This window comes from Nasonia vitripennis, chromosome 2 (genome assembly GCF_009193385.2).
Source record: "Nasonia vitripennis strain AsymCx chromosome 2, Nvit_psr_1.1, whole genome shotgun sequence".
In the NCBI taxonomy this organism is placed as follows: Eukaryota; Metazoa; Arthropoda; class Insecta; order Hymenoptera; family Pteromalidae; genus Nasonia; species Nasonia vitripennis.
Genome location: NC_045758.1, coordinates 31,353,306 through 31,597,098, shown reverse-complemented (window position 1 = coordinate 31,597,098; position 243,793 = coordinate 31,353,306). Strand labels below are relative to the sequence as shown.

The window sequence follows — 243,793 nt, the reverse complement described above, 5'->3', positions numbered from 1 at the left end:
CCAGGTGCATTTTTTCCCTACATAGCAGCCGGCCTTTGGTACCATGAATGGCTCTTATATTAGATTCGTCGCCGCCGCCGCCGCCGTCGTTTGATCGACGTGTAGTACGAGTGGAAAAAGTGTCCCGGCGATTACGCTCGCGAGCAAACTGAAAACTGCGGCGCTGATCGACTGACTGCCCTTTGACCCCCTATAGAACCTTCATTTGATTTGCCTTTGAAAGACGAATGGAGAGAGGGAGAAAAAGAGACTGTTGGTTTGAATGCCGAGGGGATTTTTCGTCTGATTGTTGAGCGCTTTTTCGCTTTGAGTCCGCGCGCCAGCGACGTAATTAGCCGAATGAATGAGCGCATTCTGAATCGAAGAGATTTGCGTTTCTCTTTCTTTTTTTATAAAAACAGGAATTTTATTCGATCGGCTGCTTTTCACAGAGTATTTACAATAACGACGGCTTTTTACAGTGGCATAATTTGTCTGCATAGTATAAATTAGTAAACGCGATCACAATTTGTTGAGTAGTGTCTAGTCTTTTTTTTTGAAAAAGTCGTGTATCTTCATCTGGCTGTCCTTCTTGTCACTGGGCAAGCTCTTCTTCGTCCTCGCCAGCTTGGGCGTGCTTTTGGGTGTTTTGTCTTCCTTCTTATCCATTTTAATGTCTATTTCCATAGACACGCTTTTCTGCAGTGGGTTTTCGACAGGTCCTGGTTCTGCCGTCAATAACTTATCCAAAAAGTCCAGATTTGTAATCTTCTTTTTCGGTGCATTTTCCACTGCCTCGACCTCTCCGAAAAGTTCACCGAAAGTCTGCTTCTTCTTTTTGTTAGCTGTAGAAGCGGGTTTGTTACTTTCCGTCGCGGTATCAGTCTTATTAGTATCATTCGTTTCGCTGGACTCATCCTCGACTTCCATTTTTACGGCTTCCTGTGACTCTTCTTCCAGAAGTTCGCGGTCTTCCTCGACGTTTTCGAGCCACTTTTCGATTTTTTCCTCTAATTCATCCTCCTTGAGTTTGGCGATGCAGGCATGCTTCTTGAAGTCGAAATTGAATTTCAACTTCTCCTCGGGAGTCTTACTTTCCTGATTTGGCCTCTTCGCCGGGCTCTTCTTGTCCGCATTAAAATAGTGCGTCAGAGGTTTTATTTTACTTCGGTTATATAAAAAACGGTAAAAATCCGAACGATTTTCAGGTTGTGTTTCTTGGTATTGAGATAGCAAGGCAAATAAACGGCCTAAAAGCGAATTTGAAATGCGTAAATATCAACAGATCAAAAAGTTTGCTGAATAATTTATACACACCTATGTCCACGTCGTGACGTATAAGGTGCCAGTACATGTCCGCCACGCTGTCCCTTAGATTCGTATCGCCAAAAGTAAAGTACACCATCGATCGGCCCGCTACTGCGGCAGCCATCAATTGAACTAAAACCTTTAATTGAGGATTCCCACGAAACGCTCCGCAGCCCCAATTACCAGTTGCAACGGCTGGCATGTTATTCGAAACTATCTCCGAACTAAATCCTACGTAGGCCTGAAACGAGGAAACGTTTGCATTGAAGTCGCTCTTGCATTTTCAAACCAAAATAGCAAATGAAAAAAAAATAACCTTGTTCAGTTCGCGTATCACATTACCCATGTTAAACTGTACATTTGGCTGCTTAAAATACAACGCATCGATCGCTACAATGCACGTTTTCAGTCTTCCACTGCTATCTCTTGGGGTTTCATCTGTGAAATCTCCAGCCCATTTAAAACTGCTGCTATAGCCTTCATATCGACTATATCTTTCAACGCCGTTAATAATGAGTGCTTCAGTGTCATCTAAAGCTTCAGTTACCAACATTGTGACCATTAATTCTGGGCAAATAACGAATCTAATTTCTTCTTGAACACAACCATAGTTTAAAACCCCACCACCAACGTATCTGTGTAGCAATAATTCGAATTAATCATCCAGTTTGATACAGTGTGTTATAGAAATTTTAAGTCTAAAAATCTACTGACTTATTTGCAAAGTCGACTTGTAAAAGACCAGCTCCTTGGGATTCAATAGTTCCTTTGCTAGTGATATGTAGCGCTGGTAACTTAACATGCTGCTTATCCCATCTAGGGCAACTCTTTTTAGGTACAAACCTTCTCTGTATCGTTATTGTACCTTCAGGTGCTGTATTGCGTAAAATTATAATTTATTACAATTAAAAATTCAACAAGTTTGAAATAGAAGCTTAGTTGTCAGAAATTTATATACCTTTTGATGTAACTCTTCTAAAATAATGAAAAATGCACTTTAATTTTTCCATCACAGCGTGACTCCTTGAATGCCTTTCTTCTCTGAAGGATGAAAATAGCCTGAAATCCGAGATTCATTAATTAAATGTATTAGGAATTACGTAAAACGACTTGGATGTTTAAAATTATGCCAAATTTACTTGTTAAAGTTAATAAAAGGAAAAGATCCATATTCAGACTGTGGATTTGTAGAATTACGCCTTGGAAATGTACATAGAAATGCATTGGCGAGCAAAGAAGCAACTTGTAGCTGGCTTAAGCTGATTGTTGTATTTCTCTGACGTTTCAATAATGGAATTGGTCCAGTAATCAAGTCAGGAAGTTGAAGTGCAAGTTGAACTATTTTTGGTATTAAGGAACCCAGACACATTTTGGCCTCCTCTTCATCAATGTACTAAAAATGATGTTTATGGTTGATATTCATATTTTTTATCAAGAAAAAAAATCATGCCATGTGTACCTCATTGAAAAAATAGTGCAGCGCAGCAAAATCCCATCTCTCAGCATACTTATGATTATATGATAGAATGGAAGCTTCTAACTGATGACTGGACATAAAATTTTGTAACAATGACTCTTGTATAACTTCCCACCTACGTCTAAAACCACCGGTGGCTTCATTTTCCTGCAACAAGAGTTTGACATTGATTATTGGATACTATATTTTGATTTAAGCATGTATTAGAATGTACGTACTGGATCAATGGGATAAAGACTATGAACCGAATGAGGCATGCGAACACAATCCTGGTTCCATTTATCAACTGCTTGCACTGGATGAGGTCTAGGTGGACCCCGATTTGGAAGAGGTAACTGTAATCATTAAATTATAGCTATTTTATAAACAAAATGTCGAATTAATATCTCTTATCACGTCATGAACATTTTTTCTTTAGTTGTATGAAGCCACTGCCTAGGGAAGAAAGTAATTACTCACTTCAAATAAAATTGTATGAGAAGGAGAAGGGTGTATAGGTGGAAGATGATGCCAGTCAAATGGTCCATGGTGTTTGTAAATTTCCTCCATACTTATTCCTTTCCACTCAGGATCGTCGCTAGTTAAATCTGGTTCAACATATCCTGCAGATGTCGAACTCGCTAAACACAAGTATATTCTGAGTTAAAAGATAGTTAAGAAAATAACTGTAATTTGCAAAATACAAGCTTACTTTCATCCGAAGTTCCTGCAACAGAGATATTTGTTCCAATTTCAGGATCTGAGAACAAGTCCGGCGATGGTAGCTCTTCTTCCAGTGATAGTTTCAAGTCCGACATCCTTATTTTGTATAAATTAAATGCCTGCAATTTATTGTGATGAAATATTTATATTTGATAATTGAGCATAACCACAAAATAAGATACTATTACTGTACTCACTTGTGCCGTGAAGAGTGATTAATAATCAGTGGTGTCGTAGCAGTTGTAAAATTGTAGTATTCCTTCGAATGTCATATTAAATAAATAGTAAACACTGCTGCTACTGTATAAGGTGTATAGTATTTTGGCTGAAATATAGGGCTACGGATGTGTATAATGTAATCAGAGCTACATCGCTTGAACTTAGCTACCGGCCTACCGCCAAAACGTCGAACAGTTCTCACAGTGACTCACAGATGGCGATAGCCGATTTATTAAAAAACTGTTTTACCATTGATCTGTTTGGATTTGCTGAGAAAATTAATTTTTTACTGAAACGTTATTTCAGTGCAAGTTTATCTGATGTCCGTTATTAATATTGTAAACGGCAAAACTTCCGCCAATCAGTCAATCAATTAAAAGAAAAATAGCGGAGTTATATCCAACTACCTTTCGAATTAGGCATCACTCATCCGTGAAATCATCGATCCGCCCACTCCAATCACACCGCACCTCCATCGCACCCGCTGCAGCTGCACACTTTAACCCTCAAAATTTCAAACTTCCCTCCAACCTGAAGTCAGCCGCATTCGGTCTCCCGCACACGCACGCGTCAGCGCCGCCGCTACCGAGTGGGAGTAACCCCACCTGCATCTCTCTCTAACCTCAACCGAGCTGAAGCGGAGCAAGTGAGAGAAGACATCAGTCCGCGTATATCTACCCGAAGTGAAGGTGCGCAGTGAGTAGTGGGGATCGACGCATGTACACACAGAGAGCCAGTGGCTCGGCAAGCCAACATATATTCAAATGACAGGTGGTGCGGTCCGACTGTTTTGCCGTGCGTGCGCTGGCGCAAAGTCGATCCGCTGCTCCGGGAAAGCCACTGCTACTTACTCCTCATCGCGAATCGCGCGTGTGTTGTGATCGTGACTTTTTATACGTATTTATATTGCACGTACAATCGTGACATTGAGTGACAGTGCATAGTGCGCGTGGATTGATTTTGTACTATACATAAGTACTATACGTAACCGAGAGAGGAGCCGCCCTAAAAGAGGGCCACACCGTGTCTGATAAGAATACTCGCTTTTTTCGTCGGTGCGTCGCGCGTGTGATATTAGTACTTAGGTGATTCGACACACAGCGAGTACAGAAAAGTGCGTGACATGCTGAGGGGTTGCCGCACACCGCGACGACCTTCCTAGTGCATTTCGTCGCAGATATTCTATGATGAGTCCCCGGGATTCCACGCGCGCACCGCCCGAGAGTCTTGGCTGCATAAGAAAAGGTATGTGTGCTGCTGCTCTTCTCTTCTTTATTTGCCTCGCGTCTCGTTCTTCTCTTCTCTTCCCTTCTTCTTCTCGAGGGAGAGAGAGAGAGAGAGAGAGAGAATTATCGGAGGAAGTGTTCGGGGGCTATATAGTAGGTGTACGAGAGGAATGCGTGGCAGGGGCAGAGATGAGTTTTTGGTATACGACGTGTAGGCCCTTCGCGGAACGGCTTGGCAACGGCCGACGTTTTTTTAGCCGAAATTCGGGCTATCGGTATTGATCTCGCGCGTGTCTCGGTGAAAATGAGAAATTAGCCATGCGAAGTGTCTTCTTAGTATTCGAGGCTCCGTTGTTTATTTGGTCGAGTCACGAATATTCAAATGGCGAGTTTTATTTTCTCGAAAGTGAAATCGTTTCATTGATCGAATTTCGAGCCGTATATATTATGAATGATCGAAACGTAAACGACGAGAACACATCGTAAGTAGCTCGCACAGGAAACCGAACCTATAAATAAAGCCGTCTGCTGCCCCTGCAGCGTGTTCCTCGCCTACGATGTACACATACGCGCTATCTTGTTCTGTTTGCGTACACTTCCTCCGAGCAAGATAAGAAGAGAAGCCAACAGCTGATTTTCGAAAATGAACGTAGGTATAGTATCTCACAGGGTAGACCTGTGATCTCTGAACGTGTGTGTATTGATTTCGGGCTCGATACGGGCGGAAAATTGGCCGCTTCTATACGAACCTGTGAGGTTGCCTTGACAAGTGTTTGCGCATCAGTGCTTGATTGTCTCGTTATACCGTATACGTCAAAAGCTGTGTAATGTTTGCATCGATGTCGTAGTAGTGTCGTTGCTGGAAAAAAGCATATGTTCGCTGCAAAAATGGGGAGTGTGCGCAGGCTTTTGTCTCGTTTTCGTTCCGCTTGAGGTGTCGCAATATAGAGTAATCAGTGGACATGTCATTTTATACATTTTCGTCTCGAGAAAAATTGTCGTATCGTATAAGCGATTGCAATGAATTCGCGCATTGCTGACTACACGTTCCAGCAATGTTCTCGCATTCGCAAAGACAATGGGTCGTGTCGCTGTACTTTTGTGCCTTATCAGCTTTTCTTATCAGCCTCGCGATTTATTCAATTATAGACATGTAAATTGCAAGCGCGTTCGAACAGTGTAATATACCGTTAATTGACTTTCGAACGTTTACTTCGACGTGTGCAACTTTGCTCTAAATTTGTTGAAACGAAATCGATAGCAGCTGTTTCGTGCCAATTGCCTTTCTAAACTTGCAAAGCTTTCTCAGCCGATTAAACAAGTAGTCCCTCGATATATCAGCAGTTGTATTAAACATATAGCTGGGAAACTGTGTAACAGCATCATCCGTAAAACAAGCCACGTAATCCCCGCGAACGTGGGCAGATGTGAGCCAGTAGAGTCTCGCGCCGGATTCGAGTGGGAATATTGATCGCGCGCGGCAGCATCGTGGACCAGTCCAGGGACGTCGTCGTCGGCGGGGCACTGCTGGAAGCTGCGCAGAATACTTATACAAAATGTGCCGTGACTCGTCGATTTTCCGGCATTCCGCGCCAACTGTAATCTCATGTAACGGTCATCGTGCGGCTGTCTCGAAGTACTTGAAGGGAGTCTTTGTAATGAGCGTTGCGAGAAAAGGGGTTTAAGTTATCGAACGTTTGCTCCTGAATGACAGCCTGATTAATCGATGCTAGCCGCGTTGCGCGTATTTTTTTCTTCAGTCGTGGGACAAATTTTTGTCCGCGTTATCGCCAACAAACAACTGCATCGGAACCTCTTTTTCTCTCTTCTCGCGTCATCTCATTCATTACACGGCAGCATCATCGTCCAGAGGAGAATCTATACCTCCGCAGAGCAAAAAAAGAGGTGCAGCAGCGAGACGTAATCGAGCATTTCATTTTCGGCCGGATAAGGATGACGCGGAGGGAATCATCTCTCAGGGCACCGGACCAGAAATATTGTCCCTTTTTTCTCTTCTTTTACAGCTTGCGCAGGAGCCAAACAGCAGACCTGCAGCGATAGGAGAAGGAGTGGGAGGGGGAGGAGGTGTAGGCGGCTGGAGGAGGCGCAGCAGCGCGGATTTTCGTTTTTGTGAGTAAAAAGAAATGACGACTACGCTCCTCTGCTCTCTACTACGGCTTATGGGAATTGGGCCGAAAGACGACGAGGAGTCGTACGTGTGTGTTGAGAGAGGAGATGCTTTCGATTCCACGACTGGATATGGCTTTCTGTCTTTCAATGGCGCTATTGTCGAAGGTTTGGGATCTTTCGGTGATGGTGCTTACGTTTCTTGTTCTCGATGCTTTGCGTCTATTTACGACTGATCCGATAAGCGTTTACGCGGAGATATAGGACGGGAGTCTTTCACAAAATTGTTGTTGCACCGTGTGTGAAGCTTGTAGTTGCTATAATATACTGGTACACGTGCGGCCATGTGATTGTGTTTTCAGGTCTATGCGGAGGCAGCGAGTAATTGTTTGTTGGGAGAAAATAATCAGTACCATTATTTTTAAAATGCAATTACAGGTAATGACTTCGAGAGATCGACGACGATTATAACGTATACAAGGCAAATCCCCCCACCCCCCTGACCATCAATTATACCTCTCAATGAAACGTTTCGAATTGATTAGTTATCATTATTTACGACGAACTTTCTTCTGCCTTTATTATTCGATTCCGCGAAGAGATTTTTTATCTAATAAGCATGTATAGCTCACAAACACATTCCACATATCAATTCCAATACAACCCACCCACGCAATTTCCATTCGAAAAATCCCCGCGCGCGCGCGCATACCTTCCACTCGACTCATTATGCCACTTGTTACAAGGCAATATCGCAGAAAAGCACCTCCCGTTAATTCTTTCGCAAGGCCTTGGAGCTGCATTTGCACATAGCCGGCGCGCACAAACGGAATATATCGCTCACGCGTCGCCCACGCCTTCATACTCCGCGCGCCTATGCATATAGTCCACAGATCGACACACAGTCGCTCGACCGAATATATCGATCGCTGCGCGCAATTTCCCTGCGATTTATACCCCGAGAGAGACAGAGCCGTTATAATACACTTGGCGAGTCCGTGAACGCTAATTTTAGAGGCCGTGGTTATTCTAATAATGCCGCTGCTGGATTATATCCCGGATCAAAGAAGCTATCGGGGACGACGGCGGGAGGCTTGTTACAGGCCTGAGATAGCCGTTTCGACGTTGTTGTTGGCGTATAGATTGCCTTTTTTGTCTCGGCGCGGCGAATTCGCCGGGCGATAGGATTGATTTGTCGAGATGGAATCGCAACGGGATGTCGGTGAAAAAAAAGTTATTAACTCGTCGAGCGATGCATTTTTAATGGGATGTAACGACTGTAGCGTGAATAATTCATCGCTGATGGTTAATATCGACGACTACGATCTAGATCCATTCGCTAATGCGCGGAAACAAAGAGTCTACGTTCCAACGATTCTATATTTGGAAAGTGCGAATCAACATTTGATCACACGCAGTTTTTCAAAAAATTCCGCGCAAACGCTACCAACCATTAGTATTTTTCCAGTAGCGACAAGTGCAATCGAGCCCCGCAGCAAAACGCGCTCTCATCGCTCCGTTTCCTTCTCTTACGACGCTCACACAGTAGCCGTCGAGTTTCCCGCGTAAGACTATATCCAGCGCCGTACGCATGCATACCATCAGCGTCGCGTTTTCCTTCGCCGCTATATCAGCTTACGCGCTAAATAATTACCGAGTCGTAAAAGTCGAATGCGTTAACGCGCCGGCGCGCGGGATATACACACTCGCGTGAGTTTTTCTCTGTTAGCAGTGGCGCTTTCTTGGAGTGGTGTATAAGTATAGCGTGCGCGAGAGAGGGTTTATTGTTATTTTGCTACTGCTATATGCTGTGTTGTTGTGGGGAGAGTCCTTGGGGGGAAAATCGGTGGCGTCGTTTTTCGCAATGCTTTCGGCGGTTGTTATCTTTTACGACTGTAATCTAGTGACGTTGCGCTGGATTTTTTTTCGAAAGCGAAACGAAATTTGATTATCGCTCAGAGCTTGAAGGAAGTAGCGTGCTAATCGGTGATCGTCTAACTGCAGAAAAAAAGCAATGTTTAATGATATACCAACTCAATAATCATCCCTCGAAAGCTCTCTAAATATTCCTACCACGTAATGCCCCCGTTTCCAAGAATGCGACGAGCGTCTACTCCTGATGCTCGAGTTACCGCCCTTCACCTTCTCCCCGCGGGGGTCATCGATTCTTTCTTTCTCTCTCTCTCTCCCTCGTACACATACGCCTTCAATCAATACTGGCAGACGCGTGCGCGTAACGCCGCACGCGAGCTGTTGTTTTATCTGGAAGATTCACCCACGTGTTAAATAAAGTCGTTACTCTATATAAACAATACACAAGCTCAACGCACTTCCGCCGGTTTCTAAAACTCGATTTCCACTGTCCACGCGATATTCCCAACGAACACCCTCCGCTTTACAGCTTCGGAAATGCATTAGCGGCAATAGGCTCCCATGCGTGCAAAAAGCCAACAACAAAATATCCGCCGGTGAAAAAAAAACAAATGCCTTCCTTCCCCTTCATAGAAACGGCAGCTGAGTTTTGTGTTACCGCTCGCTGTTAACGACTTCCGTTCGGCGCACGCGCATGTGTGTAATTTTTGCGCGCCGCGAGTTTCGATCGTACATAGTTAGGTGCAGGGAGAGTGTACAATGCGCTCTCGGGCAATTAATTCCTCGATAGTGGACGACTTTTGCCGTTATGATGCGAGCATCTACTGTTCTTTTTCTCTCGTTATACGTGCTGGAAGCATACCGCGGTGGCTTTCGATAATTGGATTAGCGCTCGAGAACACTTTTGCCTTTTATACGAGTGGATTGCGAAATTTTTTTAATTTTGCATACACCGATATGGGTTGGCTATTACAATAATTCACGTGAAATCGTATGCATAGCGAGGAAAGTAACGTGTAATAAAATATAGAGGCGTAGAACGCGGTTCGGCCAGTACTTCATTAATTTTGAAAAATTTCTGCGCTACTTGTCAAAGAGAAATTGAGAGTAATCGCCTCAGTATGTTCATGCGCCACCAACCGCATTTAAATACTCGCCCGCGCGCCTAACAATGGATGCGGGAAAAATTAAAAGCATTAACGGCTCTTTTTTTTTCTTCAATTATCTCGTTATACCGCTACCGGCTATAATCAATTATTATGGTTTTTATACGCTCGTATATATTCCTCGGCTCGATGAAATCCCCCTCCACTTTCAACGTTTCCTTCTTATACATATTTCGACTTAGATCCAAAATTAAAAACAAAATTTTTACACAACCTCTCGATTCCTCTAATTTCAACCGTCTCGCCATATACCAGGTAAATCAACCGTCAGACTCTCGTGTACACAACCTGCGGTTCCTTTTTACTCCTCCCGAGCGTATTCACCTCTCGTACATACGTACAGTATACAGACACGGTAGTTGGAAAAAATTTACGAAATCAAAGCGTATCCCCTTTCTCGCCGCGGCGTTTTACGAGTGTCGGCGTTTTTCAGTCTCGTGCTCGGGCGAACGGCGCAATAAAGAGAGCCTGTATATACATACATAAGACATCGCTGCGCGGCTCTCTGAAAGCGCGATCGCGGAATTTATCGTTTGATTTATACAGCTCTTTTTGGGCTTACGTAAAAATTATTCGTGTAAAAGTTACGTTTTACGGGCCGTCATAATCGTGCAGACGTTTTATTGTTTGGCTATCTTCGGGCGGTGCATGAATGATCTTTGCGGTTTATTATATCGATCCGTTAAAAGCAATATTCATCGTTTTTTAAGAGGAAATACGATCGGAGAATTTATAAAATGTTATCTGATGATATTTCTATAAATGTATAGACACGTGACGTCGTATCGTATTATTGAAAGGGGTTAACTATCGCGGGGTTTCCATCTCGATCGGACTATTCTTCTCGTGCGCGGCCCGAGATCGAATCTGAGCTTTAACGCCGAGGGAGCGAGGAAAAAAGAGGAAAATTTCATTCCGCTTGTAATTGAAATAATTAATTCAAACGTGGCGTGCTATCGGATAAGAGCCGGAAAGCGGCGCGAAATCGCGTTTTGCTAGAGCACTCGATATCTCCATCTGACTCTCTGTCGCAACTGCGAGTGTAAGATCCTTTGAAAAATCCCCTCTATAAGCATGTACAAGTCGGATTTCCTTCTCTCGAACGAGCAGCCCCTCGTAAAAATTCCACACGCCTCCTTGAAAATTCCTCCGCCATCCAGCAAAAAAACTAGACGTACATATAACGTGCACTGGAAACCTGCTCTCGAAGCGGCGTCACTCCTGAAGATACCTCGCGGGGCAGCATCATCAGCATCAGCTATATACGTATAATACACGTTGCGCTGTAGTAGTGTAAAGTAAAATCGCGATCGCAGAACGAGATTCGAGTTCATCCTCTCCCGCAGCTATGCGCGAAGAGCCGCTCGCTTTATTATTCCCCGCGAGAGATTAATCGTGGGAGTCATTAGGAGCGACTCTCCGAGAGGCTTGTGGGAGGATGGGACTTAATTGGAAAACATACGAGACGGTTTCGCTATGTATGATGGGGTGCGTTTTAAGAGGGGGGATTGCGTTTTTTTTTCTCGGTGTTGATGAGATTCGCCATGAATATCTGCTTCGTTTTTAAATTATACTCTACACTTACATAATAATCGACGTACACACCATTAATTCTTCGATTCTCGCCTTCACGGCTCGATAATCACTCTCTTCTTTTCCCTCCCCGCTTTTTTACATAACCCTCTCGCGCGGTTTTCGCGGAAAGATATGAAAGCCCAGATTACAAGCCTATACACGAGATTCTTTTCAGCTAATCGGCAGCCAGCCAACGCTTTCTATACCAGTCCCTGTAACGAAGAAATTCACAGCAACGGCGATGAGCAACAACAGCGTATAGAGCACGACTGCATAATCATAATAAGCAATTGCACTCTCTCTCTCTCTTTCTATATATATATCTGTGTGTACTAATTTAATTTCCATGTTTATTGCTCACGACTACTGTTACACTCTGTCTGCGGCTCGTATATGTGCGGCGTGTTCTCACCTTTGTGTCGCTAACCGTAATTTAAGAATAGGCACTTTCACCTCTGCTGCGGGTTTCTGGTTTTGGTTGCGGAGATGGGAAAACGCGAATTATATCTAAGTGCAGCGCGCACTGGTTCGCCTATTTCTCTGTGCTGTGGAGAAGGTGCTTGCAAAATGGATATAATGCGATTTTTAACGTAATATAAGAATGGTATATTGGATCTGGTGCGTTTTTCTTGTGCAAAGAGGTAGACGCGGTTTTACGAGGCGATGATGATAAATATTTATTGATTTTATATACACTGCGAAATACTCGCATCAAAATCGCGATTAACGAGGCCTTTTCGCCTGTATAACCATTTCATCGAAAAAAATATTCTCTTTGCGCAAAAAAGACCTTCGAGAGCACTTAACCCTATATAAATACACGCACTTGGAGCTAATCGATCAAATCATCTCTCTCTCTCTCGCACACGTCTCACTAATCTCTTGATAAACGTATCTGTCGGCAGGTTGTGCTCGGGTGAGAACGTCAGGCCTATATGGGGCAATGCGTATCCCGTAAGGCGGGCGCCGTCATCGCAGCATCCGGCTACTCGCCATCTTACCGCATCATGGAAAAGAAGCCCTCCAAGAATCAGGTGAGTGATCTCTCATACGTACACCCCTTTTTTACCTTCCACAAACACACAATGGCTTTCTTTTCGGGTTAAAATAATAGCGTCATAGCATAGCGTAACGTCAGACAACGAGAGTGACGTACGCGCGACACGCGAGACTTCCTCTTTCTTTATGGACAGCGAGTCCAGCGTGTGTGCGCGAGTTGAATTATGTCCTTTCGGTTTCAGCTCTCCGCGCGCAGTGCAGTTATGCACTAGGCGTCGCTTATAGAGAAAGGGATATGCCATTATACCGGCTTCCGTAGGATTGAATTTTTCTTTTTGATGCGCGACTACCGGATTCCTGGCGTCTCGGGATTGTCGTGCGCGTAAGCCGATTACAGGAATGTACGAATCGTGGGAGTAGCTGGAATTCAGCAGTTTTGCAAGGCGGGAATACCCGCGCGGTCGTTATATGATTTAATATTTATGGAACTTTCGCAATAATATTATACACACACGCGCGCGCGCGCGCGTCTGTTTTATTACCGATTGTATACGTCGCCTGCGCTGATGTATAAATAATCATCTCCAACTAAAATTCCTAACGAAAGAAGTAAAAGTTCAGCTAAATCCCATATCCGCAATTTCACCGACTAACTCGCGCTTCCTTTTTTCGGGGCCCCCGTGGCACGCGACGGAAGAAAGTTCGCTCGAAAGTGCTGTACCATAGACACACGTTAGCGTCAAACTAGATCCGAGAGCATCGAGGCCATCGCGACGTCAGTGCAACTTCGCTCGGGGATCGGTAGTATCGAATAGAGACGCGAAAAATCGGGGACGTGGGCGCGTTGGGTGTAGCTTGGAATGCGGTGTGCTTTTCGGTTGTAGACTATACAGCTGTAAATCTTTCGTTGAGAAAGGGTATACGCTATAAAGTCGCCCTTTTTGCGCGAGATTTATATTAGCGTCTATTTTCGTTTTAATTAAGCACAGGTCGTTCGCATCCATTGTTCAATTCTTTTATTTTTCATGGAAACCTGCTGAACGAGGGTATAATATAGATATATACATACACGTGCACGAGACAGGGAATTTATTCCACGCAATTATGCAACACACGACTGTGCGAACCTGTTTCTGCATTGTCGTTTTGCTCGCAGGAGGACATCGTGCTGAATTATGCAATGTGTCCGCTTTATTTTTTATCGTTCCTAAGTGGCATCTTCTTCTTTCAGCGATAGAAATCTGACGTGTGTATTACACACTTTTAGATCTGAAAAAAATTACATCCTGCCAAAGCGACTTATAATTATTGAAAAAAGAACACGATCTCCCCAGATCGTTAACCTTCCGCGTCCTCGGCGCCATTCACACCACTGTCTATCAATCCTCTCGATTCTCTTTCTCCTATACGTGTGTTCTACACCTGGCTACATATACATCCATAGCTCGCGGGGATCAATTTCATATCGACGCGGTACACGAAAGTGTAATTCCTTCGTGTACACATAGGCTGACGCAACGCCGACGACCGCATCATTCGGAGCTCTCACTTTTAACGGGCGCGTGTGTGGGTCCGTCTGTGGAGCGCAATTAGAGTCTCTATTGTGGCCTCATGATTTATCGATCAAGAAGATTTGTGTGCGATCCATATGCGCGGGAGGCGATCATATTCTATTGAGTTGTATAAGCTTTACGAAATTATTTGGCTTTGACGCGTGAGAAGGGCTTTGTGCTGCAGCGCTTGAAGGGCATGTGAAAATCGCCGAGGTATTTGGTCGGTGAAACTCGTCCGTTGCGAGTTGTGTTATTTTTTCAAGAGCGAACCTATTTGGAACTATAGGTTCTAGTATTCATTCAAGAATGGCTTCTATCGATCCTTGAGAGATTGTTGGACGAGTTTTTTTTTCAGTAGAAAAGCGCTTTCTTCAGCTTTTAGAATTGTTAATGCCGGGAACTTTCGAACCTCCTGTGGTGACTTCGGCATTATAATGCTAGTAGAGATAACGTGAGGTAAACGGCAATTATCCAGAAAAAAAGAAGACACAGATCCACATTCACACATATATAGTCGCGCACCGGTTTCATTATACAGGTTTTCAAAAGCCATTCAAGTCTCGCTTCGAGCTGTTGTAGAAATGCCTTTCTATGTCCGTGCCGACTTCCTTTTTTTCTCCACAAGAATGAACGCCACTGTCTGGTGTAAGCGTCGCTCACCTTTTCTATTCTTCCAAAGTAAATTGACGCGCGGTGCGAAGTTCTTCGTTTGCAGAGTCTCTAGAATTGCCAAAGAGCCTTGCGAACTGGACAATATTTTCAACACACTTCGTGGAATAGATGAATCGCAAGCCACCTATCTCATTTCCAAAGCCACAGTCGAGTTAATCGATGCAGAATAAATACAATTTTCTTCATCATTAACGGTCTCAAATGCCCATATCACTCCGTGCAGTCACTGATTACATCCCACACGTCGAGGCTTGAACAGAAAGTCTCAGCACAAAGACTCGTAACACTTGCAGTACACATTGTCAAAGCGAAAACAGAAGTAGAAAGGAAAGGGAGAGAGACGAAAAAGTAAGCTAACTGCGCGTATGTGTGAAGGATGAGAAAAGAGTTCTTTCATGCAGGTACGCCTACTCGGCGTATAATTACAAGAAGCACTTTCTACATACTCTTTCTTTGGTATTATATCGCGTCTCGGATTCCTCATCAAGAACGATGAATTACCGTCCGTTCGAGATATGCGTATAAGAGCTATACCATATATGGGTCAACACACTTCCTCCAAATTCAACAACAAGGCCATTACATTTTTCACATCGAATACTTCTCTCAACCATCAAAATCGCAGCAATTTCAGAAATCCAACAACCTCTCCCTTTTCGAGTGGGCGTTTTCTCTCTCTACTGGTAAAAATTTACATAATACCCTGTGTACTGGAGAAAAACGCGGCCGATCGTGCTCGCGCGCGCGGTCTTTTTGAGAGGCTTTATGTACATGCCGGGCTGCGTCGTTAAACTTTCGCTCTTTCACCGCTCACGAATTCGACGTGGGTCGGCGCCGTTCCTCCTTTTTTTTCACCAACCGGCATTGTGTTTAATCGATTTTTTTTTGCGGTAGCTCTCGCGCGTCCAATCAATTGCCGATACTCGTTTGATTGTGACGACGAGTGCTCGGATATTGGCCGGGATTTTCGCAGTGTAATATACCGCGATATTGTTGCTTTGTGTGTCGGCTCAAAAATTATTCTGAATCGTCCATTATACGACGATGAGAAGTAGCGCTGTGTACGTGTGTGCCCCTGAGGGTTATAGTAGTACGAGAGAGCAATCTATATCGGGTGATTTTTTCCTCGATCGGGCTTTAAGTGCAGACATAAAGCCTTCATTAAATCAATACCGGCTCTGGATATCGCGGAGAAAAATCTGATTTACAACGCTAAGGTCAAGAGAGCGAGTTGATAGAGCGCAACTCGCGGGTAATTCGAGTCGGGGTCTGGGCTGTATAAGATCGGAATGCAGAGATGCACTCGGGCCTGATGCACTTTCTTATATACATTCGACGAGCTTATCTCGCGCACAGCCTGTGTACCTGCGACGGTGTAATCACTTTGGGCGCAGGCAGCTCGAGCTTGAAAAATAAACACACTTTTACAGTCTTTTGTTTAAAGATAGTTAAAAATCGAGACCTTTCGCGGTATACACTTCACACTCGAAAATTTCTTGGCTCCGCGCGATCGCTGATGGCGCAGATGATGAGAATAGAAACTGCGCTATCAGCATATTTTCTCCTTATTAGCCGAACATCGCTAATTACAAGGGCAGCTCGCAGAACCGGTATACGTATACGCGTTGAGAGTTATTATGCAGAGTGGTTACACGGGCGCAGCAGCATCCCTAAAATCACTGAGCTGTTTCAGAAGTTTCTCATGAATATTAATGCCTCCGGGCGAAATACCGTGACCCGATCCAACTTTTCCTCCATTGTTTGCCTCGCTGCTTTATCATTACATCTGCCAGCTTATCTGATCCCATTAATTAGCGATATTAAGCCCATTTGAAAAACGCCGAGTAAGGTGTTTACTTCCTTTCCAAAAAGCGAATCGATCCAATTTTAAAAATAGCCTCTATACACACGCTTTCTGCAACCCTGCGCTTAACATTGCGTTCCAGCAGCGTCGCCCTTGGAGCGACACCGGTCATCCTCTACAGTATACGCGCACTTACCGATATCTCTGCCGATCGAGCGTTTCCCGTGAAAATCGGCGAAAAAGTAGGCCGCTTAACGCGAATTTCCCGGCCGACTCTTGTCAATCACCGTCGTCGCGTTCACATACGCGCGGGAAAACCGGACTATAGAGTGTGGAATGCCGCCGGCGGCAATCGGCATCGCGCGCGCGCGCGCGGTAAAAGGTAAAAGGAGATCCTTCGTGTGCCGTATGACCCGTTTTCCTTCTCCGCGCACTGCAGCAGCTCTCCGCGATAAACGGCTGTGGCCGTCGAGAGAATGCGCCGCCGGTATACGCTCTTTGTGTTTTTTTAAAGAGCCGGTGTGTCTCCGATTTTTTCGGACCGGTTCGTTGATCCCACTTCTCTGTGTGGAGCTGCGATATCGAACGAAAGGTTATTGGGACGTAGTGTGTACATATTGCCCGCAGGAGATGAAGCGGTTATTATCGAGAAGGCTTTCAGTGATGAATGGGTGCATGTGTACTGTGGAGGAAAACAAACACCGGGCACTTGGGTAATGGTCCTATTAATGATATTTTATTTGAAGAAAGCGACTCCTTTTTTCGACTCGGATGAGTTCGTCCAATTATAGTCGAAACTTCAACGGTGGAGGAATGCGCGCGCCGGCGACGGTTGAGGCCTTTCTAATACCTGTACACAGTTCGATAGGCATATCGTGACGTATGAAAAATTAATGATTTGCCTAATGCATTTCTTCGCTTGTAAATTAAAATGTAATGAAGCCTCGAGTGTTCGTTTCTTTTTTTTTTCACCCGGAGCTTTTTATGGCCGATAAAACGTTTTGTCATGATCACCGGTTTGATATAGGTGTTCTGTGTGTATAGAGAAATGTTTATGCCAATCATAAAAAGATAAACATAATTGCGAGGGTTATAAAGACTGTTTACTTTCTCGGATTGAAAAAAAAAGTATATAACCATAACCTGGATGTTCGTTGCACGAGTATAATCATCTCGCGAAAAAACTTAACGCCCCGCATATAATTAAAACTTTTTGCAGCGATGTACATCACCTCCTGCACGACAAATCTCTTCTACTCGCAACATATCCTATATCGAATGCTCGACCTAATCAAGCACCGACAGATTTATCTTCGCCATCATCGCAATGACCGTCGTCTCGTAACCGTACATACCAACGGATCACATCATCTCGCGCCGTAACCTCGCGAGTTCACACACATAGCCCCAGAGTTCAACGATCAGCAACGAAATTGAGAAAAAATTGCGCATAACCGTTATGATTAATAGCGCTCGTTATTATCTGCATGTTACGCGCGGCGCAACACGAAAACCCGTATGTGTGTGCTCTCGCAGCGTGTCTTCCACTCGCACGCACACACACGCGTAAACACATGTATGTAGTACTAGCTCTATTATCTATATTCGCAGTTGCAGATGTTGCTCACAATGGTACACAGCAATTTCAGGATTTTATTTTCTGCCAGCAGCTCTTCTCTCTCCCTTTCGCTCTTTTTCGCGCGGCGGTATGCTAATTGCGCGCGAGGTCGGCTCTCGCGTGTGAAAATTTAAAATTGTCCCGAGATGCACGTTTACATGTTAATGTACGAGCGGGCAGGTTACTTCGTTATACGCGAGAGCTTGGCTTTTGCGCATAAGCGGGTTTGCGGTAAATTTGCTTATTTATTAAGCGTCGACGCGAAATTTCCGTTGATAGTTTTTCACAGTTTATCGAGATTTCGCAAAAATTTGCATATCGAGGCTGGACGTGTTTTTTTTCTTGAGAGATGTACGTACGTGTAAAGTACATGTGAAATTGAGACGTTAACGCCGAGATTTATCGAAGGCTTTTATCGATAACGTATAAACTGCAAACGTTTCTTAAGTAACTGTTAATATTCGACACTCGGACTTACGAGCTAATGCACGTGTATAGGCACAGAGTTTATTGCACTTATACACTACACCTCCGGCACGTATAATAAAGTCTTCACTTCGAGAAAGTTTCATCTCGAAACGCTGTAATCAGGTAATTGATAAATCCGATCAGATCGGCAAAGTGCGCGTCGAATCGAATGAACTTAACACGTGAAGCGGATAATTACACGAGGCGTAAAACGCATTGGCCTGAGTGAAAATGCACGTTTGAAATAATCTCGGTGTTTGTCGAAGCTGATGCGTGATCCAGCACAGGCTATTCGTATCTGCATTATCTCAGCGAAGTATCTATAAATTAGCTATAATTATTTCAAGTATCTTATTAATCAGAGAACAGCTCGCTGTTCATATTAGTCACGATAAATTTATATCGCAATAATTATATAAACACCGCGCACTAAAAGTTAAATTTTTGACTTTCGAAACTCCCGTGTCCCCGTGGCATAAACCAACGTAAGGCAAGCTTCCTCGTTGGTAAGCTTAACCCATTTCCATCTTATACGCCGCAAATTTATGCCTCCGCGTATCAGGTATACTGCGCATAAATCAATTGCAAAAAAATATCCCTCGCCGCAAATACGCAAACACCTCTCGCACAAAGCGCCTCTCATCCAAAGGTCAAAGGTCAACACTCACACAGCGATCAAACAATAAAAAAAGCTTCACGACATCATCCTCTCTCGTGCATGCAAGCCGAAATAAAACACAGCACTATACGTGTACAAAAGGCTTCCACCAGCAACAATAAAAATCTTCCCATGCAAATCGAGCGCGCACGCGATCTATACAGGGTTCGCGTGCGCGCGTAGGCGCGCCCGTGAAATTTCACGCGAACTTTACGGTCAATTTCGAAATCCACGGTCTAGGCTCCGATGTCCTCTCACGATCGTACACACGCACACACACACAACAATGGCCCTTTTAATGACGACGTGGCGCTTTTTTTTTCACCTCCACGTGACTTTCTCGCTGCCGCTGCGCTGCAGCAGTTCGATGTAACGGATTTCGCGCGCGTGCCTGGAAAAACGAGAAATCTCCGTCGAAGAGACGGTATGTAGTGTGCCGGTGAGTTTGAGTTATTACCGAGATGCAGGTTGTGTGGGATGGATCATAACGGGATGTGGGCTTGATGTTTGCTTTTTTCTGAGGGAGAGAGAGAGGAATGTCCTTTCGGTGCGAATCGAGCTCGGATGATTTATACGGAGGAGCTTGTCGAGTGCAGCGATATGTTCGAGATTTTCACGGGCATGGATTCTGGTTTGCACGGGGAATTTTCAAGGAAAGCCGAGAGATTTACACGGGAGATACTTACGCGGAATCGGTTTCTGATGCCGATTTGCTTGTTCTTGATGAGAGAGGACTTATAATGGATAGTTTAAGCTGATTCGAATTCTACTTTCCAAGTTTCTACGCATAAATCTACGATAAAAAATTTGAATCGCTCGTTAAAAATAAACAGGCGGTTATTACAATTAGCGCTAGAGGAGGAGAAAAAAACACACGTCGTGTGTCAAAAGTACTGTAACCTCGTAACGAGGCCACTTAAATTCGTAACTCTGATCCACATGACTAATCTCGTCGCTTATGTCAGCGCTCGAATCATTGACCGAGAACTACAACTTATAGAAGCACTCGAGCAACCTCGATTATCACCTCTAATTACCCAAAGAAACTTTTTAAAAAATATATACCCCTGATCTCTCAGCCGCATTAAAACTATACACCCATAACTCTCGCGAACTCAACTTTCTACATGTAAATTTCCACCCGCGTGGGGCACTTAACGGGGCAAAAAGCCAAACAACCATCATCTCAAAAAAGTCAAATCTCCGATCGGGCGCTGCACATGTACGCGATTTCCACGAAGCCCATATACCTCTTCGGCTCTCGTAAATCACCTCTCACTCACACTACCGTCAGTTTCTCATTAGCCTTTTTCCACGGCTGCGCGCGCGTGTCATCTTCATCTTGTGCGGCTGACTTCGTGACGGACCGACTTTCGCCGCGCGGCTTTTGAACCTGTATGTGTACATCAGAGGAACGATGACAGGCGAATTTCATGCGCTCACGCGAATATTATCACACTCGACGCGGAACGAATGCTCTGTGTGGGCTTCGAGAGATGAGAGCCCCCGCGTGACTGATTGACGGGAATGTAGGTGCCGGAGTTGCTTTCCCGAGAGAGTCGGTTATTTGTTTGCGCTGCAGCGATTATTATTTCTGCCGAAAAAAACACCAAGGAGTCATTACGTACTCTTTACGTATGCTGCGTGAGTTGTATTCACGGGTTTCCCAGAATACGGGCTCACTGCACGTGCTGGAGTTCCCTAATTTTGTTTCGCGGCTCTCCGTGCTGCGTTTTGCAATAAATTTAAATCCGAGAGAGGCATTCTTTGGTACAGCCTTCGCCGGAGACAAAAAGGCGAATTCTTCACGGGTGCAGCCGTTCAAGCGTGCGGCTCTAATGAAATATCACGAGCAGCGACGTTGAGTTGCTATAAAAAGGCTTTAATCGTTCTTCGCGGGTAGTACACAGAGGTAATTCTAGAGTCGCGCTGTGTACGCAGATGAGCAACTGCTAACAGACGTGTGATTCAAAGCTTCAATTAGAAGAAGAATGGAGCTGACTAGGACGAGTTTTTTTCTCTCCGTCGCTTATATAAGACGCCGTTGCAGTGTAAAACTCGCGCCGGGATTTCTTCATCGAGATCTCCGTGTATACCTGACACACTCACAATGGAGCATATCTGCGAGCTTTTTTGCAACGGACTCTCGCGGGCAAAAACCGTAGCATTGCGTAATAATGTTTACCTTCCCTGCAAGAGCCGTTAGATTTAAAAATTTTGTTTTGCTCTTTTTAACGACAACGAAGACGCGCTTTAACGGGTATATAAAAATCGAAATCTCATCACTCTAATTAGACCCAGCGGAGGTTCTTTTTTCCCGCATTCCGATAAATTACAAACCTCGAAGAAAAAAAGATGCTCGATTAAGGCCGCGCTTTACACTCGACCGCCCAGCTAGCCCAAAAATTTCACTGAAAGTGAAGCAACTAGACCTGGTACAAAAACTTCCTACCCATGGTACACAACGATGAAAAAAGAGTGGTTAGAACTGGGCGCCTTGATCGCGAAGAGAGTTATGAAGGATTTTTCGAATATCGCGATTTTGACCAATTTTGTTTACTCCTGTTTATCCGATTAACTCGAATCTTGCCGTAAAAATTGTATACCAATGCGGCCTGAGTAATTGAATAATTAGCGATACACATCTGTTGAATGATGTTATATTTTACTGTAAAACAGGTATACACGTACACATTCCTCGCACTTTCAGTTGCGTGTCTCGGCTCAGTAATTAACCGTAACAGAGAGAGAGAGACTCCGAGTGAACGTATATACAGTATATTAAGCGAAAACAAGCTTCGCAACGCTGTATATACGCCGAAGAACAAGATTACAAAGTAGATTCTTAAAATTCAGAACCATCGGAATGTCCCTCGCCGAAAATTTCCCTTCACTCGCTCGTATACAAGTCTCGCGAAAAAAAACCTCATAACAGAGTTTATAATCGTGTATATCGAGAGAGAGAGAGAGAGAGAGAGAGAGAGAGAGAGAGAGAGAGACGCGCGCTTTCACCCTTTCGACTCCCGCGCCAGTCTCCTTACCGTGTATAAGCGTACACCTATACTCGAAAATGAAAAATCCGACGGTCGTAAGTAACCCGATAAGCTCTCGACAACGGCAGCGCTTACTGGCTCAATTAAAAGCCTTTAAATGCGGGAAAACCGACAGGCGTGAATTTCTCATACGCCTCTCTCTCTCCGACCTTTTTTAACATATACGATATTAGATGATATTGTTTTATCTCAACGGTAATTCCAGGCTTAATTGAATTTTAAAAGCCGCGCGCTATCTCTTATCCGCGATCTGAGAAATTTGTATCTCCAGATACGGAAGTTTTCGAAAGGCTCTCTTTTCGAATTAGAAAGCTCTCTCTCTCTCTCTCTCTCTCTCTCTCTCTCTCTCTCTCTCTCTTCGACTTTCCTCTGCGTATTAAAATTAAACCGTCCCGATTTTTCGCCATCTCCTCACACACGCGGGCGTCCCTTAGTACCGCTTCTCGCGCGTGTATGTTCATAAACTCACGGTGTGCACAGTTATGCTCGCCGACGCCGCGGGTCCAGATAATGGACGTACGCTCGCGGCCAGCTGATTACGCGCCGCCGGCCGGCGCCTCTCAAGTTCAAAGGGGTTCAACGGCCTCTGCTTCTTCGGCTTGACACTGACAGCCGCTATTTTTTCTTCTCTCGATCGAAGCCGTGCGGGTGAAAAGTTTTCCGCGAATTCGGGGAAATTTGTTGAGTATACAATCCATCGCTGGCGCATGTGGGTTTACGATGACGTTTTACGCTCCTAAGTATGATTCATGATTATAGGTGGACCGCACGAGAAAAGGGTCGTTAAAACGAAAGTCACGAGCTCGTTCGGCTTGTCACTCCGTGGGATCTCTGTTTTTCTCCCGCTTATTACAGCGAATCCGCGAGCGCAATCTACTCGCTTTTAATATATATGAAACGATTAATTTCCAGCGAGTCTAATTACAAAGCCCGAGTCGAGAGATTGTGTGGTGTATAGCCCGGTATTATTAGAAGCGCGTTTCTTCCTCCAGAAGCAATTTAAATCACAGCGCGGTGGCGGCGGCGATCGCTCGATCTCCATTTTTCGCGAAACCCAAAGCTACTTTCTCCCCGTATCCGATAGGCTTCCCGATAAGAGAGACGCCGGTTTCGGCAAATTTCCAGATCGGTATCCCTCGTCGGTATAAAAACGCAGCGGCGCTTTAATTCTCTCGCCTTCGCGAGAGAGTTTCCTCAAAGAGCGCGATATCGATTCGAGCTTATAGTGTTGTATATGTACTGCAGCGCGTATAAGTCACCGAGCGTTATATACGCAGGCTATTATGTTCATTCACGGTTGAAGACCTGCGCTCTAAGGCAGCACAATGCCATTGTGTGTGCTTCCTCTTTTTGCGCGAGTCGAGTAGAGCTGAGAAGAGAGCGTGGCATGTGTGTGTGTGTGTGTGTGTGTGTGTGTGTGTGGAAATGGAAAAATGAAGATGACTGCTCGTTTGTTTTGCGCAGGAGAGACAATTGGCTACCGGCGCATAGCCGAGAGGATTTATCTATACCTCTGCCGCTGATCGACGGCACAAAGGAGTTTACGCTCTTCTCTAGCTCGGCTAGGAAGGTATATTATCGTTAGGATTATTCTTCGCAGCTTATTTAGAAGCATCATACAGTGCATAACTTTCTTCGCGTAATTCCCCGATCCAAATGCCGATCGTTGCACAATATGACGTCGTCGCATAACGATCGGTAAATTAGCATATCCTCGCTATATTCTTGCGCAAGCATCAGAACCGCGCCGGCTAATTAAGCCATCATCAGGCCGCGCAGCGCAATAGCAATAAAGAAGAGAACACATGCGATTCCTCGTCACGCCTTCGTACGCCTCGGGAATTTCGAGCTTCCGCTGAGCTGCATACTTTCATTCCTCGCCGACTCCCGATATCGCATTATATATATATATATACATATATAACAAGGCGCACGACCTGCGATTTTTGAATTCCCCGCGCGGTTCCTTCACTGCCGCTGGACTTTAACGCCGGCGGCGGCGACTTTCTCCGGATGTGCGCAAATTGGACTGCACTCCGCGTTTAAATTGGGTGTCCGGTAAAAAGAGTGACAAGTTTACTGCCGAAGGAGGAGGAACTTTTTTCCTGCGAGTTATCGAGCGCTTTGATAAGACCGGCTTTTTACGTATGATGGAGGATATAACGCGTGCGGCGTGTTATTGTTCCCGGATTTTTTGGTGGATCGAATCGATCGTGCGTGTGTAATGTATTTTTCCAAATGTCGACGAAGAATGCGCGTTTTTATCGATTCGCTCTCACATTCGAAAGTTAAGAACTGTCGAGGCAATAAAAAAATTAACGCTCGTAAATTTCAACTTATGATAGTGTACCTAATTTGTCGTGTATACGCGTCGTTGCAAAATTGCTTTTCTCTGGCCGCAGAGATGAAAGTTCGGCACTCGAAGAGCGGATTTGTCCGTAACGTACAGGCGCGAGTTGGAACAATTAAAAATTTAAATTAGATTTACAACCGGCGTCGTAAACCTTTCAACGCGATAAGTCGGTTGAAAAAAAAAATGAAATTTAACCCATTTGTAGCGATCGCGCGAAGCTTGTTTACTATATAGCACACGCACAATGAGCAATTACGATCGATAAATTCGACTCGGATACTCCCCTCAAGAATGCGATCGAAAGGGAAAGTGACGAAAATTAGCAATCACGCGTTGTAGTTGTGCGCCTGGGGTGTGCTCGGCGCTTGATTTCCGGTTTTAAATCGGATCCGTTAATTATATTGCGTCTCTTTAAATCGGAAGCGTCGTTGAGTTAAAGACACCTTATGTGCGGCGGAAATTGAAACGGGTTTATTATTGCTTTTACGGCTACTCATGGCAGTTGAAAAAAAAAAATATATATATATATATATATATATATATAAAACATAACTCACAGAAGAAGTAGAACGTACACGTGCAATTCAGCCTCGAAATACACTCCCCAACGTCGTTTATTGATTAACCGCTGCTCTGAGGGATGTGTGACTCATCGCGCTGCTCCTCTTCGGTCATCCGACCTCAGCCCCAACCCCGGCTCACTCCTCCGCTCAGTGAATTTCTTCCAGCTCGATTCGTCCCTTTCACGCGCGCATGACTCTTGCAGATCGCCATTTTATCGTGCGCCCTGTTGTAACCTCGACCCTGATTCTCCTACTGGCTAGATTCTATTCATCGGATATTTTTGTTCGACGGTGAAGATTTTATTCAGATCGAAATACTAATTTCGAATTGAATAATTCGACTTTTTTCAAAAATACCTCGTACAGGTATGTACATGCGAACGAGGGGGATTATAAAATGATGTGTAACTGATACTTCTTCGAGTACAGCATATGGAAGCCATATACCCCCGATTTCGCATTACCTTACAAGATTATTACACCCGGAAGCGAGCTCGCGCGTTGCAAATTGACCTCCTATAAGTAGTAGTTTAGCGTCTTGGCGCATACTTTCGTAATCGGGTTTCTTCTTATAAGGCGCATCGACTGCAGCGTTTGAAATTCTAAGTGTAAAAGTGCGAGTGTGAGGTTTGTGGAGGATGCTTGAGACTTTTTTCTTTGAATTTCTCAGTTTCTCGCGGAGCAGAGGAGAGATGTCGAGAGCTAGTTCTGTTCTTGCGAGAAACTCGTTTTCGAAATAATGTAAAAGTTAATTGATCCTGTAGTGCATGGCCGCTAATTAAAATCGAGAAAACTCGAGTTTAGAGTAACACGATATTTCAATTATCCTCTAGTTGAAACGATAGCTGCTAATAATTCTGGTATTAATTGGTTATTATTTCACGTCAAATTACAGGTCTTACATGTAGCACAGATTCACAAACAAGAAAAAGTGGCTTGATCCAGCTATTTCACTTATCAAAAAACAGAGCCATCCAAGCATTCGAATTACAGGCTCAGCCCTGCCAAGTTTCTTCTCGAATCCGCATCTCATCTCTCCACCAAATATCGAAGCCGCTTCTCCGCGTATACCGGCCAAAAATTCTTCATCTGCCGCTCGAAAAAAAAAACAAAATTTCCTCCAATTCTATACTCTCGCGCACCGATCCATTTAGCGGCAATGATAACAAGCTCCGACCCGCTCCGCTAAAACACACACGGGTCAGAGTATACCTCGTGCTTTTTTTCATCCGGTTATATTTCGAGATCCGCGAGTGCGAGCACACGTATTCACACACACGTACGTGCGCTCGATGCGCGCAGTTCTATATTCGTCTCCCGGGGCCTCTGGAGTCGAGCGCAAAACGTGTATTGCAGAGAGAGTAGTCTTCGAAGACACCACTGCGGCGACGACCGACCCCGTCTCGAGAGCTGCGCACAGATAAACGGTCGCTTTGTGTTACGGCGCGAGAGACGAGTTTCTTTACTCGACGTCCTCAAGTGCTGCGGATACAGTGAGAGAGAAGGAAGAAGAATTGTTTTTGCGCTAGTGCGGAGGGAATTGGATCGTGCATTGTTGATTAAGAGTGTGTTGTGACGCTGGTACCATTGAGACGAGTCAGCCGGGGAACGATGAGCTGCAGGTGGTGTATTTTGTTTTTGAAATCTGTAGATTTAAGAGTATCCATCTTCGGTTCAGATTTATTGGCTTAAAATATAGTAAGGAGAGTATAGCTGTAGGTTTAATTGCGAAAATCAATAAATTCATACGGCTCCGCAGAGCGCAGCGCTCGTATGTATATAATAACGCATTCATAACCATCTTTACATAATACCCCCCGCATACCGGTGAATATCGAATCTTCCACACAACAAAACCCACTGCCGTCTCTTGCATAACGAGAATCATCGTCGATAACAAAAAAAAAAAAAAATCGCTCGCCAAATTTGTTTTTCTTCTAAACACATAAACAAGCTCTACTAATCTCTCTCGATTCGCGCTAATGATATCTCGATCCATACCGAAAGATTACGCACACCGCCGTCGTCATACACGAAACACACATCGATCCCCTTATCACCACAGCTCGATAGAGCTCTTCGCGCACAGAGTCTCTTCGCCGTCAGTATAGTCTAAGATCGGTGCAACGACACCATCAGGGGAGAGAGAAAAAAGAACCACCCCCCACATTAATACGTCCCTGGCGCAACCCTCGCTGCACCGGCTCGGCTATATAGAGGGCAGTTTGCGCCTGCGCAGTACATCGGATCAATCCATACCGTCCGCCTCCGTCTCTCTCTTTCTCTCTCTCTCTCTTGCTCGGAGGAACTTGCGCAGCGACGTCGTTCGCTCCTGGCGCTGCAAGCTCCTACGTCGCAGACGTGCGCCACCGGCAGCAGGACGTTCTTCCTCGTCGTCCGCTAAAGCGATATCGTTGAATCCCTCCTCGTCATCATGTGAGTGTCTCCGAGTCAGAAGTACCTACACGAGAGAAGCAGTGGTTCCAGCTTGTGTTTGCTGGATTTTCTGGAGGGAAGAGAGAGAGAGAGCGATGGAGAGGAAGTGAGGAAGGCAAGAAGAGCCAAGTGATTCTCGAGGAGCTAAAATGGCGAGGCACAGGTATTACGAGGACGACGAGGAGTTCCGCTACGGGCTGAGGTATCAGGAGGATCTGCAGGAGAACGAGAAGGGAGAGCCCTCGGCGAGAGCCTCTTCTGCGGTAAGACTTTGGCGTCGGACGGGGGATAGGGTTTTGTTTGCTGTAGATTTGTATGCGTGGGCGATTCTCTCGTATTTTTTTTTTCTCTCGAGCGATTCGGGAATTTTCGGTGAGTCTTGCGGAACCGTCTGGAGTAGGATGTGTGCGCGCGTGTGAGTCTGATCATTAATCATGCGGCTAATTGCTGGTGGATACAAGGTTTCATCCATAGCGTTTACATGAGTAACGAATGATTTGGGCTACCTGCACCGTACATTTTCCACGAGCTTAATTTTATTCAATCCTGTGCATCTTTTTCTCCTAAGAGAGCGTAGTTTGCAAAAATAATTCCACAGCCGTACACACACTCTCTGACTTATCAGTAGTAGCTCGAATTATCTCCACCAACACTCATCCATCCTCATGGAACACTTCAAGGCAAACAAAAAAGTGTATAATCGTATCGGTTTCAAAGTCTGATGCAGTGGCACAAAGCCGCCGCGTGACTAACATCTTTATCGTCGATTCATTATTCTTTCCAGGCACTATGCTTATCTCACCTCCGCGCAATACTTTTCGATAAGACGCATCATCGCAATATATTTTTCTCTCAGTTTGGGACGTCTGCCAATATAGGTCGACGATCCGCGTGCAGATGCATATGTGTATGTATACAGGTATACAGCACGCGTATATCGAGGGGAGGGGGGGGGGCGACACACAACGTCAAAGTCGACGATCGATCGTAGGCGCAGCGGTTGCGCGGCGAGTTTTTTGCCGGGATGAACTTTCTCGCTGCGAGCTGCTGCAGGTGCCTGCATGGAAATTCGCGTCGCCGGCAACCTTGGCCGTTTCAGGGACTTGCGTGCCCGATGATCGTAAAAGTCGTGTGTGTAGCGAATATATTCGGCGATGTGTATTTTGTCGTTGATCTAATTGGGGCTGTACACGGGTAACTCTGACGCGTTTTGTCCCCGGCGGCTTATTTTAGAAGCGAAGTTTTCCGAGCTATTTCCGAAGTTTGCACTGCGGAAAGCTCGGCTCCGGTTTACTGATTTGAAGAAATTAAAAAAAAAAAAAGCTATAAGCTCAGGTTTGTATTCGAAACGATCCCGAAAAGAAAGCCAACCCCTGCAAAAAATATACCACACGCAGTGAGCCACTCCAATCCCCATCAATCAATCAAGTGAAATACCTATAGAACGAGAGACTAACTCTCCCTTTTCTCTTTCCTCCAACAGGGCGATAGCAAGAGCGCGTCGAAGAGGGGCGCGCCACACACACGGGGCACCGCCATATCCTTCGGCTTCCGCCGGCGCCCGGCGGCCACCGGCATTCCCGTCCCCGTAGCCAAGTACCAGGAGACCAGCAGCTCGGCGGCTCACCAGCGCTCCAAGTCCGTCGGTCCCGAGCACGAGTCGGCCCGGCGTCGCCAGGCCGACGAGGACTTCTGCCAGCCGTCCTCCCGCTACCAGAACTACTCGTCCTCCGGCAGGTCGACTCCGCGACTGGCTCCGCCCAAGAAGGCCCAGGAGTCCAGCGGACTGCCCGTCAGGACCAACAGATTCGGCTTCCGAACCCAGCAGCAGAGGTTCACCGATAAAGTCACCGACCTCTCCTTCAACAATCACAGCGTCAGGGATTTCGGGCACCAGGAGAAGCTCGACCAGTTCCAGAGCGTTCACCAGGAGGAGGCGAGCTTCAGGGCCAGGCAGAACAGGTCGCCGGCCCAGCCGAAGCCCAGACCGTCGCCCATCAATCAGCCGAGCTACAACAACAACCTGAACAACAATGTCGACGCCAACAGGAGGGGCTCGGACATACCGACGCCGGTGGGAAAGTACACGCTGCACTCGTCCCACCTGCCGCTGCCGCAGTACGCCGTGAGGATGAGCGACGCCAGCTCCAAGATCGCCAAGACCGTCGCCAACCAGAGTCGCAAGGTTGGAGTCTCCTCGGCCAGGGCCACAACAGCAGGCACCTGCAGCTCGAAGGAGGGCTCCGGAACCGAGGACTCCGGAGTCGGCAGCCAACACGGCGGCTGCTCCGACGAGAATGGCGCCGGCGGAAGGTCCAGGTACGAGTACTACGAGAGCACGAGGCGACAGCCCAGGAAGCTGGGTCTCACGATCACCGGCAAGAGCTTCGACGTGCGAGACGTCGACGACGAGGATCACACCGTCACCGAGATATCCGTCATCCCGCTGCCCAAGAACTTTGCTCAGCAGCAGCTCCAGCAAGCCGCCAGCGCGCACCATCGCAGCCTCAGTCACCAGCTGAACACCGGCCTGGTGCGGGAGAGGACTAACCAGTACCAGCGAGCCATCCTCAGCAAGGACAATAGGTTCAACGACTCGACGACCTCCATGTCCACCACCTCGTCCGAGGGCTACGACGAAGGCTTGGGAGAGGAGAAGGCTTACAAAGACAGATCACGCTCGGAGAAGCTCGCCGCGACCTCCTCGTGCTCCTCGTCCGTGATGATGCGTTCGACCGACCTGAGTCCCCCCAGTTCCGACGAACAGGAGTTCGGCCACGGAGGCGAGGCCATGGCCGACGAGTACTCCTTCAGCTCCAACGAGGACTACAACCAGAGGATGGAGAGCCTGGCCATCAACACCGTCACCCAGACGACCAGCCAGCACATCAAGGCCATCTCGAACGCGGCCAAGAGCGGAGCTCTGCCCAAGAGCACACTGCGCTCGGTGATGCTGACCATCGAGGACCCGGCGTTCGCGGCCGTGGCGGCGACCACCACGACCCTCATCGATGACGAGACTTCGCCGGTCGACAGTCTCTTCGACAGCCCCACCGCCAGCGTCTCCCAGTCCGACGTAAAGCTGCCCAAGAAGGAGAACATCAACGTCATGGAGAGGTCGGGGAACACCATCGAGGACGACAGTCCCGGCACGCCGACCAACGCTTCGAACTCGCTGAGCTTGTCCGAGGGCAGGGAGTACTTCGACGACGAGATCGCCGACCAGCCGGGACTGGTGTTCGACGAGACGCTCAGGGATGCATCGACCGCCAATACGGACCACAGTCAGACTGTCCTGGAGACTCAACCCAAAATTAGTGAGTGTTTTGTTCATTTTCTTTGCGAAAAATATCGCAGTGAGTTAGCGCGCTGAAACTAATTCGCTTTTCTTCCATTACAGACGCACTGCAAGGCCGGAGCGTGGAGAACAGTCCGATGCACGGGCGCAAGATGAATCGAGCTGGCAGCGTCAGCACATTGTCTTCCTGCGAGTCTCTCGCCTCGGACGATCTGATGATGGACTACGAGCGCAGCGACGCCAGCTCCTTCGGAGACGTCAATACTCGGTACGTAGAGACTTCGCAACTATGTATAGTTTTGATGCAAGTAACACGGAGAGAGACTATTGGAAACTGACGGGGAATGTTTCTATTTCAGGGGAAATTCAACATTCGTCATGCAAGACTTGGATGACGCAACGAGTCTTCTGGAGCTAGAAATACAGGGACAAGAAGTGATGAAGGAGTGGAACACGCTGTTGGGCCAGTCCCATCAGGCGCTTTCCAATTCAACGAATAACAATATCAACGTCGGCCTCAACAATAATCAAAACACGGATTCTGGGTGTGTATACTCGCTTTTATCGACAAAGTACGTACGTTCTGCGAGAAAGCTGGATGGATTGTTGGGTGAAGTAAACGACTTTCTCGCAGAACAGATCTGTTTCAATGTCGAGGAGCCGAAACAGTGATTAATCGCGTTGTGGTGTCGAGGAAAAGCAAAAATTAATCACCGTTGAGGTATCCGATGACAGAAGCTTTATCTATAATGAAAAATCAGAGAGACGTAGTGGTACTGATTCTGCAAACAAATGCCTTTCTTCAAATTCTCTTCCAACTGAGCTTTTTCTGTCACTTTTTTCACGTTTGTTTCGTTTGCGCTGCATGCTTTACTTTTTGTGCGATATTCAAGTTACCATACAGCCAACTTATCGTTTACTCTTCCAAAACTACGTGCTTTACCAATAAATGTTTGTTTTTTAGTCTGGTTATTTTTTTGTAAATTTCGTGATCCGCCTGTATTCTGTTATCGGATGATAATCCCAGCCCGCGTATCATTTTCAAAGTCCGCAATCAATAAAACGATCAATCGTTTAATTAAAGAGAAATAAAAAGATACGAGCAGGAACACTCGTAGTCTGCAATGATCACGATGATTCGCACCGTTAAAGCGCACAATGTAGGCTGACGCGACGACTAATGATTTTTCGGGCCGAGAGCGAGAGTCGGCGCACATTACGTATATATCAGCGGCTGTCTCGACTCCCACCTTTTGGCGAATCTCTAGCGCCCACTCGAGCAAAATGCGCCGAGTTTATGTGTCTGCGCTTGAGTCACCACCCTCGTCCGTAAGCTCCGCCGAGACCGGACCATGCAAATTTTTCTTATACACCTTGTATTCGCTATCTTTCCAGTTTTATGAGTCCACTGCGACAATTCGCGTGCAAACGCGCTGTAGGTAGATCTTTCGCGGTCTCGCGCCAACTTTGTGAGTTATCGCCGGCGCGCATTGCAGTCGGGTTGTCGCGCCGGAGCCATTGTATATTATGTAATTAGGTGGTAGCTTTATCGGTTTTTATTTTCATTGGTTTTATTGCTTCTTATTCTTGTTTCACGAGACTGTATTCTTTTTGAGTGTTTTGTAGAGTTCTAATAATCTACACTTACATAATAGAGTAATTTTAACAAATTATATACTGTTAATATAGTTTTACAATATGTCGCATATAAACTATTCAAAGCTTGTTGTGTTTTGATGAAATATTCATGATAAAGCATAGCTCAAAAGCTTCACATGCTTTTTATCTACCTTGTAATATATGAGTAGACATTTTTACCAATAGATCTAGAAACTGATTTGCGTATAGGTACATAAATCGAGTAATTGTTAGAAACATTTTTATTGAAAATTCTACCCTACTCGGAATAAATCCGAATTATCGACGCACGGCACTATAGAGAGCACAGAGAGGCTCATAACTGGCGTCGGTATAGCGAATGCGCCTTTCACTGGGATGGCAGCACGGTCTGCGCGCGGCGCAAGCTGAATGTGAATCGTAGTACCTATGACTCATCCGGCATTACGATGTTTTTATCGCAACATACGCAGAGCCGTAATAGTTATACACTGAATATATATATACGACAGTTTTCTATTGTTCTTAAAAATTGAATGTTTCTACTTTAGTTTCATCACCTAAAATCATCTCATTACACCCTCCCAACATACTCTTTACTTCATTGTATTCACCGACAAATTCATTTTTAATTATCGCTCCGAATGAATTTAATACCAGACCCCAACCTGCGCATTAACGAGCCTCCAGATCCGGTATCGAGTATCACGAAGCTGTTTTATTAAAACATTTAGCTTCCGTTTCTCGGCCCTTGCACTTTTGAGGCATCGGCGCAACTCCTCCTCGCAACTCGAGCTCATTATTCGCGCCACGAAGAACTAGGCGACTGAAACACTACCGGCTGCATTATGCACGCGAAGGTATATATAGATACAGTGTAGGTGGACAAGAAAGTCGATTAGGAGTCTTCGCGTGACGCTGTTATAAACGGGCGCATGTAGTATACACGACCTAATGCTGACAATAGGGCCGCTCGATATATCGACTATTTTTGTCAACGAGTTGCGCCGCACACATGTGTGTTCAACTACTATAGCAAGTTGAAATTTTCCATTCGCTAGAAGAGCAGATCTTGTACTTTGGAACAAATGATATATATATATATATATATATATATATATATATATTCCGCAATATGAAAGTCGGTAGTAGACGGGGTTCGTGCAATAAAGCAATCCTGGAACTTCTGTTCTTCGTCGTCCCTTCGCCTTCCGAGACATCCCTCTGAGCGAGCTTTGTCAGCTTTTACGCGTGTAGGCGCGCTTGACAACGCTGTCATCCTTCTGTCTTATACTCTCCGATGCCAATTCTTATACAACTAAGTGGAGTCTCAGAGACACTCCGGGATGATTAGCCTTTGGCTCCTTTCTCGACGTGTTTGCGGACTCTTTTGTTTCGAGAGGGACTAATGAGGGTCGGTCTAATAATCCAGTTTCGGAGTCGAATATATTAATAGTGGGCGGTTCGGTTTTAGGCGGCTGTTATAATGTCCTTGTTGATCAGGATGATCGGGGATAATTTATCTTATCTGCATCCATAGCCACGCATCGGTTATTTTTAAATATACTTCAAGCTCAATTGCTGGACGTTTTAAAATTTCTTAATCCGAGCAATCGTCGTCCCCCATAAAACTCCTCGCAACACCTATATAGTAGTAAAGGGCCGTAGGTACAGTAATATATAGTATATACACGCAGCAGCGGCTGCAGACCGAGTACGCCGCTGCGGTTCAGTGCAGCCGGTGGTTGCGCGAACGCGTATACGCTTCTGTGTGTGTGTGTGTGTATATATAGCTATACACAAGCCTCGCTTATGCGCGCCTCAGTCCGGCGGCCGAGCGAACTGCCAGTCGGCATCGCACCGTCGCGTCGCGCGGATCAACCGCCACTTCGTGCAGTGTTTAACACACACACACACACACCGAACACGAAATTCCTTTTTAACCGTCGCGTTGTTTTTTCGAAAGCAGTTTTCGCGCTCTCGCATCGGGTGCGCGACGACGTCGCGTGTGACACTCGTGTGACATGGAGTGAGAGTCTGAATCGGAGAGGAGAGAAGCGTCTCGATCGCCTCACCTTGGCGTGGGGGGGTGGACGTACTTTGCGATTGATATAAGACAGGCTGATGGTGCGCTGTGCGCGAAGTGCCGAGTCCTGCTGATCAGCTGATATTTCTTTGAATTTCGGGACTGAAGGTTCGTGCGAGTGAGTCATTCGACGCGGAGAATTGTGCGGAGTTTTCGTTGGTTGAGGTTAATTTTTTTTTTTTTTACTAAATTATACGAGCAACCTTAGGAAATTCCACTGGATTCTCGTCGACGAGTGTCTCACGTGCGATCTGGTGAAACGAGAGAGGAATTTTTGCGTCTTGTTTATAAAGCGGAGAGTCGCGTGTAGAGGCAGGAGTGCGTATGAATTATAAAAACGACGTCTGGCTTGTGGGGGGCACTGGAAAATCAATGACCGTCATGTCGCGTTACGCGTCTAATCGAAAATGTCGCTTTTATCATCATCTGCATTTTTTTCTACTGTCCATCGTGTTCCTGCAGTCATGCTTTTTTGTTGATAATACATACCTGTTCGTTCATTTACATGCCGCATGATATAGTTCTGTTGATTTTTGTTGCGAAACGTGTTCCACGGAGAACTTGTGTCATTATACTTTCTCTATATTTTAGTAGGTAATTGTAATTGCCCCCTCCCCCCCTCCCCTGCAGAATTCCACTAGTTATCTTCCTTATTTTCGTTCAGTTTCCCTACATCACCAATCCGTGACTGATACGGTTAGATAATTATGCAAATAAACTATGTAAATCACGCTTCCGATTATTAAAGCTATTTTCCTCGTAATTTGTTTAATGAGCGCGTTAGTTTTCATCGTTCGTATATGAAAATTTCATTAAATTATTTCTTATAGCCGAGAACATTGCTTGGAAAGTGTAAAAAATTTAGGCGCTCGTAAAGTTTTTATTGGAAAGATGAAAATTCAATTGCATTACTTTCTAAATGCTTCCGAGCAAAATTCCTAGCTGTAAGTGCTCAGCGTAGTTTAGCAAGAAACTCGTGCGCAAAAATGATTCGTAATGCTTTATGATTCATTGTTTCTTCTCGATTCCGTCGATGCCGTGCGCCGGTGTGTTTTTAATCTTATCGAGAGCTTGTGGAACGTGACGATTATTCAATTATTAGCGCTGTATAGAAGCGTGATTTACATTTAGTTGGACATTCCTCAGTCTAGAATAATACAGTGTAAAGGTGAGCCTATAACCGAGTCTGTACATTTTTATACATATGTTAAAATTTTTTCCCAAATTTTTGCATCTTAGCTTGCGTTAGACTTTGTTTGAAAATCCTGAAAAGACGTTACGAGTTCTTTTTGAATTATTGTATTTTTGTTTGCATTTTTTTTTCTGATACGTTTAGCTCTTAAAATTTTACATCCTCGCTTCTGTTCAATTTGAAGAAAAGAATGAAAGATTGATTTTACATAGGTTTAGTGCTAACTCATACCACGGCTGTTGAACTCCTATGAATAGAGCAGATTCCTCGTGTTGATAAAAGAACAAAAAGGAAAAAAAAATTGAACTGCGTCAGTGGCACTGAACCTATTGAATTTCAAATTACCTCGTCGTATATAAGAATCAAAATTAATCATAAATTTTTAATCGAATATGCTGACGAAATGACTTTATCGATTACAGGCTCCCTTTAAACCCTAGCAGACCGAGCGAGCTTTTACATGTTGTACCGTTGCGTTTGCAGAAAAAAGTCGAAAAGACGCTAGGATCAGAAATGAAAAAATAAGCCTTGCGATATAATAGCCAAAATCTGTATGTGATCCACCGAGCTCTGAATAAGCAAAGAATACTGTGGAAATCTGACGGTGCCGGTAATTTTGATGTGTTCTAGCGCGCTAGTAAAGCTAGGCAAGGACGAACAGGGTGGGGACTACTACCAGCTGACCTTTCCTAACTAGATAGCCTACCCCCGTAGCCGCATTATAATCGCAAAAAAAGTGCGTTACGGCGATACGGCGTGTACGAGAGAGAAAGAAAGAGAGAGAGAAAGACACAGACGAAAAGGGAGAGTAAGAGCAGACGCTCCGAAATTACTGTGTACCAGCCGTCCTATTTCGGATCACTTACCGAAAATAGGATTCAGAAGGGAGAGAAAGAGAGGAGCTCAGCGCTGGAACTCTGTGTGACAGAGTCGTTTTTCTCTCGTTTCCGGACTTTGACTTTGAGCTCAGTGAACCGGGAGAGAGAGAGATAGAGAGTCGTGAACTCTGCGACGCGGGATGAACTTGGCATTTTTGGATTTTTATTTTCTCATCGGAGAGACACGCGCGCGAAGACGAATCAGTTGGGTCGTTGACGATCGAGTTTGGAGTTTGCTTTGAATCCGGTCTTAATGACACGATCTTTCCGCTCTAGCGAAAATTCAGCTTACTTTGAACTGCGTAAAAAGAAGTTAATATACTGTAGCAATATTTTGAGATGCAATATCTTTTTGTACTTTAGAGAGAGAGCGATTTTGATAACTTTACAGTAAATATAAAGGGACTAGTTGAGACGCTGGAGATATAAAGATATAACTTTTGAAATAATAAACGATTAGAGATCGTAGTTAAGACCGGATCGGCCATGACGCGTAAAATTTTTGTCGGATCGGTGATAATTGTACACTTTTGAAAACTAATGACTTTCTCTCGATGTAACCGATGGTAGTTGTACGTGTAATTTAATTGTTATATCAACGTGCAATCTATAATACGTAAGCAGATAGGAAAAAAAGAAAATTATTAAAAAAAACTTGTATACATGTCTCTCGTCCAATGTCAATCTTATGATTAACTGATTATAAAAGAATTATTCGAGAATATCAAATTTAACAACGGAGTCGATCGTTCCCGCCCATATTTACACTTGCAGCAAGATTCACATAATACGCGTAAACTCTATGATTACACCTAATCTTCGAAAGAAAGCATATAGCCGATCTTCCCGTTCTCTTTTTTATAACTGAAAGAAGGAAGCATGATATTAAAGCCGAGATCGCCAATTATTCGTCCTCGATAAAGTTTTAGCGCAGGCAATTTTGCACTCGTTTCTCTCGTCGCGATAAGAAAAGTATAAGCGACTTCCGTACCGATTTTACAATACACACACATACGTAGCGAGACCAAATATCAACTAGACGAAAATTTATATACTCTAAGATTACGTATACGTAACAAAAACTATATACTCTCTTGCATTATAAACAAAGCGATGAAAATACTCAAGTATAATACTGATGAAAAAAAAATATTGTAATTTTCTTAGAAAACGGACCTAAAGACAGTAAAGTGCAAACAATAATAAGCGAGAAAAGTGCGCGGTGTATTTTCTTCCACTGTGAGTAACATAAGGCTTCCCTCGCGAGAAGCGCGAAGCAAAAGGGGAAAAAAGAGTGTGTCGACGCGTCGAGCAAGAAAGAAACGAAGACAAGACGGCAAATAATAATAGGAGCGAACTGGAGGAGAGGAGTCGGCGAGAGAGAAGCATCAGCCGAGGACCGATGGTGAGGCCGATGAGGAAAGGCGACGAGCTCGCCGAGGCGAGGAAGTCGTCCAGCGGCAAAAGCATCGTCACCTCGCCGACCGGCACGCAGTCGTCTCCCTCCGCCAACGGGTAATTTAATGAGATTTTTTTCCGCATCATTCCACGTATCTGTTATTATCGTTATTACTCTTGTATAAGAGCGACTTTCAGTTTGTCGTCGATGAGAAAATTTTGGTAATACATTGTATACATATGGTAGAGAGTATACTCTTAGATATTTTTAGAGGCGAGGTATTATATCGGCGCAGAGCAAGCCGTGAAAAATTTACATGACACTTTTTGATAAAAGCGGAGAGACATTTCGTACCATTGAAACAATCAGCAGCTATAGTAATTCATTTTGAGGTGTATACGAGTACTTGTATAGGATATAACAGATGTGTCAAACCAGTTTCCGTTATGCAACATGTGATTCGATTTTCTTTCGTTGGACCATAGGACTATTTTTATATAGCGACTATTGCGTTACATACCTCATTACTTTAAGTATGAATTATTTGCGTAAGAGAGTTTATACTCATTTTTGCGTTATAGTTCTTCTGTTGATTCTGTATAATTATTATAAATAAGTGGACAGATACGAAGCGCGTATACTGTGTGCGTTAGGAGTGATACAGGTACGTTCATGGTTGAAAAATGAAATTATATTGCTCAAATATATTTATAATAGTGCGATTTATTTATTTTCACCGAATCATATTGTATTTTAAGGTTATATTATGAATAAATCTTGTTTAAAACGTTTAGCGCAATAATTGTCACTGCGTTTCACTTATTTATCGACGAATCCGTACACATTAAGATTATATACCGTTACTTTCATTGGAAACATAAATTTTTACTTTGATCGTATATACGCAAGATAAAGTTACACTCGTATCAGTTATATATCTGAAAGTACAGCTTTTGTAGATAACAGTTTCCCAATACTTTTATTATTTTTGCTTTCCATATCAATCCTTTTTTTGCACGCTTCTATATACACTTTATCGCCGCAGTATATGATTTGTCGAACAATATTTTTATTTGCCTCATCATCGCTTTCTTAAAAGGCTTAAGCGCCAATGCGATCGCCTTAGGCGAAACCTCATACAGTCCAGAGGTTTATATTCAAGAGCGCGTGTGCGAGAGAGATCGATGAAAGGTAATACGCGCGCATCGAAACAAAAAGCGTACAACGACGCAAACTCGTTCCTGAAATATCCAAAGAAATGAAGTTGTGAATTCTGCGGTCAAGGGTTTTTCTCGTGTATACCTATATAACGTATCCCTCGGGTTGCACCAGCGCTACTTTTTTGGTAGTCGCGACCATTGTTGACATAATTTCGGTTGCGAGGCACGTCCTTCTGACTCGCCTGCATACGAATCTTTCTCCCGACTTTCAAATGATCTTTATACCTTTGCTGTATAAAGAGAAAAACACACTCGACGTCGCGAGAATCAATCAACGTATATGCATCGCGTTACCCAACAAAAGTTCATCCAATTAGCCAACTCTCATGCCGTCGTATGCACATGCAGACTACGAGCCTCGTCGTCGACCGCGTGTGTAATCGCGGATATGGTAGCGCGCGGCAACCGGTTTAGTATTTCAACCTTGACTCGTTAACGATTACGCAGACTGCATAATTCCCAGATATAGCACGTGTGCGTGAGTATTCACGACTCCGGCTTTGTATACCTGAGCCTCAGCTGCTACTGCAAGAGGGAGATTATCCGCTCGATTCGTTCCGATTCCGAGCTAGAGAACAACGACCTTGCGCCGAGTCTTTGATCTGAGAATCGGCTACTTTTCTATTCCATCTCGAGCGAAAGTATAGCTGGAGTCTAGTTTTATTAAATTTCGTTCTTCTCGTCGGAGAGAAAATTATGAATGTTGTCGGCTCAGCGTGAAATAGGGAAATTCTGAAACGCCGCCATACCGCGGAGAATGTTTTTTCTCCACTCCTCTCGAGTCCATTATTGCTAACAAGTAACGCTCTGATTATGCCACGGCGGCGGCGGTTGCTCTTCGAGGAATCAATGGATTCGATCACTTTCGAGAGCTCGATGCTAATTCTCGCTACTTTTTTTTCATTCTCTTTAATATAACGCCACCTGGAAATCTCTATTTTGTAAAAAGTATCGCAATATTCTTTCATTTTTGCACAACGTACCGTCACAGCAGATAATATCGCGTGCGCGACCCAAAAAACTTTCTACGCGATAGCAACAACAAAGTTCCGAACTTTCACAAAACAATCAAAGCTCCGTCCACTGTTCCCAAACAGCCCACACACAATACCTCAAGAGACTTAATTTTCCAGAACAATGCAAAGAAAGAATCGTCATCGAAAAAGTCCCGTCTAATTAGCGCCACGGCGATTTTCCCTCTCCGGACATTTCGACACTCGTTCCCAGCTCTGTGTGTACGTGTGTGCTATACTGCAACATCGAAAGATACCGCGAATATTCACGCTCTCTGACCCGCGGCGCGCAGGCAGCTATGACGCCGAGCAAAGACACGACGACGACGACCGGACGCTCGTCGCCATTTTTCCCGGCGGCAGCTGATAGGATTCCTCGCGGTTTTCCCCTCTTTTTCTCTTCATCTCGCGGCGAGAGATGAAAGATCGATCGCGAGACTCTCTTTTTACGAGATTTCGGAGTATCCTCTCTTTGCCGGGAGGGAGGTTTACGAGGTTTATTCTTCAAACAAAGCTCTTTATACGGCCTCCAGGAATGCAAATTAAAGAGAGTAACGATGCATTATTTATACACCCCGTAACGTTTCAATTCTAGTTTTACTCGAGTATAATCGATCTTTTGCTCGCGTGGACGAAGAAAAAAGTGTCTCCGAAGAGTTTTCTTCGGGCTCGAGGGTATTCAGAGCGCGACGTTCGTTTTTTTTTGCCGTGAAGTAGGAGAAAAAAATAGCGATTGTTTCGCGCGAGGCTTGTAAAATTTTACGAAGCTACCGATCATCGACGTTTTCGCGCCAATGGCTCTGCGATGGAAACTCCAAAGTCGTTGCTCCTTTTCTAGCCGAGGATAATCGATGCTTTACTGTACGCGACCTTAACAATCGCGCGCAGAGACATATTATACACTTCTCTAAAGCGACTTGGCTACTCTATTTATGTACAATATAGTATCCAACGCTGTAGACTTGCCCGCGCGCGGTAATTACGAAAATGACGTTCTTCCGCGAGCGAAATAGAAAGTTAATTCACGTAAACTCGAGAGAGAGAGAGAGAGAGAGAGAGGGAGAAACAAAGTCCCACATTTTACTGCTCTGCGAATCCCGTATTTACACGAGAGAACTCGAAAACTAAGAGTGTACACCTTCGATTTCGTAAATTTCGATCGCGGAAACGTCGGCTCCAGCGATATGGAACGATTGTTCAACAAAGCTCTTACCCCACTTACATATGGACTCGCGGATCAATTCCTCAGCACAGAGAGCGCTAATCTCCATCGCCGCTCACGCACGGTAGACTTTCTCGCGCACGCGACTGAATTAAATCAGGGGCGTGCTCCAGATTAACGCTCGCTTCCTATGTACTCTTCATCGTTATGTTATACTCGTGGCTATATACTGCCGTGTGTTATTGCGCTGCAGGTGTCTTGGATTCGCGCTCCAGCGATTCTTACTTTTCTTTTGCGTACATACGCATTTGTAATTGCGAAAGAGCCTCTGCGTTGTATATTCTTAATTGATCGAATGGTTATGCGGAGATGAATTTGCGATGCGGTTTTATTAATTGAATTATACACCCGAGCATCGCGTGCTCGCGGCCTGGATATAGCGCACATGCTTCTGATCTGTGAATTTGCGATGAAAGCCGTCGTCACGAAGGCAATTAATCATCGTCTAATCTGATGTTTTTTTTTTCAAGCACAAAAATTCACGATTATTATTAGATCCAAAGCGACGTCATCAGCTTGATTATATCAATCCAAGCTGAAAACTCTCTATACTATTGACAGACGCATCAAACATTTACCCTCCCGCCTTTCATCGTCGTCCGCGAAATATCGACTCGAATATACACACAGTCGGTCGCGCGTAAATTTGCATAAAACATTCGCCGCTGCCGCTGTCGCGTGTGTATATAAAATCGGAAGCTTTGAGCCACGCGTTTCCTCGTTGTTTTCTTTTATTCTATATACCCTCCGCAACTTTTGGCAGCGACGCGATAGCCGCACTGCAGCTAAAAACTCGTGGAGCGGAGAGTGAGAGGCTAGACTGAAGGAGGAAGCAGACGGAGAGAGATATAATGGGAAGGAGATCGTAAAACAAAGGGAATAGTCGAGGGTCCGGACTGTAGTGGCGCTGGGAATAAGGGTAAAAAGTGAGGGAGTCGAGAGTGCTTGCCTGGCTGAATAAGATTAATTTAAAACGCTGCGTGTGGAGAATATTTGGCAGTGGAGTGGTTTGGATAGTACATACAATAATTTCGTTTTTTTTTATCCTCAAACTCCACGTAAGCACACATCGAACTACAAGAAAGCTCGATCGGAATCCTCCAATAAACCGGAATCCCGTTGAACTTTATATCGGTGTAGGAGATCCTCTTCGAGTGCCAAAAGCTCGTCCGGAGCTTTAGCTCGAGATAACGGAGAAGTGCGTGACACTGAAGAACGGACGAAAATTTCCAGAATGTCGAGGATGGCACTTGGGCCAAAACTGCAGCCGGTGTCTAGACGCTGAACGTATATGTATGCAGCGAAAGCTCTCGAGCTTTATACCGTGTGTACTTAACTCGCGAACGTATAGCGCAATAACGAGGCTTGATGGCTCTCGACGGTTCGCGTTTGTTTCTCAGCGGAAAATCGAGTTCTAATAATAAGTATATTTAACGCCTAATTTAATCGGTGATGTGTAAACTTTGCAAAGCGAAATTACGTTCAAAGCACGCGTCGCTCGGTTCTATTATTATCCCTTCGCGGCTATTTTCAAACTCTCTCTCTCTCTCTCTCTCTCTCTCTCCACGCGTATTATAACAACACAGACACCCGCGGGTAAACCTGACTAATTAGCAAACTCCACACACGGCAAATCGAGTTAAAACGGAATCCTCGATAAAGCCTGCGCGGCTGACCATTGCACACGCGTATAGACGCCGTAGGGGTGGGCGTCGTCATTCCCCGCAAAGCCTCGCTTTGTACCTACGCGCGTGGCTATAGAGCTTGGCTTCCGTCCAGCACAGGTTCTCTTTTACCGAATATAAAGTCCCGCGATCGATCCCCGCGTCTGCGAAGTTTTATTAGGGTTGGCTACAGGCCTGATGCTATCAGGTGTAATATTTTACGGCGCTGAGATTTGTAGACGAGATTGCGGGACGTCGCTCCTTTCTTGGATTCTATTATGCATCGGGAGCAGGATCTTTTATCTATATTTTATTTATATATAAGAGAGGAAAATTATTCGATTATTCGAGAGTGATTTTAACGAAATTTGTGATGAGCCTTTCCGAAAGTCCGATATCCGTAATAGTCAAAAGACTGACTTTGACGTCTTCGTAGAAGCTCTAAAATGCTCAATCTCCATCAAGTTCGCGCGGCGTTAGTGCTTTTAATCTCGACGCGAGATCTCGAGTCGTAAACCCTTCAGCGAAGTGCTCGCATGCGTTGCCCTCTCGCATCCGCGCGATGATTCATCCTCCAACTATCTCTTTCTCCTTATACATGCGTGAGAGAGCCGGCTTGGACTTTTCGATTAGAGAAGCTCTCTGCACTCGTCGCCGTCTAATTTCCTCGGGAGCTTTTATCGGTACAGACGTCGGAATCGATTCTCCCTCTTCTGCTACACAGAAGTACGAGCACAGGGCAGTCCTCTTCTCAAACTTAGTTTAACAAACGAAGTTTACTCATCACCAAGCAAGGCAGAAGCACACATCAAAGGGTTCGCAACAAAGAGAGAGCCTGCGCGTCCAAATTCGTCGTCGTCGACACCTCCCGCGCGATAGCATCATCCCACGCACAAGCATATGCGTGTGCGTGTGTATGTCCCTTCCCTTTCACCCATCTTCTTCACGCCCGCGCTATAAACTCACTTCTCTTCTGTCTGTCTGTCTGTCTCTCTCTCTCTCTCTCTTTCTCTCTCTCTCTCTCTCTCTCTCTCTCTCTCTCTCTCTCTCTCTCGGCCGCCTCTCGCAGCCGCGCGCGCATATCGAGCTCAGCAGTAGCTGGCGCCTGCGCGCTGCGGAGCTTTTTCTACAGCACGTCCCCGTCGTCGACGGGAAAACGTAGCGTCGCCACGACACACGCAGTCGTTTTTCCGTGTGTTCGCGGGCCCCTTCGGGCCCTCGTTTCTCGCTGTAAACTCAATCCAGTGTCGTTTCAAAGTTGCGGCCGAGAGTCCATGGCTTCGCCAGCTGTGTAGTATCGATCCGAGCTCGCGTCCTGTTTGTCTGCGTTTGTTTTTTATTTTCATCTTCGTGCGCGAGAATCACAGTGCGATATGATGTGCGGGGAAGTGCTGAAGTACGAGTTTCGAAGCTCCAGTGGATTGTAGGTTATTCCAGGGGCTCGACCTTGGTGCACCATCGATTTTTCGGAAAAGTGTGCGCGCGCGAGATGACGAAGTACAGGACGATCGAGTAGTGCCACGGCTGGCTGTTGTAGGGACTCGTCGACTGGTTCGATGTACCTGTGTGGTGAGTCGAAGGCAGCAGGCTATTGATTGAAAGGGCTCGTCTCTCACGTCTCCACAAAGTTTGCTCGATTCGATATTACAGCGAGTGTCGTCGTGTCTTGCTTATCTGCCCTGATTTCGCTCTAACCTACTACTACTCGTGTAATGATATATGACGAATTCAATCGAAAAGTGCAAGACCGGATTTCTCGCAAAGCTGACCTTGGGCGCGCGTTCACCATTGATTTCCGTCGTCGCGGGCCATAAAGCGCGCGCGGAGAGCTTTCGCGCACAATGGGTAATTGAATTTTGAAAGCCCGGCGCGCAGTATAGTAGCGCAGCAGTGCGTATTATACTCGTAGGAAGAAATAATTATCGCCAGCAAAGTTATTACTCGTTTATTCTTTTGTCGACTTGTGCATATTGCGATATATAATGACTGACGTTTTGCGTCAGCTCGTGTCGAGCGCGGTGCGGTGTATTAATGGCTCGTCGAGGCGAAATTGATATTTTTGACTGCAGCGCGGGAGCCTTCTAAAATTACTCGATTTGCGCAATCGAGATGCAGACGATTTATCCTTGCGTTGTGTTTTAGCTGCATCTAACGAAGCTTATTATTTGAATATTGTACGCGATCGATGCGCTGATTTCAGCGGAGAATATTCAACTTTCCTTCTAGCGAAATAAAGAAAAAAAAATGAATTAGCACAGTCTAATCACACAAGCACACGCATCAACCGAATGAAATACGCGCTGCGGTCACGCTGGGAATAAAAATAATTCCCGCTCGCATACGCGGCCCTCTCTCTCTCGTACATGCGCGCGACCAAGATAAACCCGCATATATAAGGTCTATATATACAAGCGGGGAACCACGTGGTCGCGTCCATCCGGAACCGGAACGGATAAGACGCCGCTGTTTCCCACGAGACTTTTCCATTCCAGAAGGAATACACTTTTTACGCGTCAGCTGAGCTGTTGCTATTTTCGTATAGTATACACTACAGGCGCAGCTATGTCAACACGCACACGAGAGCGTAATTAAAAGTGACTCAGGCAGCGCGTTGATTGCCTTAGCGCGCGGGCCGGTATAATTTCGCGCGATGATGCATAAATGCAGTGGATCACGAGCGGCGCGCGTTTTAACGGGATAAGTGGGCTCCTCGTTTCCGATCGAGCAGACTTCACGACGACGAGATTATAGCCTTGTATCCTCGAGAGATCGAAGCTTCAGCGATTTTCTCGCCGTTCCAGAAACCCCGAGCATCATGAGCCAACAATAAGGCCGAAACCCATATATCTCTTCAACTATCGACAAGGTACAAAGCAAAAAAATGGCATCATCGACGCCACTAGCGACTAACGACGGACCAAAAGGCGCGAAGCGCCGCAGCGGTATCCCCATGCGAGCGGGTCCCGCAGCGACGACATCGGGGACCGCGACACCCCCACGAGTACCTGAGCAGCATCGGGCTGCGGTCGAGGATGTGGGCAGAGACTCGGGACTGTCGTCCGAGTGCACGACGCCGACCAATGGCTCGCCTCCGCCGAGACAGCCCAAGCCCGAGGCTCAAGCTTCCTCGCAGCTGCCCACGGGGATACCCAGGAGGCAGAAGATGGTCGACATAATCGCCGCCTCGAAGGCCAGGCTGCAGGAGTCCGAAAGGTGTTGTTTGATATGGACGATTATGTAATTCACGGGGGGGGGGGGAGGTATTTGCATAATCCTGCGTACGGCTATCGCTGGATCTGTTAATTAATTCTACGATTTTGTAACGCACTCGATCTTGCGTAATAGCTCGAATGCGTTTGTAGCACCGATTAGATTTAATCTCACTATACACTGCAGTCTCTCTGATTTTCACGAAAATGTAAACCCGAGTTGGAAGAAATTAACCCTTTCCAATCGATTATTCCAGGCTCAACAACAGAACGACGCGGCTGCTGCACAGCAGGTCGAGCACCGAGTCGCCGCGTTCGCTCGATGGAACCCGGGGCCGGCAGGTGTTCAGTCCCCTCAGACCACCGAGAAATGTAAGTGTCCATATCTCATTTTCTCTCGGTCTTCTTGCGGGTAATTTGTAAATTGCTCGTAACGGGATGAGTAAATCGCGAGTTAACTTTTTTTCTTCTCTTCTTAATTAGGTACAGTCGCCGAGTATGGACGGTTCCGGGGACGAGGGTAGCCTGAGGCTCGAACGCGGAACGTACAGCTACATGTTTCAGGATATCGTTTCCATAAAAACGATGCTTCTGAAATTGAAACGGGTCCTTCAGGAGGTAATTTTTGTTCGTTTTATGTACTGCATACAGTAATTTTTGTACTTAGTGCGTTATTGCTGTACTTTTATTATTGTTTCTTTTTCATTTCAAAGAGATGAGATTGTTTTGAGTTATTATACGCACAAATTTATTATTGTTTACCTTGATTTATTAATGGTCGACACCGGCTGTCATTAACACGCTTATTTTTCTGTTTTTTCCTCGTTTCTTTTGTTACGTCCACCTCGATGTGTTGCACTCGCAGTCAGGAGAGAACGGTTTGACGAGGGTAGGTTCTGCTTTTATTATTTTTATTTGAACAGCACGCATTTTTTTTCATCGTTGAATGCATAGTGTGAAAATCTCGAGGCAGTCGTCTAATCAGCTGTTTGTTTTGCCTACTTGCAGACGGAAACTCTCAACCCATTCGATAATACATTAAAGGTGAGCATCGTAGTCATAGTCGTAATCGAAGTAAATAAAAAAAGTGAAGCTATAATAATAAACGTTTTTCTTTTCGATGAGCAGAATGGTCTCTTCTACAACCTGAACGACGGCAGCGCGACGACGGACGCGACCATGTCTCCCAACGACGGGAGAGAGAGCGTCGCCGACGAGTTGTCCGACCTACGCCGGCAGGTCGTCTTCCTACAGGGTCAAGTCGACGATAAGGATCGCACGATACAGTCCTTACAGGTACCTACACATACCGCACACTCCCTCTCGGCTCTTCGTATTATTCGCGATTTTTAACGATATCGTATCCAGCCCCGTGTAATGATAGCCCCGCGGAAGAGAGATGCAATTATCCTCGTTTATGGTCTTCTTATACGATGCTTTGTTGTTGTTACAGGCGCAGCTGACCAAGTATCAGAACGCGAGCGGCGCGGAGCTTGCCAGCGATTTATCGCCGACGCTCAACGGCAGGGGCGAGCCCCGCGAGACGTCAAACGCGGCCACGCAAACGGAAAAGGTAATGCGAATTTTTTCGAGCTTGTGGATTTTTCGTCGAACGAGCTGGTTGCGTTCACCTGTGCGCAGTTAAACGCGTGCATTGTGCTATTGTTAAAGTCTAATACAGCAGGTGAACGTAGTCCGTTTACTATTTTACTGTCGACAATAATTATATTCCGTCTATTGACTATTACACGAATTGAAACGAAGCTTAAAAGTTATGAGCATGAATTTAGATATAGTTTTTTTATGAGAATGAGACCACACACTTGACTGTTTACTTGTTCCTACATTCATGTTCTTCAAGTAGCTGTAACACGGATTTTAGTCGACAACGCATATTCTAAATTTATGCTTCCATTGGCTAAAGTCTCGCATACCACATGCTAACGAAAACTGTACATACACGCGTTGACTACGAGAGACAAGTAGAAAACGATGATTTTTTTTCACTTTTTTTTTAAGTTGCGACCAGTTTCGGCAGGACCGTCGATATTACAGGGATTTTCTCAGGATAACGGCATGGGTCCCCTCGTTAGGTAAGGATGCAAACAATTTTCTTTCTCATACTAATCATAATCGATCACTGTCATTTCATAATACTTATAACCGCACTAAATCTATCACGTATAGAGTGTGTAACGTGCATTGCGAAGTGGGTTTATTAACCGTTTTGCTTGAATTGGTCGGCCATTATACCGACGCACTAATTGGGACTTACTTCGCATTTGCAAGTCGATTGGCATCTGTGTCTTACTCACAAAATGGTTGATTGACGTATTTATTATTATGCTATAAATAACGAGCATCACTAAATTATCTTTGTCTTTGCAAGATCGTAATCTCTTCGGTCTAACGTTTTAACCGCGTAACATGAAAAATGGCTGTGGTTGTGTGTGTGTGTGTGTGTGTGTGATTGCCATCACTTGGCCATTTTTCTAGTCATTCATATAACATCCTGATAATCGTCTGCACAAAAACATTTTCCTCATCCCTCATAATCGATAATATATAATACGCACAAATACAATTGTATCATGACCTGATTGTTGTTGCTGACCTGGCCCTTATCATCTGGCGTGGCGAAACAGCTTCAGGATCGGGAAGGTAGAGTGCGTCAGTCTGTGTGATATACTGTTGGGATACGTACTACTTTGCGCGTTAAATGCCCTTATTTACATGCACCTGGAACACTTGCAAGCCATTTGTTCCGCTTTTTATTCGTTTACGTAGTACCTAGAGTATAAAATACTTTGGCTTAATATTTTTTTTTCTCATTTCTCCGAAATCTGCATGGACTCGTCGTTATTGTCTTATATATCCCTATACATATAGATTATATTATACTGTAAATACGTACTTGATGTTGTTGATGATTCAAACATTTATCTTCAGATACGTGAATATTTTTTCCCGAAACCATCAAGTACCATCAAATTGTTCAATCAAAATATATTATACACGTATATATACTTATGATCAAATAATAAAGTAGTTTTGTAATGCTCCCTTTGTTCGTATTATTCGATGGTGATCAATTTCAATTTACATATGTATTACTCAGTAACAAACTCTAGCATGAGGTCCGAAAGTAGCTTTTGAATTAGCAAAGTAGCCCTCCCGTTTTATTTGAATTTTTCGTTGAGAATGAAATGTATTCTTAAAATATAATGGATTGACATTGAATAATGTTTCATGCTGCGATGGTTAGCCATGCGGGGTGAGTTGATTTTCTGATTCTACTGCAATTAAGCCTCCAAAGTAAAGGTGCACTTGAAAGAAAACAAACTAAAGTACAGCTTCAAAAGATTACTAGTCTATTGATTTGCATACGATTAAAAAAAATGATCAAGGGCTTTCTTTAAGTTGAACCAATAGTAATCCACCGCTCAAACTGTACATGTTGTAAAAAAGGAAATTATCCTGCACGTCAGTGTCACCCTCACAATCCAACCCCCCGACCCCGACTCATCTAACCCTCTCTCTCTCACTTGTCACCCCCAGCTGGAATGATTCATGGAGCGGTCAGCAACAGAGTCCGAGCCCTAGTCAACGGCCGGAGCTAAGCTCCTCGAGCAGCAGCAGCAGTACCACCAGCAGCAGCAAGCTCTCCTCGAGTAGACGATCTTCATCGGACTCCCACCACAGTCATCAGCAGCAACGGCCGTCCAGTCTCCGGGGGCTGCGACTACCCAACGGTCAGTCATCGCCGCCGGACTCGCCCAAGATCCGCGCGGCCCGCACCAAGTCCGTCGAGAACGACTCGCCGCCGACGACGACGACGACACCCATCAGGTCGGCCATACCGACGCCCAGGAGACTCGCCACGCCTACCCTCATACCGAGGGCCGCGAGAGCCGTCTCCGCCACGGGCCGAGCGCACAACTCCTAGCAGCCACAGATCTTTTTCGTTTTCGAGATTTAGTTTTTTGTTTGCGCCGCCGGTTTTTAAAGGCGCGACGACGAGAGCTTTTCGCTGGAACGAGTTTTATTGTGTTTGTAAAGGTTGTCGCAAGAGGGAGGGAGTGCTCGAATTCGGAGTTGTCCACTGCAAACGGTTACTTGACGGTAGTGCCTTTGATATAGTGTAAATGTTGAATCGCATTTATGAAAGAGGGGGAAGGATTAAGCAACCTGACAAACGCCCGAGTAACTTTCGAAATTGGGATTTATAGCGTTCAGTGGAACACACGCTTGGGAGCACTCTCTGATAGCTTTCTGCAACGAACTCGATCGGGTCATTTTGTGATTTTTTTTTTATTTTTAAGCTACCCGGATTATTTTGGTTTTGATTTCATAGATTTTTATTATACTGTTTTTAATGCGACAGTAAATCCATTACAGATGCGCAAACAGTTCTAACGAGAACTGTTGTTCAATTTTCTAATTGCTAATGTATTGTACAGTAGTGATACTGTTGAATTTACTATTTGATTTTTGACTCAAATTATAATCACCGATGTGTGTCTATTGTTTCCAGCCAAAAGTTTTCGTCATCGAAAATTTGAAGAAAAATGTAAAGAGTGAGAGTAAATGCTCAGGAGCGTTTCATGCGAAAAAATGATTTTCGTCTGCCAGCAGAAAATTCGTTGTGTATACTTTACGTTTTCATTCAGTTTTCAGTGTATATTTTCATTTTGCGCGAATCTTATGTATATAGTTGCAAGTCAGGATCGCGAGCGTTACTTTAATCATTATTTTCCTTTGTGTAGCATTCGAACTGTATGATCTTCTAGTTTGTCTTCTATCTTGTAGTCGTGAAAAATTGTAAATATTTCGTTTTAGATGGATTTTTATTTGATTTTAGCTGGATGATGCAGATTCCTATTCAGTAATTTTAAGTGCAATGTCTTTTCATATTGTTTAAGCATTATCAAATTTGTTTTGATGTTATTTATTATTTATTGTAAAAATATCTGTTGTCCTGTCTTAATCAATTTTCAATCAATTGACCTTAATTTTTATATGATAAATAAATCGAGATCGAATGTTGTAATAAAATCAACGAATTCAATCAATTGCTTAAACAATATAAAGAGAAACCATTCAACAGTATTTCTGAGATGAGAGAGATGCGATAATACAACGTTTAGTAAACTACTAGCAGGGTTTGTACAGTCTAATTTGAGCTTCGCTACTTTAATAATAGTTTGTAAATGTTTAATTTATTTCTTCGCATTATTTTTGGTGCTATAATTTTCCGATTACATGCCCAATGCATAAACACGTTTCGGCGCCAATGTACTTAACAACCACAAAAATTGCGTAGTGACAATAAAATCGAGACAGTTGATTCGAGGCATTAGCCAACTACGTACTTTTTTCAAAAAATTGTAATTGTCTTATAATTTATTGATACTGAATCAAAAGGTAATCGTGTTTTTGTGTAATAAAAGAAGAAATAACTGAATTCCGCTTGATTGTAACCATCGCCCGAGGTCGAAGGAAAGTGGTTAGGTGACGATGAATTTTGTACGAAGATATTATAAAGACGTTAGAGACAGTTTTAGTGGGACTAGTTGAATGCAAAATATCATATAAATTAGGCTCTCGCGCTACAAAAACAATCAATTAGGGATTCATTGAAATTAGTTATAATGTTGCTTTTTGACGGATCATTTAAATATCAGTTCGGTATTTTAAGCGCGAGTATTGCTTCAAAGAATTTGTAAGAGATGCAGTCAAAAGTGCCGAAGTTCCCAAAAAGTATGAAGACTTTTTTAATATTACTATTTACCAATTTACTGTTTAATCACTTATTATGGCTTGGACTGTGTACGACAAAACATGTACTCAGAATATAAAGGAAAGAGATGAGTAAAGCGAATTGCGTTTCAAAAAACTAATCTGAAATACTACTATAAAATAATGCTGCAATTTAAATTTATAAAACGAAAATAATGCTAAACGAGACATATGCAAAATTATCGATAATTGATTTTTAAGTCCAGCCTATTAGTGATATTTAAACAAATTATTCAGTTTTCAAATGTGCCCCAACTAATAATGAATGGTAAAATGTCCTATTTAATCTTGGATTGCAAGATGTAGCACTTATGATAGTAATGCCATTTGGCATCGTCTTGAGGCTCAACTGCGAAAAACAGTGAATAAAGTATATTTGCTGGTAAGAAATGATTTTCTTTATCCCTATTTTTCTTCCCCGTACTTAATAAGTTACTTAAATAATTTTCTTTTTAATTTGTTAATTGTTTTTATTGAAGATTTGTTCATTTTCATAAATAATAAAACAATCAATAGAATTAAAAAAAAACAATGAAGACTTAAAATTTCAATAATTATATAAGTACATACAAAATTTTTAAATGAGCACAAATTTTAGTAATGATACATTATTTTCCAAACAATGGTCAAAACTTTAAAGTTTTTTAAACTATTGTGATGTATATAATAATTGCGAATGAATTTCATTTTTAATATATTTTATAGACAATAATACAACTTTTGAAAGTAATACAGTAATTCGTCTATACACTCGTGTTTTAACTTTCATTTGTTTAGTTTCTTTTCTTGAAACAATATAATATTCCTTAAATATTCAACAGAGCCACAAAGAAATTTCATTAAATAAAAAATATTGAAATGGAAATGGAAATACTAATTTATTGACTTGGAAATTAAACTGTTCTCAGTACTTTCATTGCGAAGCGCACGTGTAAATTTGGCTAAAAACAGCGCAAGAAGGACGTTGTTAGATTTTGGTGCATTTTCTGTAAAGTATAAACGAACAAATACAAACTATGGCGGACGATTATTTATTTTCTTTCTTTCTCGTCCTCTGCAATCTCCTTCTTTATAATAACTTTATTGTCACACTTTTTGTCTTTCTCGCACTCATTTAACTCTTTTTTCACTGTGACTTTGCTATCGCTCCATCGAGTGTCGCTTTTGGACTTTGCCTCGAGCTGCGCACCATTGACTTCAGTGGTGCCCTTTTCGTCCTGGATTTCGACTATTTCAACTCGCTTCGTGTCGCTTTGAATACTCTTAGATGCTATGTGATATATACTTTTGATAGAAGTAAAATATGAATGTGATTCAGTCTGTAAACAAAAATGTACGCTTAATAATGATTGAAATGAAATAAATACATCGTAAGATAAGGTTTAATAAATTTGCTCAACTCACCGTTACTTTTTTAAGCTTGTCATCTGCATTCCTCAGTCTATCTTTGTACATTTTTAAATCGTCGGAAAGATCTTTAATAGTATTGCTTTGCTTAGTCGATTTTTCGCTGACAACGGATAATTCTCGTTGTATCTCCATCATTCGCGTTTCAGTATCAACGCGAGCATTTTCGGATCTTTTTAATTGACTAACTAATTTTTCTATATCTAACAACGAGCCTTTAAACATTATGAAGCCCTCCGGCACAGATTCGCCTTCATCTTGATCCGCAGAAGAATTTTCTCGACGTGCCCTCTTGGAAGCAGGTCCACTTCCAACGAATACTGGTAGTAACTTTTTATTACCTAGAACATTTTTGAAGTGTCATTAGAAAAGTTCGCGTTGCATCCAAGATACCGTTTACCCAGTCTGAACGAGTGAACTCACCTAAGGCAAGTGACTTTAAAATTTCTTCTTCATTTTCAGACTTAGCGGAAGCTCCATCTGCTTTTTCATCATCTTTCTTAGAATCTTCGTCCTTAGTTTTATCGGTCAACTTACGGTAGTGCAAGGAATCTCTGGTAACAACTTTTTGCACTAACTTTCGAACTTGAGCTCGAGACAAGTTCAATCCTAGCGTGTAAATCAATTCTTCGATGTCTTTATCAAAAATATATCCACAGTGAGTTTGATCAAAGTATACAAAGGATAACAGAAGGTATGGATCGAAGGTGTACAGTTTAACCCTCTTCTTCTTTCCATCCTTGTCGCGATCTTTTTTGCCGTCCTTTAGGGAATCGTCGTCCTTTAAAAGCGTCGCGTTAGTATTCTCGTAAAATTTGTTTAAAACAATATCTAATTTTGAAAAACTTACTTCAGAATCATCGTCGTCCTCGTCATCTTCGTCATCATTTTTGTCCTTATCCTTTTCATCTTTACTCTTGGCATCTTTATCATCTTTCTTGTCCTTACTATCGCTCTTCTTGTCGTCTCTTTTATCATCCTTCTTGGACTTCCGATCGTCATCCTTTTTCTTGTCATCTTTTTTGTCCTTCTTTTTGTCTTCTTCCTTTTCCTTTGGTTTTTCGGGTAGATTGCATAGGGCGCGATATATTCGGAAACCAAAATCGCGCATCAGCATTTCATTGAAGAGTTCGGCAAATAATGATACTTCGAACGAATGCTCCTGCAATGTAAGATATGGTGAATACAGCTGTTTTCAAAGAAGACGAGCTGCTCATTAATACAATCCCGTTACCTTTGTGTCTTCCGGTCTATAATCTAGCAAAACGCTAAGAGACATGACTGTACAATCGAATTTACCGCTTTTAGCGGTTCTCGAGGGGTGGACTATGATATGTGAGGCCTCTGGAAGGTTATACCTTTTCTCCAACATAGCCCTTTCTCTGTCATACAGTTTTTTCTTATCATCGTCGTTCTGAAATAAATTTGCACGTGAATTCGCGCCATTCATTGAAAGTATTGTACGAGTCAAAATAACTCACCTCCTTGCTGTCCTTAGACCGTTTATCGTCTTTCGGGTCATCTTTGGGTGACGGCATGCTTTCTTTGTCATTCTCCTCTGGCTCATCCTGTCTGCCCTCTTCTTTGGCCTGTTCTGACTTTATAGCCTTGGAAAGTCTCGCTTGAAGCTGAGACTTTAAGCCTTTGGAGTTGAGATTACGAGCGACCAATTCCAGCCGCAAGTCATTGACCTGTAAGAATAATCAACTTGTAGAACACCCGACAAGAAGCAGCAAATGCAACTCAAGGAAAATCAAAACTCACGTTCATATTCTTTGGATCCAGTTCAGAATAATGGGTCGGGTCCTTCTTCTCCGGCACTGCATCGTCCTGAAATTAGAAACAACCATTTAGTACGGATGCAAACACAACAATTTACAAGATACTACAAAACTGAAGCAGCCCCTATAACCAAACGAACTACTTTCTCATCATCAGCGTACACTCATCCTACCACTCGGCATCAGATTCACTCGCATTCTCACTATCTATTTGTATGTTATAAAGTAACGAAAAATATCTTCGTTTACGATGGCCTTTAAACACGATACAAGAAACTGCTATACTCTCTTAGTGTCCTGGCTCTGGTGTCGGTGTGGTTCATGGGTTTAATGCATAATAAATTCATAAATACTAATGTAAGTAGCAAATCGTAATAATAGTATATAGAAATGAAGATTAAATGAAAGTTTTTGAGCTATCTTAACTTGAGGTTGAAGATTTTTTCGGAAAGAAAAATGACTCAGCTGCACACTTCCCCGAGCTAGACTTGCTCGCTTTGCTTATTAAATGTAATAAGGTGGCCAGCAGTGGCCCATAGCTGCCGTGCATGCTTATTGATGAGCTGTTTCATTGAAAGTACTGCCAAATTGAACGTTTTCGTTCGTTAAATTACGAGAAGGTTGAACGAGATGGCCAGATCAATGAGCATGCAAGGCAGGGCGAAAAGAAACAGTTTAGTAAGTAGTGGGAAACAGCTGTACGATTAAGTGTAAACAACAAGAACAAGTAGAAATAATCCAATCAAGAGGTAAAAAAAAGGTAATATGCATAAATATATATATAGTATGCGACAACATATATATATATATATATTAGTCGTAAATATGTAATTATGGGATGATGATAAGGGCAGTGCCTTTTGATCAGCGACGCCGGCAGCCGCAGCGGTATTCTCGTCAGCAATCGCCTCACTGGCACCAGCAGCAGCAGTAGCAGCAGTAGCAGAAGGAGTAGCGGCAGTAGCGGCAGCAGCAGCGGCGGCTGGAGGAGCGGCCTCCGGCTCGGCCGACTCGCTGGCGCGCAGCAGCTTACGCTCCAGTTGCTTTTTGTAGCTGAGGTGTAGACCGTCCCATTCCAATCTGGTCGGAACGCAGCGCCAAACATCTGGGAGAAATAGTATGACGGTTTCAACGCGAGAGGGTACCACACGGCCGGACTTGTGGGTCGTCTCCGCCCGCCTGTAGTAGAGCTCCAGGAAGCGGTACCTGCGCCGCAAGGAAAAAAAAACAATACCCAAACGTCAACTCTTGGAGATTAATGCGCCTGCCTGTGCCTCGCTTTTTTCTCTTTTTTCTATACTGTCTTTCTCCTAAGCTTATGCTTTTCGCTTTGTTTTTCGGTTCACTGAGCAATAATAAAGAAGCCTCGAATCGCCCCCAGTATGTGCCTTTAGCACGCTTATCGGCGCTTCGGTCGAGATATCAAGAGGAGAGAACGAAAGTATTCGTCTAAGGTACTTTGCGTGTCTCTAAGCAACAACAGTAAAAAAAATCAGATGTACGACAGTGACACGGTCCATATCTGCCCTGCGCAGCATACAATCACACACAGAGAGGTGACAACCGACGGAGCAAACAAAAATAAAAACTGTAGTATAAGTAAGTAGCAAGTAAAGTAATAAACAGAGAGATAAAGAGAGTGAGAGAGAGAGAGAGAGAAAGACAAATAAATGAAAGCCCGGCTAAGCACTGGTTCTTTATGATCACACGTGGCGGCCTTGCTGCTCTCGTCGCTGGTTGTTTATTTCAGAACCAAGGTACGCATACGTACCTCAGAGCGGTCTCTCGACAGCCTCTACAATTTTTAGCCTACTGCGAGTCAGAACTCGAACTGAACTTTGAATTTTGTTGGACGCGCATAATTGTACACTTTGATGAGAGTATTTCGTTGAATGAAATTTATGGCGGCATAGATTTACGAATTTGTTGCTCTTTAAAATTTCAATTACTTTCAATGTAATCCTCTTATTAAGTTCACCAAGGATCCAGGATAAAGCGTCTAAATTTATCGCGTCAAATTAAAGGTATACAAATTTTACATCGTTACTTCTCTAAGCCTTCCAGTAAATTTAGTTATTTACAGTGAGTAGTGCATTAACCTCGTAGATTCCACTGATTAGCGAAAGAGAAATTATTATTAGTGCGACAATTCTGGAATTCATACCATTGAGTACAGTTGGACAAATCGATTCCAGTCAAGGCTTTGCACGTTCTAATCGCAGTCTTGATGAGAACGGATGGGTCCTTATCAGGATTTGGTCCATCTAACGATGGACTCCACGGACCACCGATTGCCATCGTTTCATTCTTGCCACGCAAGCCGACTAGGAAGTTGATCAAACGTGTCGGGTGGATATAGTCCCGATCGTTGTCGCGATCTTCGGTCACGCCGCAGCAGCGCTTGTAGATCTCTTCCATTTGTGGCATCGATATGAGCATGACCTAAAGTTTTATATTGTTATCACAGAATTCTAGACACTCAAGATTTATTTTGGTAAACGATATCGCTCTAGCTCTTACCTTTGCTGAGAATAAATAGTCTGCATCTGGAGGTTCCAGTACAGCTGTATTTTCAATACAAGAATCAACATCTTTGTGCATGACGTGGAAGGAACAAGGTTTATTGAGAGTAAACGGCATGTGGGGCGGAAATGCATCAACCCATCTGAAGTTTGTTGAAAAGAAGTCACTGGGAATGTACATATTTTGGTAACGTCTTTTGATTTCCAGAACGTCAGCTTCTGGTCTGCAAAACAGAAGTAAACATCTTAGCTAATGTATGTACAAAAATCAAATGGTATTTGAATGAAAGCACTTACAAATCAAGAGCTATCTTTGGTATTTGAACCATGTAACGAGGAACTACTCTTGCTCGCCTACGGGGTCTTGGTGATTTACTTCTTCTTGTCCTAGAAGGACTGCGCTCTTCTTTCTTCTCGCGTTCCCTGATTCTCTCCTCTCTACGTCGCTTCCGTTCAACTTCCTCATCATCGTTTCGTCGATCCCGCGGGGATCTCTCTCTGACTCTGGCAGCCTTATTGCGATTCGCTACTGCAGTTGTGCTAGTATTGTTTGCACTAAATCTGTTATTTGCATTTTCATTAGGAGGTGGAACTGCGTTATAATTCCCTGAAGTTCTAGTAGGTTGGTTTGGTCGATTGGTTGGAGCAGGCGGTTGTGCATTAGCACTGTTATTGTTGTTTCCCATGGCAAGCACTTGAATTCTTGTTGCATTCCATTTAAAGGGCATCGAAGGATTGTAAGATGCTTCTACTAGAACACGATCACCCACTGCTGGGTTTGAGCCTTTGGCACAAGCACTGAAACGTTTAATTTATGTTATTAACGATTCAGTCTTTCTAAAGCTTACGTTAATACATTATAAAGAATATAAACTTACTTAGTTTGAAAAAATACATCTTCGTCGACAAACCCAAAATTATCATGGACTTTGGTAACTGTACCCGTAAAAACTCTTTGCTTAGTTGAAGACGGAGGCACATTTTGCTGGACCTGCTGAGTGACTCCAGCTACTGATTGTGTGAAAGCATTAGCATTAAGTGTTCGTGGAGTTGGATATGAAACTGTGGCTACTTGAGGATACAACTGTCCAGCTATACCAGAGGGTAAATTAGAACCTAACGTTGCCATGGATGCCATGGTTATATTTGGCTGCAATAATACAAACACGTTAAAGATTAAATAGATTGCCAATTATTCATTCGAGATTCATTTGCTCACATGTTTACTAACTTGCTGTAATCCCAGACTTTGCTGGTAAACTTGTTGATTGGGTTGCTGGTATTGAACCATGGGTTGTCCACCCATGCCACCCATTGCCTGTCCCAGCATTTGCTGCTGGATGTTTTGAATCCCTTGACCTTTGAAAAACGCAACAACGAATGAGTAATCTGATTTAAAATTAGCACTATCTTTTTGTAACTCGATTTTCAGCCGATGAAGTCGGACGCTTTCCTCGCCTAACAGAATTTAAATGTCTCGCAATACATTGCAACCAACCGCAGCTGCTGATGTAACTCTCATGTATATTTGAGCAAGCGAACGAGTATACCCAATTCTAAAATAGTATTCCAATCAAGATAAATCCAATACTCACTAAAATACATGTTTGTGTCGAACCGCTTGTCAATGCTAATTAACAGTACCAGTCCTCGTACATAATTAAATCTCCCAGACCACACACTCAATAATAACAAAACCATTAGGCAAACAAAAGCAACATTCCCAACCCACACACGAGTACAACATCCCTAACAAACTAAAAAATCCCTCTCTCGCGTGTGTTTTGTTTCTCATTCGCCTCTGTTAGCCTACAGCAGTAGCATCAGTAGAGGCAAACTGGCAAACTCGATGTCGGCCAGAGCGTAGCCAGCGCATCCGAAATATACCCTTTACCGTCCTAAATAGCATCGCGCTTCGGAAGGCGCTAATCGTTGCGACATTTGGCACTGATGCACACACGGATTGCTCACCTGCATTGCGGACCCAGGGCGGATTTTTGCCGCCGCCAAAGGGCGATATGTTGCTCATGGCTGTCGCTCGTAGCCGGTCGGCCTCTCCAGTTTAGAGGATGTCGGTTAACTCGGCTCCCTCGGAATCCTCGGAGGTTATTTCTCTCTTCGAAGGGGCGAAGCAAAAGTCTCGCTCTCTAGAAGGTGCTGTTATCGGCTCTCTACCCGATGCGCCAGCGTCCTTCGTTGTACACTGCGTTCTCACTCCGGCGCCATGTTTTGCACTTCTTCCGAGTTGCCCGGACTGCGCGCGACGGTGACGTATCCTGTATAGTTGATATGTATATATGTGTGGGGGGGGAGGCATATATATAGCCGCGAGTCGCGCGAGAGTTTACATACTCGTGTTAGTTGTTCTGTATCCGTAGAACTTGGAATGTCAGAAGATACTGAGGTTCTTAAAAAACGCCTTGTTAAGGCCACAAGTAGCGCCACGGAATACACACAATATCCCATTAGGCGGTCAAAATTGGAACTATCTCATTGGTGGCGGATCTCGCTAGTTACTAGTTGTTGGTCTATTCATGGGGGCTTTGTCGTTTACTCGTTTTGAATGAGAAATAGAGTCGTGACACTTGTGCGATTCATAATTGTATATAACCCTTCACGCACAGGTTCATTACATTACACAGGTCGATTAACATATCCAATATCACCCCCTAAACGTTCAACAAAAATCCTCACTTCAAACTTTCGCGGCTCTAATCGATCCTCCGTCCCGATAGGCCGTGTATCTCCCGACTCTCGACCAATCCCGATCTCCCTCCGAACGGAACTCTCGTATTTACGTAACACCCCGATCTCTCCCCCTACTATACTCCATCAGCAGCGGCGAAACACGTGCTAATCGTCGTCGGCACTCGGTGTACCTCTGTTCTACCAAAAATACACCCCCTGCTACCCTCATCGCTCAAAGAAAAACAAGAACACGAGTTTTCCCGTACACGCACGCGTCAGTCAGAACAGGAGGAAGAACGAGACGAGAGAGAGTGAGAGAGAGAGAGAAACAAGTGTATCTAGAGTGTGCGAGTGCGCGCAGTGTCTATACACGCGACTATACAGCTCGTTGGTGAAAAATGGCGTTGGCATCGATCTGCCGGCGGCTGACAATTGATTCGACCTTCAGCCGAGCGAATCTACAGGCTGCACACTCGGCAGCCGCTGCCCGGACGAGTAACAGCGGTAGCTTGTTCGCGAGTTCGATCAGGACCTTTGCCCAAGCAGCCGAGAAGATGGGCCTACCTCGTGTCTTCTTCGACATGACGGCTGACAACAAGCCCGTCGGTCGCATTGTCATGGAGGTTGGTTTTCTTCTCACATATAATTTTTTATTTTCGTTTTCGATTTATACCGCGTACACGGTAGTTTACCGCGTATTTTCGAGATGTAGGTTATGATCTCTCTTCGGTTGCGCTTATCTCCGGCTTTCGCCGAGGGGCGACTTCCGGTGCCGTTTGCGCGCAGATTTTTTGAATTTCGGTTTCGCGCACTTTTTCCTCTCCTCGCAAGCAGAAGCTTTTCGCTCTCGAGGGAAGCGCTTTGTTCGCGAAGTGGAGTAGGCAATCTGGAGCGAAAGTTTCGAGTTTGTACCTACTCCTTTTGTTGAAATATCGCGTTAAAGATGCGCGAGGTTATTTATAATTCATTAGAGCTTCGCAGCGCGCATTTTCTAAAACGCTCCGATTTGTTAATTTAAATAAATAATCACGTATTTCTCGATTGTGAATAATCCTCCCTTCGACTTACCAACGAAAGTTTTGATTATTACGCTAATCACTGGATTCGATCAGCCCAAGGTGGTGTTGAGCTTTGAAACGTTCTTTACATAATTACTTTCTAATCAGAGCGCGAGCTTGCAAACTTGCGCTTGTTAAAAACTTTGCCCACACATGTGATTGCAGGTTTTAGAAACGGAATATAAAATTCTGTCATCAGATCTCGCAACATCTCAGGAATATTTTATAGGCTGTGTACCGTATACACGGAAAAACGTATCCAATCAGGACATTGCATGTCCATATATTTTCTCACAGACTCGGCAATTATTTTAAGTGGGTGTTGTGGCGTATCATCAAAGTCCGCGACTCGTATATTATATTTCACGAATATACTGTACAGTCTTTACATACTCTTTATGCCTCCGAGACACACGTGTGCCAGTTTCTCTCTCTCTCTCTCTCTATTATTGAAGAGGAACTAGACAGTTTTATGAAACTCGATTGGGTCTTGAATGCAGGTGTGAGAATAACAGTAGTGTGGGCCTTTGTGCAGCAGTAGCAGCAGCAGCAGCAGCAGCAGCAGCAGCTGACCCTGTCCTCAAAATGCTATTTCCTTCTTTAAACTGCACTGAAGGAGGTCAAGTACCATTACTCCGGCTAATCTTGACTCGTTAAAATTCTTTGCCATTGTTACACGTATACGTGTAACGTGTCGTCGATGTGTCCGACGATTTAATTATCTTATGTGCGCGCTTCGGCCTCACACACGTGTCTCAGCCAAGGAAAATAGAGGATGTCCCTTATCTCATCATCGCTTATTCCCAATATATCGATTCCCGCCTGCATCGAGCGTAATGTAATTGCTTCCCGAGCTATAGCATACGTCCTCGCGATATATAGCCCACGAATCTCAAGGTTGATTCCTGAACCGATTTTCAGCTCCGCACCGACGTGGCTCCGAAGACGGCGGAGAACTTCCGGGCCTTGTGCACCGGCGACAAGGGCTTCGGCTACAAGGGCAGCAGCTTCCACCGGGTCATCCCGAACTTCATGTGCCAGGGAGGCGACTTCACGAACCACAACGGCACCGGAGGCAAGTCCATCTACGGCACCAAGTTCGAGGACGAGAACTTCCAGCTGAAGCATACCGAGCCCGGTATTCTGTCGATGGCCAACGCTGGGCCCAACACCAACGGCTCGCAGTTCTTCATCACCTGCGTCAAGACCAATTGGCTGGACGGCAAGCACGTGGTCTTTGGAAAGGTCGTCGAGGGCATGGAGGTCGTTAGGAAGGTGAGAAACTCAAAAACTGTACGACAGTTGTGCAGCAAGTCGGAATTGACGCGTTTAAAACGATATCGTCCCCTGCGAGAATTTTTTGCAGCTGCAGTCGCCGCAGCCGCTACGAAAATAGACGCGACGCCGCGCACGCGTTACATACTCTCTGTACGTGTAATTCGATAGCCGGCCGGTCTGCGCTATTGCGATCATTATTTCGGATAGTATAGACTGCTTCCGGGCGTTAATTACATCGCTCGCAGTACACAGTCGTGATTTTTAAAAATCGTTGTAAGAAACTGCCGTACTCATTACATCGATTTTTTTCTCGAAGTCGTGCAATAAAAATCGTTCCTATACGAGCAGCCAAAGTTTCGACATTACCCTCAACCGCGACCGCATACGCAGCGCGCACACGGCGGCGGCAGTCGAGCGAATCTAAAATAGTCTCGAATTGCAGCAATTTGATACAGCGTCCGATCTAATCAGCATTTTCATTCTAATTCAAGCTGGAGGCAATGGGCTCGCAGAGTGGCAAGACATCCAAGAAGATCGTGGTGCAGGACTGCGGCGAGATCAAGTCGTAAAAAGGACGCGCACAGAGTCATATCAAGCCGGAAAGCTCGAGTGTGAGAACGCAGCCAGTGGATTCATCCTCGTCATCATATCCGCCTCGCCTCTCGCTTGGGATCTCATGACATTGCGTCGACTTATTCGTTGACCTTCTTTCCTGATTTAGCCCCGAGCTCAAACGTTATGAGCACTGTATCCACGAGTATATCTATATGCATATACGATACGCGACTCTCCTTCTGGAGCTTTGAGCGGAGGAGACGCGAAAAAGCACATAATGCACATGTACGGCGTGAACGAGCACAGAATCTATATCCGAAGCAGCATTTATGAGAGACAGAGAAGCTTATATACTATCCATTTCCGGTGTATCGATTTTCTTTACTCTGTATGTCCTAAATAGTGCATTTTTTTCATAACTTGTTTTCGATACGTTGCGTCGCACTCTTCTCGGTTTCTGCGGATATGCGTATAGGCGAAGAGTGTGGCGGTAACGATCAATGTTAGTATCAATTTCTACGAAATAAAGTTGTTTTCAAAAACCACCGTCTGACTTACTAGGACTTACGCGGGGGATGATAAATAAAAGACGCTTGCTTCCAACATTCAAGATTTATTTTGGGCAACATTTGGTAATTCTTCTGTACTTTTTTTAATGTTACTTAATACAGATGAGTCGGATCTAGCGATAACATCGATATCTCTACGATTCGTGATAGGTGTACGTCGTCGTAATGCCGTCCTGTGCACCTTCGCGCGATACAACTATTCGATTTTAGAATATGCAGCTAAACCGCACCGTCCGGCGACGCGTGCCACTTATATAATGAGTTAAAATCACGCAAGTAGCGCGCAAAGATGTGAAAATTTGGTGACTTTTCAATGTTATATAAGCATAGTTTGATTGACGCTTTTTATATATTATCGTACGTAATACTCGAGGAATAAACGAAACAACTCCATCGTCGTAATCATAGACTATTTTGATTTTCAAAATCGTCGAAATTTCACTTTAACATTCTGTTATACAAACGAAACCGTATTAGAAGCTTTATATACACGACAGCGTTATAGCGGAAAAATTTAAAAACTCGGCATAACACGATTTTTATCTGAAATACCAGCACTGCATACACCGGAAAATATTTTCTCTCCTCTCTAAGTATAATCGATCACCAAATATTAGCATCGATGCCGCAGCTCTCGGTATATATTATCCTTGTAAAATTGTTCAAGGCGACAAAGCAAATATATTATGTATGTCAAGCCGGCGCGCAGTAAAAGCGCCGAGCGCAATTTTCAAAATCAATAATCGAGATGTGAAGGGTTTCGCGTAAAAAAACCTTCGCTCTCTCTCTCTCTCTCTCTCTCTCTCTCTCTCTCTCTCCCACCTTATCTGGTATAATTATATTGCTGATTGCGTTTTTCTCTCACTTTCTCTCCAATGCTCTTAACTTCCTCCAATCGTCGCAGCGCTGCACTGGAGCAAATTACTTTTTCTCAAAAAGATTCAATTTCGACGGACGCGTGTATAAGCGCCGTTTTCAATTTCCGTTTTTCTTTCGATCTCTCGTTCTCGTGCGTTCGATTCGAGGAATTCCAATCGCCCGAGTAGGCGAAACGTGAAACGACGTGCTCTCTCGCGTATGTATGCGTGTATAGCAGCTCTGATGCGCTGCAACGATGCGGAAATCTGCGATTATTACGCAATCGGGCGATTATCCGTTTGTCAATCGGTGGCCATAGCGCCGAGAGGAACATTCAAAGCGATTCAGTGTCAAATTTATTTACAGTTTTGCATCGCGACGAGCTCATTGCGCGCTCGCTTCTTTTTCTCTTCTTTTCATCGCGAGCCTCCGATGCGTCAAGTTTATGTAATTTCAAGAGAAAATATCGTGGGCTATTGTTTTCCGATTAATTATATGCGTGCGATGATTAACGAGCGAAGTTTCAGCTGATCGTTATTAAAAGTTTCGAACGGCTCGACGAGGCGTAAACCGGAGTTATATCCGCAAGGCAAAAACTAAAGAGTTATTATTAACTTTTTGTGCATCCGAGGCTGCGCGAGGAAGTTTTCTTAATATATACATACACACACGCAATCTTCGCTTCTGATGCTGTATATACGCCGATAACTACACTCGCTTAAACGATATATAGTGTGTAACGATTACTGCACTTTTCTGCATTTTTTCTTCTCTTACTAACGATTGTCTATACATTCATAAAGGTGGTCCGTAATTTTTATTTTTGTTTTTCCAACTTCCATCGAGAAGAATTACATTTTACATCGTTCTATGTCGCTGAACTAAGTCGAACATGTAGATGCCTATTCGTCGGTATATGATACCGAGATTTGAACGAAGAGACTATAGAACGCACATAAATTTGATACCTCGAAAAGCGGGAAATAAATAAATAAACGTAATATATCATGTATGTATACTTAAAATTAATTAACAAAGGAACTTGTATACAGCTAAAATTTATATCGAGGACACGCTAGACTAGACACATTTCTCTTGAAAAAAGCGCGCTTTCTACAATTTCTTATACACAATACACACGCAACGACGACTTTGATCCTTGCGATCAGCACAACTGTTTTAAAAATGAAATTTGGAACCGCCGCACCGTTATATGCACCGTCGGATCATACAAGTATATGATGATAATAATTACACACTATATGGAGCTCGATAAGCGCCTCTTGATAAACGCTCACGCGAATTACAGAATTATTTCTTAATAAAATTGTCAACATATAATTATTATAAGTCAATATTACATATACAAACGTCGCGGGTCATGGTATAATGGGGCTGGTATATTGTATAATTTTTGGTATGTATTGAGGTACCGGGAAACAGGGGGTAAAATTTTCTCCGAACCATCGAATCATTATTCGCAACATTTATAAATTTGATTATGATATAGTTATATTACACAAGTTACCTGCTGCTTTATTATTGTTAGATATTTATTGGAATTATGCGCGGATATCCCCCTTCGACCAGCGAAGGCAGATTATATAATCGTTTTTTTTTTTCGTTCCTGTTTTCTCTGAGTTTATTCCGTTATATCCTGGCTTATTACGCTGCACCTCATAGAATTCCTTTACACTTATATTTTTCTCTGCAAACATGCTTCTTGTTATATCTCTCGTCGTTATTATTATTTTTTTATCTTGTTTTTTCTCGTTAAGTCATCTGAGTTTTCTTTACGCTACAAAAAATAATTTATCACTATTGGAGCGGGTCTCACCGTCTCGAGGTTCTAGGCGATTTACAGTTTTTTTTTGTTTGCTCACATATACACGCTTTGCAATAGAGATTTGATTTATACACGATTACAACCTTACTATCTCACCTTGACTCTTTTTTTTCCGCGCGACACTGTTGCGTATTTTCTCGCTCGAGTATACATAGTGGGATTAGCAAGTCGAGATTCGACGAAACGATTTCATGTGCGTATTTGTTTGAATCACAGAAATATACGGTACGGCCTACCATAACGAAAAACACGTTGTCATATTTTTGTCGGTCAAAAAGAACTAAAAATATACATATGGAAGCAAAGCATAATTCATCCGCAGTTCCATCGAATCTCCATTGCAGTGCCCTGAGCAATCGGCTCGTGTCTCTTCGATCGGCGAGTGTTTAAATAGTGTATAGTCGAGTGCTTGACTTTTTGGCTCAGTATCTCTGTATAAAACTTAATTATATATTAACGTTCGCTCGCCCCTGCGATATCAGCAAGCATTTTATATAGCGAAGGCAAACACCCATGTATATTCTATATATTGCCCTCCGACGAGAAAACCAAAGAATAGAGTATACAAAGACGATCTCTCTCTCTCTCTCTCTCTCTCCCTCTCTCGCAAATCTCCGTCACGTATTATATAATATATAACGCAAGATTCAATTAAAGCGAATAACCGTTTACGCCCTGACGACATCCCACGGCTTTCACTTGACGAACAGATCTTTGAGTGACGAGCAGATCGAAGGCTCGCAGGAATCGGTCTGCTCGTCCTCTTTGCCGGCGTTACCGGTTCCCGAGGTGGCGCTGCCGGCGCTTGAGGCGTTGCCACCGGTAAACCAGGCCGCCACTTTACCGGCGGGCCCAGCTGAGATGCTGCCGCGCAGAGGCTTTCCCGATGGAGATATCGCCGATTTGTTGCTCGAGCTTTCCGAGGCCTCGCTGGACTCGCCGGTGACGCCGCTGCGCAGGAACTCCTCGATGGCGTTGCCCAGGACCTGCAAACGTGTGATTTATAATAAACGCGTGTGAATACGGGGACCCGATCGACAATATGCGTTTCTTTGGCTGAATCTATTCCGCTATCCGGCAAAATGCCTTATGGGAAATCACTTTTTTTCCTGCGGAAGCGAAAACTCCTTGTGATTTGAAGCACAATCCCGTTTCACCACTGGGTTTCCCCCCCCCCCCCCCCTTCGACGATGTTGTCATTTCTTCTCGCAACTCTCTCGGCAGTACCGTTTCTAGAGGAACCAGCGATAAGAAGCGCGGAATATGGATTTTTCAAGCCGTATGCGCTCCGCGAACTTTAGCGGGAAGAAGGGAAAACTTACGGCGCAGCGTTTGCTTAACGAGAAAACTTTTGCAATTACGTGCGTGAGCGTTTTTCGATCTCATTGTCGTTGCAGCAGTGCAGGGTATACGTGTTAGCTCTAGTTGTCGCGTCTTGGACACCTGAGCACGAATGATGAATTAGCGGCAATCGTGCGTGGATTTCTCGGAGACGTACCTGCGCGTCGACTTTGGTACCGCTGGTGTCGTCCCAGACGACCTTGTGCCTAACCCCCGCGAGCTCGTCCTTGGTCGGCGAGGTCTTGGCGAGGCTGTCCTTGACCGCCTTGACCATCCTCGACTTTTCGAACTTGAAGCTGAGCGTGACCGAGGGCGACTCGACGCTCCTCTGCTTCTTGGCCATCGGCTGGTGCCGCTTGACGAACCACGAGGAGGGCGACATCACCGACGCGTTGTTCGCCTGGCTCAGGCCCCTGAGCAGCGCTGCGGTGCTCGCCTGCTTGCCGTCCCCGCAGCCGTGGAGTATCGACACGTCGAAGCTGTTCGACCGGCTGCTCTTCAGCCTGCGGTTTTACAATGAAAGCGGGATCGTCTAACTTGCGATGCTAATGCTTATATATCTGCTATTATCCTTAATATCTAAGACAAGGTGGCTTCTCTCTAGTGCTGCGTGTACGGGCTCTATATCGAGTCATGTTACTCCTCTGTGGCTCTGTCAGTTGGGGCAGTGGTCCGGCAACTGTTATCGACAAAATCATCGTTAACAGACTGCAGCAATTGGCAGCATGAGCCGAAAGAGAAGCTACCGCGGCGAGAATTCGAGAATATGAATAATTCGTTTAACGCAACTCACCTGTTCCTCTTCTGCTCGATCGTCTTGGCCTGCTTGAGGTCCTTCTCGTCCTCGGCGCCGCACCTGTTAATCTCCGTGGCGGACGAGGTGAGCGAGCTGAGTATCGAGATGAGGTCCGTGTTCGTGCAGACGATCCCCGACTGCTGTGGCGCTCCGGACAGTCCGGACAGTCCGGACCTCGGGGGTACGGGTGGCGGTGGGCCGGTGATCAGGGGTGGACGCGGCGGCATCTCCGAGGCTCGACGACGCGTCGAGGCGGCTCCACCGGGAGTCGGCAGGGACGGGATCGTCGTGAGCGCGAAGTCGGAGTAGCGACGCTGCTGGTACTGGGTGTAGCGCTGGGTCCCCGAGCCGTTGCCCTCCAGGGGCTGGACCTCGCAGACGCGCTCGTGCGACGGGGTCTTCCACATTTTTAGTCGGACCTGCGCCAAGCGATATAGTCGTACACTCATCGACCGCGGCCGCGTTATCAGGCTCGTCGCAGTGTACAATGTAGCCCTCGCGCAGTATACGCAAAAGAGATCGATATATAAAATTACCTTCCTGGCAGCCTTGATCTCGGCGATGTCGTCCATGATGTCGAGCTGGAGGTTGTGGGTGCTGCCGCTGTTGCTCGGCGGTCCCGAGGCGAGTCCCGAGGCCGATTCCCTCCTCGAGCCGAGTATCCTGGTGGCGCCGCCCATGGGAAAGGCGGCGATGGACTCGCGCCTGTTCCTGCCGAAGAGGGTCGGCGGTACCCGGGAGATCGTCACGACCGAGTGCCTCCTGCCGCCAGGCTGCGGTGGCGTCGACTGCGACAGCGTCGCGAGGAAGGCGGCCTCGCGCGGCGACGGTCCCGAGCCCTCGCCGCCCCGCTCGCTCAGCCGGCGCACCTGCGGACGGAGAGAGCGTGTGTTAGTCTGTGTATACCGCGAGTCACGCTACTTTCGATCGCATCGATTGCACGAGCTGCGAGTGTGCCGCGGGGTTAGCGACCGGTGGGAGAGTTTTTTTTTTTACTTTAATTCACAGCCTGAAAGCTCCGCGGTGGCGGGAAAAGTCGAAGGGAACCAGTTTGCCAAATTCTTGATCTCTCTTCTCTCGAGTTTGAAATTAAAAGCGACCTTTAAAGCAGCACTTAAAGCGCCGCGCCATCGGGGACGAATTGCGTCGGACTACTAGATACTTGTCGTTCGAGAATTACGCGTCCCCTTAATCAAACGGCCTTTGAGCTCGAACTTGGCCGCGACTTTTCAATTTCTTTTTTTCAAACGCTTTAAGGAACTTGCACGATGCATTTATGCTCGAAAGCGTTTCCCGGAATCCGCGGATAAATTAATATCTCAAGGGGGAAAGAGCTCGAAAAGTTTAACCGCGAGCGCGGGACACGTTCTATATAAGTTGTTCGCGCTTTTATGTCGGCTCTATAACTTTACTCGAGCGATAAACCCGCGTGCTGTTGAGCGAAATTCGTTAGACGGTCCTGAAATGAAGTATATAACGTTGCTGCGGGGATGAACATTTTAGCGAGCACTTTTGCTTTATTACGAATCGCTATCCCGATTTCGCCTACTTGCCCAGAACTCAATACACCTGACACGTCAGTCATTCACAGATTGGTAAATGTTCCCCGTAAGCCACGTAAATGCCTGCTTTCGGCAAAATCCGGGAAATGAATGGAATACCCACCTGAGAAGCGGTGATGCCGGAGGTGCACTGGGGCGTGGGCAGGGAGTGCTTGCGCGCCTCGCGCCACGGCGAGAGGAGGTACGGATTGAGCGAGGGCGAGTCCGGGTCGAGGCAGCGCGGCGGTGACTCGTTGCGTCGGCGTTCGGCTTCCTCCTCGCCGAGGGTGCTCTCCTCGACGACGATCAGCGGCTCGCCCGCTCCGCCGCTGCCGGACGACAGACTCGACGAGAACGACTGGCGCCTCATCCTGCTGCTGCTGCTGCTGCTGCTGCTACTGGCTGCTCTTTGGGGTAACACTTTTACGGAGGTGGAGCTGACGGTTCGCTGCGAAAACTGGAGGCTGCTGCTCCCTTTCTCTGCAAGAACGAAATGGAAAGCTCAATTTTTACGACAAAGGGTGTGCGTTTATCGCTCGGGACACACAGGGCGGATGTAAAAGTAAAGGGAATGGCTAACGAAATCGTCGCTCGCGTAGACGGACGGCGTAGATTAAGAAAAGAAGCAGCGGCAGATCTGCTGCCGGCATTTGTAGCTCGAGCCGGTACAACTGACCGTTGTGTAGTCCCAGCCTCGCCTATGTAACCCGCGCATGTAATATTCAGGGAGTCGAAAAAAAGCGCTTATCTTTTCAGTTACCGCGACGTGTGTATACGGAGGAATAAAAGGTGCGCTGCTGTCGTTCTTTTTTTTTTTCTTCATAAATTCAAAATTAAGCGCGGGAAATTGCGAAATTGAATAATACAGCGTGTACACCTTTCTCTCGCGGGCGACGTTTCTTTGTTAAATAATCCTCAGCGAGATCACGTATAATAAGCGGTATTTTTTCGTTAAAACATTTTCGCGCTACGCTCTTATATCTATGCTCGCTTTATTTCGCCGTCGGCTAACTGCTCTCTTCGGTGAAAAGCTACGACCAATAAGATCATTCCTTCTTGTCGCTGCCTCGCGGGGAAATTCGCTTTTATTATTCAGAGTCACAGTCCCACGCGTCGTCGTCGCCGGAAACATCTCGCTGGCAATAACGCAGGCGTGTCTTTTATATTGGCTTCGCTTATTTTTTCTCTGCAGTTTCGACAAATATTTCGAATTCACTCCGAGAAATGGGAATTAGCTAGTCAGCGTTTCTTTGATTGTTCACGCGAAATTCGCTTTTCGAACGGGGATAGTCACGCGCGTGGTCAGAGGTCGGAGAGCTGCGCTTTCCGTTAACTCCGAACCGAAGCGATGATTCGATTCCGCCAGTTGAACCTCTGTCGATAATATAATTCGCTGCGCGAGTTGTACATACTATTCGGTGCGGCATATGCAAATAGTAAACTTCGTATTTTATCGGAGAACAAGCGAGCGTAAATACTTTGCATCAACTGCAGACGAAGTCCCTCTTCGCGCGCAGGGTATATATATACGTTGTAACGAATCGAGCGCAGTGGCGCACGTCGAATTAATAACAATTAGCATAAACGCAAACTAATTGCGGCTCCTGCCGTCGAGTCGCGCTTAATCATCTCGTCGGGGCATTAATCACCGAATCACTCTTCATCACCTGGTGTAAGTCTTCCCGTAATACCTGTGCGTTTTACGAGAGGAAAAATGAGCGGTCACTCGACGTTTCTTTATTATTTGTTCAGATGAGCAGCCGAGACGAGGTGACTCGGAGAAAGAAGCTTCTCCATCTTTTAATGGATGACTGGTGGTTTTTCCTGCTCCGCAAGTGGATACACTCGTAAATATTAAGTAGTGGAGGTGAGAGAGTTTGATCGTTTGTATACGAGTGTAGAGAGAGAGAGAGAGAGAGGAAGCTCGAGTTTATTTGTGGAAAATTGTCTCTTTTTTTGTTATTAGTGAAAATTCGATTAATCATAGGTGGCACATGTGCGCTTTTACGTTTCCTCCAACGCTATCTAAGAAAATTGTAAATACATAGAAGTGCGGCACCAATTCCGAAACTGCCTTTTGTTGCTCTTGCTCTTTTGTACCCACAGTAAATGAGAACACTATAGACGAAGAAAAACGGTTATTCCTCTCTAGGGCTGACCAAACAGACAACGAGAGAGTAGCTGCGTCCCTCCCTCCTTCTTCAGAAAAACCTCTCGGCCTATATTCAGGCCAACTGCATCTTTTAAGCTCCTCTGAAATATTCAAGCCGTTAATTTGCGGTCGTCTCTCGAGAGTTTGACGAAAGGATACGCGCAGGGACTGTCGATGAATCTAGAGAAAAAGAGAGCTTCGCTCGCTACGTACTACTACTGCATCGATCGAATGCGGATGTTTGTCGGAAACGAAGTGGGTGTTTTATCAGGCACTGTTTATTCCCAAGCCGGGACGTACGTGTGTACAGCGGAAATGAAGAAAGAGATCTCGGGGTAAATTTAATCGTTGATCTACGCGGCTATTCGACCGCGAGCTTGCAGGGGGAATATAACGCGCGGACAAAGTTTCGCGCGCCGGTATAAAATAAAACTGCTGTTTTATGTGTTTTTGTGTGTGTGTGTGTGTGTGAAACTTTTTGTCGGAGTTTGACTTTGAAATCGAAGAAAAAAGGAGGGAGGAGGGGGATGCCAACTACGTACTGTTTGCGCGCTCTATTTTCTCGAGCTTAAGGCAAGTGTTCTTGATGCAGTTTACGGCGGGCCAACTTACGATCGCAAGCTCGCACGTGTAGAAGTAAGTGTATAGGAGTAGTGGGAATGCATAGTAGAGCGTGATGGAGTTCGGCGATGAAATCACTGGGTGAAATTCGAGTTGACCTGATATAAACGTAGCCGGTCAACCCATGATATTCGAGTAATCTCTTTTTATAACGATTTTAGCAATGGATAATAGAGGTGTATCGTTAAAAGTTATTACTTGGAATCGTACGAAACATTTAGGATTTTAGCGACAAATTTATGGCCCACTAAAATTTGTCCACCAAATTACTTACTGAGGCCGTAAACCGGGTCGTCGTAAACGTCGAGAGTCGCTACGTAAGTACTGGCGAGTAGGGTGCAGATAGCGAAAACAATCAGAACCTTCATTTTCCACCGAAGCTGTGAGTTCTGTTCTTTTTTAGTTCGAAAGTAGCTCGTCCCACAAGTGCACGTCGCGCTTTTTACACCGAATGTCAGACGAAAAGGGTTACGAATAATCTACAATATATTGCACAAGAAAATCTTTAAGAGTAGAACAAAACGCAGAATAGAGAATATCGCATTTACGACGGGTATACGAGAAATTCGCACGGCAGAATTTGTATATAAAGCGACTCCGCAGTGCATGTTCGATCACGGAACGCATTTCTTTATACCCGACCTTGTGCGGCACTTCTCCGCTCTTTACATTCGGTATTTTTAATATATTCGTGTCCGATGAAAAGCATCAATAATTGCTAAGCTTATTAAAAATGGAAATAATATAACCTGTATATATGGAAAAGAGAAATACGTCTCTGAATAGCGAAGGGAAACGTTGCTTTCGGTATTATCTGTATTGTCAGATATAAAGCGAAATGCCATTTTAAGACTCGAAGTATTTTCAACGAGGTTTGAATTCGAATTCAAAGGCACTCCACCTTAGGGGAGCTTTTGTTCAATATTAGTTTCTGCTTCAAGATATTTCGGTCTATTGTGTCCTTAACTTTTTCCGCCTTCGATTTCTCGAAATTCGTGAAAAGAACTACGTTATTTTGCCTCTCAAAGATCTATCAGAAGATTAAATCGAAAGCAATTTTTCAGCGGTCGCATTATTCTTCTTCTCGTACTCTAGGGTTACTTTGTATGAATTTTAAGAAGCTGTATATTTATGGGTGAAAAATGGAAATAGCATCTGCAGTAACGTGATGTGCTATTTTTCTCGGTATTTATTTCATACTTTTGTGTCATTGTTAAAGTAAACGTAAATAAACATTGTGCTCGTTACAAAAAAGCACCTATACATGCAACTAATTCATTCTAATTCTAATGCCAAAGAGTAATTGCTCTGGTGTTAATCGTGACATTCACAGTTTCCGTTCTTGCAAGTTCCACCTTTGCGATTCTGGGCTAAGCACCTGACCGCGCTGGCCGAGTCGTTCGGCGAGATCCACGCACTCTTGAAGGACAGGACGTCGCAGGTGAAACGACGAGCTCTGGTAGAGGGCTGCTCGAGATCGAGGTTTCCGTCGTAGGATAGTTCTATAGGGAAGATTTATTGTTTAAACAAAGTTTCTTGCGAAGAGACTTTAAAATTATTGCTGTTCGGAGGACTTACCACGGACATCCTGGCCGAGCCGGCTCTCGCCATCTGATAAATAGGAGAAGTTTAAAAAGTTAGAGCATTGAAAATAATTATCCTCGGGACTGCGCGAAACGTTTACGATTTTAACGACTAATTTGCAGGACAATAAAAAGCGCCCACTAAATTACTTACCGAAGTTAACCGGACCGTCGTAAACGTCGAGACTAGCTCCGTAAGCACTGGCGACTAGCGCGGAGACTGCGAAAACCGTCAGGAACTTCATGTTTCAAGAGAGTTGAGTTTGGCTTATGGCGTAGTTATCGCGAGAAACTTAAAATTCCGACTGATGCCTCTCCCAGATTCGCTGCTCTTTTTTATACCAAAATTGTTGTTAAGGAAGTAAGACACATTTTCCTCCTTCACTAAGCAGTCGTGGTTTGAGATGTGGAATTTGCATCTCTGGGGAATCCAGCGTTGTATGACAATATCTGGAGAAGTGGAGCTCATAATTATCACACTGTCTCGCGAAAATCAATGTGTAATGAAGTATAATGACGCGTAGCCGAGCGCACTGCCAATGTTGCGGAAAATCAAACGATAATCACTACAGCAGCTATAATCAAGACGTCGAATTTGAAATTCAATGAAGCCACGCCGCAGCGCGTAAAAGCTGATCTAGCGACTATTCTCAGCTAAAAATAGTCTTCGATAATAGGTGTTGATTTCGTTTGCTTTGTATCAAAGTCGTTTATTAAATAAAACTATACATTACAGTAAATAGTATCTTACATATAACGCATCTCAACAAAATCATGCTTTAACATAGCGGCAGTGATAAAACTAATTCATTCATGTAGTTTATTTTAATTCTATCATCGGCAGACGCAGTCTCCGTTCTTGCACTTTCCTCCCTTGCGACGCTGGGCTAGACACCTGACGGCACAGGCCGAGTGATTCGGCGAGACCCACATGCTCTTGAAGGACAAGACGTCGCAGGTGAAGCGACGAGCTCTGAAAGAGGGCTGCTCTACGAGGGTCAGGTCTACGAAAGATTTGTTTTTTGCGTTGAATTTTTCTGTAAAGGTACTTTGAGATTTTTTCGTTTAGCAAGCTTACCACTTAAGTCCCGATGATCGAGTTGAAATTGGGCCTCCACGCTCGTGAGGGTTTCGTCATCTATAATAAACGAGAGATCGAAAATCTACAAATTCCAACTGCTTCAGTATAGCTATATCCTCTAAATTATACTTACCAAAATAAACCGGACCATCGAAAACGCCGAGACTCGCTCCGTAAGCACTGGCGACTAGCGCGCAGACAGCGAGAGCCACGAGGACCTTCATTTCTTCAGAGAGTCGAATCTAGCTCTTCTCGTAAAAAGCTTCGAAAGGTGACTGATACCACTTACGGAAGTGCTATTCTTTTTTATACAAAAATCCTCGTAGAGGAAGCGCGACTTACTTTCCTCCTTCGGCCATGATTCGAATAAGAAATTGGCTTCGCTGGGAAATCCTCATACATAGAGAAGCGCAGCTTATGCACTGTCTCTCGAGCATCGCAACACATTGATGATCGGAGTGATAGTTAATGTATCGAATTGATAACGTACCGTTGTGTATAGACGGCTAATACTGCGGTAAATCAAATCGCTATACTAGAGAATCCCTCTTTGTGTGCGTGTTATATGCCGCTAATGATGTTGGCTTGCATTTACTGCTGACTTGACGTCAAGTCTTGAGCACTAGCTGACATGCGATAATGAATTATTGGAAAAGTATCACCGATCTTATCGGTATTGTAGGGAAATGATGAACGAATTCGTAAACTTGCGGAGTAAGATTTTTACTAGAATAACTCGTTCATGCGATTAGGCTTTTTTTTCGATTTTATTCTATTGAAGCATTTTTAAAAATTTATTCACGAATTACGATTCGATAAAGTATAATTTTATCTTATAGATTCGTGTCAAAAAGAGTGAAATACAGCAATTTATTTTTACGATAGACACGCTGCTCTATATCCTAGATTTGACTTATGCATGAGAGGCTTGATACGAAGTGTCACGCCTTTCGATTTATACAAGGCGAAAAATCCATGTGTCAGAGTTTTTAGCATTACAGGCGATCATTCTCTTGAATGTTCACTTGGCCGTGTTCGATCGTCTGGTTCTCGCATGGCCAAATGCATCGACAACGTCTCTACCAATAAAGTCGACATCGCAAAAGGATGATGGAACAAACGAATCTGCTGCTTTACGATGTATGGACTTTTTCATTCGTATATCGCAGCGTTTCATTTATTTATTTTTATATATTTCAACGATTACAAAAACACGTGCGAGGAAATTCATCGAGCACAACAGACTTAACGGGATAATGATCGCAAACCGAGAATAGCTTCTGCTGGAGAGTGTAGAAGCCTACGATTTTTTCCTTGTATGCAATGCTGCATGTCCGATTTGCGTCAACGGATTTCCCGGCGCAGCGCAATTCCATCCGATTCTCGCAGTCTTCATGGCATTCGGATAGCCAGAAGGAAAGTACGCGAGCTTTGTGTATAAAAGTCGAGGGTACCACTACAGAGTCCATCAGTCGACTCCTCACAGTCTCAAGGAAAGCAAGGACGAAAATCTCATCCATCAAACATGAAGGTCCTCGTTGTTTTGGCTGCTTGCGCTGTTTTCGCCGGAGCTTTTGGCGCTACTAGAATTCGCGATGGCTACGAGGATCCCGTCTTTGAAATTCGTAAATGCATATCTGTTTAGATGAAAAATAATTTATTCATCATTCAAAACTTTCGATTCGTACGCAGTAGGAGACGACATCAAGCAAGACGGCGATAACGCCGAGACGGTCGACGCCACGGACGATCTCTGTAAGTTCCTAATCGCATCGGCTGTCTGTCTATCATCCTCGCACTTTCGAACGTGAATAATCGATTCTCTTTTGCACTTGCAGCCCCAATCAAGGAGTCTTCAGACGATCCGACAGAGCTCGTACAGCTTTCTTACAGAGTTCGTCGCTTCTCCTGCGACGTCCTGTCCTTCCAGAGCAAGTGGGTCTCGCCGAATCACTCGGCCTGTGCCGTCAGGTGTCTAGCCCAGCGTCGCAAGGGAGGAAAGTGCAAGAACGGAGACTGCGTCTGCCGATAAGGATCTCGAGTTGTTTTATGAAGGAGGCTGGATTCTTGAAGTGCATTTATTTATTTTTTGGCTGATCTTTTGTCTATACAATACTCGCCTGGACTCATGTAATTTAGGATTGTTATATAAACACGTTATGAATAAAATTTTATACACGTTTACAATGTAATTTTATGCGGTCTCATTTCTGCGATGTTTACCCAACTCGAAAAAGAGACGAATTGTTTGAGCAATTATAAGATTCATATGAAAATATTATTATTGATATTCTGGTGCACCAAGTTTTTCGAGGCATACTTGTCATGACGTATGCCGTGATAAGCGTCGTATTTTTTAGGCCTATGATAAAATAAACCTAGTATTTATAATTATTTCGGCACTGTTTGAACATTTTCATTTCGGTAACTCGCTGTGCTATTTTCGCCCATTATACCGCCCGAGAAGTTCTTGATAACACCCGGATTACCAACTTTTCGCGCACGATACAAGATTACCCTACAGCATTAGGTATAAACAAAGAACAAGCTGCCTCAAATTCCCTCTCATAATCTGGGTATTTTCATCGCCTCGAAAATAGTATACCACCGGGAATACAAAGCACGAAACTCGCGACGAAAAGAGTATGCATAACCTACGTCAGACGCAGACGTTTCTAAAATGTTGTGAAACGTACATAACGGCTTAATCCGACTATACAAGCGCGTATGCATACCTACCACTTACTCAGGAGTTCCAGCGACGCGACGAGGAAAGTGCAAACGCAAACAGATCGCTCGAGGTGGTGGGAGGGTGCAAGGGATCCTATACTTTCCTAGTGTAAAGTGACTCACAATCGCGAGAGATTCAGAGCCGCCGCTGTCTGTTTAGAATTTCAGTCAGGCACTACACGAGGCTGTTCGTTTTGTTTTGTTTTTTTTTTATTTCGTCGCTTGGGATTTGATTGTTTGTTGTTCATCCGACGGATGTTGACAGAGAGAAGCTTGAGAATCCGTTGAAGCTTGCGCGTAAATGAAAGGATTTACAACTCATAGAAAAATTTTTAAATCAGACTAATTCGCGTTATCAATAATACCACAAAAGTATGATTCATAATTGTTTTGTGTTACATAACTGTAGATACATAACCGAGAACTCGGTATCAACGTTGCATAAGTTATGTAAGCACGTAATTGTTCCTAAACGGAAATTAATTAGCATAAGCACGTTCCTGCAGAAATGTCAGTGCAACGACACTTCGTTGCTACTCTGAGCGATGTCTGAGTAAGGAAATCGAACGATCGAATTCAGAATAGATTCGTAAGAGGTATTCCATTGAAATCTACGAACAATTGACGTACTGGGTAATGCCTGCTCTTGTGGTCAACGTTTAACGCAGTAGGAAAGTGCGAACAACTTTCCTCGTCTTTGATCCAATATAAGACAAGCTCCTGTGACCAGAAGCATCAGTCTCTCTGCAGAAATCGTATAGAACAATGAAGATCGTCGTAGTACTTGCCATCGCTTGCGTGCTGGTCGTCAGTGCTTACGGCATGGACGCACCCGATGAACGTAACGCTGAATCCACTTTCGATGTTGGTAAGTCGAAATTATCATTGTCACAGTTTCATTCGGTATAATTAATTTTCATTCTGATTTTTAGACGAACTAGAGTCGGTTGATCCTGACTCTGGACACCTGCTCATCAGGACACGTCGTGGTGCACCTTGCGGTGGACTTTTCCAGGCTTCCATATGCAACCTGAGATGCGTTTCTGAGAGGAAGAAGTCCAAGTGTGGCGGAGGCAAATGTTGGTGCCAATAAGACAAATATTCCATACGATGCGTTATTTACTTGCATAGCTTGTTTCACTAGCCCGTATTTTGTAACTCCTTCGCTTTGATCGAATAAACGATCTATGATATAGCTGTTAATAAAAAGCATTTAGGAAAATTATTTTCGACATTTCTCTCTGTATCTTTTAATTCTATCGCCCTTCAAGAACTTTGGTACTACCTCTTCCAATTCGCGTGTATAAAACACGGAAATCGTGTACGCTTTTGATAAATGAAATAAATTAAATTGCCCTCGCTATCGGATTTCCCACATTGGAAAATAGCGCGCGGGGAAAAGCACGAAATTGCGGAAATTAGATGTTTCGCCCGAATTCGCCGCTTCGCATTGGAATCACGCTAAAATAGGATGAGTCAACGATTTTAAATGCTGATGCTTTCCTCCCACAAATACCGCACTGCTGGAGGCTCCGGAAAGACCAGCAAGTTCCTTGACGCACTTCGGAAAGACAATCGACACGTGTGGCGACGATTTTACAAAGAATGAAGAAACAATATTTCAAGTTATTTGCAACGAGTGTTCTGTTTTATCACGACATTTTGAAAATTTTATCGCGCCAAGGCTTACAAAGATCGAGGAGACACTGAGAAGTTACTTCGCGAAAACCGTCAAGTTCTGAGTAACTGAACCATATAATATTAACAGGCGCCTTGAGCACAGTTGTTGTAAACTCCTTGTAAGTTCTTGACATTATGATTTGATTGCTCTTACTTGACTCGCTATGAATAAGTATAGGCAAGTTTCTGCATGAAATTTACGGTATATTCTCGCTGATTCGGCAGACCTTACACTATATAACAAATAATGAATTGCACCTCGGAATATTCGAATATGCAGTTGTTAAACATTCAGCGGCGAGTAAATATTGATTATCGCGTAACGAATTAGTTATGGAAGACAAAGCTGTCGGCCTTGTAGTCACGGGTCAGGTGTTGGCTTTTGGTTTCTCTGCATCTTTCTTCGCCAAGTAGTCTCGGAGTGATTGAGCTTTGAGGGAACATTTGTGTATCTGAAGTAATAAGCTGACAACATTGACGTTTACTTTTAAGGATAGTCATGGTTTCAATTAACACCACCCGCCGTCTTTCCTTCACATAATTAGAAAACGCATTATCTCGTAGAGACACAAGGAAAACAATCAGCGCTTATCTAAATCGGAATAACCCGCACCCTTTTCAATCCGATTCTCTTCCACGTGCACTCAACGCTTGCAAAAACGCGGGATCTAATATCTAAAAATATTTCGCGCGATGCTCCAAAAAACGCAGCATTCCGGCACTTTCTCTACCTCTGACTCCGTCTCTGTCTGCAGTCGCAACGCTGATTTATATGGCGAAGCTCGCGACGGGACTTTTGATTACAATGCGACGCTCGTCACGTTCGTCGAGGCTATTTTTCTAATTTTTTTTTCTCGCACCGGCGCTTCTTTATCTCTGATGGCTTCGCTCGGTTTCGTTCGTTGCGTGTATTTTTTGGTTCGGCCAAGTTTTTTCCCCCTCACATATGTGTACACAACAATGGTTTGGGGGGGGGGGGTTGACCGAGTCATTTTTCTAAATATTTCACTCGGGATTACCGCGATCTCTCATCTTCAGCCGCGCTTGCCGCACATTAATAAGATTTGATCTATCGTCTCGATTTTTCTCCGCTCTAGAGGTCCATCCGATCCGCGTTCGACTTTAATCGAATTCTATAAATTTTTCCCTCAGGGCTTTCATATTTCACCCGGTATACGCGTATACCCTCGGTACATTACGTTTCATTATTGATTCGCCATGTTCCGTCCGGGGAAAATAATACAGCTATATAGGAGCGATCGAATACTCGCGCGCTGATCGAATAGATGGTCGCCGATAACGATTCATCCCCCGAAAGCTTCTTCCTTAATCCACAGCCGAGTCGGGAAAGCTCGCGAGATCCAATTCACGAAAGAGTCAAAAACAAAGCGCCAGGATCGCGCGGTCTCCGAAGAAATTTCCGCAGCGCATCAGAAATTGGATGACTGGCCAAGAAAATTGGCTTTCGCGAAAGAAGCTCCGCGCGGCATGAAATTCTACTTTGCATTCCGGTCGGTGGCGCCTCACCTCGCCGCAGTGTGTCTCGTTAACGGTGGCTTCAAACGCCCCGCGGAAAGCGCGGAGCCTCAGCGCGCGAACTTTGCATCTGTTGCTCGAGACTTCGGAGGAGTTGCCGCGTTTCCATCCATCGCGTTAATCCGAGTAATTTGACTCGAGGCGCTTGCATAGACCAGGCGGTGAATACTTGGAGCTATGGATTATTGTATGGGACGATTTGACTGTGGGATTTTTTAATTTTTCGACGAAATCAGATACTTTTTATGAACTTTTTAACGTATTCACCAGATTGATAAAATTCAACGTTATGCACATGAAGAGCGAGTAATTATACTTCGATGAATCAATTAAGAGCGTCACACGCAGTATTATCGAGTGAGTGGGTCGCTGTTGGGCATTAATAATTCATTAGGGAATCCCTCAATTATACGCACTTTAATACGACGCTTTTAATATCAATTTTCGATGCAGCCTATACGTGATTACAAATACACGAGCCTTTATTAATTTCAATGTGAATGACTTTCATTTATTTCCAGTACAATAATACTCGCAAATCCAGTGTTTGAATTTCATCCCTGAATCATAATCCCTACACTAAATACGCGTTAAATTGAAATACTCTCGATTCGCTCAGCAGCTACAGTGCATAATAACCATCGAAAATCGTAAAATCAAAGCCATTCCTCAAAGCGGTATAGAGATCCTTTCACCGGCTCGTCCACGTCACACACGAGCCATCCCCTGCGCAAATCAATAGACACACAACCCCGAGCTCCACACTCACTTTCCAAACTCCCGCAACCCCGCAAGGGTCTTCCCTCCGGTCAGAATCTAAAATTTATGGAGTCGCACGTCGCTGATAAGGAGTTAAGGCGTCGTCCCTCCGTAAGGCAAATAATAAAGTGTCGGGTGAATAGAAAAAATTTTCCCGATTGATTTTTTATCAACACATCAGCAGAGAAAAAGAGAGATTTTCCCGAACGCCATGATGTGAGATTAGCGCGAGAAGTGCGAGACACGCGTGTCAGGGAAGATATCGGCCTCAGCGATGTGAGATCAATATTACATGTCACACACAATGTAGAGCTGCGGCTGCTCCAGGATTATTGAATGCGTGAGAGGAATTTTCGGGAAACTCGATGACGGGAGAATCAGCTACTGCGACCGTTGATTGTTTGCCTCGTCGTGGTCGTCTTTGATTAAGGGTATTTCCTGGAATGAATTTTTTACGTCTATTGGCCTCTTCTCGAGATTACCTTTATTACCTTTCCAAAGGGCGAATCCTCTAATCCCACAGCTCTTTGAAGCGTCCATCCATTGTAAACTCGAGCGACTTGCCTATTATACAAAGGAACAACCTTAGCAATTCTAACGAGCTCTCGCGATACCCAACGCGTAAATTAATTCCCCGAGTCCGTTGTAACGCGAGCTCGCGCTCACACAACAGCTGCGCGTTACATTAAACTTTCATTGCCGCAAAAAAGGCCGACACTGTTAATTTCACTGCGCGCCATTAATTTACGAGGTGATTCCGCTTTACTCCCCCCGCGTTATTATTGCCGCGTTGGTTTGCGACACGCGGCCTTTTCTATCTCGACGAAACAGTAGTATACCAGCGATCGGTTCTTATGGACGATTCGCGATAAATAAAAATTTCCGCGTTCCTTCATAGTCCATCGGAAAAATCGCTCGTAAACTCGAGCAGAGCAGAGCCGCAGTTCCCTCGAGCGCGATTTATGCGGGTCTTTTCTGAAATTCAAGTCCAATTTCCGGAGCGAGTCGCCGTCGCGCATTGAATCACCTCTCTAGGGGAGGGAGAAGGGGCCTGGATTTTCCCGGCGATTTTTCTTCGCGAGATTTACGCTATCGCCGCAGAGACGAGCTCTTTCAGGAATCGGCCCCCGAGCGGCGCTTATTTCTAATTTAGCATCGACTCGAGCTATGGATGATTTAGCGGGACTGGACTTTACTGTGTGTTAGCGGTGCGGCTGTTCCATTTTTGATGGTCTTTGTTCACTGCGGAGGAACGCGTGTATTTTTTAGTAGATTCAGACTGGAATTTGTCGGGAATTTCCTTTCGGGGGATACCGAGGTAATTGTAGAATTTATGGTCGAGTTTGTTCGATCGGTTAGCATCTGTGATTTGGAATAATGTTTGGATTGCAGATTTAATATTTGTCTTTCGTTCGTAAAAGAAATTCTTATATAGCAGTGAAAAAAACGTTTAAATAAACGATTCGAATATAATAATATAAGTTCTTCATTAGCATGCTTACATAATCGCGAGCAAATTTAGTGTCTCTCCAACTCTCCAACACCAGTACAATCGGTTAATTTACGACGCGGCGCAGCAGCAGCAGTAGTAGCTTTAATTACTTTCGACTATTAAAACAAATGAAAGTAAGGAGAAAACAATTAAGCTCGACCCTCGACCTCCGAGAAATAGAAACTTCCTCGCAGCAACCCCGCAGGACAAAGACACACACATACACACGTGAGAGCAGTGTCTTCTCGTTTTCGGCCGAACAACGTATGCGTATAAACACACAAAGGCAAGAAAAAAGAGAAGATGGAAGGCACATCAGGCGCGTAATTAACGGTCGCCCTTCCATTTTACAATTAAACGCGGAATAGGTGAAGCTGTCGTGTGGGTTACGTTACTGCTCTGACGTATATTTTCCGGAGGTTCACCTTTTTTTTTCAGTTTTATCCTCCGGTGTACCCTCGGGCAAGGGTAATATGATTTTCCCCAGGTATATTTGACTACGCGGTGAGAGTTCGCCGTTTTTTCTTTCTTTCTTTTTGGCTTCCTCCTAAAGAAAGCTTTGTAATAATAAAATTTTCAGTTTCGTCAATTTCTAGAAAATAAATTTTCTTAAGGTTTTCGGTGACAATTCCCACGCGATTTTCGAGGTCAGATCCGCGGCGATGCTTCATCCCTTAGCAAGAGTTGGCGGTTTTACTGGCCTAACTATTTCTTATTATTTCTTTGTTGGCTCTAAGTTCATGTAACCCTAGAAGTATTATATTTAAAACAATGAGAAAAAGCGAAATTGGAGGAAGCTAAGTGCCAAGGACACGGCAACCGTTTTTTGGTTGAGGACAGCTGCGACGAGTGTAATTTGAAGTTTTAATTAAAAGTCGCAACGCAAAGTTATATAATAAATACGCGGGGTGAGACAATTTTTTTTAATGAAAATGATGTTTGGCGCTGCCTGAAATTTAATCTTCCCGCGTCAGTGGTTCGTTCTATACATCCACAGCTAAAATTCCCGCAAAATTTCAAAGCGATACTTATAAAATGCTGTAATGGAAAGCTGTTCTCGGAATATGAGAACAATTTTATTTATCCTTTCGAACGAGGTAAATTAAAAATCTCGGGGAGAATCGGCGCGTAAAAATCGGATATCATCGTCAGAGCGCATTTTCGATAAATTATTATCGTAACCGACACCGGGGCGCATTAAATTTTAGCGCTGTTCGACCTTAAATCTCTTAATATCTCGTTATAAAAGCTATACGGACCACTTGTTGCGATCGTAAATAAATCGACTCCACCTCGACGTAGAGACTGAAAACTGAATCGAAAAATAATCTCATTTAGCTCGAGCTTCGCAGAAAGAATCGAATAACCGAAAAATAATTTTTTTTTTCAGACATACGTTGATCAAATTTAATCTCCGAGATTTCGTCTGTCAAATTAGCTGACAAATATATCCATCGCGAAAGCCTCCTCGATAACGAGTTAAGCAGATAAATGGATTTTTCGGGTCGGAGCCGCGATAACTCGCTTGACGCTTTTATTACCACCCACTATCCGCCCGCTCCAAACTCCGCGAGAAGCTATATAACTACGCGAAATTTGGAGTTGGTTCCTGGGAGAGGAGAGAGAGAGAGAGAGAGAGAGAGAGAGAGAGAGAGAGAGAGAGAGAGAGAGAGAGGAAAAAAGGAGGAGAGGAGGAGGCGTCGATCGTGAGCTTCTTACGCTCCTCGGGCCGCGTAATCTAATTAGCAGCCGAGGACCGGGACTCGAGACTTGAAATGTTTAATCCGAACGGAGGAAGCTGTATCTTCGGCTTATTCCCCCGGATCTCTTTATTATATACATAAATTCGCCGAGTGAGCCGGGGCTAGCGGTAATTTTTCTTCTCTCTCTGCGGTATTGTGCGAGAGGGGAGAGAGCGCCTGACGTTTCTTAGCTAAAAATAGGGCTTAAATCACGAGGGAACAGCTTTACGCATTTCTTCTTCGTTATCGGAAAGGTATTACTCGCGCACGCAACGACGAGACGCTTCTACGAAATTTATCCCCCATCCACGCCTTCGCCTCGTGAAGAGCCTATACGTCTCGCCAAAGTACATTTCTCGCAAATCTCCGTTTGCGAGTGACGCACGAGGCTGTATACTCTCTTTTTTCCTCTTTCCCGCGAAAAAAATAACGCACGCGATGAACGGCTGTAGCAACTCCGAATGCTCACCCTCACCCTTTAGGGTCGGCAACGTCAGGCGCATCTTGACGTCATTTCTGGTACACACGTGCGGATGTAATCGACGCGTGTGAGTTAATAAGCTTTGCCTTCGGATATTATACTTACAGGGAAAGAGAATGATAATGTAGGGGAATGACGCGCGCGCTAGAATTTCCCGGGTTTTATAATTCTATCGACGGGGAATCGATCGAGAGGCGCTTAGGCTTGCCCTTTTTGCGGCGAGGTAAAGCGTTCTTTTTATAGAGTCAACGCTGGGGTGGAGGTTGGTTGGATGTATGATGAAAGCGCTAGGCGATCCGAGTTTTGTGCTGTAAAGTCTGAGAGAAGAGCGGAACGAGCTTTTGAATTGTTAACGTGCATATTCCTGCAGTAGAAAAAGCCGGATTCGGTCAGACGAGAAGGTTCTGGTAAGGTTTGCTTATGTACAATGGAGCTGAATACCGGGAGGATAAATGAGAATTTTTCAAAAAATTATAAAGCTTTCTCTGCGTTTCCATAAAAAAAAATGATCCAATTACGTTTGGTAAAAACTTCCTCTTCAAAAAGCAACTCTCTCTCTCTCTCTCTCTCCCTCTCCCGTCATAAAATTCGCCCTTATTCCCTCCTTGCGCGCATCGTGCACAGACGACAAAATTCAGACTCGGCTATTTTTGAGCCTCCGGCGCCAACAATAGGCTCTGCAGTGGCATGTATACATACAGTCTCCCTCTTTCCCAACGACACATAACAAGCGAGTCGGAAGACACGCGTGATGGAGTAATGGCGAGAGAGAATGAACTGGAACGACAGGCGGCTGCAGAGGAGAGAGAAGCGCGCGCGCGCCTGCGACAGTAATGGAGAGGAAGAGGGATGGATATGAAGCTGGTGGAAACGATTAGACGTTGGGCTTAGGGAGAGAGGGAAAAGGACACTGAGACAGACGGGGATCGATAAGTAATCCGCAGGGGTGTCTCGCTTGCTTGCTCCCTATGTCTACGTGCCTCATGTATGTATACTACTGGACTTTGCTTTGCCTTTTTTCGCTGATTTTTGACGCGGTTTTCTAATTACAATAAAGCACCGCTTATCTCTTTGCGATCGAGATTAGATCGAATCCTCAACGCACTCGACCAACCGTCGCTTTTCAATTACAGCGCGAAAACAGCATCGACGTTACGTAAAACCCCCCTGGATGTAAGCATATATATATACATACACACAGCTGCAATCGGCAATCTCTCTAAAACCGATCGCGGCTGATGGTCCTGTCAAGTTCAAACCTCACCGCGGATGTGTGTATCTCTACACGTAAATCTCTCCTGTACACGTTGGCAGCCGTCATTCTCTCTTTCTCTCAGCAGAAGCTCGACGTATATGTCCCTGCGCGCATATATACGAAAAGCCGGAGAGTGACAGTTTTCCGGACGAGCTCATTTTTCTCTTTGCCGATGTCGCCGAAAGCTCTCCGTCGCTTTGTGCGCAGCTACGGTTTTTAATTTTCCCGTGTGTAGGCATACATAAAAAATATAACGCGCGCGAAGCGTCTTCCCACAGCCTCGTGTATACTCAAGAGAGTGATAGAGTTCGTTGACTGCAAGCCGGAAGAAATCATCTCTTTTCGCACGCGCTCTTCTCTCTTTTTTTTTATCTCGGGCGAAGAAAAATTTATTTTTTCTTTCTCGCCCGGTGCACGGCATTTCACGGTTCTTGAGGGAACTAATTTTGAAACGGATAGTGTTTCGCGCTGCGGGAAGCGGCTTTGCGCTTTTTTTCGAGCGGATATGAGTTTTAATTTAGATACGAGAGTTTTCGGGCTTTTTATGATCGTTGAATTTTTATCGCGCTCGAGCGAGATGGCTCGAGGATGGAATTAGTTTGACGATCGTACGCCGTTAAAATTTCAATTCATAAATTGAATAATTAAATCATCGTCGTTTTATAAAAAGTAAGTGCATAGCAATTTCGATATTCGATAATTGCGGGTTAATCAGCTAAATTTATTCATATTTACCTCCTGATAAAATCAAGACCACAAGCGTTGATTAAATCGCCGTTAAAACAGAGCCACACGAAGGTCGTCTCCTCCGCCAACGCGTCTAGGAAGCGCGACAGATCGACATGGCCGTTAAATTCCTCGCTATTATCCGCCGTTGCGTCTCTCATTGCTATAGCAGCTTCTGTCTCGCGGCATACAGGGGGGGGGGGGATCATTATACGGGAAGACGTTCCCGGCAATTACCCGCTATACACACACCCACGCGCTCATCTCGCCTCATTCCTTGGTTTGCCGGCGCGTCGGCTTTTTCATTTCCCTCGTCCTCGAATTCATTTCGACTCGCGCGATATAGTTTTGTCCCTCGCCTTCGCTCGAGAGGAATTCCATATTTAAGGCATAGTCGAGGGGGATGACGAAGGGGGGCGTTGGAGGAATTAATGAATCAGAGGAATTTAATCCGGCGAATCTGCGTATTTGTGGGATGAAAATTCGATGAGGAGTTTTGCATTTTGTTCTCTCGAGGAAGAAGCTTGCGGTTGCGGATGTGATGCAATGATCTTTTAAACAAAGAGCCGAGCGTTGGCTCGTGAGAGAAAAGAAAAGAGTCTATAAATCCAATAATTTATTTGCCATCAGATTATTTTGAATACTATCCAGACACCTCTATGTATGCACTGAGCTTGCAAATAGCGATGAGGGTTACAGAAAAACGCCTCTGCGCCACCTAGCGTCGATAGTCAGAGCCACGAAAATCGAGATGAAGTATCAGCGTCTTTTTCAGATATATAGCAGAGATATATAAAACCCGAGAACTATTCCCATCTCGAATATTCGTTGGCACTTTCATTTAAAATTCGCAGCCGTGGTGCAGCAGCCCGGGCGAGCGACGCACAGCGGTTCGCGCGTGCGGTCCGTTCTCTCATTTTCCCGCGGTCTCGACCCCTGCGGCGGGTCCGGTTCGTCATATCCGGCACTTGGTATGTATGTCTACATCTCCCCAGTCTCTCTAATTGAAAAGCGCGCGAAACGAGGACTGCGGACGATGATCGCGATGATGGGAAACTCGCTTAATTTCACTCGATCAACGACGTCCGAGTTAAGTCAATCTCTCGAGGTTTTCTTTTTCTCCTGGCTTGACTGACCTTGCGCGCGCGTGGCGACAGTTTCTCTCTCTCTCTCTCTCTCTCTCTCTCTCTCTCTCTCTCTCTCTCTCTCTCTGACTCTGTCTCTTTATGGAATGATGACATTTTTATCGGGTTAGACGGCAGATGGACGTTAATCGAGTTGAGGAGCTGCGCGAAGCTTCGCTGAGGATCGGGGATTAAAGGATTTTAATTAACGCAGAAAAGACGGTTTGACGGGCTGCTGCGCGTATAGGGGGCTGGAGTGCTAGGCTTTGATAGGGAAGTATATTGGTTGGGGGTTTTACTTTCATTTGACTACGCTGGAGTTTAGTTGTTTGGGAAGATTTTCAGGCGCCTTTTCGAGGACGCTTGGAACGGCCTAGTTTTTTACACTTCGCATTCATTCTATTTCTAAGGTATGATATCAAATCCAGCGTCCTTTTATTTCGTATTTTTAGCGGAATCCCGGCTTTTTATTTCGTTATAATGAACTGCCTTGAGAATTTCCCAGCGTCGACGAGGTATGCGAAAATAAAATAAATAGAAATGCGAATTTGAAAAGTAAAAATATCGTGCGTATTAACGAAAAGTTCGCGGATTTATTCATCGCTCTCTGTAAAAAGGGTATTATAACTATTTTCATCCACGAGAAACGCATTTTTACGTTCGTATTCAAAGATTACGAGCTCACATCCTCTTACGCTAATCTGATAAATATCTCTAATTCTACTTCCTAATATGCTGCGCGAAAATGCCCTTCGAGCGAGATTATCACTGCAAAGTGGAGGCAGCTGAATAAGATGGCGTTTTGAATGGAGGAATACATTTTTTTTCAAAAGATTCAATGCTGCTTGTATGAAAATGCACGTGGAGTGAGACCCTTGAGAAAAAAGTGTGTACAAACGTCACTTTTTCGAAAACTCGTTTACGCGCGTGTGCGCGACCCAATTTCGTGTTATACTTGAAAAAAAGCATCGAATCAGGAGAGCATTCGACGAAGTTTGGTATAAACCTTTTGAATTTCGACCTTATTTTAAATCTCGTAAAAGTAGCACGTAAACTGCATCAGTTTTTAAAATTTGTCTCTATCTTTTCGCTCTAAAACGCCTCACTAGAATAATATCGGAGAAAAGAAAATTCAGCCTCCACACGTCGTTTAATCTTCTCTCCGGGCCTTTCTCAGCTGCACCCTCTCGAAAATTTCGCGCGAGCGCAGAATCCCTCGCAGACAATACCTCTCTCTCTACTCCGCACACCGGGCCGTATTCGATTCCTCACGACCATATCGAGTACTTCCCTCGCCTTGCTATCAGCCGACGAGATAGAAAGGGAGAGGATTCGCTGCTACGAGGGGGCTGGATTCGCGTAACAAGTGCCGCACACACACGCTCGATTGGAGGGCCATTTTCCTCGATCATGTTTCCTTTCTTTCCCTTTTCCGCGCTAGAGCTCTTTCTCTTTCTCCGCGGGAGAGTCCGCCGAGCCTTTTCCCTCTTTCTCTCGCGGAAAGCTTTTACTTTCTACTTTGGGATGTGCTAATAGCGCGAATTACTCGCGCCAGATGCGTTAGTCCGTGCCTGCTGCTGTGCACCACTCGGACCATTTTAATTGTTGGTCGTGAAAATTTTATGTTACTCTGACTTCTACACTGCGCTGCGCAGTGGGTGAGCGTGTTTTTTCTCGTCTCGAAACTGCGAGCGTTAAAAAATACCCCTAGTTAAATAATAAAGGTGAAAAAACAACCTCGCAATAAAAAAGTCGCTCGTCCTTGTGGAACGAGTGTCATTTAGCCGACGTCGCTGCCTTGATGAAATATTCAAATTTTTTTACGACCAGCCCCCCCCCCCACGCTCGCGCCCATTACAACGTCTTGAAAAATGATTGCTCCTCCATAGCTTCCCATTCCTCCGCGAATACAGCGAAATTACCTCGTCCCGTACCTTCGAACTACGGGGCTATAAACAGCGTTTAATCAGTCGACTCCCCGCCAATAACTCGCTTAAAAACTTTCGCCTATAAATACGCGCACGAAAGAGTGTTCCTATACACGATTCATCCCCATTAGGGCTCGATAGGTATTTATCGTCGGCCGGCGCCGATGTATCCCCGTCATAAGCACCTCGTGTTATATCCCTCTCGCGGATGCATCCCCGCGGACTCGTTTCCAGATCGACTGATGAAATAATAGCCTCTGCCTTCCCCGATGTAACACACGGGAGAGAAGGAAAGGTGGGATGGATATAGGATAAGGATTGGTCGATTATGAGGGTCGAAATTGTGGCCGTAATCGAGAACGAATTGAATCCGATTTGCGACTGTTACACAGTTTGGTACAGCGGGTTGTTTGTTAGTTTAGACTATGTGGTGAGCAGACCACTGTATCGATTATCGTAGTGTGTATAGTATAGTTTGTGCGTCACTCGGAAATATTTTCTAGTCGCATCGATTTATCGAAATTCGCTATAACCCAGTTATTATTATTAGTCGTCCCCGTTATTTTCAGTAAAATTGCGCGCACACACGCGCTTCGTTATTATCAACGAACTCTCGTTTCAGAAGCAAAACGCGTCTTTTTCCCCTATTTTTTCGCGCGAACCCAACCTGATATTTTTCAAGAGTACACACTCGCTTCGATTTCCTTTCGATTATTGGAGTATACGTATACACACACACACACACACACACACGGAGTATATAACTGAGAAGGAGAAAAAGTACGCAGTATATCGCGCTCGGACGTTATTGAGCGCGAGAACGTGTTCCCGATAAGGGAAAAGTATAGGCACCGCGATATAAAGAGATAACGCCTCGGAAGTATATTTTTGAAAAATAGCTCCCCGTTACACACGAACGGCCGAACTTCCGCGTGGCTGTAATCTCATATTGTGTAATTACTCACGCGGGCTACTGCGGTGGTGCTAATGCACTTTAGCGATCGAAAATCCATACACAGTACTTCGTTCCGCTCCACTTGAATCCGGGCTTTCTCGGCGCCCTCGAATTCCCCGATAAATATAAAATACTCCGCGCACGCGCGCGTGCCTAAAAAGCTCGAGCGAGAGCCGAGAGAATGAAAATTCCATCTCGCGAAATTCCATCGAATGCGAAAATGCGACGGAGATTATTTTCGATTGTCTCGCTGTAATTTCGCCGCTTGGAAGAGACGCGAGATGTTTAACGGCGGTGTTTTGTGCGTACGAGTACTTAATCGGCGTGGATGGATGAGCAGACGGATGATGTGTACAGCGTGTGTGACCCAGTTTTGTCGAGGAATTGTTCATGGGCGATTTGGCGAGAACGACGAGTGAAAAAGATTTTACGCGCTATTTGTTTATATTTTGAGCTGTTACGTGAACTGCATGTATGCAATCCGCGTGGGTGTGTATTTGATTTTTTGACAATCTCTGGGTTCTCGATTGAGCTGTAATTGGATTACGATTAAAATTCAATATTCTACTTTTTTTCAATCTCTCCCTTATCGCGTACAACAATTCCATAATGCGCAAAACGTATAACAAGATTCGAAGCTTCTCCGGCTAAGAAAGCAGCTCGGGAAACATCCTTCGGGTGCACAATTTATTTACTCTCCGGGAAAACATAATAATGATAGCGCAATCGAATTTCCCGCCAAAGGCATCAGAGCGAAACGAATATTAAGCTTTCGCGTCTATTAAATCTTCCCGAAGCTCGCCCGATAGATACACGAAACGTGTGTATTTTCAGCCCGGGCAAAGAAGAAACTCAATTTTCTACCCTTGACCCAGATACATCTCGATATGAATTATTTGTGGGCCGAATATTCCACACCATAGATTAAAGCTCTCGACTCGACTCGGCCCTTCGAAATCCGAGCTTTTTGATGAAAAAAGCCGACGACTTTTCCTGCTGTTTCCTCTTTTTCTTCTTTTTTTCGGACTGTCCGTTATATTTTCAGCGGCAGTTTCGGACCCCTTTCGGCGAGTTATTTTTCGCGAGATACATACTTTTTATTCAATTCCCGCGTGAATGGATTTTCAGAAAAAGCGGCGAGAATTTTATTTCAGTCTTCGCAGGAAGAGCCTGCGTTGAAATTGAAACTTTTAATAAATTGTTTTACTCGCACACTCGCACGGCTTTTGCTCTGATTGTTTATAATTGTCTCGACGGATCGGATTTCATCATACAAACAAATACGTACGTTACCTATAATTTAGGTCAATTGCAATATAGGACAAATCAATCACATTCGATCTTAAAATCAAACGAATTCTGCAACCCCATCGAAAATAGCGCCGACTCGACGATTAAAAGCGACGACGTCTCCACTTTAACCCTGAACCGAAAGTTCAGGTGGCGACGTCGTCGTTGTCTACGCTTGCGACCCGATTATTATAGCTGACGTGTGCCCTATTACATCGATAATTAAATTCGGGCCGCTGCTGACGCCACACACACACACACACACATACACACACACAAACACATACGCGGCGCTAACGATTTTAGGGCTTTTTAGAGTCGCGCCGGCTTTGAGCGACGGCGCGTTATGTAGTCCGTTATATCATTCTCGTGCAGCCGCAGCGTTGTACGCGGAGTAAGTGCAATATTATTGTAATTATAATTAATCGATGAATATTTATCGGGAAAGAACCTCGCGCGCGCTGCGTGTGTATGTGTGTGCGTCAGCGAGCTCCGCAGCTATATACATCGTTCGTGACGTCACACGCGTACTTTGTGCCACTCGGATTTAATTTTATTTATCAATATAGCGTTATCGATCGGAGCAGACGAGTCGGCTATTTTCGACACGATGCGTGTGTGTATCGTCGAGTTTCAGCTTTTAAAGTGTGTATAATGGATGTACAGCGAAATGAACACTCGTACACGCATTGTTAGTCCTCTATGAACCAGTATGCACGGTTTCATCTCTTAACGACGCCGCCGCCGCCGCCGCAAAGTCAAAGTACATAAGATCCATCTATGTGCCTCGTCAAACCGCGACCTACTCCTCGCGAATATGTATGTCTATCAGCGTGAATACACACACTCTGCGCGCATTTCCCGACGAAATTTGAATGCAACACAGACGACGCGGATAGCGCTGAGGCAGCTTATTTGACGCGAGCTTTTCGCGTGTAACGGTTATATGCAGTGGGTATAATAACGAGGATGTGACCCCGGTCGTTATAGAGCTCTGGCGTTAATTTCGCAAGCGTAGGGCTATCTTCAGTTCCGATTGACGCGACAGATTGGTTGCGAGCTTGAGCTTTCGGAGTGTACGTGTGTGTGTGTGTGTGTGTGTGTGTCTAGTTAGTGCAACGAAAATTTAGCGGCAAATCGGTTCTTGGAAATCCTCTTATTTCCTAATAAATAATCAAAGCGAGTACATCTCATTTCTGAGCGAATAAAACGAGAGCGCTTCGGCGAATTCGAATTTCGCTCCAGGAAAATAGAAAGCCTCTTTGTGTCGAGGCATTGTTTTTTCTATAAAAAAACCTATCCCGTACTTGGTACACCTATATATGCAAAAAGCTCCGAGAGTAACCCCGGCCGTCCGTAGAATCCGCCGAAAAACACTCGGACGATCGTCGAAAAGCGAAGCTTCAACCAGCATTTGCATATAACGTACTATATATATATATATATATATATATATATATATATATATATATATATACCCACTCTCGTCGTCCTCGGCAGCATTTCACTCAAGTCTCGCGAGGAAAAAGGCCGCGCGCACATCTGTGTCAATGCCTTTTTGCGCGTTTTGCCCCGCTCGCCACCCCCCCCCCCCTATATATTTCCCGTTTACAAGCGCGATTGTTTCCGTCGTTTTTACGCGCGGCTGTCAGGCGCATCTGACGGATCTGGAATGGAAAAAATGAGAGGAGATAAACAAATAAAGCCAGGCTGGCGTCTTTTTGCGCCTGTCGTCGGGGAGTGTTATTGCATTATGCATTAACTGCGTTAAAATGCAGGGCTTGTCGTATATATATTGGCTGATGTGGGCAGGGTATTTTGGTGAGTTTTTTGTTTGAACTTTCCTTGAGAGGAGCTGCGGGAATACGCGGTGATTTATTGGAATTCTTCGGCGAGCTTTTGTTCGTTTTGGTTTGCCGGGGAAACGGATATAGTGCGCGTTTCTTCTGATTTCGAGGACGAGTCTCGTTACACTCGTATTTTTAAAGTATGTAGACGACGTTATCCAAGTTTCTTGGCGGGGATTCCAATTTCGGGTTATTTTCGGGAAAGCGCAATTTCGACGCGATTATAAAGAGGAAAATTTTAATTCCCTGGAAAATATACGAACCATGTAACGAAGTGAAGCCGGCCAAGCAGAAAGTGCATCGCAGCTCTTTACTCACCTGAAAAACAAAGCAGAGGAAAAATGTTCGTTAGTCCAACGATATGACAAGAGCGGCGCAGGAAAGGGCGTTTTATAATTACTCTTCGTGCACTAATTAATTATAAAAATTGTAAAGACAATAAATTAGCAGCAAATTAACAGGCCTCGTTCCCTCAACGCGATGCGACTTTGTTTACGCTCTGCAGAAACAATTTATTCCTCGACGTTTTTCACAATCAAATTTCCCTCGAAGCGAACGAGCTCCTCAAGCTTCGTATAGCGAAGTCGTGAGTTTTTCATCCTCTCGATCTTCTTACAGCTCTGAATTAGCGCAGAGCGACCGTTATCCTTATATGAATTTTTCACAATAAACTCCGCACAACGCGACGCATCATATATTGATTTATCGAGCTGTTTATTCGGAAAAAGAAGCCAACGTGTGTCATAAAGCACATCGCAATTTCAGCGAAACAAAGTATACAGCCGCTCGCCCGGCTAAACAGTGTGTGTGCAGTCCACTTCGAATTTGGCGACCGGAAACTAACTCGGCGCGACAGTTGGGGACAGAAAGGGGCGCCTCGATCGTCCGAGGCTCAAAATTCGGGCGATTATTGTCCTTCCTCGCACACAGCATATTTATTATCTCGCCGAGTCAGGCCCGGTTTTGTTTACCCCCTTCTCTCACCCTTTTCAGTTTTCGATTAACAAGCACTAAGTAAATCCGGGTAAACTCTCTCCATCGAGGGTAGAACAAAAAAACGATTCTTCGACAAATCTTTCGATTCTATTCGCGTCCTTGACGCACGCGAATGCGCTCGCGCACGCGTCACACTAGATATAGAGGTGCACATACACACACTCGAGAATTCCCTCCCCTTTAATCGGATTACACTTTCTCTCCTCGAGCGAACGCAGACGCATCAGTTTCAGGCTTGATTTCGCCAACGCGCGCACGGGGACGTGTATAATTTGTTGCTCCGTATAGCCGCGACGATAATTAGAGACGTCGCTGCGACGCTGGGAAAAGTTTAGTCCGGCTTTTCTATTTCAGTTACGCATACACAAGAGGCTTCATTGATTCGTTCGCGTGTACTGCTAAACTTTACCGGAACACACTCACGAGAGTAAAAATAATCGAGACAACGATGTTTTGGCGTAATAAAAAAGTTATACGATTCATAACTTCTGATCAGCAGTTTCAGCCGTGAAAATCATCCCCTATACTAATCAATAACTCTATTCTCTCTCTCTCTCTCTCTCTCTCTCGCGCGCGCTGGCACCCTCTCGACCGAAGGAGTCCCCTGCGCGCTCAGCTTTTATTTTACGAAGCACCCGCGACAAGACGCGCCGATTTATTTTACTTACCTCTCTCGCGAGCACGGCCGTAAGGAGCGAACGACTCCATAAAATTACGTATTATTACCACTGCTATTATACGCCGGGTATAGTAGTCTGGCGCGAAAAAGGGGTTCACCGGGGAAAAAGTTTTGGTTTAATGGATGAACGACGACGACGACGCGAGAGAGAGAGAGAGAGAGAGAGAGAGAGAGAGAGAGAGAGAGAGAGTCTCTCTCGAGGGAGCAGAGGTCGGCGACGGCGGCGGACGTGAGCCGGTCGGGATTAAACGAACTTTTCTCTCGGGCGCGGGATAAAAAACGTTTTTGTTTTCGGAGTGTGTTTGCTTACCGGGATGAGCCTTAGGGTAGGGGTTAAGGTGCGTTTTTTAAAAAAATTTTTTTCTCTGGTCCATTAATACGGTAAATACTGTATTTATGGGGGTAGTTACCGGGTATGGGGAGGGATATTCTGTATCGGATTCCGATCGTCCGATTTAAATTTTCGCGCTCGCGTCGTGCGGTTGGAAAACCTATGAAGAGGCTCGCGTTACTCGCCTGCAATCAGTCGCGGGAAAATTAAAAGCTCGCGAGATAAACAGCGACGATATCGCAGAGTCAATTAATTCAATATCCTAAAAACATACCTATACGACGTGATCAATTATAAAAACTCCCGCGCGCGCCTTCTCGGCCTATATAAACGATATCGCTTTTCAAGAAGCGGAGCTGCTACTGACGGAATTGAATATCGCGCGCGCGAAGGCTTCTCTCTTTCTCTCTCTTTCTCAATATTTGCGGTGGTGTTGCGCGTTTTATTCGCGCGGCAATTACGCCGTAATGGAGGTTGCTGCGCGCACGTATTCGCGCAACGAATCGACAGCGCGTAATTGGGATTCAAAGCCGTCGATGAAATTTTCCGTTCGCAGTTATAGCCGCGCGGTTGTAGGACTTTTCACTGCTGCCGTTTGTCGATAGATGCGATGATTCGATCGTTCTACTGGGGATTTATGAGTTTTTCGACGCTGCGATGTCGGAGGGAATTGCTGTGGGTTGAGAATCATCGTTTTTGGGAATTGTGAAACAGCATGTTTATGTCTTTAGAGACTATTTCATTGAGCAAAATAGGCGTGTGTTTATTGCGCCGTTAAGCAGAATTCGTCGCTCCAATCGAGCTAGCGTTGCCGCTATCGCCTAGTTCGGACACCTGAATCCGCAATCAACTGCAATGTTGCGATGCTCAATGATTGTTGGGCTTTTGAGGCTTGCAAAACAACTGCGCGTTGTCTCTCTGTTCTATCAGTGTATATCTTCCGCGATTGACACCGCAATTATTTCACTTTTCAGTAGTCACATCCATGTTCGGTCAGACGTAACTACTCTATTTTTTTCGATCAAAGCTCGTTATACCAATCGATCTAGTCGAGCATTCACAAAGGTTACTCGCGCTCCATCCCCATAAAAAAGCCTTGTTCAGCACAAGCTCGACAGCAGAAATTATCCACAACGAAGCTGGAATTTCTAATTGTCTATTGGTAAACGTCGCATCGGAGCAGCCATTGGTTTTCAATAATGAAGAAACGCGAAATTAATGTTCGACAGCGTGAGTCCTTGCCGCGATTTTATTAAAAACTACCAGCTCACCGAATATACTCGCGCGCGGCTATTTACGCCTAAAATTAGAAGACGCAAAACTTCGTTCGAATAGATCCCCGTCAGCTACAAACAGCGTCATTACTCCCCCACCCCCTCGCAATTAGCGCTCACCCCTTTCATAGGATGCGCCTCTTCCCCACTGCGTGAATGCGCAATAATTTATAAGCAGCAGCAGCAGCAGCTGCTTCTCAAGGCGACTAGAGCTTTCGCCTTGGCGGCTTCCAACTGCTCCGCGAAGGGTAAATATCTTTGGGTTTGAAAGGAAGATAAAGCGCAGGGTCGACTTTCTTACTGACGGCTTTGTTTCGGCGACTGTCCTCGTCGGCGCATATAGATCTCTCTGCATTCCTATTGTGTATAATTTTACAATCGAAACTTTCGATACACACCTCTGGATCTAACCGATTATCGCGACTACTTCGCAGCCGAAAGTGCGTACAACAATAAGTGCGCGTCGAGTTTGAAAGAAGGATGATTGAAATCAGACGTGAAGCATCGCAATCAGGCTCGCGATATCGTTCGCGCGATGTAAACGCATCGGTTTTGAAATAGCTTACAAACATTCATAACGCCGGACAAAGCGATAGCGCGGTATTATGCAACTGGACTCTGTGTGAAAAATAGCTCGAATCTTCCAATTAAAACGAAGCTCCAGTTAAAGTTACGCAAGCGCCGGTCGACCTTGAACCAATGGCACACATATCCTCCGATCCACGCTCCGTCAGAAAATTCCGAAAACGCTGTGCATCGAACGTCCAATACAGGTTGTGTAAGCGAGGGACAACTGAAAGATGCATTTAATTATCGCCACAGCCGCAGGTATTCAATCGGCTATTAATACATGTCATCGATCGGATTTTCGGACGCTGCGAAAGAATGGCACAGTATACGTTCGCGGACAGCACGTGTTTGTTTAGAGGCACGTGTGTACACGCATGTGATATGGAGAGCGGACTGATTACATTGACGTTGCTAACAAGGCGCGACGGGAGAGAACCGTCGATCGTTATGTGGGATTGGTTACGCATTTGCGTTCGGGATTGCTCGTGATAGAAATTCAATCGTCCAGCGGGGGTACGTCCGCTGTTTTTTTTTAAGGCGTCCGATGCGATTGTTCGGTTCAATTCGGGCAAAGCGGAGAGGAAGCTGTAGAGGCTGACACGATGCAAATTCAAGCGCTAATTTTTATTCACCATCACGGCTCCCATCCATTTCCTTTCTCGCGAATACGCGCTATGTGAATTCAAAGAAGACACAGCGAGTCTCGCAGATTCAGCCTGGGGCGATATAACTCTTCAAAGCACGGGTAGACATGTATAGTACACACATAACCGCAGCATCAAGATGGAGTAGTGCAAGGTTGCGCGGTATACATCTCTCACGCGCAGCTGCACTGTGACACTGAGCGATATCTTCTCGAGGCAGAGCAATCGTCCCGTGGAGGAAGCGCACGATAGAATTGATACCAGCCGGAATTATTGTCGAGGTCAATCGTCCGCAGGGTGTGTCTTTGGTATTTTAACAACGACCAGCTTCTAATTCTGGCGTCTACGTAGATCGGGGTCGTATTTGGTCGGACGCGAAGAATTACAATCGCCGGCGCTTCCTCGATAAAAGTGTCTCGAACAACAACGGCGAAAGTTCGCGTCGTAAAAACGTCGCGGGGAAAAAGTTCCAGCACTCGCGCGAGCGACAGTTTTCATTACCGTCGCGAGAGAGCACTATTCTTTATTCCCTCGGCAGTGTGCGTGTATACTTGCAGAAATGCCAGGGATAAGTGATACGCGGCGAAATAAACGCGGACGATCAGCCATCAGAGTATCGTAAGAGGGAAAAAAAAGAGGGTAAAAATACAAGTCAAGGCGCCGAGAACTAGCGCAAGAGTACACTGTGCCAGCAGCAGCAGCCGTTAGAGATCGATAATTAGCATCGCTGGTCCAGGCAGCAGCTGTGTACAGTCGTATCCAGAAATAATGGGCTGTATAACGGGATCGAGCAGCCAGTCGTATAAGCTCTGCGGCATACAACTATAAACTCCCTCGGCAATTTGCAGTAAAGTGCCGTACTCTCTCCATCTTGGAATTGACTCCTTTTTCCATCGCGTTTATACGTCTACGCATACACCCCTCTCGTTCCGCGAGTGCAATCCTTTTGTTTCGATTTTTCGCAGCTGAAAAAGAAGCGGCCGGGAAAATAGATGGAGAAGAGAGAACGTGTTTTCCGACAATTTTCGCCGGCATTGTTCGCGCGATATTTGCCGCGCCTGTGTACGCACGCGAGTTTTGCGTCGAAAGTGAGGAGCGAGTGATGTACTTTTTATGTCGCGATGACGTCAGCGCCGACTTTTTTGCGCTGCGAAATTGCGTTTTCGCGCGAAAAATTGATACGTTTGTTTGCGAGAAAGACGGAGAGAGAGAGAGAGAGAGAGAGAGAGAGAGGACGCTTCGATTAATGGCTGCTGGGATAATTGAGAGAGTGATGTATTTGTTGATGTCTCGGAAAAAGCTTTCGTGAGACTCGCGCGGAACATGATTTGTTACACAGAGATGGTAAACACATGCGTAAAAGTCTGAAAAAAAATAAGAAGCCGAACAATACACGCACTCGACGTCCTCCGTTTCACACATCCACATCAGCCTATGGGTCGTAAACTAGATTTATGCATCTCCTCTCGCGTACACAAGCTCTCGCAGAAATCCAGTTCTCGAATCAATACCATCGAACGCACACGCAGCCACTCGTCTCTGTATAAAAAGAAGCTGCACAGCTCTCGCGCGTATCACTTCGCACGCAGCTAGCTCGGCGGGAAATAGCGAGTTATTTTCCTCCTCTGCCCCATAAAAGCTCCACGGCAGCTTCGTATCGCCACTATAAAAATAAAAAGATAAAGCTTGCGCCAATGGCTTCACTCTCTTTCTGCTTTTCTTTCCCGGGGCGCGTGCAGCGCGATTTAATCGATATGCAGAAGGAGAGAGCGAGGGAAGCGCAAGTTTAATGATAAAGTGAAATAATGTGTGCATCGGTAAAGCTGTCAAGCTGACCTTCGCCGAGGCATATTTCAAAAGGTGAAGAGATAGCTGAAAGCTGGTGTGGGATGAAAATGCAATTGGTGAGAATGTATGTGTAGCGTGGCCGTTTGTTTGCTTGTTTGTCTGACGGATTACGGAATATTTGACGCTGCTACTGACGGCGATTGGCTTCGAGCTGTCGTCGTGATGCATTTTTCTTTTTTTTTTTTAATGAGAGCTTTAATTGCGATGCGGGAGCTTTTCTCGGTGATATGAGATGTACCGTGATCGTTTGATGTTTTATTCACGGCTGTCTCTCTCTCTCTCTCTCTCTCTCTCTCTCTCTCTCTCTCTCTCGTTCGGATTGTATTTTGTCGCTAATGTGTGCGTGAGTAACTTGCCGATGGCCGTATGACCTGATTTAAAATCATATTAACGAATAAATCGCGATGCGCATGTTATGTTCCAAACGACCGAAAAAGTGTTTTTTATTCGTCGTGATAAAAATATTTCGAATGATTCCCGCGAGAATAATCAACAACGAAAATGCGCGAAAAATGTCAGAATGTCAATAAAACCTCGCAAATCCCCTAGAGCGCAATGCTCGAATAATTGCGCGTTATATAATGGAAAAGCACATGCGAAAGCGCCGAGGCGCCGAGATCGGCAGCGGCGCAACGAAATGCCATTTAAATATTTAATTTCTCCGGGCTGTTAGGCGCGGGATGCGAATCGAATAAATTTCGACGACGACACGCACGGATGGGAAATCAATCGTGGCGTATTTATTTAAGGCTATCAAACCCGAGAATTTAAAACATTGAAAACTGCGCACTGAGAGAATTTATCAAAGTTCACGTTTTATTTCCCGAAAACGTAATCATTGAAATAGCGTAGATTGGTACAAATGGTTAAATTAACTCTTCACGACCCTCGAGAACCTCAAGATAGAAAGCCGCTTTGTTCGATTAAAATTACAGTACGTCCCACGTACACAATCCGTTTAGATTCAATAAATAAAACGACTGTATACAGCGGCCCTCGTCGTTGTTAGTTTGCTCCACCGGCTTCCGCTCGATTCTTAAAGGGGCGACTTATGTTTCGGTCGACCGACTACACCGCTGTGTTATTCTTTTTCTCGTGCATTTGTCATTTTCGCCGAACTGTTATATTCCTCCCAATGGAATCCTTAGTTGGCCGGAAGGCAATATTTTATTTCGACTATATTTTTCAGCGTCGAGAACAGCGTATTTGTAACATCCGCCTTGTACACCGCTGATCGTAGCATCGATTCTATTGACATACAACGTGCGCTTATTTTCCAGTACGTTTCACAAACATAACTCTTCTCATTATCCTCCCCTTTCACGGAGGCCTTATCATCGGCAATGAGAAGAAATCGATACGCGGCCGAGACGATAGCGGAAGAATCCGAATATTTCAGCAGCTAGAATGCAACTTATCAGGATGAAATTTCCCTGAAAGGATTGCCTTGCACAAAAGGCTTTTTGACATCGGACTCCCAGCTGGAATCTTCGCGCGCACAAACAAATGGAAGTGCTCTTTCATCCTGTAATCCCCGACGACGATCCTTCGCTTCAACTTTTCCACGATTATGCAATAACAAACGAATCGCCCACGCGTCTATTTTAATTCCTTCCCTGATGGCACGAACAAAGTAAAAAAAGTTCTACCCACATTCATTGTTTCTCGCGACACACGCACGTTGTACTCTCTATTTCCACGAGGTTCGTCCAGCCAATAGCGGCCACTTTTACCTCCGGCAAATCGAATCATCCCCTGCACTGTGCTCTCGAAGCGCATCTATATTGGAAGTTATCGGCCGTTCCGACTATATTTACGGCGCTTGTCTACAGTCTCGAGAAGCAGAGTCAATGAGAAATCTAATAAGAGAGTGCAGCATTGGCCTGAAGCTATATGCGCTTTTACCGTCTGTCAATCGCGCTGATAAAACACACGTGGCTGGAGCTCGACACAGTCGTGAGGAGTGGAGTGAAAGAGCGAAAACAAATGAAAGACAGACCGGAAGCGTGAGCGAGAGGGAGATTTATCGAGGAGCTTTGAAAGCGAGACGTCGAAGGAGTGAAAAATACATCGGCGGTTAGGGATCGAAACGACGCAGTTCGTTTGCACCTGATGCAGTAGGCGAGGGCAAACACGCGCCGAAACGTCGCGCGTCCTAAAAGGGAATGGGACAGCTGCGGTTATCGCTTCCGTTGTCTCCCGCGATTTACGGCCGCGTTGCTGAATTGAAATCGTTGATTGTCGCCGATAACGGAATGACGCTTTTTAATTAATTTCAAGCTCGCGTAAATGGAAAATTTAAAGAAAAAAATGTTCTCGATATAGTCGTTCAGATTTTCTTCAGCCATATCCAAGCGATCATTCGACTCGACCGAGCTTGAAAATTGAAAAGCTCTATATACCAATAGCCGTCCACGCCATCGTTGCGAACACAGCAAGTGAGAGTAAAAAACGAACAAGAAAAGAAGAAACCAGCACCTTGGCAGGAGTTTCAGCTGGAAGAAAACGCCGCCGGACAAAAAGCCAGCGCGCAAGCTCGACTTTAATTATTCGCATTCTTAATTGGAACAGGTGGCCGAGCACCGCGGAGGAAAAAATCTCGCCACGGTCGCTCGTAAACGTAATTGGCGCAATAACGAGGGCGCGCGCGAGTTGTAAAAGCTCGCGGCGCGTTTTTTTTCATCCCGTGGTTTAACGCTTAAATCAGGCCGAGCGAGAGAGAGAGAGAGAGATGCGCCGTCATAGTGGCTGGCACTCGTCGTCCGCGTTGTTTCTCCAGTCGACGCGAAATGAGATGTGTGGGTGTGGACTTTAGTGTCGTAATTCTCGTCGACGATTTTAGCAAACAGCCAGCTGATCGAGGCTGATCTGCAAATGAGATGGATTTTTTATTCGAATTTATTCACCAAAAATTTCAACGTCCCGTTCGAGAGGGTCTATAGCCAAAATTGGCCACGTCCCTGATGACACCGCGGTATTTCCATCCACGTGCGATGAGTCTGCAGTCTTCTTTCCTGATGGTGGAAGCTTATAACCGTGCGTACGTTGATTGGACATTATAAGCGAAGGAGAAAAATGCCGAGCATACGTGCTCGCGCATTGATGCGAAAAACGCGTCGGATTACCCCAGCAAGCGATGCAGTTTTGCAATCGCTTCGCATTAATTTCGGGGATTACGCGAGCTGTTCGTGCGCTTTTTCCTATACTCGCTTATCGTGCGAAGACGCGACAATAACACGCATCGGCGAACATTAGTAGCGTAAAAACCGCGGCAGAAATCAATAGCGCAGTGTAGCGCATATTTCGCCGACTCGTAAACTTTTTATTTCTACTGTTATCAGCGACGGAGACGCCATACCTATAGCCAGCAGTAAAAAAAAGCTTGCCCACCCCGTAGTTCGTAAATTCAGCGTCGGGCTTTTTTACGGGGCGATTTTAAAATCGTATATGTACAGCGTTATACGCCTCGCGAATCGCTCGTCATTCACCCCTATAAAAACCTGCTTTTATCGTCGTACAGCACACAGAGCGAGCCACTGTTTGAGGGGAAAAAAAAAGGGAGAGACGGTCATTACACGAGGAAAAATATAGCGTTTCATCTACAACCGTAACCCACTTTCCGGCCGACGTCAAACAAAAAGCGCGAGTCTCTCCTATGCGCGTTACAGGGTTTGCCCGGAGCAAATCCGCGCGCGACGCCGTCATTTGCATGCGAAACTCTAGCAAAGTTGCCTCCCGTTCGTCGTCGTATAATTTTAATTACGCTAGAGCTTTTCCATCGGTATCATCGCGTTGTTCCCGCGCATGTGTGTGTGTGTTTTTTTTTCGTCGAAAGCTCGAGGATTATACGCGAGGAGCATCGCTGAATAAATTTTAATTTTCCGGACGAGCGCGCACGCGTGGCTGCTCTTCTGGATAACGCGTTTAAATTATGCGCGCGGTTTTGCACCTGCTGAAGTTGGCGTGCGACGCTATAATACCGCCGCTAGGTAAAAAAGCGCGAGGAAGAAGCAAAGAGAGAGAGAGTTGATGTTTGCAAAGCGGAGGGCAGCGTTTTCTTTTCTATTACTGCAACGAGGTAATGCGATAAGCGCCGCTTAGGCGAGTTATTTGCGGGCTGAATTGAGTGACGTATAAATTGCCTTTGGTTGGAGTTTCGAGAGCTTTTTACGCTGCAGGGCGCACCTGCTCGCGGATGCGAGTTAAAAGGTTTGCTGGATTTTTGCCGCGGCTGACTGGAAACTCTGAATACTACTTGAGCGTGAGATTGTTTTATTATATAACTTTACCTGAGATTCTTTCTCGTATAAATTAGAAGCCTTAGCATTTTCATCGCCCGAATCAGCCGTCGAAATCACGAAAGCTCCGATAAACTTCTCTCTTCCAGCATCTCGGCGCGGCCTCTCGGGCGCACGAAATTAATAATGAAGAAACTTTCGTCCCGAGACGACTTGTTTGTCGCCCCATAAATCTGTCGACCGCAGCGAAAGAGTCCGCCGAAGAAAAACAAAGGCGCCATTTATCCCGCGATTAATCACCAGAAAACATTTTGCATGCGCCGACCGTCTTCTCCATTTACTTCTCTCTCCGTAATACGAAAGGTCGTTTTCCTTCCAGAAGAATTTATCGTGCGTAGGAGGGCATGTTGGTTTTTTTTTGGGTGGGATTGAAACGCTTCTGGATCTTTTTCAGAAAAGCTCGATTCTTAGATGCTCGTAGGCGCTGCGTGTCCGCCGGCACACGAAAACTTTCTCTTCTAGTCTCCCCGCGTGTACTTAGCTACAGAGTATAGGTACGCGAAATTGAATTCGGAAGATTCTTCCTCGACTTTGCATCCGCCTACGATGAATTTCTCAGAAAATACCGTGAAACTAGCCGCAAGCTACAATCGATCGGGCATACCGACGAGCTTTGTATCAACGAAAATTCCAGGAACCTCGCGCATAGCCCGTGTATTATTTATCGTTATATAAATCCACGAGGCTCCGAACTCCAAGTTTTTTGTTCGTCACCGTGAGCTTTTTTACCAGTATACGTGTAGTGCAACTACTTCGCGCGGATTCATCATCCGCCGGATTTATTCGAGCTCCGAAATGTACGAGCGTCTGCGCAGCTTTTTTCCCAAGCTTATTTATGAATAATCTATCAAATTGCAGTCCGAGAAGTTTTATCGTACTGAATTTCGATCAGTGCGGAATCGCTGTGCCGAATAGCGATATCGTAAAAGCAAAGAGCGCTTCGAGCTTTACACCGGCACGCGCGCGCATCGTTTGAATATTTTCAATCGAGGCAATTTAACTAAAACATTCGCGCGCTGAAAATAAAAGCGAACATCGATCAATTATTCAACGAAAAACATAGAAGCTCGTGGCTTAGATAATTAGGCAGAAAACCGAGAGGCTGCTGCTATGGGAAAAGACTGTAATTACAAGCTTTTGTAGTTTCGTCACATAACGACTGCCTAATTAGCGGCGTCAACTTCCAGGACCTCTGATCCTCCATCTAATTGCTCTTGGGATCTTTATTGTTTTATGCATATCCAACTTCTTCCGGAGGTATCATTAGCGAATTACCTCTCGCTCCGGCGCAAGTTTAATTGAAAACAGTCGTCTCCCCGCCGCTGCGAGAGAGAGAGAGAGGGAAAAGTTCGAGAGGTGATAGACGAAGAGAGCTATAGACACGTTCGCCGAAAGTTTACCAGATGACGAGCTTCTGATTTCTATCACGTTCGAGGTTTATGAATGCTGGATAAAAATCATCGTTATAAATAGACTCGCATCAATCTGTATAGAAAGCTCTTCGCGACGGAGAAGGCGATTGTTAATTCAACTAAGAACTTGCTGAGTGCGTTCGAGAGCGGCTCTCGAGAGAGAGAAGTTGCGCGACGTGACAGATGCAACAGCCTGTCCTCAGCTCGAACTGACGCAAAACAACGAGCTTTCTCTCTCCACGCGCTGCTCGGTTTTATATATATATATACACGCGCAAGCACGCGCGAGCTTCAAGACGGATGGCTCGGGTTGAAGAAAAGAAATAATGAAGGTTTCTTTGCAGCGAGTATATAGAGCTTTCTTATATTTTCCTGTCCGGATAATAAGTAAAAAGCTCAAAATTAGGACTCTCTCTCGAATAAAGATGGCATTATAATCGCTCGAGATCAAAAACAGCCGCGGAGCAAGTGGATACCGCCGCGACGGACTAATTAAGGAGGCGAGTTCTCATTAGGAGAGGTTTAAGGATGAAAAATTGCTCTTGGATTCACAAGAGAGACGGAGAGCTTGCAAGATGTCAGTCACGCCACTCTCATAGACTGCGTCGAAATTAGTCTTATCGAATTAATGAGCGCCGGCTTAATTAAAACGAGAGAGGTTCTACTACACTGCGTAAACAGAAAGCTCTCGGTTCGTTAGGTCCGGTAAAAATTGATGTATGACTTTCTCTCGCACGCCAGAGAAGCCGACTCTCCTGAATCAAGCTCCGGAATCGATTCAGCGACTGCGAATTAGCGACTCGAAAAAGAAGAGCCGCATACCTGCAGCGGATTCCGACGTGCTCGCGCGCAATCGAGCAATTCCGATGGAGCTAATCTGGGCTAGAGCGAGCGAGAGAGAGAGAGAGAGAGAGAGAGAGAGAGAGAGAGAGAGAGAGAAGTGGAATCATCGGACTGGCTCTGAGAAGCTCTACGATAATTCGATATCCGGGCTCGAGTGCTGCAGTTGGAGCTTGAGCGTCTTTCAATGCCGCACGATTTTTTCGCCGTGAATTGCTAGTTAATTGAGCGCAGGGTGATGCTTCGACGTTCTAGATTCTGAATTTTTCCGAAAGTAAAGCTTCCAACACCTCAAATATGATGAGTCACCTTGTTACGCTGAAATAGCGCCCAACTTGCGACGTTCTAGCAGCTCGGAACTACGCGATAAATTAACGCGAGTGAGGCGCAATTTTCCCGCAGGATCTACAACTGCCGCCGTCGCGTCGTCGTCGCGGAGGTGAATTGCAGTCACGAGGTGGCTAAACTGCGACTTTATTACGGTGTCGCCTTTTCGCATTTCTAGAGAGAAGTCCTTGGAATCCTTGAGTAATGCAGCGGATGCGTACAGTCGAATTTCGCATTTTTCATCCGACAGAATTTCACACCGAGAGAAGAAGCGCGCGACGTCCTGTTCGCAGCCGTGAATGCGTAATGACGTTATATTTCTTATCGGATATCGCGACTGAATCGAATTCGTTGAAAAATTACCGGGAGGATTTCGCCTGAATGTAAAGTCCCGATCATTTATAATCGCTGTGCTTTGTTATAATTGCAATTTTCATATATAATAGTCAGGGGAATTAGGTTTAATTGGGGGAAAATTCTCGCGTGATTATTTTGCGTAATGTATGATTAATTATAAATGTTACGCATACTCACGATGAATTATTGATTATCTCATTCACGCAATTTACGTATTAATCAAAGCATTTGTCTGGAATACAATTTTCACATGCATTATTATGAATCGCCTAAAAGCCGACTTTCCAAAACGCCGTAAAACGCTCATTTCCTCGGGCGAAGCACTTTAAAAAAGAATATCATAAAAAACTTCCATCCCAACTTTTCCATTTCTCCGCTAAACCAGTATACCTTAACTCCTGATATACCCGTCAGAGTCCAAAGACAAAGCTCACCACCGAAAATCCCGGCGATAAAGCAGTCGACCATCTTCTTTATCCTATGATGTCAATCTCGACGGGTCAAGCTCCAATTAAATCCCGGTCGGCTAACCATACACGCGGCGGACACACGCACACACGAGAAAGCTACGCATTCGAATTTAATTGGCGATTAAAGGGTTCGCGCGAGGTAACAGGCAGCTACTCTGCTTCGTGCGGTAGCAAACACGAGATGCGAGGCCTCGGGTTTGCTTGTGGCGAGGTTGAGATTCCTCACGGTTCCCTATATGCTGGATGTCGAGCTTGATTGCGGAGCCGAGACGAGCCGGGATTCTCAATTTATTTTGGAGCTTTTGCTCGATCGTTATAAATTAAAATCGATACACGCACACGCTGTTCTTTGAGTCACAAGGATGTGTGTGCTCCTGGCAACGATTTTAGCACGAGGAACTTTTGCCCTTCGGCAAATACACACACATACACGCTGTGTTCCAGTCTACAAAGGCCAACTATTTATTACGCTCTCGGCAGCAGTAGCAGCAGCGAACTTTTCGACAAACTCGGCGCTTTATCTCACCAGCCCTGACGACGTCGGCGTTTTGTCTTTTTCCCCGATCGTCTCTCGATCGGGCCACCCAGCGGCTCTGAAAAACGAGATAAAGGAAGAGAAATGCGGGTCGGGAAAGAGAGATGTTACGCAATTCGTGATTATTTTTATCAGCGGTAGTGGGAGATTTTTCTCGGCTTGTTTATAAGCTTCTTATTTTCCTCCTACAACTCGGGCTTTGTGTGTGTCTGTGTGCGTGCGCGGCGAACATTGTTATATACTATTTCCGATATACGCCCAGGAGAAACTCGTTTATTTATCGGCGAATTCTTCTTCTCCCGACTCGATTTTCCTCGGCGCACCGCGAGAATATTCATTATTACGCGGCGCTTCGATAATGCACATTCGAGAGTTTCTCTCTCTCTTTTCTTTTTCATTCCCGCCTTCGCGGGCATATTATACTCCTAATGCAGCAGCACAAAGGGCTGCCGCTATGCGTTGCGTTAGTATTCATAACGAGGGGCGATACATTTTTTACAGGCGGCGCGAGCCGAGCTAAATGAAAGAAAGTTAATATTAACTATAGCTGCGGATGCGCCGTGAGCGTGTGCTCGTCTAGAAACAGCGCGATGTGTATAACAATTTCGGTTATTCGCCCGGGGCGGATTTTACGGATTCCAGAGCGTATATAACGTGTATATTTTCGAAGAGTACGCGCAATTAGAGATTCCGAAAAAAGCGGAAATAACCGGGCCGTTATCAATTTATAAAACGTCGCGACTTTGTCAATGGGAAAATAAAAAAAAAAAAAAAAAAATTGTCGAGTACTTTAAAGAGGCGCACGTGCCGCATTAAAAAATTCGCGTCCCTCGCACGGACTCTCGCGGCCTCTTCGTCCGATCGACCGAAATAATGCGTCCCTTTCGTTCTCGCGCGCATATGGGGTGAGAGAGAGAGAGAGAGCCGTTCCACTCTCTCTGCTCGGCAATCGATACTCCCGATATATTATGGGATACACACGCTGTATATAGACGGGTAAGTCGAGCCACTATGGCGTTTTTGACCCTGATTTTGACGTCGACCGCGTGTTTATAAATTGTACTCGATGTTTATCTCTCTCCAAGAGTTCCAGGTCATCGGAGTGTAATGTATAGTTAACGCGTGTATATGCGTTGCTTAATTACGAGCTCACGACAATTGCTTCGGGCGCTTACCGCACACGGCTTGGGAGAATATATATCTGATACGCAATTATTCGGTTGTTTGCTTATCGGGAATAATAAATCGAGCGAGTATCTCGAGATCGCCGGAGTCTTATACAGTATAGGTTTGTTTTGTCAAGTCAGGGGCTGGTTATTGGCGAGTGGATTGCCATTGTTCTTTTATCTTAATAGAATCGTATGTATCTCCTGCTTTAAGTACTACAGAAACACACACTGGAAAAATTTTACATTTTAATCGTAAGGGCTCCTCCTCGCTTCTTCCGCAAAATATCCATCACACACGATTCACTTACACGGGACTTACACAACAATAGCCGGACGTGCACCGCTACGTATACAGCGGAAACTCGTTATACACGTGCGGCGGCGACGTTATAATACGACGGCGCTGTCCCGTCGAATTTCACGGGTCTCATTAAAATTGAAACAGAATATCGCCGGGACATCCGAGGCTGCGGTTCGCGTACACGTCGCCTACAACTCCCCGATCCCTCGGGCGCAAAATCGAGCGCGCCCTGCGCGCACACGCGAAAGAGAGATCAATCGGATATTAAATGGGAGACGCTCTCTCTCTCTCTCTCTCTCTCTCTCTCTCTCTCTCTCTCTCGCTCTGTATACCTATATACATATATGTGTGTGCGTGTACTTCCAGCGACGCAGTGACATGGCGCTTTTCGGAGAGCTCCAATTTTATTATTATATCGGAGTGGCTTCCTGGGAAATTGAATTTTTTTTTCGCCTCCTGTATACCCGTTTTGTTTGCTGACCTCTGCGCGAAAATTCGCAAGGCTATACATGCGTGCTTGGAGTTTATATTTTTTCCCCGTGAAATATCGGAAAAAAATTCGTTTTATACCTCTATATAACCGGATGAACAAATTCCGAAGCTGATCTGCAGTTTCGAACTTCCGCGAGAAAATCATTCCAATCGTATCAAAGGAGCATTTATCCGTACCCGTCGCTCTAATCATACGACGTATCCCACCCTTCGTCCATATCTCGTGCGTATAACGCGTTCATAACACGACGATTCGTTTCGGCAATCTATATACCGTAATATCTCTCGATCGCGAGGATCAGCGAGAACGAATGGGCTTATTATTTTTTTTTATCCTCTCGCCGTCACTTTTTTCTCCCCTTCGCCGGCTTTATCTCTCGCCCGCGCGCGAGTTTTTGACTGTGTTTAAAGGAGACGAAGAGGAGCTTTTTTGCAACTTGGCTTACACGCGGCTGACGTTTTCATTTCTGAGTGCTGCTTTGTGATTGTGTGAAGAGGATGATGCTATTCGGGAGTAGTATGTGCGCGTGTATTCCGGATAGATATAATAGTCGCGAGTGTATTCAACAGCTTTTGGAAATTTAAATAGTCCCGCGGCAGAGTCGTAAATGTCGAAAACGAGCCATTTGCAGATTAATAGTAGCAGTGAATAAACGTATGGTTATGCATATTTCACATGATCAAACGGAGTTCAGACATAAACCTCCGGCTTGTACAGCGGCTCGAGCGCTCAATTTTGGCTAAGACAAGCCCTACCACAGCATAAAATCATTTGCTATATTGCATCAGTGACCTCGCAAGTAACATTGAAGCAGTTGTTACTTGAGCGGCCTATGCCTCGGGCAAAGCCCACACACCGATATATGCACTGGGCTCGTCGACAGCGATGAGGGGAAGAGAAAAGCACCTGTGGGCCACCTATATTCGCTTCAGCTATACTACGTTTTGAAATTTTTCCTCTCCGCGTTTAGCGCAGACGCGAAATTCATATAGTGTCCACTTTCAACACAGAGCTCAACCGAGCGTCTGACCGTACCGAGACGTAACCACTGGTAAAACGTTCTGCCAATAGATCCTCGGCACACACAAACTCGCCCAAAGGCAACAGGCGCCTGTTTGTTGAATCGATAAACTAATACTACCGCTACTACTACTCGACGACGGAGAAAGAGAGAAGAAGAGGATGAAAAAAGAAGAAAAGCCACGCTTATTTTCATGCAAAGTCACGCTCCTGTTCGCGACAATCGATTTAGCTCCGGCCGCGTGTACACTGCCGCATAGGCATTCAGCGACGCGCGCACTTCAAACAAATGGTCAATTTGCGACTGGTTCTGATGCTGAGCCTACTATACACACCGCGAGTGAGTTTGTTGGATGCGACGTTTGCGCGATGACCCGTTTTTAGATATAGAGGGAGCATATACCGAGGGCCTATTTATCATGCTAATTTAATCGCGCGCGCTCATTACACGCCGAGTTTTTATCGCCGGCGCTTCTGTCTCCGATACACAGCTGCGTCATACGTGTATAAGTTTAACGGGACGGTCGCGATGACGTCGTTCTGTAACGTTTGTATATTTCGATGTTCGAGTGGGCGCGTTTTTTTTTTCTCGATTGTTATAATTGGCACGTACACGAAAACGCTGACAATAGAGATTATTGAGTTGGTGTATGGATGTTATTCCGAGCACAAAAGGGAACGATCGCGTCGGTGAAAGGATTCACGAATGGCTGTAATAATTCAAGCGCGGGAATGTCGAACGATTCACCACGCACGGCGTATCGACTCAATTTTTAAAGCGCGTAATTCGATTTCAGCCCCGCAGCTTATTTCATCTCGACGTCAAAGCAACTCTCCATTATTATTATATATCGATGAAATTACAACGTCGTGGCCAAAGTACCGGGTACAGTGCGAAACGAACTCGTCCCCTCCATCTATCCCCACATGCAAATCGAGCCCTCGATTCCCGTATCAAAAACCGCTCAGAGCCCTGCAGCCACGATCGATCCTTCACGACAATTCAATTTCTTCCGAAAATGACACCATCGCCGTTACAGTCGTGGGCTGAATAGCCCTTATTACAGTGATTGATTCGGAAAGTTACATCATCGACGCGATCGTTACGCGCGAGCCTTCGCACGTGGGTTGCTGTATATAAATATATCCCAGCAGGCATATTGTGCAGCGGTGGATTAACCGCGAATTAAACGCACGGTTACAGAGAACGAGAGACGAAACCCTCGGCGCGCTTGGGTCATTGAAAACTGATCGGATTGCAGCTGCGCCGACGATGAGAGCAGCGGCAGCGGCGGCAGCAGCAGCAGCTAGTCCGTCGATATGAAATTCTGAAATTGAATCCATCTGAATTCCCATTGATTTGCGGTGTGCGCGCGCGCGAGTGAGCGCACTCGAGAGTTGAGAGGCCGCCAGAGAGATATCGCGTTGGCGATGAGACTTTATGCAGCGCTCGAATTATCGTCGGCGGGCTTTTCGAATGGGTTTTTGATTCCGCGCGGAGTTGAACGAATCATCGTGAAATTAACCGGTTCGAATATTCGGCTGTATTAATTTATTCGAAAAGATATTTTCGCAGTATCGAATTTCTGCTTCAGCCTTTTGTTAGAGGTGCTTGTAACTAGACTTGGAAAGATTTTATCTGGCAGTACGTGATTTCGTTGCTGAGCGACGAGAGAACGGTATATTGCAATGTAGTCTGTGCATAACTGCACGTCACGATCGTGTATCTATAAACTCGGTGTAATATCGTTACGATATAAATTTCGACGCAGTCGCTGCGGAGATAAAATTTCGCTCGCGCGGCGTTACGAAAATTTTCATTCTCGCGTATCGCGTGTACGTTAATAAGATTATTGTCGGAGTGGTGTATATTGTTGAGACGCGATATAGCATCACTTCGTACAGTGAATTTGCGTTGAATTACGCTCGGGAGAAAGAGAGAGCTTTTTAAACGCGATGATGCACTTCGGCTCGGTTTACACTCGCATTTTTCGTAAAAAAGCTTCGTTTTTAATTCCTAGCTCGTTGAGCGAGTATTGAAGCCGACTATTTTTCATTTTCAAAAGCAGGCCCTCTCAGCAATGTTAATTCACCGGGAGAAAAAAAGGCCTCAAGGTCTCCCTCGGCTTCGAGAATAGCCTCCTCCAAACAAACATTCGAAAAGCGCGCCGGCGGGATATTCAAAAACCGACCGAAATCGCCGCCGGCGATATACCTACGCACACAACAGTCGAATGTTTGCAAGCTCCATCTCTCTCTCTCTTTCTCGACAATCTAATCTTCGATCTCTCTTTCTCGTCCGCAAAAGACAAACACACATCTACATCACAGGGCTCTTTGATACTTCCTCTCTCGGGAAAATAAACCAGCTCGAAAAATCTCGATTCTGCCCGCGCTTAATTCATGCTCGAGGCGGACGCGTTGGCGACTCGGCTTATTTTTCTCTATCTCACTCCCTCTCAAAGGAACATCGAGGCTTTCAAAGGCCGATGAATATTCCGCGACCGGCGTAAGTGTAGCAGCTCCTCGAATATATTTGCGCTTTTCTTTCTCTTTTCCGCCGTGTTTTATTTACGTTGCTGCAGGAAAATGTGGCGCATGTGCAAGAGAGAGAGAGAGAGAGAGAGAGAGAGAGAGAGAGAGAGAGAGAGAGAGAGAGAGAGAGATGCATACACAAAGGGCCGCGAGTATTTTCTTGCATTGAGCGCGCGTGAGACGGGATGTAAATGAGCTATACGCGTCGCTTTGACGCCGTCTATCGATATACGTGTGGTATATGCATGTATGTTATATTGTTTATGACATGGTGATTTCAATGGAAATTATTTGGGCTGGGGATTTTAAAATACACGCGGGGAGAGTTTGTTTGCTTATAACCCGGCGCCGGGATCTCTCGAAAAGCTTGAAAGTATCGAGCTTACGAGGCTAAAGATAAAAATAGAGGGCTATGTACCGCGGTGGAGTAAATAAAAAGGACTATAACGTGGCGCACGCGAAAGTATAACAAAAGTTTCGAAATATATACAGAGCATCGATGCAAACACACAATGCGCTGTGGGTGGTTTTCACCGATTTGCATTTATTCGGCGTAATGTGCGTTATTTCGAGGAAAATTCATTTTTACGTTGTAAATGGAATTGCGGCCGTTTGTTTTGTATGAATAAAACATGTTTGAGAATTCATACGTGCAAAACTTGATGATTCAGAGTCAAAAGCTGGGTATCAAGAAATTTCATTATTCTGAAATCGAGGCCGTTTGCGTAATGAGAATGTTGAATACATGTTACACGATGTAAATTAAATATCAAAATTACAAACCTAATTTTTGGAAATATTCGCGCAAGTTGAAAATTTTAATCAACAATTAATTCGATACCCGTGCGCTCAAAGCATCGTAATTGAGGATCTCCTTCAACCAAACGCTTAATGAAAAAAAAACTCGGTAAATCAGGCAAAGGATTTTCCAGCGGACGGCGATAGCTGATAAAACTTTGATTCCTAATAGCCGCCAACCAGCTCCCGCATAGATTATTCATTCATGCAAATGCCCGGCGCTTAAATGAAAAACGCGAAACAAGAAAAAAAACCAACGATAACAAAAAAAGACGGTAAACCTGCACTTCCAGCAAAAAGCTCGCTCGACGTTTACCCGATTACCCGTACCTAGTCGCTCTCTCTATTTTTCTCTCCCGACTATATCTATTTTTAACACAGCCCAGTCGATGGAAATAATAAAGACGCCGGTAGGTCATTTTACTTTCGCGCACACACGGTATATCGGACGCGCGTCTGTACGGGGAAAGATTCAAGCATGTATAATACACGTGCAAGGTTTCAAGGCTTGAATTCACTCGGCTGCACTCGGGCTCAAATTGCATAACGTCTCGAAGCGCGTGTGCGTCCACGCGCCGAGCGCTTATCAACGAGAACGAGCCGATTATTCCGGCGGCGCGTCATTGTGCCCACTTCGGCTTATAAATGAACTGTGGTTAGATGTATTTGAGCGAAAACTGTCGCCGGACCCTCTGCGTGGGAAATGTTTTATCTGTGTCGAGCTATAGCTTTTCTATCGCGAGCTTTTCGCCTGCGCCGAGAGTGAAAAATGAGCTGTACGCGCGTTGGCTTGGATTTTAGATTAAAAATTACATTTAGCTGGGCGTGGGTGCGGGTCTGTTTGGTTGATTTATTGTGGTTAAATTATCAGCTGCGCTGTCCGAATGATTAAGCCGAATTGCTGTTTTGTGTGGTATGATCGGGGTTATTGTCGGATATTGATATAATAAATAACTGACACAGCGAGATGGATGTTTTTTTTTCGCGATTTTCACGGTTTAATGGGTCGCCATGATATTGTTTTTGTTATTTTTATACGCGCGCATCGATTTTTAAACGCACTTCTAGCGTAAAGCTCACTTCACGCCGCGTATGCGGGGTAGATGTAATCGTCGGTCAAGGGATGCGAGAGTAATAGCATTATAATATTATATTGTTAGATACAGTATCAGAGCCAAAGGTGGATGTTCAACTTACAGCCACCTTAAGAGTAATTGGATTATTAACACCTACGAGCCGTTCATATCATTGATCTTTACACAGGCTACTTTGAGATTCTAAAAATATTCACTTGACATTTTGTCACTTGGAATTCGATGGGAAATCGAATAAAGGTTCTTCCGGGAACAATTGAAATACCGAACATTTTTCGAATAAATCGCTCGGCCGCGTTTTAAGAACTTTAGCGAGCTGCAGCCGCGGAAAAGCCAGGATAGAGCGCAAGCCACTAGGTATGACGTCAACTTTTCCGAGGCGATTGCAGCTGTAACATTTTATAAAAACTTGAGAACTCCGAGTTTTCCTTCCACCTCAGAAGATTTTAATTCCGCCAATTAGGTTCATTAATTCCTCCGTCAAGTTGAAACAGAACAGCTCGCTCTTTTTCAAATCCATCCAAATCAGATGCCAAGTTCCCTCAACCGCGGCCTAAAACCTCCCAATAAAAGCTGAGCTTTCGTTCTCAAAATTACTTATTCAAGCATCAACTCCATTAAGCCTCGTTTCCGCGCGCGCAAAACTTCAACTCGCAGCGTAAAAACAAGTAGAAACAAAAAGGTATTAACTTGGTATCGAACTTACTCACCTATAAAAGAATGCTCTCTCACACTCTCGCCTACGACGACTTGGAGGGGGTTTGATTTTTCTCCTCCTGAGTTTTACATCTTCCGGCCAACGGTAATGAGAGTCACAAACTTTTTCTGTTTCCAACTTTGAACTTTCGAATCATACCACTGTGCGCCGCTCCTTCGAGTACAATCTCGCACAATAACTTTCACCTTCTCTCCGCACCGATATCGTGATGCTCGATTTTGTCTCTTCTTCTGCTTCTTCGACGTGAAACTGATCAGACGATACAGAGGAGGTAAATTAGTAGCTATACATGCGACAATACGCGCGACTGGTTGAAGCTGAATAAATTCTCCCCTTTTTTAGCGGACCGTGAAAAAATAGTTGGAAAAATTATACTCGTCGTTCTTTATTCCGCTGAATTAAAAAACAACAAAGAGCGAGTAGCGCGGAGAAAATTCATTCGTCGGAAATGTTTATTCAGCGGAGGCTTTTGTTCTGCGTCGCGATGATCGCTTCGCCCGGAATCAAAACTGACATGCGTTGAAACACGGGACGGGAAAATATTGAAAGCAGCAAACGATGAAATTTCAAATTTTTTTTCACCCTCCCTGAACTTTCCAGATCCTTCGAAGTAATTAAAAAAGCTTCGGCCGTCGGATCGATACTCGACAGGATGTATTGAGTTGCGATTCCCGGAATTTCGTATATTATATACTCGAACAAACATCGCGTTATTTACTTATAATAACGATAAAACGAGGGGCACGCACGAATCCGACAATTTCGAGCATCGCCGAAATAAAATCAAGCTTCCATCGTCCGCGGATAAACCCGGCTCAAGAGCTTTTTACAAAAAAAGCTCTACAAACGAGCCTCTCTCCCTCTCTAATTCCAAGCGAGGCAAAAATAGCCCCTCGAAAACCCATATCACTTCCCGAGCACAATACAAACCACCAGCACACAACAACCGTTATTATCGCCTCCCAACAGCCGCGACGCTTTCTAAAGGCCTGCAAGCACTCAATCACGGCGCAGCCCTCGGTTCGAGTCGCACGCGCCGAACGCACACAGCTCTCTCTATCTTAATTAAATTGTTCGAATTCCGTACGCACACGAGCTTCCGCTAATCGTCCCAACCCTTTCTTCCATCGAGCGCTGGGTCGTCGCTGATTCTTTTGTTTTCTCATTCAAGCTCCCTGTGATGTCAGAGAGAGAATTTGTTTTTAATAACGGCTACGCGATGTTTTTCGCACAATGAGAGAGGGAAAAAGGGGGCGTGGACAATCGCGTAAACAAAAGCGTCGGCGCGCGTGATGTTTCCCTCGTCTTAGGGGAATTAATTCGAGTGTGTCCTTTGTCTGCAGAATCGCCCAAGACGCGTCGCTGGGCTTTACAATGCATCTCGTGCTTTTTTTTTGTCGAAATGCACAAAAGCTGCTGCAGCGTCCGGAACAATGTGAGCAACGACGCGCCGGGAAAGCTCACGCGCGACTCGGCTCAAGGTTTCGGCTCTGCATTTAACTCTCGAGGAGAAATTTTTGTTACTGTTTCTTTGCGAGCGTCGTCGTAATGCTATTTTTCCTTTGTCCAGAGCTAACCGAATTTCCACGTGTGCTTCGCGAGGTCGAAGTTTCTTTTTTTTTTCTCAAGCAACTTTTAATAGATTTGGATTTAATAATTAAGGGTATCCACGTAAACGGAATCGTATATTCCACAATTCAATCAACTGAAAGCTCGGGTTGCATCGCTCGCTCAACAAGTGCATAATCCAGGCTGTCGCTCGGCCCAGTGAAGCTCGACACTTGGATACTGCGTTTAATTAGCGAAATCTCCGGTATCTATCATCTTCGTTCCAGGCCACACTTCTCGACAAAAGAAACCGTATACCACAAGGAGAAACACACGATCCACTATTTACATCGCACTAAAGCGGGAATTCACCACTTGCGACCGAGTAGGCTTTTCGAACCCTAAACTAAAAAATTCAGCCGCACGGCCTTGACTTTCCGCGAAAAAAAAACAGACAGCAGCTCCCATCCATCACGAGCAAAGTAAAGCTAAGCCGAACAAAAGCCCGAGCTTCAACAAGTCGCGCAGTATGCAATCGTCGTCGTCCTCCTCCTCGTCGGCGCACACGTGCATACACACTCTATTCACCTCTTGCTTAAGCTCCGTTTTTATCACCCCCGTCGCGTCACGTAGTATACGTATATGCGCTATGTGTAATATCCGTGTAGAGTATAGAGCAACAGTGCAGCGACTGTATATAGATATGTATAGAGCCGGTCTCGCGGTGTGTACTGGCTCTCGAGCGCGCGCCGCCGGTGGTCGGATCGTAACTGAGAGAGCGAGCGCGCTGGGATCCGAGAGCTGCGCCGCGTGCCGTATCCCTTGCGCCGCTCGGCGGCGGCGGCGTTGCACTGTTGCTCTGTGCTCTGCCGATTGACCGAGCGAGAGTTGCTTGCGACTATCGGGCCGCCTGGACGTGAGCTTTTTTCATGGGCTGAGGTGTGGGATTTTTCTCCCGTGCGGTTATGGGGTTGCGAGACTTTTGAGTTCGAGGGAGACTTGTGAGGATGCTGGTGTAGGTGGAAGTAACGCTAAATCGTTAAACGCCGATTCGAGCGAGAGATTCTTAGTTAGGAAAATTATCAAACTACTTGACATGACGTTTTGACTGCATTATGCATTTCAGTGTTTATCAGCGTTAACCAAATTGCCGCATTCGATCCCCATAGATTTACCCATAGATTACAATAGGAAATCCCGCCAAACGAAATTATACGTTTCGAAAATAAAGCTGACCCCCCGCGTTGGACAATCTGTTTCCTCGGCATCTTCGAGCGAGTATTTTCCGAGAGCGTCCTGTGTACACCGGATACACACTACTCTGCGAGCGTGTGTGTGTGTCGGTAAGAGGAGCTTTTGTACGCGATCATGCGTAAAAGCTGGAGCACATACACGCGTCGAGGGGGAGAACCGAAGGTTTTGAAGATGACGAAGGGCCGGTGTGAGTGGACTAGGTGAATGTCACACCGCCGGTGTGTTTTGGGGATATTTTATGGGGTTAGCGAATTTTCCTGGAAATTCGCTTACTGCGTTTTAGATTTATCGCCGACAGGGAATGTCGTGTGCGTTTTTTGCGGCTTGCGGTTTCACCGCTGTATACATCGTAATGACCTGGATTTACACGTTAAATAAGCATTTTTTTATTGGATGAGGAGCTGTAATCGAATGCGAGAAAGCTTTAATCGGCATTTTTCAAATTCTAGAGCTGAGAGAACTATAGAAGATATTTTAGAGCGTTGATCGAGAGATGGCGATATGCACAGTCGCCTGAATTTATGTTTTCCTCGTACGCGAGCGAGGGACACCTGTTTGAATTCGAGCATGCTCTAACGATTTTTCACAGACTCGGCGCGAGTCTCTCCACCAATCCCATCGACGTCGTAAAAAAACCGTCTTCAGCTCCAGGATGAGCTGGCCGTTCGTGGCTCTTACAAGAGGATCTACCGGAATTCCGTTCACGCAGCCGTAGTTATCGTCGGGCACGAGGACTGCAAGGCGTTACAATCGGGTGCGGCGTGTACTATAGAACAAGTTTGTTATCAGCGGTCTCAGGCTTGGATCTTATCGGTTCTGTACTTTTTAACACTTTTTGAAATCTGTTGCAAAAAATAATAATAGTTTCTTGCTTTCAGGCAGAGACGCGAAATGTCCTGGCGTTTAATACAATGGCGTATTCGACTCGTTGCACAAGATTTTCAAATGGAATATTTCCTTGTTTCACGATAAATGTACCGCAAGATGAATTTCGCATAGTCGTCTCGCGTTACACGGTTCGCGGTATTTTCTTGCACACATCTTCCGAGAAATTCGTCCTTCCACCTATAAAAGTACTTCTTAATAAAAGAAGAAAAATAATCAACTCAAGTCCACGAAAGAAACTTTATACACTTGCTGCAGCCACGGCTCGCTATCACGCACGTTCTGAGAATAATAAAAAAAAAACTCGAACAAAAGCGACCCTCGTGCACTTTTTCCGGAATTAGATAAGGCAGAGCGTTAGTCAGACGCGTCATTCGGATCGTAACACGCCAAATCACCCCGGCATATTTCCACGGCCCTTTTTTTCTTGAAATTGCTGTTTTCGAGCTCGTCCAAATTGCTCGAATAAAAAGCATTGTGTCTAATACACTGTGTACGTCTTTCCGACTGTTTTTGTACAGATTTTAAACTGTATATTAGAAGAAACTAGGTTAAAGTCAGTGACTTTCTCTCTCTGTAGTCGCAGCGTTACGCCGAGCTTGCGACGCAAAAATTTAATTAAAATCCGTTACTCATGTTCCGCTCGTATAAAGGGGGGCTTCGCCGAAATTGTTGGAATTCGAGACGAGCTTCATTTTTAAAACTGCCGTGACTTCTCTCGAAATTAAAACATTCCAAACTATCCCTCTCGATAATAACCGATTGCAAATCTTTGTTCTCACACCTCGAACCAATATAAGCCTTCCACCTCTTTCTCGTATATTTTTCCACGCGTACACGAGGCGTCTGAAGAGCAAAGTATGACGATGATAAAACTCCACACGTCCACCCCCTATTTACGAAAAAGGGAAAATATCCAGGTCAGGAATCGCAGGATATGGAATTGCAGGGAATACGCAAAACTTCACTCCGTCTTATATGGCTCGTCGGTTATCATCCCTCGGACCTTAAGGGGGACTTTGGCATCAGAAGCGATTCGTGCGTAACGTGGGCAAATAAAAGGTGGAGGTGGAGGACGAAGGCGAGAATGCGAGCGAAGGGGAGAAAGGATCAAAACGTAAACAAAGAGCGATATACGAGGCTCTTTCGGGCTCATTTCGCTTTTATTTGTTTATTACTTCGAAAGGTTTTTTTGATGTATTTCCGTCGACTGGGCTTTATTGCGGTGGGCAGCTCGGGTGTGTGTTTATTTTTTTGGATAGAGAGGATATATTTGGCATCGCTGTTAGCGTTTGGTATTTTTTTTTATGTTATCGGAAGCTTCGTGTATGCGGATGTAACGTTTTCAAAGTTTTAAGCGGATTATTGTCATAGCGGTGTATCATAAAATTATTTCGTTCGGATCTGGAGGAACGAAAATTGAAACTGAGTTGAAGAAATAGCTTTTCTCCGGGAGGAAAAGCCACCGCGGGGAAAAATGGCTTGCGCACTTTTGCGAGGAGTAAAATTAATTTTCCAACTTTATTAAATTTCTTTTGAGGTCCGCTCGCGGTAATATAAGTTTCAGTGATAAATAGAGACCGAGGATTACTATACATCGCGCGAAATGAAAAGTAATCCTCGCGACGCGATAAAATGTCGAACGAACGTAATAACAATAATTCAAAATCAATTTTTACCTCGCTCTCTCCTATTTTCCGTAGAAAAATGTTTGCGCATTCTGCCTTCCTCTCTCAACGTTTTATTACAGAAACATGCGTGGCTGTGCGGAGCCGCTGTTTGTATTATAAATTGTACGCGATGCAGAATCGTAATCCCTCGAGCGAAAATCGGATTCCGCGTGGATTCTCGCCGTTTCTTCAAACAAGAATTCTTTTCCTCTATTTCGTCCGAGCGATATGTTTGTTTAACCTTTTGCTCGCGTATAGCGTATTGATTTTCATGTCCGCGGCGTTGTTGTTTGTGGTCACTCATATGTTTGTGAATCGATTCAGGTTATCCATAGAACGAAACAAAAAAAATCGTCTAACGCGCAGAAAGAAGATCCGCTGCACGTTGTTGGCGAGTAGTCGTAAAGTAAGACCGTTTTGGACTGACACCTTTCGGCTTTCACCGCTTGAGCTGCTATTCTCTAGTCTCTGGCTAGCGGCGATAGGTGGCGCATGGACACTTTTTCGTTTCCCTCATCACGATCGGTACGCGGCATAGATATATCGAGGTGTGCCACTTATTGTGCAAAGACTAAAGCTTGAACTGATCGTGCTATAACTGCCTTGCTAAAATAACGGGATTTAAGATGCTTTTCATCTTTGAGCGTCTACGACGTCGAGCTAATCTCTCCCGGTAAATTATACGAATTTGCATAAGCTTATAAGAAGGGAAGCACTGGCTTTTCGCAAGGCCTCTTACTGCGATGCTCTCGTGACGAATCGTGGATTTCAACGCTGGCTATGACGATGGAGATTCCTAAAAATCACAAAGCTTCAAACAGTCGACCGAATCAATGCATAGAGATTACACGTGTGTTTACACGGAGCTTTACAGCATCCACCTATATGAATCTCTATTTTTAGATCTGCATACATTGTTGAACGCGCAACGACCGTCGGAGAAACTACTGTTTGCTCCGAAATTTACCGAAAATTCCCGAGCATATTTGCCCTCGCGTACTCTAGAGCAGAACGTTTTGCATAATATTTAGGAACTCCACCCAAAATTCCTCCAACTTCTCTGAGCTCCGTTTGCGAAAAAAAGCGAACCACTGCTGGAAAATTAATCACTCACCTCGCAAAGCGTCTCCCGAATTTTCGAGAGTCACCCGCGGCTCGTTTGTGGTTTTGGCCTCACATCATCAATTTCCACCAAGCATTATTCAACACCGGTTTAAAAAAAGAATATATCCAGCTAATTCTTCAAAAGTACAGTGCACTCGTTTCACCCGTAGTCTCCGTTCCTCTTCATCTCTCTTTTTTTCGCGCCTCAGCGCATCGATTTTCCCGAGACACAGCCCTCGGGGCTGTTCACCCTCGCGCTACCTGTGCACACACAGGTCGAGGGCAGCGATCGCGCGTTGATGTAGTCGGCGCGGGAGAATTTCGTTTGCACAGCCGCCACATATTTTACCAAGCTGCGCGCGAGATTGGCCTCGACGAGTTATGCTAATGGGGAAGAGCGAGCACTTCGTTTTGCCCGGGAATTATTAGGTTTTGTAAATGTGTCTGGAAAGTTTACGCGCGAGGGCTCGGGTTCGCGATGAGAAACGACGTGGTACGTATTAATTTTTTTCTTAAAAAGCTCGCGAGTCGAATCAACTCTGGGGAATATTCGATCTCCTCGCCGTATCCACGGAAATCCGTACAAGTCAGCAAAACTTGCTTACCAAGAGAACACAAGCAGATTTATATGCTGCCTTTACGGTGCATTAACCATGAGTGCCTTGAGAAGCGCGCGTTATGCATAATTCCTGCAAAAGCCGATACGGCGATTAGCGCAACGCGTCGTATGTGTATCTCTTGGTCAATACGAGCGTACGTGGGTGTATCAGGGCGCGATCAAATATTTCGCGTTATGGCGAAAATTTAATGTTCAAAGAGTATCCGCATGACGAGTCCTCCGGGGAAAATCGATCGAGTTCTATGCGAGAGAGAGCTTTCGATTTAGCGGGACGTGGTGTTTTTGGATTAAACAAATTCCGGGAGCTTGTATACATATATATTCGAGGCGAACTACTATACTGGCTTGAACAACGGATGAGTTTCTCAAGTGTATGGAAGGTCTGAAGGTGGTGCTCCGTCGAAGTTTCACGTTTACTCGCAGCGCTTGCATATACATTCGGATCATTAGCATCAGCTTACATCACAATCTGCCCTCACGTGAATTCGGCGTACACGTGTACAGGTACAATTAGTGTACCTGTGTGGAATACTAATATAAAAAACTACTATATATTGCATAAATTCCTCAACGAAGAACCAAGAGGACAATCATCAATCCAAAACGCAATTCCACATCCTTCGGCACAGTTGAAGTGAATAGAGCTTATGTACTCGCGACTGCGTTATGACAAAGCGTACCCCACCCTAATTACGAATTTAGACGGTACGCCGCGAACCTACAGAGAGAGATATCTTTCGCGCTCGCGTGCACACGTGCCATCCGCTATTTCGGACGTCGAGTCATTATACGCTCGGACTACTACCGCTTCTCTCTATGCGGCTATATATGACCTTGCACTGGGGGATGAAATTTCGTTTTATATATATATATATATATATATATAAGCCTGAGTAGATAAACAACGCGGATACGGGCGCCCCCCACCACGCCACCCTCAGCACACCTGTGCAGGTGAGAATAGGTCCCGCCCTCATGGATTGTTCTAGAAGCTTTTGACGTCATCACTAGGCCTGCCGCCCGCCTGTGCAGGTGAGAATCGATAAAAAAGGTCACTGCAGGGTACCCGGGAGGCTCATTGGGGCTCAGGGCGGTAAACTCCGGTGCTCCAGGAGTCGAGTCAGCGCTCAAGGTCGAGTCAATGCGTGGAATATTCTAGTCAGGCTGACGTCACCGGCCGACGTGCAACTCGTCGTATCTTTTCGTCGACTCGCGGATCACATTACACCTGTTATTCTTTCATTATGCGCGCTTATTTGGTATATATACTCTCCTCGGATAGCATATACGCATCTTCTCACTGCATCAATAATTGCGGCGTATTATCGGCATCTCTTGAAATTTTTATTATTAAGCTTTACCCACTTATCCACTTTTTTAGGGACGTTTCTAGAACTTTGAGCTATAAGCCCATGTGCTTCTAGCATAATATTCACAAGCTCCTTGCAATCGTACGCAGACATGATGATCACTTTCTGAATGGCATGAATATAATGAAAAACAATGAAGTCGCTTTCCTTTTATAAGGGCAGCAAAACAAGCGAAAATCCCGTTTGATGCCTCGAAGCACGTACGATATTCTGAAAGGTAGTGTTTCATTTCATGTAAATAAGTTTTATTATACACGCACTTATTATTCAGAAAAATAATTCGTCGAAAATGAACCATCTTGAAAAATAATTGAGGGTGTATGTATGATTCATACTATGTGAAATGTACGCACGAATTTTCTAGAGTATACGCAATCCGACACCCTCGACTGATGTCTGCGCATCGCGATCAACATGTACATAGCTGTATTTAATATAAGCAATAATGCATCGTCTTAAAAAATAAGCGCGAAACTTGAAACCCTTTGATATTAGCCGCTGTGATACAAAGCCATCGAGCTAATTCATAGCGCGCATAAAGAAAGAATAACAGGTATAATGTGATCCGCGAGTCGACGAAAAGATGCGACGAGTTGCACGTCGGCCGGTGACGTCAGCCTGACTAGAATATTCCACGCATTGACTCGACCTTGAGCGCCGACTCGACTCCTGGAGCACCGGAGTTTACCGCCCTGAGTCCCAACGAGCCTCCCGGGTACCCTGCAGTGACCTTTTTTATCGATTCTCACCTGCACAGGTGAGTGGCTTCACGTCAAAAGCTTCTAGAACAATCCATGAGGGCGGGGCCTATTCTCACCTGCACAGGTGTGCTGAGGTTGGCGTGGTGGGGGGGGGGCGCCTGTATCCGCGTTGTTTATCTACTAACCTGCGTGCGCTGTATATGGTCGCGCTTCATTACGGATGAACCGCGAGCGTGGTCGGACAGGTGTAGGCTTGTGTTTTTGAACTAATACGAGCAATCCGGGTAATGGCTCGAGTAATTTAAAATTTTTTTTTTCTGTGAAATTCTCGAATGTCAAGTCTCGCGCATGTAACCTCGAGGAACAACATCAAAGCTCGAAATTCCCCGAAATGTACGTCGAAGCGTTTGATCCTTCCGAGCTTCCTCTCGATCGAGACGAATCTTCCGACATAATTTTCCGTGCGGACGGAGACGAACCTCGAGTCGTCTACCTCTGCAGCTTGGATTCGTCGGGATTTCGTTAACGAAGCTTCTTGATCCTGGAACGGGGAGCGGTATTTTACGGGCGACGGGCAGCCGCGACGTACTATAATGCCGGGGGGATTTGCTCGTCACAGTTCTGCATGCGTTGTGAGAGATGATGTTTTGACGTGACGTCTGGTAGATGGGTTTGTTTTGCTCAGATTTTTGTGGCGCTTGACTGTTTCAGTGGGTCAGAGCGAGGATGAAACGTATGAGATTTTTTCAGTGGTTAGTCTGTAGAGTAATCAGAATCGCGTTGAACAATGTAATTAGTCGAGGTCGCAATATCGCGGCATATGAGTTTCGAGGCTGATGCTCAGTAGACTCTGGCTGTATGGGGAGCTGTACGGCCCGAAGATAATTTGATTGTTGCCTTTGACGCGCTTAGATTGACTTGTTTCTTAATGAATTGAGACACGAGTGTGTGGTTATTCCTAGCGATGGATTTTCTTTTATTTTTATTATACTCATTGAAATTGATTCTATCTATAGTTGATTTATGCAGATTCAATTTAAATGTAATTTCACGTGTAATTTTATTATATTGTAATTTACGAAGCGACTATTACATAAATCTCCGCGTTGCAAGACGTCGCTAAGAGCATTTGGCGTTTTCGTAGCTCTCCTCAAAGAGGCTAGTGGAGAAGCTCATCAGTATCCTTGTGCGAGCCTTGAGAGGGTCACCCTAGTGCCGAGATAGATACAAGAGGTATACCGAGGAGAGGACGAGAGCCATCCTCGTTCCAGAAGCTCGCCAAGCAATAGCCGAGCATACTACCGCGAAGAAAATCTATTTCTCGGTCTTAAAAAGGATTTTTAGAACAGCACTTCTTCCCGTAATCTGCTTTCGAACATAACGTTTTACGTCGATGGCGAGTTTATTTTCTTTCAAGAAACAAAAGTAAATTTCAAAATAGCAGCTGCTGCGGTCGATAATTCGCGGATCAACAAACGCGGATCGTTAATCCAACTAAATCCAGTAGCTGTGAAAAGCCATAGCTGCAGATGAACAGGGCAGAAATCATCGGATATTGTCGAGCGAGCAGAATTGCAGATGATGCGTTATTGCGGTCGATGTGACTGCCCGCGAGAGCACATTGTCAAACACGGTCTCATTGCTGGAGACTCGCGTAATCCCTGGATTATGAAATTTCCAAGCGTCACTATACGGCGAAGATAATAAGCTTGCGGTGACCTCCGCCCTATAGTCGCGCCGCGCTACTTGGAGAATATTCCCGCGGGAATTCTGCGTCGGACATTCCTCGAAGATTCCAGATGAAAAAACTTCAACTATCGCGAATTTTCAGCACACCACAGCAAAACAAAAAGTCTCTATTCTCGTAGCGACGTTTTCGTAGCTGCATGTACAGCGTGCGAGTGTGTGTCTGCGCGATAAAAAATAAAGTCCTCCCACGCGGTGGTACGTGACGCCATTGGAAACACACTGCACGTACCGCGTCCCAGGCGCAAAGTTCAAATCAAGTCGTAGTGACGACGACGATCGACCTGATGCGAGATGGATGGCGCGTCGTAGGTCACGGTCGATTTTCTGCACTTTCGCAAGTAGGTGACAGCAGGGGGATGTGAATTTTTTTAGGGTGAGTTTGATGAGCTGAACTGGCACTGTGATTCCCTCGTGCGATGGGAATAGGGAATGAGCTCTTGAAGACGTTGAACGAGCGATTTTTGAACGTTTGGCATTAGGTTTGACGGCGATTGTTTGGCGCAATCATCGAGTCGATTGATTCTATTTATGTACGACTCGCGTGTATGAAATGACGTTTGATTAACGTGAAAATTAACGAAGCTTTCGTTTTGATTATTTCGATTCACCGAAGCTATAAACTAGTTATTCAACGGCGTATTGCCAGATACGAAATAACTAATGATCTTCAAGTATTCGCTGCGCATAGGTATTCCATATATACTTTTCCAATATACCCGACAATTTTCCGCCGTCCGAAGTTCGAAAACTCGCAAGCTCCAAATTATCCACAATCTTCCGATACTCCCCTATACGTATAGTCGTTCTCGAAAATTTCCGCAATATGTCCCAGCCAATACAGCTTCACGAGAGCATCGTGACATCATTCTCCGCGACATCGTGTGTATACGATGTAGCGATGCACAAGCGGACTTTATAATCAAGATCCTGAGCCCTAAAACCCTGTGCTCATTTACTCATAGGGTCGAGGAAAGATCTCCGATTCGACGGCAGTAGTGGTGGTAGTACGTCGTGAAAGGCGAGTCCTCTACCTCTGGTAATGCTCTCATTCAGTGTAATCCGCGACTCTATTATACGTATCTCTTCGTCCGGAAGCGAAGATAGCATTACGCTTCTCTCGGCGAAATTAAAAAAATGTTGAGAGAGAGAGAGAAAGAGAGAGAGCTTTATGCCTTCGCTTCGTCTTGATTATTTGGGATTTTGCAAAGCTCTCGTGTTTGCGTTCCCAGAGCTTTGTGTGTAGCTTGCTTATGTGCATCGAGTTTATTTATTTACTCGACGAGTGGGAACTAATTTACACGCGCATATGCGCGCGCCAAATATTGCGCGTTTCGAATGATTTCACCCTCCGTCATCCATACCGTAATAGACTGTAAAAGTCTTTTCTTAAACAGTATCGCGTTTCTCAAAGCTTTATCGAGCTCACTGCGAGCTTTAAAACGTGGACGTATGTGTAGAGACGGATAGTTTTTCCCCTGTGTGCGCACCTCCGCACGTGCTGAGCTTTCAACAGGTACACGTCACGCAACGCGGCGGTAGCTTGATATCAAGCGTCACGGATAATTTTAAAATAGAACCGGATAAAATTAGCTGCTCGCGATCATTATGATTACTCGTACGCTCCACTACATACGACCTTTTGTCGTCGTGGAACGCGCCTTGGAATTCATACCCCATACATATGATCATCTCTTCAAGCTTCCATGCAGAGTAGGGCCTTGCAAGTACGGAATCTCACGTCAGATACTCACAAAAGAGCCACGGCATCACAGAGTATGTGTGTGTACGTGTGTGTGTGAGAGAGAGAGAGAGAGAGAGAGAGAGAGAGAGAGAGAGAGAGAGAGAGAGAGAAGCGAGGACCGAAAGCTCGAAACCTATAGAAGGACGTGGACAGACAGACAGAGTGAGCAATTCCGATCGATAATTCCACTTTTGCTCTGTATTACGGCGCTTGCTTGCTCTCCTCTCCGGAACGAACGAAGCCCTCCCCCCTGTCTGTATGTACACCCGTAGGCCACGTACACACGGAAATGATCTCGGGTGAGAGAGAGAGAGAGAGAGGGAGAGAGAGACTTGCGCGCGCGATGCGTCCGGATCTGGCCGAATGAACTCGCAGCAGATAGAGAGAGAGAGAGAGAGAGAGAGAGAGAGAGAGAGAGAGAGAGAGAGAAAGCTATGGGAGTAAAATCGATTTCCGGGTTTCTGGAGCAGGCGGCGACGTTACGCTGAGCTACTGCCCTTGTCTCACCTCGTGTCTCTCTCTTTCTACTTTCGGAAAAAGAGTAAAAATTAACACGAAGCGTTGAAAAAGCTCTCTTCGAGCTTCTGCGACGAAAATAGAAAAACAGCCCGAGTCTCTGGTGGGAAAAAAAGCTCGCCGCATCCAGGGGTGGCTGAGCCACAGCGTAAAAAGGTCAACGGGGGTTGCGCGCGCAGCTCTGACGTAGTGGCACGAGTCGAGGGCTTTTCAGAACATGGCGCCGCGCAGCAGCGAGCCCGGGCTTCTGCTGCCGAAGGGCAGGACCATTGTTTTTGACTGCCAGTGAAGAAAGAAACTGCCGTCGCATGTTTTGAGATCGTCGTGCTTCGGAGTTTACGTGGACGATCGAGCTGGGAATGACAGAGGCGTCACCATGCCGAGAGAGGAATGCGGACTGCTGCTACTTGTGCTTGTGATGATTCTGTTCGGCAGCAGCTCTAATGGTAAGTGAGCTTGTGCTTTGTTGTGTTTGGATGTTTTGGTGTATGAAGTAGAATAGTTTATGTGAATAATGTTGAAGTGGGAAGAGGGGGACGATTTTTGAACGCATTCATGGTGCGTAATCAATTTGCTTTGTTTTAAAAATGTTAAGGATGTAATTAACCCTAGATTTTAGTTGCATACGTAGTATAAATAGCTCCGACCTACTACTGTCTGACTATATCATTCAGCAAATAAATACAACCATCGAATGTATGCTTTGAAAAATAGAAAAAAAATGCCTGGAATCGCACTAACGAACGAACATACTTTCAGGTCAGTTGATGTCAAAGGAGCACAGAACGCACGCGGCATCCGAGCGAAAGGATGATTTATGGTGCTACCAGTGCGACACCATCGGCGAGGGTGACAGCTGCGTTAATCTTACCGGAAACCACAGCTCGCTCATACAAAAATGCAAGGACGACAAACGCACATGCATGGTACATACGATCCGACCCTCGTATATTATCATCGAAAAATAAAATAATAAATAAATAAATAAATAAAATTTTTCGTTCTTTACACACAGGTGAAGCGCTTCTCGTACACGACGAGCACCGAGAACTCGACCTCGGTGCCGATGATGTGGGGTCTGGAGCGGAACTGCACCAACAAATGCGAGCCCGGCTGCATCGTCATCGGCGAGCGCACCAAGCTCTACGCCTGCACTGCCTGCTGCGAGAAGTCGCTCTGCAACAGCGGCACCGGCACAGCCAACGATCTCACGACCAAGGAATCCGAATTCTTCCTCGCGCTCGCGCTACAAATCGTCCTTACCATCACCCTGTTACCATCGTGACATCCGCTGTAACATAATAAACACGTTGATTCTAGTATTTCTTACATGCCGAGCCTCTTTTCATTTCCTTCTTTTCCATTATGCGTATTGAGTATTATTATCATTATTATTATTGGTTTGGGTGATTTATTCATTTCGCTGATATTGTCATTCCGTTTTTATCGGAGGTTGCTCGGATCTGGGTCAGAAGAATTTTATGCTTATGGCGTTTTATTTATGGCTCTTTAATGCAACATCGCAGTTAGTTTGGAATTAGCTTTAAAATCTGAAGATGCAGTTTAGAATTTCAATAATGAATTTATTCATTGCTCGTAAAATAAAGATTTACGGAGATTATAATTTGCAGTTTGCGTCTACGATTCGCATAATTTTTGAGTATGGAAAAAACGTAAATTATACATTTAATCAGAGAAAGTTATTCAAGTGGTTTTTATATTTATTCTTCATTAAATATTTACTTTTATAAAGTTCCTAGACTAACCTGGCAAGCGTTTTGCACCTGCATAATCGATGCCTAAATTATTTATAAACATAGAAAAAAAATTATACAAAATTGGATTTTCCGACAAAAAGTAATAATATGAAGAACAGAAGGATAAAATTCATTCTCTAGGAAGCAGAAACAGCGGTGGCGAATTACAACTCCTCGAGTTACTGAGACGTTCCCGTGTCCCTGAACCTCGAGAACTCGGTTTCTCTTGTCATTCGTCCAGCTTGCGGCTAACAAGATAAAAAGCGTATCGTGTCACGTTAACGAGCCGAGATCTCGTTCTACCTTGAGCGATGTTATCCCTAATTAAATAATTCACCCGATTACAAAGGTTCGTAAAGGATCCGCAAAGTCGAGCTTTTAGAAATAGTATGCTAATTGATCCCTCGGTTTCTATTTTTCGAGAAAAAAATATCAAGAATAGAATCGTTTTACTTTCGTTTCGAATTAGAACTTTTTTTTTCTCTCGAAAACGAATCGTATACCAAAATGTACGAAGGCTTCAATTAAGATGACACCAACGAACTACCCTATATCGCAAAGTTTTTATGGCATCTCAAGTTCATTAATCCAAAAAGCAATATAACAACAAGCCTCAAAGGAAACTGATGCTCTAGCTGCACGCGGCCGTTAACGCACCAGAAGGATGAGGGGCGAACTGCTGCGTGTGCACAAAGTAACCACTAAGCAAAAAGTTTAGCGCTGCTGCTGCTGCTGCTGCAGTGGGTATATAGAGGGCAAATTTACCACGCGCGCGCCTGGAGTTGCGGTTCAGTTGACGAGGTTAAACATCGCTGTGATGCGCGCAGTCGCCTATTTCAAGAGCGCGCGAATATTCCGACTCTGCGCGCGCGAGAGAGCCGAGGAGAGGGATTGACAATTGCCTTTGTCGTCGCTTCGCATGTACGCAGTTGTCGACGCATGACGTGTTTTAGAACCTGCTTATTAAACCTAATTAAGCGCTAAGCTTCCGCGAAATTCTGCGAGCGAGAGTTGGATGAGATTATTTTAAGTTTCGGTACGGGAACGATTTTGCGATTGAAATCGAATTGTTTTTTATTTGGTTGCTATTCTACAGGGAAATTAAGTATCTGAAAAATATCAATATTGCATGAGCGTTTGACATTCCGTCATGTTTTTAAAAAGTAATCATTTATTCAGATGCTGAGGTTGCAAATTTTATTAATTGCATGCAGTAAGTTGCATGGAATCGATTGCTTATACGTATAATTTAAAGTAACACATAGAAGTAGAGACAACCGTGGACGCTTTATTATATCACAGACTGCGGAATGAAGCCTTTAATATTTTTATTAACATATTTAATACACTCTGTGTATTCGATAAGAATGCCTTTCCAAGTTTTTTCTGTTCACAATGAATACTACAAATGCATAACTGCTATTTTAAGCATCTCTCTCTATATATTTGAATAGATCCAACATTTATTTGAAATAATCATCTGATGTGGCAATGAGCATTGCATCGCATGAAGGTGCCGTTTATACCAGCAGCTTTGAAAATATAAAAATCAAGCATGTGGATCTTGTCGTTGATGAGCGTTTCTGTATGGCAATAACTAACACAGACACAGATTTAGAATACATCCTTGAAAAAATTTATCGGATAGTAGTTCATGCAAAACGTATTATCTTCATAACTTACGAAAATTCTAATATGATCCAACATCTGACAAACATCATTCGTCGAATATGGACTAGCGGACTGCAAAGAAATATACTTTTTATTGCGTCTTCTAATATTCAAAACACTAATAATAATCTCGCAATATACTCATCACCATCGTATGCAACAGGTCTTTGCAAAACGAAGCAGCTTATCGAGGTAAGTGTTTGAACCTTCAGAATTGATTCGTACGATGATCTCGAATATTAACTATTCTTTATAGGTAGGTTGCTGCGAATCAGGTAATATATTTAAACATACTTTTGAATGGTTTCCTTCCGGTAATAATTTAGGAAACTGTAAAATACATGCTATCGTGTACCCGCCATTTCGTCCCTACGTGCAAAATCGAAGCAGCAATCCAAGCGGCTTCGTGGGCTCTTTTATGAACGAAATGTCGACAATTATGAATTTTAGGGTAGACTATTCTTGGCCAACTGAGTGGACTGACTTCGTCAATCATACACAGATAGGTGAATTAAACATAGCTTTCGATATGGGACCACTAGCAGGATTACCTCCAACAAACAGTATTTTCAGGATCTCTAAAGTGAAAGTAGGTTTTGTGACTGAAGTAACAGATAAAATGCCGATTTGGCGGAGACTCGGTGATCCCTTGGATAAAGAATCATGGATGACTATTTTGATCATGTTCTTCTGTATTGCTGCGTTTGGCTTCCTATCAAGATCATGCGATGTCACTGAATTAATGCTAAACATTATCGGAGTTTTAGTAGGAGTAGGAGTGTCAAGTTTTTCCCCCGGCTTAAGTTGGCAGATATTCAATTGGACCTTTCAATAACCGGCGTTAATTATTCAACAAGCATATCTCGCGGGACTTACTGATAACCTCACAGTCTCTATTGAGGTTTCATATTTTAAAGATGCAGGTGATTTATTAAAAAATAATTATACTATATCTTGCCAAGACGTTACGAGGGAGTATTTTAAATACTTAGAAGGAGTAAAAGCATCGTTCAGTAAAATTTGCATACCAAGTAATTTAACAAATTATTACAACAATGTATTACCCTCGATAATTGAATCAGGAAGATTAAATAAAACTTCGTTGATATTGAATTCTGATTTTATATTAGCTTATAATTTAAAAAACATTTATCAAATTGATTACACAGTATTTACTCAATCTATGCGAGGACACCGTGGAGTGCTATTTATCTCAGTAATGGAAAAGATTTGGAGAAGACTGAGTGAAGGTGGAGTTTCAGACTTTTTGTACAGGATTAACATTTATAACGTATCGACTGATGATAACGATTATACAGATGAGGTAAACGACAAACTCATGGGATCACTCGAATTATTGCTGTATGGGTGTTCGATAGGCTTTGTAGTACTAATTTTAGAAATATTAATTAATAAAATTGTTAATTTCTTTTTCGAAGTGCCTAAATGAAGAAATCAACAGTAATATCATATAATATTATTACTACTAATATTTTTAGGTGATAGATAAATCAGCTCTGTCGTTGTATCCTATGGATGTTCCAAAATATTGCAGTACCTCGATTTAATTTCGTTGAAATCTAGAATGTATTGTCAAACGTTTGAATAAAGCACAAATTTTAAAATGCATATTTCATAACTCTGCAATTGACAACATTCCCTCTCTTAAATTTTAAATATTCTAGTTGAACGAATCAATAAATCGAAACGCAAGCTCGAGTTAAAAAAAAAAAAAAAATACACAACATCATTGCAAGCAGCCTGCGATAAAAAGGAAGCCTCTGAAAATAAAGAACCGCGTCGTGAGAACACGCTGAGACAACCAAAAAGCGCAAGGCGCAGTAAGCTCCGTTTCTCTTTCTCGAGCATCATGCGCATATGTACAAATCCAGAAAAAACTGGACACTTCAGGGGGTCTGAGTGAAGAAATTTGAAATTTGGGAGCACACTTACTCGACCACTTTTTTTCGTTCTTTAGGTCATATAAAACCCGAAAAACCTTGGGTTCCCAAGATTAAAAAATACCTATTTTTTGCCGGGCAGTTTAAATTCTCTTATGGGAATTTATCACGGGGAAAATTATCGTAAACAAGCCACGATTCAGCTTTACCCACTGAGTGTATGAAGGTGCAATCCAAAAATGTGTATAGCTAGGATCGAAGTATCAGAAAAGAGCTTCAATTTAAGGGCTGGTGAGTTAAAAATGGTTGCCTGGGCAAAAAGTTGTCTACGCTTGAAAATAGTAAATAGCCACGAAGAGTAAGATGTTTTACGAAAATCAGCGATCTTTCTCTTATTCTTAAAATTCTTATAACTTTTGATCCGAGCCGACAATTTTAATCATCCAGGGCTCAAATTAAAGCTCTACGATTTTACGATCAGCTATGTATATGCCTATCAATTATGGCCGTTTTTTGGTAGTTTTCATCGTCATATATATAGCTGATCGTAAAATTAAAATGTTAATCTAAATTTTCAAACTGAAAACGGAAGACAAGAGCTACAATTTGAGCCACTGATGGTCGAAATTGACCGCTCGGATCCAAAGTTATAAGGATTATAAAAATAAAAAAATCGCTGATTTTCGTAAAAAATCGAAAAATTGGAGATTTTTTGCCATTTTCAAGCCTAGACAACTTTTGACCTAGGCAGCCATTTTTAACCCACCAGCCCTCAAATTGAAGCTCTCTTCTGATACTTCGATTCTATTAAAACACATTTTTAAATTGCGCCTCCAGACAAAAAGTGGCATATTTTCGTTAATTTTCCCCGTGTTAAATTCTCACAAGAGAATTTCCAATGCCCGGCAAAAAAATAGGTATTTTTTAATCTTGGAAACCCAAGGTTTTTCGGCTTCTATACGACCTAAAGAACGAAAAAAGTGGTCGGGTAGGTGTGCTCCCAAATTTCAAATTTCGGTTTTTTCTGGATTTGCACATATACGAGACCGAGAATCAGGCTGCAGAAGTCGGTATATCGGGCCAAGCAGGCACCGCATCGTCTCGTCTGCTCCGCACTATAAGAAACACGAGGGCGAGAGCCTGCCAGAAAGAGGCAGAGCGGCCCCCGTTTTCTCACTCTCGCAAGAACACTGACCGCTCTATGCTTACACACACTCCCTCTCTCTCTCTCTCACTCCCTCACTCTTTCTCTCTACTCTCGAGCGATACACTATACTCGCGCCGCTCACGCATAAAGCTGCCATTATTAGAATGCCGAGCTCGCGCGCGCGAGAAAGAGAAAGAGAGAGAGAGAGAGAGAGAGAGAGAGAGAGAGAGAGAGAGAGACGAAAGTCTCTCGCACACAGAGGCGCGTCTCTCGGCTTAAAATTCTCGCAGTCGTGATCTCTGTCTCGCGCGAGAGAGACTGGCTGGCCCCCATAACGCGCCGAGCTTTCCAGCCATGTGCTGCTGCTGCTGCAGTAGCTGCGCCGCCGCCGCTGCTGCTACTGCTCTTCGCGGCCTAATTAAACGATAATTAGGGAGAATTTTCACGCGGAGAGGGACACTCATTACGTGAGAGACTCGGGTGTGCAAGCGCGAGAGCTTTTTATTCGCCCGGTCGAGTTTCGATGGGAGAGAGCTGCATTCTTTGAATTGTTCGCTTCCTTTTTTCGTGCACAGACCTTGAAGTATATCAAGTGGAGCTGTCGCGTGATTAGAGGTTTTTTGTGCGCTGCTCTGAGAGAGTGTTTACGGTGCTTTTTTGCGGCGAGCCATTGAGCGAGTTAAGTGCTTCGAATTAAAAATTCCGGGACTGTGTATTGCGCGCAGTTTGGAAATATAAGTATAAGGCAAAGCGTGAAGTAACTTCGGCAGTGATTCATGTCTGTTCAATTGAGTCATGAACAATCTCAAAGAAGCGCAGTCGCAGAAATGTCGCTGACTTTTTCAACCACGTGATGAAACGCTTGTGAAAAATAATCAACAGAAACAATGATTGCGTCATTCGCAAGCTCGCGCGAGCCGGCGAGCATCTTCCAACAAACGGTCATCATCCTGCTGACCCTCGTCCTCAGCAGCGTCAGCAGTCACCATCAGCGCTACCCCCGAGTGGTCCACCCGCGCATAATCCCTCACGCCGAACTATCCCGCGATCGTCGTTCGGCAGTTCCTCGGCCCGACGATCGCAACCTGCAGTTCGTCTCGCTGAACGACTGGGTCCTCAAAACCGAGCCCAACGACCACTTGCTACTCTCTCCGAAATTCAATATCGAGTGGACCAGCGATTCAACCTCGAGCACCAGCACTATTCCTCTGGAATCCTGCGAGTACAGAGAAGGCGAAATTCACGGGCACGAAGGCAGCTCGCGCGTGCTGCTGACCCGTTGCAGCGACGATTTCTTCGGTCTGGTGAACCTTGGCAATCGAACGTACCTCGTGGAGCCTCTGCCAAGCAGCGGCAGTAACGAGCACCTGCTGTACGAAGCCGAGTTCTCTCGGGCCAGACGTGAGGCATCGGCCGGTGCATCGGCGGTTTACGAGGCCAGTCGGCGCTTTTACAACCTCAGCGGCGACACGTTCGACGCGGAGAACTACGAGGAGAGCCCGGAATTGCTGAGCGAACGCAGCGAACTCGGCAGAAACAACGAGCTCGAACAGCCGCAGGATATCGTCGGGGCAGCTGATGGAGAGGAGGACGTCGGATACTTCTTCGATAGGAATTGGCAGAGGGAGAAGCTTCCGAGTAAGTGAGCACTGGCTTTGATGGTCGGACTCGGTTATATCGAGGATGATTTTACGAGCGGAGAGAGAGAGAGAACGAGAGAAAGAGAGAGAGAGAGAGAGAGAGAGAGAGAGAGAGAGAGAGAGAGAGAGAGAGAGAGAGAGAGAGGTGCAGCTGCGAATCAGACGTGTCGGTGGGAAAGCGGACTGTAAACAGAGACGGATTGCGCGCTGGCGATTATTGGAGTTTCGGGATGACTGGGATATCGCTTGGTTGAATGCAATGCTGATTTTGATCGGCAGAGAATTTACTCTGCTGAAACTATCAGAACGTTTATTTTATTAACAATTGATCCAACTCGTTGCAGCCAGAAAAACGGTCAACAAGTTCTCCCCGCCAAAGTGGCTCGAGCTCGCGATAGTGGCCGATCACTCGGTCATCGATTTCCACGGATCTCGAGTTCAGCAGTACATCCTCGCTCTACTAAACATCGTGAGTACTACACCATAAAACTAACGTTTAATCTCAACTTTAATACCACACATCAGAGCGCTAATACGAAAAGTTAAGTCCGGGCTCAAGTAGCTGAAGGGATCAAAACGATTAGCAAGTTCTTCCCCCCCCCCTCTCTCTGTCGCCGTAAGGTTCGAAAAGTTAAATCGCCTTGGGCGCGTCGCAGATACGATTTCAACAATCGGCCAACAAATTCTTAAGAAACCTCGTCGTCCCAAATAATTACTCGTTTACACACAGGTCAGCGCAATCTACAAGGATCCATCCCTCGACTCGAACATGCAGCTCGTGGTGGTGCGGATGATATTCTACACCGACAAAAAGGACGGAATGGTAACTAGAAGCTTCCCGTAATCAAGGGGACCTCACTACCTTAAATTTAAAAAAATGAGATATTGAATTTTTTGTGTAAATGTACCTTAAATTGTTTAAATAATTAACTAAACAATTATATTAACTCAGGCATACTGTAAAAATTATCAAATAATGTTTATAAATACCATATTTCAGGTACAATAGGTCTTCGATGGCCAAAAATCACAATTTTCATTATTTCAGCTACTGGAGACTACTTCAGTTTTGGGCTTCGAAGGGCACTTATTTCTTAATGGATCTACTTTAAACACATATGTTTATGGAATGAGTGTGGGAATTTAAAGAAAAAATTTAATTTAAAAAAGTTGTCTACAAGTTGAAATAATGAAAATTGTGATTTTTGGCCTTCGAAGATCTATTGTACCTGAAATATGGTATTTATAAACATTGTTTGATAATTTTTACAGTATACCTGAGTTAATATAATTATTTAATTGATTATTTGAACAATTTAAGGTACTTTTACACAAAAAATCAATATCTCATTTTTTTTTTAAATTTAAGGTGGTGAGGTCCTCTTAAGTCAGCGCACAGCAGAGAGTTTATTGTTCAGCACGAATCGTTACCGATTTGCCGCAGGTGCATCACGGCAACGCGCGCCGTTCGCTCGAGAACGTGAACAAGTGGAACCGCAAGCTCCTGTCCCAGACTAACGAGACGATGTACGACGTGGCGGTGTGGCTCACGCGGCTGGACATCGGCGGACCATCGGGTTACGCCCCCGTCTCCGGTGCTTGCGATCCTGGAAGGTCGTGCGCTCTTAATCGGGACGAGGGTCTTACCAGCGCCTTCATCATCGCTCACGAAGTCGCTCACATGTTCGTAATTTTAATCGTTGGAATTCAGTCCTATCGGAATACCTCGTAGAGGTAATTTAGATTTCTCTCGCAACAATGAGCTGTTAACCTGTCGCACACCACAGATTAGGCCTGTCGCACGACGGCGACAAAAACTCGGGGAACACGTGCGCCAGGGAGGCGACGAGAGGCAGTATAATGGCTCCGATGGTGGCGGCGACGTTTCACAACTTTCACTGGTCGACTTGCTCGAGGAAGGAATTTCATCGCAAGGCTAAGTGAGTCGATTGAGATACGGCTTGCACATGCGCGTGATTTTTCAAATTCTCAAAATTCAAAATACATTTTACAGGCACTGGTCGTGTCTCCTGAATCGTCCGAGCGGCGATGACTCGTCGATCGTGCGTGCAAGCCCGAACGAGGTGTTCAGTATGGACGAACAGTGCAGAATGGAATTCGGTGAAGGGTACGTATATGCGAACGTCCTTGAGTCGCGATGCAGCGGCTTAACGAGCCATTTCTCAGTTTTAACTGCAAATTCAATCGTTTTACGCCGAACCTTCGATGTTTCGAACTCGGTCAGTCGAATCAAGCCTCGAGTTCCTTCTATCCTTCACATATCCAACGTTAGAAAGGTAGCAGCTGTAATTAACGCGAGAGACGCACTCTTGCGCCATTAAAACTCGCGCAGGGGCGGAACAAGCGTATGGATTAGTGATTCAGTTGCTGAAAGTTGTTTCGCGCGCAGCTCCGTCTCTGCCTCGTAAACTTCACCGCGGGGGAGAAAGGAGGAAACGTAGTAGTCCCTCGCGCGCGAAAATACGGGAGAGTCGTTAGGCGCTAATTTAATGAGGCGATGAAAATAGGATAAATATGAGACTTATAGGTTTCGATGCTTGCCAGGATTTATTTATAGACAGGCGCACACATGGAGCCGGTGTATCGTAATTGATGTTCTCTCTGCGAGCACTCGTCGTTTTCAATTTCGTAAAAATAGCTCGCGTTTTGCCTGAGAAAAGCTGCTCGGAGGATCAAAAGCGCGCGGAGCTTTCACGAAACTTCAGCCTTTGAGAGCTTTTGAAAATCGCGAGGGCGTGACGACGCGCTATGAGAGCTGAGAACAAACGCAAAAGGCGCGTTTCAAAAATTGCGAGCGTTTCACACAGGATATAACTGAAAGTGGGGCCGTTTAGCTCGGCGCTTGATGCACGGCAGTTGCGCAAACAGCGCGCACGTCAATTCTCTCGAGTGCATTATTTTCATCTCGAAATAACTCGGAGTTGTATAACTAACTCTATTACCTAAAAAAACAAACCCGATGAAGTAATCAGAGTCGCGCTGCACTGCATATCTCGATAAACAAAGCTGTCGGAGTAAGAGAAAGGAGGGCAGAGACGTTTGGGAAGAAAAACAGGAGTCGTAAACTCGGCCGTCGTTTTGTTTACAGCTACAGCCGCTGCCGGAATCTTGAGGCGTCGGATCTCTGCGCGCATCTCTGGTGCGGACGGGCTAACGGTAGCTCGCAAGCCTGCAAGACGAAGAAGGGACCGCCACTGGAGGGAACGCTCTGCGCCGAAAATAAGGCAAGTGTGTAGTCGGGTGCAGCGAGAGAGAGAGAGAGAGAGAGAGAGAGAGAGAGAGAGAGAGAGAGAGAGAGAGAGAAAGCTTAATGACCTGCCGCGCTGCAGACTCGATGCGCTTTTGTGGAAAACGGAATAATGGCCGGAGAGTTAATTACAAGCGGGGGCTCCGAAGCTAGAGAGAGAGAGAGAGAGAGTTGATTGTCTTTCGAGTGCTTGGGAGAAATGGGGAGTATATTGTGGCTACGAGATGGGTTTGTAAATAAACGGACGCTGCGCGAATTTATACGGACGTTTAGAGTTTCTGACCCACGATGTGGCTCTATCTCCTTAGGCGCTTAAGCTCCATACAATAAATAAAAAAAAATGTCTCTCAACAGTGGTGCATAAACGGCTTGTGCGAGTCTATCGATCAGAAGCGCCGCTCGGATCCAAGCCCTTTGGCGGTACGAGGCGCTACTCCGGAGAACACATGGAGTTCCTGGAGCTCGTGGAGCGACTGCTCGAGAACTTGCGGCGTCGCGGTGCAGCATAGATTACGCCGCTGCAACGGCTTGTAAGTATTGAACTTTGCCGCGGAAAGTTATGTGCGCATAATTATACCAGAGCCGGATTCTCTCACTCCATTAATGAAATTCGTAAGATCCGATGTCGTTGCGCTTGCGTCATGCGCAAGTTTTAATTGCGGTGCGCAGGAGTTTGGATATTAGTAGAGAGACGGCAAGTTTCGTTTCGGATTAATTCGTTTTCGTTTGAACAGTTGCGAGGGTGATTCGAAAGAGTTTCGTCTCTGCGACTTACCGGCTTGCTCCGAACCGGTGGATCTCAGAGCTGCGCAGTGCTCGCGCTTTTTTCAAGGTCACGGCGGCTCTTCGAAAATTAATGTGCTGGACGGGAACAGCAGCACGTGGCTGCCGTACGAGGCTTTCGACGGCAGTCCTAACTGCCAGCTGGTTTGCTATAGGCAGGAGACCGGGGAGATCTTTCATACCGGGCTGGACGTCGAGGATGGGACGCCTTGCTCTTACGAGACGACTGATATTTGCATTGATGTGAGGGAATTGTCGAAAAAACAGCATTATCGAACCCGACCGTCGGCTCTACCTCAAACTCGAGTTCTATATCCTCCTTTGCTTTTAGGGCGCCTGCCGTCCGATGGGCTGCGACGGCGTGTTAAACTCGGGCCGATCGAGGGACGCGTGTGGCCTCTGCGGCGGTCGCAACTCCACCTGCGAGAGCGTCGCCGGCAAGTTCCAGCGGAAGCTGCGTCGAGGTTCGTATACTCTGTCTGCATTTTCCTCCTTCCGCACCGATCGATAATCGAATGTGTGCGTGACGTAGCGCGAAACTAGCTTAGTGAGACGGACTCGACTTAGAGAGATAGTGTGTTCGTGTGGGTGCGTGCGCGCGTGTGTGTGTGCTTGCGAGGAAACTCGATAAAAGTTGGAAGAGTCCGTACTCCGGACGTGGACAAGTTTGCTGCTGGAAGTTCGGACTGCCGGGCAGAGGGTTGGTTCGATTGAAAGTCAGGGTCGCAGGTGTATGGGGATGATAGAAATATTTGCGAGGATTCGAATTTTCCCAAATTTAAAATCCTAGAAACGACCCGTTTGGCCGTGATCCCGAAGTCGTCGCACAACATCAAAGTCGTGGTAACGGTCCTGCTTATGGATTCCGTGCCGCACGAGGGCAACATGAGAATCCTCGTTCGCGACGGCCAGAGAAAACGGCACGAGATAAGCGAATTCGACTCGGACGGCCGAGCTCCGGTTATGATAATCGAGAGCGCGGCTTTCCGACTCGAAAGACTCGAGGAAAAGTACGTGCTCTGGAGCCGAGGACCCATCGCCTCCGAAATCGTCGTTTCGGTAAGATCATTCATTTATGGAATTCAAATCGATCTTTATGACTGTTTTAAATAATAAAAATATTCTTTTCACATTTGTTTGATAGCTGATAGCCTCGAAGGATGTGCTGACCAGCGGCGCCTCGATCTCGGTCTCGTGGCAGTGCGCGCTGGCGCGTTCGGAGCTTCGACAGGCCCGAAGTCGATACGTCTGGATTTTGGGCCCCTGTACTGAAAACTGTGCAGGCAGAGAACCGAGACGCGGCGGTGGTAGAGTCAGGACGAGGGAACTGATCTGTAGGGACGAGACTACGCGGGAGCTGGTCTCTCGTGCCAAGTGTCGTCTGGCTGCTAAGCCACCAGTAGGCAAGGAAATGGAGAGGTGTAACACTGTGAGGTGAGGATATTTTTAATTATATTTTCTATCTTCTGTTATTAAAATACTTGAGTCATTTATCATTTTACGCGCTTAAAACATGACGGAGTTTCTTTATATGACGAGCTTTACGGCGTATAAATAAAAAAAAGTTCTGATGTTATACACGCTTTGTTTTCAGGACTTATTTTACTTAGGTTCTTTCGGTCGGGAGTAGTTAACCATTTTATGCCTTTGTACGGATTTTCCTCCGGCGGTATTTGCTCCGCTTTTTACGACGTCAAAGTCCTGCGGTTGAATTTTCTTTGAAGCTGACCGACTTTTATGAAAGCAATCTCGATGTCATCTTTGTTTTATCCATCACCATTAAATGAAAAATGTGGTGAAGCCTTGGTTTATTTTCAATAATTGATTTTTTTTAGTAAACTATTTACCTGCGAGTGTCTGTTATCGACAAAATTTTCTCATTTATTGTAGGTCTTTCATGTTCCTTTTCTCCTTCCAGTACAAAAATTAAAATCAGAATAAAATTTTAATTTAAATCTTGTCGGAAAGTGGCAATAGGAGTATATAAAGGATTTCATGCAAAAAAGATGATAAAACATATGAATGTAATATAAAATGGGATTTTTATTATTCTCTATTTTAATTTATAATAAAAGTAATACAGTTCAATATACAGTCGTTTACATTAAAGAGTAAAATATAAAAATTACAATAAGATAGTGCGCAGCGTGTCACTGCCTCTCACATCAGTCTACAAATCTCAAATTCATTTACCTTGTCGAAGCAACGATCAAGGCGAAAAATATTGATGTGTCATTTCCAAAAAGCCTGACAATCCGTGTAATCTGCACTCAGGCATTAAGAAAGGCATTAATCTGTTGACAACGCATCATCCGATTCTTCTTTATAATCTCTTTCACCTCGTAAGACCTCACTAAACGTCTCATGGCGGGGCCTACTATCATTGCCACGTCTAGAACGTTCCTGCCCTCAACTGTGGCGTCAGGGATGGATGCTCCTTTCTTCAGCAGCATTTCAACCGTACTTCGAAGATCGTAGTCCACTGCCATATACAGAGGAGTCATGCCCCTGAACCTTTGTGGAGGATTCACGTCGGCTCCGTAATCCAGAAGCAGTTTGACTAAATGTGGAGATCTGTTACTTACGGCCGTGTGGAGAGCAGTCAAGCCGTAGATGTCCGCAGCGTTGGGGTTGCATTTGTATGCGAGCAGGATCTCGCTTATTCGGTAATGACCGATGTCCACGGCTACCAAGAGCGGAGTCCTGTTGTATTTCGGCTCTCGTACATTGATGTTTTCACGATTCGAGCAGATGAACTTGATCACGATGTCTTCGTTGCCGTACTTGACGGCTTCGTGGATGGAGATCTGACTTCTCCTAATGTTTTCAGGACTGGAGTAGTAACCGTTCTTCGGTTTGTTGACAGGCTCCAAAACTGTGCTTATGTAGATGTCCATTTTCGTAGATACTAACGTTGTTCAGAGTTGAAGAGCAAGAGCGAAAAGCACAAGTGACTTGCGTGCGGATAGATGCGTTTGCTACAAGAGAGTGAAGCAAATAATGATGGACTGGGGTCAAGCATCACCTTTTATGGCGTTTCGGTCCGCATCTCTTTGGAGGTGGGCCCAAATCGAGCTCTTCCCTGATTAGCCGGACTCCATTGCTAGGGAAGGGGGATGATCGCCCCCTTCATAGTTCCTATGTCCTATTTTTGACATGCAACTTCAGCCCAGAGGGCGTCTTAGTTCTCACGCATGCGCGGCGCGTGCTCGTATCACGTGGCCTAACTCACGCGTGCATGCATAATTCATGGCAATATTTCCATGTTGTTGTAAATTTGTCAATTTGCACTATTTAGTTTATAAATTATATTTTTCAAGTCGATAAGTTTTTCAGAAACTTCGGTGATGCAACTACTGCTGACAAATTTTATTTATCTTCTTAGGTATTTTTTTGTTGTCGACGTACAAACGTAGTCTCGTATTTCCGTGCTCTACAACTAAAGGTTTTTTGCCAAAAGTTCAAAGATGAACGAAATCTCCTAAATTATATCGCCGTTCTTCATAGGCCGAAATATTCATCGCAAGCGACACATGAAACAAATCCCTCGATACGCGTATACAGCTTACAGCTCCATTACTCGGCTTAAAATAAAGTTCAAAGACTCGCTGGCAGTCATGTCCATAAATTCGCCCGTAGTTCATAACGCACTTGTACATACGAGCTTGTACACGACAAGTGCGTCACGTGCATTCTCGCACAAAATATCCTTGCTACTTATCTTGCGAAACTGCATTTAGCGAATTAAGATTAATTGAAAGTTAGTCGAAATTCTAACGTTTATTATTATTATTTCGTATAGAATCAGAGTATTCATGGACGTGCATATAGAGGTAGACATCTTGTGTAAGTGTAAGATGTAGGTACCCTTGAATAGGAGTCTGTGTACACTGCACAAAGTACAATGGTTTCACGGAGACGTGTAAAGTTATCTACGGAATGAATTGTGTGCCACCGCTTAGAGGTGCTCCGAAGTTCGCCAAGTTACAACAAAAGCGACTGTACAGACGTAGCCACAGACTCTCAGGAAACAAGCCTGCACTACTGTACGAAAAGGATCCCTGATTCCTGACACCGTTCTAGTAGCCGTTTACGTGCAAATAAAGCTACGTGTTCGAAATTTTTTAAACGATTTTGCTCGATTTAACTCATTTTTCTGCCATTCAAAATATTTTCACTAAAATAAAACATGGTTCTCAGTTTACCTGGGTAGTTCTCTTAAGGGGTGGACGTGACGTCATGACTTTCTTTTATTGCACCTACCCTTGATTAAAGTTTACAGCGTTTACCTGGTTTACACAGGCAATAAAACTGACCTGGGTATTCTCAAGTAACACCCAAAATCTAATTGTCGTTCCAGCTGTGAATACACATGGATACCTGGAATGTGGGAGCGCTGTACAATGCCGTCTACGGGATGCAGCAATGCAGGTACTCAACAGCGCCGATTATATTGCGTTCCGGCGTCGTTCGGCGAACGGCAATTAACGCGGGAGAATGAACTCAGGGTCTATCGGAATACAGTTCCACCTACCAAGTGTCGGGATCTAAATAAGCCGGCGACAGAGAGACCCTGCAATCAGAGGGTCACGTGCCACGGACAATGGGTCTACGGCGCCTGGTCTCCTGTGAGTAGGCGACAACGTGTTTAGACAATTTATTGGAATTTTCCCAAGCGAATAATCAATATTTTTTAGTGTTCTCAAAGTTGCGGCAGAGGAGTGCAAACGCGCAAAGCTCGTTGCGTTGAGTTTTCACCTTTAGGCCCCAGACTGGACCAGCAGCTACTTCTGGACTCCTGTAATGCGACTCGTGCTCCAGATGAAACTCGTGCCTGTAAGGGCTCTGCGAGACACAGTCTGGAATGTGGAGTTAACGTTGGTAACAGAGTCGATCCGCAGTGTCGAAGGGACAAGGGGCAAGTGTGCGCGACACGAGATTTGACTACTTATTGCAAAAACGCGGCTTTTCGCAGACGCTGCTGTGTGTCTTGTCGTGGAAAGTGAATGAGACGGATTTTATAGGCGATGAGTGTAGAAGGTAGATTGTTGTTTGTTATTATTTTTTGAAGTGTTGAGATGATGAGGATTGAAAGTCTCTTGAATGGTTTTGAAAGATGTCGAAGTATGTTAAAAATTGAAAAATTTGTAAATTAACGGAAGACTAATTCTCGCTTACAAAGAACGACTGAAAATTTATTTACGATTATCGTGAGATGCATTTTAAAGTTAGCAAAAATATTTTTCGACATAAAATTGCATTTTAAAATCGACTTTGACATTTATTGCTAGCATTATACAAATAGTCATTATAAGACAGGACTGCAGGTACTTGAGGGGATTTTCAAGTATTATACTTTAATATAGCATGTAAGAAATTGTGCATAGGCTTAATTCTTTAGGAGTATAGGATTTATTTATTATTTTAAATTAAGTTCTATTAATTTATTAAAACTATTAAAAATAAATTTCAACTACTGTTATAAAAACAGTTTTAATTCACATTTTCCTCTAATAGAATATCAATAAAGGATCCAAATAAACGACACAGCATTTCAAATAGTATTAGACTAGGTTTTATTTGTATTTGAAGTGTACAATGTATAGTAACATCGTTAGTGCTTAGTCAACGCAGCAATAAAATCGACGCCAAAAACGAAAGTAAAAGTAAAGCTAAAACGTATCTTCCGCGCCTTTCATCTCACGTCCTTCCTCCTAGTCTTCCACAAAGAAAATTGTCAAAAAGCACAACATAATCCGAAGCAAAGCGATCGCTGTCGTTATAAACCCTGAAAAAAATACTCTTCTATCCGCCAATGAACAATTTAAACCCTCGTAAAATCAGCCTAATAGATGAGCTAATAATCCTCCCAGACAAGCTTCTCCACCCCCTTCTAAAGATAAACATCATTTCCGAGAAGATATGTTTTGACAGATGTGCCGCGCGCAAATCGGCAAAGGGCCGAGCTCCGCATTGCTGCTGCTGCTACGTTGCTGCTGCTGCTGCTGTGTATCGGTGTGTATTTTTCGCGTGCGCTCTCATTCTCTCCTCCACGTTGTGTATGCATATATAGATCCGCGAGCGCCCGTTAAGACATTAATAGTAACACGAGGAGACGGCGAAGCCCAGCGCGCGCATATACACGTGTTATTCGTATAGTACGTACCGACTAGAAGCTCGCAGAAACTTTATTTTTTTTTGCTTAGCTCGCTTTCTACTTTGCGAAAAAAATTCGTCGCTTCGCACATCGTACCGAGTAAATGCGTATATAATTATGGTTATTTCGAGAGCTATTTATGTATAGAGGATTTGTTTTCTTCAAATATTAGGACGAGTGTGTTCGTTAAGAAAAATCTTTACGATCGTTATGTTTCTCGTTTATATACACATGGCTGCGTGTATTTACTTTATATATTATATAGTGAAGACAAAGAAATCATATTTTATAAGCAGGAATTCTCTTCATAATTATATACGGTTTACACCACTACTAGGTATTTACAAATGCCCTCTTACAATCTTCTTCTGTCTATTGGGTTTACTCTTTCGTTTCGCTTTAATCGCTTCTTATTCAGAATAATTCTTGGATCTCTATAATTATTCGCTAATCGGTTAGAACAGTAGTATTGTCTGATTTTTGAACTACGCCGATCAGTCCGACGCATTGCACAGGAGTAAGACAGTTTTGTAGCTCGGAAACTCGAGCGGCGCGACTCTTTTTTTATATTTCTGTTTGTTTATTATAGTTTAAATACGTATAGCGCGAACGACGGGTCGCTGATCCTGATAGTGCTTTCTGCTCTCAAGTATTTTTATTATTTTTTTTTATTGATTGATATGAGCAAAGATTTGTTTTTTTCATTACTTGAGTTATTAGGTCATTACAATGGCAATTTCGACTGGGAATACTAATTAAAAATTTTGGAGCTCAAAATTTTAATTAATACTCTTGAATGACGCAAACGTTTGTGTGACGTGAGAGTATGAGTATTTTGAGAGCTCTTACATTAACGTCTATGTATATATACGCTAAAATAGAATCAAAAGTAAAATTTAACAATATAACAGGCCATTAAAAAATCTAGACTTTTAACAATAAATAATATTACTACTAGTTCGAAACCTAACGTAAAACACTAGATAATAGGTGTAATATAGCTATCTAAATAATTAACTTCCTAGAGAACTTAATATATCTAAAATATATATATCTATATACTTCCTTATAACAGAGTAAATAAAACATTTACAATTAGAGTGATGCATATATAATAGTTAAGAAAAAAAATATCAATCGCTAATAACTCAAATAACCACATAATTTAACATCGATTTGTGTCTCAAAATCGACTAAAATATGCATCCAATTCGTTTGATTTTGTCCCTTTAAAGCAAAAGACACTCTAGGAGAGCAACAGCGTCGCTTTCGATTAGAGAAAAAATCCGAATAAATCGTACTCCTTTTCTTGTCGTCTGCATAGGTTACAGCGTTACACCAGCTAACTTCGAATACAATATGCGATAGTTTTCTTTTACGTTATTATACTATTTAACCATATGCGCTGCTTTTGCTTCATCATGTGTGTGTGTGTCACGTCATTCGAACCTTACGTAGAGGTATCAAATAATCCTTTACAAAAATACGAATTTGGGAAGGCAAACATTCTCAATGATAAACGCGTATATCGAGCGCACATATTATAAGAAATGAGTTTACATCAGCATCGCGCATTTTTTCAAAATCAAATATAACAGTGTATAATATCGTTTCCCTTCGTTACAATATGGAAATACAAATACAAATCAGAACACTCTCGTATTTCATACGTATTCAATTGCGAGTCATTATTATAGTAGTTTTTTAATATTACTGTTATATAATTTTCTGCTTTAATTCAATTATCGTTAATGCTTAAAAGTTTTGCGTATCGTAGAAGGTACAGGTTCAATGGTGTGTAGTTCTGAGCTCGCGTTTGAAATTCTGAATTTCAAGTACAAACTTTTGGTCGACGGCAGTCGCGCTTACTATATACTATAGCCATCTTTTAATCCTTTTGATTATTCCTCTTTTCGTTTCGCGCACACTTAGTCCAGTCTCTATATGCTTCAGGCGTTCTTTTTTGTTTTCGTCTCTACAGTGCTTTCAGCTCGATATAAGAAGATGCAAAAGTTTTTTACCTTATCTACACAGGGCGTAAAAAATGTTTTCAATTCGAATTTTCAAATTCACCTATCATGATCAACAAATTCATTTCGTATAAAAAAAGCAAGAAACACTCGAATGCGATAAACAAGTGTATATTGTCGATAAGGTAGGCAACGTCCGCACCTCCTCGCGGTTATGCTTGCGAAAATGCGCGCGTACATTGAATCGGCGTGCCGCTTATTGGGAAAGCGCGAAAAAGTGCATTTTTGATGCGATATTATTTAACGTGGCTTCTTAACCCTCATAAATATGCATTTATACCAAGATGACTCTATAGAACGTTATTTATACACTACTTACACGTTTACAGCTTACAGCTCTCTCGAGAGATTCGGCGTCTCGATATTATATAATAATATAATCGTTACTCCTCGTTTCAGCCCACTTTTTGGTAGATGCGACGTTATCATTATTATTATTTTCCTTCTTTCATTCTTTATAGCCTACAATGATTGAATACGCCTCGCTGACGACGAATAACCGACGATCGCGTCTTTCGATCGTTTTTCAAACGATAGAGAGGCGCTCTCTCGTGCACGTATTTTTTGTAAGAAAAAGTGCGTCCTCGCGGACGATTTTACAAAAGAATATACGGTATATATAAGACTCGCTCAGTATTGCAGGAAGACTGTTTCTCGTTCGCTATTTACAACGCTGATTTTCGTTCCGGAGCCCGCACGCGACCGCGCGACACCTTTCGACGCCGCGCATTCGATTATTATTGCGTCGTCGTGTGTAAATATATCGTAAAAATTTTCCCATGTATTATTATTAAAATTGCAAAAGTATGAAAAAATCCAAAGTCAATAACAGGCTCGTATAAAAACCCTCGAAATTATTGCCTCGCGCGTCGCGCCGACGAAAGGTGGCCCGCAGTAAGAGACGCGCGCACTCCTCAAGTATTATATATAGTATACATCGTTATACAGAAGAGCGAGCTTTCATAATCTTTGGATAAAGGGAGATGTATATAAACTGCCTCACTCGGGCGGCGGCCTATGGCTGCTGGTGCAGTTGGCGATGCTGCTCGGCAGAATGGCCGAGACGATGCGCTCGACGATGCTGCGCGAGCGTCGCCTCGGCGGCGACGACGGAGCTAGCTGTTGGCCGCTCAGCAGAGCAGCGGCCGTAGCGGGCCCGAAGTAGGACCCGACTACGGCCGGGGCCAGACCCTAGGATCGTCTGATGCGCTCGAGGTCGCGGCTTTTTAGCCGGCCTCACAAGCGTTCGACGTAGTTCCCGGGGAAAGTGCCGAAGTAGCCGGTGCGCTGGGACGAGCCGACGTACCAGCCGTCGTCGCACTTCTCCATCACGTAGACCGTGTCGCCTTCGTTGAGCTCGAGTTCGTCCTCGTTCTGCGGCCGGTAATTGTACAGGGCTCGGTACCTGTGGACGGGGGAAGGTGTGAGATTAGCTTTTCGATTGGCTTTTATTTTTTCGATTATACTCACGGAATCGGTTCGGAGTGCGTATCGATGTGCAGAGTTTCGTTAACTGGTGCCACGTGCAACTTGCTCCCTCCTTTTGGCTGCGAAACAGAGTCGAACGTTAGATTTTTGTTCTCTTAATTGATGCGCGCGCGCGCGCGCGTGAGCGACTTACCAGTGAATTATAGTGGGGCTGAGTTGTGTTAATATTGACGGGTAACGAAGGCGTATAGTGATGGGGTCCCATACTGAGCTTCCCGCCGGCCGATCCGTTCGATAGCATACTGTGAGCAGCGGGGGAGGCAACAGGTTTGCTTTGAACAGGCGTTTCTGAAAATAAAGAAGCTCTTTGAGTACCGAGATTCATCATCCTTATATTTCGAATAGATAGAATATTTCAAAATACCAGGCCTGTGTCCAGGCTCGCTGATGACCTCCACGTAGGAAACCGGGAAGATTCCTTTTCTGCCGGCGATGCGGCCTTCGTACCAGTTCTCGTCGACCCTCCTGGTCAAATATACAAGTTCCCCTGAAAAATTTGCGCCGATCAAATTGGATTCTCGCGCAACCTATATAAACTCGCGGAATAATTCAATCCGACTGCGTACCTTTGCCCAGAGACAATTCCAGATTCGTCTGGGCGATGAAGTTGAACTTGGCTCGCGCCTGTCCTTCGTACGGCTTCTTCGGCAGCGTTCTGATTTCGTCGTACGGAATTATCTGCGCGAAAGAAACACGACATATCAGTAAAACTCTATTGTATACAGATCTTGCGAGATCTGCAATTTCCCCTACGACCATAATACCCAGCGCGTTAACGAAGCCATTATCATCGGAGAAACAGCTCTCCTATGCACCAGCGGTCACAAACATCAAATCCTAATCTAGACACTCTCTCAGCTGTACCCACGTATCGATTCCGCTCGACATGTACAAACGAACGCACGCCCCACCGGGTATACGCGTACATAGCATGTGCAAGCACTCACCTCGACGTAATTGAAGGGGAACAGCCCGACCATGGCGTTGTGCTCGCCCTCGTACCAGTTCTTGTCGACCTGGCGGCGTACGAAGATGAGGTCACCTCGACGGAAGGTCAACTCGCGGGGTGACTGACCGACGAAGTTGTAGAGAGCTCGAGCGACCAGTCGAGGTTCCGGTGTCTGCTCCTGTGATCTGCTGCGGTAGCTCAGGTCGTCGACGAAGTCGTCGTAGCGGTTCAGAGGAATCGGAGACTTCTGAGACGGACTGCTGGGGCCGAAGTTACCAAATTCGAATGATTAGTTCTCGAGACGCTCGATTAGTACAATTGCCAGGGGGTTTAGTCGAGGTTATGTGGTTAGTGGATAGTGCGCTCGGGTGTTTTTGCGTTTGTGCCGTGGTGTGGTGTTTGTTGTGAGGGCGCGATGTTCGCGGCTGATGGTATCGTAGTGCTTGATCTTATCAGTGTAACGGGTTTGGTAATTATCATAATTTACTTCAATTTCGAAATGAAGAGACTCAAAATCGCTCTCATGGTAAACAGCCAACAGACTACACGACTCCCTCGGTAAACGCGGGAGTATCGATTTCCCCAACACCGAAGGGGTAGGCCACCCTCTCTCAACAAAAGCCATCCCAAAGATATACATCACCTCGAATCGTATAATATTACACAACAAACAATAGTAAAAGACTTACACAAAATTATCGGTGTGACGTCTGGAATCGATATCGTGGAGCTCCTGAAGGTACTTGCGACGTCGTTCCTCCTGATAGACGCGGCGCATGTTCTCGGCACTGCGTCGAGCGAGCTCCTCCTCGCTGAGGGGTTCCTTAGCCTCGGCTCGCACCGGCGAGCGGTAGTGGATCGTCACCTCGCCCTCGACATAGCGACGCGGCGACTCTGTGAAAAAACGTTGTTGGCGCAATGATGAGCATACGCGATTGATTTATCGAGCTTTCTATACATATATCGTACGTATTGGGGAACGGATTCAGATCTGGGTGGAGTACTCTTTTTCAGCATTATGTAATGCACTATCTGTGCGGGAGTCTTTGTTTCGCGGAATAAAATATCGCTTTAAAAGCTTCGGAGCTTTCATGTTGTAAAAGGAGGGAAGGGGAGATAAGCGGGAATAAAAGAAATGCCGCATTGTTTCGTCTGTAAAAGGTAATCTTGAAATTCTTTTGAAGAGAGTTGACGGAATTATCTAGTTTCTTTCGGAGTCGGTCGGATAGTGCTTAGGGTTTATTATAAAACTATGCTTACGATTTTCGGAAAACTCGGACAAAGGCTCAGTCCAGTGAAAATTTCGCGCAACACTCGAACGGAAGCTACTCGACTAACGAAATATTACACTTTCCCGCGCAGTTTGCGGTCATTAACGCGTATACCGTTAACTCGCACTTTTCGCGTTGCTTCCGCCGCCGCTGCTCGTTATCCGTAAATTCTCAGCCGTAATATGGTGAGAGAGCGCGAAAAAAAAAATCGCTTTCCTCGGTCGAGCTTTATCGATTAACTTCTGCTCTTCCGACTTTCGGAAACCGCTCGAGTGCAGCGCGATCGTATCAATTAGAAAATCTCGAGTTTTACGGAGAAAAAATCTTACAGCCTCATCAGCGGCCGAGATGGAGAAACAATGAGACGTGCCAGCGTCGATCGCTAATCGTTCTTTGCAATTAGTAATTTAAATGAGTGAAAAGTTGGTGAGAGAGAGAGGAAACTCGGACGATAGGCTAATTGTTCGGAATTGACGAATTTGGAACGAGTGCGGCTTTTCGCACGGTTCGTGTGCGCAAATAAAAGGCTGTTTGTAAAAGCGTCGGAACGAGCTTATGACGATTATTAATTAAATTTTTTTCCGTTTTTGGTTCGAAGAAATTGCATCGCAACATCGTTAAGATCCTATATCATTACAAAAGAGTCACGAGAGTGGATACTTATAATTCAAAAAAAGGAGATCCGCTACTCTCGTCCCGGCAATTGAAAGCCTGTTATAATACCCGAGGTATAATACGCGAGCAGCTCTCTCGTGAAAAGAGGAGAAAAAAAACGTCACGGACTACAAAACCCAGTTCATTCTCCATTGTTCCCGCGCGCCCGGCCAACTTGGGAGTTTTATTAACGAAGTCATGTGACCCACCGCAGAAGATTCCTCAAATGGACTCGCGAGTGTGTGTATGTACGTGTAAAAATCGGATCGCGCGCAGATAAGTGACCCACATCCAGGCGTCCGTCCGTTCAAGTAGTTCAACTACCTTTCTAAGGTTTCCGATCGTCGCGCGAGTATTGAAAGCCCGCGACGTGATGCGCTATGATACAAGTGTATTCGTTATATTGCCATTAAGTGCGCGGGAGAAGATGAAAACTGCTTGAAATTCGCGATAACCATCGTGTGCGTAATATAACTTTCTTTTTCGTTCGTTTTGTCGGTGTATCATTGTAGGATGAGTTATACACTCTCACCGTATATTAAACCGATTGTCTGGTGAAATGCTATTTTTATCTCGGACGTTTTGATCACAGCCAGAGGAAGAGATGATAAATGCGCATTATTTCGTCTTTGCAGCGGTACGATGCACTTTCGGAGTCTCGACTTTCGTTCTGCGAGAGCTGACTCACGCAATTGTTTCATAATAATAAATTGTGTTGACTGGCTGATGTCTGTTGTCGGCTTTGGAGAGGAAAAAAAGAGAAGAAACGTCCGCAAGGGTTTCTTGCGACACGTGCTTATAGCCGCGAACGCAGAAGTTGAATCGCCGGGAAATCGGATTTTTCCAACTTTTTTATTATGCTTTACGTCCCTATTCTCGTGTGTTTGGAATGACCGAATTTGTGTAATTGCGCGGGCATTGACGTCACTCTTAATTCGAAGCGGAAATCTTGATCACTGCGGTATATATATATATATATATATATATATATATATATATATAGAAACGCACGCATTCAAAAATTCCTCACTCCGCAAACGCACAGAATGAAAGCAATTACCCAAACGTTCCCTCGAAGACCTAACATCCTCGCAACTGGAGCTATAGACTTCTCTGGCAACAGCCATCCCTAACTCCAAAAATCAACCCTCAGAACTTGTCGCACACCCGCATGAACACCTCGTGAACCGCAAAAACACGCGTCCGAACCCGCACTCGGTGATGCCAACACTACACTAGAAGAAGCTACATTACCACTATACTCGATACTCCCTCGAGTTCACGTATTAATAGATCCACGGAGCAAGAGAGAGCGCAGGTATACACCGGCGACGTTATTCGTCACATGTGCGCTCGACGAGCGATTGATCGCGGGACGACGGCGCCGATGACACTGTGGCCTGCAACGACGAGCGGACGCTGACTCTATACACACACAGGCTGTCTACCGTATGCGCGTAAAACCTAAACAAAGGCCTAGAGCATGTGTGTGTATGTGTATAGTAGGCGAACGTGAAACTCGCTTTCTGCTGTGGGCTTTCGCGGGAAGTGCGCAAAGTGCTGCGCTCTGCGGATGCGGAGGAAAGCAGAGAGAGAGAGAGAGAGAGAGAGAGAGTGAGAGAGAGAGAGAGAGAGAGAGAGAGGGAGAGAGAAGAGAGAGAGTTCGATTATGGAGCGCTGGAATGTTTATTGGGTAATGTTTGCTTATTTGTTTTCGAGGAGTACAAGAGTTTTTTTCCCGAGCGAAATTGCGAGTGCGAGTAATGGCTTAATTTGAATTTCGCGGGCTTTTTCAACGTTCGCACGCGTACAATTTTTCTCGCAAGTCGAGAACTAGGCCGACGACGACCACCGCGAGGAATTAAAAGTGGATAAAAAAGGGGATGAAATTTACATGAAAACTTATCTCGTGAACGTCGCCGTCTTTTTTTTTCCTCCACGAGAAAGAGTTATTATTATAGCGCTCCGAGAAACTTTTGTTCGACTACGCGATGTTTACATAGTTTGCGAAGATCTCTCTCTCTCTCTCTCTCTCTCTCTCTCTGCAGCTTGTAAAAATTCCGAATATAAAAAAGCACCCGCGTACGCGCATCGATATCCGACGATGTCACATCGATAGTCCACCGCTGCTGCATTTTATTCGCTTTTAATTCGGCCTTTTTTTTAACCGTTAAATTCCACTGTAACGGTCGTTAGTCCGGCTTTTATTACAGCGCGGCGTACTCGTAAAAGCCGGTAATTGAATTTTCAAGTTCCGAAGTCGACTCTGTACAGTAGTGTATCGTAAATTATACCCAGTATTTTTTACTATCCTCTTGCGAGAGCCTATATGCAATATATTAAAAAACTTTGATCCTCTATACACACCATAATATATCCATACTCCATTCAAACGTCTCTCTCACTCTCTATCTCTCTTGAGCGTCAACACACTCGAAACTCCACGCTGGGGTACACTCTCGGAACAATCGAAAATCAGGAGTTAGTAGTTCGGCCCTCGAACATCAGCTGGGAATTCGCAGCTCTCTTGAGAGGAAAGTGAAACTCGCGAGCGAGTATATAGCGCAGGCGCCGCTCGTAATAATCGACGGCTAAACGCACCGTCGAGGCTATACATAGCGTCTATATCTATAGCTAGTGCGTAATTGACAATCTCGCGCTGGAATCTATTAATCTCGACGAGGCCGCGCTCGCGAGAAGTCGTCCACTTGCCGGCTAATGCGAGCGATGAAAGTTTAATGGCTATACTCGCGCGCGCGTCCCCGATGACGGGGATGAAGTGTGCGTTCGTTACCGTAATTTACTCGCGAGAGGGATGCGCCGCTGCAGCTTGTTGATTTTTCGTATACGATTAACCCACCGCGTAGAGGTCAGCGTTTCTGGAGCGTCGACGCAATTGGGACGTGGCGGCCCGTGTATGTGTGTATAGCATATCTCCGAAACAAAGGAACGAGAGAGATCTAGCGATTAAAGTGCGGAATACTGACTGTACGGTATTGGCCCGTAGACCGAGGGGAGCGTGCTTCCGGCCTGAACTCCGCAGTCCTTAGTCCTGGCGAGTAGTCGATCCCTCGAAGCGGACAAAGCGTTTCCGACGAGTCTCGGCGAGAGCAGACTGTCGTCCTCGATGCTCGTCAGGTCCGAGCAGGACTTGTTGAAGGATCCGTGACCTCGACGTCGGATCATCCGCTCGATCCTCGTTTCCCTGCGGTTGTTCCTCGCCGGCGCTGTCGTCGTCTCGGAAGACAGTTCCAGCAAGCTTCTTGAGTTCTTCAGCAGAGCTTCTCGGCTTCGTTCGATCGAGCAGCTGGACTCGTCGCTGCTCTTGCGACGGTCCATCGTCGGCGAGTCGTCCAACGAGTCGGTCACTCTTGCGCAGCTGGCGAAGTACTTGTCGGTTTCCTCCTCCTTTTTGCTGCTGAGATTAGGCATGGATTTGCGAAAATCCCTCTCCGGGAAGGCCGTGGAGAGTAATCCCTTTCGCTGCTGCTGCTTCTTCCTCGACTGGTCTCGCGGCGATTGGTCACGCTGCGGCGGTTGGTCGTCGACCTTCGGCCGATTGGTAACGCTGCGCCATGTGCCGCCGTTGCGATCGGTACCGAAGTACGTCAACGGTAGCTGCTCTTTTTGCGTCTGCTCCGCGGCCTTGAAGTCCAGCGAGTCCGGCGTGTTGCCGAAGTCGGCGCGGGATTTGCGGCCGTCTGTGCTACTTCCAGCTGACTGATTGCTCTGACTGGTGAGAGTCTCGGTGCTGCCGAAGCCGCTCGTCGTCTTGGCTACGGCTGCGGGCATTTGGAGCTTGGATTTGACGCCGTTGTTCTTGTCGTTGGCTCCGATCGGCATGTCGGCGAAGAATTTCCGGCGCAGGTAGCGATTGTGCTCGAAGATCTCGTGGAGGCGATCCCGGCTGGTGCGGAACTCCGGGCTGTGAGGGACCACGAAGTCGTCGATCCTACGGGGTATCTCCGCGGGGTCGTAGTCCTCGTCGAGGGCATCCTTCGTTCTGGATTCCGGCACTATCAGATTGCTATTCTGATCGAACTTGTTCGCCTCGTCGAGATCCTTCAGCAGATGCTGATCGTTGCACTCGTAGTAGTTGAGGCTCGAGCTGGGCCTGGGCTGCTCCTGGATGTCCCCGAAGTACGAGCGCTCGAACTCCGTCCTGGGCTTCCAGTCGTAGTTCAGCTGCTGCTCCGAGCGGAACATCTGATCGCCCATGTTGCCGTCCTCTTCTGACCGAAGCTTCAGATACACCAGATCGGCCCGTTGGATCTCGGGCATGGACCTCCTCTGTACGGCGTGACGCTCGAAGTTCTGACGCTGATGACTGCTGTTATTGGCGAACCTGGTCCTCAGACGTCGGGGCAATCGGGAGAAGCGTCGGAGGTCGTCGATGTCATTGCGAAGACTCGTCCACTCCGGACTGTTCTCCAGCTCGCGGACTCGAGGCAGCTGGCCGTTTCGGGCCTGCCGAGGTGGTGGGGACGACAGCTGCATATCACTTCGTTGCCTCTTCTTCTTTTTCTTCGCGATGCGTAGCCGGTAAATATTTGCACTTCATTTTCTTCCGCTGTTTTTCGATTGTGCGTGTAGTACGATTGGTTTGTCAGGAAGACCCGCGTGTTTTCGCTTCGCAGCCGTGTTCTTACATCCCCGAGTGCTCGACGAGTGTAAGCAGAAGTCCTATTCCAGATAAACAATATTCACTTGTAAACGACACTTCACCTCGGCACTGCGCATTGATTCCACACACACACACACACACACTGTGTAAGCAACCCCCTGTATGAACTCGAGAAATCGGAAGAAAAATTCGCTCGGAAAGCGCACACACAAACAAACGCGACCTCGCGCGTGCGTGGGCGAGTGATCCGATAGTCGCGTCGGCACTGCCGCCTTCGAGAACAGCCGGGCTCGGGCCCCTTCGCATAGAGAGGAGAGGAGGTGAAGAGTAGAGAGAGAAAGAACGAGTCCCTCGAGGGGCCAGAGAACTCGCGCGCTGTGAGCGCCGCGAGAGAAGAGAGAGAGAGAAAGAGAGACAATGGCCCCTCTCTTGTACACACTCTCGGCCCTCTCCGCCGCGGCGAAAAGGATCGCCAGTGTGTGTTATGCGTGTGCGCGTCTGAGTAAGAGCGGTTAAAGGTCTTTTGTGCAAGATTTTAGCGCGGGGTTATACGCTTTTTCCGTGCGTGTGTATGTAAGTAAGTTTGGTTTTTTTTTCAAGCCGAATGATGCAGGCTTCTCGGAAGGCTATGCTCCCCTCGTGAGGTTCTTCGAGTGCGCTTTGCGTTATACTTTTACTTTTTTTTTCCACCGCCGATCGAGAAATCAGTCTCATAAACGATACGTCGATGCACGAAAATACTCTCTCGCAACACCGTATAACACACTCACTCTTTGTTTCTCCGAACTCCGTAAGACTCTTGCTCTCTGCGCGCTCTTCTCTCTCTCTCTTTTTCAGCTGGTGCTCGTTCAGCCCGCGGTTCTCATCCGGCGCGTTCCGCGTTCGGCGGCGTCGACCGTTGGCCGATCGTCGATTCGCGATAAAAGCGCGCGCGGAGTATACACAGGCCGGAAGGGCCTATCTCCGTGCGAAAAGAAGTCGCGGTGGTATTTTCGATATTTTCTCCGATCGACGAGAGCCTAATTAGCCGCTGTCGCGTGTGTATATTTTCCTTGGCGATGCGTGACGAAATACAGCCTTAATTGGAGGTCTCTTTTTTTATTTACGAGCGTGCATGGATTATGCAAATGATAAGCCTTGATTATAGAGAGAGATTTGTAAACTCTGGCGCAATGGAGTGAAGGCCCTTATCTCGCTTTAAAAATCGTGTGATCGAGGAAGTTGCTCGCTTCGATAGATGTATACCCGCATAGATCACTAGCGCGCGAGGGATCTCTTTGAAAGTTTGAGGAATCGCTTTCCGCGGGCGCTACACACGGTCTTATGCAAGACTTTTTCTCTATCTATCTCTCTGTCTCTCTCTGTGTATACGATTCTTTGGGAAGTTCGCTCGTAGATATAGCCGGTGCGCCGAGTTCGTTTGGCCGAACGACTGCGGGAAAGTTGCGCAATTCCGCGTCGGTATTAGGAAGTTTCCGATAAACCGTTTTATGGATTCTCTTTCTCTCTCTGTTTAAGATCGCACACGACTCTGTGCTGAGTTAGCGTTTGCATAGGATACGAAATTCTCGGAATAACCTTCCAAACGCTTGTTCTATTCCGAGAGAGCCGTGTTATGCGCCGCGTACGCGCGTTCGTGCGCCGGATATGGATGATCGTCTTTTCCGCATAATACATCGAGGATAATTTCCCCGGAGTGAATTACGCGAGTACAAAAATAGCACAGCACCTGTCTCTTCGCCTTCAAAATTCAATCCGCTAAAAGCGCTGCGCTCGTCACACACCCACCGACGCGCGTTCAAAATTCTATTTTCGCGCGAACTTGGCCTGACGCGCATACAACGTTACTCTGTTTCGCCGCGACTATACTATACTACGTTATCGCGATGCCCTCCTCTCTCTTCTGGCAAGGTCAGATCGATCCGCGCCCTGTGCAATTTTCCCTTGGAGGAACGTGATTTTCCAGCGAAGCTTCTTTTTTCTTTCGCCGAGAGTAGCCTGGAAAATTGCTTTCGCGCGGCGGAAATCTGATTGTGGAGCGGACGGGAGGAAAATTAGATCGGTGTTTAATGCAGGAGTGAGGAAGGAAAGAATTGCGTGTTTAATCTTGCACGGCGCGTCGCGTCGCGGGATTAATCTCCTCTCTACATATATTATGTACAATGCGTGCTATGATCGAAGATTTATCGGTTTATTATAGGCAGAGCTCTTTAGACGGGAAAATAATGTCCCTCTAAAAGGCCATAACCGCATTATTTCGGCGTAAGGCCTGTAATCAGATTGAATAAATTGGAGCGTCCGCGTATAGGTAGCATCGGATGCGTTCACGCTCGATGGAAAATCCATTTTGCGGGCGTAATCGAGTTTAGCTCGCGCGCCAAGACAAAAGCGGGAATCGACTATGGCGATAGGGCCAATGCGTTAGCCGCGATCTCTTTTCCTGTGAGCTATAGCAAACAAATTAGCCCATTGTTGAAAGCGAGCGCCGCGTGTATGATTCGAGGAGTAAAAGTGAACGTAGGTGGATTTTTCAGCCGCTTTATCGTTTAGAGCGTTATTGCCCCGTATAATTTCGTTTCGCTTTGAAGAGTAAAAAAAAGGAACGCGAAATCGTAAAAAGCTACAAGCGAAAACCGACGACTCACGGAGTTTCCTTCGAGAAAGCAGCTGATAATTACGGCCGCGCACGAGTGTATGAAGCCATTCATCTTTTTTTCTCCATCTCCGCGCGCGAACTTCCGGAAACAATCATCCTACGCGAAATCCCGCGGAGTATACGGTGTGCTATAATACTTGCACTGCCTCGATTTCTCACACGTCGACGTGTGTCATTCTATTCTAATGAGGAAGAGAGAGAGAGAGAGAGAGGCTCTGTAGTACAGCTTCGCTAATCGAGATGTGGAGCGATTTCACCGGTTTTTCCTCGCGCGCGCGTGAGTAGCGCATAATTAATTTGTATCGCGATAGTTGGAGCCTATGGAACAAACGGGGCCGGGAAAAAAGTGAAATCTGGAGTGAGAGAGTATATTGTAATTGGGGAGTGAAAAAATGGGCTTTCGGCGCAGTGTACACGCGTTTGTTTACAGTACGTAGCATCAGGGTCATTATCTAATCAGAAGTATTTCGCGCTTATCAACGCGGCTATTCACGAGGAGGAGGAAAAGAAACTCGTTAACTCATCTTCTGTCGCCGCCGACGCTTGTGTTTATCACCGGTGTAATACACTGTGTTTTCTTACACGCATGTCGAGCGGCGATAACATTATGCTGAGAAAAGCGACGATAAATAAAAACACAAAAACGACGACTTCTGGTTCATTGTCGAACACGAACAAAAAAAAAGCGTTTGGCATGTCACTCACGCACGTATGGGACTCGAAACGTCGATATAAAAGCGGCTCATTTGCATTCTATTTTTTTCCCGATTTTTCATCGCGCTAATTGACGCGATGATGAACGACGGAGACAAAGGCGAGGAGAGCTGGGAATAATTGAAAATGGAAATCGCGTATACACGATGTTTATAATATTATAAAGTCTGTTTTCGCCTCGACGCACGCATCGATTTATCCGCGGATTATCTTCGAGAGAGCGACGTCGTTTTATCAAATACCTCACTCTAAAGCTTTCCCGATAGTATGTACGAGCGAGATTCTTTTATCTGTCGATACACTTCGTCCAACAAAACAGCCACGATAAACCGACGGCTTGCAAACTTTGCATATCCATCAGTTTCGAAAAGTTCCCAAAGAATAAGATTCTCTTGTCAAGCCAAACAAATGAAATCAATGCACAATGCCTACGTATCGGCCGCACTTCCGAACAAAATTTACACCTTGACGACACTACACACTCACACACGCACGCGCCACTTGTACTCCGTATTCACAAAAGAAAAAACAACAAAACTATAAACCCATACACGTGAACGATACGTCCTCGACGAGTGTCTTGCCGCGACTCCGTGATCGCACGCGGCCGCGACGTTTACTCGGCGGAGTCACGTGATACGCGCCGCGCGGCAGCGACTAATGTCGCGGTATAGAAGTGCCGAGCGCGCGAGGGAGTAGTTTAACTTTTCGTCGATAATTGCGTCGATTAGGTCATCGATAATTGCTCGCGATCGAGATCTCGGTAACGAGTAATCGCTAGATTATAGTGTCTCTGTTATGCGGGAGAGGTGCTATTGAACGCGTTGATTCGGTGGTTTGGACCTGTTTTTTTTTTGGTTTTTATCGCGTTGTTGACATTTTTTACACGTGAGTCACGAAGGTCGCGAGATGTGCAGCCAAATTATTTTCGCCTCGTGTTTTATTTTTGAACTGCGCTGAACAATGGATTATTTTAGATTATTAGAACGTGCAATGCTGTAGCTAAATCGGTATTTACCGTACAAGCGCGTTTTGATTAACCATGAATAACCACGGTCGATTAGATTACACGAAATACCAGCATAATTTCACGGCTATTCAAACCGTTCATTTCCACGCCTGTATACACCGCGAGAAAATTACACGTTTCCACGAAAAAAAATCACGTCCTTCCGTACCAGATACCCAAATCAGGCGCATCTCCCTGGGCGAGAAAAACGAGCTTCAAAATTTTAATTAAAGACTTTCATTTCCTATACAGCCCATAATCACAAGCTATACGTTTCCTCCTCTATACATCCGACCGACTAACGGCTCACCTATGCGTATACAGAAAAATATCAAAAAGCAAACACTCGCGCACTTCTAGCGTTCCGCTATCCCCGAAAATAAGTCGAGCGAAATTGTTTCTCCCAACATAGATAAGAGCCCTAATACTCGTTCGCGCGCTCGAACGCAAACAGTTGCTTTACCTTTGAAGTGGAAGCGCTATTTGCGCAAAGGTCATTAAAAGCCAAAACTCGCCGCGCGCTCGCGAGTATATTTCGAAAGTTATTGCGCTTATGTGGATGTACGAAAAAGCCCTGTTGACCTAAAAAACTTGCAAAGCTCCGAACTACTCGAGCAGGCCGAGCACGTATAGAGAGAAGACGATGATTATTCCATCAGCACAAAAGCGACGTCATCATCGACGACCTTCGCCTCGTCAGCGATAATTTTTCATTCGCCTCGTTCCGTCCCAGACATCCATGTACGACTGCACATTCAAAAGGTCGACTCTCTCGTTATCAGCGCCGGATAATCGCGTCACGCATCGGCGCCGCATATACGTGTATACCAACGTATCCTCTGCGACAATGAACGGGACCTTTTTTTTTGTCGACGCGAGGGCTCGTCTAGTCTTTTTATAGGCCCTTTGTTTGCCGCGCAGTTCGAGAGCGGATGGAACGTTTGGTTTTCACGCGTTTCTTTTTATTCGACCGAGAGCTGTGTATTATCGATTTACGCGCGGAGCGCTGCGGGAGTTTTTTGGTCTGCGTCGACGAGTGCTATTGCTTCGATTATCGGTCGAGTCAGACGCGTATTTTTAGCGTCGCGTGCGTGCAGTTTCGCTGCTTTTTTTTGCTTTTAATTCGTGCAGAGCGTTTTGTAATTGCTTTGATCTTGAAATTTTCTCGAATACACGCGGCGTTTGAGAAATTGAGCGTTGCGTGGGCGTTGTTGTCTACGGCTATTTTTACGTATGCGTGAGTAATGTAATGTGTATGTACGTGTATCCATGAAAATAAAGCAACTCTTGGAGCAGCGAAAGATTACGTAACATGTGGCTTTTATTGAAACAAAAAACAAAATTCCAAATTACACAGTACAGTGAATAATCGTCTTTACATAACACAAGACTTTAATATCGCCATCGTCGCAGCATAACAATATCTCTCCAAAATATAGCTAGGACTGAAAAGCCTCTCGAGTAATTACTCTCGCCAGACACATACACACACACACACACAGACGTACTCGTCGCTCGAAATAACCGGCGCTGCGCTTCGAAAATAAAACAATAATTTATAGCCCACTATACCACTACCGGGGCTGCTAAGCTCCGGCAATTGGCCTGACGCCCGCCAGCGGCCAATCTAATTATGCGGAATCGACTGCCGATCAGGAGAGCCAAGATGATTCACTCGGCGGAGTATTGAGAGAAAAGCACGTCGGATCAGTTCGATTGACAGTGTGTACAGTAATACCGTCTGTACGTATACGTTGGGTGCTATATAGTAGGAGAGCTGCGCCAGTGCAGCATGTGCGGGATCAACGCACTTGCCGACGTGCAGACAAGCTCGACCCTCGATCGCATGCGCCGCTGCGCATCGCGACGCGCCCGAGCAGAAATACGGAAGAATATATAGACACGCGATACACCTTGCGCTTAAATAGAGTGCGGTGAGGTGTTTTTTTTTCTCGTTTTATATGCACGGGGTAGTAGTTGTGTATTGGGATTGGATTTTCTTGTTTTGAAAATCGTAGCGATTTATTCAGGGGTGCGGATTGTTATAGATTTTATCGCCGGTGTTTTATGGATTCCACGTATAGTACAGATATAGAGCTATAAATCAAGCGGAATTTTAATGATACGTCAGCGTACAACCGTATACATCGTAATTTGGTCTGATACACGCGGGTAAAATTCAATTTTCAAAACTATATTCATGTAAATACCCTCGCGCATCCCTCATAAATTCTGATAAAATATACAAAATCAAGATTGCTATAATCCGGTCTTTGTCATTCTCGTCCTCCGCACACAGAGAGCCGATATCGGCCACGCACGCGCGCGCGCGTTCGATATCTCCCTGTACTCGCCGTGCAATTTTAAATTTCTGCTCGGGCAGTTCCCTCACTCTCTTTCCGCATATTCTTCATTTTCCCGCGGACTGATTAATGAGACCGCATACATGCACACACACACACACACACACACATGCGCGTATATTTGAAAGGATCAGTGTAGTCTGCGAGTAATTAGCGACGTGCACATACACACGGGCAATCAGCAAGACGGAGCAAAATGCAATCGATCGCATGCAGACAGAGCGATGTATGTATGTGTGTGTGTGTGTCTGAAGGGACCTGCATGCGGTGCGGTTGGTCTGGATTGTGTATACGCACAGGTACTCTTGCGCGGGGGAGGATTGCCTCGGGGGAGACGACTTAGCAAGCGATATGGCCGAACAATGGGACGCATGATTGTTTGATTGTGTTGACTTGTCTCGAGGAGACGGCCGCTCTCGATCTCTCGTGTTTGATGTTGCGACTATGGGGAATTGTCATGCCGCGGGCTCTGTATACTGTGTGTGCTTTGGGCGGGATTTTTCGGTGGGCGTGTATGGCGCGGTTTTTATTTTGTTTTCGTCTGTTTTATACGTTTAATGATAGTTTTAAGTTAGAGAGTTATTGATATATTAGGTATTTTTAGAATAACTCGTATAATAATGTCAGTAAAATAATATCGTATATAAGTAAAACGTACAACACTTATATGTAGATTAAAAAGGAGGAACGATGCACGACAGACACAATAAAAAGATTGATTAAAAAAAGTCAAACGTGGTGAAGTCTACATGTAAGTGTGTGAATATAAAAAAAAAAAAAATTGATTGGTTAATCGATGAATGAACAGTATAGAAGAGAGATGAGAAGGGCAAGAATTTACCTTGGCGTTCGCCTCTGTAGTGTTGGGCTTTTGGCGGTGGCGGTGGCGGTGCATTCGTGTACTCTACAATGGACGAGCGCATAAAAAGAAAACAAAAAAAAGAAGAGAAAAACAATGAGTGCAGGCGACAACACACTCTGTATATATATATGTATATATACGTGACGATCGCCAGAGCATTGTCTAAATATCTACGGATGTACTGTCTCGTTCACACATTTTTTTCATATACGTGCAAAACACTCTTCTCTCTATCAATATTGGTACGTCGTTCGCTCCTGATGTCAACGGCGCTGCTGTGTACTCGCGTATCAATAATAAGAAAGAAGAGCGACAAACGTTAATGACAAACAAAAAAATAATTGAAAAAAACAAATGTTTAAAAGTATATAGTATCCCGACGCGTTACGCCTTTCTGCGGTATCTCGGACCTTCGAAGGTGACGACGGTGGGCCTGGCGTTGTAGGTGGGTATCGGTGGACACCAGTTCCTGCTCCTGTGTCTCGTCACCGTCATCAGTGTCGGAGGTTGCGGTAACGGTGGTGGCGGCGGCTGGTACCTGAATCTCGGCCTGTGTTTACTCGGGTCGAACGGCTGGTTGGCGAAGACGTCGCTGCTGCTCGAGTGCGGTGGTGACTGCTTGAGGATCGACACTGGTGTTCTCGGGCGCACAGGACTCGTGGACGAGGCTCTGGATCCGGCGAATTTCTTCTTTCGACTCGGCGGTGTTATGGAGCGTTTGGAGCGTTGGGACGAGTCCTCGGATTCCCGGGAGAGGTCCGGGGGAGATGACACCGATCGCGAGTTATCGTAGCGACTGGGGTACTGGTGGGCCACCCAACGACCGGCCAAGTACGGAGCTATGTCCCGGAGTTCGTGGACGTTGGGAGCCGAGGTGAACATCTCGCCGAGGATCGAGGTTTTGCTGTCAGGGCTCAAGCTGCGCTCGAAAATTTCGCGCACGCGGTTCACGGCTCTTCTGGCCTCCAACTCCTTGGTTTCCTCTTTGTGGGCGATGGAGTTGGAGGGTTTGCGCGAGGCCGAGTCCTTCAGTTCGGCTGTCTTGCTGATGACGTTGATGTGCGGCATCGTGAGGTCCTCCAGCCTCCAGGGGACTCTGAGAATCGGCGAAGTCCTGCGTCTCCTACCTCGTGGCGGCGGCTCGTACTTCCTGCGAAGCCAGGCGACATCGGATATCTCCTGTGGCTTGATGTAATTCTTGGTGGTATCGGTGACCTTCTTTAACAGGTTCCTGGCTAGTTCCGGGTCGCTCTGGAATCGTTTGGGCGCTAGAGCGAGTCTCCTGCGGCCAGCATGGGAAAGCTCCTCCAAGCTTTCGAACTTTGCGCGGAGCCGTCGCACTGTACCGTCGCGCACGAGCTTGAGGTAGGTCCTCCAGTACTTCTCGGGATCTGGAGAGCCGCAGCGCTGCCAGAGACTCTCGAGGCTGGTCGAGGAGTCGGGCGAGCCGACGCGGTACGGACTGACACTGCGCGGCCTGTGCGACTGCAGCGGCGATCGGTCACGGACCGGTCGTCGCGTGCTCGCCACCACGTCCGGCGAGGCGGAAGAGCTTCTTCCTCTGTTATTGCCACCGGTCGTTTGTTCCGCTTTGCCGGCAGGTGATGCGGATCGGGAACGGGGGAGGGTCCGGTAACGGGCTGAGCCACACTCGCCGAACAGATCTTTGAGATCGGCGAAGCTCTGGGCGGAGGAGAGCTTGCTGGGACTTGGGCTGCTGGAGGGTCGCTTGCGGCTGTGCTCTTCGATCTTCTCGTAGAACTCGACCTTCTTAAGGAGGTCGTCGCACTCGCTGGAACGACGGACAACTGTGCGGATGGAGGTGTCGGAGCTTTCGGTCGTGCTGTCCAGTTGATCGGTAGCGGCTTCTGGGATCGGTTGCTTCTTGGACCACTCCTTCATGACTCGCTCGACGCGTTCCTTTTCGGGTCCCTCGTCGTTGTGGGTCAGGACCAGCACAAAGTTGTTTTTTGACTTGTCGTCGCTCGTGGCCGCGTCCATGGACGAGCAGGTCCTGGGCGATATGCTGGACGCGCTTTTGGCCGCGATGGCACCCCGAGTCTCGCGAGGTCGGACCATCGATGTGGTAAGCTTTTGACTCACCTTCTCCAGCATCTCATTTCCCAGAGTCAGCGAAAGCCGCTTCTTCTCGACTTCGCTCATGGGAGAGGAGTTCGGTGCACGATCGGATTGAGATCGTTCTAGGCTGGAGACTCGACTGATGGAGCCGCTGCGCTTCATCACGTCGGCCTCGTCACCGCGCCTTGTACGGTTCTGGATCATGGAGTGACAGCGGACGTGGAGGCCTTGACCGTCATCCGGAGACACGTCTCTCTTCCTCTTTGGTACGACGATCTCGTACTCCGAGACCGACAGCATGGACTGCTCGCTGTCGGAGACGAGGGTTTCTTTTCGCACGCGTTTGGAGTGCGAGATTATTTCTTCGAGATGCTCTTTGCGGGATTCCGAGATACCGTTGGTCACGGGTGTCTGGGAAGTGGTGACAGGTGGTTCCGGAGACTTGGACTTGATCACCTTTTTGGGGATTACCGGATCGTTACCGTAGATATCGTTAAGCTGGTTCTTCAGGGCGGTGACCTGTTCGATGGACAGACTGCTCCAGAATTTGTTGCTTCCACCGAGACTCCTCTGCAGCGATGCCTGAACGGAAGATCTGTCAAACTCCGCCTTTTCAGCAGCTTTCCTCGTCATCGTGTTGGCCACGTTCACCACCGAGTTTCCTCGCCACAGCGGTTTGTAGGTGTCCTTCTTCGAAGCTATCTCTCGCTGCCGCATAGCTTCCAGCTCGCTTTCTTCCTTGGCCAATTTTCGAAACTGCTCCCTTATGTTCTCCACCGATCTCTCCTTACAGCGCAGGCTGGAGTCGCCACGCCACTTAAAGTGATCTACGTCTCTGGTGGAGAACAGAAAGTCCTTCTCTTTCTGAGCTAATTTAAGCTTCCTGTAAAGGTCCTTAAGCTCCAGCTCAGCCTTTTCTTTGGTTCTGACTTGCTTCCAACGCTCGTAGTCGATTATCTCCTCGTTTCTCAACCTCGGGCGAAGGTCGTTCGTCGAGGTGGTCTTCTCCAGCTTACCCATCCTCTCCAGACTTGTGTAAAAGTCGTACAAATCCTTGTAGCGTTTTGACTTCTGTCTCGAGTGAAGTCTCTCTAAGATATACTGCTGGTAATCCTCGCGATCGATCGGGAAGTTCATTAGCGAGTTTGTACTCCTAGTTAGAGACGCATTGGACCCAAAGTTCTGCTTGTAGCCGTAGATGTAGTCCATCTCGCTCGCGCTTCTAGCTCTGGACTTTTTGGACAAACTCTCGGCCGCACTGTCGGAGTCACCTTGCTTCAAGCTCTGTATCTTGCGGTTGGAAGGTGACCTGACCGGCGATGGCGACGGCGATCGTCTGCTGCTCAAATCAGAATTTTCTCGTAGGGTTTTCAATGGTGGTTCGCTGAGACTTCTCTCCTTAGGGCACTCGCGAGTCAGGTCCGGACTCCTACCGCGTAGCGAACTCGACGATCCGAACTCGTCGACTCGGAGTAAACTGTCGTACTTGTGGAATCTCGATAGCGCAACGGCTGATGATCTGAGCCCGTAAGGACTGGAACTTCTGGAAGAAGCCGCGCTTTCGCGCTCCCAGTTGCGGAAGCGAGAATTAGATACCGGTCGCTTATTAGCCAGGTAGAGGCTCAGCGATTTGAGAGATGGCTCGGATCGGTAACTGTCGCTGTAACTCATCTCTTGGAACATGCGAGCTCGGTCTAAAACCGAGGATTTACGCGGAGGATTGGTCTGAGATGAAGTAAGGAGAATGTCTCGTAGGAAGAGGTGCTGGAAGAAGGAGTCGGACATCGTGGCCTCCTGATGTTGTCTCAGGAGATCTACGGTCAAGGTGGGAGTAACGATTTCCGATCTGGTCATTCTCTCGATAGTCTTCACTCGCCCTGGACTGGTAGCCTTGCTGGAGTCTTTCGAGACCTGTTTATTCTTATTCTTCATGTGGGTGTCGATGGGCTGAATGTCCTTCTGTGGCTTGGGACTACCTCTGCTCGATATCGACTGAACCGATTCCGATTTCTTAATTGTCGGCGTCTTATCCTTTACTCTTCTCTTCTTGGACTCGTTAATATTCTCCGCGACAAAGTTCTTCTGCTTTCCAGAAGTGCTCTTTCCAGCCTCTCCCGGTTTTCTGAAAATTTCCCTACCCCTCGGCGAGATGGCTACAGTAACTTTCAACGATTTCTCGTCGAGCTTGAGCCGACTGCTACCGATACTCGATGTGAACGGCGCTGACGAACTTTTAACGATCGTCCCCGTAGACAGAACTTTGGTCGTCACAGTTCTCGGATGTTTGTCTTTTTCCTTCTGTCTCTGGAGGACCCTTCTAACCTCAACGGGCGACGTGAGATCGGCAGTCGACCGGCTGAGTCTCTTGCAGGACTCCTCTTGTTCCTTCTTAGTCCTGCGAATTTTCGGATCCTTCTTAACCGGTGTACTGATTGTTTTAGCTCGGGATACGTGCTGACAGACTCTGTCGACGTTTCTCAAGTCCCGATTGGAACCAGCTACAGAGGTGCTGGAACCCGATCTACCGATCGTCGATTTCACCTCCGAAGGTTTCTTCACCAGCGGTAGCTTCGGTGATCTGGCGACTGGACTGGCTGACGTGCAGATCCTATACTTGGCTCGACTCACCAGTACGTCGCTCGAGTCACAAGGACTACGAGACAGACAGGGCTCGGACCTTCTCTTCCTGGCCTCCAGACAAATGCCCGAAATCGGTCGCCTGACCAAGGAAACCGGACTCGCTGACGCGGTCCTTACAACCCTTTGCCTATGCAGATCTTCTCTGTCCTTCCTCTGCCTCTCGATATTCGAATTCAGCCTCTCCTTCAACAACCTGATGTTCGATATCTGCTCTTCGACAAAGCACTGCTCGTGCCTCCCGTCCTGACTTTTCACGACGGACGAGTTACTCGAGTACAATCTCAGAGTCCGATTGTTTCGCGAAGATTTTCTCTTAGGGGGCGAGGGTACCCGGCTACCGTTAACGTTACTACTCGCGATCGCGTTTCTCCTAACCGACGACGGCGGATTACTGCTGCTTCTTGTGGAGGAAAGCGGCTGGGAGGTTGACCGCCTCGACGCCATAGAACTGACGGGTATGCGCGAGACGTTCATCGACGAAGTCGAGGATGCTGGCGAGGCCGAACTGCAGCTGCTCTTCCTGTGAACGCGAATCCTTGTCAGAGTTGGCGAGATCGGGAAGTACTCGATCTCGGTGTCGTCTGTGGACAGAGTTCAGAGACTTGTGGTTGCGACGTCGGATTTTCTTTTTTATTTTTGGTTTAGATAAAATCGTGACGAAGCTCGGAAATTTGTGATTATACAGTAGAGAGAGATCCCTGTCACCATGTTTGCAGTCTTCAGAATATAGCGTGGATGACGATCTCAGATTGATCCAGTAGAGTAGAGTAGTATACAAGCGTGCGCTGATCCTTAGTTTTGGTTCTTATATTGTTATTATTGCTGATTTACTGGTTGCGGTTCGAAATTGTGAGTATAATGGTGAGCTGCTCACTTTTATTGCGCTGCTGATGTAACTCTGGTGCATGATAAGGTGCAGGTAAAAAATCGAAATGTAGAGATAGAGTATAATAAAAAACGTGACGATAGATGTTTTTATCAAAAATTCGGCACGACGCAGGCGTACCGATATTGATAGAGTGATTTGTAACTCAGTGAGATAGTTTCTTCCAATAACTTTTGGATAATACATAGGAAAAAACTATTTCAGTAAGAAAAGGAGTAGTAGTGCTGTAATGAAATTCAGTTCGAGTCGAGCAAAACAGATCAAACAAAAACTGCGCAGCGTATCATCGATGATGTCGCAAGCCATAACAACTAAATGTATCTATAGCCTACTGTAAAATAATGAAAGCTTTTATGTCTACTATAAATAGTCAACGATAATTCGTATAAATCAAAAAAGTGCTACAAGAAAATAGGAGTGCAGATGTAAAAAAAAAATACGTGCAGGGAGATCAATAGCACGTAAAACACTTTAAAGCCATTTTCATGCCTCGACTACGGGCGCTACTGAACGAGCTTTATACGTTCTCTCTACCTAAGCAGTAATTAAAACTGTTAAATATTGTAGTAAAATACGGTTATTTGCCATAAATTTTCCCCAACTACTCGAGATCGTGTCTGATAACGAGCCAAATCTCTTTCACCATGTATAATAATATATTGCGATAAAAATAATCGTTATTTCTAAAGTAAGGAAAAGTATAATACGCTTTCATCGGACACACGTTCGCAAGACAATGTCGTCGCATAACGACAGCTCTCGCAAATGTATGCCAATAAAAGAGCAGGAGACGCTCCTACCCCTAATGAAGCCTATTCTACAACGAACTCCAATGGAGAATACGTCTTTCTTTTTTTTAAAAAACCTTCGGACAAAACTTACCTTTGGGACGCTCGGGTGCCGGCTTGCGAAGACCATGAAGAGGAACGTCGCCTCCTTTCTGAACGGTCTTATAGGCTATCCTCTGCTCGAGAGGACTCAATGGACTGGCGTCCTCGCGACGACGGAAGACTAGCGTCGAGTCACTCTCATAGCCGGACTCCTTGAGAGCGCTGCGGGGGACGTTAAAAATTAGCCGACTTTCGCTCGATAATGAATTTTTCAACAGAGAGAACTTGCGGCGACTTTTCTACTTCGCGACTCGCGGAACTTTCGAGAGGAGGCTCGTGTGCGATAATTAAATAGATCTTTCTGTAGTTTATTTGTCACGTCCTCCCGCGCGAGAGAGGGAGAGTGATGAAGTTCCGAGGAAAGTTTTTTGAAAGGACGCCTATCTTTCTCTCTGTTGAATGGAGCGAACTGAATAATTTTACTTACTGAGTCATGTACGACTTGGGCGAGTGTGTGTTGGACTGTTCGAACGGCTGGAATGATAAAGTATCGATTAAAATGACTTTTTGCAGTCGAAGGCTGCGGCTTCGTATTAACACATGTACTGCATGCTAATACACGTGCGTGGATTTAGTGATCCTAAACGCATAGCGAATGTATAATATTCTCTACGATAATAAATATGTATATATGGTACACAACATCGAATTGTGTGACGTGTCATATCAGTTCGTGTTTTGCATATTAGATTTTGTCTTGAAATCATTGTATCGCAGTCGTGAGATCTATTATATGTTTCGTTCTGTGAGAGTTTCAGCTGCTGCTGCTGTGTGTGATGAAGCTTGTGAAAGCTTTCGTGGTTATATCGTTAGTGTGATCGTGCGTGTTAGTATTGGATGCACACACATAATATGTATAACAGAGGTATGAGAATAATAATGGGGGAAAATCGTCTAGTTACTAATGTATACGGAGAAATGTAGTATTAAACATCGATTTTCATGTAGCCATATTAATTTTGCACAATCTACTGATTAATCTGGTTGGTTTTACAACAATTTGTACTTGTTTTATGTATAAATAATACTATAAATTGATTAAAAAAAAAATATAATCAAAAAATAAGTTGTTTCCCTTCATATTATATCCCCACCAGATAATGTTAAATAGTATACAAAATTGTAAAAGTCTGTGACTGGATGTGATGATGTATCGTCAAGCACAGTGTGTTATAGACATAAAAATGCAAGCCGACTGGCTGGCTAGTTCTAGCGTCAAAGCCATAATAGTTCCATAAATTTTACTTCAAAAGCGATTTGCAGCAATTCAAGTTTTACGGCATAGATACAACAGAGGTAAACGTTCTACGCAATGCAGTTATCAAATCTGAATGAATGTGTGTCGCAAGACAATGTATCGTATAGATAAGCCAATCATAGGGAGAAGGCAGAGTCGATCGAGTGAAGAAGTGGAAGTATAAGAATGTCGAGGAAAATAATGGAGTATGAGTCAATGTGGAACCAAAAAATGTGTGGAGTACACGTGTTTGACGTTTTGAAAAAAGGGACAACGGCAGCAAAAGTAAAAAAATCGCCGTTGTCCCAACGTGCAGAGTTCACTACGACAAAAGAAAGGTTCGCAACGAACCACAGCGCATCGCACCCGCAAGGAAAGCCAAAGAAGAGAGAAATCATCGTCATTATCATCGCATAGGGGGGCAATCGCTTCACCGAAGGTACGCATTTTGCAAGGCACACGGATCATACACATAGAAAAAAGTGCGATAGTGCGCGCGTCGGAAAAGGAAAAAAAATGATGTGCGGCAGCCCTGGTGCACTGCTCTCTAACCAGAAGTGAAGAAGAAGAGGAGGGCGCTACCGCGGCATGATTGGTGGATGTGGTCGTGCCGTTAGAAGACGAGTTGGTGACCGAGGAGGAAGAGGAAGCAGAAGATGAGAGCGTCGGCTGAGCGGCGATCGTCGTTGTGGCGTTGCTCGTTGCGTTTTGCCCAGCTCGGTTGAGCTGAGCAGCCCTCAGAGCGGCGCGCGAGTTCCGCAGCGCGTCGACCGGGCCCATGAGGCCCAGAAAGGCCCAGTCGTCGACTACGACGTCCTCATCTGCGGCCAGAGGCCGGATGATTCGCCGCTCGGTCTCGCCCGTCGAGCCGCTTCGCGGCCTTGGCCTAGCGCTACCACCGCTACCGGCAAGCTCGAAGAGGCTCTCGAGGAGTCGCGACTGCCGGAGCCGCTGCTGCTCGTCGTTGAGCTCGAGGTCCCGGCGGATCTTGCCGTTGCTCATCTGCGACCGCGAGCTTGCGCGATTGTTGTAGAGCCGGCCGAGGGGCGAGGGTCCGCGCAGCGAGCGCTGCTGGTGCCTGCTTACACTTTGAGAGAGCTGACGGTAGTTGGATTGGAGCGACGGTCGGGTGCTCGACGATCGCTGGAGTAAGGTGGTCGTCGTCGTCGTCGGCGTCGTCGTCGTCGGTGTCGTGGGGTTGTTCAGGCTACTTCCTCGGGGTTGTAGGTGTCCGTTTTCGTCCAGCCACTGGAGATCGTTGTGGTGATGGTTTGGTGGTGATGTGTGATTTTGCGGTACGGTGGGGTTCGATTTTTTTTTGGAGGAGAGATAGATTGCGCCACACAGCAGTAGTAGTAGTAGAAGTGGAGAGACACACACGACGTGTTTTTGTGCGTTCGACAGAGACACAGAGACACCCAAGGACACAGAGTTCATCACAACGTTACTTTTTGATTGTTATATTGGTTATTTGTTCTGGGAGTTTTCGAAAATCCGTTTGAATTTTTTTAATTCCATTTTCGAAGACTCCCGAGTATATTGTTAGTTGCTTTCGTAACTATCAAATTAACATGCACGTAATGCATTTTTTGATTTTGATTTTAAATTGGTTTTCAAAGGATCATAAATCAGTTAATTCGACACGCGATGAAAGCATTTTAATCCCATTTGGATAGACGTAATTAAACATTTGCAAATGGTACTTTAAAACAGTATATGAAAGTATACAGCGAGAAATGTGCACGACATCGTGGTCACGTACGGATACATATTTTTCTTTTAAGCTTTCAAAGTTCGACGGAAGAGAATGCATCAACATTTTACGTGTTACTTTACTATATATATATATACGTGATAAGGAGAAATTATAACGTGAGTAAGCAGGCGAGACGTTACCACTCGTAACTGCACTCCAATTACGTGAAAGGTGTCGGTTTATAATCAAAGCAAAATTGCAAATGTAATTACTGTACACTATATAATATAAACCCCACTTCACTTCGAAATCAGATGTCGATCGGCTAATTTATCTTGCATCTTTTATTTTTCAATAGAGTCTCTGATCAAATTTATCGATCGACAATGACAAAGTTAAATGTATCGGTCTTCACTCATCTTCGCAGCTATTAATTTAAGAATAAAAAGGTATCGACGTTGACGTGAATTAACGAGTACGACATTGATGTAAGAGGATTGATGTCGATATCCTTTTCTTTCTTAAAGTAAGATATATAGTTACAGGAATAATTAAACGTTAGTATCAATAGAGATCGAAAAGTAGACAGCATGAGTTACGGGTTATATTGTATAAAACTGCGAAGAGCGAGTAAGAGCGCTTGTTTCTCAAGCGATTTTTCTTTTCTTAAATTCTATCACATTTCTTTGAGAATAAAATTTTGCGTACCCCGTCAAATATGTCCATGACCTCGTCCCACCACTAGAAAAAAGGATTAAAACAATGCATTATACTATGCGCCGTTTCTATGTTGGTTATACTTTATAAAAGTTAATTAAAAAAATCAAGTGGAGTTATAGGTTCGATTAAATTTTTTAAACCAAAAAAGTCTAATAGAGGCCATCTATCATTGCGTTATTCGCAAAACCAAACGTTAGTTCAAATAGATGACGTCTGCTTTCGCAACAAAAGACTTTTGTTAAAAATTATATATCTAGATAAGCGGTTCCACAAAAGCTAATAAAAAATAAAACAACGCAGTGTACACCGATTAGACAAAACCAAAACGTCTAGATGTTAAACTAAAGAGAGTAAAATGCCATATGAGTACAACAAATCAAAAAATAAGCTCGCATTAAAAAAGTTGCTTCTGTACATATGTATAAGTTTTTGCGGTAAAAAAGTTATGTTATATGTCCCTGCAGCGTCAAACAATATTATACAGCGACCTTTCGCACACGCGCCACGAAATCAAAGGCCACAACAGAAACACTCTGCATATTATTTCGCTCATAAACAAAGTGGTTAAAGTAGATAATATAAATATACATATGATATAAAAATTGTATACAACTAGAGTTCGTGTGTAATATATCGTTACCTTCCGCTTCGCCCAAGTGAGATCAGACGGCGGCTGGAAGAAAAGCCATAGCAAAAACTGTCATATACACTATCCTCACTCTCAGTAAAATTCAAGTATAATCCATAATAAATCTACATAAAAAAAAATTGAACGTATCAAACCGACCAACCCGCCTTCGTACCGTTAATTAATCGCGTCGACGCGGATGGAGAGCCTCGTTTTGTGTAAAATCAGTAATAATCAGAGCACACCCCGTGTAACCGTATCTCCTCTCCGAGTTTTGCGGCCCTAATCCGATTACAGAAATTAGGCACAGCGGCCGCACGAGCTCGCGGATAAATTTGGCACTTATGAAACGTGATTCGCCATTTCCGCGTCTGTGTGTATGTGCGCGTGTTATCCGAGACTCGAGCGCGCGATATAATAACGGGGGCGGAGAAACGCCTTCTTGGAATAGCATCAGCGCGACGATATATTTCCGCGAGACATATTATTGTATTACGTTGGATTTGGATATTAGCTCTCGCGTCGATAGCAGACGCGATGGGATGATTCGGAAACGTTATGTACTAACTACGGTTGTTATACGCTACGAGGGATAATTGTCTTTTCAGAGTTTGGGTACCTCTTTGGCTTCCTTGTCTTGGATCGAACAGTTGCCGGGCTCGTAGTCCTCTATCCTTCCTGGCTGAAGGTGGTACGTTTCCGGGGAGTAGTGACCGTCTATGCGTCCAGTCCTGCGATAGAAAGACAACGTTTTTTATAACACCTCGATATTCTTACGATTTTTGAAGTATGGTTAAGAAAAAAAGTGGCTTACGGTCTGGGCAAAGTAGCCGTGGAGTAGTCATTTTCCTTATTGCTGCGCTGTCTGTGGCGGCGGTTGTCGAGAGTAGCCGATCTGTCGGAGTATGTTCGCGCGGGCTCGGGTTCGCTCAGATATCCGCTTGATGCTCCGCTGTAGCCGGTTCTCGTGCCTGGAAAAAGTACACATTTTTTTCTCGGTGTTATTAAAACTCGTACTGAATTTTTCAAAAAAGCAGTGGGTCACAAGTCACACTATTAGACTGGGGATTACGGTTATCCTTATTATAATATAGAAGCGTATTTCAAGGGGATAATTTTCCGCAATTATTTTACGCACACCATCAGCTGTGATATCGCCTAGTTTTATCATCACGAGATTGTATAGAGTCAGCGATGCGTCGTTGATTCGATTAAAACTCAAACGTTTGATTTATTCACATTTGATATATAAATTAGGCCTCACATACAACTAAGCGCATTAAAAGGTATATACGTGTATGGGTTATTATGATAATATGCGTGTACGAATTATTGAAATTCCGTGATTTTTTTTTCTTTATCGCTAGACGCTGCCTTTCGTGCGCGCATATTATATACAAGCGTATAAAATAACGCGCAAATATATAATTCATCGCATTATTCCCTGACAAATGTTATTGCATATACGAGAATCACTCTATATATAGCTGCAGCGAGCACACACGAGCACACATCCGCATGGACGTATTGTTATATGATTAAACAGCACCATTCAGTCAGCAGCTCCTGCCTTTTTTGCATATTTTGAATTATTATTATTATTATTATTATTATTATTATTATTATTATTATTATTATTATCGTCATGTGTGTAATCGTACAAACAAAAAACAACATAAAGGTATCAGATATGCGCATAAAACGTCGAACCTGCATAAGAGGTAAAAAAATACAAAACAAAAGTTATTCGCATATACATTCTGCATCGACGATATAGCACTATCACGTATGATTATTATTATTACACGATGAAATATCGAGAATATCAGATATCGGGCTGGAACGGGAGATGCGAGATGTGTACAGATCGAGCAATTAGTGAAGCTGAAATATTAGCAGCCAAAAGTTAATATGTGTCATTAATGAGTAGTAGTATATAGTATAGTCGCACAACGCCATTCTATGCATAGATTATATACGAGCTTTAGCACAGAGTATAGTAATATTACGTATTTTTTATGCGCACTGCTGGTAGTATCTATATAAACGAAAAGAAAATCAGAGTAATCACCTCGATGTGGTTTGTAGCGGATGGTTACGTAGTCGTCTGTAAATGCGAAATACTCATTTATGAATGCTTTATTCGAGGGAGGACGATTCAGAATTTTTGCGTATGTGCGGAAGAGAAGCAAACTAACCGTTCTTTGGCGCGCGATGAAGGGATTCGTACATTCGCTTGTACCACTTAGCTTGGTTATTCTCTTTGACTTCCTGCAAGAATCATTAGCTCAGTTTCGCAGATTCGTGGCGAGAACAACTTCGTTAGTAGAGTATAACAGAATCGCAAGCAAAAGTTAGATTAAATTTCGTTTTTTTTTCTTTTCTCTCTCTCTCTCTCTCTCTCTCTCTCTCTCTCTCTCTAATCCATAAGCGAGCGACAATATCCGACTTACGGATCTCAAAACGATGGGTACACCGGCACGGGTGGTCGGACCGATACCCTCGTATTTCCGGGGGCCGAGATCGGCCATCTTCTTTGGCGGAGCATTTTCGCTTTCCGGCTCGCTCTCGTACTCCTTCTTCAGCGTGTAGACTGCTCGAATTTTTCAATCAATGTTATGCGGCGATTCGTGTGTATACGTGTGCGTATATATATATACGATGTATAGATTTAAAGGGGGAAAGAGGAGAAAATCTGGCCGATACTCACTGACTTCTCCAGGACTAAGCAACGGCTTCTCGTCGGCTCGGCCGGCTGCAATATGATCGGTCTCGTCTAAATAGGCTGCTCCCTTTGGCAACTGTCCCTCTGTTCCAGAATAGAGTCGTCGGGTAAATATCGAGTAATATTAAAGCTCGCGCGCTTTACACACTATGGAGCGTGTAAACACCGTCTCTCGCGTGTGAGTATGCAATTACAGAGGATTAAATTAAATTTTTTTTCTGCTCGAGCAAAATTAATTCCTTTGACGCGTTAATCAAACAACAACAGGCCATTCCGGAAATTCCGTCAAAGGGTGTATTATAACATGGAGTATAACACGTACCTCTGGCCTTCTGCAGCAGAGTGATGGTAGGATTTTGCGCCCTAGGCAGTCGGGGTGCAGCAGCGGCGGCGGCGAGTGAATTTAAGCCCTGAGCCGGTGCCGAGTACGAATTGACGATTCGCGAGGGTACGCTCTGCGAGAGAACTTGAGATGCTTCCCTCTTGTACTCGTCCTCCTGCCAAGGCGCTGTACTGCTGTTATCCGCTGTCGGCTGCTGTTGCTACATGGAAATATCGAGGGAGAGAGTCAATATGCATTTCGATAGAATAGAAAAAAAAATTTACGTCCGTGTATACCTGAGTGGTTTTCTTCCTGCTCAGGACAGGACTCTCGAAGGGAACTGGACGGAACTCTTTCCTCTCGGGAACCGGACTGGGACCTGCGCTCGAGGGTGTCCAGACCGGTGGGATAGGATCATCCTTCCCCTCCTTGCCTCGTTCGGGACTGGGCTGTCGCAGTGGCTTTGCCGACTCGCTTCCCGGCGACCAGACACCTGGGAATTATTAGAAAATTGTCAGACGACTTATCGCCGCTCGACTCGAGTTATCGACTTTTCTCTCCTCCTACACATTGGCTGATCGTTCTTAAACCTGTATCCTCGAAACGAGGTCGCGCAAAACAAAAACCATGCAGAAAAAGAAACTCCAAAAACCAGCGCGCGGCAAGCTTCATTCAAAAGCGCTCCGGATTTTCCATTCGTGAGTCAGCGTCTCTCTCTCTCTTACTCGTACAATTATAAGCCTAGCGAGAGAGAGAGAGAGAGAGAGAGAGAGAGAGAGATTCAGAATAGTTTCGGGCTTCCCGCCCTCGCGCGCGAGAACGGAATAATTAGGGTCTTTGGACTGTGTTGTGAAAAGCTGCCGCCGCCACGGCGGCAGACACGTGAATTTACGACGTGACGCTCGTCGGTATATATATATATATATATATATATATATATATATATAAGAGCCACTGTGTACGCGCGCGTATATATATATATATATATATATATATATATATATATATATATATATATATATAAATTCGCGAGAGCAAGAGCGGAAAAAGCGGCTAAAGTTGGCCGCGGCGGAGGAGTATTACATAAATGACGATTCTTTCTTGGCGTAGTACAGCCGAGAACTTGTTTGCCAAGCAGCTAGAGCGAGCGCGGTAAATTTGTCCGCATTGGCGCTAAAATAAATAACCGCGGTTTTTTCGATCAATTTTAGTTCATTTAACAACTCGCGAATACATATAGTCTCCAGAATTGCAATCGCGATTTTATATGCGTATAATAATATTTTCAGGATAAATACATTACGAAGTCTCTGGTTGTTTGATACGAGAAACGATGCCAGGAAAACAGCGTCACTGAGAAACGGGTCACGCGAGTGACAAAAGTCTCTCTGGTTTGCTTTTCTTATTAAAACGCGAAGCGACGAGCGAGTCGAAAAAAGGCGGCGCGCTGTGTTTGCCCACGTGGCTGCCGCTTTGTATGCATGCGCGTGGGTACGAAAAATGAGTTGTACGCGTAAACAAACGAGCGACCTTCTTTTTCCGTGATAAGCGTCGAGATAACTGATGCACTTTTCAGAGCAGAGATTTGACGACATAATGCTTTGTTTAAGTATATTTTACAAATTACACTATACCAAGGCAGGACATATCCGTTCCCGACAGAAATTACTGCAAAATTAACGTCGCCCTGCACCCGACGTTCCATTCCGAGAATATCCTCGCGATTTTATTCAATAAGGTCAGCACGAAAAATCGCATCAGACAGCGGCTCGCGATAAAATTTAAAAAAAGCTCTAAAATAGCATGTAACACACAGACGCGCGAGGAAGCAGGAAATCGAGTGCGTCCCGTTTCGAGATCCGCGCGTAAATTTAGCGCCAGGCTGCTATAGTGCTCAGCCGTTAGCATAATTACAATCGGAGCGGCAGTTTCACAATGCTCTTTTAGCCCGATTCTCGATGCTCTGGTCGTCGCGCATTGTTAATTCGCGGCTGCGATAAATCAAAGCGGCCGAGAGCGGCAGCGGCAAAATTAAAAGCGAGTAGCTTTTTGCGGTTATACGAGCTCGCGGAAAAAGGACGAAAGCCATATCGTCGAGGCTGTTTACGCGGAGAGTTAGCCGCTTTTTCGGCCAGCCAGACGAATGGCTCGCTGGATAGGTCGTTAATTCCAGCGGCGCTATGATCGAAAGTGGGTTAATCGATGGGAGGGCTTTTCTCTTTTGTCCAAGGTTTTCGAACAGCCCGTTCGACTTTGCAAAGTCGAACGGCCTGTTTTGCGGTTCGTTATGGTGGAATTATACAAATTTTTTAAACAATTCAAAATCGGCGATCGAAAACGTGACATAGTGACGCGCGATTTCTGAGAATGTAATGCTTATGGTTTCGCGGCGACAGAATTAAAGCAATATTGCAATGCACTAAAATTTTAGTATTCGCGGTTACAGCTGTGGACTGAATATTCATAACTCGCTCACTCTGCCAAATACTATAACAAGAAGCTATAACACTCGGGCTTTGTTAGACTGAGCGCACACGTGTACTAGTGTTTAAAAATATATTTATGCTCTCCATTATATGCTAGTGTTATTTATTTACACTGTTTTTTGCTCTCGTGTAACGAGAATTATTGAACAGCGCACGTTATACACAGGCATGAGTTTAAAAAATTATTGTTTGCAGCACACTGGTTTACCTGGCTTTGCCGAGGACGCTTTAAACCTCGGAGCAATCATTTCTGAAAACACCAAAGGCCTCCGCTGTTAATCACGGACATAAACTGTTTATTCCAACGGTATGGGTTTATTCGAGGAACTTCACTTTTGTGAGTCACTGTTAAACGTTATACTTTAACAATCTGTTAGAGGGACTTTGATTTGAATAAATATGGGACGTTATTGTGTACAATTCATTAAAATAGAATCCCGTCCTTATCTCAAATGGAAGAAACCTAACCCACCAACGCTGCGAACTCCACTAACACTATTCTCCAGCTCCCTGTGAGAAAAAAGCTCGCAAAACAGCCCATCCCCGAGATTTCGCAAACAATTCCTCGGACACTTTTCTCCAGCCTATCAAAAATGCATCAGCTCGCTCTGGCGTGCGCGCGAGGAAAGTGCCCGGAACGATCCGCCTGCAGCCAAATGACTTTTTGCTTTATCGCCGGAGACGTTTCCTTCTCCCTCCCGAGAGAAGAAGAGACGCGTGCGTGTCTCGAATGACGTTCCCAGGGGTAGTACGTAAACACACGTTGATTTTTAGCTAGAAAAAACGAGAGAGACAAGCTCAAAGAGCCTTTCTCGGGCGCAAGAGTAGCGTAGGTGCAGTGCTCGCGGTTCATTAATACAGAAGCGCACTTGATGAGAAGAAGAAGAAGGAGCCGAGACGGAAGTAAGAGTCTGAAAGAAGACGGAGCTTTCCCTCTGTATCTCGGGGTCTTTGTCCGAGCTTAATCCATTATAATACGGTGACCAGGTTTCCACGGGGCTGGACTAGGTATATACGGCTCGAGTGTGCTTTAATTATTTCGAGTCGCCGAGAAAGTGTGTGGCTACTCGGAACAATTGAGACTTGAGCTACTCTCCTCGATGTAGCCGAGAGAGAGAGAGTGAGAGAGAGACAATGTAGAGTTCGAGCTTTAATCGTGCTTGCGTTCGGTCGACTATCGGCTAGTGAATATTTCAGGTTTTTCGCACAGGCAGACTCGAACGCGACTATGGAAGTTTTAGGCTGTTCATCGGACTGAGTAAACATTAGTCGGTGAGTTTATATACGTATATAGGAGAGAGGCAAGGCATTAATTGCCGCTGGGCTGAATAAAATATGACTCTTCCGCCTCTAATCCACTAATAGTGAGCTTGCTTTTCGCACTTCGTATTTTTAGTGCTGTCCGGCTGGGAGGATTAATTCCTTGCGCGCAAATCCCAGTCGAATTTATCGCATTATATTGTTCGGTGTATTTTTTTTGTGAAATCCTGCTTTTTTATGATTTATCGCGCGCGTTGTTTCAACAGAAGCGTTGCTCGTCGCGAAAACTCGAAATACTCCCATAACACCGGCTATCGAACGATATTATTTACTGTGTATATGAGAAACGAGTATCGATGAAAAAAGCAAACGCTTCGAGAATTAAATCAACCTCGACACTGCACGGGAAAATTAACGGGAAAAGCAAAACGTTTCACTCGCCGAGATATTAATTAGCGGCGTCGGAAACATAGTCGATGAAAGTGTAGGCACGCGCGCTTTATTTCTGTTGAGTAATTACGATCCGCAAACTTCCTCTTGACATTCCTCACTGGCAGCTCGTCCGCTCTCTCTTTCGAGTGACTCTAAAGATGATTCAAAGCTACAGGCGAACACGCGCATATTTACCATTATACAACTCGTTAATTTGCGCTTCTTCGCCGAACTTTCGATTCGTATACTGCACTGTTTTTGTTTTGAGTTGCGCAACGCGTGTTTTGGCTTATTTATAAACCGTCCCGGTTTATAACGCACGCGCGTATGTAGAGCTTGAGAAACGGAGCGCGTCGTCGAAATTAGCGATTCGGCTTTTTAAAATCGACCTAGTAGGGTATACAATGCGCACAACCGACGCGAAACACTGAAACACGATAGTCGAGTTGCGTAATTTTGGATCTTGTACTCTACTCGAGTTTTCTTCCTGTACGGCGCCTTTGTAGCAGTCTCATTTAAACTAGATATACCTACTCAAGAAGAAAACTATCTTTCACTATCAGCAACGTGTACATGGAGTTGATAAGAAGAAAACTATAAAAAGCACATACACTCCTGTTTGCACAACTAGCACGAGTCTCGCCGTGCGCGGCTGTTTCTACTGAATATTCATGCGCGTTGATTCGCAAGCCAGCTCCGTGGATAACAACGAAGATAAGATAAGTCGGAGATTCGTCTGGCCCGAAAATTAGCATAAAACTAATCTCCACTACACCGCTGCACTGAACTCACTTTTTTCCAACATAGCGCGTCCTGGAGGCTTTAGCGTATACCGACACTTTCGCGCGAAGAAAGTCGAGATGCTGCACTCGAGACTCAGTTCATAATAGGCGCGACGCCGCTGCTGGTGCGCGCAGAACTGACGAGAGCTGCGGGGCGTCGCGATGCCGTTTCCGCTTACGTTTACCCGCGCGCGCTCGCTACTCTGACGGAAAGCAAGGGAGAGAGAGAGAGAGAGAGAGAGAGAGAGAGAGAGAGAGAGAGAGAGAGAGAAGACAGATGGAGAAAGAGAAGAGAAGAGATGCGGAGAGCCAAGAGTCTGCTTGATCGGTGTACAGCTGGGATTTTCATTATAGACGCGATGTATATTCTTATCGGCCCCAGCCTACTTTTTTTGTTTCGTTATCTCGTTTATCCGAAAATATATGCGATGCAGGGTAATCAGTCCCGAAAAGCTAATAGCCGTCGTTCGCAGGCGTAATGAAGCGCAGCAGCAGCGGCGGATCATCAATTTTCCCAAGCGCGGGCGGATAACCTCGATCTAAAAAAGCCCTTTCGCCGTCAAACTGCCGCGCGCGCCGCCGTCACAGTTTATCAGCTTTCATCGGGCCGGCGAAAACCTCGACCTTGCGACCCTGCAACAATAGCGACACGCGATATCTCCCGAGGAGTATAGGCGAGTTCACACCACACACACACAAACACACCTGGATACAACCAGAGCGTGAAGGACGCGAGAAGTATAGCCGAGAGAAGATGCTTCTGTTGTACCTTTGACGTATCAGATCGTGCGAGTTTTTGTTCTATTTTCGTGCGTGCTTTAAAGCTTCCGAATATTACGCGCATAAAAGCTTCTTACAATGTACAAACGCGAGCGTAAACTCCATTACCGAAAAATCACTCGTCAACGAATAAACACGTCATTCTAGCTACGGAATCCCGGCATAGCAGGTCAGCAGCGCGCTGGCGCGCCTGTCTTATATACCAATCGACAGCTACTCCAACATTTTCTCTCTCTCTCTCTCTCTCTCTCTCTCTCTCTCTCTCTCTAGCGCATAGAGCTTCGGCCGACGCCTCTATCCGCGCGGTGGCCCCCGGGGGTCTAAAAGTAGGCGTCGAGCCGACGTAAATACAGCCTTGTAGCCTACAGTAGTAGAGAGAGAAACTGTACTGTGTGTGTGTGTGTGTGTGCAGGCGCGCGGAAGTAGTCGGTGCGCGCGGACTGACGGATGGCGGAAATGACAGGCGGATCCGCGGCTCGAGTGCGCATGTGCTATGCTGCTGGAAAGAGTGGTATTATGTGCGTTGATTATGCAGATTAAGCGGAGAGCTTAATTGTGCCGTGATTGTCTTTTGCGGAGATTCGAGTGATTGCTGGTTTGGACGAGTTTTCGGAGGCGAGAGTGCAGGCTCGAGCTCCGGATTCGTGAGCTTTCGAAGTGGGACGAGGAGAGTTGGGAGTGTGTTGGAAAAGTATTTCATTCATAAAATTTCGATTCCACATCTGCTTTGCTATAAATACTTGATTATTCGTGAAAGAGGTTTCTGGTCGCGACGTTCTGATTCTGAGCATGAATAGGAAATTTAATATTTTCTCTATAAAAACTAACGAACGTTCCCGGAGCACGTTCTAGCATACCACGAATCGATTCAATGTTCTTTACACTGACAATAAAAAAAAAAACTGCTACAAAAAGCACATACCCATACCAAACCACTGCCAATTAATCGATCCCTTCAGACTATCATCCCGTCACTTCTCGTTGTCTATACTCCTTTTTCCACCCTCCCTCACATCAAAATTCCAAACTAACAACCCGCACTCTGGTCCTCCAACAACAGAAGCTTCGTACACATACACACATAGCAAAGCTCGGTGGGCGTTCGCGCGCGTGTCGCGCAGCCGCGCGTTATCAAGAGCTTCTCGTCGTAACGTTTATACTGCGCCGTTTAAGCGGTCCGCGCAATTAAGCGTCTTTATGCGAATGTGTGTCGGTTTTATTCGAGCGCGCAGAGCCGCGCGTTTTTATATACGCTTATACATGTATTTATCTCTTTCTATTACGACGACACGGCGAGGGGGATGATTCTGCGCGAGGGCGTAGTACTATCTAATCGGCGATACGCGCGGGCTTCTGGCGAGCTTTTATGGAAACGAGGTTGTTTTCGAGATTACGATTTTTGACGAGAGAACGTAATTATTTCTTTTTCTTCGTTTATACTTACGGCTAACATTGCGCGTGTAGCTTTATCTTGGGAAGAAGCGCAAGTGTGCACACACTCGAGGGATAAAAAGCGGGTACAAACCTCTGCCAAGTAGAAATCCCTTGCCGAGTCGTAAAGCCCCGTCGATCTCGTGCAGCAAATCCGAGGCGCCGCTATCGGCTCGTCTTTTAACCTCCTTATTATAGGAATTACTAGCAACGGCGGTGGCTAGAAAAGCGTGCGTGTGTTTTTTCACTTTTATTTACAAGGTCGAAACCTCTCCAAGGGAGCTTGCGGACTTTACGAGGTTAGTCGCTTTAGTCGACGGATGAGCTTCGTTGTCGGTTGTTAGGTTTTTGTTATACTTGTTAATTATAGCGTGCGATGGCGTTAGTGCGACATTCAGAATCGGAGCTGTGTTATCGGATTAAAATTAGGTTATCTAATCCTACGTATTCGCTGGCACGTGTAATCACATCGAGAGCCAGAAACTCCACTCTAAAATTCCAGCAGTAATTTCCCATATCCCTCCCGATCTCTCTCTCTTGCGGAAACCTGCGCATCGTTCCATAGCGCTAGCTAATAATAATCCCACCAATCTCACCACCGAAACTCGTCTATAATAACAATAACGATAACTCTCGTAATGGAATCAATTAGAGAAAACGCGATCTCGCGCGAGCGCAAGCTCCGCACGCTAACAACTGTGTGTGCAAGCTCTCAACGCCATATCCAATATCCCGTGTGCAGCTCGCGTTAATCGCGAGAGACGCCGTCGAATCTGCTTTCCATCAACTTCTAATCGTCCGGGCAACCTCGTGATGTCCATACACAGTAGTCCCTCCATTAAAGCTCCGTCACGCGCTCTAACCCCAAAGCTGCTTCTAAACTCGACTGATGCCCGTGTCTGTGTGTGTACACGTACGCGCGGTTTCGCAACGTTCGGAAATAGCCGAAAAGCAGGCGGCGCGTAAAAGCGGGATGTGACGTCCAGCCTCTCTGGCCTATTTTATTTTTCGAGAGTAAGCGCGCGCGCGCGAGAGAGAGAGAGAGAGAGACTCACCTAAATATAGTTCCGGCGCGCTGTCTCTGTCTCGCTGAATATAAGGCGAGAGCGAGGAAATATAAGCTGCTCTCTGCGCGGAAGAGCTTCTTTATAGTTTGATATAGGGGAAATGAATCTTATTTAGGTGAGATAGAGAGAAAACGACTTTTTCCGTTTTTCGATCGAATTGTCGCGGAGCTTTTGTTTTCATTGGCCTCGCGAGCTTACGCAAGATGTTTTCCAGAGGTGTTTACACGAGTCCGCGCGAATAATCCGCGCGATGTATTATTTTCGGAGAGAGAGAGAGAGAGAGAGAGAGAGAGAGAGAGAGAGAGAGAGAGAGAGAGAAAAACGAGCGGAGAGAGGCAAAATAATCGTTTTTCTTCGGAGGGGACTTACGCGCGCTGGGAAATTTATTGAACGGCTTCTCCGGCGTCGCCCGCGGTTTCGTTTTGATCTAGAGTTTACTCCCCCCGGTAAGCTTTTAACAAATTTTCACGAACTTCACCCGCGCGCCTCTCAAATTTTTCATATTTATTTTCGCAAACACCGCCTGGCTCGCGTTGAAATTTTAATTAAAGTCATATCTCGTTGCGCAAAGTGAAATTTTGCATCGTTACTTCCATTAGTAGAGAGGCAGAGGGCAAACACTGCAAAAAACTCGACGTTAGTATAACTGGTTACAGAGCTTTGCAACACACACAAAAACTGCGCCTCGAGCGATATTAGCCGCACAGAGAAAATCGACTGCACACACACACGAAACAAATCCTCTCACCCTCGACGTTTTCCTGCTCGGCGGAAAGCTTGAGGAACTCCCGCAGGTGTTTGGGCAGGTGCTTTGGGTCCTTGATTTCCTCGCCATCGACGAGGAACTTGGCGAGCTGCTGCTTGCAGGACTCTTCGGTGCCACTGCTGGCCGCTTCGGTTTCGCTCTCGTCGAGCTTGATGCCGTATTTGTTGAGGCGACTCTGAGCTTTTTCGATGAACTCCTGCTCGACTTTGTTGAGGTTCGAGAAGTCCCGGTTGCGTTTGGTGGTCGCCGGGCGCTTCTGAGGCAGGTCCGTATGCGAGCTGATCTTGATAACCTTGTGCTGCTTGCGCTCCTCGCGCTCCAAGACCTTGTGCACGTACTCGTCGTACATCTGCTTTCGGAAGACTTCACCGTTGGTGGGAATAGCCGCTATGGAGACGGGACGCTCGGGTTTGGGACGTTTTTTTGACTCGTTTTTGGCGTCGAGGGTAGGGTCGTTCAAGTCGCGTAGGAAGTTCTTGAGCTTGGACTCCTTGGGGGATGAGTCGTCGTTGAGGATGGTAGTCGTGGTGCTGCTGTGCTCCTCTTTATGCTCGATCGTCTCGGTCGAGGTCTCCGAGTAGAAGTCCTTCCTGTTCTTTACCTCTTTGGTCACTTCGCGAGATCCTTCCTTGTTGTCGTACTCGGAGTTGTCGCCGTCGACCTTCTTCGAGGACTCCTTCCACTGGTCCTTGTGCGTCGTGCAACCTTCATTTTCGCCCTTCAATTTTCCGTTGAGCTGGGCCTCCTTGTTAGGCCAGTCTAAAAAACTGGACTCGATGACGCTGTAGGGCCTCAGTTTGTTGACCCTTCGCCTGTGCTCGAGCTCCCTTTGGAACTCCTCGGCCGCCCTCTTCTCATCCTCCTCGGCAACGATCACATCCTTCAGCTGCTTCTCCAGCTTCTCGATGTACCTCAGCTGCTTCTCGTAGTACTCCTGCGGCAGCGAGTATCTCTTCCTCTTCTCCAGCTGTTCTCGCATTCCAGCTTGCAGCTGTTTCAGGTTCTCCATGACCTCCTCCGCGTTCACCTGCTTCGCCTCATCCGGAGTCTTGCTCTTAGCAAGTCCCTTGTCAAAAATACTCCTGGTATCGATGCAGTCCTTGTCGACGGTCACCTGTTTCTTGACTTTCGGTGGCACCTCGGGCTTGTCCTCGATGATAAGCGCCGGATTGACGTACCACGGCTCGATAACCGGTCTCCAGCTGTTGTTCAAGTCGCTGGTCATCGGACTCTTGGTGGGCGTCGCGTTTCTCGGCTGCTCCGGTGTCGCTATGAGCGCGCTGTTCACGTGCCGCCTCTTATCGGCAGACTGCTGGTGTCTGGTCTCTATAAATACGCCAGCGCTGCCGGCGTTATCAGTAGGCGGCGCGCGTCTAGCCAGACTCAACCAATCGCTGAGTCGAGTCGCGCGCAATCGCTCCTCGTGAGTGTTGGATGAGGATGACTTTTCCCGCGGGTTATTGGGTATTGGATTCTCTTTGATGATGCTTAACAAGCGATTAGACGAGGTGGTAGGCTCGAGGGGGCTGACGTCGACGAAGTACTTGGGGGGTGAGATCGACTGGCTGTGGTCGTGGTGGTAACTGCGGCGGTTGATGAACTTTTTGTGAAGATCCAGGAGGTTGTCAGCCGAGGTACGGACTATTGTCTCCTGCTGTGCCGGGGAGAAGCAGACCAGGAGCTTTGGGTTCTCCTTTGTCGGGACGCCGGTCCAATTTTTCGTCTTCTGTTGCGTCATTTCCTCGATTTCCACCTTTTTAGTCGTCTCCGTCCTTCTTTTGACCTCAATCGTTCTCGTATCAGCATGACGCTTGACGTCGCCGTTGGCAGTCCTGCCCTTCATCGAATCCTGTAAGTTATTCAAGCTCCTGAATATATTAAACTTGGGCAGGGCTATCTCGCTGATGATCTGATCGCCGCACGGCATCGACAGAATTTTCCTGATGCACAGGTCCTTCAGCGAATCCGGCGGTGACTCGTCGCTGAACTTGGCTGCGCCGTCGCCAAGATTGGCGCTGCCGAGGGGCACATAGTACAGATGATCGTCGTTTGGCTGCGTTCCAGACTCCTCTGCCGGCGACGCATCAGTCGGCGAGGATCGTTGCTCTGGATTGTACTTGGCGGTACTGAGGGACGCCGCACTGCTCGACGAGTCCTGGCGCTGATGGTTGACGTTATCCTGGAAATCGGTTGGGCTGACTGCGTTGCAGGAGAAGATCGGCTGAGGTATGCTCTCGCGAGCCGCCTTCTCCGGTGTCTGGACGAGCTTTGATGGAGTGGTGAGCTCGTCCACTTGAGCGAGCTCTCGAGAGTGGCTGAACTCGGGGAATTTTTCGTGACGCGCATCTATTTCAAGGCTCCGCTCGGCAATGCCAATTTTATTATCGGCTCGCTGCTGTTCCTCGTATAAGTCGTTGCATAAGTCAGCGTAGCTGTCGCTCGTGGTCGTCGAGGCGCTGCTGAGGCTCGGAGTCGGCGCCATCAGGTCGTCGATTATGTTGCGGATGTTCGCCGGGAGCTTTTCAAGGTCGTAGCCGGTGAGGAGGCTCTGCACGTCTTGGCGAGTGCTCTCGTGGTTCGAGAGGACCGACAGAAGGGACTTGACGAACTCGACGATCTCCACCTGCTCTTCGAAGTCGAAGGCGTTGAGAGCGCGTTGGTGGTAGACGGCGAACTTGGGAGTTTGGTAGGGGTGGAGGGGGAAGTCCGGAGGGTAGTGCGTGTCCTGGAGGAGGAAGACGTTGCGACGGCGGACGGGAGGAGGCGGTGGTATCTTCTCGATGTAGATGATGTTCTCGCAGAGAGGGATGTCTGGGGGTTGGCGCAAGCTCGTGGATCTTTTCGGTGGCTGGGGAGCTTGCGAGTCGAGGGTCTCCAGCTGTATCGGTATCGTCCGTTCTTCGCACTTTTTCTCCGGTTCATCAGGTATACTTTCATTTTCTATTTTTATAGGTATCACTCGCTCTTGAATCCTTCTCTCGTCTGCAGATGGCTTGTTACTCTCTACTTGACTCTTTCTCTTCGGTTCAGCGGATGCTTGCGTATCGTTATCTCTTGTCGCCGCTGAGCTTGCACCTGCTATTTGAATGGGGATTATGCGTTCCTCGCTTTTTCTCTTCGATTCGTCAGCGACTCGATTCTTATCTATCGATACGGTTTTCGTTATGGCTTCATCGATTTTAACAGGCATTACGCGCTCTTCGCTGCGCCTCGCCGATGATTTAGCGTCACCGGCACACTTTGAACTATTTATAGCCTCTTCGATTTTCTCCTCGATTTCGGTGATAGTCTCGGTTATCTCTTCTCTCTCCACGGAGATAACCTTCTCCGCAACGATATCCACGTCGAAGAATTTACCTCCTCTCTTACCTTCGATTTTATTTTCATTATTCGCATCGGGAGCACCGCCGCTCGGCGGAATTTCTCCCGATATTTTTTCTTCGTTATTTTCGTCGTTGCGATCATCGTTCGTTGTTTTCGTTATTGTGTCGTTGTTTATGTCGGGCTCTTGCACAGCATGTATTATAACATCTTCTAAATCCACTTCATTATTACTTTCGTTATTTTTAACTTTGCTCGCGTCCTTCTTCGCGGTGCTTTCTGGCTCATCGCTTGCTCGAGTTTCGCGCTTTTCTTCAATTCCACGCGAGGCTTCTGCCATTGCTACTGCACTTTCGCTCGAAGCATCGACGAGCTGCGTCGCATTATTTACATTCGCCTCTTGGCAAGCTTTATCGTCCGATTTAGGAACCGAGACGGTTGGCCTGCTTTCTCGACTAGATTTTTCCTCCGCGACTTTTTCTTCCCTTCTGCTCTCGCACTTGCTCTCCTCGACTTGATTGCTCGATTGCTTCTTCGAGTATCTGACCTCGTTTATCACACTCTCCTTCAGACTCTTCACGAGATTCATGAACGTTTCCACGTTTTCGCACTGAGCGAACGTGTTCTCGATTTTGCTCTCTGGCTTATTCGGCGAAGCATCTACGCTAATATTATCACAGCCTTCGTTGCACTTGTTTTCACCGACACTTTCATCTTTGGTCTCCCCGTCACCTTGGCTCTGCTCGGGTTTCTCCATTTCCACGAGCGGCTCTCTATGCTCTTCCCTCAGTGGCACATCCCTTCGCTCCCTTCGGAACTTACCGATCTCCTCGTTGATAAAGTCCCGAATGTGTCGCTTGTCGTCGTTGACGACTTGCTCGTCGCACTTGCTGCTCTCGGCTTCTTCTTGTATAATGTCGAGGCACCTGTTCGACTCCTGACTCATCTGCGACTGATACGCGCCAAGTGTCGCCGCCGCCGTCTTCGTCGCCGTCGTCGGCGCAGTTGCGCGATGTTTCCGCGCAGTTTTGCTCGGCGCGCGTACGTCACACCCGCCGCAATTCGACTCGGGCAACTTGCCGCTGCAGCAGCTCGTCGATGAGTCGCCTGGCGAATTTGGGAGCTTTAGGCCTTCGATGAAGTTGCGCAGCTTTTTCTCCATTTCCCAGGACATGCTGTCCTCGGGTTCTTCGTCGACGCTGCGCTCGATGTCCGATTCCGCCTCAACGATGATGCCCTGCTGTTGCGGTTTCTGGACAGCCGGGCTGTCGAACTCGACGTCGCTGTCGGTCATCTCCTGGATCTCCAGGAAGTCGAAGCGTTTCATGGGGATAGCCAGAGCCATGCAGGTCTTCGCACCGGGTAGATTCTCCACTTTCGACGCCAGCTCTTTGGGCAGAGGCTCGACCGGTTCGGCGGGCTCGGAGATCGTCACCGTGGAGGACGGATTTTCGGTGGGCGACAGTTTCTCCTTGTTAGCGAAGCTCGACTCGACTATCCCGACTCCGGGTATGTGATCCAATTGCGCCTCTAGCGGTACCGCGTTTCGGATGGTCGTTATCTCGCAGATCTGCGTGTCGGTGTTCAGGACCTTCTTCTCGATCTTGTTACGCCGCATCAGTCTGCCCCTGGCGGTCGACATGTTCTCGAGGTACGGCAATTCTTCTGGACACATGCGCTCGGTCGTGATCGTCAGTGTGGCGCCGTCGATCTTCGTCCCCTGCTCTCCCTTTGCTGCCGATTTTTCATCTTTCTCTACTGGTACTTCTCTCAGCTCGTCATTGGCTGCCGGTACCGATTCCTCCTCGACGACCTCCGGGAGTTCCTCGGCGGCATCGTCGTCGGGAGGCGGTGTGGAGGAGCGCTGGAACCGCTTGCGTTGACGGTTGCGCCGATTTCTACGGCTGCGCGAGCCACAAGGCATCCTTATCCCCAGGCAGCTCGGAGTCTCGCTGTCGGTCGCGTAGCCCAGGTGATGCGAATTCTTTGGAAATTCTTATGAAAGTAACGTCGGATTGAATGCTCGGGATTCTACACTCGACTTTTTCGTCCGTAACTGAGGATTTTGTCGGAAATTTTTCAGAGCACACACTAAATTCTATCTATCGAGATAAAAATATAACGTTCTCTATTGCGTCTATTAATGTGAAACTCATTTCACGCTCGATTTAATCTAAGGTTCATCACACATGAAAAGCACCTCACAGCTGTACTCCCTCCCCCGAAAAAAAAAACAATCCTCAACCGAGAACGGGAAACAAGCAGAAAAAGAAGAAGCAAACAACTAGTCGATGTTCGCCGCAAGTCGTCTTGAGTTTTCCTTTGAGACAGAAGCTCGCGCACGGGATCAAAGTCGACGGGGAGTATAGAGCTTTTGATACGCGATGAGCGATGTTTGCCGACTTCTAACGGAATTGCTTTCCTCCTCTGCGCGTAATCTGCCGGCCCTGCACGGATTTCATTATATCCCGATATAAAGAGGAGGAGGCGGCTGCACGAGAAAAGTCCATCTCGAGTGCACGCACCTTAAAATAACCCGTCGGCTCTCATCCTTCACCGATCCGCGCTTGTACGTCTTTGTGAACGAAGCCGCGAGTGTGTATACTCGGAAGCACATGAGAAACGTATAGACTGTGATTAAAGCGGTTGTATACAGTGGTTGCATGCGTCTCTGGGTTTACATGCGCTTGGGGGGATTTGGCGTCTTTTTTTTGTTTCTACGAAAGCTACTTTGGCGATTGGAAAAGTCGGGGAAATACTTACTCTTGTCGCTGTCTACTTCCTGCGGCTGCTGCTGCTGTTGGCTCTCGGAATTGGTCTTTAGATTGCCGTTTTGATTCTCGTAGCTCGATTCGTTTTTCGTGTCATCTGGAAGCAGAGCAGTTACGTGGAGCGTTATTTAGGAATCGAATAATTTCCCAGTCGCTTCGCGCAGCGTATAACGCGTCGAGCATAGCGCAGTCGCATACGGCGTAACTCCGTCCGATTCCATTCGTACACGCGCTTGGCATCTGCTTCCGTTATCAATCAATCCCATTTACAACTTCCCGTCGGCCCGGTATGCTCCGATCCCAAAACGAAAAACCGGCTCTCCTGCATGAAATCCGTCTACGATAGCATCTCGTAAAATAAAAAAAAAAAATATAGTCAACCCGGCGCACTTACGTCCCGATGTAGCAATCGCTTATACGCGTGCCAAAAGAGCCTTTGGCGGGAAAGCTCCGCTGCCAGATAGAGAGACGCGTCGTTCGAATCGCACTGGCGCGATCATAGTTTTCCGAAGCCGCAGCGGCGGCAGTAGTCCCCACCGCGTGTGCAACAGGAGCGTCATGTGCGTGCGCGTATGCGCTCTTTTTTTCGAGTCGTGGAGGGGAAGTGTTCGAAAAAAAGGAATGGTGGGGCGTATACATTGTGAAGGTTGCATGCATTAACGCACACGTGAGTCCGTTAAGTACGTATCGATTGTACGTGTAGGTGAGCTTTTTTGTTTTGGACGAGTGAGAGATAGTGGAGGGATCTCTGGTGTGGAGACGCTGACTGCAGCGCTGATCCGCGTGAAAGCTCAGGTGTGAAGTGCGGGTGACGCTTCAATGTGGAGGTGTTTTGCATATGGGAGTTTTTCGCAGTGAATATTAACGACGCGTACCCCTATACTCGATTCACCGAATCTTCGCACCTTCCAAACGCTCCTCTTGGCACTTCACAGAGAAAAAAAAATGACGAAAACTCGTTGAAAAAAAAATGAAAGAGAAAAATAAAGAATAGAAGCACCTCTTTTCGCACTCTACATCCACAGGCACGAAGAGAGCGCTGAAACAATAGTCGTGTCGATACACACGCTTCGCGATCGCTCTCCCGCAGAGTTCGCACTCACACTGGCTCTCTATACGCGTCTCTCTACTCGGACTCTTCTCCGCGCGCATACAGCTCTCTCTCTCTCTCTCTCTCTCTCTCTCTCTCTCTCTCTCTCTCTCTCTCTCTCTCTCGTTCTCATACGGCAAAATGCACGCGTGTGTCTGTGTCTGTCCCCTCGGTGCGCGACTTCCGAGAGCGAGAGAGATGGACTTCCTTCCGAGGCTCGCACACAATGCCACCGCCGCCGCCACCGCCGCTGCTCTAACCCCACCCATTTGGATGTACGCCCAGGTGTGTTTGTGTGTGTGTGCAAGAGTGATATAGAGAACACACCTCTTTTGTATTATGTCACCGCGCGCGGGAGCCTAGGCTATTTACGATTGAATAATTAAATCGCTGTTAAGGCGGTCGATTGCGGCGGAGGTATCGCTGCGCGAGAGCTTTTATGCGGGTGTGAGTGGTGGGGACGGTCGATGGGAAAAATTGAAATGGGATATAGGCTGGTCTCTCTGTGGGAGAATTTTTAAGTGATTCCTTCGACAGATTGTATTCACCGCTGGAGATCGTGATTTAGATCCGAAGCGTCGCGTGTAAAAATTGATTTTTATAATCGAATTGTTACGTTAGATTAGGCGTAGAACGATTTAGTATACGTACTCGCGCACAGTCAATTAGAAAATTGAACCGGTGTATGTACGGCGAGACGACGCACTTAAAACTCGTCCCTCTAATTTACCAATTGCCTTAATAATCCATTACCAAACGCTTCTCGTCAAAACAGCGGCATTCGAGGGGAGGGGGGGGGGGTTGAGCGCCGACTTCCCCTAATTAGGTTGCGCCTCTAGAGGGTGCAGTGCGATGCGCGCTTTCTGAGAAAAAAAAACAACGCCAGCTGGGTCGTATATATGTATATATCGATTTAACCGAGTTACGCGGGGAAAGGAAGTCACTCCGGATCACATTAGCGTTATTGCCGTCGTTGCACCGATTCGAGTTTCGCGCAGAGGAAGGAGAATTCTTCTCGTCTCGTGATTGCGCTCTCGGCTTCCTTTTTTTATCAATTAAACGCCAGCCGAGTGATTTGCGATGTTGTCGTGCGAGACAATGGGAAGTCTCGAGAGGCGCGTGATTGGGTTCGTCTTTTCGAGTTGATCGGATTGAGTCTATTAAAATTAATCGCAGGAAGTGTCGCGAACTTTTTAAATGTAGGTCGAGCTAACAAAATCAGAGTATTTTACGGAGAGAAAAATCTAACGGGCAGGCTTCCGGCCGACAATGCATATCATTATATTCCCATATAAACGGCAAATCTGACGCAATCGATTATCCAATCGAGATCGCGCGCGACATAGCAATACTCATCGTTGAAATCAGCCGACAATACTCTGAACGAACGATAAAAAAAAGCAGCAGCGGTGGCACAGCAGCGAAGCCTCAGAAGAGAACCACGGAAATGTGGGCTTGGCCCAGCCGGCCCATGACACCGCGCCCATACATAGAGAGAGAGAGAGAGAGAGAGAGAGAGAGAGAGAGAGAGAGAGAGAGAGAGAGAGAGAGAGAGAGAGAGAGAGAGTCGCATACACACACTGCACGCGTTTCTAGGCCGATGCATGTAGGTGCAGTAAGCGCGCGTTTGGAGGAGGAGGGAGCTGCCGTAGGGCTGCGTCGGAATGTCCTCCGAAACGGAGCAGAGGGTTCGATGCACCGAGCGACACGTGATGTGTCCTCTCTGTAACTTGTAACGGAGATCTACGTTCGAGCGATGTTCGTCGCTCGATCTGGAATGGCCGATTAATGCTTCGGCCAAGGATTGATGGACGCTTGTTGAAAGTTTCGTTTAAACAGCGCGCTATACTCGATGGAAAATAGCAACATAAAGCGCGAGCGCGGAATAACAGACGGTTTCTCGTCTCTGGCATACTGTGTATAGAGGTGTGCATCAGTGCAACGTTATGCTCGCCTGGAAATCGATGCTATCTGTCGGACGCGGCCCATTGCGTTCGCGCACGGCAGACGACGCGCAGTTATTGTATATCGTCCCGACGCTGATGTTTGCGCACTGTTATAGAGGCGCGTGTTCGTTTATCTTCGATGACGGGATGTTCCGTGTGGAAAAATCGCCCTCGATACACACTATTACACGAATTTGTTACGAAAATCCAACCCTCTCCGCTGAGTCACTCTCAGCTCGCGATCAGCCGTGTAATACACACTCTCGGCGTCGAAAGTGAGAGCGAAATATATAAGCAGCCAACAGTTGGCCGCGAGTATAGTCGATAAAGGAACAATTTCCGGCTGCTCGCGCGCGACAGAGTTGTCGGAGGGGCCTCGTTATTTCCGGGACGGTATTACTCTCTGTGAGAGGATGCCGGGCGCGTCGAATCATTCGATTTTAAGCGGCGTGGCCTTTCACGCGTTACGCGCGAATTAGAAACTTTTGCTTTGTGTGCGACGAGGGATTTTTCGGAAATTGGGACGGATTCTATCGCTCGAGCTGCGGAGAGAGCTGAGTCTGATTAGTTTTCCGGATACGGACATTGTTCCGCGGGCTACGCGAGAGATGATTGGCTTTTCGGCTTTGTGACGGGGGATTCGCTTTTTATGACGCGTGAGATTTCATTTTTCTTGAGAGCTCCGTGGTTGAAATTCGCCGGCAGCGTGTAAGCTTGTTAGTTTATGATTGAACTGTTAATATAACACATGATTGGATAATAAATGTGGAAACGATGTTCGTGAAGTATTTATCGTTTATTTTCAATCAGAGTAATTGCACATTGTGACGGGAATACAGTTTCGCCCAAGGTACGCGCGTGTTAAGTAAATCTGAATAATAAACTGCTGAAGTAATCTATATTAACAGTAAAATCATAAACTAACTCTACTCTACGAACAAGTACGTAACACACAATTCGAATGTCAAAAAAATCCATCTCATTCGAATCGAGCCCTTTCTACAAGCTCATCTTGCCGAAGTTGCGAAACACGAGTTCCCTCTTCCTACCGATCGTCTCCTGCTCCTCGTCCTGCGCGGATATCTTCAACACGAGCGCTTTGTCTTCGACGGTCTTGTCCTTCAAGAAAGTCGTCCTCTTCTCCACGTAGAAGTCCTCGACTTTGGCGCTGGGATCGACGCTCAGCTTGATCTCCGTTTCCTGCTCCACCCTTCCGTCGTCGGTAAGGCTGAGTTTCCCCTCGCCCGTCACGTTCACGCGCAGCTCCTTCTCCGCCTGGTCGACCTTGAAGCGCACCTTCTTGTCGTCGTTGCGGCTTTTCTTCAGGATGACCGATCCCGGATCTCTGCCGTTCAGCAGATCGATCATCGTCTGCTCGATGCGGAGGCGCTCGCGAAGAAAGTCCTCCAGCAGGGTCTTCCTGGCGAATTTGCCGATCGGCACCGCTGCCCCAGAGTCTCTCTCGACGTAGCTGTTCTTTCGATAGATGGCGGAGTCGGTTCTCGAGGGTGTGGGGGAGGCCGGTGCCTCGAGAGCCACGGTGTTCATCCTCTTGAAGTCCAGGGTGTTGAGCTTGTTCTTGAAGTTCTGGTGGCTCTCCAGACTGTCGTCCCCGCCGCTGAAGCTCGCCGGTGGATCGATAACGTACTCCTCCTGGTACAGACAGTTCTTCCCCTCCGGCGAGCCGGCTCTCTCCTCGTACATCCGGATCAGCCTCTGAGTCCGCGTGGGCGGTCGATGACGTGCCCGGCGACGTCCTGCCGGGGCTGGATCCGACACGAGTACTCGGACGGTCTTCATCCTCGGTGATGAACGACGTTGTTGCTGCTGCTGTACCACTATTTTCGGCTGTGGCTGTCGTCGCCGGGGCCACGAGGTCAGGGCACTCAGCAGAGCCGGAAATCGATTTTTGCGAGGCGAAGGGCTGGATTTTGACTTGGGTTTCTGGGGGTGTACTTTCGGCACTGGCCGCTTCGTCACTACCAGGGGGTTGGTTATTTCCTGGACGGTCGGCTGCTGCGGGGCCGGCTCGATCGACAAGCAGCGAGAGCAGGTGAGAAACTTCATCTTCGTTATTTCCTCGTCGTCTACTCAATGGTACACACAAAGACACACTGCGTGACACGATGTTCAGTCGTTTACATCGAAGCAAGCGACGAAATCGAGTCCGTTCTATAATAACTCCTGCATCACGTCCGCAACATACAGGCACTCTATACCGATCACGTAACCGATGTCTCTAACGATTCTCCAATAGGAATCGCAAAACAATGCAAAAAAGCGTCAATCGAGCTTGAAGCGATATCCCACACCTCCTTCCTCCGCACCAACAACAACAACTACATCGTCCGCGCGGAGGACACTCGTCCCCGTCGCCTCGAAGGTGTCGCGTCGAGAACTGATCGCCTCGGAAGGAAAGAGAGCTCGCGAGAGCGCCTTCTCTCACTCCCTCTCTCTCTCTCTCTCTCACACTCTCTACAGCCCGCAAGAGAAGGGAAAGCGAGGGCTTTTTAAGTGGCTAGGGTGCGCCTTCCGCAGTCATGCGAGGAGAGCAATAAGACGTTCGCGGCGCGGCTCTCTTTCTGTGTGCGCATATAATGTACGTGCACGTGGGCAGGTGCACGTGTGTGTGAGAAAGAGGGAGGAGCTTCGCGCACGGTTTCTTCTTCAACGGCTGCTCGAGTTCTTTTGTTTTTGTTTGTTATAGTGTTGAGAGTTCTTGAACGGGTGACATTGCGCGGATCGTTAATAGGCCGGCTATTACAAGGCTCGACGCTCCTATTTTGGGGGAAAACGAGCGATCGAGGAAGCGAGTCGTTGCTTGATTTATATTGGGAGGAAGGACGTTTATAAGAGTCTTGAGTGGGTGTGGGCAGTGAACAGAGGCTCGATGACAATGGACTCCGTGCGAGTGTGGGTATTATACACGAGAAAGAAGTTCGAGACGATTAAAAGAGTACGTTCGGCTAATGTCGGCACAATGGGTTAACGATGCGTAGTTTACGTTCGTTTAGACGGATCAATTGAGCCCGGATAAGCTCAATTGAATTAGCTACAGCTTTCCGTGTATGTGTCTTGTTTATTTAACCGGACGACCTCGAAATCTCGATCTTTGCTGAAAGATCAATCATACACCCGACACCTGTGCCGCATATCCTCCCCTTATATAAAAAGAAACAACCACGCGCACCTTTTTCAGCTCTCGTCCGTTATTGCATCCGCATTATTTCGCCGGCTGATGCGCGGGGAGCCAGCGCAGCGTGACGAGAAAGAAGGGAAGAAAATTGTATAGGCTGGGATCGTCTCCGCCGTTATGTACTTTGTATTTCCTGGATCGGTAATCACTCGCTCGCGCTGTCTCAAGCCGAAGAGAGAGAGAGAGAGAGAGAGAGAGAGAGAGAGAAAAAACGACGTGCGGCATCCGCGACGCTAACCTAAATATTCCATTAGCGGGATTGGATGCGGATTCGGACTTTTGTGCTTCTTTTTTTTACACCGCGGGATATTAACGACCGGGGATTCCAAGGATGGCTTCTTTTAAAGATCGAGAAATCGAGGAGAGATTGTTTGGAATTGGATTATCGTTAAATTCGTCGATGCGCAGCGTTACTCGTACTCGAGACCTTCCGCTCAATTGAGACGCAATTAGGAGAGGGGAAGAGAACAAAGATCGATTTTTTAAGGAGTTTTTGTTCTCACACGGGCGCGTTGGTCTTTACGAGTCGCTTACGTAAACAACAATGCCGAATGTCGAACAATAGTCGCGCATTTGTACACCAAGACGAGTGTAGGAAATTAATGTATAAGAAGTAATTTCAACCCGAGACGAGTTTTCTGCTTAACACGGTATAGCGCCGAGCGAAAAAACGAGTATTTCCAATCAATTGCCGTGCAAATAAAACTTTTCCCCGGACTCCATCCGAGAAGTTCCGAGTCGGCGCTGCAGCGGAGTAATTTATGCGACGAAATTCGATTACCGGGAATTAGGTTTTCGCGCGCGCAGCAGCGACTGTTGGAAATGAAAATCGTCGCGGCGAAATGTACGACTATTGCATAGTTTATCAGAGTAGGACTATAGAGCTTAGGACTCACCGGTTCCGTTTTTCTTGGTCTCGGTTATTATCTGCGTGTTCGTTGTCGTCGTTTTTGTGGTCGTTTCTGGAGGCACAAAGAAAGCGTTGATGTTAATTAAGATTCATTCGCGCTTACTTTGCTTATACTGTATTATACGCTTACTTTTGATGGTCTCGATCGAAGTGTTCTCCTGAAGGCTGCTCTTGTAGATTCTCCTCTTGGGCGAGCCGTTCTCTCTGAAAAACGATGTTTATTTATTCATCCTTCCTTTCGGAATAACTGGACTACGACCGCGCGATTAAAAGTCCATTCCGATGAAAAACCTCGCCGCGAGTTACAAATTACACCTAGCTTCCGGCCCTCGCGCTTTAGTAACGCTCACTTAGACACGTCATTCGATTAGCTCTCTGCTCCAGCAACGTAAAAACCCGATATCTCTCCCAGCGCGCAAGAAAAACCGAGTTCACCGCTGTATAAATAAAATTTAAAAAAAAAAAATAGCATCAGCCAGCGGCATCGTTTTGTCACGCACGCACGGAGCCGGTGAACCGTCGCCGCTGCTGCTACGGACAATTGATCCGGTCCGCCGGAAAATCGTCCGTCCGTGTGTATGGGTGTGTGCTGCTGCTGCTGCTGCGTTTGTTTGTTGTGCCCCGCAGGTTCGGCGCACCCTATCTCACGTGACGTCAGGTCGATCCCGCTCTCCATTGGACGGCGTATTTCCGTTTTTAACGACGTAATCCGCACGAGCTACGATGCTACCTACTGCTTGGGAGTTTGCGATATGAGATTTTTTTTTCTATTTTCGGACGAGCTGGGGTTTTAATTTATATACTCGTGTGTGTATGTGTGTTCAAGCTCGGATTTCGCAGTTAAATTGCGAGGCTAAATTGCAGATATGTCAATATTGATTGTCGTATCAAAATAGCAGCGGGAGAGATCGTACATCATTCGGAGTATCTTCATTATAATTGTGGTTTATATAGCAGCTGTGACTAGATAGCTGCGGTGATAGCTTATTATTCAGTCTAATAATCGCCGAAACGTCATTCACCACTCCGCATTAACGTATTGACAGATACCCGCTGTATCAGCTTATTATAGCTTTCGAAGGGCCGCGAGTGTACATTGGGATGAAAGTTGCCGATAAAAAAGAAACGATCAATCTGTAGCTTCCGGTGAATATTGGCTTGTTTATTAATGCACACCAGTGGCGTGAATTGTAAAATTGAGATATCGATTTTCGGACTGATTAATTGCTCAAAATTAGAATTTTGAATCCCTTCCCCCAACACACAATCATCCTAATCGCCATTACGAAGCAAAATAAAAATTCGAAAAAGTCACTCACTGATTCAGTCCCAGTTTGAGGTGATCGCCGGCGTTGCGCAAAAGGGCGTGAGCTTCGGCGTTAGTCAGTTCCCTCGTGCTCCTGCCGTTGATGCTGCTAATCAGGTCACCCTCCCTGACTCCCTGCTGAGCTGCTTTGCTTCCTGGATTCACCTAAAAATACATCGAAACGCTCATTATACTTCTGTTGCATAACACGGTGTTACGAGTCGCTCGTTGCCCAAGGCCTTGATGTCCGATGGAGATGAAAATTTACCCGATTTCTAGATCGCTATACCGTTCTATACGCGAAAACTGTTACAGATTTAATGAGATATGATTTATTCAGTGTTTATGAGAGACAGAGGGTGTCGCGGTGCTGGAGGACATTTGAATACCGCATTGTGGGAGCTATAATTCATTCGTGATGTGCGGTTCTGCTGGAACATTTGTATGTACGAATGTATAACACATGCAGCTTTGTTATGCCATCCGCGTATAATGATGATGTTTTTCATCGGAACTGTGGCTCTATACGCTTCAAAACCCACGAAGCTATGATTTATACGAGCGATTTTTCGTCATCTGATTCGAAAATACCGCCAGAAATCTAAAAACTAAAAAAAAAAGGAAAAAACAACGTTATTACATCTCTCTCGCCGCTCGTTAAATGGGCCGCGCAACTGCGTCGCCGCAAATGAAACGACTGATTATCGAATAACGAGAGCCCAGCTCGTAAAATCACAATGGCCAGGTGTAGAGTGACGACGACGGCTGCGCCCCGCCCAGATGACTGCTCGACCGCGTGCAGCTGCGCTAGGCGGGTTGCCGTTGCGTCAGGCGTTTCTACACGAGCTGCAGCGACTCATTCTCCTCATTAGCTCCTCTTTTTTCCTCTCGGCAATTAACGCCGCAACCACCGCCTGCACCGAGTGTAATTCACGAGCGTTTTGCGTTCAATACCTGCACCGCGGAGAACGTTCGTCAAAAGCTCTCTCTCTCTCTCTCTCTCTCTCTCTCTCTCTCTCTCTCTCTCTCTCTCTCTCTCTCTCTCTCTCTCTCTCTCTCTCTCTCTCTCTCTCTCTCTCTCTCTCTCTCTTCTAATTCCTCATTCATAGCGCATATCTCGCAACCTGAAAACCACATCTGCAGACACTATAGCCCCTGCGCGCAGCAGTATAATACCTCTGCGATGCTGTAACTCAGGCTGCACGTGTTGGTCGCGGCGTTGCAGTTGCGCCGGCGCTGGGCCGGCGAGCAGAACTTGAGCATGCCGATCACGAGCTTTAGCTTACAGTAGTCAGCTAATTCGCCTCTATATATAGTGCTTGGTGCTCTTATATCGCGCGATGGCCCACTTTTCAGCTGTGCGTATGATCGTCGCACTTTTCACCCCAAAGAAGCTTCTTCAGCTTTGCTCTCTCTCCAAGTCGCCGCGGGGAAGTTGAGTCGTACGCCGCAAGTTTTCGAAATTTACAGACTACACAACCGAGGCGAGTTATTAAGAACCTTAAGTGTGCGGGAGTTTGCGAGTCGAGCGATTGTTTTGGAGAAACGCGCGCGGCTTGTTTCTCATTCGAGGCACGACGTGGTACAACTGGTGGAATTCCATCACGCGCAAAACACTCTCACACGTGAAAAAAGTCCTCTCCGCAGGCTCGGATAGAACCGCGCTGCTGCCTACCGTCGCGCGAACTGACTGCGGGGTGGCGAGGCGCGATAGTCCTGACCTCGCCTCCGTAGTGCCGTGTGTGGGTGTGGGTCTATGCGCGCGGTTGTTGGCTTTCTTTCCTTTTTTCTTGTTATACACTCTCGAAGGAGAGAGAGAGAGAGAGAGAGAGAGAGAGAGAGAGAGAGAGAGAGAGAGAGAGAGAGTAGACTACTGCTGCTGTCATGCGATGGGGTGAGACAGCGGTGAGTAATCGAGCGGCACATTGTGACGGTGAAGGCCGTCAGGTGTCGGTTAAGAATGGAGCGGAATCGAAATTGCTGTTTCGAAACCAGACGCTTTTGAATACCGACGAAAAATCGTATCCGAGTGTAAAAGTACATCGATGGGAAGTGGATTTAAAGCTGGGAGCTTTGTTTCAATCCGAAAGCTCTCTAACGACTGGGGAAAAAGCTCGGGCGCGACAGCCAAATTCTTTGGGGAAAGAAACGAACAGTGCCATTAGGTCCATTAACGTAGTACACGTACCCTCTCCAAGACGATCGATTCACGCTCCGCTAGCTAATACCCTCTCTCTGTCTCTCTATATACTGCCTAAACTATATCGCCTTGTAAAGGCACTTCCTCTGCAGCCTTTGTTTGCCCCGATGCAATTTCGCCGGGGCTGGACACGTTCTCCGGAGAATTACGACGCAAGGGTTAATCGAGCGCGAGAGCTTTTTCGGAGGGACAGAGAGGAATCACATTTTTCACACAGCTGATGCTCGACGATGAAGACGTGAAAAATGACGTGCTATAGACGAGCGAGAGATAGAGATAGAGATAGAGAGAGCGGAATATGAAAAAGGGCCGAGGGAAAAGTGGAGCTTTTACTCGATGCGCGCCAGAGAAGAAAAGTTGCCGCGGCGTTTTGTATACTGGAAGAAAAGCTCGACTTTTTTTCGACTTCTGATGCTTCTTCTTCTTCTTCTTCTTCGGAAGTGTGTCAGTGTAGAACAATTCCGTTAAAATTCCGGTCTGCGTATTTTCGTTCGGTGTATACATGTACTGGTATAATCCGCTCTTCTTTTGTATAGCACGTATTTTACGATTTTCACGAAAAGCCGTATAGAGAAGGAAGGAGAGAGGAGAGACAACACGCGGGCGAAATGTCGCCGGGTGATTTCCAATAAAAGTTGCTCCGATCCGAGCTTTCAAGCTGCCGCGATAATCCCGTGGGGACAGACTCATTGGCCGAACAGCCAGGAAACACACACACACACGCAGAGGCGCAATGATGAAAACCGAGGATAAAACGCATTGGGAAGAGAGCTTTTTTTCAATCGAATCGTCATTGTGGATTCTGCGCGTGCGGTTTGCTTTTTATTGAATTGGAAAAATGATTGAATGCGCTCTCTTTCTCTTCTGGCATATTGAACGCGATCAAAGTTAGGATAAACAAGCGAAATGAAAGTGCATACGATATTTGATTAGAGAACAATGGAATCAAGCTGAAAAAGCACATTGTCCGCGAGCGATATCGAATTTCGCATACACAACTAGCGCAATAAAAGTTTCGCATTAATCAACGATCGTCGCGTAAAGCTCTCCTGAAAAATACTCCCAAAGCAGCGACAATACAGTCAAAGAAAGCCAAACAGCCTCTCAACTGTGCGCACGCAGCTCGCTGCATCTTATCTCTTCGCGCCACACTCAAAGCCCTGGCATTTCACATCATCGAACACACAGTCGCCCGCTGCAGAGTCTGCGAAGATCAAAAGTAGGCGCGCAGTAGCTTTGCAGACTGCGGAGTCGAGATGAGAGAGAGAGAGAGAGAGAGAGAGGGGGAGAGAGAGAACTAGCCGAGCGATCAATGAAAGCAACGCCGGCTCTTGTACCTCCAAGACGAAGCTGAGGAAGAGAAGAAGAAGAAGAAGAAGAAGACGACATGGTACTGCTGAAAGTGTAGAGGCAATGGCCGTGGGCTAATACCGGAGGAGAGAGAAAGAAGAGAGAGACTGCGCCCGGTTATTATGCCAGACGTGATGCTGCCGTTAGCCGCATCATCCTCCTTGAAGAAACGTATAGCCGAGTCTATTCTTCCCGACGTCGCTGGTGTAACTCTTTCTTTCTTTTTCGTTCCTCTCATTCGTGCGACGAATTTTCCCCCGCAATATTCTCTAAACTTTTCACCGACGAGCAGCGACGATGACGACGACGCTTCAGCTCCCCAATGAAATCAATAACCGCTCGCGTACCTGCTCTCGTCCCCTCGTAATAATATTCCGCGTCTATGGATTTCCGCGCGAATTCCTCAGCGACTTCCGCCTTCTTATACGTAGGTATACACGACTAGTCGGAGTTCGCGCGCGCGTGCAAATGCCAGCGGAAAATCTCATAACGCGATTGCGATACGACACACAGAGGCGTGTCTGCATGCGGGACTGCACACGTGCATTACGCTGATTCGACCGAGCGTGATTGTTGCGACGAATGAATGGAAATGGAATTTCATGGAATATTTATGGGCTTTGGGAGAACTTTAGTGGAGGTATGAAATTACGAAGAAAAAGTGCTGCGGACTTGCTTGTTTTTAAATTTTAAAAATCTATCAGCTGTTTATTCTCACCACCTATCTTCATCATACGAATAATGACCCTTGGTCTGGGCAGGTCTAATACTATACACACTCACGATCAATTACTTGCACACACAGCTGCCCAATTACTGCTTCCATTAGCGGAGCATCGAAGAAAGGAAGCCGACGACGGGACACGCGAACGTGCGCTTTTGCGCTTCTCTCTTTTCATTATCGAATATCGATGAAGGCATTTGCGAGCGCGGAAAGAAAGTAAGAAAGAACAAAAAAAAAGGCACAGAAATAATAATGCACTGCAGCGGGCTAAAAAATTTCCCGGCGATTTTAATCAGCAACGGGAAACGCCTAACGAGGGATATTTTTACAAAAATGCGTCCGTATAAGAGTGTATACACGGCGAGAGTTTTAAAATTACATTCCGAAGCAAATCTTCGCAACAAAAGCCAAAACGTGCGCAAAAGGGGAGAAGAATTCATTTGAAAAGCACACTACGTGAAAGGATTTAGCGTCTCGAAGGTACACACACACACACACACACACATACACACATCTTGAGCAGTTCTGTGAATATCCGCCGAAGGTACATTCGACCTACGTGAGGAGAATTTACACCTTCGAGAGCTCCGCGCCCATTGAAAATAACTTGCAAGTGCATTCGGTGTAAACAGACTTTCCAGCGCGCGTCGCGTCGGCAAATTTTTGCGCTCGTTGACATTCTACTCTCGCGTCCACGTCTCGGTACGTATACATACATATGTACACATACCTAAACGATTCAATTCATTTTCATGCGCTCGAAAGAGTTCCAGGGATATTCTTTTACTCACAGCGAGGAATTTCGAAATTAGTTGTAGCGCCGTCCGCAAAAAGTCGAAACAATTAAACGCAGAGGATATAAGCTTGAAACTAGCGCTATAAAGTCAACAAAGGCGCGGTGCAGCGGTTGAAAAAATTCAATTATTAAAATCCTCAGCAGCAGTGGCTTGGATTAATTTGATTTAGCCGAGAGAGAGAGAAATTCCAGCGTCGAATTAATGAAACTACTTTCCGCCAGAAGATCGATCTTAATTACGATGATTCAAGGCGGAAACTACTCGGAGATGAGAATCTCCCGCAGCTTCACAGCCTCTGCCCCTATTAAAATCTGCGATTTTTTCTCGTTCGAAGGAAAATATAACGAAGAGAGAGAGCTTGCGCGCGAGCCGTGATTATGTCGCTTTGTGGCTTATTGAAGAATCGATTAAAAATTATCCCGTTAATCCTTTCCACCCCACGTTTTTCAATTTGAGAAAAACGTATACTTTCACGCTCCATCGGGTGAACAATCTGGCGTCGAAGCAAAACATTCCCTCGTATACTGCGAGATACATCTCTCCGCGTTCGGAAGAATAATACGTCTACGACGAAATCCGATATCAGCGCAAATCCGACGACGTGAAATGTACCGAGTTTAGGGTTACTGTAGACACACACACACACACAAACAGCGGCAAAAAAAGCTTATACGCGGAGACTCGTCGACGACGACGAGATTGAAATACTCGGATCCAATACGGGAAGCTCTGCCGGCCAAAGGGGAACGAAAAAAAAGAGAAGACGGAGAGTCCGATCACGATGGCAGAGGTTAAGACCTATTTCGCTCTAGTGTATGTTGGAGGGAGACAACAAAACGAACGACGCGAATAATTGGGGGTTGCGCGATAAGTCCGACGCCTAATCCGTTAATGGACGCTTGACCCGTCGTCCAATCAGCTGATCCGCGCGGAAAATGTGCCAGGCCGCGGATTTGGAATGAGGATGGCTGAGAGAGCTGTGAGACTGTACTCGAGGCCTTTATAGGACACTTTTGGAGTGACGACTTTTTTCGGGGGTGTGAGAGTGTGCTTCGGTCGTTGTATACGTGTGCTCTTTATTTGAAATAATTTATCGAGGCTCCACGTTCAGCATTGATTGTACACGCTTTTTACCTTCTGTTTTATTGTAACGGTAACGATAAAACGCGTGCGTTCCAGATTTAATTTAACATTATTTCGTTTTAAAACGCAAATATGCGGGTTCCCGACGAAACTGATGCGTTAAGAGCATTTTTGCGGTTATCTCTCGTTTGCATTTATTATTCAGTTTTCCAACTTTTAAAAACCTACCTTACTCAAAACTCAACAAACACCACGCACACAATTATAACATCTCACACACTCAACTCGTTAAATTGCTTTCACTCCCGGTATTATAAAACTCCTTATATTAATACGTCATCCAATTCGTGCGTTTTATTCCTCGCGTCAGTCGAAAAAAAGAACCCGACAGCCGCTGCACATATATCTCTCCCTAACGCGTATAAGCTAAACTTTTATTTTTACTACAGTTCGCGGAAATGACGGCAAAAAAGAAGTAGAAGGAGTAAGAGAGAAAAAAAACACAGAAGCCGAGAGTTCGCTCTTAACCGTTGGCCGCTCGTCGAGGCACTTAAAGCTCGGGAGTTTGATTCCGATGCAGAGAAGTCGACGCGCATGACACAAACACGCCCCCTCGAGTTATCGCCGATGAAAAAAAAAAAAAAATGAGCGAGTGTAGAGTGAAAGAGCCTGCAGTATGGAAGGGAAAATGTGAATAGAGAGACGAATGCCAGAGGCAGCGCACGAAAACACTTTCGTGTGCGCTGAGTTTTTTATTGGCGCGTGATTTGTGCCGTATATATGTGGGTAACTCGATCGAGTCTGTGCGCCGCCGTGGCAGGGAAAAAATTATGTTCGTTAATGCCGTGAAGATGGAGCGCGATAAGGCTGGAGGAGCGAGGAATTTTTTAATATAGAGATTTTTTTTCAGAATAAAAATACAACCGCGTTGGTTCTTCCGAGCAGTAGCGAGATTTAAAATACTTCAAACTTTCAATTCCAGCCTCGCTATCTACAGTTCTTTATACGCTGGGAATCCGGTTTAATAATCCTGCGTAAGAAAACATCGAGATATTACACCAAAGACTTATTCGTTCCAATTAGTACATAATAGCTCGTAATTGCACATCGATTAATTAGCCCGTACTCGCAAACCCCGTAAACAATAAATTACAACGTCATCGTTACAAAACACCGCGGACAAGCTTCTATACCACATGACGAAACCTCGCCTCAGCTCCAGTTACATTTTCCCATGGCTCTCTCTCTCTCTCTCTCTCTCTCTCTCTCTCTCGAGCCGCGCAAAAATTATTAGCAATTACACTCGGCGAGCACTCCGAGCGTTTACACAGACGAAAACGGAGAAACCTCGGCTATTCTTTCCCTTCAAAAGCAGCAGCGGTGGCCTTTAATAAAACCAGCTGGTACAAGAGAAGAAAAAAAGTGCCAAAAGTGCAACGGCCTGATTAAAGGGCGCCGACTCCGAACACGCGGCGTTGCGTTACCGCGAGCAGTTAGAGGTGCAGTTATGCTCGCTATCGCGATAATGCGTCACCTTGAACTCGCTCGGTTTATAAGTGGGAGGTGTACGAAAGAGTAGAGAGAGAGAGCGAGAAAGGGAGAGTTTAGTGCAACGAGGGAGGAGATACGGCGGGTATTGATTTTGCGGGAGGTTCGAGCTTCGCTGCTTTGTTGTTGGTGTGGATTCGAAAATGGGCTGATGATTGTTGCAAAAAAATGTAAATAAGGAGTATAGAAAAAAGGAGGCCAGAGAAGAAAGTCGAAAGAGCGAAAAAAAGGACGGTGGATGCGAAATGCATTATTTAACAATTCGCGAATTAATGCGAGATTTCGAGGCGCTCTCGTGACGAGCTGGCGAGGTCAATGCTAAACTGCCTCAGTCGCGCGCTGCTCGAGCCAATAGTGAATGGCTGCTAGACTGTGTTGGAAATTTCAAGAACATCTCCTGGGCTAGATTTTCTACTGAATTTTAATTGGGTCAATGCTCACATTGCTCTCATTTCGCCGCCGCCACTTTATGCCCAAATTTAGAATTACGTAAGCTGGGTGTCCGCCACACCGTATTATGCGCTAAATGATTTATTCATACAAGGGATCGTTTATTTTTATTCAAAAATACACCAGAGTGTCCTCACTGGTGAAACGTCGTAAACAGCGTGTTTTTTTCCCTGTTCGCGAATTCCTTTCATTGCTCGCCAACGAGAAAGTCACGGCCTATAGACAGTCATAGCGGCGGGACCGTCTGATTTGAATAAAATCCCCGTCCATCACGAGACCACAACAAAACACCTCCTATTACCGCTCGCATAGCTTGTAATTCAGTCGAGCCAAACGAATGAACGAAAAAAGCGCACATCCCGAGGCGATATAAAAAGGCGGCCTAATTGATCGATTCCCTCCCGAATCGCCGTGAACTTCTAGGCGTCTCTCTCTCTCTCTCTCTCTCTCTCTCCTCTGAGGCACTCGAAGCACGCAGACGAGGCTGCTGCGATCAAAAATAGCCCGACGACTTTGGCGAGGCCCCTCTTTCTCCTTATCTCCGCACCGGCACGTCTCACGTTTCTTTCGCGCTGCTGCATAAAAGCACAGACGCACGTGGCGCCGGTGTGTTTTGTGGATATTTTGCGCGCGGAGGAATATGCAGGAATCGGAAAAGAGGGATGCGTGGGTGGATGTGAGATCGAGAGAGAGAGAGAGAAGAAGAGACTGGAAGATTGCGTAAGGTTTCGTAACGAGTATTTTGGTTGTTGGGATGGACAGGGGGTTATACACTCGAAAATAAAGTCGGAGAGAGAGAGAGAGAGAGAGAGAGAGAGAGAGAGAGAGAGAGAGAGAGTGTATTTTGGTCGGCTGATGTCAGTGTACAGTTGAATGTTAAATTGGAGGTGGATACTTTCTAGCAGTCGAGTGGATGGACAGTTTAAGTTTTCTTTGATGTTGGAGTGGCTGGACTATGAACGCGTTGATTGGCCTACATTTTAACTTAGATACTTGAAAGCTCTAGAACCGATATGAAGATATTATTCGCGTTCGTTTATGACAAAACTCGAAATTTACAACCGAGTCTTTCCTCGATAAACATGTTTTCAAGCGCGCGCAACTCCAAGAAGCCGCAGAGATAAGAATAGAAGCTATAAGAAAATCAATGCGCTTCTTCTCCAGAAGGTGTTAAATCACGCTGCAGCTACAAATATTATCTGTTTACAGCCTAGCAAATAGATCACTTAAGTTGTGGGCACTAGAAAGTCACATAAATCATAGCCCCGTCGAAGTAAAAACAAACTTCTCGCGCTCGGAAACTTTTATTCGTAATTCACGCGGAAAATCCGAAATTTTTCTCACAAATAACGCGCATCGCGGATTCACGCGAATATAAAATTCGGCTCAACGCGGATAATCCGCTCTATTTTACGTCGCCGATTATTATTATTCCCAACGAGCGGACCATTAGTCAGTTTATACAAAGTAAAATCAATGCACCGGCAGCTGGTGGACGCGTTCGCGCGTTGTTTTTTAATCATGCAGAAACCACGTTTGATCGAGCCGCGCATTCGTCTCGATTGAAAAGCGGATTATAAGCTCGACGTTCGAGTACAATCGGCTTTGAAAAATCCCCGTGAAATTTTCATAGAAAAAAAATAGAAAATCGACTTGCTCACTCGAAACTTTTTTCCTTCCCTCCTCGTCACACTCACCCTTGACCTTTATCCCACGCTCGTAAAGAAGCCCCTACTCCTCCGCAACACACACACAGCTCCTCAAGCTCTCCTAACCCCCATCTCCTTCTTCTTCCGCCACAACAGCTGTTCTCTCCTCGTACACACACTGCACTTCCTTGTCGTTTTTTTTCTTTACGGCGAGACACCCGCGCGGTTATTCCCAGTTATTACGAAGCCCGTCGTTTTTGCAGCCGGAAGTTAAGCTTCGTGTTTATATGTGAATGTAGTGCGGCGCTAGGCACCGGTCGGTTAGCACTGCGGCGAAGAGCGTCGCGACGCCGGGAGAGAAGCTCTTCTCTCTCTCTCTCTCTTATGCTCTAGGACAATATTAGAATCGCGATTCCACGCGCGCCTCGAGCGGCCGCAGACGAGAGCTCACAGGCGACGAGTAATGCGACATTGCACTGTTGCTACTGCAGCGATGTGGTATTAGTGAGAGATATTTTTTTGATTTTTGCAGGCGATCGATGCAGGATTTTTTGAGAAAATATGGCATGATTTTTCAGTGGGTGAAGTTATGGAGAGGAGATTGAATTGGATGTCCAGCCGCGGGATGAATTTCGGACTGAGACGAATATAGCTACTTTCCGCAGCCGAAATTCGCGCGCTTGAGTAATACCGCGCGTGGGTTCGCGCGAGATTTATCGTCGCATTAGCGGAAACTTCGCCGTGTTTTCATTCATAAAACTGCAGCGTCCCCAACTATTAATACGCTTCTAGCTTTATTTTTGAAATTCGAACCCACACCCTCGAATAATACGATTCGCATTCGTATATACCAACCAACCCCGTAACAAAATCGACAAAATTATGACGGATCACTTCCCAAGGAATCACCGCTGCACAACACTCCCGCAGAGCCTACCAAAACACGCATGAATAATTCATCCGACGATATACTCGCGCGTGTTACACCTTCGCCGCCGGCATAAGCTCAACGCGCGCGATATAAATCATCGATTTCCAGCACAAGACGCGAGCAAGCGTCTCGAACCCGTCAATCACACAATTTATAGCCTCATTGTGTGTGAAGTAAAGCTCCTACGATACTTCCCTCTGAAAATCGCACGTGATTATTTCCCCTCTCGCGAGACATTCCGATGCACCGCGTGAATTTCGAATTATGGGTCAAGAGCTGAGTGCGCGCGATTAGCATAAGCGCATAAACAAGGAGCGTCCGTTGCACGCGCGTAATGGACTAATTCACGTCGGCGCCGAGGTAAATCAATTTTTTTCCACCCGAGGCAGACATGCATTGTCTGTGTGTATTGCGAAATTTCGAGCATTTCCGTGAGAATTCCAAACGGTGGCATTCGAATTCCATGGCATTATTCGATGGGGGGAAAGAACGCGGTAGTCGGCGCACACTCTCGTTATGAATTCCTCTCGAAACGCTGTACACATCTCAAAACAAAGAATTTTTGACTACTACGCGCGGTCGTCCGATTGTTAGCTGTAACACGAGAGGAACTACAAGACGAGCCGTACAATCGATCTCGGCGCTTATTGTCCGCGCACAGCCGAGTCGCGCGCGAGAGGGAATGCTCGGCGCGCGATCGGAATTAGAATGGCGATAATAGTACGTTAGGCGCAGCGTAAGTACGCGTAAGTAACGGGTATATCTGGCTCTGGCTCGCCTTGTACTGCTACGACAAGCTGTAGCGGCGGCGGCGACACATATTACACACGTGTGTGTGTGTGTGGGGATGGACATTGTGTGCTTCTTGGAAAATCCAGCCGCGCCGCTATTCTCATGGAGATTCCTGCGCGAGAGGTTTCTTTTTGGAATGCTAATTCCTCTCTTTCGCGGCGCGTTTATGAGATTTTTGCAGGCTTTGGGTATACCTTATATATACTCCATCGAAGTTTTGTAATATATTATATTGTACCCTATATACAAGGCGTATTTCAAATCACTGCGCGTATCGCGTATAGCGCACGTATTTCGAAACAATTTGAACTATGAGCTATAGATACTGATGTCCAGATACTTCGCGTGTACGTACACTGCGGATATGTTAATTAGAAATTCGCCTCTAATTGATATTCCAGCGTGCGGGGGCGGTAGCTTTGATTATAATTCCCGTCAGGGAATTTTGAATTGGTAATTAAACGCTATTTCATGCAACGTAACTAGGGCTATAACAGCCGTTTGTACAAGTCGCTGTACTCCCTCGTGTGTGTAATGTATATAACGAATCCGTATTATGAACCTGGTGTACGTCTAACTGGCTTAAACGATCAATCAGATTAATTATAGAGTCAATTGCGATGATTAAATTTTCAAATAAGCTGAACGATATTTCGTATAATATAAAACCCCGAGATAATAACTCCAATCTCGATGCGTCGCGCATAGCTGCATTGAATTATATATACGTCGGGTGTCAGGCGCAGCGTGAGCTCTCGAGGAATAAAAAATACCGAAGGCTCAATCAGAGCCCCCCCCTAGAGTGACGCTCTTGGGCGTCTCGTAACGACGGGTTTAACGCAATATGTCGCTTTATGCTAATGATGTTACGAGCGCGTGGGTGTGCCGACACGGAGTGATAAAGATGAGTATTTTAATAACAAACATCGGTTATGTTTTTATTTTTTTATTTTAAGGCCGTTACCGAGAACTTCTGCGAATCATTTTACGCAAGCGATAAAAACTGCGATAAAAAAAGCCCGAAAAAATAAAACAATAAAACTATACAGGCGGCTGTTACGAAAAAAGAACCGCAATGTGAAGTGCATCGATGAAAAAGTGTAACCGAAAAAAGAATTTTAATCATCCTACCGCTGGCCTCTGCTGAAATTTTCGAAACACGAAGCCGTACCACACTGGCTATATAGGTATACGTATGGAAACTCGATATCGCCGGGCTGCAGCGCGCACACATATGATTTTCCGCGACTAAATTCGATTCCGCGTATAGGCGAGAGCTTCCCTCCGCTGCACGTATACACATATATCTCCCAGGCCCGATCGAGGTTCAATATTTTTTCGGCCCCGAGAGCTTTATCGAGTCAGCGCGACTACTCGGCAGGAGGAAATCCGATTATGTGTGCCGCGGGGAGGAGCTGCTGCTGCGGCTAGTGCTATATACTGCCTTCCGAATTACCGTTTCTTATATGCAGATGAATTCGTGCACTGCTGTATACAGGTATACACAGAGATTCGAATCCTTTGTTATAGCGAAGACTCGTGTGTGGAGGACTCTAATGATGACCAGCGGAGATACCGGGCCGGGGTTTTAGAATAATTCATGGGGATTTAATTTTTCTTCGTGTTGGGCTACCGAAAAGGCTGAAGCTTAGTATTATATGAGTGTATACAGGTACAGGGATGATGAAACGAGGGTTTTCGGAGAGAGAGATTTTTCACCAGAGACACACCATTATCGGGATATCCGGCTAATTAAAAGCGGATGTGGGCTTGGAATCCAGATGAAAATACGTAATTTTCTACTCGCGCTCTCACGTTTATTATATAGCCAGAGTATAGCAGGCTCCGTTGCGGACTGATGCCTGTCATTAGCCGTAGCGATACGCGAGTCATCGGAGGAACAAATCACCGGCTATTTCAAAATTTCCCGCTACTTAGATACTCGAAAGCGTCAAATCTAGATCGGGTATTAATCTTCGCGGACGCTAATCGACGTGCAACAGATGGCTAAACATGAGTTGTCTCCTATTTTTAAAAATGGAAAAACTCATTAAATCACCGCAGCAGAAAAGCAGACGATTATATTCTTATCGAGACTCGAGCCGAGAAGGAAATCATGGCAACGCTGCGCCGGATTTAATTAGCCCCGATTGCGACGTTGATTTTAATGGCCGTTGAGTGAATGCGACGCCGTCTTAATTTTTCTCCCAAGCCATCGTCCTCATCGTTTGCTGAGTCGTGACTTTTCGGTCGCGAGTAATATATATAAAAAAGAGCGAGGTGTCGAGGAAAAATTTCTCCCCCTTCGAAAATTGCACAAGTTGGAAAGTCCCGCCGTCGGCAGCGGGCTCTTTAATTACACTTTTATAATTTTCATCGCGTGCGCGCGGCTCGCGTTTCCGCCGAAAACGTGTTTCCTTTTTAATTAGGATCGAAAACGAGTTTCGCAAATACTGCATCCCCGTGCGCTAGCTTCATTGATATTTCGCCTGCAGGTCTTTAATGCACTTGCCGAATGCGCGTTATGGGCGAAATATATAAATTTTAAATTCGAAATTAATCCCAAGCGAAGTACGCGCGCGCGCGTAATCGATTCATAAAACGTCGAGAGCTATTAGCGACGACGACGGCTCGATAAAAGGCCGAGGATATTTTTCAAAAGCGCTCGCTTATAAATAATGAAGCTGAAGAAATTTAACGGGTATATTTTTGCCGCGAGTGCGCGTTATAATCACGTCGTTGTCTATGCGCGCGAAAGTGCCTCGATATTCCGCGCTGCTTGCAGGACCTCCTTTCTTGCGCGCCGTTTTGCCTTTCAATTTTAAAGAGCCGCGCGATTAGAAACTTTATTCCACAATGTGTAAGCGAGCGCGGTGGCCTTTATCTTTTGCATCCGTTAATTTTTCTCGCCGCGCGCCGTCCACATAACGACGGTGAAAATTTATCGGGGAAGGGAGGGAAACTTACCTCTTGGCTTAATCACGTAATTTGTACCCAACTAGTTACCTAATTATTGTAATCAGCATAATATTCGTTCTTATAAATACTTTGACGATCGCCCGAAATACACCAATTTCCGCGGTTATATCGACCTGTCCAGAATTAACAAAACGGAAGCTATTCTCACGCGGAAGCAACGAAAACAACAGACCGCTAAAGTTTCATAATATCGGAGTCGCTCACCTCCGTCTGCCTCGAATTGCACGCATACACAGGCGTGACGCAACATCGGCATCCTCGGAATTCCTGCGTTCGCTGGGAATTGCTTTTGTTTCGCGCGCCCGCGTGAATCATCTCCATTTAGGCGACCACTGCTATATACAGTACACAGCGTCCGCTTTCACTTTTCCGCGACGATGATGCTCGGAAAATGCAGATGCAGCACTATATACCGCTGACATAATGGGAATATCGTGTACAGCCGTAATTGACCCTCGTAAATTCAGCGTTTCTAGGAAGTACAGAGCGCGAGGGACACGCGTTATGCATCTTCGGCGCGCGTGCACGTGCGCGAGCACGCCTGGGTTATATAGGGGTATAATGCGACGAGGAGTACAGAGGTGCAGTACAGAGGTAAAGTATCGCGCGCGAGGGCACCCGTGGGATCGAATTAAAATCAATGGGTGCAGTGCGCGCGTTGCGAATAAATTGTGATGGATATGATCGTGTAGCGGCTTTTTTGAATCGACGCTTTGTACGCGAGCACGAAATTTGAATAATCGAGTGCGTGTCTCTCGCTTTGAACAATGCGCGCTATTATCGTTGGTGCAATTAACGCAATTTGTAGCGATTTGAATACACACAGGCTATAATCGATTGTTTTCAGTACGCGTTCGCGAAACCCGTTTCTATTATGGCAAAAACTCACGGTCGACGTTCACCGCGCATGCGTATCCGCATATATAAGTGCAGCGCGCGCAGGTGAAACGAACGACTCCGCGTTGTTGTTGCGGCTGTTTTTACACGGCTCCGCGTTTTATTTGACACCGTTGTTTACGATTCTTTTTTAATATCCTGTACCGGCGAATTAAGCGCGTTTACTTTGCGCGCACGGCGAACTCTCTCTATAATCACGTTTTGAAATATGGCTTTGTTGTTCGTGTATATACCTTATACGCAGTAGTCTAGGCGAGTATATAACGCTTCACTTTCGGCATCTTTCAAAACTTCTTATCCGCGCGCTCGTTTTGAAATTCGAATGCGAGTCAGGGAATTCCCGGGAAAAGTAAATTGTACAGCGTGTGTGATGCATTTCCAAGAGTCACGGCTCTGTCTTTCTTTTTCTTTTTTACTTTCCGCGGCGAGCTCGTATAACTTTGGACGATGTCGGGGAGTGAAACGCCTCACTTAGCGCTGGAAACGCGAAAATTGGAGTAGATGATACGGCGGAAAAGCGATGCCCCTTTCTAACGATGTTTTTTAACTTTTCATTTTCGAATTTGAAAGCTGGCGTGACTGCGCTCGATTTTTATTCCTCGTTACAAACGCAGCCACTTTATCAGCTGTATGCGCCTTAGATGCACCGAAAGCGGTGAGTATCGTTGTAACGATAAAAGCGGTTTAGCCTCTATTAATGTTAGAAACACACATATTTGTGTACCGGACTTCCTCGAACGTATCTCTCGGAGCTGATTCAATTTGTCACGGAGCCAAGAAGAAATCAGCCTCTTAATGAGCGTGACGCCTTTGCTCAACGTCACGTTACACCAACGCGCGGTTAACCCAAATAGAAGAGAGAGAGAAGAAAAAAAGAGATTCATCCGCTGAAATCCTGTTTAGCCTCGGCAATCAGTCGTGAATCACCGGCAATTTCGTCTTCGTATATAGATTCTCTTTTCCCGATAACGCGACCGTTTAGCCGATTAGATAGCATCGCGTGCCGAATTGAAATCGACGCTCGCTGTGTATATAGTTATACGCGTAGAAAAATCGCCGAAGAAAAGTTAGAGGAACGACGTAAATAAAGCCATACTTTATACGGTACTTTTAATGAATGAACGTAAGGCGGAATCGTGCAGTCGGCCGCGGCAACTTATATAGACACGTCCGCGTCGCGTGACCTGCATACTTTTCAGCCACTGTATACGCTTCCCTTACCGAGAAAAGAGTATCGTCGTCCTCGTGTGTCGTGGTACGTTTGGATACATATACATGTATACATCGCTAGTAGTCGATTCACGTCGAACTATGCACGCTCCATTCTCATTATGAAGTTCGCATTAATTCCGCCGTTTATCGAATATTCGACGGAAAATCAGCACAATTTCCCGAATACCCGCGAATGCGATAGGTCGATAAGGCAGTCGAGGGGGACTCTGGTGCGCGGCGCGCTCGGAATTCGATGAACTGCAGCACGCCGGCTTAATGAAGTTAGAAGATTTTCGAAATATGTTGCTGATGAGGATCGCGATTACATTGATATGCGGAACTTGGGCCGGCTGATGATGGAATTTTCGGAACTCACCTGTAACAGAAAATGAGAATTTCGTTGTTAGTGGACCAATAGAACACTACATAATTTTGATAAATTTTATAATAGCTTGGAAGTAAAAAAGGATCTGTAGTAGTCGTACAGCCCGGTTACGCGGCGAAAAGGGCGAGGCTCTGTGTGTACACATCTCCCCTTGGATATCGATCTCCCGTCAAAAGGTGAGCATCACGCAGAGAGTCGTGCAATCGAGACACTGCCGACGACTCGATCCGATTACCCTCGACGGTAACTCATCGCCTCGACCTTAGGCGATCGGTAATCAGATCGGCAAAAAAAAAAAAAAATTCTCTACCCGCGCTTTGGTTTCCGATCGCTGTTGTTTTGCAATCATCATCTATGCAACGCAATACCAGCGATATACACACGTGCGATCTTGATATATTTCGAGGGGCCAAAGTAGTTTGTCGTATTTGTTTGTCAAGTGCACCGCCTACTAATATTTTGCGGAAACGATGTTAGTCATACGGTTCGATCGTTATCTATATCGGTCACGATAGAAAAACCGCTGATAAGAAAGCTTGCGTATCGTTTTCACTTTCGATGTGAAAAGTGAAATCAGCGCGCGGAGTTTTTCTCCATATACGCGTGGCACTCGGAAGTGCCCGCGAAAATTTACGGCTCACCCACAGATCGTAAAACGCAATTTTCTCGAATTGTAACTTTTCACTTTCTTTCTCAGCACCTCTCCTGCGCAGTGTACATAGACTATCCGTGCGGCGTACAATTTTATCATTGCCATAAAACCCGCGCAGTAGTGCGGTAAAAAGCGAGAACACTATTGCCCCCCCCCCCCCCCCGCAATTGACACTACTGCATGACTCACTGCGGTCTACTCTACGCGTATTATACGATCGATCAAAGGATGTTGTTCAAAGACTCGTTAAATTTTACTCTGATTAATGCTCAATTCAGAGGCGAATTAGCTTCAATCAAACCAATCGCTTCGGGGATAGTGAATTGCTCTAGCGATAATTCAATGAACAGCACGGTGGCCGTCGATCGAATTACACGGGCAAACATCGTTTTGATTTATGGAGACTAGCGTAGCACACATTCGAATTAAACGGGTCTTCGCACCTCGTGGAGAGAAATTTGCCTAATCGAATCAAAAGAATACCAGCGATTGTGAATTCCTCGGAAATTCTCCCAATTCATCAAAACGATCCCTATACATATAGCACACAGTCGTCGCACCCATCAATTAAGCCTTTTTTTGCTCGGCTGCACGTGTTAAACACTCGCCGGAGGCATCAGACGCACACACACGCGCTCTTGGAGAATCCACGCTTCTCCCTGCGGCCCTTGCGGCGAACCGCGGCGCGAGAGAAGAAGAGAAGAGAGGACTCGTTTCGCAGTCAGCCATAATCGAGCTGGAATCGCTAATCCTCCGCAGAGGCTTTCGCGTTATTCTCTCTCTCTCTCTCTCTCTCTCTCTGCGTGAGGCTGTCCGTCCGACAGGATAGCGTGTTTTGACCTAAGGGCCGCCACACGGTGGTTTAGCCGAGCCGAGGGATAAGGGATTCAGTTCCGAGAACTGTTTTGGAATTTTTACGGCCACTGCGCTTCTAAAATACAGCCGTTTTTTATCCGTGAAAAAATATCCACCTATCACACGAGCGCACTCGAATCGTCAAAAGAATAAGAAAAAAAAGTGTCGTACCACCACAATGCACGCGGCTAACGCGATTTCCAGCGGCGGCAATAAAAGCCAAGTGCGCACTTATTGGCGAGAGAACACAGCAGCTCTGCCGGAAGTCTGCGTGCGGCCTAACGAAGTGGAGAGAGAGAGAGATGCTTCGTGTACAGGCGCGCGAGCGCGAGAAAACACCCGCAGGGGCGCACGATTCTCTCGTGGTTATATCGGCGATAGTGATTGGGAAAACTGAAAAGCGCTGCATACACGGCCGTGCCGATTTCGCTTTTCGTCATTTTTATCCGTTGCAGAATTTGTTCACCCAGCCGGAGGATTGATTTATTAATTGGGGAGATAGACGGCGAAGTCGCGGTTGCGGGCTATGTGAGTTGCCGCAAGAATTGGTTGGTGTGATTTTTTTTTTTCGAACGGAGTGTGAGAATGGCTCGACGGAGCAGAGGAAATGGACCGTTTGCCGTGTATATGGGTTGTGCAATTGTCGAGAGATAGCGATATGACGAGGTGGTACATATACTTTCGAAAGTGTCGAAGCTAGCGATAAGTATTTCGGTGGATTTTTAAGAACATCAGCTCCTCTTTCGCTCTCCCCAATGCAGAATTTCCCGGCAGCTCCCGGAAAAAAAAGAAGGAAATTAATTCAAAGAACCGCGCCGGCGGTCATTCCACTTTAAAAGACTCTCCAGGCCGCAAAAAAACCTTTCCCGCAGAGACTGGTTGGAAAAAAATGAGGAGGATGGAGAAAAAAAGAGCCAACGAACCTTGTTGCGGTACGTGCTGGGCAAGCACGCCCACTGAGCGTAGCTCATATGTACCATCTCGTCGTTTGATTATCCCTCGGAAGCTCAAACGAGCTTCGCGCGAGTTTCAATTTCACTAGAGGATCTGATCGATTCCAACACTCTTTCACATATACCTATATGTATACTGTAATGGAAGCACTGTACTATATCTAACACCGCACGTGCGCGAGCGCGAGAGAGAAAAGTCAAGAGCGAACTAAACCGAGGGAATACGTGCAGCCCCGACAAGAGCGACGGCTCTCACTGGCCCGAAGGAATCGTGGCCGCCGGTGTATAAGTGCCAGTAGACCCAAGAACTGCTGCCACCGCCGCTGTTGCTGCTGCCCCGCCAGGGCCGTAAAAGATAGTGGGGGCGCGAGAGAGGAAGAGAGAGAGAGAGAGAGAGAGAAACTGACGGCGCAGCAGCGGTGGTATGGTATCTCGCGAGGATGAGTGGCTGGTCTGTTTTGATTTTTTTTTCACTCGAGTGCGTGAGAGTCGTTTTTTTTTCGAATTTATTCGAGAGCCGAGCTTTTGGACGACGGGGAAAGCGCGCACGGTCGGTATGCGAGGATACATTTTTTTCACTTTGATTCAATAAACGTACATACGTACGCGACTGGTATCGTCGCACGTGTGTAGCGAAAACTGTCAAACTGGTTTTGACGACCGAAATAAATAGACCTGTTACGTCCCGCGTCGATTAATGCAAATTTCGTCCTAGAATTCTCGTACAAAAATAATACGATCTCTAGATCTGAAAATCTTCCAAACTGCGATCCGTCAAAATAAAACGCGCAGCCACCTGCAACGACTCGGTCCCCTCTTCATCGTAAGAAATCCCGTCTCTCAGCAGCACCTCCGAAGCGCCACCGTAATCCTCGCATCAGCGCCAGCTATATAGCTATACATACCCATCCTCCTCATCCAAAAAGCAAACAAACACACACGGCAGCAGCGACTTCTTCTCCTACGCAAACACAGAGCTACCGAGGAAATTCCAGGCATACCTGCAGCGCGGGGGGACAGATATGACAAAAACCCTCGACTATCGCTCATCCCTCGTCGCGCAAACGCAGACGAATCTGGCTGGAAATTTCACGGGAACCATCCGAGACTATAAATTCTGGACTTGTCTCGCACAGGGCCATTCCGTATATAGAGAAGAGGATGCAAGAGAGGAGCTCTCGCTCGCCGTTGTCGTGGTCTTCGGATGCCGTGTGCGTTATTCGAGGGAATCTGATGTACGGGACAGCCTCTGACACTTGCCGCGAATTTGCATGTTTCGGAATTGGGGCTTCGCTCGTTGAATATTCCTCTATCGTGTATCGGAGCGAGTATACAGCTCGAGAGAGAGAGAGAGAGAGAGTATCGGACGAGAGTATCGGAGGTGAGATCTCAATGGGATCGGAGGAAATGGTCCAAGTGTCGTAAAGCGATATACTGTGTATACTGCCTTCTTTCCTTTTTTTCTGGAGGAGCCTGCGTGTGAAATGCTGGATTTTCTTGTGGGAATTTCGTATAGGCTTTCCTTCGAGTTAGACGGTTGCACGATCGAAGCTCTTTTTTTTCGTTCGGATTTAATAACACGTTGTGTGTTGACTCGCTGTACACCTTTCTTCGCTCTTGCGCTTACACGTATCGGTACCGCTGCACTGTTTACAATTACATAACTCCGATTTAAATCTCTCGCGGGCTTTGCACAATGTGTGTATTAACTCGAAATCAATTAAGAGCCATTACACCGTTAGACGTTACGCGGACTTTCTTACCCTTAAGGTGAATAAATCCCAGTCGATTGCGTAACAGCCCAGCTATGATCCCTATCTCTGTTATAGTGACAACAGCTGATAATAATACAATATGTATGCGTAGACTTTCACTTGGCGCCCGAGACGTATAAGGTATACCCCATAATCGAAATCCAGTCTCTTCGAATGCAGCAAAGTCGTAAGTGCAGCGCGCACTTGGTGGCCCATGCGGGCGACGATCACATAGAGAGTGAGAGCGCGTCAAGGGCCTAGTGCGTCGACTGAGTCACTAGTGACCGGCGATATGAGTCAACAACCCAGAGGAGATATGTATATGCAGAGGTGTGTGCATACCGATGTTCGTGTGTGTGTGTGTGTGTGTGTGTCTGCGTCGGAGGACGTGCTTTGTAGACACGCGTTTGAGTGAGGTGATTTATGGTTTTCGGGTGTTAAGTGGATTGATAATAATTGAGGGGAAACGGGACGCGTCGGCGTTTGTTGTGATTCGTCCGACTAGGATTGAAGCCTATACTAAAAAAAAATTAATTTCACCGGCTGCGACGGATCGCTGAAGGCGCAAAACTCTCTTTCCTGATCCACAAGAGAGGGTATAACTCGCTAAGCGGCTCACTCGTCCAGCGCGGCTATAGCCCGCGTATGCCTTCGCTATAATAAAGTTATGCGCGCGCGAGTCGGTTACTCGGCGCAGTTTCTCTCCATTACGCGCGAGTGCGCGCAGCAGTAGTGCTATGTGTGTATACGTATGTGCTATATATGCGCCTTCGCCGCTCGTATAAGCGTGTTTCTGGGTCGACGAACTTTCCGTCTCGATATTGCGCGCTCTCGGCTTTCTTCGCTTTTCGGCACTAAAGAGAGAGAGAGAGAGAGAGAGAGAGAAAGCTTCCTTTTGGATTATCGAGCGCTTATTTCTTTTCGCGCCGCGGAGCTTTCGCCCTTTTTCGAGGAGTTGTGTGCGTGTGGGGCGCCTTTGCGGCCGCTGGAGTTTCTGGCTTTGCTTTGTACTTATTTCTAGAGCGGTTATTGATACGCTTGCGCGGCGTAGTAATGTTTTCAGTTCTCTGGCGGCGGCGCGGACTTTTATGCTTGTTCTGCAACTGGTGAACGCTGTAAACTTCTTCGGGGAAAGAAGTTCTCTTTTTATGGATTTAGCACGCGGGCTGTATTAGCCGTAAAGAAAATTGCTCGAGTTTCTGTCTCAAAGCGTCGTTGCTGTTTTTCATCGTTTAATTGTAAGAAACGCAGCCGTAGCGTCGGATTTACTGTGGATTTTCCAAACTAATTCCTGCACCCGAAAATTTACGTAATCCGGAAACTCCGCGCGATCTTTGCGTTACTACGATCCGCTCTCTCTTATACACAGTGGGCGCGTTGCGCGTGTAATTCGCTTTCTCGCGCGCGATAAAAGTGAAATTTCCCGCGAAAATTCGTTAGCTGCGCGCAAATATTTGCAGAATTGTTTGCGCGCGGATCCTTTTGAATCGGAGGCAACTCGAGAGAGAATTTTATTTTATTTTTTCAAAAAAAGCCCGCGTATACTCCAAAAATTACACAGCCGCCTGTAAAACAATATTTTCATCCCCTTCAAAGCCGAGCCGGCGTGCAATCAAGAATAAAAAATGAAGCAGACAAGCGCGGAGCGAAAAATGTCCTCTTCGCGCCTCCTCGCTCGCGCATTTCAACGAGCGTCAGCTTATACATCTACGGCTCTCTTGGCTCTTATAAGCGCATTGCACGCGTGCAAGAGCAGCAGCAGCAGCGCAGCATCTCTCTCTCTCTCTCTCTCTCTCTCTCTCTCTCTTCAGAAAAAACGCGTATAACCGGGCTGTGTGCTCTCTTTCTCCGACTTTTATATTAAATTCCGCCGAGGCGAGGCTTCGCCTCGATTATTCTTCAACGGCGCGTTGCACGCGTTTCCGTCTTTTCTATATGCCGCTTTTTCTGTCGCGTGACTGCTCGGTTTGGGACGTGTTCAGCTGCAATTTCGGAGGACAAGGCTTTTGAAAATTTTTCGCCGATATGTTTGCAGAGCGAGCTTAGCCTTTTATTGGATGGTTTCCTGTTTTGAGAAACGAAGATCTTTATAACTTGTTATAAAACCTAGGTTCTCTCCACAATTTAAAATTTCTTCACTACGCTGATCAGTGCAAATATTTACACCGTTCGAAAAAACGAGTATCCGATGCCAACCCTTCTTCCCTCCCCCTTTTAACTAAAATAAAAAAAAAGTCCTCCCTCACCGCACTCGCGCGCCATACCTCTGCGTAAGTGAAGAGTCACGCACGAGCTGTCGCTGTATACTCGACTGGAATCGCGCCAGCAGCTGCGCACCCACACACACACACACGCGTGCACGCCCCGTTGGCCAGGCATCCGGGCGTACAGCTGCGAGCTTCGGTGTCGACATCGTTCAGGCGCGCCGCGCTATACTCGAGCTTTTCGCCTAATTACGCGAGCGAGCGCGATTTCGGAAGATACCCTCTCGCGCGCTTGGATTTCGAGAAACGCGCCCGAGAGAGAGGGAGGTAATTGCTCGCGCGGAATGGCCTTTTAATTCGGTCCTCTTTTTCCCACCGGCGACCCAGGGAACCTCAGCAGGATGCGCTCTCTCGGATTTCGGGTGCGGCTCTGCAAGCTCCGGGTGTAATTCGAATTGAATTGGTACCACCGCTGCTGCTACTGCTGGAATTTCGAGCTTGCGAGTGGTTTATGGTAACGATGCCGTGAGAGCTTGCAGGGATGAGTTATATTTTTGATAGAGGATCGCCTGCTATCGACTTTTAGGTCGTTTTATGGGAGGTAAGCCCTGTTACCAACAAATACGACACGCGGTAAGCCAGCAACAACGACTATATCCCTCTAAGCTCCCCGAGAAACGCAAAATAATAATAAGCCTCTCCCTCTCGTCTGAGCGTTAGGCCAACTCGGAACTAACACGCTATATACACTCACGAATTACCATCAAGTCTTTCCTCTACACAGCCGCACTCACACAACTTAGCCTCTGCAGCATCTCTCGCCGTCGTCGTCTCGTTTATACTCCAAGCGCGCAAAATCGTCAACAATCCCGCCCGTAAACTAATTTCCACGGCAGCAGCAGCAGCAGCCGACACTTCTGCCTGCGCTCTCGCAAACAAACGCTAGCTCGCGTGCGCGCGCACAAGCCTTTAATAGAGAAACATAGTTTGCCACCGCCTCTCGCCTACTACTGCCCCCTCCTCCCCACCCCCTCCCTCTCGAGTGTAATTTTACGAGTCACTGCTGCTGCTGCAGCTAGTACGACGACGTCCGCGTCGTCTCATGAATATCAGCTGCGCGAAGTGCTGCCGATGGCCTTTGCGAATTTCAATGGCTCTTTGTGTCCGGCAGCAGCAGCAGCAGCAGCAGCAGCAGCAGCAGTCGAGAGAGAGAGAGAGATTGATTTTAGTCTGGCTCTGTGTGTATGGCTTTGTGAGACTATATGCGACACGACGCGATTTTCGCTTTGAGGGAGTGAGAGAGGGATGCGACGAGAAGATTCGATGTGCTGTGGGACAAATGGAGCTTGAGAAGCTTTTTGGTTTTGTTTATTGTTGTAAGGGGTGGTTTCTGATAATTTATATGTTTGCCGATGGTTAAAACTACACATTGGAGCGTGATAACCAAAAAACGGACTAAGACTAAATCGAAAACATATATTTCAGAAACGAATGATCCGTACGTCTAGAACCCGTCGAGAAAGAAAAAAAACATCCAGGTGACTCTCGGATTTGAACCGAGGACCATCGAACTGCAAAGTCGAATGCTCAACCGCTGAGCTATGTCCCCATGCGATGATAAACATGGTCTGTTGTCAAAATTGATGGAGTATGCAATCGTTGAATACTAATAGAGCTTTATCGGACCTTGAGAAATCTCGCGAAACAGAAGAATACTCGCAAAAATCAGCCTACCGATGCAATGCTGAATGTATAGGCGAGACTTTGTTTTTCGAAAAATTATGTGTCTAAATCTGTGCTGACCGATATATATGCTGCGCGTTGTTAGTATCAGGACGCTCTCATGTCACATACAGACTATATAAGTATACATACAGTACGAAACTGGACGTCTCGAGCAATCGTTGATCACTTAAGTAAGATCCACAGTCGCAGTCACATGGGATATCACAACGCACTCCTATACTACACCGCAGTATCATGGTACAGGTTAGCCTATACTCCACATTTTTTCTCCCCGTGCATATACCTATACCAAAACCTATACGAGAAACACACTCGCCAGTCAACTTCGCATCGCATCGCTGCGCGCGCGCGTGCTGCCCGCCGAAAACAAAACAACGGCGATCGGGCTTTTCAAACAAAATTCTCGTGACTCCCATCATCTCCCTCTCTCATCGTCTCTTCCCAAAGTTATCCGCGTACCTATTTCCGTAGTTCCCTCTGAAAAAAACAATCCCGGAGGAAAACAAAAAATGCCAGCCGCAGTCGAGGGAACGACGAACCGGACGAGCAGCGGAGACTCGCCGAGGCTCAAAATCGCTGCGAAGGCTGTGGGCCAGGTTATGGTCGCGCTGAAGAACTCGAATAACGCGGCCGGGCCTACGATGACGGAGATCGTTAAATTCATCTCCGGTGCGCTCTTCAAACCTGCGACGAAACGCCAGGTATGTATTGTGATCTCAACGACGAGCTAATTTCGCGGTTGTAACGACGCTACAGCTTTTATGGGATACTTACATCCCTCGTGTACACCGGGTCAATATTTGCCCGCTGATGACTCGGTCTTTTCACTGCCGAGTAATTGGAGTCGAGAGCCTCACTCTAATTATAGGCCAAGCCGAAATCTCTCGGCCGTGCAAATATTAGCGCGCGCGAATTTTCGTCTCTTTGATACACTCGCTCGATCCTCGCAGGTCGTCACGGCGCTGAAGCGCGGCGTCGAGTTCGGCATCCTCAAGCGCAAAAAGGGCCACTATCTGATCTCCTCGCCGGAGGAGAACTTCTCCAAGCTGCCGCTGCCCAAGAAAACTGCGAAGACTCGGGGCAAGCTCCTGGAGAAGGTTTCGAAACGGGCTCGCGCGCCGCTGAAATCGAGACGCCCCAGAGCCGCTGGGGGCAGAGGTCTCATGGACGAGTTCCCCTCGCCACCCTTTCTGCCCAAGTTCTGAAGATTCGGAGGCGAAGCTCGCGTGAAGAATTCGCCAAATCGTGAACGCAGTGATTCGACGAAGCGAGAGTATACCTTGTGAACTTGTGCTAAATTTCGGCTATGACAATACAGACAAAAGCTCTATACGATCGATCGGGCGAACGTGTTTTTAATAACGAAACCCAACGCTTACGAATTATAGGAGGGAACCGCGCGCGTCCAATATTTCTAATCCGGGGAACGGCTTCCCGAAACACGTGTGTGTGTGTGTGTGTGTGTGTGCGTGTGTGTGTGTGTGTACGAATTGCAATCGATCGATACCACCGCCGCCGCTGCTTTTAATATCGGAGCTCGTTTTAATATCGGAGAGACGTATACGACAGATGTGCGCGAAATAGGTCAGAAGCTCGCGTGCGGCTACGGGCGTCTCTTTAACAGGCGCTAATTCTGAAGCTTAATTATCGGTGCGCGCAAGAGGCTCTAAGGTCAAGCGCTATTTTTTTCTCTTGTTCTCAGTCGACGGTTGACGTTCGTTCATACGGTTGTTTTGATTTCTCGCACTGGAATCCGTAATACATTTGCATAGAAAAGCTGTAAAAACACTCTTCGCGCGTAGTTCTAACAGTACATTTTCCGCGGAAGAGAAGTACCTACGGGGAAACGATTTTTCAAATCGGATCGGATACGACCTCCCGCTCATATGCCGTTAATCTCTTTCTCAGCCACTTGTTATCTGTTTCGTCGAAACTTTGAAGTTGTTCCCAGCTCGGAAGCGTGTATCGTTTGCGCGAAGAGATGTGTGAATGAACTCAATGAATGACGAGTCGTCATCATCGAGGCATTTGTACCAGTCGATCGCGAGGCTTTCATTAGGACGATTAACCTCTAGTGGGTATTTATTGGCTGTTTCGGTGTCATTACTTTGAGTTCGATCGCGACGGGAAGCAAAAAAGTAAAACATTCTTTCGAGTACTTCCGACGATAACACATTTTGCGTAAATAACTGCACTCACGCGATCGCATGCGAATAAAGCTCGGCAGCAGGAAACTTATTGTAAAGCCCCGTGTGTAATATATACCGTAGGAATAACCCCCTAAATCTCGGCAATTCGCCGAGCAACCGAGAGCCCGTAAACAACACGAGTTGAACGGTGTATACACTGTATAAGTTATATTCACATGCATACTTTTCCGTTTCGAAAAAGCCGCCGCACTCGACAATAATTGTCTTAATTAATCTCGAACGCTGCATTCGCGCAATCGAAATTCTGCAGCGTCGCGAGAGGGAGAGAGCGAGTTTTCATTATATCAGCGAAATTGTACGTGGCGTTCATAAAGTTTGCGTAGGCGCGCGCTGGCACAGCTGTAATATAGAAACGTTTCTCTCTCTCTCCCCTTTCTCGGGCTATTGCTTTTCATACGCGCAACGACGATACCACTATTTCAAACTTTGCTCTCTCGCTCTGGCTCTCGTATTTTTGTTAAGAATATTAACAGATATTGAGTTGCGAGAGCGCTTTGTTTGTCTTTTCTTATATTGATAAAGTAATATCGCAGCGATATCGACGCTGATTTGCGAGAGTATATGCATATAGGAAGTTTTTAGAACTACTGCTGCGTTGATATTTTAAAATGTAGGTCGTGATATAGGTATGGCACTCGGCGAAATGACAGTCAGCGAAAAACAATACGCGAACAATTTCAAACTACGCTTTAATGGCAAAAGCTTCTCTCGAGGGCAACGACCACAGTTTCGAATAATTCGCCGGTCGCGCAATAATTATATCATATGCGCCGTTTGCGTTTAATCGCGCTTCGCGCCCGAAAGCCCGTAAAATGAATGGACACTTGTAGCTCGGCTATTCTTTCCCATTTTTTTTTCAAACGCGTCGCGCATGCGCTTTAATAGCGTGCAATTCATCAACGAGGCTGTAATTAAGTTCGCAGCGTGTACAGCGCGATCTCGCGGTTCGTTATTTCGTTAATCAATCGAGCACATACTTACTCCCGCATCAATATTTATCAATATAATTTCGAGCGATTACGACGAGTTAACATTCAGTAAACGCTCGTGTGCAGATACGCATACCCGCAGCGATTCTCAGTCGTATCGTTTTACGCTGCGCCTATTTCTCGCGGCCAATGATAATTCATTTGTGCCACTTCGCGAGCGGTAATTCGCCATCTTCCACTTGCGCGTTACAGAACTGACAAATCACGCAGAGGTATTATATATAGTTGCGTCAGGAGGTGAGCGTATAAGCGCTGCGTCATTTTTCGCCCGTCGCACGTGCGACTCGTTTAAAGCGGCACGGCTGACCCATCTTCGTCAAGCCCAAATCGAAATTAACGCGCCTCTACTGCAGCGAAAATAAACTTCCAAGAAGACAGCCCATCAATATCAGCCCTGAAACTTGCGGACTTTCCGAGAGGTTTACTCTGCCGAGGAGTGAAGGTGACGAAGCGCCTGTGTGTCTTTGGATCGAAAAGTTATTTTCTATATAATACATCGAGCTAATTTTCAAAGTCCAGCCGAACGAAGGTAAACGCCGTAGACATCTCACGGCTATTATCCTCCTCGACACTCAAAGCCTGCGAGCGAGCGAGCAATGCATAAGCTAACGAAGCTTCGCTCGTCAGAGGCGTGATTCGAATTCCAAAGAGGAGAGAACACGACGGAGAAACGGAGCAGGTCGCGCGAGGCGCTATATACTCGGAAATCCGATTCGTCGCAGGCTGATGGCGGCTCTCTCGTTCGAAAATGCAAATTTCCATGAGATCGAGGTCTTTATGACGCGACACCCGCAGAAGAGGTATAATACGCGCGGGCATTATGTAAGCTCCATTATATGCGATGCGGCTAGTCCGCGATGATGCATTCAGTGCTGCGAGAGAGATCGTCCGGATGGATTTGAGGAAGTGACGTCGCCTTTGATGTTGCCGATTCTCGATTAATTGCAGAGTTGGCTTGTTTTTGTCCCTATAGTTTTCGCTTGCATTAGTTTATTATCATAACAAAGCAAGAAGCCGCATGTACACGGCTCTTTAAATAGACGTGACACTGCGCGATGTAACGATGGAAGGAGCAAATTTTTGCGAAATCATCGCAGGTATCCCGTGACACTTTTGCATATCGAATTACCGAATTTGCTGAGACAGTCGTCTGTTATTCGTATTAGATGTCAATGCCGCGCGAAAAACGTGAAATTTTTAGATAAAATCGAGGCACACACAGAGCCATACGGGAAAACAATTCTTCCGTGTCAAGGCCTTTTTACCTCGTCGGTCATTACAGCGTACACAGATAGTCGTCACTCTTGGTATGCACGAGGAACAGTCTACGAGCTTACGGTACATATCGCCGCTCGTTTACTCGGAACGACTGTTTCTTTTTCCAAATCCGCGCTGCGAGAATTTTGAACGCTCTTTTTAAGCTCTTCGAACGTAAACTTTTTTTCCCGTAAATATTTACCCTATGTGCCGGTAACATCATACGGGAGCTTTTGAAGCTTCGATCGGCGCAAGCTTCGTCGATGAGAAATCGGATACGGCCATTCCTTTAACGAGCGTCCCCCTCCGTTATTTATACACCCTATCTCATTACGTCGATTTATAATTAAAAGACTCGTCAAAATCCAAAACAGCAGCAGCGATCGAAGCTTCTCCCCTTCGAAGCTGCTCCGTACATCCTTATCGAAACAGGAACAATGCAACATCGTCGCGATTATTATTAGCGAGAAATTATACATTCTCCTCGTCCGAGAATAAATCAGCGTAAAAGTAATATACCCCCACGACGAACAGGCGCTCATCAGGCTTGGCTTTTAGGAAGCCCTGCGCGCGATGCACTCGTTAACTGCAGAAGCGCCGCGTCTATTTTCGTTGAAGCTTTGCTTTAGCACCTACGTCGTCATCGCTAGACATAGACGGACTCTCGTTCTCTCTTTCACTCGGCGTCGTCGGTCAGTTTTAAAATATACGACGATTCGCGAGATCGAAACGATAGCCTTCGGCCATATCACCCGCGCTGCAGCTCATGCATTTATACAGGTATTTTTTTCCCGAGTCGAGAGGGTCGCTCGCGTTTTATGCCGCGCGGAAAGGTGCCAGAGAGGATTTTTCACGCTGCGTTTGTTCGAGCTTTCGTTTTTCCTCTGGCGCTGCGCGAGCAGCTGCGGCTAAATTATTTGTCGAGAAAAATGAGATGTAGACGGAAGCTTTTTCGGAGAATTTTAATGCCCATGGAATGAGATGAAAATTTTAATTCGTATACTTAAAATTTTCCTTTTTTCAGAGGGCTGGAATTTCTTTGCTTTTAACGTACTTTTAAAGAGTAATGATGTTTTGACGCTGTTCATAAGTAATTCTCGTATAAATAAATTCAAAAAGTACGTTTCACGCGCGTCCGCGCGCAATACGCTTCAGTCTCATCATTAAAGCTCTTTCAATTCCGTAAATACCGACGCGCGTACGCTCGGCCGAATGCGCGCGTATAATAACGATGCGCAACGCGTCGTTACACCTCTCCAAAAATCGCGCGTTTCAAGCGTCCCCTGACTGCAGCATTTCATTCAAACCCTGGCGCGCACTTTCATCGGCAAATGACACACTTTTGCCGGAATAACAATTCGCGTGCATCCGTAATCACAGCTGTGTGTCCGGAAGTGAAAATAAAAAAAAAGAAACCGAGGAATTTCGATTTCCTCCCTTATACTCTATCGCGAGAAAAATTATGCAAACGGTCGGCCCACTGGGAACGACGACTCGTCCAAGGAGAACAATCGAACTCTCTCTCTCTCTCTCCCACACGGCCCAGATATTATTGTTTTCCAGCGCAGTGGCTACGACGTCACGGCCAGAGACGATAAGCGCGCAATTTATTTCCCCCGACGACTCTCGGCCAGCTTTTTTCTTCGTCTGCTGCTGCTACTACAGGCTCTTCCCTCCATTTCCTTCGTTTTCCTATCGCATCCGGAATTCCTGCTATGTATGGCCTGTCTGTTTTGCTTTAGGCGAACGCGCGCATTCAAAGGCGGTAATCCCAGGACAAACAGCGGATTTTGAATTTTTGGCGCGCTGCTCATGAATGCTTGCCGGAAATTTTGGCAATGAGAATATTGTATTACGTAAGGATAGTTATACTGATGTATGCTTTATTTATTCGAAAAAAATAATCTTTGCGTTTATACGAGCGATTAATATTTTCCTTGCGCGAGGGAAAAAGAGAAATGCATGTGCTTGCAAAGCGCGCGAAATATGAAATCGTGTACGTGCTTTATTCTAGAGCATAAGTTTTGTTTTTCCGCTGCGAGAAAAGTACTGCACGGCGGCGCTGATTGAAGAGTTTCTCTGCGAAAATAGGTTTTCTATGTAGCGGAGCACTGCTGTTTTTGTTGCATTCTAATGGATACGAAAAAGGCGTCGATCGTTATCGTATAGAGGTTTTAGCGAACAACATCACCAATGAAAATCAGTCCCATCTCGCAAATCGCCGTTAATGAGATGGAAATTACATTGGGTTCAAAATAATAACGCAAGCGCTCGCTCGTGAAAAGTAATTATTTGTGACTTGCACGCGTCAGGATGACAGGTGTGTCTGGATTATGCATATATATAGTGCATTATATCGCTTTATCAACGCGTATACATATACACGCCAGCGGAAAATGATAAGCTGTATTGACGTTATCGCCTACGTTTCTGGCAGATATTTTCTACATTTATATATATATATATATATATATATATATATATATATATATATATATATATATATATATATATATATATATATATATATCACGACTATAACGATTTTTCTATAGAAATATTTTTGCGCTGTTGTTAATTAATTGACACGTTTTTTCACTCTGGTAATCCCTCGAAATATAGCTTCAAGCTTTTATATCAATAGCAAATAAAAAACTTAACTCAAGTACGAATATCACTATATGAACATAAAACCTCTCAATAATAACAGTGTTTCGAACATCCGATCTATTGTGTCTTATCAAGGCTATAGTCTAATCCAAAAAACGAAGTCTGCCACAACTTTTCATTTTCAATAGAAAATTTCGTGGTATTTTCGAGACATCGTGTCAGTGCAAACAGTGAAATATGGCACACTTTATTGTTTTTGTATAGATCAGGCCCAAGCCTTGGAAAGACAAAATAGATGGGATGTTAAAAAAAAAGTATTGTATTATTATTTTAATGGTTATCTGTTGATTCAGCTATACTTGGACTTTGACAGAAAAAAAATTTGCATTTGTTTCCTATAATAAAATATCGAGGCAATATTATGAGGTATCAGTAAAGCGTTAACACGAATTAAACAAAATTATTATTCGTACTTGAACAATAATAAGAACAACGAATTGTCACACTTTACACAAAAAAGTATATTAATTTGCATAAAAATACGCCTGGAGACCTATAAATACCGAAGTCGGTAGTTCCAAAATTAGTTACCAATTTTACAAGGAGCCGAACAGTGTTCTCTGCAATACCCTCAGCGGCATAATTAATACGGCGTTATGGTCGCACGAATCGTTGTACTTTTTGCGTTGGTGGCAGTACTTTGCGGAATATCCGATGCAATCTCAACCTGTAGATCTAAGGTAAGTATCATATATTTACAATTAAGAATTTATTGAATGTCGTGCGTTTAAATTAAAGTACTTTTAGTATCAAAAATAAATTATTCCAACTGTGATTATATCCATGTATTAAATTTAACAGTCTGCTCTACCGTCGTCCAAATGCACTCATTTGCAACTGATGAGAAGCGAAAAGTCTTAAATTTTCACAACGAAATGAGACAAAAAGTAGCTAGAGGACACGAGCAGCGCGGAAATCCAGAACCTCAGCCAGCTGCAACTAACATGCCTCAATTGGTATATTATAAAAGATATCTTTCGTGTTTTTATTAATGTTTCTTCTTGTCATTCTAAACAATTTTGAATATTCTTCTACTTTTCAAGACATGGGATGATGAGTTAGAGGAGATGGCACAGCAGTGGGCTAATCACTGTGACCTTGAGAATCATGATTCTTGCCTACCAAAGGGTAAGATGATCGATTTTGACGTATGTCCAAGTTGAATTAATTCATGAATTTAATTTCAGGCGTTGGTCAAAACATGGCCAGTCGAGGTACTGCAGGAAACGTGAATAGTATAGACGTTAAATACTTGCTCAAGGATTGGTATAATGAAGTAGACCTTTTCAACAGTAATGAAGTTGCTAGTTTTGTATTCCAGTACGCTTATAAAAAATTGAAACTTGATACCTTGAGAACAGTTCATATCAATAATAAGAATTTTTTTTTAATATATTTAGTGAGGATCCCAAGAAGATAATTGGTCATTACACTCAAATGTTATGGGCTAAGACTACCAAAATTGGCTGTGGTGCTATCAAATTTAAGGAAGGGGAATTCAATACATTTTTCCTTGTCTGCAACTATAGAGTAGCAGGAAACTGTCCGGGTGAACCGGTTTATCAAAGGCGATAATTATTTATTTGTTTTTGTCATTAGTAGTTGTTTTTGTTATATTCAACTGTGAACATCGTGTACAAGTATTATTTGAAGCAAAATAAAATTCGTCTTCTAAATGTTAAAAAAGTTATTTACTCTATGTGTAGAACTGCGTAGAATCTATTGAAAAACTCAAACAAACGCATTATTAACACAAGCACGATCAAAACCGAAGGAAACCATTTCGCAAGGAAAACAAAATTCATCTAATCACCCTAACGGTGATGCATAAATCACGTGCACCAGAAAAAAACTTCAGGTTCCCACTCGTTCGCGTGCAAGAAAATGCGCGAAATCTCACGGCAGCATCTGGCATGTTGCTGCGCGAGTAGTATCGCGATCGCCTTGCACCTGACCTTGACTGCATAATAAAGCTTCAATGTTAAAGCTACAACGACGAAGTATAACAATTCGCGCTGTGTGTATGGCCTCTATTCTCACGTCTTCTCGGACAATTTTCGCTTTAGCCCACATAGAGTTTCTCTTTGTATTTTCCACGGCGGCGGCATTTCTCAAGTTCGCGCTAACGAGCCGACAGGTGTAGCGCGTTTATAATTGTGCCACGAGGGGAACTAGTTCTCTCTGGAAAAGCGTCCTTTTTTTCCATCCCGTACTGATGCTCGACAGCGCGCGTCCTTATACACACACACACAAACACGCGAAAATAATAGCTCAATAAAAGAAATTGCACGCGGCGCGCGTTATTACGATGGCTTTCTTACGCTTTTTTCTCCCCAAGCGAGCGAGAGAGAGAGAGAGAGAGCGTTAAAAATTGCTTCGGAGATACAGAAGAGTTGCTTGATAGGTTCGCGCTTTTTATTGCGCAATAAAGCCTCAGCGCCTTTTACGGGCCTTATATTAATCTCTCGCTCGCTCGCTCGCGCAATAGAGAAAAATCGCGTCTCCCCGGAGCGAAACTCTCGTATATTCTAATGAATTAGCAATTGTCTAAAACCCCGTTCTGCGGAAAAATTTTCACTCGGACGCGTATAACGACATGAATCAGCGTCATCCACGCGCGCGGCACGCAGGTTGAAAAAATGCCGTTTCAGCAGCTGAAAAACGACGAGGTATACGCGGCGAGAGTGCATCACAACCCGTCGAAGCTCATTGGCTAGCCGGAGGTTAAAGGGAAACCGCGGGAATGTCGCTTTCCAATTTCGCCGGTCCATCATACACGAGCTGCCGTCAGATATTGCGGCCTCTATATAACACTGGCTAGCTACGGACGAACCGAATGTTCGACGTGTTTGCGACGGCTTCGATTGAGTATTCTGATTCTGCTCTTGGATTATTGGACTAGCGATGGTTTTTCGAGCCCGCCGCGATCGCGATTAAAATGTCCAACGTTGTGCATTTTAGCGCAAACAACGAACGCTTGTTCTTTTTTCTTGTATCGAATAACCTCGGTGCAGTGTTAATTAATAATTCGATTGGGTTATTCATTTCGTGAAACAATGGAAGAATAATTCATTGTATTTGGAGGATCGATGAATTTTCAGAGTATACCGCTCAATTGAAAAAACGTCCGGGGCCGCGTGATGTACGGCTGCGTAAAGCCTTCCTGAATCAGACCGGACGTCGCTGGAGATTCCGGTAGGTTGATTTAAATCTTCCCGGAGAGAGTAAGTAGTCTATTACGCCGAGTCTGCGTACAGCGTCGAAAAACGCTATTAATTTAATTGAACTCGCCGGTAGAAAATCGGCGTTAATCGGACTGTCTATCTCTGAAAGTGTCGGGCGAACTCGTTCGCACATCGGCACGAAATACTCTCGCCAATTGCGTTATCGAATCTGAATATACTTTCGAGCAAAGTTTCCAGTTCTATACTATACACTGAAAGAACAAACTTGCGTATCAGTTATCCATGAATGAAGAGAGCCTCTCATTCACGATTTATCCTTATCGCAGCTTCTCTCCCCGCACGTTATACAAAGCGCCAAGTTTTGTATTTGCTTATCGCCTACCGATGAATACACTGTAATTATAGCGCACTCGAGTGTATGGATTCAGTGCGCCGCACAACTCGTGCGAAAGACATTAAATTTCCCAGCTCCGTCAAACCAATTAAATTACCTCGAGAGAGAATCGAGTAACGAAGCGTCGAGAGAACCTCAAAGAAAAAACTCCACCGCAGCGTTCAATCGGCTCGACTGCAGCGCTGGGCTTTAATTAAAAATAAATTGTGCTGCACATCAGCGAGTGAAAAATTCAGCCCGAACCTATCTCTCAGGAACTCCAATATATACCTGTACACTACAGCGTAAGGCAAGATCGTCGGCGTGTGCTCTGAAAGCTCGCTTTGTATCGAGCTTTCGAGAAAGTGTGCGCGAGCTTTCGAGCCACGTCGTTCTCTCGAGACGAAGAGAAAAGAGTGTGTATAGCAGTAACGGCCCTTTTCCACGTCGGCGTGATAAATTGCGCGCGTGAAAAGAGCCTCGCGCACTGTGTACCGACTCTTAACCAGGATTAGCGAGACTAGCCGAGTGTACAAAGTGCAGCGACTCGATCAGGATGTTGATTCCTGCAAGGAGTCGACCTTCCGGCTTTCTTTCTTTCTCTCCGTCAACGAGATCGCCGTACACTCTTGTTTGCCGTGTCTCTGCGAAGGATGTGTATATTTGCCGAGCGACGTATGCGTTTTAATGAGTTTTCGCTAAAAAAACAGGATCGTGATTGAGGAAAAAAGCCCCCGACGCGTAAAACCTTTTAGCGGGCGAGTACTGCAGTGCACCTGCGCGTAAAATCAACAGGTAATTTAATGAAGCTTCACGGCCGGCCAGCTCCAAAAATTTTTACACTCGCTTTTATTAATAATAAAATCATCCACGCCAGGCGAGAGAGCTGAGAGACAGAAAAAATAAGAACGCAGTGCCCCGAAGGAAAATAGAGAAATGCGAGCATCGCTCGCGGGGAATATCATAAAAGCAGCGTATACGGAATCGTCCGGAGGCTATACCACTGCAGGCGTCAGTCTCCTCTCGTGTCCGCACTTTATCACCTCTTTTCGTTTTCTTTTCCGGCCCCGGCGGTTCGCTCCTCCATTTTTCTCAATCCATCTATCGACCTTTTGACTCCTTCGCGCTCTATATATAGGTACACCCGCGCGCACCTTTTTCCTTCGCAGCCGTCCATTTCATCGAACCTCTCTCTCTATCCGCAACGAGAGATTCGATCATTCGCTGCTCGTTTAATTCGCGACTCAATTAGGGTCTCTCCAATGGAATACGTCGTAGCAGCAGCAGCTGACCCGAATGCGTGTGTTTGCCGACCCTGAACAATTAAGATCGGCCAACAAACAAGTTGCCGTTCTCTCTGCGTTAATTAATGTTTTCCCACTGCGGGTGGGTATAAAGATAGAAATTACTCGACGCGCGCGAGGATGGATCTATATCTGACGCTTGGATGATCGATTTTACAAACGGCTCTTTATCGACGTAGAAATTTTCCCGAGAAACGCCTCGTCGACGCGATTTTCGCAACGATTCTTCTAACCGCGTGTCTTTTCGCAACACACCACGCGCTGCACACAAAGAAATCCCTTGTCAAAACAAACTCGATCTAATCCTTAAGTATGTTTTACATCTCAACGCCACACTTGCCTGAAATCCCCCTTGATCCCCGCATTAATATTCCCTTCACGCGTCGGCGACTTAGGACAGTGTACGCTCTGTATACATAGATATCGTTTCAAAAATCAAGCGCCGCCGCTAGCGTATCATCAAAGTCGTACGTATACAGCGCGGACACATGCGTGAAAGCTTAGGAGAAGAAATTGCGTTATGTGTACATTTACCGAGGGCGACTACGTCGCGGCTTATAATCTCGTAATTAGGCACTTAGACCAACGAGACAGTTAATAACTGTCCGAGACGGTCAGCGGCCTGTGCGGGGCGATGAGGCTTGAAGCTAGCGATGTGTCTAGTGAAATGTTGTATACAGTATATGTAGTTTTGAAGTTGGATCAAGAGGCGTAATTGATTGCATAGAGCAAATTATTTCTAGAAGCGTATAATGGGAGCCGATAATCGATACCAATTGGTTTCGTAATCGTACACGGGATTATCAGCAAAAGTCAGGTG

General features: G+C 45.6%; 13 protein-coding genes and 1 long non-coding RNA gene across 38 annotated transcripts; 8 read left to right on the top strand and 6 right to left on the bottom strand.

Annotated features, from left to right (window-relative positions):
• Window positions 1–387: 387 nt before the first annotated feature.
• Window positions 388–3,856, bottom strand: LOC100121503 (poly(ADP-ribose) glycohydrolase). The gene is made up of 11 exons (XM_001605065.6): window positions 3,664–3,856; window positions 3,456–3,585; window positions 3,224–3,384; window positions 2,983–3,099; window positions 2,747–2,911; window positions 2,427–2,680; window positions 2,246–2,346; window positions 2,002–2,161; window positions 1,604–1,922; window positions 1,297–1,528; window positions 388–1,229 (listed from the first exon to the last, which is right to left on the bottom strand). Exons 2-11 carry the CDS (start codon window positions 3,559–3,561, stop codon window positions 523–525), a joined length of 2,322 nt encoding a protein of 773 aa, XP_001605115.1. The 5' UTR covers window positions 3,562–3,585; window positions 3,664–3,856; the 3' UTR covers window positions 388–522.
• A 493-nt stretch (window positions 3,857–4,349) lies between these two features.
• On the top strand, window positions 4,350–52,815 carry LOC100677801. 16 transcript variants are annotated; one of them, XM_016982205.3, is made up of 15 exons: window positions 4,352–4,930; window positions 6,936–7,041; window positions 12,557–12,685; window positions 29,312–31,145; window positions 31,229–31,394; window positions 31,486–31,671; window positions 46,884–46,998; window positions 47,110–47,244; window positions 47,492–47,515; window positions 47,635–47,670; window positions 47,755–47,922; window positions 48,080–48,199; window positions 48,646–48,719; window positions 49,892–49,900; window positions 50,185–52,815. In XM_016982205.3, the coding sequence occupies exons 3-15, from the start codon at window positions 12,587–12,589 to the stop codon at window positions 50,570–50,572; spliced, it is 3,354 nt and encodes a 1,117-aa protein (XP_016837694.1). In that variant the 5' UTR covers window positions 4,352–4,930; window positions 6,936–7,041; window positions 12,557–12,586; the 3' UTR covers window positions 50,573–52,815. The 16 variants fall into 16 exon arrangements, 15 of the variants coding, with proteins under 15 accessions (XP_032452576.1, XP_016837694.1, XP_016837693.1 ...); XM_016982204.3 differs by lacking the exon at window positions 6,936–7,041; XM_008206716.4 differs by lacking the exons at window positions 4,352–4,930; window positions 6,936–7,041; window positions 12,557–12,685 and adding exons at window positions 27,497–28,091; window positions 49,272–49,287 and having other exon boundaries at window positions 50,185–50,318.
• LOC116738498 lies at window positions 31,678–39,100 on the top strand. Of its 2 annotated transcripts, none has more exons than XR_004344577.1 (2): window positions 31,678–34,937; window positions 38,067–39,100. It is a non-coding gene; the product is annotated as an uncharacterized LOC116738498 (long non-coding RNA). The 2 variants fall into 2 exon arrangements; XR_004344578.1 differs by having other exon boundaries at window positions 31,678–34,947.
• Window positions 52,816–53,102: 287 nt separating the features above from the next.
• LOC100121576 (cell division cycle and apoptosis regulator protein 1) lies at window positions 53,103–60,404 on the bottom strand. Of its 2 annotated transcripts, none has more exons than XM_008206722.3 (14): window positions 60,107–60,404; window positions 59,367–59,494; window positions 59,014–59,285; window positions 58,433–58,933; window positions 58,134–58,359; window positions 57,778–58,055; window positions 56,471–56,819; window positions 55,597–55,662; window positions 55,314–55,523; window positions 55,067–55,246; window positions 54,683–54,994; window positions 54,256–54,613; window positions 53,830–54,173; window positions 53,103–53,744 (listed from the first exon to the last, which is right to left on the bottom strand). In XM_008206722.3, exons 1-14 carry the CDS (start codon window positions 60,162–60,164, stop codon window positions 53,457–53,459), a joined length of 3,570 nt encoding a protein of 1,189 aa, XP_008204944.1. In that variant the 5' UTR covers window positions 60,165–60,404; the 3' UTR covers window positions 53,103–53,456. The 2 variants fall into 2 exon arrangements, with proteins under 2 accessions (XP_008204944.1, XP_008204943.1); XM_008206721.4 differs by having other exon boundaries at window positions 59,355–59,494; window positions 60,107–60,377.
• A 95-nt stretch (window positions 60,405–60,499) lies between these two features.
• On the top strand, window positions 60,500–64,260 carry LOC100121594 (peptidyl-prolyl cis-trans isomerase). Of its 2 annotated transcripts, none has more exons than XM_001605153.6 (3): window positions 60,500–61,446; window positions 62,803–63,156; window positions 63,651–64,260. In XM_001605153.6, the coding sequence occupies exons 1-3, from the start codon at window positions 61,222–61,224 to the stop codon at window positions 63,726–63,728; spliced, it is 657 nt and encodes a 218-aa protein (XP_001605203.1). In that variant the 5' UTR covers window positions 60,500–61,221; the 3' UTR covers window positions 63,729–64,260. The 2 variants fall into 2 exon arrangements, with proteins under 2 accessions (XP_001605203.1, XP_031780396.1); XM_031924536.2 differs by lacking the exon at window positions 60,500–61,446 and adding an exon at window positions 61,499–62,719 and having other exon boundaries at window positions 63,651–64,259.
• Window positions 64,261–64,311: 51 nt separating this feature from the next.
• On the bottom strand, window positions 64,312–123,986 carry LOC100121612. Of its 5 annotated transcripts, XM_016982209.3 has the most exons (8): window positions 120,493–120,687; window positions 118,349–118,605; window positions 95,911–95,965; window positions 70,790–71,145; window positions 69,661–69,993; window positions 69,122–69,543; window positions 68,486–68,831; window positions 64,312–67,973 (listed from the first exon to the last, which is right to left on the bottom strand). In XM_016982209.3, exons 4-8 carry the CDS (start codon window positions 71,033–71,035, stop codon window positions 67,683–67,685), a joined length of 1,638 nt encoding a protein of 545 aa, XP_016837698.1. In that variant the 5' UTR covers window positions 71,036–71,145; window positions 95,911–95,965; window positions 118,349–118,605; window positions 120,493–120,687; the 3' UTR covers window positions 64,312–67,682. The 5 variants fall into 5 exon arrangements, with proteins under 5 accessions (XP_016837698.1, XP_008204950.1, XP_031780394.1 ...); XM_008206728.4 differs by lacking the exons at window positions 95,911–95,965; window positions 120,493–120,687 and adding an exon at window positions 123,723–123,986; XM_031924534.2 differs by lacking the exon at window positions 95,911–95,965 and having other exon boundaries at window positions 118,349–118,639.
• Window positions 74,613–75,266, bottom strand: LOC100121630 (antimicrobial peptide defensin 2-3). Its single transcript, NM_001293565.1, is given in 3 exon segments — window positions 74,613–74,940; window positions 75,017–75,049; window positions 75,176–75,266. Coding segments are annotated over 3 exon segments (312 nt in total). The 3' UTR covers window positions 74,613–74,752.
• LOC103315848 (defensin-2-like) lies at window positions 75,711–76,326 on the bottom strand. The gene is given in 3 exon segments (NM_001293571.1): window positions 75,711–76,025; window positions 76,100–76,159; window positions 76,236–76,326. Coding segments are annotated over 3 exon segments (321 nt in total). The 3' UTR covers window positions 75,711–75,855.
• LOC103315847 (defensin-2-like) lies at window positions 77,551–78,294 on the top strand. Of its 2 annotated transcripts, none has more exons than XM_016981544.3 (3): window positions 77,551–77,727; window positions 77,798–77,857; window positions 77,941–78,294. In XM_016981544.3, the coding sequence occupies exons 1-3, from the start codon at window positions 77,628–77,630 to the stop codon at window positions 78,132–78,134; spliced, it is 354 nt and encodes a 117-aa protein (XP_016837033.1). In that variant the 5' UTR covers window positions 77,551–77,627; the 3' UTR covers window positions 78,135–78,294.
• A 7,459-nt stretch (window positions 123,987–131,445) lies between the features above and the next one.
• On the top strand, window positions 131,446–132,842 carry LOC100121698. Its single transcript, XM_008206730.4, has 3 exons — window positions 131,446–131,959; window positions 132,273–132,439; window positions 132,529–132,842. Exons 1-3 carry the CDS (start codon window positions 131,890–131,892, stop codon window positions 132,796–132,798), a joined length of 507 nt encoding a protein of 168 aa, XP_008204952.1. The 5' UTR covers window positions 131,446–131,889; the 3' UTR covers window positions 132,799–132,842.
• Window positions 132,843–137,909: 5,067 nt separating this feature from the next.
• On the top strand, window positions 137,910–149,341 carry LOC100677889 (A disintegrin and metalloproteinase with thrombospondin motifs 2-like). The gene is made up of 14 exons (XM_031924749.2): window positions 137,910–139,627; window positions 139,974–140,098; window positions 140,360–140,452; window positions 141,074–141,312; window positions 141,417–141,569; window positions 141,644–141,757; window positions 142,739–142,874; window positions 143,252–143,427; window positions 143,632–143,923; window positions 144,012–144,144; window positions 144,471–144,739; window positions 144,825–145,114; window positions 148,041–148,308; window positions 148,378–149,341. The coding sequence occupies exons 1-14, from the start codon at window positions 138,877–138,879 to the stop codon at window positions 148,684–148,686; spliced, it is 3,348 nt and encodes a 1,115-aa protein (XP_031780609.1). The 5' UTR covers window positions 137,910–138,876; the 3' UTR covers window positions 148,687–149,341.
• On the bottom strand, window positions 149,240–202,827 carry LOC100121771. Of its 2 annotated transcripts, XM_031924738.2 has the most exons (25): window positions 201,462–202,810; window positions 197,369–197,473; window positions 191,267–196,600; window positions 182,577–182,773; window positions 182,281–182,500; window positions 181,944–182,042; window positions 181,687–181,826; window positions 181,432–181,504; window positions 181,305–181,340; window positions 180,048–180,204; window positions 179,853–179,964; window positions 179,246–179,278; window positions 178,594–178,626; window positions 177,276–177,437; window positions 175,380–175,426; window positions 174,945–175,114; window positions 168,868–173,757; window positions 168,437–168,499; window positions 154,994–155,198; window positions 154,303–154,561; window positions 153,922–154,033; window positions 153,720–153,842; window positions 153,489–153,643; window positions 153,338–153,414; window positions 149,240–153,272 (listed from the first exon to the last, which is right to left on the bottom strand). In XM_031924738.2, exons 1-25 carry the CDS (start codon window positions 202,477–202,479, stop codon window positions 153,104–153,106), a joined length of 13,989 nt encoding a protein of 4,662 aa, XP_031780598.1. In that variant the 5' UTR covers window positions 202,480–202,810; the 3' UTR covers window positions 149,240–153,103. The 2 variants fall into 2 exon arrangements, with proteins under 2 accessions (XP_031780598.1, XP_031780607.1); XM_031924747.2 differs by lacking the exons at window positions 149,240–153,272; window positions 153,338–153,414; window positions 153,489–153,643; ... (2 more) ...; window positions 154,303–154,561; window positions 154,994–155,198 and adding an exon at window positions 160,343–160,912 and having other exon boundaries at window positions 201,462–202,827.
• Window positions 202,828–231,252: 28,425 nt separating this feature from the next.
• On the top strand, window positions 231,253–232,324 carry LOC100121809. Its single transcript, XM_001607267.5, has 2 exons — window positions 231,253–231,686; window positions 231,936–232,324. Exons 1-2 carry the CDS (start codon window positions 231,495–231,497, stop codon window positions 232,188–232,190), a joined length of 447 nt encoding a protein of 148 aa, XP_001607317.1. The 5' UTR covers window positions 231,253–231,494; the 3' UTR covers window positions 232,191–232,324.
• A 6,586-nt stretch (window positions 232,325–238,910) lies between these two features.
• On the top strand, window positions 238,911–239,797 carry LOC116738497 (venom allergen 3 homolog). The gene is made up of 4 exons (XM_032596683.1): window positions 238,911–239,067; window positions 239,155–239,239; window positions 239,299–239,431; window positions 239,512–239,797. Exons 1-4 carry the CDS (start codon window positions 238,933–238,935, stop codon window positions 239,684–239,686), a joined length of 528 nt encoding a protein of 175 aa, XP_032452574.1. The 5' UTR covers window positions 238,911–238,932; the 3' UTR covers window positions 239,687–239,797.
• Window positions 239,798–243,793: the final 3,996 nt, after the last annotated feature.

What these genes read in the sequence shown, in the direction of transcription:
- LOC100121576 (XM_008206721.4), bottom strand. Translation starts at nt 60,164, where the DNA reads ATGAGCAACATATCGCCCTTTGGCGGCGGCAAAAATCCGCCCTGGGTC. An exon ending in ACTATTTATTCTCAGCAAAG is followed by an intron (nt 58,056 to 58,133) that starts GTAAGAGCTAGA and finishes ATAAAACTTTAG; the next exon opens with GTCATGCTCATATCGATGCC. An exon ending in TTGTCCAACTGTACTCAATG is followed by an intron (nt 56,820 to 57,777) that starts GTATGAATTCCA and finishes CTTGCGGCGCAG; the next exon opens with GTACCGCTTCCTGGAGCTCT.
- LOC116738497 (XM_032596683.1), top strand. Translation starts at nt 238,933, where the DNA reads ATGCACTCATTTGCAACTGATGAGAAGCGAAAAGTCTTAAATTTTCAC. An exon ending in CAACTAACATGCCTCAATTG is followed by an intron (nt 239,068 to 239,154) that starts GTATATTATAAA and finishes CTACTTTTCAAG; the next exon opens with ACATGGGATGATGAGTTAGA. An exon ending in GTTGCTAGTTTTGTATTCCA is followed by an intron (nt 239,432 to 239,511) that starts GTACGCTTATAA and finishes TAATATATTTAG; the next exon opens with TGAGGATCCCAAGAAGATAA.
- LOC100677801 (XM_016982203.3), top strand. Translation starts at nt 27,978, where the DNA reads ATGGCGAGGCACAGGTATTACGAGGACGACGAGGAGTTCCGCTACGGG. An exon ending in CGGCGAGAGCCTCTTCTGCG is followed by an intron (nt 28,092 to 29,311) that starts GTAAGACTTTGG and finishes TTCCTCCAACAG; the next exon opens with GGCGATAGCAAGAGCGCGTC. An exon ending in AATCAAAACACGGATTCTGG is followed by an intron (nt 31,672 to 46,883) that starts GTGTGTATACTC and finishes CGATTATTCCAG; the next exon opens with GCTCAACAACAGAACGACGC.
- LOC100677889 (XM_031924749.2), top strand. Translation starts at nt 138,877, where the DNA reads ATGATTGCGTCATTCGCAAGCTCGCGCGAGCCGGCGAGCATCTTCCAA. An exon ending in GAATTTCATCGCAAGGCTAA is followed by an intron (nt 141,570 to 141,643) that starts GTGAGTCGATTG and finishes TACATTTTACAG; the next exon opens with GCACTGGTCGTGTCTCCTGA. An exon ending in CCTCCGAAATCGTCGTTTCG is followed by an intron (nt 144,740 to 144,824) that starts GTAAGATCATTC and finishes TTTGTTTGATAG; the next exon opens with CTGATAGCCTCGAAGGATGT.
- LOC100121698 (XM_008206730.4), top strand. Translation starts at nt 131,890, where the DNA reads ATGCCGAGAGAGGAATGCGGACTGCTGCTACTTGTGCTTGTGATGATT. An exon ending in GTTCGGCAGCAGCTCTAATG is followed by an intron (nt 131,960 to 132,272) that starts GTAAGTGAGCTT and finishes ACATACTTTCAG; the next exon opens with GTCAGTTGATGTCAAAGGAG. An exon ending in ACGACAAACGCACATGCATG is followed by an intron (nt 132,440 to 132,528) that starts GTACATACGATC and finishes CTTTACACACAG; the next exon opens with GTGAAGCGCTTCTCGTACAC.
- LOC103315847 (XM_016981544.3), top strand. Translation starts at nt 77,628, where the DNA reads ATGAAGGTCCTCGTTGTTTTGGCTGCTTGCGCTGTTTTCGCCGGAGCT. An exon ending in GGATCCCGTCTTTGAAATTC is followed by an intron (nt 77,728 to 77,797) that starts GTAAATGCATAT and finishes CGTACGCAGTAG; the next exon opens with GAGACGACATCAAGCAAGAC. An exon ending in CGACGCCACGGACGATCTCT is followed by an intron (nt 77,858 to 77,940) that starts GTAAGTTCCTAA and finishes TTGCACTTGCAG; the next exon opens with CCCCAATCAAGGAGTCTTCA.
- LOC100121612 (XM_008206728.4), bottom strand. Translation starts at nt 71,035, where the DNA reads ATGAGGCGCCAGTCGTTCTCGTCGAGTCTGTCGTCCGGCAGCGGCGGA. An exon ending in AGATCAAGGCTGCCAGGAAG is followed by an intron (nt 69,544 to 69,660) that starts GTAATTTTATAT and finishes CGCTTGGCGCAG; the next exon opens with GTCCGACTAAAAATGTGGAA. An exon ending in ATCGAGCAGAAGAGGAACAG is followed by an intron (nt 68,832 to 69,121) that starts GTGAGTTGCGTT and finishes GTAAAACCGCAG; the next exon opens with GCTGAAGAGCAGCCGGTCGA.
- LOC100121503 (XM_001605065.6), bottom strand. Translation starts at nt 3,561, where the DNA reads ATGTCGGACTTGAAACTATCACTGGAAGAAGAGCTACCATCGCCGGAC. An exon ending in GTCTTTATCCCATTGATCCA is followed by an intron (nt 2,912 to 2,982) that starts GTACGTACATTC and finishes CTCTTGTTGCAG; the next exon opens with GAAAATGAAGCCACCGGTGG. An exon ending in CCTTTTATTAACTTTAACAA is followed by an intron (nt 2,347 to 2,426) that starts GTAAATTTGGCA and finishes CTCGGATTTCAG; the next exon opens with GCTATTTTCATCCTTCAGAG.
- LOC100121809 (XM_001607267.5), top strand. Translation starts at nt 231,495, where the DNA reads ATGCCAGCCGCAGTCGAGGGAACGACGAACCGGACGAGCAGCGGAGAC. An exon ending in AACCTGCGACGAAACGCCAG is followed by an intron (nt 231,687 to 231,935) that starts GTATGTATTGTG and finishes CGATCCTCGCAG; the next exon opens with GTCGTCACGGCGCTGAAGCG.
- LOC100121594 (XM_001605153.6), top strand. Translation starts at nt 61,222, where the DNA reads ATGGCGTTGGCATCGATCTGCCGGCGGCTGACAATTGATTCGACCTTC. An exon ending in TCGGTCGCATTGTCATGGAG is followed by an intron (nt 61,447 to 62,802) that starts GTTGGTTTTCTT and finishes ACCGATTTTCAG; the next exon opens with CTCCGCACCGACGTGGCTCC. An exon ending in GCATGGAGGTCGTTAGGAAG is followed by an intron (nt 63,157 to 63,650) that starts GTGAGAAACTCA and finishes TTCTAATTCAAG; the next exon opens with CTGGAGGCAATGGGCTCGCA.
- LOC100121771 (XM_031924738.2), bottom strand. Translation starts at nt 202,479, where the DNA reads ATGAAGTTTCTCACCTGCTCTCGCTGCTTGTCGATCGAGCCGGCCCCG. An exon ending in CTACAGAGGCGAACGCCAAG is followed by an intron (nt 155,199 to 168,436) that starts GTAAATTCTTGC and finishes GTTTTTTCACAG; the next exon opens with AGTCGCCGCGTCGCTATGTC. An exon ending in ACGCACTCCGAACCGATTCC is followed by an intron (nt 153,273 to 153,337) that starts GTGAGTATAATC and finishes CCCCGTCCACAG; the next exon opens with GTACCGAGCCCTGTACAATT.